The 288,358-nt window shown below is 44.5% G+C and overlaps 3 protein-coding genes across 6 annotated transcripts; 2 read left to right on the plus strand and 1 right to left on the minus strand.

Moving 5' to 3' along the window:
• Positions 1–6,281: 6,281 nt before the first annotated feature.
• On the minus strand, positions 6,282–86,392 carry LOC148443423 (coiled-coil domain-containing protein 32-like). Of its 3 annotated transcripts, none has more exons than XM_088462845.1 (5): positions 86,290–86,392; positions 78,799–79,062; positions 68,706–68,862; positions 36,537–36,630; positions 6,282–7,184 (listed from the first exon to the last, which is right to left on the minus strand). In XM_088462845.1, the coding sequence occupies exons 2-5, from the start codon at positions 79,046–79,048 to the stop codon at positions 6,840–6,842; spliced, it is 846 nt and encodes a 281-aa protein (XP_088318971.1). In that variant the 5' UTR covers positions 79,049–79,062; positions 86,290–86,392; the 3' UTR covers positions 6,282–6,839. The 3 variants fall into 3 exon arrangements, with proteins under 3 accessions (XP_088318971.1, XP_088318972.1, XP_088318973.1); XM_088462846.1 differs by lacking the exon at positions 86,290–86,392 and adding an exon at positions 86,199–86,250; XM_088462847.1 differs by lacking the exon at positions 6,282–7,184 and having other exon boundaries at positions 35,758–36,630.
• A 54-nt stretch (positions 86,393–86,446) lies between these two features.
• LOC148443424 (protein-L-isoaspartate(D-aspartate) O-methyltransferase-like) lies at positions 86,447–156,142 on the plus strand. 2 transcript variants are annotated; one of them, XM_088462844.1, is made up of 10 exons: positions 86,447–86,603; positions 97,473–97,531; positions 119,691–119,842; positions 120,864–120,968; positions 136,362–136,393; positions 137,202–137,306; positions 141,740–141,860; positions 145,165–145,250; positions 154,428–154,597; positions 155,773–156,142. In XM_088462844.1, the coding sequence occupies exons 3-10, from the start codon at positions 119,725–119,727 to the stop codon at positions 155,783–155,785; spliced, it is 750 nt and encodes a 249-aa protein (XP_088318970.1). In that variant the 5' UTR covers positions 86,447–86,603; positions 97,473–97,531; positions 119,691–119,724; the 3' UTR covers positions 155,786–156,142. The 2 variants fall into 2 exon arrangements, with proteins under 2 accessions (XP_088318970.1, XP_088318969.1); XM_088462843.1 differs by lacking the exon at positions 97,473–97,531.
• A 25,840-nt stretch (positions 156,143–181,982) lies between these two features.
• On the plus strand, positions 181,983–198,076 carry LOC148443425 (pseudouridylate synthase RPUSD2-like). The gene is made up of 3 exons (XM_088462842.1): positions 181,983–182,498; positions 193,632–193,928; positions 196,135–198,076. The coding sequence occupies exons 1-3, from the start codon at positions 182,073–182,075 to the stop codon at positions 196,885–196,887; spliced, it is 1,476 nt and encodes a 491-aa protein (XP_088318968.1). The 5' UTR covers positions 181,983–182,072; the 3' UTR covers positions 196,888–198,076.
• The last annotated feature ends 90,282 nt before the right edge of the window (positions 198,077–288,358 follow it).

Below are 288,358 nucleotides of genomic sequence, written 5' to 3' on the forward strand. Positions count from 1 at the left end.
ATTTGAAAGAGGGGAGTCTCCTCTTTCAAATGACGTGGCCCTCTTAGCAGCTATATCACCTAGCACTACAGGAAAAAAATAGTTTTCCATAGGTGGGGGAAGGGCACTGTCAGGGACCCTAGTAGGTATCCCTGAGTTTGCACTCTAATTACTGCCAATGCTAGTAATTTGAATCACCTGACCATATCACACTATTGTCAGTGCTGCATACAATCACACAGATCCCCTAGTCCTGATGCAGTGGGGGCAGGGCTGGCCGGCCTATAATGCCAGGTATGCAGTTGCGTACGGTGCTAAGTTGTAAGGGCGTCATCTGTCCCACCGCTGTCCCCCACAGCCGCCGGAGTTACATACCTTGCTGAATGACAGCAGGCCGGGCACGGCTGGAGGGAGAGGAGTGGCCGCTCTCTTCTCCTCCCCTCTCCTGAGCTCCTCCCCTCCAGCTTACAATTCTGTGCCTGGCTGGAGGGGAAGGAGGAGCCATGCTCTCCCCTCTCCTCAGCGCCTCCCCTCCAACCCCAGCTTCCTTTGGCTGTGCTGCTGATTGGACGCCGGGGTTCTGATGTCACAAACTCGTGACCATCCGCGGCATTAAGTCCAAGGTTAGGAGGAGCCATCCACACGCTGCAGTCCCAGGTAAGACAATTTAATTACTTTGTATTTATCATGCCCTGGCTGTCACCTTCTCCCTGTCATCACCCTGTCACTGTCACCCATTGATCATTCTTTCCCTGTCACCCACCGCTTTCATCGTCTCCTGGTGTCACCTTCTCCCTGTCACCTAGTGCTGTCACCCTCTCCCTGCCATCACTCTCTCCCTGTCACCTAGTGCGGTTGCCCTCACTCTGTCGTCACCCTCTCCCTGTCAACCACTGGTTGTCTCCCTCTGCCTGTCGTCACAATGTCCCTTTCACCCATTGGTCATTCTCTTCCTGTCACCCACTGCTTTCACTGTCTCCTGGCATCACCCACTGCTGTCACCCTCTCCTTGTCACCCTCACTCTGCCACCCAGTGCTGTCACTCTTTCCTTGTCGTCACTGTTTCCCTGACATCACCCTCTCCCTGTCACCTAGTGCTTTCACCCTCTACTTGTCATCACTCTCTCCCTGTCACCCTCTGGCTGTCTCCCTTTTCCTGTCACCCACTGGCTGTCTCCCTCTCCCTGAATATGTATCAGGGTGTAATTGTAGCTTAGCACCCAGGGTGGTCCTGCTGTATAGGGGTCCTATCACACTTCATACATTTTTATGCGGCGGTCTATGGGCCTGATTCAGACCCGGTTGCAAGCGCTGAGCGCTCGCAAACCAGGTCGATGGTGGCCCAGAGTTCATAGCTATGCGAGCAGCCAGGAGGCCGTTCTAAAAAAAAAAAAAAAAAGACCAGCCCTGATTCAGAGCGAGCGGCTCTGAATCAGGGCCTATGTGTGTGTTTAATCATTTTCATGTAGGGCCTATGTGTGTGGGTTTTTTTTCATGCAAATCCTGTGTGTTTTATTACTTTTATGTGGATACTAATGTGTGTGTTTTTTTTCTCATGTGGGGATCTATGTGCGTTTTTTTTCTGCAAATCGCTATGTGTTTTATTTTTACGTGGGGGCAGAATGTGTTTTCATTTTTTTTAATGTGGACCCTATGTGTTTTATCATTTTCATGTTGGGGCCTATGTATGTGTTTTTGTTTTTTTCATGCAAAGCCTATGTGTTTGTTTTTTTCATGTTGTGGCCTATGAATGTGTTTTTTATTTATCGCGTGGGGCCCCACAAAGTGGAGGTTAATGTGTATGGTTTTTTTCCCCCTTTTTGGGTCCATTGTATATTATTACTAAGGATTCTGTATCGTCTGATGCAGGAGAAGGTCCATGTGGGGTGACACCATTAGTTACTGCACTCAGTTACACCAACCCTATTGATGCCACTGAGTATAGTATTAAATTATAACCATGTATTGTGTATATAAAGCTGGTATTTTGATTTACAGATTCCATTTTGTCATTGTTACATTATTACATGCACTCCCGATATTTCACACACTGAAATATGAGGCTTTATTTCAACAAGGGGCGTCAAAATCTATATCTGCTTACCAAATAAATGAGGCTTGGGCCGGCCCTGAGTGAGAGCAGAGCCGAATAAAATACACTGAATATTCTATCTCTCTGCCTGTTGTACCATACACCTGGGGTTAAAGTGGGCTGGAGGGGGGTGGAACTGAGGTCCAGATTCAGACCCGCTCGCTAGGATGCGTTCGCTCGTAGCTGCCGATGGTTCACATTGTGCGTATGCATCGCAGTGCGCGAACAAGTCCGATCGATCTGGAAGCATTCGCACGTTGCACATAGACTGGCCAGCTGAGTGAGTGACAGGAGAAGCTGTTTGTGGGTGGTGACAGGGGTTGAACTATGAAAACGGGGGAGTGGAGGTGCGAACACAGGCGTAACCGAGTATCTCAACGCTGTTTCAGAGGCGTGCATAATAAAGACGCAGCGTCATAGTACACGTCACCTGGTTGGATTTTACACTGAAGTGCTCACAGTAGGGTATGGTCAACCACAAGCGCTGCGTTCGCTTCCGATGTTCCATCTCCTCTAATGGTAGGTGGAACTAGTTCCACCTTTACCATGTCCCTGCACAGAAGTACCAAAGACAGACGGTCACTCTATCTGGCATCGGCCGCCAACCTACCCCGGTTTCCAGCTCCATGTCCTGCCTCCTCCTCCGCCCTCCATCCCCCCTCCTGTCACTCACTGTGTGAGGACAAGATGCTGGTGGGAGAGGAGACACAGGTTGGGAGCTGCTCTAGAGGGGCACGGGGGGGATAAGCTACTGGTGGGAGAGGAATCAGGGGCATGGAGCTGCTGGTAGGAGACACAGGGGCAGGGAGCTGCTGGTGGGAGACACAGGGGCAGGGAGCTGATGGTGGTGGACACAGGGGCAGGGAGTTGCTGGAAGGACACAAGGAGGTAAGCTGGAGAGACATGGGGGGATGGTGTTAGAGTGAAGACAGGGAATTCTGCTGGTGAGATGCAGAGGGGAGCTGATGCTTGTGAAACAAAGGAAGATGGTTTATTTTTGGTGCATGGGTCCCCTGGATTGCTTTGGTTGGGCTGCTTCAGGGCATTGCATTATAAACACATATGTATTTTTAAACCTCTATTTTTCACCTTCTTATATATGGAGCAGTAGCTGCTGTAATCTATCTTACACTTTCTTACACTTCACCTTCTCTTATTAGAGTGATGCCCTGGAGTGGTTCAACTGGGCCTGTTTGGGGGTGTCCTGTGCTCTGGATTTCAACCCCAGTAGGTTAGGGACCTACCCTCAGAGGTTACCTGGGCGCGGTGAGTAGGCCCATAACCATGGCCATTATTATGCTAAAATCTCTATGTATTGCAAAATTCTATTGCATGTTGGAGTTGTGCACTTGTACTTTCTCTTCTTGTGTTTGTAACAATAGTCTCCACAGGTAGCACCTCCCATTATATATATATATATAATGTATATATATGTGTGTTTATATACATACATACATATACATTTTTTTTTCTTAGGCTGTGCAGTCTATATAGCCTTTTCTATATAGTTAACTGGTCTCCCCCTGCTGCTAGCAAATAATAATAGATATAGCACAACCTGATCTCATAGCTTCCTCAAAGATTTGGATCTGAAACATATGAAATAGACTAATAAAGGTACTTTATTTACAGAAATACAGTGCTTAATTACAGGAATTATATAAAGAAAAAGGGTTACAGTTTACATAGACAAACAATGTGCTGCAGTTTCAAATATAAAGGAAAAACTCAGATGTGATCCACTTCGCTTCGGTTAAAGACCTGAAACTACCTGCACTAACCTGCGATTACCTGCTTTCATACATAGATACAGATAGAAAGGAGGAAAGCGCTCTGTGGTAATTGAATATGTAGATATAACTAATATGTATATATTGTTGGGTAAAATTATGGCCTCTCATGGTGTCATGGTTCAGTTGTGTTGAAATCTCTAATTAGTTCATTCCGTGTCTTCATGTGAATAACAGGGACAATCTCAGGTAGGCAATAACTTGAGGCTGGAAGTTGGAAGTTAATGTCCAAGAATAGAGCCTTCACTTGTCCAAAAGATGCTGTTGGTGCCACCTCTGTCACAGCTAACACCACCTCTGGAACAAGAAACGCAGTATCAGGGAGCTACGTACACTATGTTGCAGTTACAGGTAAAGCTGAGTTTACTTACCAAGCCATGGTGTCTGCTGGTCCATCTCCTCCCTACGTCCTAAATCGCTGAGTGCATGTGAGTAAGGGGCCCAGTAAGTGCAGCAAAATCACTGAATGTAGTTTAAATTGCTTAAACATCTGATTTAATATGAAAAAGGGATATGTACACAAAATTACCCATACACAATATCTGTATCTATTTATGTTAGCGAAGTAGGGACACTTCCTGAGGGAGCAGCTTGTGGCTAATTATTATCCCTTTATCTGTGAGCTCTGCCTGTTTATTTTTGTTACAATCTGCCTTCATACATGTCCGGCTGCTCCTGTATGCATACAGGAGCAGCAGCCATGAGGAGTTTTGCAAAGCTTAGTGGCCCAGAAAACAGGGAAGTTTGTAATGGAAATGCTGCTTAAGAGTGAGAAGCTGTGGTAGGTACCTAATGTTTCATGTGACCGTCCAAACACAGATGATATAGAGAGAGCCATGGGGACCATAGGCTTGAGTGCAACAGCATGTTTATTCTATTATACATGGGTAGATGTCAGCAAAGGACATGTGCACAGCACTACAGGCAATATATGTGTCACAAGTCACAGGCCAGTTACTGGGAGACGAAGACGCCACGTTGTCATCTTGTAGTCCTCCCATCTGGTTGACATCATCTCTGCAGGTACGGGATTGGTTCGTCTTCCTTCTTCTACCTTGCTGGTGCGCTGCTCAGGTGCCGGTGATAGCATTCTACGTGTTTCCGGTTCCGCTGTGAGTTTCCTGTGTTCAGCCAAGTATCCAGTCTCCTGCCGCTTGTGTCATCTAGGCAGCACGGTCTGCATACCACTCTCCAGTTGTTTGTGTCAACCCAGTGGCACAAGACACACCACTGCACCAAGTGCACGCAAAAAAGTGTACTGCTACTTGTGTCAACCTGGCGGCATGAGCCGCACTTGTGCACCTTATATTTGCAAATTAGTGTACTACTTGTGTCAACCCAGCAGCACAAGCCGCACCACTGCATGCAAACCAGTGTACTGCTACTTGTGTCAACCTGGCGGCACGAGATGCACTTCTGCGACCCGTGTTCGCAAATTAGTGTACTGCTTGTGTCAACACGGCGGCACAAGCCGCACCAAGTGCATGCAAACCAGTGTACTGCTACTTGTGTCAACCTAGCGGCACTAGCTGCACTTTTGCACCCCGTGTACACAAATTTGTGAACTGTTGTGAGTCAACCCGGTGCCACAAGCCGCACTTCTGTACATCTTGTACACATCCCAGAGGCTGCCTCTCGCCAAGGCTTTCCAGCCCTCAAGGCTGCTACATGGCCAATGGCTGCATTTTGTACACAGCCCAGAGGCTGCTTCTCACCAAGGCTTTCTAACCCTCAACGCTACTACACCTCACCAGCCCTCAAGGCAATAATGGCTGCAACTAGCCAAGTGTTCCAGCCCTCAAGGCTGTAGCCAGACTATTCCAACCTTGCTCTCAGCTGAAATTCCAGCCTATTGGCTGCAACACCATACACCATTCTTAAAGGGGTATCCCCAATCAATCTCCTTGCACTATCATCTGCTCTGCACAAATCAGTCAATTCCTTCCTGGAATTGTTACAATATGAAGATAAAGGTCTTGTGAGAAGAATTAATCTGAGGCGCATATTGTATAATACTAAATTGAGTTAATGCACAAGTATGAGTGACTACATTGACAAAATGATTTCCATATCTCAGCAATTAACATCTGTAGGAGGTTTATGATGAGGAGATTGCTATGGCGATGCTACAGAACTTATTGTCTGAATTTGATTTCTTAGTAGTAGCGCTAGAAGCTAATATAGCCAAGCTTTCAACAGATAACATTAAGACAAAGTTGTTGCAGTTCCAAGAATGTGTATCAGAACTAAATACTGCGAATTCTGCATTATACACTAAAGAAGTAAAGACCAGAAAATTAATGTGCTATGAATGTCATAAAGTAGGACATAACGCATCAGCATGTAAACTGAAAGATGTAGATGCTACACAGAGAAAGAAGTTTAACAGAGTCAGCTTCAAGCATCACAGACATTCGCAGAGAAGATTGTTGGGTTAGGTACCACAAGACATTTCAGATGTAATCAAAACATTTAACACGTGTGATCTTAAATTGGCTACAGGAATAGGCTAGAAAAAGTTGGAAAAATCACTACCTATCTGAAAATATAAAGTGAAGACAAAGTCACAGAAATCTAAGAGGTGTTATATGTACCTGATATGGGGACGAACCTCATAGTCATAAGTGTTTTAGAGCAAAACGGATACAAAAACAATTCGCTGAAGGAAAGTGCTTTGTTTTACAGAATAGAAAAGAGACTGTGATAGCAACAGGTACCCGATGCCAACAACTGTATGTCTTTGATACAGAGGAGTGTTATGCAATTAAGGCTTCTAACCAACAAACAATCTATGGAACTCTGGTACAGAAGATTAGGTAATGTTGGATATGACAATGTTCAGATACTTCTTGCAATATGTGAAAGCTGTATAGCAAAGCCTGAATTTGATTTCCAAAATCAGCAAGCAGAGTGTAGACCAAGTCAGGCTCGGGTTTTCCTGCCTAACTCCAAAATCCAAAGCGAGACAAAATGTCATCCTAGCGGATTCTCACGGGTTTTGGATTGTATATAAGTCCCTCTCTGCGGTAATCGTCACCACTTCCTTGCTGAGTCTTGGACTGTGTGGTTGTGCTGTGCTCTTTGTCCACTCCAGTGGGCGCTGTGTGGCAAGGGGGCTGTTGTCCAATCAAGACTGCTCTGTGTGCCATGCTCCATCCACTCCAGGGGGGGCTGTATGTCCATGCCAGGGGCTGTTGTCCAATCCAGGGGGGTGCTGTCACTGTGCTCTGTCCATAGGGCTGTTGTCCAAAATAGGGGTGTGCTGTGCTCTTCCAAGGGGAGGGGGCTGTGTGTCCAAACCAGGAGTGTTGTCCATCCACGGGCTGTAAAAAAAAAGAAAGAAAGAAACTACAAGTTAAAAAAAAGAAAGAAAAATAAAAAAGTTAAAAATAAAAAAATGTTGTGCTATACCCCAGTGTATCCATATAAGCATGGATGTGATGCTGTATGCCATACTCTCCCCTTTCCCCAGTGTACCCATATATAAGCACTGTGATGCTGCTGGCCAGGATTCAAGCATCTGTCATCTTCACCACCAACACCTTCATCAGCAGTATTCTCAAACATTGCAAGTAGTCCTGCATCCAATTTGATAAGACTAACCCAGTCCTCCCGTATCCAGGATTCTTCAGAAGAATCCTTGAACACTACGCCTGCTGCTGCTGGGAGTGGATCTTCATCCCAGAAGGGGACCAGAAAGACCACTAATAGTAGGTTAAAAAACCAATTGACTGTTAAACAGTCCTTTGCAAGGGGGAGCGTGTTTTGACAGCAGTCACTCAGTTGCACAGCGGATCACTGACGCCATTACATCTATGCTGGTATTAGATGTGTGTCCAATATCTGCCATTAATGCAGTAGGTTTTTGAAAGTTAATTGAGGTCCTGCATCCCCGCTACCAAATCCATTCTAGATTCCACTTCACTAGGTAAGCAATTCCCAGCCTGTACAGGGACATTAAAAAACACTTAATTAGTGTCCTCCAGAATGCCATTGTACTCACTGTCCACTTTACCACAGATACAGTATGTGGACAAGCTGAACAGGGCAAATGCAAGATTACATGACTGTAACAGTCCCCTAGGTGGGTGTATTGTAGCAACATCTAAGAAACAGCAGCTCATTCAGAGGCAGACTTCTCTGTGTATCACCGGTCCAATATTGTGAGAGCATTGCAGCTGGGTGAATTCCAACATGTCCCATGTTTTGTTCACACAAAACGTGGTGGTAGTACAATTTTTTTTTTTTTTAAATGACAGGGCTGTGCAGGAGATGCTCTCTGTGGCTCAAAAAATGTGATAGAAAATGCATTTGAAAATGTGGAAGAGATAAATGGTAGAGTAATCACGGCTTTACCAGCAGAAGGGGTACCATACTTTGCATTGAAAAATGATTTGTTATATTGTGTAACCTATTTGCAGGGTAAGAGAGTAGACCAATTGTCAGTTTCCCGGAAACACGAGCAGTTGGTGTTAAGGGCGGCTCATACACACCTGTGAGGTGGCCATATGGGGGAGGAGAAAACTCTCCAGCATATTAATTTAAGATTCTTCTGGCCCGGCATTCATGCAGCAGTAAAAAAATATTGTCAGGAATGCCCAGTGTGTCAGAAGACAGAACCCCGGCCAGGGTTTCGGGCACCCTTGGTTCTCCTCCCTATCATTTCTGTACCTTTTGAGAGAATTGGTATGGATCTGATGGGGCCGGTAGAAAAATCTGCTCGTGGTGGTAGATTATACAACAAGGTACCCAAAGGCCATCTCGCTACGTAACATGAAATCTAGCACTATTGCCTGGGAATTATTGATGCTATATACCCGCTTGGGAATACCAATGGAGGTCTTAATGGACCAAGGTACCCCTTTTGTATCTAAACTAATGAAAGATATGTGCCGACTCTTAAAGGTGGATAGGATTACTACCTCAGTTTACCACCTGCAAACAGATGGGCTTGTTGAATGCTTTAACCAGACCCTTAAACAAATGATAAAAGGGCGGTGTCTGAGGAAAAGCGAGATTGGGACTTGCTCCTACTCTATTTTATGCGATAGGTACCCCAATCCCCTATGGGATTTAGGGCCTGATTCAGAGCCGGCCGCTCTGACCAGAGCGTTAGCTCTGAATCAGTGCCCTCCTCCATGAAAATGGAGCGGCCTCCTGGCCGCTCGCATAGCTGTGGGTGACCACCCACAGCATATGCGAGCGTCCATGATGATGGTCGCGATGGTCTTGACCATCGGGCTTGCGACGGAGACCCTGCGGTAGGGTCTCGCTGCCGCAAGCCCTGGAGTGATTTTGGCTCTATCAGAGCCAAAATCACTCCCACTGATATCACTAGTGATGTCAGTGGGGCCGGCTTCAGACGGTAGGCGTTCCCATGGGAACGCCTCCGTCTGGCAGGCACGCCCCTGGCATGCCCACCAAAGGGGGCGTGCTGTCAATCAACATTGACAGCACGCCCCCTTTGGTGCGAGACCCGGAGCGATGGAGAGCCCGTCGCTCTCCGGGTCTCGCACATGCGCACGACAGAGCTCCCTCCATCATGCGCATGCGCAGTGGGGGAACATCGACCCGCTTGCGAGCATCCTTTGCTCGCAAGCGGGTCTGAATGACTCCCTTAGTCCCTTTGAAATCCTCTATGGTAGGCAACCTAGAGGGATTTTAGATCTGTTGAAAGAAGGGTGGGAACGTCAGTCATGCCATGAGCCTAACATCGTTCAGTTTGTGACCCAATTGTATGGCAGGTTAAGGCAAATTGTGCCAGTCGTGAACGAGCACATGGATAGGGCACAACAGCGGTAAAAACATTGATATGACGTGACCGCGGTTAATCAGTCTGTTAAACCAGGACAAGGTACTGGTTCTGGTACCCACCACTGAAAGCAAAATGTACGCCCAGTGGCGAGGCCTTTATGAAGTTATAGAGGCAGTTGGACCTGTTAATTATAAGGTTCGACAGGAGGGTAGAAGGAATGAGGTGCAAATCTACCATGTAAACCTGTTAAAACCCTGGAAAGAGAGCGCTGGTCAGCTTTCTTTGATTGCCAAGAAAACCCCAGAATGTCAGGTACCCATTGAAGTTACCCTTAATCCCCACCAGAAACAGGAGGCGGTGAGTTTAGTAGCACGGCACGAAGATATGTTCTTGGCCATTACAGGAAAAACCCAAATTATCCAGCATGATATAGTTACTCCTCCAGGGGTGGTAATAAAAACAGAGGCCATACCGTGTACCCAAGGCAAAGTGGGCAGCAGTTAAACAGGAAGTAGAGGAGATGGAATAATCCCATAGTAGAGAATGGAATAATCCCATAGTTTTGGTGCCTAAGAGTTCAGGTGCATTATGATTCTGCAATGATTTTCACAAATTAAATAAAGTGTCACAGTTTGATTCCTATCCTATGCCCCGGGTGGAGGAGCTGGTGGAGAATGTAGCAAACAGCCAGTATCTCACCACCCTAGATTTGATAAAAGGATATTGGCAGATTCCTTTAACTGAGGCTGCTAAGGCCAAAACAGCCTTCTCTACCCCAGAAGGTTTGTTTTTTCTATAAAACTCTGCCGTTTGGTTTGCATGGGGCTCTGGCAACCTTCCAGAGGGCTATGAACAGGTTGCTGCGACCACACAAGGACTATGCAGCTGCATAATTAGACGACATATTAATCTTTAGCCCTGACTGGGAGTCACACCTTCCAAGAGTTAAGCAGTGTTATGGTCTTTACGGACACATGGGTTTACTGCTAATCCAGAGAAGTGTGCCATTGGAATGGTGGAGGCAAAATATTTGGGACATATCATGGGCAGAGGACAGGTAAAACCTCAGCCCAGTAAGGTGGAGGCGGACCTCACATGGCCTAAACCCAAATGTAAATCTCAGCTCAGAATATTCCTTGGCCTAGTGGGTTAATACCGCAGATTCATTAGTGATTTTGCCACTAGGGCAGCACCATTAACTGAGTGTCTTAAAAAACAGTCCCCAGACAAGATAGTATGGTCTAGAGCAGCAGACGCTGCATGGCAGGATTTAAGGCGCGCCTTGTGTGCAGAACCTGTTTTGCAGGCTCCTAACTTTAAAAAGCAGTTTATATTGCAGACAGATGCCTCAGGTATGAGATTGGGAGCAGCCCTTTCCCAAGTGGTAGAAGGGGAAGAGAAACCCATCCTCTACCCTAGCCGGAAATTGCTGCACAGGGAGCGCAAGTACTCATATGTGGAGCAAGAGTGCTTGGCAATTAAGTGGGCAGTAGATATTATATTTGTTGGGTGGGAGTTTTTGTTGGATGGATCATGCCCCTTTAAAGTGGATGCACACGAACAAAGAAGTGAATGCTTGTGTAACCCGCTGGTATTTGTCTTTGCAGCCATTTAAGTTTGAGGTGCAGCATCGTCCGAGGAAACAGCACCTCAATGCTGATGCCCTTTCCAGGTTGTTGGGCCCGATTCTCCAAGCAACCCTATGGTGAAGCTAGAGGAGGAGGAAGAGGGTGAGGATGGCGAACTGTGGAAAATGGTAGAGAGCTGTGTACCCGGACGGATGGCATAAATAGATGTGGGTGAAAGTGTTTTAGCTTCACCAGGGTGGTTGAAGCTAAGGGGGGAGGAGTGTGACAGGGTCAGCATAATTCCACATGAAGTAAATGTGAAATATCCAGATATCCCAGTTTTGGCAGAGCAAAGGCATTAGGAATGTAAAATGTCCAGTTCAGATTTTGCCTCAATCAGAGTCTGGACAGGTAGCTGATTACAGACACCTGTGTGAGGCTGGTTTAAGAACTGCAGAGACACTGGGGAAACATCCTGACCGTGAGATAGTCATCCAGGTTATAAGCCCAGGGGTGACTAGTGTTAGGGATCCTGGCCCTGCGTGTCCACTTAGGAAATATATTGCTGTTTGGAAGACTTTGTGTACCATCTTGCCTGTGATACTGCCATATCCTGTATACCTGCCTTGTGGTGAGAAATAAAAATGCTGATGGATTTTACCCGGTCTATGTGATTCTTGTCACAATTTACTGCATATTATAAGTCATGCCCTCATATTAAAGTTGTGTGTAAAAAACTGCAATTCTCTCATAGAGAATTCCAGGGGGGGGGGGGGGGCAGGGTGTTTCAGGGACTATACTTCAAAAGCTATTGGAGGTACCAGGCTGAAATTTAGCATGGACGGGTAGAACTGTTGCTCGGTGCTGCATGCCAAATTTCAGGGCAAAAACATGAGTATTTGGGAGTAATCTAAAGTTCCAACTGTCACATTTTTTGTCATTCTCAATTAGGACCACTTTACTGCTGTAGTCTATGGTTTTTTTGGGGGGAAGGCATAACTCAGGGTAGGGGGTGAATTTAGACTTGGGGTTTGTTTTATTAGGTAGCTATTGTTCCATGGTAGAGCCTTTTGGGGTTCAGTTAGAAAGTTACAGTTATTACCTCAAGAATGCGCCATTGAATAGATAGGACTTTTCAACTTTTTGCGTAGCCGCAGTAGGAGCCCCCAGCAGGTGTATTCACTGTGGCTTCACTTGGGTGTACCAAGATGGCCATCATTTGCGGGCAGTAGCAGATGCCGGGTCCGGGTGGGAAGGAAGCTGGCGTTTGCTGCAGCCGGGAGGCGTGGGAGAGGTGGTAGGGGTAAGTGGGCATTAGCTGTGGCTGGGAACCGGGGACGTTAGAGGCGGTGGTGTGGCGGCAGTGTGAGCGGCGGTGGTGCAGGCGTTAGGACCCGGCAGAGGTAGCAGCACACAGATGCAGGCTTGTATCTGAAATATCCATAATACCTGCATCTGTGTTTAAAAAAAAAAAACACAGAAGCAGGGACGGGTCAGTGAGACCTAACTGTGCTTCTGTGTTTAATTAAATAAAAAAACCTGTGTAAAAAAATAAATACAGGGGACAAATGACGTAGGGGTCCCCTGTATTAAGCACAACCAGCACCAGGCTTTTGAGAACCAGTCCTGGATTCCAAAATACGGGGGACAAATAACGTAGGGGTCCCAGTATTCAATGCAACCAGCACTGGGCTCTGAGCCGGCACTGGTTCTGGAAATACAGGGGGGAAAAATGCATAGGGTGCCCCTGTTTTTACAAGAACCAGCACCAGACTTTTTCTAGCGGGGGGGTGATGCCACGGCCAGGGGAGCCCTTTCACCGGGCCCCCCAGCCAAAGCATCACCCCTAACTGCTAGTCAGCCCAGGCCAGAGATCCCTGGGGAGCTGGGGACCCTGGCAATAAATGGTTCCCCCTCTCCAGGGCACCCTAAGCCCAGACTGATAGCCGAGGGCTATCCCTGGCACCCCTGGAGTGGTGGGTGCCGGGTTGATTGTTTAAAGCGCGGTGCAAGTATAGAGTTAAAATATTGGCTTTTGCTGTGGAACAACAGCTCCCAGCAAGCCTCCCCTGCATGCTGGTACTTGGAGAACCACAAGTATCAGCATGCAGGGCATTACGGGCCTGCTGGTACTTGTAGTTCCACAGCAAAAGCAATATTAAAAAAACACAGAACACACACACCGTTGAAAAGTAAAATATTATTAAAACATACATGCACACACACATGCACACATCATCTCACATAATCACCTATGTATCCCTGTAGCCAATCTGTCCTCTTCTCCAGTAGACAATCCAATGGAGTACCTGTAATAAAAATTCCATACTCACCTTCTCCTTTGCATGGATCTGTCCTCTTCATCAGGCAATGCAGGGTCTCGGAAAAAAAATAAAAATACTCAGACCCACGAACATTAGTAGAGTCTTGTAAGGACACTACAACTCGAATGACAGCTCCGCCCGGCATTTCAGTTCAGAAATCCCGGTACGGAGCGCTCATTGGGTGAGAGAAGCAAGCCTTTCGCCTCTCAGCCAATGAGCTGTTCTCACCATTGACTTCAATGGAGAGAACCAAGCGTGCCCTTTTCAAAAATGGCGCCTCAGCTCCATTTCTGAAATTCAAAGATGGCCACCAAGAGCCAATCACGGCTCACGATGTCATCGCCCCGACCCCTCAGCTGGCTTAAATACAGTCGGCAGCGGGGGAGCTGGAGAGACCAGCTGAAGGAAGAAGACACTGCGGTAGCCCTGGATGGGCGGAGGCCGGAAAAAAGCTTAAAGGCCACTGCCTTCCAGGTGAAGATGCCGTAGAAGCCCTGGATGTGCGGCGGTGGCTACCCTCCAGGTGAAGATGCCTGGGGGAGCGGCAGCATTGAAAAAGAGCTTAAAGGCTGCCGCCTTCCAGGTGAAGGTCCGGCAAAATAAAATATTTAAAAAAACTGTCCTTTTTTATTTTATTTTAACATTTCATTTGCAGGGGTACTATAGGTAGCAGCAGGCCCTTAATGCCCCGCCTGCTGGTACTTGTGGTTCTCCAAGTACCAGTTTGCGAGGATGCCTGCTGGGACCTGTGGTACTAATGCAAAAGAAAAATATTTGTATTTTCATATGCACCACACTTTACATAATCAACCTGGCATCCACCGCCCAGGGGTGCTGGGGATAGCTATCGGCCTTGGGTGCCCTGGAGAGGGGGAACAGTTTATTGGCAGGGTCCCCAAGGATCCCCAGCCTGGGCTGACTAGCGGTCAGGGGTGATGCTGCGATTGGGGGGCCCGGTGAAAGGGCTCCCCTGGCTGTGGCATCACCACCCCACTAGAAAGAGTCCAGTGCTGGTTCTGGGAGACCTTACAAATATTTTCCCCCTGTATTTCAAGAACCAGGACCGGCTCACAGCCCAGTGCTGGTAACGCTGAATACGGGGGACCCCTACATCATTTGTCCCACGTATTTTGGCAACCAGGTCTGGTTCTGAAAAGCCTGGTGCTGGTTGTGCTCAATACGGGGGATGTCACTGATACGTCCATGCATCTATGTCTTATTGATTTGATTTTCTCAGGTGCATAACCAGCACCAGTGAGTCCCTCTGTCGCCCGCTGATGCTTCTGTGCACGCCCGTTGCTACCACTGCTCCAAATCCCCACTGCTGCCATTGCCGGACACACCTGAAGCCCTTTCCCCACAGCCGTCTCTCCCTCTGCACCCTTAAAACACCTCCTGTCTGCTCCTCCACCCGTGTTAGTGTATCTGCCCTGCTCCTCCACCCGTGTTGTCCTACTGCCCTGCAGGTGGCCCGGTTTGCGCGTCAAACCCCTGATGGTTAATAAATTATAAAAAAGCTATGAAATTCCATAGACAAAAAACCTTATGGTTTCACATGTTCCATTAAGGCTGCTTAGACATGATTGAAAATTCACAAAACCTAATGAATTTCTTGCCACACAAACTTGAAAAAGCAATGAAATTACGATCATTAAGGCTGACGCCTTAATGTATGTGTTCCTTGCATAATACAGATATGGTATGCCATGACACCATTTGGTCAACTTCAGATTCAGCACTCTCACAGAGTGAGATTGCTGTCACTCACAAAATGGTGGAGCTGCTAATTCACAGAATTGTGTGCTCATTGGAAAACACACATGCAGTCTATGCAACTGAGGTCTGAGCAGAATATAGAGCTGCGCAGATGAAATCAGAGTATGGTGGATGGGGGGAGAGGACAGGGCATTGTGGATGGGGCAGACAGAAAGGCATGCAGAGGGGGAGATTAAGCAGTACAGATGGGGGAAGCCAAAGTGATGCAGATGGGTTGAAAACAGTGGTGTGCATGGGGGGGAGACAGAGTGGCATGGTTTGGGGGAACAGAGCAACATTAATGGGGAATGCAGAGTAGCATGGATGGGAAGATAGAGCAGCGCAGATGGGTAAAGACAGATTAGTGTGGATGAGGAATACAGACTAGCACAATAGGATAACACACAACAATAGGGATTGGGGAAGACAGATTGGTGCAGATGGGAGGGGAAAGAATGGCACAATTAGGGGGGACAGAGTGGTGCAGATGGAGGAAGAAAGAGTGGCAGAAATGAGGGGATGACAGCGTGGTATGGGTGGGAGGGGAAAGACAGAGTGGCAAGTTTGGGGGGGACAGAGTGGTGCAGATGGAGGTATAAAGAGTGGCAGAGATAAGGGGAAGACAGAGTGATGTGGCTGGGGCAAGGCAGTGGTGCAGATAGAAGGAAACACAGTGGCACGGATGCAGGAAGACAGGACGGTGCACAAGGGGAAAGACAAATTGGTGAGGATCAGGGAATGCAGACTAGCACAGTTGGGAGAACACACAGCTGTAGGGATTGGGGAAGTTATAGCAGCATAGAGGTGAAGATAGTGTACATGTATAGACAGAGTATGATAGTTTTAGCAATTGGGAAGCTGAATGTGTATAATGAATGAGATGGATGTATGGAGTGAGAAGGATGTTGGAAATCAGTGAAATGTTTGTGGTGACTGAATGGGAAGATTGTGGGCACTGAGTGGGATGTGGGAGCGACATAACTGCTCAGACCTCAGTTGCATAGACTGCATGTGTGTATTCCAATGAGCACACAATTCTGTGAATTAGCAGCTCCACCATATTGTGAGTGACAGCAATCTCCTTCTGTGAGAGTGCTGAATCTGCAGTTAACCACATGGTGTCATGGCATACCATATCTGTATTATGCAAGGAACACGTCCATTAAGGTGTCAGCCTTAATGATCGTAATTTCATTGCTTTTCAAAGTTTCTGTGGCACAAATTCAGTAGGTTTTGCGAATTTTCAGATCATGTCTAAGCAGCCTTAATGGGACATGTGCAACCGTAAGGTTTTTTATCTATGGAAAAAAAACAAAAAAAAAAAAAAAAATTATATATATATATATATATATATATATATAAAATGTAATGTACTCGGCACTCATGGGATGCAGAATAGTAACAACGCCATGAGCCCTCCAAAGTTAAATATACAACAAACACAGTCCAGCTGGCGGCACTCACGGACAGTACAAAAAACAGGATCACAGAGACTTTTTGCCAGATTAATGTTTCGGTTTTATAAAACCTTTGTCAGGAATACAGATATATAGAAGAATCTTACCTTATATAACCATAATTATCTCCCACGGAGTGTAAGCAGCCCACGCACTCGGGACAGGATACTGACGTCATCCACAGTGTCAGCCTAAGCAGCAGAGAAGTCAGCTGACCGGAGCAGCAGGCAACACGTGACCATAAACAAATAAACCATCACCATGTCAGTATCCTGTCCCGTGCGTGCGGGCTGCTTACACTCCGTGGGTGATTATTATTATAAGGTAAGATTTTTCTATGTATCCGTATTCTTGATGAAGGTTTGATAAAACCGAAACGTTGAACTGACAAGAGGTCTCTGTGATCCTGTTTTTTGTACTGCCGCCAGATGGACTGTGTTTGTTGTGTGTGTGTATATATATATATATATATATATATATATATATATATATTAGGGGTGAGCGGGTTCGGATTTCTGAAATCCGAACCCCCCCGAGCCACCCGATCCGAGTCAGGCTCGACTTTTCCCGCCTGGCTCGGATCTGAAATCGAGGCAAAACATCATCATCCCGCCTTCCGGGTGTCGCGGGTTTTGGATCCTATATAAGGTACCCGCGTCGGCGCCATTTTCTCACTCGGCTGTGGACAGTGAAGAGGGAGGGTGGGAGTTAAGGCTGGCTGGGCTGTGTAGTGTAGTGTAGTGCAGTGTAGTGCAGTGTAGTGTGCTGTGCTGCTGTTGTCCATAGGGGCCACTCCTTCAAAGTCCATAGCGGCTGGCTGGACTGTGTTGTGCAGTCAGTTGTCCATAGGGGCTGTGTCCACTCCAAAGTCCTGTGCAGTGTCCCAGTCCTAAAGGGGTGCTGTAGTGTTGTCCAGGGGGTGCTCTGTCCATCAGGGGTGCTCCCCCCAAGTGCAATTTTTTTTTACATTTTTCTGTGTTTGTGAATTGTGTGCACTGTGGCTGCACGTGCATCAACAAAGGAGCAGCACCAAGCGTGCGCCTGTGTCTCATAAGTAAAAGGCCGGCTGGCTTGTCCGTTAAAGGGTGCTGTAACCCCCCAAAGGGCACTCCAAACAAAATTAAAAAATATATTTTTTTGTGTTTGTGAATTGTGTGCGCAGTAGCCGCACGTGCATCAACAAAGCAGTGCCAAGCGTGCGCCTGTGTCCCATAAATAAAGGGCCAGCTGGATTGACCGCTAAAGGGTGCTGTAACCCCCAAAGGACACTCCAAACAAAATAAAAAAATATTTTCTGTGTTTGTGAATTGTGTGCACTGTGGCTGCACGTGTATCAACAAAGGAGCAGCGCCAAGCGTGTGCCTGTGTCCCATAAGTAAAAGGCCGGCTGGCTTGTCCGTTAAAGGGTGCTGTAACCCCCAAAGGGCACTCCAAACAAAATAATATATTTTTTTGTGTTTGTGAATTGTGTGCGCAGTAGCCGCACGTGCATCAACAAAGTAGTGCCAAGCATGCGCCTGTGTCCCATAAATAAAGGGCAGGCTGGATTGACCGCTAAAGGGCACTGTAACCCCCAAAGGGCACTCCAAACAAAATAAAAATAAAAATTCTGTGTTTGTGAATTGTGTGCACTGTGGCTGCACGTGCATCAACAATGGAGCAGCGCCAAGCGTGCGCCTGTGTCCCATAAGTAAAAGGCCGGCTGGCTTATCCGTTAAAGGGTGCTGTAACCCCCAAAGGGCACTCCAAACAAAATAAAAAAATATTTTCTGTGTTTGTGAATTGTGTGGGCTGTAGCTGCACGTGCATCAACAAAGAAGCAGCGCCAAGCGTGCGCCTGTGTCCCATAAGTAAAGGGCCGGCTGGCTCATTTCTTAAAGGGTGGTGTAACCCACAAAGTGCACTAGTCTCCAACAAAAATAAAAAATAATTTTCTGTGTTTGTGTGCGCCTTAGCTGCACGTATATATCAATATAACATAAATGGAGGACCAAACTTTCTCCGATAAAAATAAAATAGGGAAAGATCAAGAACCACTTCCTCCTAGTGCTGAAGCTGCTGCCACTAGTCATGACATAGACGATAACATGCCATCAACGTCGTCTGCCAAGGCCGATGCCCAATGTCAAAGTTCAGGAAAATGACCTTGAAAAAAACATTTAAATCATCTGAAGAGAAACGTAAACTTGCCAATATGCCATTTATGACACGGAGTGGCAAAGAATGGCTAGGGTCTTTCCCTGTGTTCATGACTAGTGGTTCAGCTTCACATGACGTTGGAAGCCCTCCTCCCACTAAAAAAATCAAATGAGTTAAGCTGGCAAAAGCACAGCGAAGAACTGTGCATTCTAAGAAGATATCACAAATCCCCAAGGAGAGTCCAAGTGTGGTGGTGGTTGCAATGCCTGACCTTCCCAGCACTGGACGGGAAGAGGTGGCTCTTTCCACCATTTGCACGCCCCCTGCAAGTGCTGAAAGGAGCACCCACAGTCCACTTGCTGATATGCAAATTGAAGATGTCACTGTTGAAGTACAACAGGATGAGGATACTGGTGTAGCTGGCGCTGAGGAGGAAGTTGGCGAGGAGGATTCTGATGGTGATGTGGTTTGTTTAAATCAGGCTCCGGGGGAGACAGTTGTTGTCCGTGGGATGAAAAAGCCCATCACGGTCATGCCTGGGTAGAAGACCAAACATTCCACCTCTTTGGTCTGGCAATATTTCTATCCAAATCCGGACAACAACTGTCTTGCCATATGTACCATATGTAAAGGTGAAATAAGTAGGGGTAGGGTCGTTAACCACCTAGGAACATCCTCCCTTATACAGCACCTGCAGCGCATTCATAAAAAGTTACTGTCAAGTTCAGAAACTTTGGCTAAGACCGTAAGCAGTCCAGGGACACCTAAATCCCGTTGTCCTGTTGTATCCAAGCGCCTGCAAACCACACCGTCAACTCCCTCCTCGTCAATTTCCTCCTTAGTCAGGATCGGAAGTAGTCCTGCAGGCCATGTCACTGGCATGACTGACTCTCCTATCCGGGATTCCTCCGGAGGATCCTGCATTGCTACGCCTCCAGCTGCCACTGCTGCTGTTGCTGCTGCTGGGAGTTGTTCATCATCCCAGAGAGGAAGAAGGAACACCACTACTTTTACTAAACAAATGACCCTCCAACAGTCCTTATCGAGGAGGATGAAGTACGACAGCAGTCATCCTGAAGCAAAACGTATAACTGAGGCCTTGACTGCTATGTTGGTGTTAGACGTGCGTCCGGTATCCGCCATTAGTGCAGTGGGATTTAGACAATTGATGGAGGTTGTGTGTCCCCGGTTCCAAATCCCGTCTAGATTCCACTTCACTAGGCAGACGATACCGAGACTGTTCAGAAACCTCAGAAAAAGTGTCCTCAGTGTCCTGAAAAATGCCGTTGTACCCAATGTCCACTTAACCACGGACATGTGGACAAGTGGAACAGGACAGACGGACTATATGACTGTGACAGCCCACTGGGTAGATGTATCACCTTACGCAGCAACAGCAGCAGCGTCACCAGTAGCAGCATCTCAGAAACGCCAGCTCGTTCCAAGGCAGGCTACGCTGTATATCACCGGTTTCAGTAAGAGGCACACCGCCGACAACCTCTTAGAGAAACTGAGGGAAATCATCGCCCAGTGGCTTACCCCACTTAGACTCTCCTGGGGATTTGTGATATCTGACAACGCCACCAATATTGTGCGGGCATTACATCTGGGCAAATTCCAGCACGTCCCATGTTTTGCTCAGGGGGGGTGATATCAATAAAATGCTTTTGAAACTTGAATGTAGATGGATATTTAAACTAAACACGATAGCCCCGAAAGGGTTGAACGAGAATTTAGGATTGCAATGTTTCCTATAGGATTTATGTCCTAATATGTTCAGCGTGTCATAGCATTTTGCACTAAATTTGGTTTATTACCAATATTAATCTATAAATATTTATGGGACTAATTATGCGATTTTCATTATGTCCAAATGCCGTTATTCAATAATTGATTTGTTTTTAATTTGTTGTAATCGGTAGCTATCAACTTAGATTGGGTTGCTATGGTTACCAGTGTACAGCCTCTTGGTTGGCCGCGGGGCGCACCCTGATGATGTCACCGAGGGATCCCGACACAGCGTGGTGGTGAATCTCATGGAGAATATTGGAGGGCGGCGTCCCGCTGCTGACAGCAATCAGGTAATACTCTATGTGTGTATAAATGTTTGTGTGTGTTCATTAGCTCTGCTTCCCTGACGATGGATTCATTTTCCGAAATGTAGGAAATAAAGGCATTTATTTTAAATTAACTAAAGTCTCCCAGTGCCGCCATTATTCATTGATATTATTGGGTTGGCACATAACCCTTGGAAAGCACGGGAGCACAAAGAATTGTATTTATATATACTAGTGCCGGATGACTGGATTTATTTGATTGAGGACAGACCACCAGTGTGGAAGAGGTCCTATTCAAGGCACAGTATCTTCATTTTAAATAATATATGACCTTATATACCTTAGAGGGATTGACTGGTTATGAGGAATCGTCGTAACTTTCTTATATTATTAACGGCAAGGATTACTTAAACCAAATTATATTGGTGTGAAAGTGCAATAAAATATGGCAGGAGCTGACGCTGATGCACATCTACATGTCCAGGAACTACTGGAGGTTGACAATAAGGAGCAATTCAGCTATACAGATTCTGAAGTGGATACCATTTTGTTCACGAGTAAACTAAGTGACGATACTAATATCAGGTCTAATGAAGACCTATTCAATGAGTGGATGAAATTAAAAAAGAAAGAACTTGACTTCCTGTATCATGGGATAACGCTGTCAGACCATTATCGGGAGAAAGTAATACCACGTGGCTTTCGAATCAAAAATATGCCCACGATAGGGCGATACAGTGTACCCTTTTGCCGCAAATGGATCTCGATATTAAATAAATGCTCTATGGACCTAGTTCTATTAGTAATTGAAGAGGCCAACAGAGAACTTACCATCATAAAAGAAAAAATCGTGACATTTGAAACAAACAATAAAGCTATTTTGACACAGGACCCGACCTCTAAATGGTTGGAGAAACTAACATTACAAGTGGACCAATACAAGAAAGACCTGATTAAATTTAAACGAGATAAATTCAGTAAGGTACAATTAGATTATCAACAACACAGAGTGTACCAATGGGCCAATTCTACAGCGACAGGAGGCCCAAGAAGAAATTCTTACAGAAATTGCCGGCAATATAAACCATATGGAGGCGACTCTACTACTTCATTAAGCGATACGGATACGCAACCATCAAGCTCTACTACACAAGTGCACCCTTTAGGGGTCACTACACGAGCAGCCCTAAACAAAAGCCCGGGCAGAGGACGCGGAGAGGCAGGCAAAATCAAAGGCAACGCCGCTCGACGCCCACCCAGGGGCAGACGGACTTAGTATTCAACCTATCTAAAACACCGTTATCAACACTTGAGACAAATATTTTATCTAAAGGGCTCTATTTTGTACCTACAAAGCAGCATGATCCATTTCAATGGAAATTGGACACGTTTAAATTAGATCGTACCTTACATTTAAAGGAACACTTTGGAAAACCACAGCTTACTGTACCTACTAAAACAGAAGACCCTATACCCCCACAGCTTGTCAAATTATTACCAAGATCTAAATTTGACCATACATCAGTCAGTTCTTCAATCAAAACATTCTCCCGGATGCTAGAACAGGAGGGATCCAAGGTGGACACTTCCTACAAATTCAGCAATAATTTATCCAGGGATGAAGTTCAAGTGTTGAAGAATATAAAGAACAGAACTGACATAGTTATCCGTAGTGCGGATAAGGGGGGCAGTAGTAGTACAGGACCCTACTAACTATGATACTGAATGTTTAAGACAACTCAATGATCCTATGATATACCAATTATTGTCTAAAGATCCCACTAAGAGTTTCAAGCGAGATTTAGATACTTTCCTTATGGAATCAGTTAATGAGGGTATCATTTCACTTGAAATTAAACAAGTGCTGATAGTAGAACACCCTCGAGTACCTATCTTTTACACAGTACCGAAATTGCATAAAAACCTACTTTGTCCCCCAGGCCGACCAATAATATCCGCCAGGGGGTCACTGTTTCAAAAAGTAGCAGTGTACTTAGATAGCTACCTTAATCCGTGTGTGTACAAAAGATACCTTCCTATGTGGACACTACGTCTTTGATCAATATTTTGCAAACTAAGGGAATGTTTCCTAATAATACCTTATTGTGTAGTGCACATATTAACTGTCTGTATACCAGCATACCACACAATGATGGTATGAAGGCAGTACAGATGTTAATCCAAGATAATACAGATTATAAAGGCCCCAATATCCACTTTTTTTTTAAATTGTTGGAAATGGTATTGACTAAAAATTATTTTTTGTATGACAATCGATTTTACCTTCAATTAGCGGGCGTAGCGATGCCGTCGAATGTGGCCCCATCCTATGCTAACGCATATATGTATATGGTTGAGCAGCAACTTTTTTGGACAGTTTCGTCCATACATTGTCATCTGAAAATATATTTACGATTTATCGATGATTTATTGATTATCTGGGAGGGTGATGATTATGTATTGAGGGAATTGTTGGATTCTCATAATCGGTCAGGACATGCAGCTCAACTTACCTATAAAATCAGTCCCCATATGATTCAATTTCTAGATGTTAATATATCATTAAGGGATGGCATATTGTCAACTTCCTTATATGTGAAACCCACTGATAGAAACACCATGTTGCAAAACGATAGCTTTCATCCTCTAGCACTCTGCGAGGGGTTACCATACTCCCAAATGTTACTTATTAAATGCATAACTAGTGATGAGCATCAGATGGATATTGATATGGAACAGATGATACAGAAATTTCAGTTGAGGGGATATGATAAAAAGCTATTGTAGGATACAAAGCAAAAATTTTTAGCCATACCAAGAGCTGATACATTGAAACCTAGATTAAACAAGGATTCATTACAACATACTATACCTTGGGTTAACACATTTACCACGAAAACCAAAATGGTGGTAAAAAAGGCTAAACAACTATGGTCTCTGATAAATAGTGATTCAGAGCTACCATTGTTATTTAATTCTAGAATGATGCCCAGCTACAAAAGAGGACCAAATTTACAGGACTAACTATTTAAATACGATATAGCGCCTTTGAAGAAAAAAAGCACTTAAAACTAATTTTTTAACACAAAAAGTAGGATGTTATCGTTGTTTGGGTTGCCTAACGTGCAGCTCTATGTCAGTGGGAGATTCATTTAACCATCCTCATTCAGGAAAGAAGTACACTATTAATTATCCCCTGACTTGCACGTCCCGCTTTGTAATTTATTTATTAACATGTCCCTGTGGGTTATGCTATGTGGGCAAAACCAAAAGCCAATTTAAGGAATGCATGGCGAACCATCAGTCTGCCATAAGGGCTGCATTAGCTACTGGCAGTAGTGATCAACCAGTTGCACGCCATTGCATAATTGCTAAACATAGTGTGGCCAGTATCAGATCGAAAATTATGGACAATATCCCAAATAACATCAAGGGGAGTGATATCAATAAAATGCTTTTGAAACTTGAATGTAGATGGATATTTAAACTAAACACGATAGCCCCGAAAGGGTTGAACGAGAATTTATGTTTCCTATAGGATTTATGTCCTAATATGTTCAGCGTGTCATAGCATTTTGCACTAAATTTGGTTTATTACCAATATTAATCTATAAATATTTATGGGACTAATTATGCGATTTTCATTCTGTCCAAATTTCGTTATTCAATAATTGATTTGTTTTTAATTTGTTGTAATCGGCAGCTATCAACTTAGATTGGGTTGCTATGGTTACTAGTGTACAGCCTCATTAGTTGGCCACGGGGCGCACCCTGATGACGTCACCGAGGGATCCCGACACAGCTTGGTGGTGAATCTCATGGAGAATATTGGAGGGCGGCGTCCCGCAGCTGACAGCAATCAGGTAATACTCTATGTGTGTATAAATGTTTGTGTGTGTTCATTAGCTCTGCTTCCCTGACGACGGATTCATTTTCCGAAACGTAGGAAATAAAGGCATTTATTTTAAATTGACTAAAGTCTCCCAGTGCCGCCATTATTCATTGATATATATATATATATATATATATATATATACATATATACAGTGTGTGTATATATATATATATATATATATATATATATATATATAATTTATTTCACTTAACCAAATGTGCCTGTACAGAGAAGACATACTGTAGAAAAGGTGAGTGAATAGCTACAAAATGTAAGGAGCAAGTACAGAAAGCCTTTGCTTAGCATTAAAAGAAAACAACAAAAAATAAGTTTATCGAGTAATTAAAAAATGACTATGGTAAATTGATTGTAGAGTAGAGTATTGTGACTACTATGCAAGCAAAAACATAAAGGTACTTTCACATATGCAAGTTGGTGACAAGTTTTGAATAAATGGTACAGGAAACTGTCTCATAAATCAAATTATTGTGTGTGTGCTATAATTGCACAATTCGTAGCGATTGATCACTGCGGTGTACATGTCCTGTCTGGTGAAAATAAGAACATACAGCACAGACCTTTTTATACTGAGAAATAAAAACACTGTTTTATAAAATAAGTCTATATCCAAAATTATTTTTGGACTGGATAAAAAGACTAATAGGCTAACGATACTTACCAGAAAGAACGATCAGGATTTTCACCTCTGCCGGGCTGCCGTTGTCGGTAAATCATACTGATTCCAGTCCTACCTTACCGCAGCTTTAATCAGCGCTGCGCATGAACCGTTACATCCGTAAAAATTGCACATGCGCAGCACTGCCTACAACTGCGGTAAATGCATGTCGCCCCAATCGCTCCTCCCCCCCTCCGCTCACCTCCCCACTGTCCCCCACTTGCCTAGCCGCTGCAGGTTACACTTACCTCCTGTCAGCTGGGCAGGTCCTCCGCCGGCTCCCTTCGTCACTCGCTTCTCAGGCTCAAGAAAAAACTTTTTTTTTTTTTTCTAAACTTTACTGTGTTCTGCCAGGAGGACGCATTGTCAGCACAGCAGACGGAGCCTGAGAAGCGAGTGACGGAGGGAGCCGGCGGAGAGCCTACCCAACTGACAGCAGGTAAGTGTAACCTCCTATACGCCACCTGAGAGTGGCATATAGTAACACCATCAAATTCCGAAAATACATACATTTTGGAATTTGATGAATAGCATAATTTTAATATCCCCATACTAATGTATGGGGTGTGTGGAAATTAACGCAGGCGGACTTAACCAGACCGCCGGAATCCCGAAGGTAAGTAGCAGGGTTGGGGGGAGGGTTAGCGTTAGAAGTTAGGGTTAGGCACTAGAGGGAGGGTTAGGGTTAGGCACTAAGGGGGAGGATTAGGTTTAGTGTGCACGGAGGGGAAGGCCTAGGTTTAGGCACTAGCAGGCACTAGGAGCAGAGGTTAGGGTCAGGCACCGGGGAGGGAGGGTTAGGGTAGGGAGAGGGGAAGGGTAAGAATAATGACCAACACGTTACTGACCACCAGGATCCCGAGTGCCGGCATCCTGTACCCATCCCAGCGGAAACAAGTTACATAGTACTGCACAGGATCAGGTTTACCAATATAGGATAAAACAAAGTGAATGTGTCTAAATCAGTTTACAAACATAGGGGCTGATTCAGGTTGGGAAGGAATTGCAAAGCTGCACGCAGGCAGCTTTGCAATTCCGTAATTGTAAATATGCAATTGCAGCAGGCGGTGTCACCATTGCAAACATTGGTGGTCACGATGGTGGATGGCGCCTCGCCACGAGTAAGCAGGCTAGCCAGCATGTGAGGCCAGGAAGCTGCGTCTTGCCACTCCCAGAAAATGGTGCAGACACGCCCCTGTTTCTGGGAATGCAAGGCGACCCTGCCCCTTAAATGCCTCTGTCTGTCAATCAGGCAGAGGCACCGAAGGGGCTGCGTGTGATTACGCAGGTCCCATACTGCACACTCGCAGAATGGGTCCTGCGCACGCAAAGAATCACAATAATCGGGAATTGATGATTCAGCCCCATAGAGTAGATGAAGATTTCCATAGGTCAGGAGAACATATTTACAATAGTGCATTTATATTGTTATGCAGATGGAAATCTAAGAAATAAAGATGCTAAATTCCTTCCCCTCCTGAGAATGTCATTAAGAGAAAAAAAACATGTTATACAAATGACATGTCATACAAGTAACCCTAACCCCCCTCTAAGTGCCTAAACCTAACCTCCCCTTCCCCGCAGCCTAACTCTAAGTCTCCCGGTGGTGCCTAACCCCCCATCCCCTAGCCTAACCCTAAGTCCCCCCGGGAGCCCGCTAACCTAACCCTCCCCCCCTGCGGCTGTCCACGCCTGGGGCCCGGCTTACCTTTGATCGGTAAGCCATTTGTTGGGCTCCCGGTGTATGTCTAATGACAGGTGTCAGGATTTTGATACCTGTCATTAGTACCACGCCGGGATTAGAAAGTCGGGAAGCCGGTGGTCGGGATTTAGACTACATCCTACACAAGACTGTATAGGTCCAATTACTAACATTGCATCTAGTTGCAAACCTTGCACTAAACACCACAGCACCCAATTAAGTTGGCAGTGTGTAATCCAGACAACATACAAATAACTAGGTGCCCAATCAAAAAGTCAATATTTCAAGCATAAAAAGGTGTCTGCTGCTTATATTGCCCCACTCACAACTTTAATCTTGGTTTGTGTACACTGCTTTGTGACATCCATGCAAAGGTTCCTTGGCCGGTCAGATAATGGTGGCAAAGGATGACAAAATGGCACCGGACCTTCATGGTAAGGGAGAGGGGTGCGAGGCTACCCATGGGCCGGCAGTGTAGGCAGGTATAAGGAACTGCAGGAGGAAGACGGATTAGTTACTCACATGCAGAGGATCCCGCCCACCCAGCCCATTAGCTGGATGGAAGAACATGCATTATTGAGAGATTGTTCTCTTTTGCCTAGTTTACTTTGGGTATGTTAATTTTTTGTGTTGTTATGTGTGTTTTCTTTAACCACTTAAACTACTAAAAACCGCTCAGCAATTGTCGGGTTTTTTTATGAGTGAATTAGGTAAAGAACATGTGTGACCATCGCCATGGGTTATGGCGATTCATCAAAGCCACGTGTCATGACACTGGATGTATTCTGTGTGCCCTGGGTAAAGTGTGCTCATGGTACTATGAGCAACAACCTGACCGTGATAGTGATGTGTATTATTATAATTCCCCTAAAATATATATTTCAGGAATGTCTGTTTGCTATGTAAAAACTGGGTTGCACAAGCTACTCAGAACCAAGTGGCCAAGTGCTATCTAGTCTTTGAAGACAAAAGCTTCATGGAAGTAGTGTTTTCTCTTCATCCTAGGTGGCCATTGTGCAAAGCCTGATGCCCAGACACTCAGATAGCTAGAGTGTCATTTTTCCACCTTAGTTTATCAGTGTCAGGAACCACATGTGAAGTTCCTTGGGAGAAGACAAAAGCCATAGGGTTAGGGTGGCTAGGGAATGACCAAGTGAGTGACAGTACTAGGTCTCCCTATTGCGGCCAAACCCAGGGTTGGCTAGACCTGCCCAGAGCTGCGGAGTCTAACTCACTTAGTGGTTTTCACCAGTGACCCCTCTAGTTGGGATATGGGTTTCGCTGCACCAAGTGAGCAGGTCGCGGCCCTCTGGACAGGTACCTGGGACTGGCAGGAAGACCGGAACTATATTAGAATGAATTAGCACTGGGAACCCTAGGAATGAAATAACACTAGAGGCCAGTGTGAAAACTAAATAGCAAGGACACAAAGGATCAGATAGGACTGAATACTTGAACACAGGAGATCAGCGTATGAACTGAATATTTGAACACAGATCGGCATTTGAATTGAGTACTTGAACACAGGAGATCAGCAGATGAACTGAATACTTGAGCACAGGGTATGAACTGAATACTTGAGTACAGGAGATCAGGGTTTTAACTGAATACTTGAGTACAGGAGATCAGGGTATGAACTGAATACTTGAACACAGAAGATCGGCATATGAACTGAATACTTGAACACAGCATGTACTGGGAATTGCTAGAGATCCAGGTGCTGACTTGCACAGAGAAACACAGAGAAATTTGGCTACAGGCATGTACTGGGAATTACTTGAGATTACTAGAGAGCCATGAATATTGACACTACAGCAACACAGGGAGACAGTTAAAGAGCTAAGCAGCACACTAAAAGACAACACAGGGATTTACAAGAAACACTGGAGTTCGGTGAGAGAGCTGAAGTAACACGCTGGGAAGAAGCATGGGAGCTAATACAAGTAACACTGGAGGTCAGCGTGAGGGCTGAAACAACACACTGTAGATACTTCGTGGAAAACACTGGAGAGCATAACAATCACTGGAACAGCGAAGTTGAACAGCAATTCCCTGTTCCTGGAGTCAGACTAAATACCCCTGGGTAGCTGGTCATTGGATTAGAGGATCAGCTGAATGACCATGGGACTACCATTTGGAGAGACTAGTCAGGTGAAATGGAGTAACATGGCTGCGCCCATGCCCGGCAGCCCGGGAACCAGGACACATGCACGGAAGCCCTAGCAGACCCTTGGGAGAATACTCAGTCACCACTTACCTCCACTCCCAGTGACTGAACACCTAAGCCCAAGGATTCCGGCGTGGAGGTGAGTAGTGGCCAATCCCAGGCCACATCCTGACAGTCTTCTTACAATAAAATATCTTCAAAGCCCAGAGAGTTATATGAAGTATAGGTTCCTGTAGCTGTGCTAATTTACATATACACAGACCTTGGGAGAACAAAGGGCCAGTCCTTTTGAGCCTGGAAAGGGTGGGGGCTGCTGGGGGAGTGGATGGTTGTGTAACCATAAGACCCAGCCACCCACATTTCACCGTGTTCACTCTACAAGGGAGTAGCTTTGTGCTAGGAGTGCTCCCCATTTTCTGTCTCCGGTGGTCTCCCTCCACACAGATCTCCTAAGACGTCAGAGTAAGATAACTTAGGATTCTGACTTTTTAGCATTTTATTTTATTTGAAATTAATCTGTGCATTTAAATCCGTATGTCTAGTTTATTCACCTGTTTTTCCTTGTAATTTAACCCTGAAGATATTTTCTCAATAAATCCTAAAAATTTATCAGCGTTATCTCTGTGATCTAATGAATTCACGTTCTGGAGAGGCCCATGCTACTTTTGTGTTATTATTTGCGGAATATTAAGTAAGATTTAAGTGTCTGGGATCGCAAGTGCGCTACTCTAATACTCTTTGTGGTGGCAGCTCGAGAAAAACCCACGTCACAACTTCCCACCTGCGTCAGGGTGACATATCACCACCATCGGAACATCGCGACCATCCTTTTCACAGCGTCTTCAGCCACCAGGTACACTCTAGGGGTGAGGGGGGGTTAACTTACTTTTTCCCAGCGGCTGCTAATTTCTGCAGGCGCTGGTTGCAGGGTCCTGCTGTGCTGACCAATCAGTAGTGATCGGCAGCACTGCAGGCTCTGGGGGAGGGTGCCTACTCCCACAGCGCCGCTTAGATATTATCCCACACTCTCTACCCCAAACATGCTCACCCACCCCTCAACCCATTACCCCCACATGCACATCACTTCAGATGAAGTGTGAGGCACCACCCCAATACTAAAACTGTGATGTGGATGTTTCAAGAATGTCACAGTGAGTGAGCAGCGGGGGAAAATGGGATGGAATACTATGTAGGGGGGATTTCAGAATGGTAAGCATACTCACCAGGAAATAGGCCGCATGTCTGGTTCTAGCTTGTGAAGGTTGGGCCATATGTGCTGCTTGCCAAGAGTGAGCACTCCCTCACCCACATGCTGCGAAGGGGGGAGTTGCATGTCCGCAATGTCGCTGAGCACGCCCCACACCCACATTGTATAAAAGGGGGTGATTGTTGCGTGTGTGCAAGGTCAGCCAAGTTTGCCTCCCCACCCACATGGTGAGAACCATGTGTAACAAGATGGAGCGAGAGCCTTGCCTACCAATTTTCTCCTTGCCCTGCAATCTCTGGTGCTTTTGTATTGGTGTTCTATATAATATAAATACATTTGTGACCGAGTTTGCCCAACACACATGTGGACTCAGTTATTGGGTACCACAAGGTAAAATGGGGACCCCGGAGAGTTGGCCTCCCCCCCCCCCTTATTGCAGAGGGCACTCCCCCAGTGATGCAGCTGATGATTCATCTTTATAAGCAGGCTTGCCATATCACCCTTTTATGCGGGATACATATGAATTATACAGATTCTGTGGCTTCAAGTCTCCATTTCACCTGGTTTTAATCAGCCACAGAACCTGTGTAATTCCCATGTCCCGAATGAAAGGGATGATATGGCAAGCCTGTTCATAAGTAGCATGGCTATCAAGTATGTTGCATTTAATACTGAAGATAAACCCTATTAATAACCTGGGCAATACATAACACCACTTCAAAGTAACAAAGCTAAAGCAGCAGTCCTCATACTGCTTCTATGTAACCTATACACTTACATACATACATCTCCCAAAGCACATCACAAGGCAATTACCAGTTACATACATTACCTTTATTTCTTATACCCACTCACCAGTATCATGTTGTTCCCTCTCCCCATTATATAGGAAGCTCTCATTGACTCTCCATCTATAACTATTATTGCATGCTGTCATTTGTAGAAAGGGTTTTCCCACAATATTGCTCTTAGGGCATATTCAATTAGGAGCGAAAAGCTATTTTCGGCGAAAAAGTTCCGCCGGTGACGTAATTTCGCCAGGCGAAAACTCATCCCCGTATTCAATTCCAAAGTCTTTTCGCCGGTGCGGAAAGTCAATGCATTGGAATAGGCGAAAAATATTTGCCTATGAAAGTAGGCGAAAAAAAGTGCAGAATTGGGGTTTTGCGGTGCAAACTTGCGGGAACCACCCTGCACCCTTGGGACAGCCCCCCAAAGGTAAACTGTGTTAAAAAAAAGTTTAAATAAAACTTAAGAACACCCAAAAAAAGTACTTTCATTTTGGGGAAAAAAAAACCAAAGTTGGGGAACAAACTTAAAAACTAGTGAAACAGACTCCAGGGGGGTCCCAAAGTATGCCCCAGGTGTTTTTACGATTGCAGGTGCTTGCGGCAGGTGTATTTTTTTAAGTTTTTTAAAACTTCACATTAGCAATTTCAAAGTATGCTAGTACCCACTTTCATGTACCCCAAATTTGCTGGGACTAGTTATTTTGAAGAAAAAATATTGCTTAATGCCATTCTTCACCACTTATACAAAGACGCTAATAGCAAGCGCTTTTGGAGAACCCCCTCCGAATAGCTTTAGAACACCCCTAAAGTGATCCCCTATGTTAGTGCAGCTTTTCAGGGGGTACAGAGTGTTTTCCCCATTTTTGACAGTTCTTTTCGCCAGGTCCGAATTCGTCGGTTGCCGTTTTTGATGATTTCTACTTGAATAGGGGGATAAGCAGGGACACGGGTGATACTTTTTCACATGCAAAACCAGCGATGACGGCGAAAACCTCCGACTTTTCGCATCTAATTGAATATGCCCCTAAATGTGCTAGAACTAGTGTGGGTGGTAGAGTGGCACACACACAGCCTGTCAGACCATGTACAGTTCAACTCATGCCCCTCCACATATGGAAACCACATCTGCTTTTACCATGTGGTTTTGGCAAATCTACATGTGGTTTAGGGGTTTGCAAACTGCATAGCTTGTCTGACTGGTTTAGAACAAATTCTCACCTAGAATCAATGTTAGGAGATATGTAGTGACCCTGCAAGATCACACTTACTAAGAGGGCATATTTATACCACTTCTGAAATTCAGCATGGTGACATAGTAGTCATAAACAGCATTGTATTATATATAGGTATATCTCAACACACAAAACAGATTTATTTACATAAAAATTAGTTTCTATTAACCAAGTATTGCCAATTACATTACATCAGGCTTGAAGTAGTTTCAAACATTTCAACCCAAATCTGCACCAAAACTGTATTCTTTCTATTGTCAATACCCAAAATGGTACAACCGTATATAGAAAGAGTACTTTATTTGATGAATTAAGAAAATGTAATTTCTTAAAATTGTGGCTAAACTGAAATATCTTCATATTAAAAAACAAATTAAGCAAAAAACAATTGACAGAAAAGCTTATAGAAGTTACACAATCCCTATTTTGGGGTTTGTATACTGTGAATATTGGGAGGTAAATATACAATACCATAGCAGGACTTTGTGTCGCTTCTTTAAATTGTCTGCTTTCAGGGATTACCATACAGCAGTGTCATTTTTTCCATTGGCCCTGACGCTAGTTATACACTTGACCAGGGGCATAGCAAGAGCTATGGGGGTCCCATAGCAAAAATTCCAACAGTTTAAATGTATAGCAGAAACATTAGATCATTCTCAAACATAATGTAAAAGTAGCAAAAATATATGCAAATTATTTTGCTACTTATCCATTATGGTTGTAAATGATCTAATGTTTGGCCTATCTGTCTACTTCGTTGATACGGAGGATTAAATTAATGGTGATTAGCATATAGTATTATAAACTAAAAAAATATATCAACAATAACTTGTGGAGTCTTCCTAATCCTAATTGTGTCTAATATAACATGGTATATAAAAAGGCTATGATTAATTTTTCAATTAGCCCTGCAGCAATATACTGGACAGTAAATGAATAGCAAGATGAGAGCTCTAACTGGGTGCAGGGGACGGGCAGGCCCGGACCCCAAGGTGGCCCAAGCCCCTTCGGATATGTGATATGCGCCAAAAAAAATATTTTCTGAGAGATAAATGCATCTGAGGACATCTATTGTCCAGTGTACACACTATTCAATTATTGTTTCTATCTGAACAATAAATGACCCTAAATATGGTTGAGGTGACGTTTTTAAATGAAATATGTTGGGCCAGTCTCTATACCCACTACAAAATGTGCACAATATTGACTCTCCGTTACCGAAAATAATGTTGTGCAGATATCCAAATCAGATAAGCCAATCAAAACAATAATCGTCCCTGGGTGCCTTTGGCCCGATTATTATACAGTGTGCACCCAGCTTTAGTCTTCACACATCTAATGTCAAATACCTCACTGGCTGCCACATAGTGATAATATAAATATATGTGTCAATCCAGTGGTTCCCAAACTCTTTTGAATCACGGCGCCCTAGCATATTAGCATTTTAATGCACGGCACCTCAAAGGCCAAAAGTTTCTTATTGAGAAATTCAGCAAAATTATTCAATTATATAAATTGTGATTAACTATCATCCTTAAGGTCAGTTATGTAGTAGACAGGGTCGCGCTAGTGTTTGTCCACATATTTGATGATCGGCAGCCGCTAGCACTGGTTATGTCTATCACATTGACCATAAATAATATGATTTGGTCCTGGACCACAAACCCATGGCTCCCCTGCTAGTGCCCCGCGGCACCCAGTTTGGGAAAATTTGGGTGATCTAATGTGGTTTAACCCCTAACAACTAACACATTAAAGCTATCATCTTAGGAAATGAATGCCGACCTCCTAATACGTAGATGCATAAGATTACAGTGCATTTATGCATTTTGTATATTGTTGTTAAACAAGCCGCTATAACTAGTATATGCCAGCCTCTGTATTAGACATGATTAAACAAAGAAGGTGACCCATATAGTAATTAACCTGCAATTTGCGAGCAATGGTGCGATATTGGTTATATAGCTGCTAGATTTACGGTGGCAATTAGTTTTAAGGCCAAACCAACAAGTTGTGTTTCAAATCTAGTAGCTATATGACAACAACTAAACTGGTGCCTGCAAATCGCAGGTTATTACATTTGGGCAAATATAGAAGATTAAAGTGTATTTCACATCCTTATATTAAGGGAATATTTTAAAACTAAATTTGCAGTCGCCTCCAGGTTGCATACTGCTACACATAAATATCTGCAGCATGTAGTCATAGTCACATCAAGTTGTACCTAGAGTTGTACATTAAAGTGCATTAACACATTTTAAGTGTTATGCACTGGCGTCACTATGGGGGTGTGAGCCGCACTGGGTGACACCAAAATAGCAGAGCTGCTCTGCTATTTGGTATCACCGTATTGGATGGTGTCCCCGAGCAGAGAGAGGCAGGTGAGAAGGCTGTGGGCTGCCCCAGTAGCTGCCAGAGGGCTGGGTAAAGCAAGCGTGTGTGGCTTTGCCAAGAACGGGGGGCGTGACATGCGGTCACACCCCCAAGATTTGCACACATAAGGGTGTGTGGCTTTGTGGAACGAGACCACATCCCCTTGCACACACGTAAGGAGTCCAGCAGTGCAAACCGCACCAGGTGTCACCACAGTAAGTGATGCCGCTGGTGTTGTGTAAAATGTTTTGCACAGGCTTTATCTTTTTTTCGCTACACAAGCGACCAGGTGCCTTACATTAAGCACACAAGTCAGGGACACAAAAAAACATTTTCTTTTTTTCTTTTTAAAATTCAAACAAAAAATGTACAGAATAAGAGCAAAGATGTGCTCTCATTTTCCTACATTTTCCAATGTTCATCATATTTCATACTATAATGTTATAGTATTGTCAAAATACAGCAATTTTAAATGTGTAATTAAGAGGAAGATAAAATGAAAAAGCCAATCAGGAAAATTGAGGAGCCAAATTGACCTGCAAAAGAACAGATGATATCGCTGTGGTGCATTTTTAATCAACCCTTCTGGATAATTAGCATTGATGTAAGCAAACCACAGGCTTACTGTGCAAACACTCTCACTGTCCCCCTCTGCTATAGCTGCCTACAGCTGAATCCATAACATATATTTTTCTGCAATTACTCTATTTTCCCCTTTTTCCATGTGTGCTAATAAAAGAACTGACATATAAAACCGGACCCCCACCTAAAAGACAGCAGGTGGGGAACAGACAGAAGTATGTGTATAAAATATTTTATTGTAATGATGTAATTTACATGTATGGTCCCAAGTCTATGTTACAACTAGAGGGAACAGTCAGAATAAAAACCTAAATGCAATGTACAGTTATGAACACACAACATTGTTGAGAAATAGGGCATATTAGATGGCCCCTCCAACTGTCCAGTACTTGCAGCTATAATGCCAAAGACAATACTTACATGAGCTGTTTAGTGGGATATCCTGTAGGGTGAATATTTTGCAGTTTTAATCCAATTTAATCATTCAGAACCACTATTACATAGCACACTGAACATTCTCTCTTTAGATACCAGCACAGTTGGCTGTAGGTGACAGATCCATTTGCAACTATATTTTTTGAAACCAAATACTTTAATTAAACCCATTTCTGCTGCTTTAGTATGTTTTAAATATAGTGCATTGTTACATGTACTAGAACAGAAGTAGCAGATTTTTTTTATTCTAATGTATGACATTTTGAACGTACTTGCCCGTAGTAAGTTAGCACCGCACCCTCCCCAAAACAAACATAAAGTGGATGAATATTATAATTCATATTTTGCCCTAGTAATAAAGAATACTGGGAATGACAAAAGGTTGACCCACGGGGGATTTGTGAGAGGAACAGGAATGCCTTGGTGATCCGTAAATTAAATATAATTATCTCCACTACAACATTTTGGTTATAGGGACTTTGAGATGTGCAGAAGGACCAGTAGGACAGTAGCTCTCAATGTTCAGCAGTGGCCGAGTCTGGGTCGTTTTCAGCATTTACCGGGGAAGATTCGCCAGGTATTAGACACTGCACTTCCTCTGCACTTATAGCAACTTTCTCTGGCTGCAGCCACCTCTTCAAATGTTCCAGTGTGCTGGAAATGTGAGAATTGAAAAAGGAAAGAAATCAATAGTTGTAAGCAGCTTAAAAAAAGCCAAAACAGTCAGACTAAGCAATGGTAATGAGCCCAAACTTAGTGTCAGGAGATGTCATGTTGAGGCAAGGTGTGACAGTGGGAGCAAAACGGGAGAGTCCTCATATGCGACATGTGTATAAGGGAGATAGGAATCTTTTCCTGCCTCATTTATTTTGTTGAATCTAATAAATACATAAGGAAAACTGTTGACACATGACATTAACATAACATGTTACATTTTGGGGACAATAGTCACAATTGGAGAACACACATATCCTCAAATTGTCATGCCATTGCTAGATTAGCATGCTAACCGTGTAATGGTGAATCACAGCAGTACAGTTAATAAACCGTTATTTCAAATATAAATCAATTGCCATTATTGAAGCAGCCTGTGTACTTGCTGTTTATCTGTACAATATGTGTTTTCCAGACTGTCTCCAGAAATAGCTTCTGACTTGTTTGAAATAAAGGCACTATTTTTTTATTTGCTACATTTACATAATATATTTTCTAACATGTGTTAGCAAAAGCTATTGTCATACAGAATGTCTTGCCATTAAAATTTTGTTTCAAGGGATGATTTTCTATCGCTGGCGTCAATAGGGTGACGCCATTTATGGGGTGACACCCAAATAGCTGAGCTGCTCTACTATTTTAGTGTCGTCCCCTCGGATGGTGTCACCGAGCGGCAAGCAGCGGTGATGGATGACGAGCGCATGCGGCGTCATCCATTAGATGCTCCCCCTGTGTCTGGATAGGCTAGGGCTTCCCAGCAGTTCCAGGAGCGCTGGGCAAGCCCCCAGTGTGAAGATAATGGGGGCATAACAATGAGTCACGCCCTCAAAATGGGGCAACTCAGGGGGTAAGGCCACGTGAGGGTCAGAAGGTGCTGCACTGGGTGTCACCACCATTTGGCAAGCATATTACAGTGATTTTGGGGCAACTTTGTGGTGTTGATTCCGAATAGGACATCGGTTTTGCTAGATTGGCTCTAATTTTTGAGATACACCGACGAGACAACTGTCAACTGACTGCTGGCTGGGTGGCCGATCATTTATATACAGAGGAGTAATATTCTAGAATAATCGCAGGGTGAACATCTACAATATTCATGTGTCTCACCTTCTAGAACAGTTTCCCAAACTTTACCATTACAGTCCAGGTTTTAAGGATATCCATGCTTAAGCACAGGTCACTTAATTACTACCTCATTCAATTTGATTTAACCATCTGGATTAAAGCATGGATATCCTTAAAACCTGGACTGTAATGGCGGAGTTTGGGAAACTGTTCTAGAATGTTCAGATAGATAACATATGCATGCGTAATGGTTAAGTTACCTATTAATTAAGGGCATCCATTATCTCAAGAACTAAAGCCAATTTGTAAAAGAAAAAAAAAAAACCTTTCATTTTTGAATTGAGCAACCACAAAATTCACTAAATTAGTTCAAATATCCTTGACAACTAAGTATTTTTTTAGTTTGCCTGTTTTATTTATTTTTGGTTTGTATCTATGCTATGTAGACAAAAAGTGATTGGACACCCCCATGCAAGCGAAATGCCTACCATGCAAACCATTGCAGATGAGTTCCAAATGGCCACTAGTGTGACGGTTTTGACAAGAACACTTCATAGAGAGGCCCATTCACTTACAGTTCTAAGGAAACAACGAATGTTGATCTATTTGCTGTCAGTGTCTAATCAATTTTGTCTACATAGTGTATCATAATCGCAGGCGGACATAAACATCAAATAGGAACAAATAAAATACACATAATCGTAAGCATAGGACTTGAAAATTTTCTACATAACATATACAGCAAGTCATCAGATTAAGGTAAAGCAAACGTTAAATTAGCATTACTAGACAAGAGCCAGGTCTCCCAAGTTTATTCTGGTTCAGGGTCCTATTTATTCATTCATGTGAATAGGGATAATTAGAGTTATGGTAGACTTACCTAGATAACTCCTTTTCTTCGAGGTCCATAGGGTCCACAGGGATACCATGGGGATATTATTTGGATAGACCAGGCACCAAACAGTTAAAACTTCAGCTCCCAGGATGCCTTGGGTCCTCCTCCATATATACCCCGCCCCAAGCCATAGGACTTCAGTTTAGTTAACAAGCCTCAAGGCAGGAGAAGGAAAGAGGAGAAGGAAGAGCAATCATACACCAGAAACACTCTTACACAAGTTGAGGGAATCTGTGAACGAAAGAAAACATTACCCATGCAGTCAGGTGAGTCAGGGTGGGTGCCCTGTGGACCCTATGGACCTCGAAGAAAAAGAGTTATCAAGGTAAGTCCACCATAACTCTAATTTTCTTCAGGTCCATAGGGATACCATGGGGATGTCCTAAAGCAGTTCCCCTAGGGTGGGGTATGCTACTGAGCAGAAATGAGAACTCATTGCCAAAGGAAGCATCCTGAGAGGCAAAAGTATCAAAGACATAGAACTTAAGGCATAGAACCTAAGAAAAGTGTGGAAAGAAGACCACGTGGCTGCCTTGCACAATTGTTTCATAGAAGCACCACAACTAAATGCCCACGGTGGCCCTACAGACCGAGTAGAATGTGCGGTCACCGTGCTTGGAACAGGGAGATCAGACTGTGTGTACACCTGAGAGAGAGAGTCATCCGTAGCCATCTCGCCAGAGTCTGCTTATTAGCTGGCCATCCTAGTTTGTGAAAACCATATAATACAAAAAGAGCATCAGATTTTCTAACAGAGTTTGTACGCTCCACATAGATACGGAGAGCACAAACTACATCCAGGGAGGCTTCACCTACAGAAAGATATGAAGCCTGAAAAGCTGAAACTACAATTTCTTAATTCACATGAAAACGGGACACTACCTTAGGAAGGTAACCCTCCCCAGTACGAAGAACAGCTTTATCCTGGTGAAAAAAAAAGGGGGAGCGGCAAGATAGTGCTGCCAAATCAGAGACTCTGTGAACAGAAGAGATAGTGGGAAAAAGTGTCTTCGCTGTCAACCACTTCAAATCTGCAGAGTCTTGAGGTTCAAATGGTGGAGCTTGTAGCCCCTTAAGAACCAAAGACAAATCCCGCGGTGTTACCAGAGGTACAAATGGAGGCTGAACTCGCAGATCTCCTTGGAAAAAACATCTAACATCTGGTAATGAAGCAATCTTCTTATGGAACCAGACTGACAGTGCAGAAACCTGCACTCTCAAAGTGGCCAGGCAGAGACCACTATCTAACCCCGCCTGAAGAAAAGCCAGAACCCTAGAAATCATGAAAACCTTAGGATCATATTTCCTATGGGAACACCATTGACCAAAAGAATGCCAAACTCTGTAATAGAGTAATGCCAAACTCTGTAATAGCGGGCAGAGGCAGGTTTCCGTGCCCTAAGCATTGTTTAAATTACAGAACTGGAAAAATCTTTCGCTCTTAGGATGGAAAATTCAAGAGCCACGCCATCAAAGCCAGACATGGTAATTCCGGATGTTGGCAGGGACCCTGAGTTAGCAGGTCCTGCCATAGAGGAAGCGGATACGGACAGATTCTGTATGTCGGTGAACCAATGACATCTGGGCCAAGCGGGAGCCACCAGTATTATTGTTCCGCCTTCCTGCTTGAATTTTCTAAGAACTCTTAGGAGGAGGAAGATCGAAGGAAAGAGATACACCAGCTTGAAGTTCCATCTTACTGCGAGTGCATCCACGAAGGCTGCTGATGGGTCTCTGGACCTGGACCCGTACCTGGGGACCTTGTGGTTGTGGCATGACACCATGAGATCTATCTCTGGTAGATCCCATTTGTTTACCAGGAACTGAAATACTCTAGGATGGAGAGACCACTCTCCGGCATGTATGTCCTGGCAACTTAAGAAGTCTGCTTCCCAATTGAGTACTCCCGGTATGAATATTGCCGAGATGGCCAGAAGATGACATTCTGCCCAAACCAGAACCTTTGTCACTTCTTTCATGGCTGCATAACTTTTCGTGCCTCCCTGATGATTGAGGTAGGCCTCTGTAGTCGCGTTGTCGGACTGGATCTGGACCGACCTGCCTTGGAGCAGGTCCTGTGCCATGACAAGTGCATTGTATACTGCTCAGAGTTCCAGAATGTTTATTGGCATATGACTTCCCTGATTTGTCTATCTTCCCTGAAAGGTGTGATGACCTGTCACTGCCCCTCATCCATGAAGACTGGCGTCCATGGTGAGAAGCACTCAATTTGGAATCCAGAACGGGCACCCTTTGTTTAGATGGTCCTTTCTCACCATAGGAGGGAGTGACGAACCTCTGGAGTGAGAAGGATCCTCTGGGACCTTATTAGATGATGCTGTCCATTCCACCTGGAGAGAATTCATTTTTGCAGAGGTTTGGAATGGAGCTGAGCATATCCCACCATGTCGAAGGTGGATATCATTGATCCCAGGACCTGCATCACTAACAGAATGGATATTTTTCGCTTGCGTATTCACAATGATAGGCACACAATCTTGTCCTCTGGCAGAAACACCCTTTGTGCCCAAGAATCCAGAAACGCTCCCAGATGTACCATCTGCTGTGTTGGAGAAAGTGATGATTTCTTCCAATTGATTATCCAGCTGTGCCCTTGTAGGCAGGCTATGGTCAGTTGAAGATGATTTTGTAAAACAACCGGAGTCTGTGCCAATATCAAAAGGTTGTCTAGATATGGGAGAATTCTGATTCCCTGATGCCTGACATGTTCAATAAAAGCAAATCCCGGGCATGCGAACAATCCCGGGCCCTGACTGCAGTGGTTTCTGATGCATCTCTGACACCAGAAGCAAGGACTGCCGCTCGCGATTCCCCGTAAGCGAGAAATCGTCTTACCTGACATCTCCGTGCTTCCGGTTGCAGTCCGGGTCGCAGCAGAGCTGCTAGCAAGAAAAAATACTATATGACCCCTGTGCTCTCAAAATTAAAGTGCTACCTGATAACGATGTGTTCCCCACCACATGTCATATAACCATAGAAAAAATACAATGTATCGAGCACTCCTTTCTCTGAGGTATATAAACAGTACAAATGATAAATGGAGTCCAGAATCTAAAAAGAGTCTCACAAAAAATTTTCTTGTGGGAGACTCCTCGTTCAAGAATTCCTCAAATAACGGAGAAGAATATGTTGTTGGAAAAGTTTTTTGTACGTGTAATGGAATTTATATCTCCTACTTACATGTAGGAGTATGTAGTCCGTCTCCCCCTGAATGATATAGAATTGTTCCTCCATATGGGGCATATTCAATTAAGTGCGAAAAGTCCCGTACTTTTCGCATGCCAGAATTTTCGCCGACATTGCTGGTTTTCAATGTGAAAAAGTATTGCGCTCGTCCCCGCTTATCCCCGTATTCAACTAGAAATCAGCAAAAATGGGACCTGGCGAAACTGTAACATGCGAAAAGTACTGTCAGATTTGGGGAAATCAGCCTAACACCCTCCCAAAAGATGCACTGATATTGGGGATCACTATAGATACCCCCCGAATAGGCCTGCTGAAGGTATTTGGGGTACTTAAATGATCTCAATAGCTGCTAATTAGCGTCTTTGCATAAGTGGTGAAGAATAGTAGTTAGCAATTTTTTCTGGTGAAAATAAGTAGTCCCAGCATATTTGGGGTACAGGAAAATGGGTGCTCGCATATTTTAAAGTTGCTAAAGTGAACTTTTAAAAAAACGTTAAAAATCCACCTGCCGCAACCACCTGCAAACTTAAAAACACCTGGGGCATACTTAGGGCCTCCACCATGGAGTCTATTTCGCTAGTTTTTAAGATTGTTCCCTAACTTTGGTCTTTTTCGCCCCCAAAATGAAAGTACTTTTTTGGGGTGATCTAAAGTATTTTTTTAAACTTTTTTTTTACGCAGTTTACCTTTGGGGGACTGTCCCAAGGGTGCTGGGTGGTTTTCTGAGGTTTGCACCCCAAAACCCCAATTCTGCACTTTTTTTTCGACACCTATTCATAGGCAAAACTTTTTTGCCAGTTCCATTGCATTGAGTTTCCGCACCAGGGAAAAGTCTACGGAATTGAATACAGAGGAAACTTTTCGCATGGCGAAATGAGGTCACTCGCGAAGCTTTATCGCGAAAATGGCTTTTCGCACCTAATTGAATACGGCCCTTTGACTCCTCTTGTGAGTTATAATTACTCCACCAGAGGATATACGAATCTTTATCCAAATCACCAGTTCCTCAAAAAAAGTTATAACGGGGACCAACCATAGTGCAACGCTGATACATTTATTTGACACCAAGTATTAAACACACATCAATCGAAACATAAAGTAGAAGTAGCCGCGTACCATATTGGGCATTCAAACCAAGGCAGGAAAATACACATGAGACAGTGAATGAGTACCCAGGTTCAAATCACCTCCCAATGGTACCTCTCAGTCCGGTATGATTACCCAGCGGTCCCCTCAGTCACACTAACGCGTTACGGCACAGAGCCTTTCTCAAAGTGTCACACGTGTTAGTGTGACTGAGGCGACCTGGGTTACCTCAGCTGGTAACCCAGGTTACCAGCTGGTAACCCAGGTATGATTACCCAGCTGCGGCTGGGTAATCATACCGGACTGAGAGGTACCATTGGGAGGTGATTTGAACCCGGGTACTCATTCACTGTCTCATATGTATTTTCCTGCCTCGTTTTGAAGGCCCAATCTGGTACGCGGCCACTTTTACTTTATGTTTTGATTGATGTGTGTTTAATACTTGGTGGCAAATAAAAGTATCAGAGTTACACTACGGTTGTTCCCCGTTATAACTTTTTTTGAGGAACCGGTGATTTGGATAAAGATTCGTATGTCCTCTGGTGGAGTAATTATCACTCACAAGAGGAGTCTAAGGAGGAAGAATCCTACATGTTGTCAGGGTTCAGCCTAGGATCGGCCTCTCTCACCTCCTTGCCGGCTTCCCCTGACTTCCTTGCGGTCAGACGTCTGGTGCAGTGATGGATGTGGGGCTGAGTATTCTGCCTTAGGTGCTTTTTGCGAGCTTCCATGGACGGCTGTGTGTGCTGGGGATCGGAGTTACCATCATGGGCGCCGCCATGACAGTTCCTCTCATGTGACAGTACTCCTAACCTATGGTAGCATGATTTCAGTCAGCTGATGCTATGCTCCAGTAATCTGCTACCCCTGGGTATAAATCCGCCTCCAGAACTCCAGGAAGTGGCTGTTCAACTTCTTCTTCTCTGTTCCAGTGATACCAGCGTTGCTCTGTGCTAGTCTTTCAGAGAGTTACTTCAGCCTGTTCACAGGTCTCCAGTTTCCAGTATTAGCTTCCAAGCTATTCTTAGTCTGAGAGTAGTTCTCTCCCAGTACTGTTTTGTTTTCTATGTCTGTGTGTCTTTGTATATGTGCTGCTAGTATTGCAGCTTCCTTGTGTCACTGAGGTGTCAGATTACCTGCTGGTATTAATTAGCCCACAGTTGGACCTCCCAGCACATATCTGTGTCAATCTGCCCTGTGTCTTGTCAGTGCAAATCTGCACTTGCATTTAGCACTCTCCTAGTGTATGCCTGACTTCTCTTTGTGTCTTGTCTCTGCCAATCATTTCCAGCGTTCCCATATATTCCCTGAGTCCACTCTGCTCTTGTCTGTGCAATCTCCAGTATATGTCTGTGTTCTTTGCTCAGTGTCTTGTCTCCGGTAATCAGCTCCAATCATTTCCAGCATTTCCACATATTCCCTGAGTCCACTCTGCTCTTGCCTTTGCAATTCCCAGTATATGTCTGTGTTTTTCTGCATACTTAACTGTTTCCAGTCATTGCCTGTGTTATAGCATTCAGTTCCATTTCCAGAGTTCATTCATTCCATTCACCTCCAGTCATATTGCATTCATTATAGTTTCCGGTCTTCTGCCATTCCCAGGTACCTGTCCAGAGGGCCGCGACCTGCTCACTTGGTGCAGCTAAAAAACAAATCCCAATTGGAGGGGTCACTGGAGAAAACTACCAAACGAGTTAGACTCCGCGCCTCTGGGCAGGTCTAGCCAAACCTGGGTTTGGCCGCAACTAGGAGACCTAGTCTAGTCACTCCCCTAGTCACCCGAACCCCTCGGCTCCCCATCCTCCACAGAGGAATTCTTGCACTGGATCGTGACAGTTTGAACAGCCCAATATGCAAGCCGCCGGGTTCCAGGGTGATGCAGGGTTTCAGGATTTACTCTTTCGTGTGACTGCACAGGAGACAGCTTTGCAATCCGTCAGACAGCAGCTGCAAGAACTCTGTAGTCAAATGATGGTTATTCATTCAGTTCTAGCTGCTTTGTCCCCAGACACACCACAAGTTCCACCAGTGAATTCTCCACAGTTTTGTTCTGAGGTTTCAATTACACCTACAGATGAAAAATTTTCTGTGCAAGCTAGTGAACCTCTCAAGTGTCCTCTGGTTCCCCAATATTCTGATATGCGTGACCCTGAACCTTTCAAGAGTTTGTACTGGCTTCTAGAACAACTACAAAATCTCCGTCCCAAAATTTTTCAAGTTATTCCCAAGCTTTCTAGTGCTATTCCTGACTAACAGCTTTTCCAAATAAACTAAAGTAAAGCATCAAAGTTTCCCGCGCCCTAAACTTACTGAGGTTGAACGTCAGCGACGCCGGGAACTGCATCTCTGTTTATATTGCGGTTATGACAATCACTTTCTTAAGGACTGTACTCTGCGCCCACTGAGAAGTGGTGACAAGTGTGTGACTCCCAATGTCTGCGCTTTCAGTGCGCCCCATCATCCATCAGTGATTCCCGTTTCTTCAGTTACAGATAAGGAGGCGATGTCCACTGAGCAAAAGAAAGTTCAAGTTTTTGATTGGGGCCCTGCTACAAGATGCTTCAACCCTCGTCTAAGAAATATTGGGAGGATATTTCAACCTTCTAAAAGTCAGGGACACTACTCATTCCATTTCTACTGGTATTCTCCAAGATGGGATTCCCAGTGTTATACCCCAGGAGGGGATTTCAAGTGCCTCATCCCAAGATGGGGTTCCCAGTGTTATACCCTAGGAGGGAACTTCAAGTGTCTCACCCCAGTATGGGATTCCTAGTGCCATCCACCAGGGGGGGATTTCGAGTATTACATTTCCGAAGAAGAGTTCAAGTGTCTTACCCCAGGAGGGGGTCTCAAGTCTTGTACCCCAAGAACAAGGGTTTCCAAGTGTTACTCCCCAAGATAGGGGTTCAAGCATTATACCTCCAGAGGAGGTTTCTAGTTATGTACCCCGGCAGGGGGTATCAAGTCTCATAGTCCAGGGGAAAGTCTCAAGTTTTACATCTCAAGAAGGGATTTCAAAATCTGTATTCCCAAGGAAAGATCTCCGGTTCTTTACTCAAGGAAGAATCTTCTAGAGTTGTGTCAAAGTCAAATGTTTTAGTGCCCAATCCGTTAAGAGGTTCACAAGATGATGCTACCACTACATTTAAAGGTATACCTCAGGATCCATCTGATGTTTCTATGTCCATTTTTTTTGATGGAGATATAACGCAGTATTATGCTTTGGTGGATCATTTCATCGCTATTATGAAATCCTCTCCATGGTCTGAAATCAAGCCTACTAATGTAGTAAAATTTATTATTTCATCTTTCCAAGTTAAAGCTTGGGAATGGGTTGAGCCTATTTATGATTCAAAGGATCCGATGCTGTCAGATTTAGTAGCCTTTAATGCGGCAGTCATTAAAGAATTTGGTCCAACTTATCCTTACAGTTCTCTCGAGGATACACATCTCAACAAAGTCTCAAGTTCTGGGGTACCACCCTCTGCTATTAAGCTCAGATGCATTTCTTTGAGTCCTTCTCAAAAAGATCCAGTACAAAAACAACCTGTCCAGAAGGATAAGATTAAAGGAGGCATAAGGATGATGAATTATAACACAGATTCTGACTGTGATCCTGAGTACGATGAAAAAACAATTTCGGTAGTTCCTATGAAAGACACTTTGCAACTTAAATCTTCTTCTTCTTCAAGTGGTTCGAAAAAGTCTCGGAAAAAGAAGGAGAATCGATGACTTCCTGGTGACCAACCTTTCTTGGACCAAGTTGACTATTTCTTCCAATTATTAGTCTCAGAATCCATCTGGTATTGGGAACCTTATTCTTCTAAATTTTCCAGTTCTTATTGTATCTTCAATCAAGATTTTCGAGTCTCCTGTGTTTTTAAAATATATTTTTTGTGTCATTCTGAGGAGTTCCAGTTGAGCCTTTATGGGTGTTCGGTGCCCACTCTAAAAGGAGGGGGTACTGTCAGGGTTCAGCCTAGGATCGGCCTCTCTCACCTCCTTGCCGGCTTCCCCTGACTTCCTTGCGGTCAGACGTCTAGTGCAGTGATGGATGTGGGGCTGAGTAGTCTTGTCTCTGCCAATCATTTCCAGCGTTTCCATATATTCCCTGAGTCCACTCTGCTCTTGTCTGTGCAATCTCCGGTATATGTCTGTGTTCTTTGCTCAGTGTCTTGTCTCCGGTAATCAGCTCCAATCATTTCCAGCATTTCCATATATTCCCTGATTCCACTCTGCTCTTGCCTTTGCAATCCCCAGTATATGTCTGTGTTTTTCTGCATACTTAACTGTTTCCAGTCATTGCCTGTGTTATAGCATTCAGTTCCATTTCCAGAGTTCATTCATTCCATTCACCTCCAGTCATATTGCATTCATTATAGTTTCCGGTCTTCTGCCATTCCCAGGTACCTGTCCAGAGGGCCGCGACCTGCTCACTTGGTGCAGCTGAAAACCAAATCCCAATTGGAGGGGTCACTGGAGAAAACCACCAAGTGAGTTAGACTCCGCACCTCTGGGCCGGTCTAGCCAAACCTGGGTTTGGCCGCAACTAGGAGACCTAGTCTAGTCACTCCCCTAGTCACCCGAACCCCTCGGCTCACTGTCCTCCACAGAGGAATTCTTGCACTGGATCGTGACACATGTACTGTAAGTAGAAGATATAAATTCCATTATATGTCCAAAAAACTTTTTCAACAACATATTCTTCTCCTTTATTTCAGGAACACTTGAATGAGGAGTCTCCCAGAAGAAAAGTTTTTGTGTGACTCTTTTTAGATTCTGGACTCCATTTATCATCTGTACTGTGTATATACCTCAGAGAAAGGAGCGCTTGATACATTGTATATTTTCTATAGCTGCTAGCAAGCTTCAGCCACGACCCGCCGGAATCACCAGCCCAGTTACTGGTGTTGCGGCCCAGGTGGAGGTAGATGGACTAGCAGTACATGTGTCTTATTTCAGACGCTTAGTACTGCTGATCAAAAATCATAAAAATAAAATAAAACATAAAATTAAAGCTTAGGACTGCTGTGAGCAGTCCCCTGTTACAAAGGTGCGTCTTGATCCTGCCGCACATAACGAACAACTGAAGTCCTATGGCTAGGGGCGGGGTATATATGGAGGACCCGAGGTATCCTGGGAGCTGAAGCTTTAACTGTTTGGTGCTTGGTCTCTCCAACCATAATATCCCCATGGTATCCCTGTGGACCCCTATGGAGCCCCGAAGAAGAAACCGTTTTTTTGTTTTACATTTGTGTAATTATGCTAAAACACAGTATTTTTAGTAAGAGGTTAATCAAATAGGTATAAAGGGATTGAGGTGGTGATGGAAACACATTCAGTTTGAAATGGATTGTATCCATATTTGAAGTAACTCCGTCCTGCTCAGAAAGTTCTGTTGCTACCAGTTGAACTCATCACAACTCATACACCGTGGCTTCAGTTATGCCACACAGCCTCTCTCAGCGCGCCAGGTCCCAGGCAACTCAGCCGAGCCAAGCGTCTTATTCGTACAAATAAAACTGGAAGCGACAAAAATACTTTGCTAGATTGCACTGATCAATTCGATGTGCAACATCTGTACATCCATGAGTCAGAATCTTTATAAGAAGTGCTACAATGCAGCTTTTCTCTCTCATACTGTGTTTCATCTAACAAGTTATACATGTTTCATCTAACAAGTTATACATGTTTAAAATGAAAGGCAGATTTAGAAAAGCTTGGAGAGAGATAAAGTACCAACCAGTCATCTCTTGTCGTTTTTGAAATACAGTATAGCTTGTATAATGACAATTAGAAGCTGATTGGCTGGTATTTTATCTCTCTCCATTTTATCTCCCTTCAAGTTTTGATAATTTTCCCCCAAATTCCTGTGTGGTTGAAGACACAGCCCAGCATCTCTAGAACACTTAGTGGTGTTTCGCCGGGTCTGCAATGCGAATAAGACACAAAATGTAAAGAAAAGGTTGTTATGCTACACTGCTCGGAGTGGTTCAGTCGCGCCGGACATCTTGCGCCATATGGTGTAATGAGGCTAGGTGTCAGAGGATACATATCTATATTACATACAAAAATACTGTAATCTATACACACACTGCCAAAATGTGTGTGTCCACTGCGTGCCCACTAGTGTGACCAGGTATCCAGTGTAGGAACACCTATATTACTCATCTGATATCCAATTAGCATCACAGAAGGCTAAAACTCCAAACTTCCAGCTTCTGAAAACAGGAGCTAGTACCTTTCAGGTATCTAAAAATTAGTTTTATAGCGGTGCAATGCTCCTTTCCAGGGTTGTTTTTCTGACTTGTGCTAACATATGAATACATTAAAGTTCCAAAGGCACTTTGATAAAGAACTATTAATTTCCTGTATCTCTGCCTCAGACTTGGGGCTGTATTCAATTTGAGGCGAAAATCCGTTATCGTCTTTTAACATAATTTTCGCCTATTTTAATTATCCCTGTATTCAATTTCAAAGACTTTTTGCCGGTGCAAAAAGACTTTGTAAAATAAACGGGGATAACTTTTCTCCACAGAATAGCTGGCGAGAAAAAGTGCAGAATTGTGGTTTAGGGGTGCAGGCTTAAAAAAAATAGCCTGCACCCCTGGGAATGGCCCCTAAAATTAATGTATGTCATAAAAAGTTTAACAAAAAATCAGGACACCCTAAAAAATTTACTTTAATTTTGGGGGTAAATAAAAAAATAGGGAACACACTTCTAAAATAGCAAAATTAAATCCAGAGGGGTTCCAAAGTATGCGGCAGGTGTTTTTCTTTATTGCGGGGAGTAGCGACAGGAGCATTTTTGAAGAATTTTTAAAAATAAACGTTATGGTATAACATACCTTTATTAACTCTTTTTCTTCGAGGTCCATAGGGTCCACAGAAATTACCTTGGGATGTAGCTGGAGTGATACAGGCACCAAACAGTCAACAAGCTTTAGCTCCCAGGATGCACTGGGTCCTCCTCCATACATACCCCGCACCTGGATACAGTTTGTTATCAAGCCCAAGCAGGAAAGAAAAAATTGAAAAGGAAGGAAGTACCCTTGCATTCCAGACACACTCTCTGTAAGAAGAGGGAATCATAGCAATACAACAGAAAATAATTTTCCAACTACAACAACAGGTGCATTAGGGTGGGTGCTCTGTGGACCCTAAGGACCTTGAAGAAAAAGAGTTAACAAAGGTATGTTATACCATATTTTCTTCTTCGGGTTCCATAGAGTCCACAGAAATTACCTTGGGATGTCCCAAAGCAGTTCCTCCTAGGGGTGGGGACGCTCCTGTGTCTCAGCAGAAAGGTCCCACAGATCTTGTAGAATGTGCTGTAACCGTGTCCGGAACAACAAGATCAGCTTGTGTGTAAGCTTGAGAAATTGTCATATGCAACCATCTTGCCAAAGACTGTTTATTAGCTGGTCAGCCTCGCTTATGACAGCCATACAACACAAATAAAGAATATGTCTTTATAATGGAGCTAGTGTGGTCTACATAGTTATGTAGAGCCCGCACAACATCTAATGATGCTTAACCAGCCGAAAGGCCAGAAGCTTGCAAAGCCGGAACCACAAATCCTTAATTCATATGAAACAGAGATACCACCTTAGGAAGGTAGCCGGCCCTGGTACGAAGAACAGCGCTATCCTGATGAAATATTAAAAAAGGAGAGCGAAAAGATAAGGCTGCTAAATCAGAGACTGTGTGCCGAAGCGATAGCTAGAAGAAAAACGGTCTTCGCTGTCAACCACTTCAAGTCTACTGATTTCAGGGGTTCAAATGGAGGAGCCTGTAAAGCCCTGAGTACCAATGTCAAATCCCACAGGGCTATCGGGGGAACATAAGGAGGCTGAACCCTCACAGCACACCCTGAAAAAATATTCTTACATCAGACAAGGTGGCAACCCTTCTCTGAAACCAAACCGACAGTGCCGAGGCCTGCACCCTCAGGGTAGCCAGACAGAGACCTCTGTTCAACCCAGCCTGAAGAAAAGAAAGCACTTGCGAGACCCTAAATACCTTAGGGTCATACTTCATCAGTTCACACCACTGAAAAAATGAGTGCCAAATTCTGTAATAAATGCAGGCAGAGGAAGGTTTCCGTGCCCTCAACATTGTCTGTATTACAGAATCGGAAAAACCTTTTGCCTTTAAGACGGAGGCCTCAAGAGCCATGCCGTCAAAGACAGCCGAGGAAGGGCCGGATACAAGCAGGGACCCTGTATTAACAGGTCCTGCCTTGGAGGAAGAGGCCACAGAGTGTCTATGGAGAGATTCCGCAGGTCGGTGAACCAATGATTTATGGGCCAAGCAGGAGCTACCAGTATTACTGTACTACTTTCCTGCTTGACCTTCCAGTTGAGCCTGGGAAGAAGGGAAAATGGAGGAAACAGATATGCCAGTCTGAAATTCCACCTTACTGCCAGAACGTCCAAAAATTCAGCCGCAGGATCCCTGGTCCTGGACCCATACCTGGGAACCCTGTGGTTGTGCCTTGAGGCCATGAGTTCTACCTCTGGAAGACCCCATCTGTCCACTGGGTTCTGAAATACCTGAGGATGGAGCATTCTCCGGCATGTATATTTTGCTGATTTAGGAAGTCCGCTTCCCAATTTAGGACTTCCCAGACCAGAATGTTTGACACTTCCGACATGGCAGCCTGGCTCTGCGTGCCTCCCTGATGGTTTAGGTAGGCTACTGCGGTGGCGTTGTCCGATTGTACCTGGACAGGCCTGCCCTTTAATATTTCCTGAGCCTGAACCAGCGCTCTTAATACTGCCCTTAGTTCCAGGACATTTATAGACAGAAGACTTTCTCTTGACGTCCACTTTCCCTAAAAAGTGTGACAACCTGTCACTGCACCCCATCCTCGGAGGCTGGCATCGATTGTGAAAAGAACCCAATCTGGAATCCAGAATGGGCGACCTTTGTTGAGACGACCCGTCTGCAACCAAAACAGGGACAGTCGCACTTCTGGCGAGAGACTGATTGTCTGTGCCTTTATTAGGTAGTACTCCATTCTCCAGTGAGAAAGGATTAACCTCTGCAATGGTCTGGAGTGGAACTGGGCGTACTCCACCATGTCGAAAGTCGAAACCATGGAACCTAGGACTTGCATTGCTGCATGGATTGATACTGATTGGCTGAGAAGCTTGCGTATCTTCAGCTGAAGAGCAGCAATCTTGTCCTCTGGCAGATATGTCCTTTGTGCCAGAGAATCCAACCTTGCCCCTAGATGCACCATCTGCTGTACTGGAAGATGCAATGACTTTTTCCAATTTAAAATCCACCCATGTCTGTGTAGACACGCTACCGTCGGTCTGAGATGACGCTGCAACTCTTGTGACGACTGAGCCAATATCAGCAGGTTGTCCAGATACACAGAATCCTGATTCCCTGACGCCTTAGGCAGGCCGTTATTACTGCCACGACCTTGTCAACTGCCAAGGGGTAGTTGATAATCCAAAAGGCAGTGCCTGAAATTGGAAATGCTCCTGTAAGACTGCGAACCGCAGGAATTGCTGGTGGGATTGTGCAATTGACACATGAAGGTATGCATCTTGGATATCCAAGGATACCATGAAATCCCCTGGTTCTATGGCCAATACAATCGACCGCAGAGTATCCATGCGAAACCTGGGCACCCTGATAAACGTGTTGAGACCCTTTAGGTTTACAATAGGCTTGTGAGACCTTTTGGGTTTCTGAATCAAAAAGAGGTTGGAGTACTATCCCTTTCCCCGTTGATTCACTGGAACCGGGATTATAACCCTCAATATCACCAGGGAGTGTATAGCCTGCTGGAGGGCCAAGGTTTTCACAGAACCCGCTGTTGGAGTTGTGCTGAAAAACCTTTGTGGGGGACTTCTCCAGAACGTAAGGCCGTACTCCTGGGGGACCACCTCCCGAACCCAGGCATCCGTTGTTTTAAGATGCCAGGCATCTGAATACTGAAGAAGTCGGCCTCCCACCCTGGGATCCTCTGTGCCATACAAAATGCCCCCCGAGAACATAAGGGATTGCGGAGCTCTCTTGGACCCTGTATCTGCCTTCCAATTCCTCAGCCAGAGGGCCACCACTGAAACCATTGATGCTTTGGAGGATAATATCCCCGCATGTAAACCTGCCTCTCCCAAGTAGGACGCTGCTTCCTTAACATAAGAGATGATAGTCAGATGTTCCCTGGAAGCTTCTGGAAGAGAAATTTCCAGTGTCTTCATCCATTCCTCAATGGCCTTAGAGACCCAAGCTGTAGCCATGGCTGGTCGGGTAACCGCACCCAACAGACAAAATATTGCTTTAAGACAGGCTTCAAGTTTCCTATCTGTGGGACATTTAAGCAAGGAAGCAGAAGGTATAGGCAATGTGGCACTCTTAATTAGATGTGCCACAAATGCGTCCACTGACGGAGGAACCTCCCATTTAGTGCATTGATCCACTGGAAAGGGGTATAAGGCTTCCACCTTCCTTGTAATATGGAACTTCCTATATGGAAATTTCTATGCTTCCCCCATGAGATCCGAAAGGTGCTCAGACTTGGGAAACTCAGGTTTTATAACCCTCTGGCATTTAAACCTTGGAGCCTTTCTTTGCACAGGCTCCTCCTCGTCAATGTTTAGCACAGCCTTGACTGCCCTAATTAGATAAGGGACATTTGCAGCTGGAAAACGCCCTTCCTCGTCTGAGGGTGATTCCTGAGAGGAACCCTGTGTATCCCCCCCGTCATCAGAAGATGTACCAGAATCAGAATGCTGAATGGTGTGTGCAGCCGACCGCCTTCTGGACTTTGGCTGTAGCGGCCTAATTGTCTGTTTAGGCTGCTGAAAAGCTGCTAACAACGAAGCCACATTCTGACTTGAATTAGCATACATGTCCACCCAGGACAGATGCATCGGGGGGAAAAACATAGCAGGTTGCAAATGCGGAGAGGGCCCCATCATGGCAGCTGGCCCAGGGGCTGCCAATCTCTCCGCAACCTGTGCCATAATCTGGGAAAAGGAAGCCCAGGGGGTCTCCTGCCCAGAAGCTGGTAAATTTTACTGATGTGGAGACTCCTTGACACAGTGGCCACATAACCCATCCTGTATGAAATCCTGTGAGGACAACCCCACTTTACAGACCATACATGATACCAGCACAGGAGCCTCAGCCACCTGTCTTTCAGCTTCTTTGGACATAATAATATCTCTACTGATATGCAAAGTCTGACTACAAATGTGACAATGTTTCACACCCGATATATACACCTGCCACAGAGGGTTAAATCAGGGGAAACAGCAGTGATAGATTATGACTGTCAGTTATTCAGATAAAGGCAGCATAACACACAGCAGATTTCAAAATAGTCACATGCGATGCATATAGATACATAGTTTGATATATATATTATAATCATATGCACCAAGCTTTTTTAGCCACTACCATATAGCCATACATGACACCAGCACAGGCCTGGTAGTATATTGAGCTCTGTATAACCTGAACACCATAGAGAGAGGTATACAGGAAGACTGAGCCAGCCTCCTGAGAACCGAGCCACCCTAGAATGGTCTCTGGCTGACTCATATAGAGGAAGGCTGGGAGGAGCAACCAGGAGGCGGGAAGTCTTAGACAGAACCGGTATCCAGGTTGGGGGAGGGGCCGCCAGGGGATAGCGTACCTCCCCTCATGCTGTATGAATCCCCTACGTCAGCCACGCAGTGCCGCTCGGAAAAAAAAAAAAACTTGTTTGGGGACTGCTCCTGCAGTCCCACTGACAGCGTGGTGCTCCTGCACCAAACAGTCAGCAGGCAAAAATGGGGGTACCCATAGTGACCCATGTCAGGACATCTTTAGGGGGGCCAAGGATGATTTCCAGAAAATTCCCAGGTTTTTCGCTGCTTCCAGTTTCGCCGGGTCCCATTTTCGCGTCCTTTAAAATTGAATACCGGGATAAGCAGACATGCGTGCAATACTTTTCCGCCTGGAAAACAGGCGAAGGAGGCGAAAAGTCCAGCAGGCGAAAAGTCTGGACTTTTCGCCTCAAATTGAATACGGGCCCTTGGTGTCTGAAGACACATCTATATATTACATAAATAATAATACTATATTATAAACACACTGGCAAAATTTGTTTGTAAAATGACATTGCATCATGACTTATGGAGCGTACACATGGTCAGATTTGTCAGACTTGTCAGATTTGTCAGATGAACGACTGAACGATTGAACGATTTGAACAATTTGAACGATTTTACCAAAGTTTTGAACGATTTGAACGATTGAACGATTTTTGACTGCATTAAAATGAATGGAATCGTCCAAGTCTGACTGCAAACCCATCAGATGTCAGATATCGTTATCTGACAAACGGGAACGCGCATTGTTGATCGTCCATCGTTCAGGCATGTCAGATATGAACGATTTTCCTTCAGATATGAACGACTGAACGATTTTTAAATCGTTATCGTTCATATCTGAAGGAAAAATCTGATTGTGTGTATGCACCATTAGTCTGCGTAATCGGTGGTGTCCCTTGAGTGATGTACGGATTCGTCCAGGCTTGAGATGGGTATCTGCTCTGCTGCACACAGGGTCGGCATATTCCTTGGTACATTGGCTCTGCTGACTTGACTGCCTTCAACCAACCATCTAGCTACCCCGGTCACATGCACGCTCAGCCTATCGGCACTAGGAGCAACATTTAAACTTGGATTTGTACTATGTCCATGGCCAGAGAAAATTCTTTCTATAGAGACCTTTTCTTGGCTCAATTTGCCTCTGCAAATAGTATTTGTCTTGGCTGTTCAATATACTCTGCAAGATGATTTAATCTGTCTCCAGCTGTCCATCATGGTCTGCTATGTACAAGGCACCTGTCTATAGCAGTCTACTAGGACAAGTCATCCGTTTTCAGCTGTCCGCCATAATCCGCAAAGGAGCCTAGTCCTCTGCCTCCATCCTGTGCTTACAACATTACCCTTCTGACCCTGTCTCTCCAACCCACAGTACCAGACCCAGACCTCTGATCCAATCACTATAAAAACCTCAGCTGCCTCCAAGCTGCCCACAACTGCTCTGCATTCTGTCCTTCATCCATCCTTCAAGTAGTTATCTTCATCCACTTCCTATCAAGGAAGAAAGCCCTAGGGTTCCTGACCAGAGTCAACAAAATTCCAGAAGTGGAATATTTGTAATGAACATTGCAGTTCATTACAAATATTTTAAAGCTTGTGTGCATTTGACCAACTCATACATATATGTGTACCACTGATGGTAATGCCTCTATAGAAAGTTTGTGACCCATTTAGTATTTGGACACCCCTTGAGTAACAATGACTTCAATAAACATTCACAGCAATTGATCATCCCCACAAAGTGGCTTGGAGGGATTTTGGCCCATCCTTCTAACAGAACTGATTGAACTCATGGGTGTTGGTTGACTTTCTTACATGAATTCCCCTATTCATGTCATGCCACAACATTTCTATTGGATTAAAATCTGGAAATGACTCATTCCAAAACACAACACTCAAATGCCTTGTGTGTTTAGCATTGCTGTATTGCTGCAAGACCCATCTTCTGTTGAAAGTTAATTAGCAGACATTTACGCTCGGTCAGGATGCGCCCTGGAATCGGCCGCTACTCACCTCTGTGCTGGTGTCCTTGGGCTTAGGTGTCCAGATGCTGGGAGTGGAGGTGAGTGGTGACTTAGTATTCTCCCTGGGGTCCGCTAGGGCTTCCGTGTGTGCGTCCTGGTTTCCGGGGTGCCGGGCATGGGCGCAGCCATGTTGGTTCATATCACCTGACTAGTCTCTCCCAATGGTAGTCTTGTGGTCACTCAGCGGATCCTCTGATCCAATGATCAGCTACCCAGGGGTATATAATCCTGATGATTCCAGGAACAGGTAACTGCTGTTCAACTTCGCTGTTCCAGTGACTTGTGATTCCCACCAGTGTTACTCTGTGTTTTTCCTTCAGAGTGTTGCTTCAACCCACTTACAGTTCTCAAGAATTCCTGCATTAGCTTCCATGCTAATTCTCAGTCTGAGACTTTAGCTCTCTCTCAGAAGTTCAGTGTTTATGTTGTTTTTCCTGTGTGTCTTGTAGTGTGCTGCTAGCCCTCCTGCAGCATCCGTGTTACTGAGGGGTCAGGTTTCCTGCTAATTTCTAGTTAGCTGTCAGCTGTATCTATAGCAATCCCCAGTACATGCCTGTGTCCACTTCTCTCTGTGTCTCTCTGTGCTAATCAGCACCTGAATCTGTTGCAGTTCCCAGTACATTTCCCTGTGTTTCCAAGCAAGCCAGTGACCAGGATTTCTACATTCTCAAGTCCATCTCCAGTGTGTAAGTATTTAGTTCATCTCCAATATTCAAGTTTTCAGTTCATCTCCAGTGGTCAAGTATTAGTTTATATACAAATTCATTTAATATAGTTCTGGTCTTTCTGCCAATCCCAGGTACCTGTCCAGAGGGCCGCGACCTGCCCACTTGGTGCAGCGAAACCCAAATCCCGACTGGAGGGGTCACTGGTGAAGACCACCAAGTGGGTTAGACTCCGCGCCTCTGGGCAGGTCTTGCCAAACCTGGGTTTGGCCGCAATAGGGAGACCTAGCTGTCACTCACCTAGTTGTTGCCTAGTCACCCTAACCCCCTGGCTCACTATCCTTCACAGAGGAACACCTGCACTGGATTGTGACACCCTCGCATCTTTCTACACAATTTGCTGGAACAATCAAGATTTTTCTCTAAAATAAACTTGTTTGAACCTTAAGCTGGGCATCTACTATACAATTTTCTGTCAGATATCTGTCCAATCTGGCTAGTTGGAATGAAAACCTGGTAAAGTATGGGAGCAAATGACAGTTGTCCATTTGCTCACAAACACTGGAAAACAGCCAAAAATGGTTGTTCAGACAAATTGGTTAAAACACACAAATGTAACCAATTTGAACACATTTTTTTGTATTCTTTTTTCAGTGTTTAAAACCATATGATCAACTGTCATTTGCTCCCATAAGTTTTCATTCCAACCAGCCAGGGGCAAGATGTGGCAAGCTCACAGACTTAACCAAAGCGACTTGCAGCTGTAATTGCCGCCAAAGGTGGCTCAACAAATTACTGACTTTAGGGGGGTGAATAGTTAGCGTTCCCGCTAGGCTGTTTTAGCGGGGCGCGGCGCTCTGCCCTCCTTCTGGAGGGCAAAAAGCACCCTGCCCTCCAGGAGGAGGGCAAAAAGTGCCCTGCACTCACAGCCTGCGGGAGCCGTTCTCACCCGCGGGACACAGTGTCCCGCGGGTGGAGAAACATGCGGTGACCCGGTCACCGCCGGAGAATAGACGCCGGGCGCATGCGCCCGGCATCTATTCTCCCTGTCTGCAGGGCTTGGGGGCTGCCCGGCGTGTCCGTAAGTGCCGGGCACACCCCCAAGAGTGACGAAAAGGGGACGTGTCTTATAGACACGCCCCCTTTCCGATGACCACGCCCCCTCTAGCTCCGGCGCCCTGCCTCCCGCCGGAGCTAGAGGGAACACTAAATAGTTATGCACGCTGAAGTTTTCTGTTATGTTGTTTGATTCACAATATAAAAAAAATACAGCTTCACAGTTGTAGGCATGTTCTGTGAATGAAATGATGCACACCTTCACACAATCCATTTTAATTCCAGGTTGTGAGCAAACAAAACATGAAAAATGCAAAGGGGGTGAATACTTTTGCAAGGCACTGTAGGTCATTAACATTGTAGAGAGTGGAAAGAATCCTACTACACTAAAACTTGTAAAAGTTCTCTTAGGATTTTACAAGTATTCTGTATTTACTAAGCTAGTTACTTTTTTTTTTTTTAAATACTAGATCTAATTAGTATATTTTTGCTCAAAAAAAAGTTTTCCATACTTTGCAAATATTCCATATTACGGACTTTTTATTTTCTTTTACGACTTGAAGGAGCTATTACCACTGGGCCCTTGATGCACCTTATAAGGTTTCAGACTCTCTAGCACATCCTCTACATGCAGGTACTTTTGGAACAACTATTTGATTGTGCTTGAGGTGAATGAGTTGCTCAATTGAAAGCCCAGATTTCGGTATCAAAATGAACAATTGCTCAGCAAGCATTGGCTGGGCCCAGTACAGAGGGTGTTGAAGACAGGACAGAAAGTTGAAGTAGGCAGTGTTGGAGGAGAGCGCTTTCACTGTCTCCTCTTTCCACTCCCATAGTTAGAAGACGCGCTCACTGCACATGAGCGACCCAATGCACCTTATGTGCATATGTGGCTTAATGTGCGTTCTTCCTCAGAAGACACAGGACATGCCCACGAGTGACCCTGTGTATCACTGAACCTACAGACGTGGCAGTGCCACCATTTACCACTGTTTCACCACTGCTTTTATTATCCCTGTGCAAAGCCCAGACACAGCACGCTATCCCTATTAACCCGCTCCTGGCTGGATCTGCATCATACTGCATGTAACGGACTTATGGTGCGTTAACCCTGTTTTGTCTCATACCTTGATTAATAAATAAATCACCGGTTATTTAACAGGTGGACTAACCTCCATCACACACCACTGACACCTATCATCATAGGTTCTGCCAATATGTTATGGGCCCATGCTCCCAGGCCGCTATCCCTGGACTTCTTAGCTGCCTTGGCCACTGGCCAGATAATGCTACTTGATCTTAACCGAAAGGTTGAGTATGACCCAGTTATCTTGGTACACATTTGTACAAGTTACAAAGTTAGAAACGTAGCAAAGCATAATGGGGGTAAAATTATGGGGATTGTAACACGCTATATAAAAATGGAGAAACTGAATCTAATTGTGATTTTAAAAAAAGCATAATTATAGGACATAAACCCACCAAGGTAGATAAATAAGTATTGGATTGGTCTAACTAATTCCTATGATTGGCTGGACTGAACATAAAACATTATAGCATATCTATGCTAAAAGCCAATACAAACTCAGTGGGCAATTCAAATAAATGCAATGTTAAATAGCACTGGGAATGAGTTCCTGGAGCTATTCAATGGCCGCACTGTTAACGCGTGACTAGAGGATTTCTGCTCGCACCGTAGGAAATCAGTCTAAACTAGTGCCACAATTCTAGCACTAACAGCATCACGATCGGTGTTTAAGATGGAGAATGCAGGTTACTGCGACTAAACACCCGACATTAGGTGATGTAACCTGCATCTCCCGACTTAAGTGCAAGGTGTGATGGGGAGAAATTAATAACTCCAGGAGCTCATTCACAGCGTTATTCAACATCGCATTTAATTTAATTCACCACTTAGATATTCAGGTTTTTGGAAAGACCACAATCTTGTAAATTTGATGGAAAAAGGTAGTATGGTGTTCAAAATGTCATGGGAAGACCATAACAGGGAGATCAAATGAACAAATGACCATCTCTCCACTGGCACTAATCACCAGTGGGGAGTTTGGTAATCAGTGAGACAGTTGCTGGAGCAGTGACGTCGATACGCATAAGCACCGACATCAGTTTACTTAAAGTGAAAAAAAAAGTCCCTCTACCTCTGACACTTGGAGAGAGGGGGCACCTGTTTGAAAGAGGGGAGCCTCATCTTTCAAATTAGGTGTTCCAATAGAAGGTAATGTCTGGTGATCAATGTGATCACCAGACATTAATCATGCTGGCCATACAGTAGTGAGATTTCAGGCCGACTGCCCGATTTGCGACGCTTCGTACGATGAATTGTGTCAAAATCGTGTAGCATTTAGGTAGGAATACAATCCGATGCGCGCTCCCGCAGCTCATAAAATGTAGTGTATGATCAGCTGTGCAGACCATATTATCTATCGTGATCGTATGCCGATCATGCCGTGTATTTGTGCATGCGATGACATCGTACGTCCGACCGGTGTCATTTGTTAAAAAGAAAAAAAAAAGACTGATGCACGCATGGGGAGATCCGTCTTTAATAAAATAAACACAGATGGAGGGATGGTTTGTATTGTGCTTATTTAAACATTTCTTTACAGGTGAACTACAGGTACCAGCGGGCCCTTAATTCTCTGCATGCTGGTACTTGTGGTTATCCAAGTACCAGCATGCGGGGGAGGCTTGCTGGGACCAGCAGTTCTACTCGTAAAGACAATATTTTAAGTTATTTTTTTACACGAAACTTATACACTATCAATCCGCCACCCACCACCCCAGGGGTGCCGGGGATAGCCCCGGGCTATCAGCCTGGGGTGCCCTGGAGGAGGGAGACCCCAGCCCCCCAGGGATCCCCGGCCTGGACTGACTAGCGTTCAGGGTTGATGCTTCGGCTTGGGGACCCGGTGAAAGGGCTCCCCAGGCTGTGGCATCAGTCCCCTGCTAGAAAACGTCTGGTGCTGGTTCTGGAAAATACAGGGGGACCCTAAGCATTTTTCCCCCTGTATTTCCAAAACCGGGACCGGATCAGAGCCCAGTGCTGGTTGCGCAGAATACGGGAGACCCCTACGTTGTTTGTCCCCCATATTTTGGCAACCAGGGCTGGTTCTGTCTAGCCAGGTGCTGCTTGTGCGTACATACGGGGGACCCCTACATAGTTTGTCCCCATATGTTGCACAACCAGCACCGAGTCACTAAAAGCCCGGGGCTGGTTGCTCTTTGGAGGGGGGGGTACAGGGTTTCTCACTGAAGCATCCCTGCATCTGTGTTGATTTTATTAAAGTAATAAGAGGAGAAAAAAGTAAGGCTATTATTGGGGCACTCTTGTATAAGAATTCATGAATATTTGAGTTAAAATATAACTTTTAATAGTATCAATAAAATAGATAACAGGTACTTACAAAATGATAATTGGCGAAAATATTTTTAGACAATTTCTGCATAGCACCCCACACACTACAAAATATGAGTATCAATGAGTATACATAAACATTGGAATATGCAATAGATACCATAGAAATTGGTATATACGCTACACTGTATGCAGTCCTATGATCCCCATTAAACAGTGCAATATATGTCTACCATACCTGGTATTCCTAGGTGGTCCCCCACACCAGTACTAACCAGGCCTGTCACTGGATCGCTTCCAAGATCAGACAGTGAAGTATGACTGTAGATAATTGCTACTGAAAATACAGTCAGGTGCATAAATATTGGGACATTGACAGAATTTTCATAGTTTGGCCTCTATTCAACCACCACAATGGCTTTGAAATGAAACAAACAAGATGTGCTTTAACTGCAGACTTTCAGATTTAATTTGAGGGTAATTACATCCAAATCAGGTGAACGGTGTATTAATTACAGTGGTTTCTATATGTGCCTCCCACTTTTTAAGGGGCCAAAAGTAATGGGACTATCAACTCAAAAGCTATTTCATGGACAGGTGTGGGCTATTCCCTCGTTATTTCATTATCAATTAAGCAGGTAAAAGGTCTGGAGTTGATTCTAGGTGTGACATTTGCATTTGGAATCAGTTGCTGTCGACTCTCAATATGAGATCCAAAGAGCTGTCACTATCAGTGAAGCAAGCCATCATTAGGCTGAAAAATCAAAACAAACCCATCAGAGAGATAGCAAAAACATTAGGTGTGGACAAATCAACTGTTTGGAACATTCTTAAAAAGAAAGAACGCACCGGAGAGCTCAGCTTCACCAAAAGACTCGGAAGACCACGGAAAACAACTGTGGTGGATGACAGAAGAATAATTTCCCTGGTGAAGAAAAACCCCTTCACAACAGTTGGCCAAATCAAGAACACTGTTCAGGAGGTAGGTGTATATGTGTCAAAGTTAACAATCAAGAGAAGACTTCACAAGAGTGAATATAGAGGGTACACCACAAGATGTAAAGTATTGGTGAGCCACAAAAACAGGAAGACCAGACTAGAGTTTGCCAAACAACATCTAAAAAGCCATTACAGTTCTGGAGCAACATCCTATGGACAGATGAGACAAAGATCAATTTGTACCAGAGTGATGGGAAGAGTAGAGTATGGAGAAGGAAAGGAACTGCTCATGATCCAAAACATACCACCTCATCAGTGGAGCATGGTGGTGGTAGTGTCATGGCGTGGGCATGTATGGCTGCCAATGGAACTGGTTCCCTTGTATTTATTGATGATGTGAATGCTGACAAAAGCAGCAGAATGAATTCTGAAGTGTTTTGGGCAATATTACATGCTCATATTCAGTCAAATGCTTCAGAACTCATTGAACGGTGCTTCACAGTGCAGATGGACAATGACCCGAAGCATACTGCAAAAGCAACCAAAGACTTTTTTAAGGCTAGAAAGTAGAATGTTATGCAATGGCCAAGTCAATCCCCTGACCTGAATCCGATTGAGCATGCATTTCACTTGATGAAGACAAAACTGAAGGGAAAATGCCCCAAGAACAAGCAGGAACTGAAGACATTTGCAGTAGAGCCCTGGCAGAGCATCACCAGGGATGAAACCCAGCGTCTGGTGATGGCTATGCGTTCCAGACTTCAGGCTGTAATTGCCTGCAAAGAATTTGCAACAAAGTATTAAAAAGTGAAAGTTAGATTTAGGATTGTTTAGTTTGTCCCATTACTTTTGGCCCCTTAAAAAGTGGGAGGCACATATAGAAACCGTTGTAATTCCTACACCTTTCACCTGATTTGGATGTAATTACCCTCAAATTAAATCTGAAAGCCTGCAGTTAAAGCACATCTTGTTTGTTTCATTTCAAAGCCATTGTGGTGGTGAATAGAGGCCAAAATATTAAAATTCTGTCAACGTCCCAATATTTATGCACCTGACTGTATATGGGGATTCACTCTATGCACATGGTCTGAGCCTATTAAGAAAAATGTAGGACTGTTTACACCAGAAAATTCCAATTGATAATTATTTGCTATCAAGAAAAGTGATGCATAGGCATACCTTACTTGTGATGCAGACAATTTAACATATATAACATAGGCATAGGTACATTTCAACATTAGTAAACATCACATTAGTAATTGTATCTCAAACCATGATTATTTCAAAGTATACGAGATTGATAATAGCTCTACATTTGTGACAAAGTATCCTAGCCTGATAAATCGCATAAATTGCACATGTACATATGGTCTTAGTCATATAGACCATAAGACATCAATATTTTAAAGATTGAAAATATGCAATAATTTGTGATAATTACATAAATATTGAAATCTCACTAGCATATATTAATCCCCTATCCACAGATTTAACAGTGTTGGAACAAGGTAAGGTTCAGCACAGCAATGATCAGAACTCCATAATCCAACTATAGCAAGGCAGAGTTTAATACAACAGTGATAGGAACTCAATGCCCTAACAAATACCTAACCATAGAATCATAAGACATACATGATTAGTTGCAGGCATAAATGGAAAAGAAGCTGCAGCACATAAGTTGTCTATAAACAGATAACAGGTATAAGGCAGGCTAGGGCTTCATAAATCTTGCCGGCTGACCAGACATAATAATCTGTCAGCCAACATTTGTTACCAGTGCAGCACCTATTCCAGCCCCAGCTGCTGCCCCTCTATGCAGTTCCCCCAGTAAAGGTCCCCCTGTGCAGTGCCCTCTGTAGAGGTCCCCCTATGCAGTGCCGCCTATGTAGTGCCCCCCAATAATGGTCCCCCTATGTGGTACCTCCAGTAGTGGTCCCCCTTTGCAGTGCCCCAGTAGTAAGGGCCCCGGTAGTGCCCCCAGTAGTAAGCCCCCTGTAGTGCTCCCAGTAGCAATCCCCCTGTAGTAAGCCCCCAGTAGTAAACTCCCTGTAGTGCCCCCAGTAGTAAGCCCCCAGTAATGCCCCCTGTAGAAAGCCCCCAGTAATGCCCCCCTGTAGTAAGCCCCCTGTAGAAAGCCCCCAGTAATGCCCCCTGTAGTAAGCCCCCGTAATGCCTCCTGTAGTAAGCCCCCAGTAATGCCCTCTGTAGAAAGCCCCCAGTAATGTCCCCTGTTGAAAGCCACTAGTAATGCCCCCTGTAGTAAGCCCCCAGTAATGCCCCCTGTAAAAAGCCACTAGTAATATCCCCTGTAGTAAGCCCCCATTAATACCCCCTGTAGTATGCCCCCGTAATGCCCCCTGTAGTAAGCCCCCAGTAATGCCCCCTGTAGTATGCCCCATGTAGTGAGCCATCAATAATGCTCCCTGTAGTGAGACCCCCCCCGCGAGCGCATACGCATACAAAAAAAACCAAAACAATACTTACCTGAAACCCTGCTCCAGTGCTGCTGCATTCAGTCCCCGGCGCCCGCTCCTCGGAACTACGGGAGTGACGACATGACGTCACTCCCATAGTGCATTGCAGAACTCGGAAGCGGAGCTCAGGAGCTCCGTTCTTCCGGTTACCGCCGGGGGGAAAGAAGGAGCCGGGCCCCCGCTGGTAATACACTCAGCGGGCGCCCGGCAAATAGGAGGTGCGACTGCACCCCCCTGTATTGACGCCACAGGAGGTGGAGCGCCGATCAGCTGTGCTCCATCTCCATAGCAGTGCCCGGAACGGCCTGGGGGACAATAGAGCCAGGTGCCCCCTTAAGGGCTGGAACCCGGCGGCAAATGACTCCATTGTCTCCGGGAGTTCCGCCAGTGGTGCAGACGGGACTGCCAGGGAGCTGCCGGGGAGTTTAAGGGAAATCGTAAGATGAATCTTATCTTATGCTGGTCGTACTAGTGTAAGGACTTTACAGAAAAAAAACATGGGGTCCACATCCTGACTTCCAATAATTATTGGGCACATATTTTAGACAGATGAGGGGCCCCTTTACAATAATGGGGCCCTTTAGTACTTATTGTCTGGTTATCACCTTTGATTACCAGACAATGTTACCCTGAGTTACGGAAAGCACGCATTTTCCGTATATGTGTGTGGAAGGGCCCTAACACCCCCATAATAATACCTGTTAACATGGGGGCACCAACACTTCAAGGAGAGGAGTCAAATTATGCAGCTTCTTACCAACTATTATCTGACAATCACCTGTGATCACCCATACTGGCCACACATTAGTGGGGGAACCTTTTCTTGAAAGAGAGGAGTCTCCGCTTTCAAATGATGTACCCCCTTGGTAGTTATTGTTTGGTGATCAAAAGACACAATGAGTTAAACAGCACACACACAAAAAACACTCCACACATTCTGGAGGTCTAAACCGCAGATCTGAACCACTTATTAAATGCGGTACATATCCTCTTTTAAAAAAAATGGTAGGCCTTGCTGGGCTGCAATATTATAGCTATACATGATTAGCTTTTAAATCAACGTGGTAAAAATAAAAAAGAAATGCATGATCATTTTCAAATGTAGATTGTTGTTATGTGAAGGCCTACACACAGAATCCTGCTGGTTGCAATTTTGAAAATTGTGAATCACTGCCGAAGCAAGTGCCAGAAAGTATTTATTTGTGGCGTTTTTACAAAACATTTACTTCTGGTTCACGGTCTTCAAATTTTAATAACTACTCTTTTGGCCATTTTTCTTACATTTTATTTGATGTGTTAGAATGAGCAAAAAGACCAATATGCTAAAAATATGTTTTCTCAAAAAAAAACTATATATAATTTGTATGGGTACTGGCTAATCAAAAATCATTGATATTGGAATGTGACGATCACAAACGTCAGAAAATTCCCTCAGCACTGGGGTAAGAAAACCCTCAGCAGCAAGGGGTTAAAGTCTTTCCTATCGATTATGTCCCAGTGGCATGCTAGCTAGGAGTCTAATAATGTGGTGATATGGAGCTCAGTACCTACAGTACAGACCAGACTCTTGAAAGACCAAATACAAGACAGACTGAATGACAGACGATTTAATATTTTTGCCGACCCTAGGAAGGGACATACGAGTATAAGGACCACACCACAGGCTAATATGTCTACTTTATGTTGAAAATCATTTAACTTTTCCGAACTCCTAGCCAACAATTATTAGAATAAATTCTTCTTCTCAAGGAGGCCTTTGTTAATTATATAGTCAAAAACTTTATTTCAAGAGGAATTTAACAATGTGTCCTGGTTGAATCGTCTGTTTATAGGGTCTATGATATTCCCATTTATTGATAATCTTCTATCTTTAGACATTCTTCATGATCCGGGGGGGGGGAGAGGGTAGAGATTTATCAGACCTTTTAAAGCAGAGAGGTGAAGGTGTTGCCAATAGCAACCAATAAAATGCTAGCTGTCATATTATGTACTAGGTAAATTATAGTTTTAATCTGATTGGTAGCTATGGGCAATATATCCTCGTTCTCTTTAGACGGTTTGATTCTCCATCCCTACAAAGCCATCTGAATGAGTGGATGATGCTGTATACTGCTGTCACAGTTGTGCTATAATGGGGATATCACATCTCCGTTTTTTTATGCCATTTGTCTTATATTAATCCACGAAAACTAACATGCATCCCTGATAATGTGTATATTATGTTTACTATCTATTCTTGACTTACTTACCTTCCTATTGTGCCTTTACCACCTGTTCACATGTATTTGAGTTGTGCAAGTGACAGATTCCCCAACCAGTAAAAAAATATATATATAACAAACTGTATTGCAGAAAAACTGTTGCGTCCGCGCAATAGTGTGTCAGATAATGTGCACCTTGTATGCAGGGAAAACAGAGTCACAAACAACAATGTGTGCACATAGATATCAAAGCAAAATATGTTTACAAAAGTAAGCACAAAAGATGCACAATATCAGTACTGTGCCACATGCTTATAAACAGGCCCTCTGGCTACATCATATATGTCATTTATATTTTGTTATGATTACTCAACAGCAAACCCGACGGGAGAATCCATTGCTATGTGTAATGACATCGTAATGTCTGTTGTGAATATTACAGTATATTACGGTACACAGCATTCCCTCATTTTAAATTATAAAACATACTGGACATGAATTGACTTCTCCCAACAGTTACGGTATTTTGTTATTGCTGGTTGCCAAAATATTGTGTAGATGGGCCTCAAAATGTTTTTATAAGAGTATAAACTTAATGTGATATTAACTGCTCAGAACCACACCAGCGTGTAATTACCGGCTTCTAATATATGTGGTATGGCTCATATACTTGCACAATAAACGTTCCCCCTGTTAAAAACCACGAATAAAAGCAAAAGCTGCCCTTTTTCTTAGCACTGCTGTCTAAAGGTGCCCACACACATGCCAATGTGCAAATGATCAGCCGATGTGTACGATTTATGTACGATTTCCCTTGAAACTCTCCCCGGCAGCTCTGTACATGTTCTCCACACGATCTGCACACAATTTGGTGTCCAGTCTTCATACGATCTATCCTGCATGCAGACTTTCACAGTGCATCACCTCCTAGATTGTCAGATCTGCCCTACTGCACGGCAGATCTGAAGATGTGATGTGCGACCAGCAGGGACGCACATCGTATCGTGATCGTGAGTGGGGACTCATGATTTCCTCACGATTTTGGCATATTTTACACGATCTGTCGTTCCAATGCGTCGGAATCGGCCAGATCGGGTAAAATATCACTATGTGTGTGGGCACCTTAAGAGTGGAGCTGCTGGGTAGGAATGAATGGTTCAATACAGGCAGGATACCATTGGACCTGTCCCAGTGGGAATCACTTTCAGTGCACATTCTCAGTTGACAAGCTTTTGACTTTTACCTGGTGGATCCACCTCTCTGGATAGATAGATAGTGGTCTAACATAAAGGACAGGTCGCCTTTCCTAGAGGTGAAAATACCATTTTAAATAAAGTTCTTAATGTTTTATTTTATTTAGTCATCTGTAACTTATGTATTTTAATAAATACTGGGTTATTTCTAAGTACCTGGAGTCAACTTCACTTGTCCCAACGTAAGCCTCAGTCTCAAACGTCTCTTGTAGAAATCGATCCCAGCATTCCTTCTTCGCTTGGCCTAAAGAAAGTAACATATCCTTGGAGGTCACCTCACAAGAACGGCCTTTAATTTTCTGTAACCTGCGTTCTGAAGTAAAAATATATATATTACATTTTATTTAGATTAAATGGTTTAGAACAGGGATGGGGAACCTCAGGCCCAGGGGCCGTATAAGGCCCACGGAAACATTTGGTCTGGCCCTCTGAGCTTTTTTCTGCTAGCCTCATCTGGCTAGCAGGGTGACTAGAATGGCATATAAGAAAAAAGAGAGAAGTATTGTCTCTTTGCTGGCGCACATGAAGAAATAGAAAAAATGTATAAAATGTAACTGTTATTGCATTAATGCTTAAAATTCACTTTTACCTTTTTAGTGAAACATAAAACAATAAAGATAAATTGTTGAAACAAAATTGTATTCTAAGTGTCGTTCTTAGTAATAAATTATTGACAATACATATATATCTATGTCATATTATACATTCTGTTGACCTTTTAAATAAATTAATAATATTGGTTCACTAGGCATTAATTAGTAACCAGGTGGTATTTATTGATTATCTCTTGAGTGCATCAATTTGAAGTAATTGTTTGATTATAGATTAAGTGCATCCATCCAACAAAATATATGTCCCCCGTCTTCAATAATACACTGCCATCTATTGGAGATGGTTGAAATTGTCTCATAAGTTGTATATCAAGAGAGAAAGAATGTCTTTTATTTAATAAAAATCACAACACTCTTTATGGGAAAATTACTTTCTGTGTCGGATTATTGCCACATGGTATCATGTATCCAGTATCCAATACACAGACGTCACCCTCCCGTTGGAGTGAAAATGTGATAAATCTTTAATTAGAATATTCTTATTATTAGATTCACCATACACAGGGAGTATAAGGGGTTAATTCACAAAATTGAGCAATATAGGATTTAATTTACAGCCTGCATACCCTTATATGCTGATAGATATTCCTGTTATATCACTTTTGGTTAGATATATCAATCCTACTTTAAGGTGCTAATTGACAAATATTCTTTATACAATCACGTGCCTTTATTCAGGTACTCCCTGTTTAATTGTTAATACTGCAATTAGACAGCACCTTATTGGGGATTTAACAATGGTATGTCTCAATTGTAGCACCGCCTATTGGTTATTCTGATTTATATTAATACGTACTGTAAAACACTAGATGTTGACATATATTCTTATTGTAGCACCCCCTGTTGGATGATTCACATTATGTCAATACAGCACTATGTACTAATTTGCACATGAATATATTTCAATTGCAGTACCACCTATTGGATACTTGTATATTACTCTTAGAAAAAACTATCTGCACAGTTTTCAATTACAGCGCCCCCACTTGGGTATATCTGCTGCACAGCAATAATTTACACATGTGTTACAGTTACAGCACCACCTATTGAATGCTTATATATTACTCTGTAAAAACTGTCCAGATAGTTTTCTCTATTACAGCGCCCCCTATTGAGTGTATCTACTGCACATGTAGAGTAAGTTGTGGCTCTAGCGTAACATGCTCCCACTATAGTTGATATTAATTATATGTTCAGGCTATTGTTTGCCATCTTGTTCAATTATTTAGTGGAATAGACGTAATACAACAATCTTTCTAGGTCACAGAATAAAACATGAGAGAGCGGTCAGAGCCGCACATGCCGACGTACGTTTCACAACTAAAAGGTTTTTTCAAGGCAACCCGATTGTACCCATCAGTATGGCTTTATTGAGAAGTCAGGACTAATTACAGCGTGCCTCTATCATCATGTGAGCCGCCGGACCAATCCACGGGATTCTTACTTATTTGATGATCATATGGGATAACAAGCCAATCAGCGCCTGGCATTGTTCCCTCCGAGCATGTACTATCGGCGTCATTTTCCCGGCGCTCATAGACCATTCATTAAAGCAAGTTGTCATCTCCTATACACGTGGGCCGCCGGGCCAATCAATGATTGGTATGATCCTATCCAATTGGGACATATCAACGTCCTCACATAGGACGCTGGACCAATCATAATCAGCTCAATAGGAATAATATGATCTTGCAACGCTACTCTAGTCCATTGCTTAGTAACCATAATCACATTACGTAACATCGGTCCAAACAAGCTCATTTCTTACTTATACATCACATCAATCAGGTCTGTTACTTGGTGACAATATTCAACACATATTTTATTGACATAGATGGATAAACAGGTATTTTTTATTTTTGTTTTAACATGTTGAGAATCTTAAACATAGTCAGTTCCCTTTATGCATTATTAGTAGGTGCTTGTAACTCAATAGGGTTAGATTGAAAATATTATTATTATAAAATGTATTATTCCTAATTATACATTATACATTGTATATGATAACAATAATTTAATAGAATTATATTATCCGCATTATGTGTTTATTGGTGTTACTGTAAATATATCATTATAAATAAAATGGTGTAGAAGAAAAATTGTTGGTTATTAATCAGTTTATTGATTAGTGTCATAACTTGGAAACAAATAAGTGTGTAAGTGAAAAATAAATGAATAATTCTGCATGGTAATAATAATAAAAAATATGAAAAAATAAATGTTTATTCATATGATATAGATGTTGTGAAATGTGTATGTGTATTAACATTATGTGCAAAGGGTTCTATATTGGTGAAATATCCACTGCAAAATAAAACAAAAACATAAATTACTAATATTGAGATATACACGAGTGATAATGAAGAGAAAAAGAAGAAAAAGAAGAGAAAAAAGATGGTGTGTGATTATATAATGTGATAATTGATAATAAATATCAGTGATATAATAGGATGTGACTACAAAAAAATTGTTATTAATTTAATCTATACAGGTAATATACCTGTAATTCCCATAATATAACTCTATCTATCTAAAAAATTATTATGTCAAAAATAGAACAATATATATAGACATGAATGAAAAAAAACCCTCATTATCATAATGGATGAGAAAATCCCTCACCATCATAATGATTATCTATAATTAATGATTTACAAGATAAAAGAATAAAAAAGAAGAATATTCCAGTGAATAAATCATAAAAAAGGTAAGTAACTTATGTTTTCATTTAGTCCAAGGGGGTATAGACCATTCATTAGGAAGATCATTTTTGTTTCAAACCTAAGAAGTTCCCTGTCTATATCTCCACCTCTACTACCTAACTGTATTTGTTTTATACCAAAACTTTGAGGTTTTTATGGTTACTGTCATGGCACTGCAGAAAATGGTTTGCCACTGAGGTAATTGTCTTGAATTTGGCCTTTTCACGTTTGGCATTTTGTATATTACCAGTGTGCTCCAGCACTCTTACCTTTAGTGGTCTCTTGGTTTTACCAATGTATATTAGTCTCCATGAACATTCTAATTGATAGACCACACCCATTGTATTTCAATTAGCTATCTATAGTCCATTTTTTGCCATAATGGTCCTCAAAATATTTCTTAGGAACCATAAATTGGCATGCTTTACATTATCTGCAGTTGTATGAACCATTAACAGGGTAACTCGATTTTCTTTTGGATGATAGGTGACTGTGTACTAGGTGATCTTTCAGATTCTGTGATCGTCTCCAGCTAGTTTGAACATTCCTAGGGAGGATGCTTTTTAGATCATGGTCTGTCTGTAAGACTTACCAGTGCTTCTGAAGGATAGCATTGATTTCCCACCACTTGTTGCTAAAGGTCCCAACAAATCGTATAGGTTCTTCTTTTTGTATTTTAGCTTTGGGAACCAATAAGGAATCTCTTGTGTAGTTTTTTACATCACGTTTGACACTTATAATAATTTTCTTACTATATCCTCTGTTGTAACCTAGTGCACACTTGTTGTTCCCTTTCATTATAGATCGTCTTATCTGAGCAATTGCGCTTCGTTCGCAATAATTCTCCTTCAGAGATTCCTTTAATTGTAGATGGTAAATGCGAACTTGTAGAGTGTAAAATGCTGTTCGTTGCAGTTTTCTTCTTAAAAATATCTGTAGAAATGTGGCCATTTACTTCTATCTTGATTGTTAGATCAAGAAAATTCACTGTTTCATGACTAATTTCTCCTGATAGTTTCAAATTAAGATTGTTGTTGTTCAAAATGGTTATAAATTCTTCCAGGAGTTTCTTCTCACCCTCCCATAATATGAGTACATCATCTATGTACCGCAAATATAGGAGGATGCAGTTGGTGTATTTTTCATGTTCTTCATTAAATACATGTTCTTTCTTCCACCATCCAAGGTAGAGGTTCGCATAGGTGGGGGCACAGGCTGTCCCCATTGCGGTCCCTCTAACTTGGAGGTGGAATTTTTCATCGCATGTGAAATAATTTTTGGTAAGTATGAATTCTAACAGTGACAGTAAGAAAGAGTTCTTCTCATGGCATCTGCCCATATCCAGAAAATATTTAACTGCATAAATTCCTCTAGTGTGCTTAATGCTGGTATATAGACTTTCCACGTCATAAGTTGCCAATAAGGTTCCAGGGTTGACCGTTAAGTCCTGTAATTTGTTAAGGACATCCATCGTGTCCCTTACATATGAGTACAAAGATAATACAAAATGGCGCAAAAATTGATCCACATATATGCTTGCTTTTCAGTCAAGCTACCCATTCCTGAGACTATGGGCCAAATGTAATAGGTAGTAAGTTTTAGTAACAGTACAAACTCGCACTTTTAAAAAGTGAGAGTTTGTACTGAAACTCGCAAATTCAATAGCCTGGGAACTTTTCAGCTCAAGGCTACTGCATTTGGGAGTTTAGGACTATGTAAACTGACACCTTTTAATGCAAGTAGCATTAAAAGGTGCGAGTTTTAGAGAAGCCATCACAGATCAGTGAGATCCGTGATGGCTTCTGTGTGTGTTTAAAAAAAAAAAAAAAAAAAAAAAGAAATGTGCACCCCCTCCCCAAAGGCATAACCAGCCCCGGGCTTTATAAAGCCTGTTCTGGTTCTAAAACTACAGGGGCCAAAATGCGTAGGGGGCGCCTGCATATTAAGAACCAACACAGAGCTTTGTTGAGCTGGTCCTGGTTCTGGAAAATCAGGGGACAAAACGAGTAGGGGTCCCCTGAAAATTCTAAAACCAACACCAAACTCTTTCTAGCGGGGGATAATGCCACAGCCAGGGAAACCTTTCACCGGTTTCCCCGGCCAAAGCATTATCCCTGACCGCTAGTCAGTCCAGGCCGGGGATCCCTGGGGAGTTGGGGTCTCCAGGGCACCAGAGGCCAAGACTGATAGCCCGGGGCTATCCCCGGAACCCTAGGGCGGTGGGTGTTGGGTTGATAGTGTAAAGCGTAAAATTAAAGCTTCCATATTGTCTTTAGTTGTAGAACCACAAGTACCAGCAAGCCTCCCCTGCATGCTGGTATTTGGAGAACCACAAATACCAGCATGCGGGGCATTATGGGCCCTCTGGCACTTGTAGTTCCACAACTAAAGAAATATGTATGTAAATAAACAAACACACACCGTGAATGTAAAATTTCAAAAAAACATACATGCACACTCACACATACTCACCTAGTATCCGAAGTAATCCATAGGGGTGTACCTGAAAAAAAAATCCATACTCATCTCTCCTATGCGTAGATCGCGTCCACTTGTCCAAGTAAGCATTCCAGGGGTTAAAAAAACAAATCCACGCGAAAAAAAACGAGCCATGCCATACCGAGCAAAGGCATGTGTGTACACATACCTTTGCTCCACGTAAATGACCTGGCACATGTGTGCCCCGTCATTGAAGAGGCCGCCAGCCAATCAGGGAGCATCTCCGTTGGAGCAGCTCCCTGATTAGCTGAAGGCGGCCAGCCTGTGTCTCACATACACTTCTATGGTGAGAAATCCCCATTGAAGTCTATGGTGGGAACCGCTACATCGTAGCCGCAAGGTTATCTCAGGTTAATCTTGCGGTTACATCACTGATACAATGTCGCGACATTGTATCATTGATGTAACAAGATTAACCTCAATTAAGCTTGCGATTACGATGTAGCGGCTCCCTGCATAGACTTCAATGGGGAATTCTCACCATAGAAGTCTATGGGAGACACAGGCTGACCGCATTCAGCCAATCCGGGAGCTGCTCCGACGGAGATGCTCCCTGATTGGCTGGCGGCCCCTACAATGACGGGGCACACGTGTGCCCCGGTCATTGACGCGGAGCAAAGGCATGTGTACACACATACCTTTGCTGTGTCCGGCATGGATCGGGTTTTTTTCGGGTTTGTAGTTTTAACCCCTGGATTGCCTACTTGGACAAGAGGACGCAATCGACGCATAGGAGAGGCGAGTATGGATTTTTTTTCGGGTACCCCTATGGATTACTTCAGATACTAGGTGAGTATGTGTGAGTGTGCATGTATGTTTTATTAAAATTTTACATTCACGGTGTGTTTGTTTATTTATGTATTTCTTTAGCTGTGGAACTACAAGTGCCAGCGGGCCCGTAATGCCCCGCATGCTGGTATTTGTGGTTCTCCAAATACCAGCATGCGGAGGAGGCTTGCTGGTACTTGTGGTTCTACAACTAAAGACAATATTTAACCCTTAATTTAACACACAACACTAACACTATCAACCTGGCACCCACCGCCCTAGGGTGCCAGGGATAGCCCCGGGCTATCACTCTAGGCCTGGGGTGCCCTGGAGAGGGGGGCCCCTTTATTGGGGGGGTCCCCAACTCCCCAGGGATCCCCGGCCTGGGCTGACTAGCAGTCAGGGATAATGCTTTGGCCGGGGAAACCGGTGAAAGGTTTTCCCTGGCTGTGGCATTATCCCCCGCTAGAAAGAGTTTGGTGCTGGTTCTGGAACTTTCAGGGGACCCCTACTCGTTTTGTCCCCTGATTTTCCAGAACCAGGACCAGCTCAACAAAGCCCTGTGCTGGTTCTTAATATGCAGGGGCCCCCTACGCATTTTGGCCCCTGTATTTTTAGAACCAGAACAGACTTTATAAAGCCCGGGGCTGGTAAGACTTTTGGGGAGGGGGTGCACGTCATTTTTTTTTATTTAAAAACCTTTTACATAAGTACACACAGAAACATGTACATATCTCATGGATATGTGCATGTTTCTGTGTTAAAATTACCTGCTCAGGATGTACTCGCTAGCCTGAAGCAGGTCTATTATTTGGAGACTTTTGGTTATCTTTTTTTTGCGAGTCTGAAACTGACACCCTATTACATTGGGCGAGGTGATTGTTTTCAATGTGAAAACATCTGGATGCGAGTTTGAGAATGGGGAATTTTAATAACTCTAAAAAATGCGCTTTTTAGTGAACAGACACCCTATTACACTGGAGAGTTGTGAAAAATTGCGAGTTTAGTACCAAACTCGCAATTTACCAAAACTGAAACCCTATTACATTTGGCCCTCTAGATCTACCTGGAGGGATGGTATCATTTTTGTGAATTTTCGGAATCAAGTATAACGTTGGTACTTTGGGATTATCTGTTTTGAGGAAATCAAAATCTTTTTTATTAATCACTCCTTCAGAGTACGCTTTAGTGATCAAATCTGTGTACATTTGTTGATAATCCACAGTAGGATTGAATTTTAATGTTTTATAACATTGTTTGTCTCCCAGCTGTTTCCTAAATTCTTCCAAATACATTGTACGAGGCCACAATACAATATTACCCCCCTTATCAGAGGGCTTAACAATTACGTCATTCCATTCAGATATTTGTTGTAATTCCATTCTTTCATTTACAGTTAGATTGTCTTCCTGAAATTTGGGTAATTTGATGAACAAGTCATCTAGATCTTTAGATACCAGATCTAGAAATACCTTAACTGGAGGTATTTCTAGATCTGGTATCTAAAGATCTAGATGACTTGTTCATCAAATTACCCAAATTTCAGGAAGACAAACTAACTGTAAATGAAAGACTGGCATTACAACAAATATATGACGATTGGTTGCTATGGGCAACATCTCCACTTCTATAAACTCTCACTTTAGTAAATAGACCCCATAGAGTGAATATTTTTTACTTTGCTATGTGTCTGACGTTAGCCATATTATTATCGTTTTTTTATTTGGCGCCACAAGTGTTCCGCAGCGCCTTACAAAGTACATAAACAAATACGTGACTAAAGACTTACCGTACAATACAATACAGGGCAAGGACATGGATAATATACATTGCTACATTAACGACTATAACACCCAAGCAACAGAGCATAAGCAACCAAGTGTTAGGTGTCCTAGTGGGGAGTAAGGAGTAGATGAAAGTAAAGTAAAATGAAGTACAAGAGGGTAGAGGGCCCTGCTCGTAATAGCTTACATTCTAAAGGGGTGAGACAGACAAACAGGCGTGACACAGATGGGGTAGACAGTAAGGAAGGAACATGTAGTAGCAAGTTGGAATGAGAGCTGGAAGGCTTTGATGAAGTAGTGAGTCTTGAGAGTATTGCAGTACTACATTTAATAAATATACATGTAAGTTCTACTTGTCTTCCTCTTGTTCAGACATGAAATAATTTCCAAATAATACACAGCTTCTCAGGGCCTGATTCAGAGCCGGACGCTATTTGCGGACGCTCGTTCAGAAAAAGGGGCTGGCTATTTAAATGAAGCGCTCGCTCTTTGCGGTCTGTTGACGCCTCTATGTCTGAATGAGCGAACGAAACATGCGCTCACTATTTAGAAAAAGACGCCCCCTGGCCGCTCGCATCATACGTCATCTCCGCTATTTATTTGATTAATCGAGTACATCGAAAGGCGTATGAACTGCTCGCAGTGCTTGTGGCTGGATTTTCCTACCGCAATCATGCGAGCAGTTCAAGCTAAAAGACAACCAAGTGACGTGGTAGATGACGCTGCTTTGTTAATTATGCACACCCTTAAAACGCCCGTTTTGACCGTTTGGCACGCCTGCGTTCGGATGTCCACTCCCCGTTTTCAAGCACCTTCCCCTGTTACCACCCACAAACGCCTCATCCTGTCACTCAAATTAGCAGGCACTCGCTATTTTACGAGCACACGATTTTCGACCGCAATGACTGGTTCGCGCATGCGTACTAAAACCCATATGCATGCGCATATGTGCGAACATCGCTCGGAGCGAACGAGCGGCCGCTTACGAGCAGCTCTGAATCAGGCCCTCAGTGCCAAGAGGCGATATATCTGCTTTTATATGGTGGGTATAACAAGGGTGCCAGCTTTATCAATAGATGGAATCTTTAATAACAAATACTTTAAACTTGTCCTTGTACATTTCCCCTATTTGCTCTGACGTTCTTGGGGAACATATTTGAGAGGCTAACATTCAATTATGTTTAGGGATGACCATTGGTGACTCTGCCATCATTGGACGATGGTTTTTAAACATTGGCTAGAAACCATTGATGGTTGAGCCATCAATGGTTAACTCATGCACAGATAGCGCCCACAGCCAGTACTAACCATCTGGGGCACCAACTAATATTCACTTTTGGTGGGTACCCATTGATGGTGGAAACACTCACCATCAGACCATCAATAGTTGCTAATCAACCCTAGTTATGTACAATAGCATTCAGATAGGTGATTGATTCTAACTGAACTGACATAATTTATTAGTAACTATATTTAAAGTAAGCTGGTTCAATTATGGTAAATTATAAGGTTAGAAGCAATGAGATTGCCCAGGCCTGCTATAAAGAATGCAATTCACTTTCAATCATTTTATTAATTAATGGTGCATTTTACTTCACTTTATCAGCACTTAAGGTGACTGAAAACCCTCAGTTAGCAGCTGGGAGTCAAAAGAAAGAAAAAAAACAAAAACAGAATTCACTGAAACCTCCATAGGCAATACAGTATGAATGTCATTTAGGGATAAAAGTCAAGGCAACCTCTAAAATCAGGTTTATAAGCCCAAATATCCCAAAAAATAAAAGAAGACCCTCAAAATGTTAATATATTTCTATGTTAGCTAATGGAATACTGTAATCACAGTAATGGCTATAGTATATCGGTAGACGATAATAAGTTTACTTACCTAAAGATGCTAAATACACTTCAGAATCTTGCAATGGAGCCCAAGGTTTTTGGGAGTAACAAAGTGTGTCATGTTCAGCCTCACATGCACTAATGTCCTGATTGCTTCCATTAGAAGGGCACAGAAAAGAGTCAGAAAAGGTTTCAGTCAGGTTCATTACTTGGATGTCTGGAGCACAAGGACAAATCTCAGCCCACAGATCCTGGCTGGATGCAGGGGTTCCAGAATCTATACTTTCAATCATCCTCATGGGTTCAGTGTAATCTGATGGGATAGAAAGAAAAAAAAAAGCTAAAAACACTACCATACACTAGAACAACCAGCATAAGATAAGATTCGTCTTACGATTTCCCTTGAACACCCCAGCAGCCCCCTGGCAGTCCCGGCCGCACAATTGATACACAATGTTCATACGATCTGAAGTACAATGCATCGTGCGTCCGACCGGCGTCATTTGATAAAAAAAAAAGACTGATGCACGCACGGGGAGATCCGTGATGCATGCATCTGTCTTTAATAAAATATACACAGATGCAGGGATAGTTCAGTGAGAACCATCCATGCATTTGTGAAAAAAAGTAAATAAGGTGTTTTATAAGAAAAACAGCGTGCCCCTCCCCCCCCCCCCAAAAAAAAAGAGCAACCAGAGTCGGGCTTATAGAGACCCAGTGCTGGTTGTGCATCATACGGGGGACAAACGACGTAGGGGTCCCCCATATGTAAGCACAACCAGCACCGGGCTAGTCAAAACCAGCCCTGGTTGTCAAAATACAGGGGACAAACGACGTAGGGGTCCCACGTATTCTGCGCAACCAGCACTGGGCTCTGATCCGGTCCTGGTTCTGGAAATACAGGTGGAAAAATGTATAGGGTCCGCTGTATTTTCCAGAACCAGCACCTGACTTTTTCTTGCTGGGCGCTGATGCCACAGCTAGGGGAGCCCTTTCACTGACCACCCAGCCGAAGCATCAAACCTGACCGCTAGTCAGCCCAGACCGGGGATCCCTGGGGACCCCCCCAATAAAGGGCACCCCAGGCAAAGGCTGATAGCCTGGGGCTATCCCCGGCACCCCTAGATCGGTAGGTGCCGGGTTGATTATGTAGTGTAGGGCATTTCAAATAGTTGAAAACATTGTCTTTTGCTGTGGAACTGCAGGTCCCAGCAAGCCTCCCCCGCATGATGGTACTTGGAGAACCACAAGTACCAGCATTTGGGGCATTATGGGCCCGCTGGTACCTGTAGTTCCACTGCAAAAGGAATATTAAAATAAACACAGGACACAGACACCGTAAAAAGTATACGTTTATTAAACATACATGCACTCACACATGTACACATACTCACCTATGTATCCCTGTAGCCATCGGTCCCCTTGTCCATGTAGAATATCCATAGGGTACCTGTGAAAAAATATCCATACTCACCGTCACCTATGCGAAGTTAGAGTCCTCTTTGGTCCAAAGTAGGCATCCCCGGACTTGGCAAAATATAAAAGCGAAAAGCGCGGATCCACGTACTTAAGCTTCCCAAATGAGAGCTTAGCAGAGGGATTTCACTATGGAAACCCCGCCGCTGAGCGTTCAGCTGAGAGAGGATAGCCTTCTGTTACTCAGCCAATGAACGGTTCCCACCATTGTAGTCAATGGTGGGAGCCGTTCATTGGCTTAGAGGGGCTAACCTCTCAGCCAATGAACGCTCAGACACAGCACTACAAAGGGTAATGCCATATCTGAGCTCTTCATTCGGGACGTATCAACCATCGTGGTTGGTACCTGTTTCGTGGGTCGGATTTTCTCGTTTTTTTTGTTTTACCAAGACCAAGGATGCCTACAAGGAGAAGAGGACCACTCCAGGTAATGTAGGTGAGTGTGTGTGAGTGTGCATGTATGTATGAAAACTATACTGTCATGGTGTGTGTATTGTGTTTATTTAAACAATTCTTTACAGGTGAACTACAAGTACCAGCGGGTCCTTAATGCCCCGCATGCTGGTACTTTTGATTCTCCAAGTACCAGCATGCGAGGGAGGCTTGCTGGGACCTGCAGATCTACTCGTAAAGACAATGTTTTCATTTAATTTTTTACACTACACTTATACACTATCAACCCGGCACCACTACCCCAGGAGTGTTGGGGATAGCCCGGGCTATCAGCCTGGGCCTGGGGTGCCCTGGTGGGGGGACGCCTTTATTGGGGGGGTACCCAGCTCCCCAAGGATCCCCAGCCTGGGCTAACTAGCGCTCAGGGTTGATGCTTCGGCTGGGGGCCCAGTGAAAGGGCTGACCTGGCTGTGGCATCAGCCCCACACTAGAAAAAGTCCGGTGCTGGTTCTGGAAATACAGGGGGACCCTATGCATTATTTCCTTCTGTATTTCCAGAACAATCAGGGCTGGTTCTGACTAGCCGGTGCAGGATGTGCTTACATACGGGGGACCCCAACGTCGTTTGTCCCCCGTATGGTACACAACCAGCACTGGATAACTTTTTTGACACAGATGCACGGCTGGTTCTCACTGAACCATCCCTGCATCTGTGTTTATTTTATTACAGACAGATGCATGCATCACGGATCTCCCCGTGCATGCAACAGTCTTTTTTTTTTTTTTTATTTACAAATGAGACCCTTCCGGATGCACAATGCATCGCATGAGCAAATACACAGCACACGATCACGATAGATATGATGAGCTGCACATCTTATCAAACAATACGTTTTAAGAGCTGCGGGAGCACGCATTGGATCAGATCCTACCTTAAAAACTACACGATTCATCGTACGACGCATCGCAAATCGGGCAATTGGCCCAAAATCGCACTAGTGTATGGCCAGCATAAGATAACAGAAAGCAATACATAGATATATATTTATTACACATACCCCTGACCAATTCTGTATTAGGTATTTAATGGGAAGATGTCCACTAGAGAAGCAAGAACCTTATTACTAGGGATGTGCAGGCTCGGATAGGTTCGAGTTTGCACGTGGAGTTCGGATTTTTCCCTCCAAAAAAAACAGACTTTTGTCCAGGAATGATGATGTTCGTCCGTGCAAGATGACGTTTTGCCTCTTTCTGAGTTCCGTTTTTTTGGAGGGAAAAATACGAACTCCACGTGCAAACTCGAACCTATCCGAGCCTGCACATCCCTACTTATTACTTAGTTTTGGAGTATACAGTTTGTATTGAGTCATTTTCTTTGAGCAAATTAATCTAATTTTTCTTCAAAGCACTTTTTAAAAGGAGAATTCCCAACTTACTGGTCTTTGCAATTATCCCTATATAAATAAATCTGTGTCTACAGATGTGGGTTTGGCAAAGTATAATCAGTAAAACAAAAACAACTTATTAATTAATTTTCAACTTTTGTCCAAAAATCCTGCTTAGGCAATCATGAAGAAACAAAGTGCATGAACAAAGTACAAAATATGTTCTGTTAAAATTATACGGACGAAGTATATAAAATCACAATAATAACGCAAATGATCAAATAACTAGACACACTCATTAATTGCAATAAGTCAGGGTACATACAAAAAAAACCCTGCAAAATAAAATGGCCCAAATGTAACAGCTTGCGATTTGCATACATCAGCATAATTTTGGCGACATAAAGCGGCAAATAGTTTTAAGGCATAATCAGGTAGTATTAGGGAAAACCTAATACAGGTACTACTTCTGTTCAATCTGGTGCTACAGGAGTCTGATATATGTAAGAACATTGGGCCTGCTTCAGAGGCGCATGCAAATAGCTCTGAATCCGGGCGTCCCTATTTTTTTAAATTCCGGCCTCCAGGCCGCTCGCGCAGCCGATTGGCCTGGCGATGGTCGCGATTAGCGCGACCATCAGCATTGCGAGGAGACCCTTGTGGTAGGGTCTCAGCACTCGCAATGCCAAGTGGACTTCCAGCTCTAGTAGAGCCGGAAGTCCACTACTGACATCACAAGTGATGTCAATAGGGCCGCCCACAAACGTCAGGCATTCCTTCGGGAACGCCTCAGTTTTTCCAGTCACCCCCCCTATCCGCCTACAAAATGGGGCGAGCTGTTGATAAACATCGACAGCCGTGTGTTCGCAATGGCCCACCATCGACCCACTTGCGAGCGTTGTGCGCTCGTGAGCGGGTCTGAATCAGGCCCATTGTTATTAGATTCCCCGTGGTGAAAAGGACATGATGCTGGGAAAAATATATATTTTTTGAATTTGAAACTAATATTTTATCTACATTAAACCGCTAAATATTATTACCCAACTGAAACTTAGATCAGCTTGTCAATAAACAAAATAATCACTCTGATCAACTTCATTTTAAATAATACCATAATAACTGAACATGTATAAACTAGTATGAAATTCACATGATAGATTAAATACTCAAAGAGATTGAATAACAGTATTGTAAGTAAACATAGACTTGTAAAACGCATATTCAGAGCAAACTTCATTGATAACAAATGTATCGAATCCTGCTTGTCATATTTGGAGTGAACTTGCCTTTATCAGCCTTCAGTACTGGGAGTTCATGGAGCAAATTTACTGGACGATCATCAGCAGTTTTGAAAATATGACGTTTACTAAATCTGTCCACATGTGCTTATCAGCGTATCCTATTTAAGTAGCTGTAGTACCCCCAGGGTCAGAGCCGGATTTAGATCTCATGGGACCCTAGGCAAGATACCAGTTTTGGGGCCCCCCTCCCTCAAACATTTCAAAGCACTATATTTTAATTTCTGATTCATTCCCCTGTACAGCACCCTTAAGAAAAGATCAGCTGCGGCCTTGAAACATTGTATGTATGTATATATGTATGTATGGTTTGGGTACAGGATGCCGGCGCTCAGGATACAGATGCCAGCATCCTGACAAGGTTAGGATACCAATACCTGCCGGTAAGTATCCTAACCCTATCCCTAACCCTCCCCGCAGCCTAAACCTAACCCTCCCCCCATATCACAGCCCCCTGTAGCAGTGCCCATTAAGCAGGGCCCCTTATGCAATGCCCCCTGTAGCAGCGCCCCTTATGAAGGGACCCCTGTAGTTGTGCCCATATGCAGTGCCCCCTGTAGTTGAGCCCATATGCAGTGTCCCCGTAGTGGTGCCCATATGAAGTGCCCCTTTTAAGTAGTGTCCCTGTCGTTGTGCCCCTTAAAGTAGTACCCCTGTAGATGTGCCCTATAAAGTAGTGCCCCTGTAGTTGTGCCCTTTAAAGTACTGCCCCTGTAGTAGTAGTGCCCCTGTAGTAGTAGTAGTAGTGCCCCTGTAGTTGTACCCTTTAAAGTACTGCCCCTGTAGTAGTAGTAGTAGTGCCCCTGTAGTTGTGCCCTTTAAAGTAGTGTCCCTGTAGTAGTAGTGCCCTTTAAAGTAGGTCCCCTATAGTAGTAGTAGTGCCCCTGTAGTATTGCCCTTTAAAGTAGTGTCCCTGCAGTAGTAGTGCCCCTTTGTAGGCCCCTGTATTAGTGGTGCCCCTGTACTAGTAGTTGTGCCACCGTGTAGTTCCCCTGTAGTAGTAGTGCCCCTGTGTAGTTCCCCTGTAGTAGTAGTGCCCCTGTGTAGTTCCCCTGGATTAGTAGTGCCCCTGTAGTAGTAGTAGTGCCCCTGTGTAGTTCCCCTGTATTAGTAGTGCCCCTGAAGTAGTAGTAGTGTCCCTGTGTAGTTCTCCTGTAGTAGTAGTGCCCGTGTAGTTCCCCTGTAGTAGTGCCCCTGTGTAGTTCCCCTGTAGTAGTAGTATCCCACCCCCCGCCCCCTACTTACCTGACTCCACGCGGCCGTCGTCCGGGCTGACTGGATCTGACTTGATCCAGCAGTCGCGGCCACGCAGGCTCCTCACGTCGCGGGTGACGTCATGACGTCACCCGCGCAGTGCATCTCTGGGAATGCTGGCTCTGAAGCGATCGGAGGCTTCCTTATCCTCCGATCACTTCAGAAGCCAGCATTCACTGGCCCTGTTCTGAAACTCCACCTCCTCCTCCCTCCACCTGGTAGGAGCAGGGCTCTGGACATGGTGCTGCTGCTGCTGCTGGCACCGGCTGGCAAGAGGAGACACAGCAGCAGCACGTCCAAAGCCCTGCTCTTACCAGGACAGGGAAGGAGGAGGTGGAGTTAAAATGCAGACTCTCTCCAGGTCCGGATTCCGGGGGGGGCCCCGGCCAATGGCCCCTTGGGACCCGCCAGGCCCTAGGCGTCCGCCTAGGATGCCTAGCGGTAAATCCGGCCCTGTCCAGGGTACAGTATTTTTCTGTAATGGTGGGGTGGGACATCTAGGTGATAATTAGACGCATAAGGAAAGCAGTATTGTACAGATCTCTAGCTCCCTGAATCACAGTAGGACCCTGATAATAATATAAAAAGTCTAACCCTGTAAAAGAAAGCATACTATATCTGGACTAAACTTTTTACTGATGATTTCTAATCTTAAAATTGTAAATAAATTTAAATTGTAATACGTGAGAAATAAATATGTATATAAATATATATAGTAGCAATTATATTATATTTATTACAAATGTATTGCATTGCAAATGTTTGGGTTACAAATAATTAGGGATGTGCAGGCTCGGATAGGTTCGAGTTTGCACGTGGAGTTCGGATTTTTCCCTCCAAAAAAACGGAACTCAGAACGAGGCAAAACGTCATCTTACATGGACGAACATCATCATTCCTGGTCTTTTGTCCAGGAATGATGATGTTCGTCCATGTAAGATGACGTTTTGCCTCGTTCTGAGTTCCGTTTTTTTGGAGGGAAAAATCCGAACTCCACGTGCAAACTCGAACCTATCCGAGCCTGCACATCCCTACAAATAATGCAATTGGGCTGCCAGGGGGTACCCACAGACCAAACCTCTAAAACCAGAATACATAAAAAAAAACAACAACATGCATTTCTTTTTAGGCGGAGCTACACATGATACAATTATTGGACTGATATTCCAATAATTGGGCGAGCGGCCTGATTTACTTTATAGTGTGTATGAATTATCGTTTTAGTCTTTCGCTTATAAATTGATTAAAAAACGTCCACAAACACCTTCTTTTGGTTATCCAATCGATAGGCCAAGAACGAAAATCTCTGCCTTAATTTCCTGATATAGAGCAGTGTGCGTGCATTTTAGATAATCTGCTGATATTTCCTATGTTTTCCCGTCACTATCCTCCTTGTGGGCATACATATGCAAAATGATTGTGGTGTGGTGCAAAATCTGTATCTTCTAATAAAAAATTGCATAATGTGTAGCACTGATATTGGGGCTGGCAATTTGCTGAAAAATCGCCCCGTTTCACATCCAGATCAAAAAATCTGGACAGTGTGTATCTTATGTCCAGGTGTATGCACTGATCACTGCTTAATCATTATATGGCCTAACGTACAGCACAAATGACATAGTACAGCATATAGAGTGACACACATGATATGCATCTTGTCTTTACTATACCGGATGGATAACCAGCTACTCAGAAAACTAGCTACGTACACAAAAGTACAATATCTATACTCACCCTTCCTAAGATCTACCCTAACCTGGCTGAATCCTTGCTGCACGCACAACGCTTCCGCCCTCCTGTGGGCGTGTCTTAGCGAGCCTGTCCTATCACCTTCCTGTACACTAGACACTCATAGGTCAGCATACCTATCAGTCACCGTCAACATGCGCCAACCAATATAGCGCGTTTCTCCAAGAGGCGGGATCACTGTGCTGTAACTGAGAATGGGCCGTATTCATGCTGCTTGTGATGTGCCATAGCAACCAGCAAACTCCTCTCTCGTCGTCTTTTTTTTTACGGCTGTCGCGAAGTCCAATGTGGGTGTGCAGGTGAGGACGGTGCTGTCAGTGTGGGTAGTTCAGGCCTGGTTGGAGGGGAAAGGGGGAAGGCCATGCTCACATATATACTATATTAAAACTTCTATGAACGGATATTTGTTTTACTCAGATTCCCAAATCAATTAACCCTTCTGCAGCCCTTACTTTAACGTAATGCAGATAACATGGACTTGTGGGCATATGTGTACAATGTAGATGTAATATTAGTAAGTGATTACTAGCTCCTGAGCAGTTGACTCTGAAATGTGATGGGAAAGTAAACCTTACATGTTGGATAAGGTGGGTTAATTAGCTTTTCCAGCAATTTTTTCAAATATGTGAAATAAACTACATAGATTGAGGGGCCTATGTATCAAAGCTTGATGAGAGATAACATTGTGAGAGAAAAGTATTAACCAATGATCTCCTAACTGTCATTTTTCAAACACAGCCTATAAAATGTAAATTAGAAGTTGATTGGTTGGTGATTTATAGCTCCAAATTTTCTCACTCCTCAAGCTTCGAGACATATGCCTCATAGTCTGCAAGCAGAACATTGCCTATTATTAGAGGCATACTTATTATCGGGGCAAAATTCACTTCCAGGGACAGGGGCTCAGACAGTAGCCCATCCCAGTGATATATAAAGGTAAAGCGAACGCTACTGCAATCACTTTACTTCGAGGTTTGGGACCCATTCACGCTACTGTGCATGTGCGGTCTTCAGACGACGCAAGCTGCCATTGCCGGGAGAGGGATCCTATTGATCCCTCTCCCGGTAAATTTTGTGCCTCATAAGCTACAATGGCTAATGCCACCTGAAGATGGCGTTCGCTACTGGGGTCAAGCCTCACATTCCGGAGCCTGGTAAATTAGACTTATTAGCAGCCCCCATAGAAACCTATGCAGGCTGTTTTTGTAAAGAAAACGGGGCAATGCAGCAGATATCATCTGCATTTTGGACATACATCTGTACATACATTTTCTACTTCAGGGTCCATAGGGTATCCACAGGATACCTTGGGGTATAGGTGTGACGTCAGTCGCAGGGCACCAAAGAGTTAAGCTTTCAGCCTCCCAGGATGCACTAGGTCCCCCTCCTATACCCCGCCCCCGGGCCAAGGCACCTCTGTTTAGTTTGGTGCCCGGCCGGAGTCGGGTGCACCTGTTGGAGTGGGGGCTAGAAGAGCCCCTGAAGCTTTTTCTTCATGCAGCTGTGGCTGCACATCTGGATGAACAGCATGGACAGTCAGTCCTGACGTCCATGCTGTCTTCCCTACACCCCGCCGGTACCAGAACGCCGGTACTGATCCGGGGATGCTGGTGGGCGTCTGGGGTCACAGCTAGCGGTGACCCCAGATGCTCCGGACCATGGCCGGATTCAAGGGGGACAGAGGTAAGCAGCGGGGTCCCGCGGTGGGTCCCCGCTGATCACATGGTCCTAAGTCCCCAGGCAGGGGGCTCCCTGGGGACTGGCTGCAGCGTGGAGCCAGGCGACCAACCTGCGCTTCCACTACCCCCTGGGACAGCGGACCGCAGCAGAGCGGTAGCGCTGCGGCGTCCCAGGGGTTAAATGCATGCCAGGGGAGCGCGCCTTCCCTGTCTCACAGCCGGCGCCTCCCCCGCTGCACACAGCCCTCTCTGCATGCTGCCGACTGGTCCTGTGGCAGCGCTCCTCCCCCAGGCCAGCCTCCTCTCTGCTCCTCGGCGGCCATCTTCTCCAGAACGCATGGTGAACGCTGCTGGAAGCGCTGGACGGAAGCATCGTGGTCTGGGTCCCCCTGCATACCTCTCCTCCGCTGTGGCTCAGGTCTGTGTATGCAGCGCTGTGTCCTACCAGGCCCTGTGTCTGTGTAGTTGAGTAATCAGCGCTGTTAGTGCAGGAATTGTTATTTCTCTGCATTGTATGTGACTGTGCTAGCGCTGCCTGTAACTTTTCTTCTCTAAACTGTCAGCTTTATTACTGTCCCTGTTCTTCTACTAAAGCCCTTGCGGTGCGGTGCTGCAGGGTGGTCTCTCGCCTATTTAATACTTAATTGGTGAGAGAGGTCACATACGTGGTGCCATCATGTCTGAAAGTGATTTTCCCCTCCGGCTACAGTGTACCACGTGCAAAGTACCGTTAGCGGAGGGGGAGGGTAGCGCGGAGGGCCTTTGCCGGCAGTGTTTGTCCATGGCGCGGCCTATTACGGTTACAGCACCGGTACAGGAGCCGCCCTGAGCTTGTTTCGCTCAGGCGTTAACAGCTTTAGTGGGCCAGTTAGCTCCGCAGCCCGCGTTTACTCCGATGGGTTTGTCCCAGCAGTCTGTGGTGTCGTCACCCATGCAGGGGTTCCCACGACAATTGGTGGTACCCCACAGTCTCCCTATTTCCCCGCTCCCGGGTTCTCAGGAGCCAGCGTGGGTTAACTCCCTGACGAGTTCTGTACAGCACTTGTCGGATGTGTTGCAAGGGGAGTCTGTGATGCGGCCTCATAAAAGGCCGGTGGCGTCTCTGTCCGCTCCTTATGATGACGAAGGGACGTCTGATGATGGGGAGATTCTGGATCCTTACGATCAGGAACCTCTCCATACTAAGGACGCTGATGCTAAGTCCAAAGTATATATTCCTGGACTTATTCGGGCGGTCCGCACAGCCTTGGTGATTGAGGACGAAGTTCCCCCAGCGGCTAAATCTAAGTATGCCTTTTTCAAAGATGTGAAGGGCGATGCTACAGTCTTTCCTCTTTCGGGTCAGTTGGTGGACCATTTAGAGGAGGCGTGGAAACAACCTGGCAAAAGATACCAGCCGCAGAGACGCCTGGCGGTGGCTTATCCGTTCGCGGATAATTATTTTGCTAAGTGGGAATCCCCTCCACAGGTGGATTCTCACGTGACCCGTCTTGTCCGTAGTGCCACATTGCCGATGCCATCCATGTCCTCCCTTAAGGATGCTACGGACCGCAAGGTAGAAATCTGCCTGAAGTCCGCTTATTCCCTTGCAGGGGGGGCAGCACGGCCGGCTATGGCCATTTGCTGGGTTGCCAGAGCGATGGAGCGCTGGGCGGATTCATTAGAGGCTTCTTTTGAATCCGACTGTCCGGCTGAACAGGCGGAGTTGATTGGCAATCTCCATGATTCGGCCACCTACATCAACGAGGTGGCTCTAGACATTAGTACTCTGGTGTCTAGAATTTCTTCAGCAGCGGTAGCTGCTCGTCGCACCTTGTGGCTGCGATCCTGGAAGGCGGACGCAGATTCCAAGAAAGGTCTGGAAGCGTTGCCGTTTACCGGAGAAGTTCTCTTCGGTCCGGATCTGGATAAGATTGTGGCCACGCTGGCGGCAGCCAAATCTGCCTGTCTCCCGTCGGCCGCTGCTCCTTCTGGTTCGGGACCATCGTCCTTTCGGTCATCTAGGGCCCAGGGCAGGCCCAAACCACAGTCGTTTCCTCGACAGGCTGGCCCTAAGAAATCGGTCAAGCCCCGGAAGCAGGCATGGAGTACCAGACGTCCGGCCCCCAAGCCAGATGACAAGCCTGCGGCCTGACGGGCCGGGCCTCCCTTTGGGGGATCCCAGGGTGGGAGGCCGCCTGCTACAGTTCGCCCAGTGTTGGTCGACCACTACGACAGACACTTGGGTTCTGGAGGTGGTTTCCCACGGATACGCCCTCTCCTTCCGGCACAGACCCCCGGCTCGCTTCTTCACCACGGGTCTCCCATCAGACCGGAACAAGGCTACGGAGCTGTGGAAGGTATTGCACACTATGCTCCAGGCTGGAGTTATAGTGCCTTTTCCATTCTCCCAGAGGGGCCAGGGTTTCTATTCAAATCTATTTTTGGTACAGAAACCCAATGGGTCATATCGTCCGATTCTCAACCTCAAAGCACTCAACAAGTCTTTGCGGGTCCCGAAGTTTCGGATGGAGACCCTACGGTCCATCATTCTGGCGCTGGAACCTGGGGACTACTTGGTGTCATTGGACATACAGGACGCTTACCTGCATGTCCCTATTCTTTTGCGCCATCAACAGTTCCTCAGGTTTGCAATCCGCAGCAACCACTTCCAGTTTCGGGCGTTACCTTTTGGCCTGGCAACAGCACCACGTGTTTTCACCAAGGTGATGGCGGTCATGGCGGCTTCTCTGCGGCTGCAGGGAGTCCGCATGTTACCGTATTTGGACGACCTGTTATTGGTGGCAGGATCTCCAGAGCTCCTGTTACGCCACTTGGACCTGACTATTGCACTGCTGCAACGGCACGGCTGGCTAATCAACTGGCAGAAGTCCACTCTAATCCCGTCTCGGAGGATTCTGCATCTTGGAGCCTTATTGGACTCGGGACAGCAAAGGATCTTCGTGACGGAGGACAAGATCTCTGCTTTACAGTCAAGGGTGCGCAGTTGCCTGCACAGCCGCCGGGTGTCCTTACACTCGGCGATGAGGTTACTGGGCTCCATGGTGTCGGTGTTCGACATGGTGGAATACGCCCAGTTTCACTCCAGACCTCTGCAGCACCTGATCCTGTCCAAGTGGAACGGGCTGACTCAGTCTCTGAAGTCCCAGACGATTGTGCTCACCCAGGAGGTTCGCCTGTCCCTTACGTGGTGGTTACAGACGACCCACCTCAACAAGGGACGTCCGTTCTGGGTTCCAAATTGGGTCCTGTTGACAACGGACGCCAGTCTTCGGGGCTGGGGAGCAGTTTCGGGTCCACACTTGTTCCAGGACAGGTGGACGCCGACAGAAGCGGAGCTTCCAATAAATATCTTGGAACTCCGTGCGGTCTTCAATGCTCTCCAGCAGGCACAGCGGTTTCTCCAGGGTCGCCCGGTGCAGGTCCAGTCGGACAACGCTACCACCGTGGCCTACATAAACAGGCAAGGAGGAACTCGCAGTCGGGCGGCTCTCGTAGAGGTCTCTCGGATCCTGGTTTGGGCGGAGCGCAATCTTCCGGCCATATCAGCGGTCTTCATCCCGGGAGTGCTCAATTGGGAGGCGGACTTTCTAAGTCGCCAGGACGTTCATCCGGGGGAATGGTCCCTGCACCCGGACGTTTTTCAACTACTGGTGGACAGGTGGGGTCTTCCAGAAATCGACCTCATGGCGTCCCGGCACAACAACAAGTTGCCGGTGTACGGGTCTCGCACAAGAGACGAAGGGGCGTCTCTGGTGGATGCTCTGTCCGTCCGGTGGACGTTCCGGTTCGCATACCTGTTCCCTCCGGTCTCCCTTCTTCCACGGGTAATCCGGAAATTCAAACAGGAAGGAGGGACGCTCCTGTTGATAGCTCCCGCGTGGCCCAGACGGCACTGGTTCTCAGACCTTCAGGGTCTGTCCGTGGACAGTCCTCTGCGGTTGCCGCTACGACCGGACCTTCTGTCTCAGGGTCCTTGCCTTCACCCGGACCTGACTCGGCTGTCTTTGACGGCGTGGCTGTTGAGACGGCCATGCTGAGGTCCCGGGGGTTTTCCAGCTCTGTGGTGCGTACCATGTTACGAGCTCGGAAACCGTCTTCCGCGAGGATATACCATCACGTGTGGCATACGTTCTTCCAGTGGTGTCGTCCTAGAGGTTATGCACCGCGGGAGTTTCGTCTGTCTCGGATTCTCGCCTTCCTGCAAGCGGGACTAGATCATGGGCTTCGCCTTGCTTCTTTGAAGGTACAGGTTTCGGCCCTATCTGTCTGGTTTCACCGTAGGATTGCTACAATCCCGGATGTGCGCACCTTTATGCAGGGTGTTCTCCGCATTCAGCCGCCCTTTGTTCCACCTGTGGCGCCTTGGGATTTGGCTGTGGTCCTGAGGGCTCTCCAAGGACCGCCGTTTGAACCACTGGGCTCAGTGGATCTTAAATGGCTAACAGCTAAGACTGTTTTCCTTCTGGCCATTGCTTCGGCCAGACGTGTTTCTGAGTTAGGGGCTCTTTCTTGTAGACCCCCTTTCTTGGTTTTTTATGGGAACAGGGCAGTGCTCCGCACTCGGCCCGAGTTTCTTCCCAAAGTTGTTTCCCAGTTTCATGTTAACGAGGAAATAGTTGTTCCGGCCTTTAACTCACCGGGTCTTTCCGTGGGTGAGGCCTCTTTGGATGTTGTGCGGGCCTTAAGGACTTATGTTGACCGCACTTCTTCGTTTAGGAAGTCGGACGCTTTGTTTGTCCTCTATGGCTTCCGTAAAAAGGGTTGGCCTGCTTCAAAGCAAACTTTGGCAGCCTGGATCCGTATGGCTATTTCTGAAGCTTATCTTCATGAAGGCCTACCGGTCCCTCCTTCTCTGAAGGCTCATTCCACTAGGTCTGTGGGTCCTTCGTGGGCAGCTCGACGTGGTGCCTCGGCAGTTCAGATCTGCAAGGCTGCTACGTGGTCTTCTGTCCATACCTTCGTGAGGTACTACAGGTTTGACACCTTCGCCTCTCAGGATGCTTCCTTCGGGCGGCGGATTCTCCTTTCTGCACAGGAGCGTCCCCACCCTTAAAGGATACTGCTTTGGGACATCCCCAAGGTATCCTGTGGATACCCTATGGACCCTGAAGTAGAAAATATGAGATATGGTAAGAACTTACCCTTGTTATCTCTATTTCTACGAAGTCCATAGGGTTCCACAGGACTCCCGCCCTGTCGCACCTGTGCTGCAGATGGGCTTTGCTCTGGTCACCGGTTTTCCGTCTCCCTCTGGTGAGAATGTGATTCTTGTAGGTGTCCAGATCTTTGTTCTCTCTCTTCCTTCTCCTCCTCCGGCCTATGGCTTGGTAACTAACTGAGGTGCCTTGGCCCGGGGGCGGGGTATAGGAGGGGGACCTAGTGCATCCTGGGAGGCTGAAAGCTTAACTCTTTGGTGCCCTGCGACTGACGTCACACCTATACCCCAAGGTATCCTGTGGAACCCTATGGACTTCGTAGAAATAGAGATAACAAGGGTAAGTTCTTACCATATCTCATATTTTTTTGCTGAGCAGAGAGCAACACCCCAGGCTGGAAAGAGGAACTGCATTAAATGTGACAGGTGCAGGGTGCTAGAATAGTTGGGTTGATGCAGAAAGTCAAAGAATATAAATAGTGTCACGTCTGAAGACTTTGAATAAGACATTGGTCTGAAGGTACTCATTTATGCAAATTAACACAATTTATTACTCATTGTTTATTTTATATGATTAACTTTTTAAGATTAATTAGGCTATGTATATTAATTAACTGGTTATGGGTCTTCAGCAGTATTTGTAAGTTAGACCAACTATTGTTGTTCTGTATGCAATTCCCAATATTTGTTTTTATTTTGTATGGATATGTATAACTGCACATTGCCATGCCTATTCTATTGACCTACAGGCTGACTATAGCTATGCCCACCACCATTTTAATGTTCTTGCGCATATGGATATCATAGTAATGGACAATTAAGTAGGAAAGAGGTAACATAATTACCTGTACTGCTCACTTATCCATTTATGTGAGTGCACGGCTCACCAGTACTCCAAAGCGATCAATGATCACTATGTAAGTATCAGTCTCCCTCAGTCTCTCTATTGAGAACTCGAATGAAAAAGAGAAGGAAAAAAAAACATCTGTACATCCCCAGGGCAGCACTACCAGTGTTGCAAAATCAGCTCCCACCCACTTACGACAAGAAGATTAGAGATTAAAATACTTTTTTTTTTTTTAAAGTTTTTTTTTTTTTTTCTGCCCTTGACTTATAGAAATGAGTTGAGGAGAATGCCTACCATTCCCCTCTGAGGTGCTGAATCAAGGAAGTCGCTGGTAGAGGGTTCAGAGGTCTTCATACCTGATCAGAGCAGATGGAAGTTGGTAGTGGCTCATACATAACATCCGTCCGCTCACTGGTAGTTTGGACATATGCAGGGTATGAATTTTTATAAGGTTTGATACTTCACTAGTGACTTCAGGTAGTAGATCTTGTAAGGGTCCTTCCCAAGCAGTTCATGAAGTCTTGTGGAGAGATTGGCTAAGGCTTGACTGTTGGGGTGAAGTCTTCAGTTTAACGCTAACATTTAAAATTTTAAGGGGCTATTTCATAGTGCCAGTAGTAAAGCCTTTACACATTTCAGTAGTAATGCTACTTTGCAGTAACTGGCCTGAAAAGTTTATCTGGCAAGTTTGAAATCTCCGAAAGATGCTGGCAGTGTTGCCCTCCAAAGTTACATTTATTGTGCTGCAATTTGGATGGTTACATTGTTACTGCTGGTGACGTTCAAACCCCTAAATCGTATGCAGTTTAATACAACTAATTTCAGTTTATGGAAAACTGCTGCCAATTTGGATGGCACCAGGCCAGTGCTCTGTAGTGCTGGTCATTGGCTGACTGGAAAGAGGGAGACAGGGTGAACTGAGACACAGCGCTCGCAAGTTAGTCGATGGTCCCCCACTGCGCACGCCAGCTCCGACGTGCGCATTCGCGAGACCCGGCCAGCGACGGGCGCTCCGTCGCTACGGGTCTCGCACCAAAGCGGGGCAGCTGTCGATTGTGATTGACAGCTTGCCCCGTTTTGGAGTCAGGCAGCGGTGGTGGTTGGCCAAACGGAGGCGTTCCGCAAGTGATGTCAGTGGTGAGCTTGCGGGAATGAGACCTTACTACAAGGGTCTCGTCGCAAGCCCCGATAGTCGCGATGGTTGTGACCATTGCGACCATCACCTGGCCGCTCGCTAAAGCTGTGGGTGGTCACCCACAGCTTAGCGAGCGTCCAGGAGGCCGTCTTTAAAAAAAAAAAAAAAAAACAGGGATGCCCTGATTCAGAGTGAGCACTCTCAAAGAGCGTCTGAATCAGGAGGCCCAGTCTTGCTGGTATGTTGAGAATGATTTGAAGTTAGGAGATACAGGCGAGAGGGAGGCCAGGCGGGGCAAGGAAGCAGTAGTAAAGGCAGGAGGTAATGAGATAGTGGACAAGTGTTGGTAGCGTCATGGGGGAGAATCCAATCCTGGCAGTGTTTCAAAGGTTGAAAAGACAGATAGTTAGTGAAGGAGAGGGTGGGATAAAGGGTAACACCAAGGTAGTGAATAAGAGAGACAAAGGAGAACTCTTGCTGTCAGTAGATAAGAGAGATGGGAAGTTTGAAGACTTTAATGAGAGGGCAGATGAGTACATTTTTTTAAGCATGCTAGCTTTAGATAACATTGGACATACAAGAGGCAATACAAGAGAACTGTACACTTGAGAGAGGAGAGGAGTTGATTAGTTATCAAGGGAGCAAGTGTACAGTGAGAAGAGGAAATGGTCCAGTACAGATCCTTGTGGGACATCTAAAGGGTAGAGGATGAACTGGAGGGAAGAACAGTTGAGATGTAACAACTGCGTGCCACGAAGTTCAATGGAGCTTTATGAATAATACCAATTGTACGTTATAAATCCCTAGAACCAGAACCCAGCTCTCCATCTCTAACTGCCACTTTTCCTTTAAGTTTATTCTGTTTATCGGTATTCGGATAGACTTCAGCGTGGGTAGAACGGATGTTGTCATGGAAGGTTGCAAAGTAATAAGGATATATTACACAATAAGTAAATAGTGATTCAAATAATAGCTGAAAAGTATTCGAGGAAATCCATCCCATATAAGGGTCAATACAAATGGCTAGGTCAAAGACCATTCCAATAGAACCTGATTCAGATATATATGATATTGCACAGCCACAGTGAAGTGACTGTGCTATACCGTACAACTAATATGCTAATGCCTGCAGGAGGCATCTGAAAGGGAAATAGACTCCTTCAGCCGGCATCGCAGATCTGAGTGCTGTGTCCAAAGATTCATCATCGGATCAACATCGCAACGATTGGTCGCAATGTTTGTAGCATGTGTCGTCTGTATAACCTGAAGCTTACTCAAACTGGCCGCCTCCTGCCACTTACGAAGCCAGGAAATCTGCATCCTCCAATGCAGCCCCTGGCCTCGGCACTCCTGGAAAACGGGCTGCACCTGAGAGTGCAGTTATACAGCGAATCAGCCAGATTGGGGCATGACAGTGGTGATAAAAGAGTAGAGTGGCTCTAGTGTGGAGGTAAAGATTGTAGGGCCAAGAGCATCAACATGTTGCTGAGGGTGTTTGGAAGACCGCAAGCTGTTAACAGAAAATGAGATACAGGGAGTAACCAGTACAGGAGGTAGCAAAGTGAGTCCACTGGAAAAGGCTAAAAAAGGAGAGGGAGAGAAGTTTGATAGTGTCAGTGTCACTAGGTTTATGAATAGGATGTTTAAGATCAATAGGGAATTTTGATCTTCAAGCTTTAATTTCACCTCCCTTTGAAATAATGGAATAATTTTGTATATTTCTCACAATGTTTTTATTGGCTATTACCACTACCAAGAGGATTGAGGAGGTCCAGACCTTTGCCATCTACCATAGTTAGTCCTAGATTTGCTCTGGTCTTGCTTGCTATGGTGCTCCACAAGTTTCATATGGCTTAGGGTGTATTTCTTCTAGGGATGGAAAGAAATAGTTTACAAGACCCTGGTGAAAGGTCGACCAATGCTTAAGCTTTTTTTCAGAAATGATCCAGAGAGAATGGTGCATAAAAATCTCCCATAGCAACATGGATTCATGTTTTTATTCTGGAATTATATAGACCTCTGGGAAAAGAAGCCTCTTCCAATATAAGAGCACATTCATCTACAGCTGTTTCTACCTTGTGAACAGAAAAGGCCGGAACCACAGTGGAGCAGCTGTGCTGCTTGGGCCAGGCCTATCAGAACCCAACCATCTCCCTGGTGGTGCTATCCTGAGCATGTATCAGGAAACAGTGAACTAGATTTCCCAGTAACTCTATTACATCCACCAGGGTAGCACATTTTGTGCCAGGCTTCCTCCTACCACAACACATGTGATTTGTGTATTATTGTGACTGAGGAGGTGTAGTGGGGAATTAAAAAAAAAAAAAACTTGTCTGCTTCCTCTCATAGGTGGGTGAGATCTAATTTACCATTGATGGCGCCGTTCTGCTGAATTCATGTAGGAAAAGGTACCAGTATAACTTGTATGTTTTTCTTTATGTGGGCCATAATGTCTGTTGAAATGGGCCTTACTATACTAAATATACTGGGTGAAAATGAAGCATTTGAAGTGGTTGCAGGCTATCGGTGAATGGAACAATCAGAAGCTGAGATCCCAGAAATAAACAAACTCGCTCCCACAGAAATGCCTTTACCCTCAGATTCCTTACCACCCAGCACCTGATTGGTGTACTAATATTTTTGTGGTCTTGAAGTAATCTGCTTGATGTGTGACACCCATGTACAATGTGCCCATATCACTGCTGAATGGCTTTATATGCTGGAAAAAGTAGTTATACGGGATGAAGTGACCACTTTTTTCATTTCTTTTTTTATTTTATTTTTAATGTGTTTACTTGCGTTTCCTGAAACTTATTTTTGTTGGTGTAAGCACGATTGTGAGATAGAGCTGATGTGTATCTCCTGTGCACTATTGTATCATTAGATATATTGCTTATGAAAATACTCTGCAACCAAGAAGTGCAGACATACAGACAACCCTAATGAGGTGAAGTGCTTTGTGTCAAATGAATGCTGACTTCCAACCAATTTAGTACCATTTCTCAATAAAATACACATTTTATTTTTATTGCCTAATATACTGCCTGGTTTAGTCTCATTTATGGCTTCGATTGTTTGTGAGAGTGAGTGACGTTTGCTACTATATATATTTTTGTTTGGTAAATTTGAACATTTAGCAGATACCATTGAAACATATGGTTTGCAGTCAGAAATGGACGGTCCGCGGCAGAAACAGTAGGGTAGGGGAATGGTCAAGGAGGAGAGCTAAATCTTGGTGTCATGAAACTACAGGTGATACTGGAAGCTGTATTATGTTTTTTTGTGTTTTTCTTAGTAAATGTTTCCCAAAACAATTCTAGTAATGTGTCCATTCTGGAATGTATCCAGAGCAGTATGGTATTAAAGGAATAGACATATTTTTCTCTTTAGATGCAAACGTTCAACATTACAGGCATAAAAAGTTTCAGGAGTGCCACCATGATTACAATATATATATATATATATATATATATATATATTCAAACATTTGTACTGTTAGCAGGACTTAGGACCTTATTCAGTTGGTCGCGAGCGCTGAGCGGTCGCAACCGACTCGATGTTGGTCCACAGGGCATGCGCATGACAGAGACTGCTCCGTCGTGCGCATGCACGAGCCCCCGCTAACGACGGATCACCTGTCGTTAGCTGGCTCGAAGCAGACGGAGCGAGCTGTCGATGTTGATTGACAGCTCGCTCCGTTTGCTGGGCAGGCAGGGGGCGTGCCCGGCCAAACGGAGGCGTTCCTTTCAGAACGCTTGCCGTTTTGTGGGCGTCCCCACTGACATCATCAGTGATGTCAGTGGGGAGCTTCCTGCTGAAACAGAGCAGGAAGCTCTCTGGGGCTTAAGGTTGACGAGTCCCTACCCTAGGGTCTCGTCGTAAGCCCCAATGGTCGCGATGGTCTTGACCATCGCGACCATCTCCCCTAGCGGTCGTTAGAGCTGTGGGTATTAAGCCACAGCCTAACGACCGACATGTAGGCGGCCGTTCAGGATGCAAGCGGCCGCCCTGTTTCTGAGCGACCGCTTGCATCCTACGACCGCCTCTGAATGAGGCCCTTACTGTGACTGTACTCACTAGTGTCCAAGGCTTTGTTGGGTACGCAGGCCACACTTTGGTTTGGAGAGGGTATAGTGCACCAAAAAGGTATCCTCTCTGAGGGAAGGAGGTGAAAGAGGAGGGAAGGAACAAACCCAGAAAGAGAGGGACTGACTTCACCCAAAACATCCTTGAGTACCACATATTTCATGTGTCCAATTTCAACAGATACATTTATATATTATGCATAGAGTGTATCACTCGCCTTGGGTCAAATTGGGGGTCAGGTCGGAGTGCCACTCAAAACATCCTCGTAGGCCACCTTGTGGCACTGGATTTGTTTCTTAATTTTACCTCTGTTCACCCTGTGTCCTTGCTAGTTTTATCTTTTTTGGTGGCAGTATGTTTTATTAAAGGATAATTTCAAGCTGGTAGCTTCCATTAAGATACAGGGGTCTATTTACTAAGCAGTGTTAGAAGACAGAGTGAAAAGTGATAAGGTGCCAGCCAATCAGCTCCCAACTGTCATCTCACAGGCTGTGTTTGCAAAATGACAGTTGGGAGCTGATTGGCTGGCACCTTATCACTTTTCACTCTGTCTTCTAACACTGCTTAGTAAATAGACCCCACAAACTATATATTTGGTAAGCATGTATTCTGTAAAGGGGCCTATCCATTACAGATAAATTGAACGACTGAACAATATATCTGCTAATGGATAGGCCCTGAACGATGACAGATGCGCACTCCCTCGACCGATAAATTTTATCTTTCGTCTCTCCAACATGTTGGTCAGTTATCGCATATCGCTGCCAGATATTAGAAATATCTGGCAGTTTATATGCAGCAAACGACGAACGATATTAACAGCTGCTACAAAGCACTGGAGAGAAAAAACTCCACTCCCTGAATGATGTCATGCGATATCATTCATCGTTCGTCTTTTGCAAAAATCTGTCATGTACATGACATATCTTTCAGCACAGCCACCGGAATTTTCAATAGATATCTTTTGTCTTTCATCATTCAGAAAAACATCTGCTAATGGATAGGCCCCTTGCTGTAAGCCTGACCTCTTAACTTTAATTTATATAGTGCCAATACAATATAATATCCAGTGTTCATTCTGGCCTGTATCCTTCCAAATACCATTTTATTTTCCCTTCTTTGCAGATATTAACATTCAAACACTTACTGAAGGCAACTTCATGTCTGTGTAACAGGGTAGAGACAGATGTTGCTTAGTGCTGCTGTGATGTTGCAGAGTTACAGTGGACGATGGGATATATAGGTTATTGCCACAATCATTGCGTACAGTTTTGAAGTGTAAAGGCACACTGCACCTTCCATACCAGTACTCCATTTTGAAAAGACCGTTAGCAAAAAAAATTGCTACTTGAATGTACAGAAGCACCTACAAAGGTATTTCTGGGGTCCCTATAGAGACAATACACAAACATATGTGGGAAAGTGTTAGCTTAATTTCAAATATATTTTAAAGATGGAACTGTTCATCATGAGTGCCCTATGTAGGCTTTACAGCAAGTTAGGGCAATTATTTCAGCAGGGGAGCCATTAGGTAGGTTTGGTAAACTGTGGAGGGATGCACGTAGTGAACTGCACCTGATTGCCTGAACGGTCACATTCCCCATCCAGCCCAACTCCTGTAAATGTGTACTTATGAAACCCCAAATTCTCCACTCTGTACAAGTTACCACTCAACCCTGTTACCCCTAGATTTCTTCCCCAGTAGCCTGCACAGCTTGTGACATTTTACCTGTCTAGATTTACCCCATGGATTTTTTCTTCTTTGGAGTCCATAGGAATCCACAGGGATACCATGGGGAATATTATGGTTGGAGACCAGGCACCAAACAGTTAAAGCTTCAGCTCCCAGGATGCCTTGAGTCCTACTCCATATATACCCCACCCCTAGCCATAAGACTTCAGTTGTTCATTTGGTACGGCAGGATTAAGAAGCACCTTTGTAACAGCGGACTGCTCAGGCAGTCCTAAGCTTTTGTTTTATGCTTTATTTTATTTTCTATGTTTTTTGGTTGGCAGTACTGAGCGTCTGAATTGAGACGCATGTACTGCGACTCCATCTACCTTCGTCAGGCCGCAACACCAGTAACTGGGCTGGTGATTTCAGTGGGTCGCGGCTGAGCTTGCTAGCAGCAATACAGCGACCCGGACTGGAATGGTATGCACGGAGATGTCGGGTAAGGCGATTCCTTGCTTACGTTTAATTGCGCGCGGCAGTCCTTCTGGTGTCAGCGACGCACAAGAGGTCGCTGCAGTCAGGGCCCGGGATTGTCCGCGTCCTCACTACACAACCGGAGCCGTATCGTCTGACTCCGGGAATCGGCAGCAAACAGGTACGCTGCCACGAGGCCAGCATACTCGGCTGGTTAACGCAGCTTAGGGGAGGTAGGCTCTCTCCCGGGAGCTCCTCCCCTGACCCAGCCGCAGTCCCTACAAAGGGTTTAGCGTGTCTGGGTTGCTTCGCCTACCCTCCACGTGTGTATGAGACACTCAAAGTCCACGCTCAGTGCGCCCTGTAGCTATTGGTCCTAGGAGGGTTTGGGTCAGTCTCCCTGTATACCTCTCCATTGGTTAAGTTATGTAGTGCTCTATATCCTACCATTCGTTTGTGTAGTTTATATAGAGTCGATTGTAATTTTATTACATATGCATTGTATGTGACTTTGCTAGCTGCTGTATTGGCACTTTCTTTTATTTCTGTCTGCCAATTATAACTATCACTGTTTTTTCTCTCCATACTATTGGGTTGGAGGTTTTTCTCTGAGTACTTCACATTCATTAAGATTTTGTGAAGGCTGTAATATACCATTGCAATCATTGTGTTTATTGAACATGTCAAAAGATAAAGGCATACAGGAGGGGGAGCCCTCTGTGCTGGTTTAATGTAAATCATGTATGACCTATTTGTCCCCTCAGGAGGACCATCCATCCACAGTGGATGTTCCTTCATTGTTGAAGGCGGTTAAATCATTCCTAGATATTCAGGAGGATGAACCAGCTCATAGTAAGAAGGCTCCAGTGTTTAATCACCACGGAAGGTGGTCAAAACGGAGTTTCCTTTATCTGAACAGCTCACTGAGCTTATGGATGAGGAATGGGGTAACCCTGACAAATGTTTTTATGTGAATAAGAAAATAACAGCGTTGTATCCTTTCCTGGCTTCTGTATGTACTAAGAGGCAGGTACCTCCTACCGTGGATGCTCATATGACGCATTTAATCAGAAATGCTACATTGACTATTCTGTCAGCATCTTCCCTGAAGGATTCCACAGATAAAAAGATTGAAGCATGTCTTAAAAAATTTTCATCATCTGGAGCTGTTACTCGTCCAGCTATGGCTGGAGCCTAGGTAGCCAAAGCTGTTGAAGAATGGTTGGGAGCATTGGAAAATTCTCTACCAAATGCTACCAGAGAACAGATGATGTATATCTCCCATATATGAGAAGCGGCTTGCTATCTCGGAGGAGCTGCTATAGATGCTGGAATTTTAGCTCCAAGAGCATCAGCAGCTTCATAGGCACGCAGGGCCCTTTGGTTAAGATCCTGGAAATCTGATACAGGATCAAAGAAGGGCCCCTGCCGGCAATGCGACAAACTAAGAGGTCTAGCCCAGCAAGACGTCTACCTTCTAAGCTGGACAACAAACCCTCTGCCTGATGGGATCCCAAGGTGGGAGGCCAACTTCTTCAGTTTGTGGATTGTTGGCGTCAAACAACAGATGCCTGGGTCCGAGAAGTGGTCTCTCAGGGGTATGCCCTCACTTTCAGGAGGCATCCTCCCCAGAAGTTTTTTTTGCACAGATCCTCCAGCAGATGCGGTCAAGGCTTTGACCCTTCAAGAAGCCATTCACTCCCTGCTGCGGTTCCTGTGTCGCAACAGGGAAGGGGTTATTATTCCAATCTGTTTCTGATTCAGAAACCGAATGGGGCTTATCGCCCTATACTAAATCTAAAAATCCTCAATAGGTGTATCCATTTACCAAAGTTTCGTATGGAAACTCTCTGGTCAATTATTTTGGCAATGGAGCCAGGGATTGCATGTTCCTATTATACCATCCCACCAGCAATTTTTACGATCTGCTGTCCTTCAGTAACGTTACCAATTTCAGGCTCTACCCTTTGGCCTATTTACGGCTCCCCGGGTATTCACCAAAATAATGGCAGTCATGATGGCCTATCTCAGGCGTCAGGAAGTCAGAATTCTCCCATATCTGGATGACCTTTTTTCAATTTTCAACTGAACATAGCCTGCTTACAAAAGCGCGGCTGGATCATCAATTGGAAGAAGTCTTCTCTTTTTCCAACACCGCAGGTGGAACATCTGGGAGCTCTTCTGAATTCTTGGGCACAGATGCTGTTTCTGCCAGATAACAAGATTGTGTATTCGCAACAACAGGGCCATAATCTGCTATGCAAGCAAAGGGTATCCATTCTGTTAGCAATGCAGGTCCTGGGATCAATGGTATCCACGTTCGACATGGTGGGGTATGCTCCGTTCCAATCCAGGCCTCTGCAAAGATTGATTCTCTCCAAGTGGAACGGACAGTATCATCTAATAAGGTCCCAGATGATCCTTCTTACTTGCCCATTCTGTATTTCCAAATTGGGTGCTTCTCACCACAGACGCCAGTCTTCGCGGATGAAGAGCAGTGACACAGGTCATCACACCTTGCAGGGAAGATGGACAAATCAGGAAAGTCATCTGCCAATAAACATTCTGGAACTGCGAGCAGTATACAAAGCACTTGTCAGGGCACAGGACCTGCTTCAGGGCAAGACGGTCCAGTTTCAGTCCGACAATGCGACAACAGTGGCTTATCTCAATCATCAGGGAGGCACAAGAAGTTACGCAGCCATGAAAGAAGTGACAAAGGTTCTGATTTGAGCAGAACATCATCTCTTGGCTATCTCGGCAATATTCATACCATGAGTACTCAATTTTCGAAGCAGACTTCCTAATTCGCCAGGACATACACGCCGGAGAGTGGTCTCTCCATCCAGGAGTATTTCAGCTCCTGGTAAACAAATGGAGTCTACCAGAGAGAGATCTCATGGCGTCACGTCACAACCACAAGGTCCCAAGGTACGGGTCCAGATCCAGAGACCCATCAGCAGCCTTCGTGGATGCACTGGCAGTGAGATGGGACTTGAAGCTGGCGTATCTCTTTCCTCCGAGATCGGAGATCTTTCCTCCGATCTCCCTCCTCCCAAGAGTTCTCAGGAAATTCATGCAGGAAGGTGGAACCATAATACTGGTGGCTCTGACTTGGCCCAGATGTCATTGGTTCAGCGACATAAGAATCTGTCAATAGACAGACCATATCCTCTTCCTCTGTGGCAGGATCTGCTAAGGCAGGGCCCCTGCTGGCATCCGGACTTACCTCGTCTGGCTTTGATGGCGTGGCTCTTGAATCTTCCATCCTAAGAGAAAACTGTTTTTCCAATTCTAACGATGCTTGGGGCACGGCAGCCTGCCTCTGCCCGCATCTATTACAGAGTTTGGCATTCTTTTTGTCAATGGTATTCCCACAGGAAGTATGATCCTAAGCTATTTAGGATTTCCAGGATACTTTTTTTTTTCTCCAGGCAGGTTTAGACGATGGTCTCCGCCTGGCTTCTTTGACAGTATCAGTCTGGTTCCAGAGAAAGATTGCCTTGTTACCAGATGTTCAAATTTTTTTCCAAGGAGTTCTGCTAGTTCAGCCTCCTATTGTTCCACCGGTAGCACCGTGGGATTTGCCTTTAGTTCTTAAGGGGCTATAAGCTCACCCATTTCAACCTCTAGATTCTGCAGATTTGAAGTGGTTGACAGCGAAGACACTTTTTTTTTTTTTTTCTCGCTATCACTTCTGCTCGCAGAGTCTCTGATTTGGCAGCGCTGTCTTGTCGCTCCCCATTTTTTATTTTTCACCAGGGTAGAGCTTTTCTTTGTACTAGGGCGGGTTACCTTCCTAAGGTAGTGTCACGTTTTCATGTGCATAAAGAAATTGTAGTTCCAGCTTTTCAGGCTCCACATCTTTCTGTAGGTGAAGCCTCCCTGGATGTAGTTCATGCTCTCCGTATTTATGTGGAGTGTACAAACTCTGTTAGAAAATCAGACGCTCTTTTTGTATTATATGGTTTTCACAAACGAGGATGGCCAGCTAGTAAACAGACTCTGGTGAGATGGCTACGCATGACTATCTTTCAGGTGTACACCCAGGCTGAACTCCCTGTCCCAAGCACAGTGACAGCACATTCTACTCGGTCTGTAGGGCCATTGTGGGCATTTAGCAGTGGTGCCTCTGCTGAACAATTATGCAAGGCAGCTACGTGGTCTTCTGTCCACACTTTTCTTAGGTTCTATACCTTTGATACTTTTGCCTCTCAGAATGCTTCCTTTGGGCGACAAGTTCTCCTTTCTACTCCGGAGCATCCCCCACTCTAGGGAAACTGCTTTGGGACATCCCCATAGTATCCCTATGGACCCCGAAGACGAAAATAAGATTTATGGTAGACTTACCAAGATAACTCCTTTTTGTTCAAGGTCCATAGGGTCCACATGGCACCCACTCTGACGCACCTGGCTGCATGGGTAATTTTTTATTTCAGTCACAGATTCCCTCATCTTGTGTAGGAGTGTTTCTGGTGTACGATTGCTCATCCTTCTCCTGCCTTGAGGCTTGTTAACTAAACTGAAGTCCGATGGCTAGGGGCGGTGTATATATGGAGGAGGACCAGAGTCATCCTGGGAGCTGAAGCTTTAGCTGTTTGGTGCCTGATCTCTAACCATAATATTCCCCATGGTATCCCTGTGGACCTCGAAGAAAAGGAGTTATCTAGGTTAGTGTACCAGAACTCCGATTTTCATGCCTGCATTTTTCTTTTACAGGCACATCTCTCCACACAGCCTGTCACCAGGATATATAATGCCCTCCAATTACCATTTGCAGTGGGATGGAACAAGTTTATTTTAAATGCACAGGTGGTACTCAGGATGTCTTTTAACAAACCACAGAAACACCCCAGGTAATGTGTCAACGTTTCGGAACTTTGTTAATATTCTTTCATTATGATGAAAGAACATTCACATAAAGTTCTGAAATGTTAAAACATTACCTGGGGAGTTCCTACAGTTTTTTGCAAGACTTACTGAGTGCCTAGTCTCTTAGCAGCCTTGATACCAAACCACCTGTGAGAGGCTGATAAAGGGTTTGTCAATCACTGCCCTGGGAACAGATCAGAGGCCTGTTGAGGGACTTTGTGATTATTACTAAATGTAAGTACTGTGCTGAGGACTTCTATTTTGTGAAAGGAAAGGTAGGTTCTTCCACTCTGAGAGGTAATCATTTTGTTTATTTAGAGCTAGACAGGCCAAATTTTACTTTTATGTTTTGTTTATTTTTGTGCTGCTAATAAATCTAGCTGTGGAAACTTGTAGCAAGGCCAAGGATTGGTCTATTACTACTTAACTGCTGCATGACAAGTAGAACTGTTTACCCCAGGAGACAGCACCCTAAAGGTGCGTACACACTGGGCGATAAAGTGGACGACTGAACGATAACGATATCGTTATCGTCCAGTCGTCCACTTCATCGTCCATTTTTAACCCCAAAAAGATGAACAATAACAACGACGCACGTTCCCGCGGGTCGTTCGTCATTATCGTTCATCGGGCTGACATGTAGGCCAACCTGACGATCTCGTCAGGTTGCTGCATGTCAGGGAATGGGGGAGAGAGCCCGCCGCTGAACGATATCGTTAATGATATCGTTCAGCGGCTGTGCTCAATGTCATGAACGACATTGAGCACAGCCTGCCGGGGACAACACTACACGATATCGCTCAGGGAGCATATCGTGTAGTGTGTACCCACCATTACCCTGATCCTGCCACAATATATAACTGCATGCTCCCTAGAAAAGTAACCAATTCACTGCACATCTTGTCCCTTTCACAGCAGCGGTTTAGATTACAGCTCTCCCCTGACAGACTATTCATCTCTTTCCTCTACAACTCCCATCTTACTTAAGCTGGGTACACACCATACAATGGTGTGACCCAATGTTGGTGTGATGTAAGATTACATGGAGCGCTCCGTACACACTCCATGATCTGGAGTACGACAGCAGATTGTATCGTTACATGCTGCATGTAACTGCACCATGTCATACATTGCATGCGGGTGTAGACACTGTACGATGTGTACGATATATAGTTCCGATCCGTGCGAGGACAATATCTTGCACGATACATCGTATATTGTGTGTACCAAGCTTTACACTTTCTGTCCCCTCTCTGGGTGTCTCTCAGTCTCAGATTGCTAGGATCTGATTCCCAAACTTTGTCTCATCTCTGGAGTGATGCTGCTGGGGCTTGGCTCTGGCCCCCTGAGAGCACTACCACTGAGTCAGCTCCCAGCAGTAACAGGCTCTGGAGCCTGTAGTATATCACTGCTGGCTGGGCCGGCAACAGGGGCTGCATCAAACTGGTCAGACCCAGCTGGCTTGCTGGCCGCATACAGCTTGCGGGACGCATTTTGCCAATCTATGCTTCACAGGCTACTTATAGTCTGGTCAGGTGACAATTCTGGTGGGGAAAAAAGGGCCCATATTTTTGTTTATTAATATTGACAGCAGTGGTCGAAGTGGGAATTGTGAAGTGGAGGTATGGAAAATCTAAGGTTGTACTTAGGCGAGTGCTGGTAAAGGGGGTGTGGTCACTCACAAGGGGGGTGTCCCTAAGACACGCCCCTTTTTCACCAGTGTAGTGTACCACACTATATACACTATGCTACAAAATAGTGCCCCTTATACAATGCCCACGGTAGTAGTGCCCCCTATGTAATGCCCACAGTAGTAGTGCTTGTTATTTAATTCCCTACAGTAGTTTTGTCCCCTATACATTGCCCACGGTAGTAGCGCTCCTTATTCAATGCCCACAGTAGTGCCCCCATGCAATGTGCACTGCAGTATTGTCCCCTATACATTGCCCACAGTAGTATTGCTCCTTATGCAATGCCCACAGTAGTGCCCCATGCAATGCCCACAGTAGTAGTGCCCCTATACAATGCCCACAGTAGTAGTGCTCGTTATTCAATGCCCACAGTAGTTTTGTCCCTTATACTTTGCCCATGGTAGTAGCGCTCCTTATTCAATGCCCACAGTAGTGCCCCCATGCAATGTGTACAGTCGTAGTGCCCCCTATGCAATGCCCACTGCAGTATTGTCCCCTATACCTTGCCCACAGTAGTATTGCTCCTTATGCAATGCCCAAAGTAGTAGTGCCCCTATACAAGGCCCACAGTAGTAATGCCCCTATGCAATGCCCACAGTAGTAGTGCCCCCTAGGCATTGCCCAATATGCATGCTAGTAGCTGGGAGAGACTGGAAGTGGGCAAGGACTAGATAAAGGTGAGAAAACGAGTGCGTAGACAGCAATGGACCAAAGGCAGGTGAAAAGGTGGCGGGTAGCAGGAGAGGACTGAAGGCAGGTGAGGAAATGGGAGGGTAAGTGGGCGAGGACTGGAGGAGGCAGGCAAAGAGGCGGTAGGTGGGTAGACGGGAGTGGACTGGAGGCAGGGTAAGGAGGCGGGTGAGTATGACGAGAGGACTAGAGGCAGGTTTTAGGCAGTGAGAAGGTGGGTGGGAAAGGACTGGATGGGGCAGGGAGACGGACGAGGAGGCTTGCTAGTAGGCAGTAGAGGACTAGAGTTGGGTGAGGATTGGAGGTAGGTAAGGAGGTGGGTGGGTATGCGGGGAGTTCATCTCGTAAAGTGAAAAGTAAAAAAAACATTTCAAAATTCTAGACCCCAACTAGCTAGAATTATTAAGACTTTGGACAGTCCGGAAATCAGGTTCTCTGAGTGTTATTAATAATTACAATAAATAGTTGGCAACCCGGCTTCCCTCTTTCTTACTCTCCCCCCTCTTTACTCTTCCTTAGCTCACCTAATTTTCATGTGTGTGACAGAGCTGTGTCAGAGTCCCCAGTCCACTAGTAGGCTAATGCCAATGAAAGCCCCCCTCCCTCCATAATTCACTCGCGGCCACACGCCTGACCTATCCCTGTTGCGGCCAGATGCCAGACCACCCACTCGTGGCCATACTCTTGACCTCCCCGCCCTTGGCCATACTCCCGATTCCCCCCCCCCCCGCAGCCATACTTCCGACCTTCCCTCCCTGTTTGCAGCCATACGCCAGACCACCCCCACCTGCGGCCATACTCCCGACCTCCCCCACCCGCGGTCATACTGAGTTCCGAACTCGCGGCCATCCTGACCACCCCCCGCCCGCAGCCATCCTGAGCATTACATTACACGCTGTCAGGATCCAGGTACTGTAGCTGTGGCACGAGCAGCGGTGGAGAAGATCAGTGAGTCCTGGCAGCGAGAAGCAGTGCACCTGAAGCCGGCACAGCTGCCGGAGTCGTTCTCCAGCCGCCTGCAGCCAGCGTCCTCTGATCTGTGATCACAGACTGACAGACCGCATCATTCTAATTATGTCCGCTTACTGCAGTGTATTATTATGTGAGGCTCACAGTGTCATAATAATAATAATCCACTGTTGTAGTCGGGCATCATAAGAATGTTGGGGAGATGGGGTACAAAAGTTGTACTTATTGTAAAACAAAAAGCACTTCCTCTTACTTATTTCCTCACATGGCGGCTGGGGCTGTACTGAGGGCTGTCATCCTGCTACTGACAGCCTGTGAGCAGTGTTAGTGTAGCGGCTCAGGGCTGAAGCCACGCCCCTGCCCTCTGCCTTAAAGTTGAAAAATAATAGTTTAGTGCTCGAAGTGGCGGTATGTCATACCGTTGTATACCGGCACACTTCGAGCACTGATTGACAGACTTGACCTAGTTGTCTGTATACCTTAAGGTGCCACAATGCTCTGCAGCAATAGACAGTTGGGAAAGCAGGGCATATGTAAACATATAGACATATAAAGTGGACAACATAAAATGCAGTTGTGAAAATGAGTAAGATGGACTGGAATCGGTATGTAATGCCGGCTGCAGGGATGCTTGCTGTCAAAATACCGAGAGCGGCATCCCGATGGTTGTGTATCCTGACGCGTCGGGTAAGTATACTTACCCTCCCTTCTTGTAGCCTAATGCAAACAGCTCTGCAATTCTGTCCTTGCAATTATGGTAATGCAGTTGGAGGCATCATGACTCCTGCATGCATTACTTATCCAAGCTGCGTTGTCCAACGTAGCATCGGATTATCTGCGGGGACATCGGCCGGCTAAGTGACCCAAGGGGTCACGCAAGCTGGCCGCCGCAGATGAGCGAAAGAGGCCAGAAAATCTCTGCCACTCTGCGTGCGTTCATGCATGATCCATACTGCACAGTGCGGGTCAGGCGCCTTCATAGATTCCTAACCATCGTGAATCTGCGTTCAGCAGTGCACTAGCGGCATTGCTGAATCAGGCCCTCTGTACGCAGCTGTTCTGCAAAAATATGCTAATGATTTAGCTATTGTTTTTTGCTGAGGGGATGATTCTTAGTTGGGAGCAAAGTTAAAAAAAAGAAGAGCAGGTAACTTTTTTTACCTGGACAATTTTTTTTTTTTAATGCATTTCATGGTAACTACTGGCTGCTTTTGCATGCATGTAGCCCGCAAATGCTGGCCAGCTTTATTTATATGCTGCAAATTAGCTTGGAGTTTGGACCTGCCTCTCACAAATCTAAGGGGTCTATTTACTAAGCAGTGTTAGGAGACAGAGTGAAAAGTGATAAGGTGCCAGCCAATCAGCTCCCAACTGTCATCTCACAGACTGTTTTGAAAAATGACAATTGGGAGCTGATTGGCTGGCACCTTATCACTTTCTTATCACTTTTCTCTCTGCACATTATACATCTGCCCCACCGGCAGTGTAAAATGGTTTTACCAAGGTGCAATATTGTTTGCTTTTTTTTTTGCTTTACTCCCAACTCAGAATCTTGCCGATAATCTCATGTACTGTAAACTATAGTGCAGCAAGCATTAACTTTTCAGAGAAGAGAAAAATACAAATAAACCTTAAGATCTTTATATAAATTATGTAGGATGCAATGTGTTAGAAAAAAATATATTCTAGAGATCTATTATTTTATAAGTATGATTTGTATGATAAACAAAGGCTAGCCTCTTTATCAGTGGTGATTGTAACCATTGCCCCCATAATAGCCACTAGTACCAACGTCTTCATGTATACATGTGTCCTCATACACTATTGCTGCAGTCATGCAAAACGGACCCTTGCTGCACACCAGGTCCCAAGCAACTCTGCTTGTGCAGCAACACATTGCCCCCACCCCCCCCCACCCATACTTCTTCCCCTTAACCCATTCATTTAGTACATACTCCATATATATTACTCATCTGTCCAGTTCTAATTCCCAGACCGCAAATCTTAGGTAGGAACTTTGATTATGTCTCACTCGCGAGATTCAAGCTCCATAGAACAGTGACAGCCTAGCAACATATTTATTCTGATTTTAATTAGGGATATGCGCCGGACCATTTTTGCTGGATTTGGTTCTGATCCAACCCAGGCCGGAGATCCCTGGGGAAGCTGGGGGACCCCTCCAATAAAGGGGTCCCCCTCTCCAGTGCACCCATGGCCTAGGCTGATAGCCCGGGACTATCCCCGCCACCCCTGGGCGGTGGGTGGCGGGTTGATCGTGTAAGAGTAGTGTAAAAAGAGAAGAGTATAAACAATGTCTTTACAGTAGAACTACAGGTCCCAGCAAGCCTCCCCCACATGCTGGTACTTGGAGAACCACAAGTACCAGCATGCGGGGCATTAAGGGCCCGCTGGTACCTGTAGTTCACCTGTAAAGAAATGTTTAAATAAGCACAATACACATACACCGTGATAGTAAAGTTTTAATACATACACACTCACACATACTCACCTACATTACCTGGAGTGGTCCCCTTCCCCCTGTAGGCATCAACGGTCTTGGTAAAACAACAAACCGAAAAAACATGATCCACGCACTAGGCAACAACCACGATGGTTGTTACCTCCCGAATGAAGAGCTCAGACACGGCTTCTGCCCTTGTAGAGCTGTATCTGAGCGTTCATTTGCTGAGAGAGGTCAGCCGCCGCCTCTCTCAGCCAATGAACGGCTCCCTCCATTGAAGTCAATGGTGGGAACCGCAAAGTAAACTTTAGCTACCCTGCGGCTCTCCATTGACTTCAATGGAGGGAACCGTTCATTGGCTGAGAGAGGCGGGGGCTGACCTCTCTAAGCCAATGAACGCTCAGATACAGCTCGACAAAGGCAGAAGTCGCGTTTGAACTCTTCATTTGGGAGATGTTATCTGTTGTGTGGCTCGTGTTTTTTCGTTTTTTTTTTTTTTAAGAAGACCATGTATGCCTACTTTGGAACAAAGAGGACAGATCCACGCATAGGAGGTGAGTTTTTTTTTTTAACCACTGGTCCCTATGGATAATCTACTGGAGAAGGGGACAGATACTACAGGTGAGTATGTGTGAGTGCATGTATGATAAATAAACTTATACTGTGTACAGTGTGTGTGTTCTGTGTTTTTTTTATGATTGCTTTTGCAGTGGAACTACAGGTACCAGCGGGCCTGTAATGCCCCGAATGCTGGTACTAGTGGTTCTCCAGGTACCAGCATGTGGGGGAGGCTTGCCGGGACCTGCAGTTCCACAGCAAAAGACAAAATTTGAAACTATTTCAAATGCACTACACCTGCACCCACCGCCCAGCCTAGGCCTGGGGTCCCCTTGCCCCCTGCTAGACAAAGTCCGATGCTGGTTCTGGATAATACAGGGGGCTCTACGCATTTTTTTTCTCCCTGTATTTCCAGAACCAGGACCAAATCCGAGCCCAGTGCTGGTTGCTCAAAGTTCGGAAGACCCCTACGTCGCTTGTCCCCCGTATTTTGGAAACCAGGGCTGGTTCTGACTAGCCCGGTGCTGGTTGTGCTTAAGTATGGGGGACCCCTACGTCGTTTTTTCCCCGAATGTTGCACTACCAGCACTGGGTTTACTAAAGCCCTGGGCTGGTTGATCTTTTAGGGGAGGGGTCACGACGTTTTTTTTTACACAGGTTTATTCATTCATAGAGCCGAACTCTCGCGAGAATCCAACGTCAGGTGGATGACGTTCGGCCTCGCAGCGGGATCCAAGTCAGACGGGAACACCGAAGCTGCGGTTCTGGTGGACTCGGATCCCCGATGTTTGGAGCGGTTCGGATTCCACAGAATCTGAAACGCTCATCCATAATTTTAATAAGATAAGATATATAATATATATAAATAATAATATATTAGTCCAAACAAGCGGCGGCACTCGGAGACTTACTCAAAAAAGTCAAAAGCGTGTATTAAGAATACATATATATGTAACACCAACGTTTCAGGACTACCGAAATCCGGTGCTTGTCTGGACTAATACAGTGGATGAACTTTTCCGGAGGGCACTGGATTTATTGAAACCCCTTAGGGTGAGTGCCATTCCGATTTGGATATGTGTAATAAATATATATATATATATCTATATCTATTTCTATCATGAGAATAGATAAAGTTTGTTTATTGAGGAATAACACATGAGTTGCACTTACAGAGCTACCACTAGTGTAGGGTTAACATCCACAGTATCCACCTCCCTTTTTCTGGATCTGGAGATGGCCTTCTTTAGGAGGCAATTTGGAGAACACTTCATACAGCTCAAATTATTGATGTTTGTGATGTTAACAGTTTTTTAAATTTTTTTTACAAAATCCCCAAATAAAGGTCAGAGTATATAACTTGGCGAGCGTCGGGAGGATATTGTGTTATTTTCAGCTTGTTTATGTGCACATCTCTCTTGGGTCATCTCAAAATATTTCTTTGTGTAAGTAATTAGAGAGGACATTTTCCCTCCCAGCTGTTCTGATTTGTGTTCTGCTTGTTGCAGTTGTTCCCTTGACAATCATATGGTAAACTGCTATTTAGTCTTGTGATGGTTGTCTCCAGGATGTAAGTAGGCTGCTATAAATTGTATGAACTTTTCTATTGATATTTCATGGTATTGAAAAGTTCTTTAATTTGACAGCATTTGGGAAAGGTGCTTATCTATCTTTGGTATATTAAAACAAGTTTTATGAAAGGCACAATACAACAGACAGGTCCAGTTCCAAGTGTTGTTTAATACCATGTCTAGAAACGAGGGGCCTCTGTAACATAGTGAGAGAGGTGATTGTTGGAGAATACAGTACAATCATGACAGTATGAATGCCGTCAAGTCGCTATGAAAAATAATTGCTTTCCAATCTAATCTTGTGGTTCCAAAGCACAAAAAGTAATTTTATGTATAAACTAACACGATAGAAGTTTAACAATTTAGAGTAAAACAAAAAACAAAGTATATAATAAGTACAATATACAATAAGTACAATCGATACGCATGCGCTCTGGATCCAGCAAACAGCCACTCAATCCTGAAAGCTGTGGTCACACAAAGGAGATGACTGAAGGCTGGAGCCAGAACCCAGCCATATATACGGTTCAGGTTACATAGATAACAAAGAAGACAAGTTGGCAGGTTTTCATTGATTCCGGCTTCAAGTCAGTCTGGTACGATACAGGTCATTGGTCAGTTCATAAGATGTCATCAGAGGTATGGGTCAGTTCTCCAAAGGTTTCATTGTGTATCTTCCCACCGAAGAACTAGTTCAAACTGGCTACAACACTACATACAGAAAATAGCATTCTAACCAATAACTCCTTATCATCCATAACTTGGGTATGCACGGTGCGATCTCTTTGCAAATAGAAACTGATTTCTGCAAATAAATAGGGATTTCGTTTGGTACCAAACATGACATGTCCACTGTATCCTGAACCTTAAATCTCTTTTAAATATATCTTATATCGTCATTATTAATAACTATAAATAACTCTGGTTATTAACTATAATGTGTGGGAACCATTTTATAAGTGCGTGTGTGTGGGTGCGTATATGTGTGTGCGTTCGCATTTAATTGTGTTAAGAGCGCACCGGCATGCAGTAGCGTGCCAGTCACATGCTATTAGATAAGGGACGATAGTGTAGACAGATAATAATTGTAAATAAACAATCCCATCCAATTATCTGACTTTGACAACAGCTACTCAGACTGTCCACTTGCTGATACGAAATAGAGGTCCTGGCATTAAAGATTGATTGAAAGACATGGGGCCTGATTCAGAGTTGTACGCTGATGCACACCTGCATATAGGCTAATGCTGCAGAAGGTGTCTGAAGGAAGAAGATGCCTCCAGCCAGCACCTCAGGTCTGATGGATCGGATCAACATCGCGACCACAGCCCTGTTGGTAGCAGCATCGGCCATTTGATTAAGCCTAAGCTTACTCAGAATGGCCACCTCCTGCCACTTGCAAGGCCAGTAAATCTACGTCGGCAGATGCAGATACTGGCCTCGGCACTCCCAGAAACCGGGGCAGACACGCCGCCATTTTCTGGGAACACAGGCAGTGCATCCCTGCCCTCAAATGACCGCAGCATGGCAATCATGCTGCGGCTTAGGGTGGACTGTGACCGCCATCGCAGTCGGTGGTCAGCACATGAGCTGTAAATATCCTGATCATTAAACATCAGAGTTGTACGCAAGCCATTTGGTATGCGTACTACTCTGATTCGGGCCTATAGTGGGAGATGTATGAAGATGTGGTAAGTGCCAAATGCGCTATAACCAGGGTTATTTAACTCTTGCATTGAACCTCGGTATGTATTAAAGTAGATAAATTAGGGAAAATCACTTTTTTCTCCAGTATCTGCAAAGATATAACGATTTTGCCATTGCCATACCAAAACCACTTCTGCGACATGCCTGTGACACTTCCATTACATGACCATGAACGAACAGTGCATCCCAGAGTACATGTGGCTCAATCGATCCTGCAACCCTGTGTGTACTCACTGTGGGACACAGGCGCCGTATGACTTTTTAGATTTAGGATTGTTTAGTTTGTCCCATTACTTTTGGCCCCTTAAAAAGTGGGAGGCACATATAGAAACCGTTGTAATTCCTACACCGTTCACCTGATTTGCATTTAATTACCCTCAAATTAAATCTGAAAGTCTGCAGTTAAAGCACAACTTGTTTGTTTCATTTCAAAGCCATTGTGGTGGTGAATAGAGGCCAAAATATGAAAATTCTAATATTTGTGCACCTGACTGTATTTGGGCATATCTATTACAAAATCTTATTTCTATCTTAATTCTATCTACCTACTTCAGTCACTCAAAAAAGATCTTACAAAGTGGACCCCCCCTCTGTATTTCTTGGACCGGTCATGTTAATTCTATAAAGATGAACATTTTGCCCAGATTATTATTTTAGGATTGCCCATCTTTGAAAGATATTTTCATGCAGCACAGCTGAGCCATATTGTGTCCTGGCACTATGCAAGGGAGTAAAAAATGGGTACTTCTTGAGAACGACTTGGTGGGTGACCAACCTGTGAGCTTTCTCCCCTGGCTCTCTCAGAATATATGACTGGCCTTGCATGAAGGCTATTTTGCAAGTTTGGGACAAATTCAATAAACAGTTGGATTTGGCGCCATACCCGTACCCTCCGACTACCCTCTGGGATCATCCACATTTCCCTTTGGGATGCGTATCCTCATATATGCATCCATGAGTTTCTGTTGGAATAACTAGAATCCTCCACATCCAAGGTGACTTCACACCCCACTCTTTTGCTGATTTATGTGAGAAATATGGTTTATCACCTAGCTTTCACTTTACATATTTGCAAATCAATAGTTTAATAAATTCTCACAAACTTAAACAACCTACCTCGTTTGAATGTCGTTGCATTTATGATCCCAGACGTAAGCTTATTATTTCTCTCCTATACTCGTTGCTAGCCACCCCACCTTTCGAGCTCAAGGAACTCTTTGAGCAGGCTTGGGAATGTGACTTGGGAGTTGGCTTGGAGGAGAAGGAATGGGCAAATATGGGCTAAGGGTTGCCCCTCTATTAACACTAATATCAAGGAAAACTCCTTTAAAATGTACTCGCATTGATGCATGGTCCCAGCGAGGGTACACCTTATTTTTCCGGGATCATCAGACCAATGCTGGGACCTATATGCATATTTGGTGGGATTGTCCGGTGATCTCTAAATACTGGAATTACTTTTTTTCTTTGATCAATAAGGTGTTGGGTATCTCCCCTCCAAAGGACCCACTCATTGGGTTACTGTGTAAGCCCCTCAGATCCCTCCACTAAACCCCAAAAAAACTCAGTGGCCACATCTGTAATGCAGCCAAACTTTTGATCGCTGTGAATTGGAAGCAAATAAATGCTCCTCCAATGTAGGCTTTCAATAAGATATTGTTTACTGCGTCAATATATATATTTCCGCTCTACTCAATGACACTGTACTTAAATTTCATGCAACATGGGACCCTTGGTTCTCTTCTTACCAGAGACAACTCCCTGGTGTGGTATGACACTGTCCTTTTCTGGTTCTGATCTGTTATATGTTGTCTCTCTCAGTTCCTTCCTTATTTCTCTGCTCCTCCCCTGATGTCTTCTTACTGTCTGTGTTATTTTATTTTGCTCTTTAAGTTTGAAATCAAACATACATAATACCAATAGTTTGTCGGTATCTTTATTGTACATTTAAACGCACAGGTTTTTATTGTCAAATTTGTATTTGTTTTATACACTTAATATATTTTTTAATACTACATACAGTATTTGTTTGTCAAATGTTATTATAAATAGATGAAAAAATATAAACAAAAAATCATAAACTTGTGTAAACATTGACATTGCGTCTTACTCAACATGATCTCCGCTATACAGGTGTGAGAAACAGTGGCGTAACTAGGGCAGGGCGAGCGGGGTGCGTGCCCTGGGCGCCGTTGGACTGGCGGCGCGGGGGGGCACCGCCGGCCACGGTACTGGCCCGTCCTAGTTAGCCAGTGTAGCGCCGACCGCAATGAGTGCGGTCAGCGCTACACATTTACACAGGACCGGCGCTAGGCTTCCAGCGCCAGTCCTGTGTTTCACACCTGAGCCCGTTCCCTCCCCCTGAGCGCTTGCCCAATAGCGCCAGGAGGCGGGCTCAGGCTGTGCATAACACACGCATCGCCGCCAGCGCTGGCGGCGATGCGTGTGTTAAACAGCAGCCAATGAGAGTCAGATAGACTCTCATTGACTGCTGCAGCACCCACTGCAAGAGCCGGACTTCCGTCCGGCTCCTGCAGTGGGTAATGGGACTGACGTCATGACGTCTGTCCCATAATGCTGAGCGCGCCAGTCCGGGTGGGAGCGGCGTCGCCCCATTTTTAAGTGACCACGCCCATCTTTTTCCCCCGCACGCGCACATCTCTGGATGTTTGGAAGTGGGGGGCTCCCTTTTCAAATTTGCCCTGGGCTCCAAATACCCTAGATACTCCACTGGTGAGAAATGGAAATAAATAAGACTATGAATACTGATGTGTCAATCAATTTATTTTATTCTAAACATTGAAAACAAAATTTTATTTTGGAAAAAATAAAATACAAGTAAACCAACATTTATTTAAGATCTGGTAATCAGGTAAAATTATATGCTGGAATTTAGTTCACTCTGAAAGTTAGGAGAAAAGTAAACTTAAATTAGGAATCTTTAAATATTACAGATTATCCTATTGGTTCTCATACAAGACTGTAGCTACAAGACACTTATAAAGTATTGTACTGTAGTTAAATGTGTATAGAACTTTCTATGTTAAGGGAAACAAATATGTTTTCATGGGATGTAGTCATAATTATTGACCATCATAATGTCGACGTCTGAAATGTCAACATGTGAAATGCTGACATTTTCATAATGCTGACACTTAGGGCTAGGCTGTGGAAGTGAAGGGGTAGGTGCTAAGGGGAGGGATATGTATGTGCTGTTGGGAGTGGAGGTTAGTCACTAGGGGGGTGTTAGGGATTATCGATACTCACCACTGGAACCGCCGCAGGTCAGCTGACCACTGGACACGGAAGACACCTCTGGAGATGTCAATCCCACGAACCATATAAGTCATCGCTGGACCACCAGGAACATTTGTCGACATTTTAGTCATATTGACATTTCATCAGTGTTGACATGATGAATGTCAATGTCGACATTTCAACCATGACATTACATTCTCATGTTAACATTATATACTTAACTCTGGTTTAATGTTGTCTAATCTAAGCACTATGCAATCCATTCTAAAAACACACAACTATTTGTTTGGTAGGAGCCTGACTGACAAACTTGCATCCATTTGTTGCAGAGATAACGACCACTTCTTGCTAACAACAGAAAGCTATCCCTTTACTTGTCCAAGACCAGACAGTAGATGGGAACTACAAGCAACATTTAAATTTAGGCTGACCTAACAAGGTCCCAAACAGTTTGTCAGGCAGAAGCTGACCGGTCCAATCTATATTCAGTATCCTCTTCTATGACTCTCTTTTATCCTCAGTAATCTGATGCAGCTCATGTTTTCTTTCTTATAGAGCTAGCTGTGGATTGTCCCTTCGGTCCTGTGACATGAGCGGTTTTATACGACTGGCCACAATAACTTTACCATTTGGACTCCTATTCACAAAAACCATGGCTTGGACCTCTAGTGGAAAAACACACATCGATCTCATCAACAATCTTCAAAGTGAGTCAGTGCCTCCATATGGTAGCTCCTTTCCTTACACTGTTATAATAGATCTACTTTTAGTTCATATATTTATCATTTATACAAATATGGAAAACACATTAATGTAAAATTGTTTTATTCCTTTTTATTAATGTAATTAGTTTTTTTTTCTTAAATGTAACCTTCAGTTGTGGAAGTATGTTGTGTTTATTTACAATACACCTTCACAAGATAAAATGCACTTCAGCACTGAAACATCAGTATAAATAAGATTGAATGCAGGTATTGTTCACATTTTTAGTTTAACTGTCCTTAAGCTGAGTACACACTGACAGATATATTGGACGATCAATTGATCGGCCAATATATCTGGTGCCCGTCGGCCAGTGTGTACCAGCGATATGTCTGTGAACGATGTCGTTCAGACATATCGCGTCCACTATGCTGCACAGCCAATGGACAGCTATATCTGCAGACATATCTGTCCATGGGCAAGTGTGTACGGGCAATCAGCCGATCACCCGTACACATGCAGTCGCGGAGAGGGGGGCGGACCCACGGCTGCCTGGAAGATAATGGTCGTTCATTGTATACGAACAACCATCATCTACAGATATATCTGCTAGGTGTGTACCCACCTTTACTCTACAACTAAGCACATTCACAATGTACATGCAAACAAAGAACAATAATAAATAGAAATGTCACTTTATTACAATTATACCCTTGTTAGAGTTACTTAACCATTTAATTTACTTAATAATAAAAAATGCACATAAAATATTTTCAAAATCACTTTGCTTAAGACTCATGGCTTGGTGACTAGTTGTCAGGGCTCAGCAACATCCTTGATTAGCTGTTTAGAAATAGGAATTATTATTCAAATAACCCCATGGTCTGGAGATTACTATGCACGATCAATATGTGAATGTTAGAAAAAAGTGTATATTTTGTAAGACTGGTATATGTGGCTATGTTCCGGCAAATGTATGTTGCAGCAGTGCTAAGTTTACCTTGCTCTATGAACTTTTTCTTTTAGAAAATGGAGTGATCCAGTCTCAGCGTGTATATGATGTTCTGATGGCTACTGATCGAGCACATTATATCCACAATTTCCCATATATGGACTCGCCCCAGAGTATAGGTAGGAAATTGGACATACAAATATAATAAATAGTACAAACCAAGTATCTGATCAAATCTTTTAAAAAAACATCATAATAATAATTCTACAACTGCAGCTATGTTTTTATTAAACGTTTCCAAACCAAAAAGCGAGAAGCATACTAAATGTAATTATACTATGAGAATAGAAATACAGTTTACAATTACAGATAAAAAATATTATTTCTTGTCTAAGAGAGGGAAAGATGGGGGATGGTAGCTGGGGGGCAATTTAATTGTTGTAGTGCGACCAATCGCATCCTGCCATCTGTCACTTTATTCAGGGCGATATTCAATTGCTTTTCCGGCGTCGGACGCCCATACCCTTGTTGCACTGATCGCGCCCAAAGGGACAGGTTAAATCCATCTAAACTATTGGGCGTGACAAGGAAAATTGTGCAAAAAGCTGGACTTTAGGAGGGAGCAAGCAGAAATATTGAGTGCTCACAGTACTCACCCTCAAATGGAGCAATTGCTCTGTTGGACGCAGGGTGCCCAAAAAACAATTGAGTTCCCCCCTGGAGTCTAATCACTCTTCAAGTGCATCAAGGCAGAGGTTGAAGCAGCTGTTCTCCTTGTGTACCGTGCTGTGCTCCAGACTGCAACTGGTAGAGTCAAAGTTCTTCTAATTGTGCACTGGAAATAAATTCAGAGAAAAAAAGCTGTGCTGACTGGCTTAAAGATTCATGATCTAGATATTAAATATTATATTCGGGTAAATAAAGCAATTATGTATATTATATGATATAACCCTGCTGTAAGTGTATACTGGAGTCAGTATTGTATTGTAAATCCAGAAGCAAGAGGTAATGAGCGCAAATTATGCTTAAGGAACACAAATGTCCCTCTTCATAAATGTTAGGAAATGCATCTTTATACAAATGGAAGGAAACACTGTTAGCGACACTATTCGTTGCATTTTGATTGATAGCAGATGGAGATAGGTTTGAGAGTTCTCAATAATCTGTTATAGGATTCTCCAGTCTTCAAGCTGTTTATGCACTTGTATATATTCAGGATCCATGCTGCAGATTGTATTCAGACTAGCGCTGATAGCAGGGCCGGATTCAATTAGCGGCAATAAAATCGGCCGATTATTGCAGATTTTTTTCACCAATATTATCACACTTGTGACTGAAACAGGCGAAACGTTTTCTCCATCTCAGTCAGACCAGGAGAAAAAAAAAATGCAGAATACTTATATTTGCCTAAAAATGTCGGGATTTCTTTCAGAACCTCCCCAATGATAAATTACTCCAAAAAATTTTTGAAAGTTGTGTACTTTGGCAAAAAACGGCCGCACAAATTTTGGTTGCAAAAAGAAAATGGTTGAACCTTTTATAGCAATTTTTTCCAGGAAATTACTGGGGGTACGTTAAAATGGGTGCAAGTATATTTTTGTGTTGTAAAACGGCAATTTAAAGAAATGACTGCTGCGACCGCGTGTGATGTTTAAAACACTTGACGCATCCATACTGCCCCTCCCCTCGAAAAATCTGACCCAATACGTTAAAACCATTTTCAATGTTATTTGGTTTTTGTTTTTCACCCAAAATTTGCTCAGTTGTTTTTCACCAAAGTACGCAACTTACGAAAAAAAATTGGGGTATTTTATCATTAAGGGGTTGTCCAAAGGGTTCTGAAAGAAATCCCCACATTTTTAGGCAAAAATAGGGATTTTGCTTTTTTTTTTTTTTCCTCAACCTGATCTGAGATGGAGAACATTTTTTACCTGTTTTTCAGCAAAAACCGTCATAGTTCGCCATTTACTGGGCGAAAATCGGCCGATTTCAACGCAGACGGTGAAATCGGCAGTTTTCGCCGCTAATTGAATACGGCCCTTAGTGGGAGTTTCTCAAAAGCAGCAATTGATTAAGTGCATTACTGCGAACATGGAAGGAAATTTAATCAGAAGCAGATTGCATTCATGAGTAGGATACTATTTAAGCCCAAAAGAGCAATTTGTTACTTGAGTAATCCTCAGCTGAGTGCATCAAGTAGTTTTCTTATAGTTAAACTTTATGGCTTTATATAGTAACTACAATCAATTGTAATACATAAAATGTATTTACACACAACCAGTTATGTTATGGACCCATCTGTTAGCAATTGTTTAAATGATCATATGCTAGTTTCAGTGAATTTTGTCTGGGAGGAGAACACATAGGGCTATGCTTTTTTAGTCAATAAAACCCACTGAATATATTTAGTTTACTAGTAGTTTTGAACCTGTCATCCGTCCCTACTCTTTCCATTTCCTTTACCTGCTATATATACTCCTGTTACTGGCGCATGGTCCTCTCCTCTCCTGGTGATCTGTCCCCTCGTGGCACATGACAGAGATAGGACAGATCACCATCAACATCTACGATCCCGTACTAAGGAAACATGGCTCTGGCATTTCAGTTACGGAAGCAATTCTGAGTGACCATAGACTCACTCGGAGAGTATTCTAGGGGTGAGCGGGTTCGGTTCTACTTGGTTCCGTTCGGTTTTAAAAACCGAATCCTATTGGCTATCCAAAACTCGTGACAGCTGATAGCCAATAAGATTCGGTTTTTAAATCCGAACGGAACCGAGTAGAGCCGAACCCGCTCACCCCTATATCGCATGTGTCTGATGCAGCTTATGTGTATGCAGTTGTAGACAGCTGTGATGGCTCAGGTGGGTGTCTCAGTACAAGCCCCGACCGCTGTGTTGAGACTTCGCACATCCCACAGCTGCGACACTCGCATCTGTGACAGCAATAACCTACAACTCTGATTTATGATGTCATACATCCCTTTCTTATTATCTGGTTCCCCAGAAACACCACCAAGCCCACTCGGGTAAATTGGACATAGTTTATAAAGTGTTGTTCTGCATATTGTCGAACGAGTGCCAAAAGAACCTGACCAAGCGGCATGCTCACAAAATAGTTCATGATATATATTGGCAGATAGAAATTATAAGAAGATGCCAACATCCAGACTCTGACTGGTGTGCCAGGGAGCAGGGTAATTCCAAAGTGGGCCCCACTGCTTTAAGGCCCCTCCTCTTTCTGTGATGGGGCGGAGCTTAGCGGGCCACAATGGGGGGGGGGGTCGGGCGCTGACAGTTTTACGGAGCACTATTGTTGAGTGAGCTACTATTTTTTTTTGGCCTGGCCAAAAGAGGTCACTCCCGGCAGTCACTATTCTGAGTGTATCTGGTAGATCTGTGTGCAGCCGTTGGATCTGTGCAGTCGGATCACAAGTTATGTGACTGGTGATGCCTGGGTCTCCTGGTGCGTAAGCCCCATCAGCCACACACAGCTATGTCAGCTCCTCACATTGCATTGACGGTCCCAGTTTGCATGTGGGCGTCCCAGGCGAAGCAGGAGACACAGTGCAGAACTTGCCGGGAGGAGCTGTTAGAGGAGCTGCCAGGAAGGGACAAGCTGGAAGCATGAGGAGCCGAGCAAGAGAAGCCTAAGGTAAGTAAATGGTGCAGGGGATTTAAGAGGTTAGGAGGGGGAGGACGGTGGGTAGGTGGGATCACTTCACTACAGAAATGTGGGAAAACAATTACAGATATTTAAAGTGGTAATATAAATCATTTCTGCAGCAGGCTCCATAGGGTATCCAGAGGGATACCTTGGGTTATAGTCATGGCTTGGTCATCGGGCACCACACAGTTAACTTTGTGAACCCAGGATGCACTGGGCCCCCCCTCCTATTACCCCGCCCCCAGGCCAAGGCACCTCAGTTTGAGTTGGTGCCCGGCCATAGTTGGATCACCGCATGGGTGCTGCTGGCAAAACAGCCCCGAAGTTAAGAAGACTGCAAGTGCGGCTAGTGGGGACAGTCCAGTGGAAGCCCCCACTACCGCACCTACACCCTTGCCGACTCTGAACACCGGTACTGATTTGGGGAACTCAGCTGGCTTTTCTGGGAGTCCCAGCTAGTGGGGCCCCGGGAGCTCAGGACTGTAGTCGGGTGTACAGGGGGCAGCAAGGTAAGCGCGTGGGGCGTCTGCGGCACAGTCCAGTGTCCTCAGAGCTGGGGGCTCCCTGAGGGCGACAGTTAGTGGAGCCAGGTACTATCCTGCACTACCACTAGACCACCAGGGATATGGGGCTGGAGCGTTAAGGAAGCGCTCCAGCATCCCAGGGGTTAATGGCCTGCCAGGGAGGGGTGCCTTTCCTGTATTAGACTATGGGAAAGGCCCCTCTCTCACTGCACCAGCCGCCTTTCTTCTGAGGTTTGGCGCGCTGGTGCTTGGGATCCTCCTTCATGGCTCTGCCTCCAGAACGCTCGGCGGCCATCTTGGATGCGCAGCAACGCTGAGTAGGAGTGTGGAGCCTGGGTCCTCCCCCCTACCTACCTCTCCTACAGCTAAAGGTTTGGTCAGGTAGCGCTATTCCCACTTCAGACTTAGCATCTGAGTGGTTGATGATAGCGCTGATAGTGCAGGCATTTATTCTGCACAGTATGTGACTTTTTGCCAGGTATATATATATATATATATATATATATATGTATGTATATATTTTCTTCTGTCAGCCATTTTTACTGTCCCTGTTTTTCTGCTCTGTTCTACCCTAATCGGTGCACAGTACTGTCAGGGTGGATATTAAACCTCACAGTGGGTAGTGTTTTACTTACTGTAAGGGGTCACATACTAACCTGGTAGTGAGGATTCCGCTCTCAGTGCTACCCGCGGTTCGCTGTTCCAAGTGTAACGCATGTGGGATAGGGGGAGTTTCCGCAGGATGGCATATGCAGCACTTGTTTTTCCCTGCCTGTCGCCCCTGTAGTGGCCAGCACGTCCCAGGAGCCTCCTTTGGCAACGCTTACGCTAGCTGTTAAGCCTTGGTAGGGAGATTGTCTGCTCCTCCTGCGTTCCCTCAATTGGGGTTAACTCATCAGGCGGTAGTCCCTTCCCCTGTACTTGGGGCACCGGGGCAGTTGACCTCCTCAGAGGGTATCCCAAAAGGAACCTGCCTGGGTGAGCACACAGTACAGAACTTATCGGACATTTTGCAGGTGCCCACTCCGCGGCCTGCTGAGAGACCGTTAGTAGAGCCACTGTTACCACATTGATGATGATGATGTCAGATGAAGGGAAGATCCCGGAATCTGACTCTTATCGACCCACTTAAGAGGTTGAGTATAAGTCCAGGTTTATGTATCCGGGCTAATTAAAGCTGTTCGCAGGGTTATGCTCATGGAGGATGACTGTCTCCCTGCGACTGCATTGTCTTACGCATACTTTAAGAACCTTAACGGTAAGGCGTCAACTTTTCCCTCCATCTGGTCAGCTGGTGGACCGTATGGAGGAAGCGTGGAAATTCCCAGGGAGAAGGTTTCGGCCCCAAGGGAGACTGACATGTTCTTATCCCTTTGCAGAGGATTACTTCACTAAGTGGGACACCCCTCCTAAGGTGGATTCCCATGTGACATGCCTGATTAAGAGTGCAATCTTACCCATGCCGCCTATGTCCTCATTTAAGGATGTTACGGACCGAAAAGGTAGAGCTTTACTTAAAATCCATTTACTCTTTGGCCGGGGGATCCGCCAGACTGCTCATGGCGGTCTGTTGGGTGGCTTGGGCCGTGGAAAAATGGGCTGACGCTCTGGAGTCGTCATTCTCCTCTGATGCTTCTGAGGAGCAGACGGTGCTGGCAGGTAATATCCGTGATTCTGCTACTTATATTAACAATCCTGCTTCCAGGATTGCAGCAGTTTTGGCTCGCCGATCATGGAGGTTACGTTCTTGGAATTCAGACGTGGAATCCAAGAAGGGTCTCGAAGGCTTGCCATTTAATGGTCAGGTCCTCTTCGGTCCAGACCTGGATAAAAATTGTAAGTACGTTGGCAGCTGCAAAGTGTGTATGTCTGCCATCGCCTCTGGCTCCATCTGGGACTGCTACTTTGTCTTTTCGGCCTATCATCCTCAAGGTAGGCAAAAGGTGCAGTCTTTTCCCAGGTCATCAGGAGCCACCAGGAAGACACCAAGAGTCCAAGAAGCGACCTTGGAGTGCTAGACGCCTTGTCACCAAGCCTGAAGACAAACCCTCAGCGTGATGAGTCGGGCCTCCCCTTGGGGGACCCCAGGGTGGGAGGCCGACTTCTTCGGTTCGCCCAGCACTGTGGAATGATTGCCACAGACACCTGGGTCAGAGAAGTAGTTTCTCGCGGGTACGCCCTCTCCTTCAGCAGACGGCCTCCCCATCAGTTTTGTTTCCTACACTCCGTAGGTAGGCCTTCATTCCACAAAGGCTCTGGAAATCCAGAAAGTGGTAAGTTCTATGCTCCAAGACGGGGGTCATAGTTCCTGTCCCTCCGTCCCTCAGGGGGACGGGTTCTTATTCCAAACTCTTTTTGGTACCAAAACCGAACAGTTCTGTACATCCTATTATCTACCTCAAAGCTCTCAACAAGTTTCTGAGGCTCCCTCGGTTCAAGATGGAGACTACGTTTCATTATGTTAGCTATGGAACCTGGGGATTTTATGGTGTCTGAATATTCAGGATGCCTACCTGCATATCCCTACTGCTACGGCTCATCAGAGGTTTCTCAGATTTGCTTTATTGGATCACCATTACCAGTTTCAAGCTCTGCCGTTTGGTCTTTCCACGGCTCCACAGGTGTTCACCAAGGTAATGGCGGTCATGGCGGCTCTCCTGCGGTTACGGGGGGTTCGCCTGCTACCTTTCGTGGACAACCTGCTTCTCCTAGCAGGGTCTCCGGAGGTACTTCGCAATCATCTGCAACTGACAATATCGGTGTTGCAGACTCACAATTGGAAGTAGTCCTCACTGATGCCATCCCAGAGGATGATCAATCTGGGAGCACTGTTGGACTCTCAGCAGCAGAGAATCTTCTTTACAGAGGAGAAGATCTCAGCCCTACAGACCAGGGTACGTTCCTGTCTCCAGGGTCGCCAGGTGTCCATTCACTTGGCAATGAGATAACTGGGTTCCATGGTGTCGACATTAGACATGGTGGAATATGTCCAGTTTCATTCAAGACCTCTACAGAGGCTGATCCTCTTCAGATGGGATGGATCACACGGTCGGATAAAGACCGGAGGTGCGCTTATCTCTGTCTTGGTGGTTACAGACATCTCACCTGAACAAGGGGCACCCATTTTGGATCCCGGATTGGTTTCTTCTCTCGACGGACGCCTGTCTCCGGGGCTGGGGCGCAGTGGCAGGTCCACACGTTTTTAAGGACGGTGGACATCAACGGAATCTGCCCTTCCGATTAATATATTGGAACTTCAGGCAGTGTTCAGAGCGCTGCTCCATGCTAGACTGGTTCTGTGAGGGAAACCCATACAAGTTCAGTCAAACAACGCCACCACAGTGGCTCACATAAGTCGTCCAGGCGGAACTCGAAGTCAGGCGGCTCTAAAAGAGTATCCCACATTCTGACTTGGGCGGAAGACAATCTCCCAGCCATCTCGGCAGTGTTCATTCCAGGGGGACTCAACTGGGAAGCGGACTTCCTCAGTTGACACGATGTACATCCAGGGGAGTGGTCACCTCACCAGGAGGTCTTCCAACTCCTTGTGGACAAATGGGGTCTTCCAGAAATAGACCTCATGGCCTTCAGACACAACCGCAAGCTAAGAGTGTACGGGTCCAGAACAAGAGACGCAGAGGTCTCCTGGTAGACGCTCTGTCGGTTCGATGGACCTTCCAGTTTGCGTACCTGTTTCCTCCTTTATCCCTTCTTCCTCGGATATTGAGGAAGTTCAAGCAAGAGGGAGGCATGATCCTGCTGGTGGCTCCAGCGTGGCCCGGACGTCACTGGTACTCAGATCTTCAGAGTCTCTCCATAGAAGCTCCATTGCTGTTGCCTCAACGTCCAGACCTGTTGTCTCAGGGTCCTTGTGTTTACAGGGATCTGGGTCATCTGTCTTTTGACGGAGTGGCTCTTGAGACATCTATGCTTTGGAAACCTGCTTCTGCCAGGATTTACCACAGGGTGTGGCATACCTTCTTTGAATGGTGTTGCTCCAGGGGGTACGATCCCCAGGTATTTCGCATATCCAGGGTTCTGGCTTTTCTCCAGGCAGGCTTAGATAAGGGTCTTCGTCTAGCCTCATTGAAAGTACATGTTTCCGCACTCTGTGTGTTTTCAGTGGAGGATTGCTCCACTCTCAGATGTTCGCACCTTTATGCAGGGTACTCTTCTTTGTGCTTCCTGTGGCTCCTTGGGAGTTGGCTATGGTCTTTATGGTCCTTTGGGCTCAGTGGATCTCAAATGGCTCACAGCTAAGACTGTGTTTCTACTGGCTATTGCTTCAACCAGGAGGGTGTCAGATTTTCCTACCGACCCCCCTTTCTGATTTTTCACAGGACCAGGGCAGTGCTTTGGAGTTGCCCTGGGTTCCTGCCTAAGGTGGTCTCTAGTTTCCTCATTAGTGGGGAAATTGTACTGCCGTCCTTTAACTCACCAGACCTTTCAGCAGGTGAGGCTTCATTGGATGTGGTACGAGCTCTACGGTTTTACGTGGACCGTACCGGTTCCCTTAGGATGTCACATACTTTGTTCTCCTCTATGGTTTCCATAAGAAGGGTTGGCCGGCCAACAAGCAAACATTGGCCAGTTGGATTCGCATGGCGACTTCTGAGGCTTACAGTCATGAGGGCATTCCTATTCTGCCCTCTGTTACTGCTTATTCTACGAGGTCTGTGGGTCCTTCATGGGCAGCTCGCTGTGGCGTCTCGGCTGTACAGCTTTGTAAGACGGCCAGGCCAAGTGGTCCTCTGTCCATACCTTTTTGTAAGGTATTATGCATTTGATACCTTTGCCTCTCAGGATGCTTCCTTTGGGCGGCGGGTTCTCCTTTCTGCACAGGAGCGCCCCCACCCTTGAGGATACTGCTTTGGGAACTCTCAGGGTATCCCTGTGGATACCCTATGGAGCCTGCTGCAGAAAAAAAGAGATATATGGTAAGAACTTACCTTTGTTATCTCTTTGTCTGTGAGGTCCATAGGGTTTCACTGGGCGCACACCCTGTCGCCCTGTGCTTCAGATGGGTCTGGTTCTGGTCACCGATTTTCCATCTCCCTGTTGTGAGAATGTGATTCTTGTGTGTTCCAGACTTCCTTCTCTCTTTTTCTCTCCTCCTATGGCCTTGGCTTATTATTGCACTGAGGTGCCTTGGCCTGGGGGCGAGGTTCTTGGAGAGGGAGCCCAATGCATCCTGGGAGCACAAAGTTAACTGTGTGGTGCCCGATGGCCAAGCCATGACTATAACCCAAGCTATCCCTGTGGAACCCTATGGACCTCACAGAAATAGAGATAACAAAGGTAAGTTCTTACCATATCTCTTATTATACAGTAATGGTGCTGCTATTGGTGCACTGCATGGGGCTGAAGTGCCATTGTTTCATGCAACTCTGGTAAGTTTAATGCAGTTGACTAATTGTATTTTTTTGTTGCCTCTGAACAAATTGATGTGATAAGCTGAGTACACACTTAGCGATAGTTTGAATGATTTGACCGATTGGAACGACAAATCATTCAAATCATGCAGTGTGTACCCACTATGTCGGGCAGTGCGTGCTCCCCTGGGGTAGTCGGTTGCATCGTCAGGTCGGCCCTATATGCAGCTCAAAATGATGATGCGACTGACGACCCCATGCAGCGGGATGCGGCAGGGGCCGACATATCGGACGGTCGGGCACCGGATCGTCTAATGTGACACATTTTAAAAGCTCCACAGGTGGAGCTAATTATTTCACTTGTGATTCTGTGAGGATATCTGGAAAACATGCACTGTTTGGAGAGGACCGAGTTTGAGAACCTGTGTATTACACTGATAGGGACGAACATTGTTAAAAAGTAAAGAGTGCACATGATTACTGTTCTAATAAAGGAGGCACATGACTACAATTCAAATAAAGGTGGCACATACGATTACTATTCTACTAAAGGGGGGTACATATTGTTAGTAGGGATATGCAGGCTCGGTTCTACTCGGTTCCGTTCGTTTTTTTTACCGAATCTTATTGGCTATCCAAAACTCGTGACAGCTGAAACCCAATAAGATTCGGGAAAAAAAACGAACGGAACCGAGTAGAACCGAGCCTGCACATCCCTAATTATTAGTAGACTAAAAGGGGCACAGATTATTATAAAGCTATGCTGTGTGCTTTGTGGGATGGCCACGCCCCTCTAGTTGATGACCACACCTACCCAATGGTTGGTCACACCCCTGCCGTTGCATTTTTCTGGTGGGCACTTCATGCCCCAGTCCAACACTAGTAACAAAAAAACAATACACAGCGCTAAATAGTGGAGATTAACAGATATTCGCAGCAATACAAAAGAGGATTTGTCAACCTCACATAAAAACGAAAGGAAATAAATTGATCGCGCTGAAAATACCTTTACTGGGACATAGAAACCAATACACCAGTAACGAGTAATTTATTATTTATTCAGCTCTTAATCTATTAACATTTCAGTATATTTCTGATGCTATTTACATGTCATGTAGTAACATATTTTTGTTACAATCTTTCACATAATCTCATGCTCTTAGAGTACCTAAGAGCAATAATTTATTCCTATCTCCACCCCTTCGCAACTGGCTGCTTGATCACATTACCTGCTAAAGCCAGGCGTATAGCCGACCTATGCTGCGCGTATATATTTCATTTGTGTGAGTTAGAAAAATAAATTATTGCAATACATTTGATTGAGGAAAATTCAAATACTCCTAATACTCCTAATACAGTGATTTAATCAGAAGCAACAGGTCTGATTGTGAAAGGGTTCATTTGAGAACAATGTATGCAAGAGGGACAACAAAAAATAAGGTAATATTAAAAAACAAAATGGATCACTCTTATGTGCCTTACCATCAAATATCAGTGTGATTTCTGCCGAACATCAGTAGACATTGACATGTAGCATTTGTGCACATTTTATGAATAATATTAACTGGATTAATCATGAAAGTTCACAAACAAAATAAGTAATCAGCTTCTCTAGAATTTATCATTCTATTCCATTCATCTATTTTCAAGTAGTAGAGTATTTTCTTTTGACAGCAGAGAAGGAAAGTGAAGGCAAGAAGTCTGTACATTTCTGATGACCAAGCTGGTGACTCAGATAACCAACATGGCAGACTTCCAGTCTTAGGGGCACATTCATTATACAAAAGTAAGTGAAAATTTGTATTTTATCATCGAAATATCGGAGCTGTTCATTACACAGGAACACAAAATAAGCTGTGCAGACAGCTTCAAGTTTAATTTTTTAAAATTCTTTCTATTCTACTTTTTATGAGTTAGCAGCACTAGGCATCCAGGAGGACACCCGTGTTGCTGCTCCATCACCCCAACGGCCGCGGTAAGAGAGGTAAGGCGGCTCCCTGCTTCTCAACGCCTGTCTGGGAGACACCGGCGGTGCTGCCAGTGGTCCTCTCCGCATCCCCACTAGACCACCTGGGCAGCGGGGAGCCACCGTGTTGGCGGCCATTTGTCCTGGGTGCCATGCCAGAAGGAGGAAGAAGGCTCTCCCCGTTGGAGCCACCCCAACCCCTAGACAGTTTCACTCATAAGAGGCACTCAGTTCCAGGGTCACTCCTCCTCTCTCTCCCCTCCTCACAGACACTGAGTAGCCATTTTCAAAGGTGTCTGCTGGTGCAGTTTGTCTCCGGAGAGTGTAGGCTCCTGGTCTCCTCGTGTTCCTCGCCCTCAGCGGTCAGGTTATACTATACAGCTCCTTCCTCCCCTTGGGGTGGTTTGTTGATCAATTATTGCCTGTATTATTGCACTGAATGTTTCTCTGTGTTTGACTGTTTAATGTAATTTGCATAGTCTCAGTCTCTGCATAGCACCACTTATTTGTCTATTTGTGGTGCTTTTACATTCTTTGCTCTGTCTTTATTGGTACATCAGTTTTCTGGCTCTGGTGTATGGGCTTCTTCTTGGATTTCTATACCATGTCTTCTGGTCTGGGTAATTACAGGGCTTGTGATGCTGTGCTTTCTTCACAAGTGTCGGACCATGATGGTCTCTGTATACATTTTTTTTTACAACCCCACAGTAGGTGGTTCCTTCAGCTGCACTTGCTCGTCAGGAACCTGCTTGCATTTCCTCGCTATCCCAAGTAATGTTACAGGTAGTCTATAGGCTTTCTGGCCCTGGGTCTGCTCCCCCTGCGGATGTTTCTTCTGATGTGGCCCCCAATGTGGTGCTGTCCCCTTTGCTGCCTTCTGCTATAGAGCCTCTTTGGATGCAGTCCTTTACGCAGTCAATTCAGGGTTTAGCGCAGGTGTCAGAGTCTTTCAAACAGATGCTTGACAGGGAGCACGCTTCTAAGCGTAGGCAGTCTAAAAGGGACAGCTCTACACCCCTCTCTGATATTGACTCAGACTCTGAGGTTTCCTCAGACCATGAGGAAAACGTATTGGTACCCTTTGATGTTGAATCCTTTTTTATTCCGGAGGATTCACCCCCTCAGGTTGATGTGGTTTCTTTGATTAAAGCAGTTAAATCAGTTTACTTATCAAGGATACGGAGCCTGCCCCTGCGTCCAATGCTCCAGTGTTTACGCTTCAAAAGAAGGCAGTTTCAGAATTTCCTTCTTCAGCGCAGTTGGAGGACCTTTTGGCGGAGGCTTGGTGCTACCCTAATAGGCGCTTCCAGTTTTCTAAGCGCATTACTTCCTTTTATCCTCTGCCTGTTGCCGATCAGGCTAAATGGGAGTCTCCTCCTCCGGTTCATGCACATGTGGCCCGCCTGGGCAAAGATACCACTCTTCCTCTTCCTAATACGGCATCCCTTAAGGATCCGACGGATAGGAAGTTGGAAACTTTTCTTAAGTCTATTCACTCTAATGCAGGTGCGGTAGCTTACCCGGCCATCGTAGCAGCAGGGTTGCTAAGGCTATTGGTCGCTGGGCTGATGCCCTGGAAGATGGCCTCTTTTCAGGTACACACAGGAATGAGCTTTTGTCTTACATGGAGCATTTCCGTGAGGCGACTTCTTATCTTGGGGAAGCAGCTATAGACACAGGTATACTAACTTCCAGCCTCTTCAGTGTCAGCTAGAAGAGCTCTCTGGCTTCGTTCCTGGTGGGTGGATTCCGACTCTTAAGAAGGCTCTTGAAGCTCTCCCCTTTTCGGGGGATGTTCTCATTGGTCTGGAATTGGATAAAATAGTGACTACAGTGATGGCATCTAAGACCGCCTTTCTCCATTCTGGGGCAGCCCCTAGGTCGCAATCTTATAAGTTTCGCTACTTTCGTCCTTGGGGTAAGGCCAAAGGCTTGTCGTTTTCCAGGTCTCAGGGATCATCTGCTAAAGGTTCTGAACCACCAGGTAAGCAACCCTGATCTACCAGACGCCCAGCTGCTGACAAGCCTGCTGCATGACTGGGCAAGCCTCCAACTGGGGTTCACTAGTGTGAGAGGCCGGCTTCTTCTTTTTTCTGAAATTTGGAAGGTGACCATGGAGGACACCTGGGTAAAACGGATGGTCTCCCAGGGTTACACATTGACCTTTCAGGAACATTCTCTGGCCCTGTTTTTCTCCATGGGTCTTCCTTTGGATTGGGAGAAAACAGGAGCTCTCTTCTCGCCTCCAAGGTTTTTGTTCCGGTTCCCACATCTCAGCGGGGCACAGGCTTTTATACCAGTCGGGTCTTTCGGTCCGATTCTCATCCTGAAGTCTCTCAACAGGTATTTGAGGATTCCCAAGTTTCAAATAGAATCACTTCGCTCTATTGGAACTGGGGGACTTCATGGCTTCCTTGGACATACAGGATGCCTATTTGCATGTTCCCTTCTGTATCAGTCATCAGCGATTCCTCATGTTTGCGGTCCAGGAGGTTCATTTCCAGTTTCAGGCTTTGCCAATTGGACTTTCCTGAGTGCATGCCGGTCTTCCTTCACGCTCCTTGCTTTAGGCTTGTTAACTTAACTGAAGTTGCTGGGGACTGGGTATAGGGGGAGGGGGAACCTGGGCTGTGTTCAACAAGTTTAACTATGTGGTGCCCAGACTCCAGCTCACCAACCTATACCCAGGGTAAAGCCTGGGTTCCTTTTGGAATCGAAGAAAAGGATTTAACAGGTAAGCGCACAAATCTCCTTATTGGTCATCTAATGAGAAGAATTTTATGGGATAATTTTCCTTATTATTATTTCCCATCATCTGTCCACAAACCAGTATTCAGACTGTTTTGAAAATTTGGTCAAATATTTTCTGCTGAGATAAATGTACTAAGACAGCATATCTGTTTTAAATGTTTTGTATTAATCTGTATCACAGCACAGCTCTGCAGGAATTTGCCCTGTATCTAATTATAAACATCTAAATGCTATTTTTGCTATATATTTTTTCCCACTTTTATTATGATTTAATTATGATTTATGATTATTAAAATAAATTCAAAGGTTAACACTTGATAAGAGAGCGCATAAATAATTAAAAGTTCAAAATGTATTAATAGATTCAAATAAATACATAAAAAAATACACTTGGTCAATAGTTCATCACGAGACTAATCATGGATAATATATACGTAGTATTAAATTGTTGGCAATGGATTATATCATGGTCCAGAGGAAACAGTTCATTAGACCACAGGTATATGTATAAATAAGTATCCAACGATTGCTCCACTTTTATTATATGCTTAGAGAAAACTCAAAGTGAAGTTTTAATGAACCACAATCTAATTCAAAATAACCAGTAAGAGTGCCCTGAACAAAGAACCTTCTTTTCTCTAGCTTCTTGATATCGTATATCTGACTCTAAGGACCACCGTCAACTCGTTCGTATGTTCCTTGCAGTGGATTATACATTTTCACTAAAGTGGTTAAGGCAGTGGTTCCCAAACTTTTTTGAATCACGGCACCCAAATACATCAGCATTGTTTTAACGGCGCCCCTAAGCCAAAAGTTTGTTATTGATAACTTCAGAAAAAAAGTAGTGAAGTAGTACAGTGAAATAAATTGTGCTGACCTGTCATCCTTAGGTTTGGTTATATAGTGGTGGCAGGTTTGTGCTTCTGTTTGTGCACATATTTACATTACATTGACCACAAAGAATTTGATTTGGTACTGGACCACCATCCTGAGGCATCCCTGCAAGTGTCCCGAGGCACCCCAGGGTGCCGCGACGCACAGTTTGGGGACCACTGGGTTAAGGAATCACATTTTCTCCTCTCATACTTCACATTCATCTCATACCTATTTGGACTCAGTTGGGGATAGAAAGTATCTAGTGCGAACTCCACCCCAAAACCCCTTTAGAAACGTGGTAATGATTAAAATAATTATTCAGGTCAGAATGATTTTAAAACATTACCCTTTGTTTTTAGGTTCTCCTTTTGCTGTTTCAGGGTGATTTTTAACTATATTTGTCTTTTGTTGACCACAGGGTACAAGGCTACAATTAGTGCCCCGCACATGGTGAGTGTTCCATGCAATAATATTATTTTAGTTTTCTGCTGAAAATACGTAATTAAAAATTAAAATTTATAATGGGTTAACGACTTCCAGTGATTACCCAGTAAAACTTCAAAATCCAAAACAAAACCTAACATAATAATCCTGGGAACCCAAACCTCTATACCTTATATAAGTGTTACCTTAGAAATAACTGTTATTTAGTGACTTGGATTTGAATTGCTCATAGATACACAATTTTTACAGTGGAAAAAATGAAACCTACAATAACTGTCATGCAATGAAAAGTAAAAGGTTGGGTAATATTGTGGAAGCAGCGATCAGCAGGTAATTAGGTAGTGCAATTGATGATAAATGGCTTATGGGAGGTGGTATTTAGCAGCGGAGTACACCGTTTTAAAATACAGACTGAAGTGGTGGTGATATCCCAGAAAGTAACAATTTCGCTGGAGAGGGAGAAGGCCGCCTGCCTGTACACTTGCGCAGGGACCGCCGACACTGACATCTCAACTGGGCAGGCAAATTTAAATGCCCACCCAGTTGTGATGTCAGCCCAGACATATCGAGCGGCCAATTGGGAAGTGTGTATAGCTTGCCAATTGCCCGCTCTGATGGTGGATCTGTCTATTGACCGAACCTACATCTCAGTATCTACCCAGCATAAGGCCAAGTCACCAAGCCTGGCAGACAAAATAGCGGGTCATGTTTTCTTTTTATTCAAATGTTGCTAGCAATGTAACCGTCTAAAACCAAAGCATGATAAGCCTAATGTTTATCTGCATTTCTAACTTCAGTATTCTCTATCTTGCAGCATGCACATGCCCTGGAGTTGTTAGAAGATAAGCTGGTGATTGGGGCTAGAGCATTGGATGTTGGCTCTGGGAGTGGATACCTCACTGTCTGCTTTGCTAGAATGGTCAGCCTGATATTTAACAAATAATGTTTCACAATTATTTGGTGCACACAGCTGGAAACAAATAGATCGTATAGCAATAAACTACTACTGTGGCAAGTGCAACTGAATGTCACAAGTAGTGTTACATCTGAATAATATTTATTACAGGAGTTTACTTTTTCTTTACGTGAAACTATACTCCAGTGACTTATTTCTATAGTGCAACATTTAAAGAATGATCACTGTGCATGTTTGCCATATATTTGTGGTTAAAATTTTATATTTACAGCACAATAAAATAGATTTCACTGGCAGCATAGAATATACATATGGTATAGCAAAGCAAAGGGCGCCCTCCAGGCTCACAGTTGAAAAGTCTTAGGCAGCTATCCTAGTGGTCCACTACCATCCACAAACCAAGAAGGAAAATGCAAAAATAGGATAGCGCCAATCGTCTAGCCCGGACCAAGGAGACGAGCAATAGATGTATATAAAAATAAAATTTATTAGAATCTTAAAAGGCAGGTAACAAGATATAAAGGCTCTCTCGGAGGAACTATAAATGAATAGACATATGACATAGAATTAGACTAAGGCATGAGAGAGAAAACCAATCTTCGTAGTCATACACAGATTCCACCGGGATGTAAAAACTTGCAATTTACTTCTTACATGTAAATGATATACTTATGTAAAAATAAAATTAAATTAAATGATCACAATAGCCTATATCAAGAAAAATATAATATAAAATCTGCAGAAAAAATATATGATAAATGAAGAAAAATTACAAAATAAGCAATATATAAAAATAATATGGAAAAAATAAAATGAACATAGGTGAAATGTCATGGGCATAAATATTGCATGGATAAATACATGACAAATCTCAAAATGACATAGTATCAAAACTGTATCCAAATGACTATTTGGATAAACAGTGTGCAATGTATCAACAAGACAAATAATCAAGTCTCTAATAGACTCAAGGCTCTTCCTTATTCCCTAAAAGGAATCTATCTCAAATAAATGTATAGGTCAGGATATGGTGAAAAGAGCCAATAATGTATTGCAAACAGTACAAAAAGAGCAATCGGGCTCTATAAAAAAAGTAATCAATCAATGTATTCCCTTACCCCTGATTGGGCACTTTCTCCAGAGTCAGATACCCCGTATTGCAAACACTGTGCAATGGAGCACTACGTGTTTCTCCGGTTTGTGTATCCTTAGTAATTAAGGCAGGACTGTAAAGTTGCTACACATGCCGGCTATGTGTGCGAATGGCCAAGAGGCCGATAGTGTGTGAATGTCCGCTCACCTTATGAGGACGTAGCACTGGAGGAATCGCTCCGGTGTGACCACCTCAGTCAAGTTGCTAGTGACTGTAATGCCGCCGCACTTATGCTCACCTAGCCGTGGTGAGGACAGTGTTGCACTAGAGCCGTCTCATGTGCAGTGGGTGACGGCTAGCAGCTGGTGTGCTAACGATTGTCTCTCCGTACTGGACTTCAGGTAATCCCCAGCAAAAGGATGGGTGTGGAGTAGGCAGGGGGAATGAGTCCGTCGCGGAGCAAGTGTTTGCTTATATCAGAATGGAGGAACAGTGTATCGCAGGGGGTTTCCTTAGGACATCAGCAATGTGAGCTGGAGACAGAGACACCCTAACTTGTCTCTTTCTCTTATCAGAAGGATGTCAGATTGCAGGAAGGTGTCACTTTTAAAAGGAATCCCTTCCAATCCAAATCGTTCATTAGTACAGACAACACCTGCAAGTGATTATTGTCCCTGTCTCGGCTCAGTTATGCTTGTTGTCATTAAGAAAAAAATCTCTAACCCAGCCTATTATACAGTCAGGTCCATAAATATTGGGACATTGACAGAATTTTCATATTTTGTCCTCTATTCACCACCACAATGGCTTTGAAATGAAACAAACAAGTTGTGCTTTAATGGCAGACTTTCAGATTTAATTTGAGGGTAATTACATCCAAATCAGGTGAACGGTGTAGGAATTACAACGGTTTCTATATGTGCCTCCCACTTTTTAAGGGGCCAAAAGTAATGGGACAAACTAAACAATCCTAAATCTAACTTTCACTTTTTAATACTTTGTTGCAAATCCTTTGCAGGCAATTACAGCCTGAAGTCTGGAATGCATAGACATCACCAGACGCTGGGTTTCATTCCTGGTGATGCTCTGCCAGGCCTCTACTGCAAATGTCTTCAGTTCCTGCTTGTTCTTGGGGCATTTTCCCTTCAGTATTGTCTTCATCAAGTGAAATGCATGCTCAATCGGATTCAGGTCAGGGGATTGACTTGGCCATTGCATAACATTCCACTTTTTAGCCTTAAACAACTCTTTGGTTGCTTTTGCAGTATGCTGTGGGTCATTGTCCATCTGCACTGTGAAGCGCTGTCCAATGAGTTCTGAAGTATTTGACTGAATATGAGCATATAATATTGCCCGAAACACTTCAGAATTCATTCTGCTGCTTTTGTCAGCAGTCACATCATCAATAAATACAAGGGAACCAGTTCCATTGGCAGCCATACATGCCCACGCCATGACACTACCACCACCATGCTTCACTGATGAGGTGGTATGTTTTGGATCATGAGCAGTTCCTTTCCTTCTCTTCTCTTCCCATCACTCTGGTACAAGTTGATCTTTGTCTCATCTGTCAATAGGATGTTGTTCCAGAACTGTAATGGCTTTTTTAGATGTTGTTTGGCAAACTGTAATCTGGTCTTCCTGTTTTTGTGGCTCATCAATGGTTTGCATCTTGTGGTGAACCCTCTATATTCACTCTTGTGAAGTCTTCTCTTGATTGTTGACTTTGACACATATACATCTACCTCCTGGAGAGTGTTCTTGATTTGGCCAACTGTTGTGAAGGGGTTTTTCTTCACCAGGGAAATAATTCTTTTGTCATCCACCACAGTCGTTTTCCGTGGTCTTCCGGGTCTTTTGGTGTTGCTGAGCTCTCCGGTGCATTCTTTCTTTTTAAGAATGTTCCAAACAGTTGATTTGGCCACACCTAATGTTTTTGCTATCTCTCTGATGGGTTTGTTTTGATTTTTCAGCCTAATGATGGCTTGCTTCACTGATAGTGACAGCTCTTTGGATCTCATATTGAGAGTTGACAGCAACTGATTCCAAATGCAAAAGTCACACCTAGAATCAACTCCAGACCTTTTACCTGCTTAATTGATAATGAAATAACAAGGGAATAGCCCACACCTGTCCATGAAATAGCTTTTGAGTTGATAGTCCCATTACTTTTGGCCCCTTAAAAAATGGGAGGCACATATTGAAACTGTTGTAATTCCTACACCGTTCACCCGATTTGGATGTAATTACCCTCAAATTAAATCTGAAAGTCTGCAGTTAAAGCACATCTTGTTTGTTTCATTTCAAAACCATTGTGGTGGTGAATAGAGGCCAAAATCTGAAAATTCTGCCAATGTCTCAATATTTATGGACCTGACTGTATATCATCAGTATATTCTATTATAATACATACTGGTCATTTCACCTTATTGGACTCAATTTAACAGTGGAATACAGTATGGTAATCATGAGAAGATATTGTCTCATCAGAAACTAAATAAATAAACAACTATACTATTTGAATACATTGTTATCTATAGTAAACAGACTCAAAACTCCATGTGTATATAAAAACCCATATCATAATTAAGATCTTAAACAGGGGGATTAGTCCAATGGACACTACAAAGTATAAAATGTATTAGCGCTGTGTCCTAATATTTATATTGTAGGCATGTCTGCATAGAAAGAACTCTAACTCCATCCCTAACAAACCTGATCACAAATTAGAAACATAATACAATGTGGTCTGTAATTATTAAATAAATAACCTAGAGCCATGGATACTCATGATCATAATTGTCTGCTACATTGGACGATGTACCCAATATGCACACAGCTTTTCTTTGTATAAAGCAGAAAAATAGTATAGTTCTAAGTTATACTGGACCCCCTTGCTCAAACTGATCACAAGATGTTGATCTAAAATCCAAAATGTGATTGGCACTAAGTAGCCACAATCACAGAGAGAATGAAACTGCACAAAAAATGAGAACTAATCATAGTTCTCAAAAATGTAGGTTCGACTAAAGATGTATTAAGTCAGGTCTATAAACTATATCGAATAAGGGAGGGGGGTGGAAACAAATGTCACACTACAGGTGTGAAGGAGGAAGGAGATAAACAAAAATGGTCAATAAAGAAAAAGTTAAGGGCCCCAAAGGATAGACAAATGGTCATATCATGTGCAACGAGGTGATATCCAGGGTCGTTAAAGGAACTCTAGATCCCCAATTTCATTGAGCCCGTCCGGACAGGTGCTGCTTTGTAAATAGAACGTAATAATGAGAACAGTAAACTAGTCTTCCGATTGACAAAGTCTTAAATATACTGCTATTCTTAGGTAGGCCTCACTGGAAAGGTTATTGGCATAGAGCATATCGATCAACTTGTCCGTGACTCTACTCAGAACATCCAGCGAGATGATCCAACATTACTGAGCTCTGGACGTATTAAGTTTGTTGGTAAGTTAATTATTTATCTGGGTTCATGGCCATAGAGCATCCACTTATTTACCAGAGATCACAAAGCTAATGTGGGCCGTACATCTAATCACCAAATTCCCTGATGTTGATCCAATTGCCAGACTCTGATGATCACCAATTTTTAGGAGGATCGGCAAAAAACAACTTGTTGAAAATCCTCAACTCAATGATTCCGATCGTTGGCAAAACTGGGAATTGCCCCAATTAATTGCTGATGTATGGGCCCCATAACTTTTAAATGTTCAGTGATATTATAGTTTGTTCCCCAGTATAACTGTTGGTTTAAGAATAATATTCGCCAATGTCTCATATGTTGTAAAGGAAAAAATTTTATCAACTAATTGACCTGGTGCCTTTAGCAGGACCATAGAAAAGGACAGTTTCTTGAGAGTGGTTTGCTGCTCTGGAATAGTCTCTGTATATTGTTCATCCTAGAACTGATCACTGATTTTCGAGAACATGTATACTGGTATTCAACTTGCATTAAAGGGAGCTTTACTGTAAATGTAGGTATTGCCATGGGGGTTTCGACTCTGGTACCTTCAATGTTAGCTCCATAAAGTCACCAGTACAAGTTATGCAGAATACAAGTAGCTGATGCTCGATTTAAACACATTTGCATCGCAAGTTCTCGGACATAAAATGCGTTAATTAAACATACTACAATTGCATGCATATCCTAAGTTGCAAAAATGTCAAGATGCGTGCAGGTCAGCATCGGTAGCATTTCATTTGCATATCATTTACGTCGGGTACATATCACATACACTTACACCTATTATTTAAAAAATTGTATTGCTTGAGAAATACGCATCTGTTCACAGTTAAGCAAACATCCCCTTACTGTTCTTGGCCTTCATGAGACTTCTCTTCCCTCCCCTGTCCTGCATCTCTGGTTCATGTAACCGCACCTAGTGCCAGGCAGCCACTGCAAGAACTAATGAAATCCTAACATTTTATCGTTCAATATTAATATAGCTGTCTATCTGTCATCCTGTGTCTGTGGTGATACATGTCTAAACTCATTATTGCCGGCTTTTTTACATTTATGGAAACACCATTTCATTTGACTACTAACTATCGGTCATACTGTTTACATTATTATTAAGCCTGTATTAAATTTAAGCAGACCCGCAATACTTTTCGCCTACATCGCCTGTTTTGCAGGCGGAAAAGTATCGCGTTCGTGCCCGCGTATTGCCATATTCAATTTGAAAGTATGCGAAAATGGGACCCGGCGAAATTCAAACAAGCGGAAAGTCAAATTTGGGGAAATCAGCCTGACACCCCCCAAAAGATGCTCTGACATGGGGTTCCCTATGGTACCCCCCGATTTGGCTTGCTGAAGGTATTTGTTGTTTTTACACAGGCTCAATAGCTGCTAAATAGCGTTTTTGTATAAGTGGTGCAGAGTAGTATTCAGGATTTTTTTTTTTGTATAAAATAACTTATCCCAGCAAATTTCGGATACTTGAAAATGGGAGCCAGCATATTTTAAAGTTGCTAAAGGTAAGTTTAAAAAATCGTAAAAAATCCACCTGCCGCAAGCCCCTGCAATGAAAAAAAAATTAACTTGGGGCGTACTTGGGGATCCCACCAGAGTCAAGTTCGTTAGTTTTGAACTTTGTCCCACAACATTTTTTTTTTTTTCGACCCCCAAATTCAAAGTGATTTTTTTGGGGTGTTCTTAAAAAAATTTTTTACACAGTTTACATTTGGGGGACTGTCTGAAGGCTTCACGGGGGTTCCCGCAACGTTGCACCCCAAAACCCCAATTCTGCACTTTTTTCCGCCTGCTATTCATAGGCCAAACTTTTCCACCTATTACATTGCATTGACTTTCTGCCTAGGCAAAAGTCTTTCAAATTGAATATGGAGTAAAATCAAAACAGGCGAAAATGACGTCATCGGTGAAAAGTTTTTGCCAAAAACACGTGAAAACGGCTTTTAGCCTCTAATTGAATACGGCCCTTAGTTTACATTAATAAGAGTTGTAGTATAAACTGTTATTCATTAATTTTTAAGATAAAGAATAAAATAATTTTTAAGATACCTGGGCCTGATTCAGAGCCGGACACGATTAGCGGACGCTCGTTCTAAAAAAAGGGCCGGACATTTAAATTGAGCGCTTGCTATTTGCGGTGTGTTGACGCCTCTATGTCTGAGCGAGCGTACGAAAAATGTGCTCGCTATTTTGTAAAGACGCCCCTTTGCCGTTTGCATCACACGTCATCTCCGGTATTTATTAGATTAATCGGGAACATCGAAAGGCATCTGAACTGCTCGCAGTGCTTGTGGTAGGATTTTCTTTCCCCTAATACTGCGAGCAGTTCAGGCTAAAAGACAACCAAGTGACGTGGTCGATGACGCTCCTTTACTAATTATGCACTCCCATTAAACGCCCTTTTGACCGTTAGGCACGCCTGCGTTCGGATCTCCACTCTCCCGTTTTCAAGCACCTTCCCCTGTTACCACCCACAAATGGTACATTCTGTCAATCAAATTAGCAGCCACTCGCTGTTTTACGAGCGCACGATTTCCGACAGCAGTGACTGTTTTGTGCATGCGCATTACGACCCATACGCATGCGCAATTGTGCGAACATCGCTCAGAGCGAACGAGCGGCTCTGAATCAGGCTGGGCAATATCAGAGTTCCTTGTGCATCATTATATGGTGTGCATTAGACATGTGTTTCTTCTGTACAGAACAATGCACATTTATTATCATAGCTGTACACTAAAGTTGCCTATCCATTTAACGACATGAAAGTCTGAACGTTTAGCGTTCAGACTTTAATGTCACTGAGGTGCAGGCACAGCAACTGAAAGACGTTCACTGAACGTCTTCAGTGCAGGAGCCCAAACTCCCTATCTATTAACAAGCCGAACCTGACGACCGTCGTCCGGTTGACGTGCATGTTCGATAGATAGTCTGGGTCGGCAAGGACCCAGCGTGCACACGCATCGCTGGTCCTAGCCAGCTATCCACTTGCAGACTTTCTGCACATTCCGACCAAAACCTCCTGGTTTTGGTCGCATCTTGCAGAAAGTCGGCAAATGGATAGGCCCCTTTAGTTTGCGTGATGGGTCCTCTAAATTGAAGACACAGATTGGTATTAAGGTTGGTTACCTTTGTAACCCGAAGCCGCTTCCGCGTGACATATCTCGAGCACGCAAGCACACAAAACACTTAACCTGTATAAATACTTTGGAACCAGCATTTAACATTGCAAAAATATTACTGCTATGTTCCATTAATACCGTTAATTGTGTATTGTTATAGTGGGTGATGGCAGACTTGGCTATAGTGAAGAAGGCCCATATGATGCAATTCATGTTGGTGCAGCAGCAGCAACAGTGCCACAGGAGGTAAGTGTGACAGTACATCATTCCAACTAGGATTACGCTGTAACTTATACAATAGAAGCTCTACACCAAACAATAACACTTTCCATAGGAAAAAAAACATTCCTAATAGTTATTTAAATTAAAATGATTTATTTATTCTTCCTCCACTAGGGGGCACAGGGACAACTCTGGGTATAGCCTGAAGAGGAGAGTCTGGGCACCAAATAGTAAATTAAATTACCCACAAGCCCAGTCTCCTCTCCCCTATACCCCACCCCCAGCCACTGGGACCTAAGTTTTAGTTTGGTGCCAAAGCAGGAGCTGGGCACAGTTTTTCAGGGGGGATGTGTTAGATGTCCCCCCATATTTTAATTATTGTACTTTTCTGAGCAAGTGGTGCAGGGCGTCCTACAGGACACCATCACTGCTGCTCCACCAACCCAGGCCGCAGCACTGGCAACTGGGTCAGTGACTTCGGCCGCGGACTCCACTGGAGCTGCATGCTGGACGCTGGGGAGAGCCAAACAGCTCGCAAGGTAAGAGCGGCTCTCCACGATGCAAGAGACCACTGCCGGTGCTGGCTGTAAGGGCACTGGTTGTCTCTGCGCCGCTCACTAGACCATCAGGGTTGTTACTGGAATAGGACACCGCTTAATAGCGGTGCTGGCCGATACCCTGGGGTCCATACCAGTCGGGGAAGCAGGGCTCCTCCTGTTAGTCCCTTCCCCAGCCCTGCTATTAATAAGATGGTTTGTTAACATTATTAGCCCACTTATTGTACAGCATTGAGTGGTCTGTGAACCCTGCCGTTGCTTCATCACCTTGGCCAGCAGTGTTTTCTTCAAAGGTGTGTGTGTGTGTGTGTGTGTGTGTGTGTTTCCCCTCCAGAGAATAACTTATGTACAGCAAAAAAGGTGGACAGAACTCCGGGCTATCAGTACAAAATTCACAATAGCCTGTAGATAATTGAGGTCAACGTTTCAGAGCCTTAAGCTCTTTTATCAAGACCATATCACAAGAAACAAGCAACAAACAAAAGATATATATACATACCATGATCAAACACCCGGGTGCTCGTGGCTTGCTGGCCCAACAGAGTCCCGATGACGTCATGGGCGTGCGATGCGCCGGCGGTCGGTGACTTACTAGGGGGCGTGGTCATGACGTGTACCTTCACCAAGGGAACAGAGAGAAGCATAATAAACAGAATGAATGGTCAAAAATATTAAACAATGGGATCACATACACGATCAATATTATAGGAAACAAGCCAGACAACTGTGTAGATAAAAATAGTATATCTGGCAAATTGCAAAATAGTCACAAGATGACAAACTATATGACCCTTGTCACTGTGACATGGCAATGCAGAAAGACCCACTGCAAATCCTATACTAACGGATGAAAAACTAACAGGCTCAACACTCAACAAGGTACTAGACTGTAGAAAACATATATCAGATAGACACTGTCAAAATATAGACATGATGTCTGCGGAACAAGAGAATCATAGTAAGGAGAGGCTGAAAAGCATAAAATAGAAAAATAGTATATAACCGAACGGTAAATACACAGATAAGCAACAAAACGGAAAAAAACTACAGTATTAAATAATAGACTCTAGAAGGAATTAAAGAAAACAGCTGAGGGATAACATTTCATTGAGGCCCCAAGGTTGGACAGTTTGCAAGGTGTGAATCCAGTAGGCTTCTTTTTGCAGGAGCGTACGATCCCTGTCACCACCTCTCAAATTCGGGGGGACCTAATCGATCATTTTATATTTGATGGTAGAAACATTTTGTTGATAATCCTTGAAATGTTTACCCACAGGTTGGTCAGATCCTCTGCCATCTATGGCCACCCTGATGTTAGAGCGGTGTAGAGCCATTCTCTCTTTCAGTTGTCTGGTGGTTTTACCCACATAGAGTAGGCCACACGGACACCGGACTGTATATACTACGTAACGGCTGGAACATGTAAGAGGATATTTTATCTGAAACTTTTCCTGATCTAGGGTGGCAGAAGGTATTGCCTGTCTCTAAGAAGCTGCAAGTAATGCAACCTATGCATTTATAGTTGCCTGCAGGACGGGTCAAGAAATGTGTAGAAGTCGTCTTGGTAAAATGGCTCATGTCATTATGTACGACTATATCCTTGATGTTTCTTCCCCTTTTATACGAAGTAAGGATGGTGGAACCTTGCAGCGCTGGTAATTTGGGGTCTTTGGCAACAATGGGCCAAATTTCTCAGGCCGTACGCATCAAACGACTAATCTCAGTAGTAAACTGTTGGGTCTAGACAACCATTGGGGTTCACTTTAGGTTCTGTAGATGTGAGGGCCTGTGATCTAGACATAGATAATACCTTCTCTTTTGCTTTTTTCAGAACCTTGTAATTATAACCACGCTGTAAGAATTTGCAAGACAACTTGTCAATTTGATTGATCGCATCTGTGTGTTCACTGCAGATTCTTAAGATTCTCAAAAATTTAGAGTACGGGAGTCCCCGCTTAAGCGCTGCCAGATGATGGCTACCTGCTTGCAGTATGGTATTCCGATCTGTGGGTTTAAAGAACATAGTGGTATTGAATTCATGAAGGTCATTCTGGTTGATGGTAACATACAAGACGTGGATTGTACTGTAGCTATATTCAAATGTAAATTTGATCGGGTGTTGTTTATTGTTAAGATGAGTCATTAACTTCAGAAAACTTTCTGAGGTGCCCGACCAGAGGTGGAAAATGTCATCTATATATCTCGAATAACCACTGATGAATTGAACAACATTAGGATCCGAGAAAAAGAATTCTTTTTTTACTCCAACATATAGATGTTGGCGAAACTGGGTGCCACGCATGAACCCATGGCACATCCAGTTCGTTGGTAGTAGAACTTGCTGTCAAAAAGAAAATAGTTCCAGGTCAGCGTAAGTTCCAGCAAAGTAGCAAAAAAATTGATATCTGGGTCTGTGTATAACGGATGGTTGTTAATGAAGCTTTTAGTCATCATGACCACGCCCCCTAGTGAGTCACCGACCGCCGGCGCATTGCATGCCCATGACGTCATCGGGACTCTGTTGGGCCAGCGTGACACCAGCACCCGGGTGTTTGATCATGGTATGTGTATATATCTTTTGTTTGTCGCTTGTCTCTTGTGATATTGTCTTGATAAAAGAGCTTAAACACTCTGAAACGTTGACTTCAATTATCTACAGTCTGCTGTGATTTTTGTACTGATAGCCCCGGAGTTCCGTCCACCTTTCTTGAGGTATATATATATATATATATATATATATATACCGCACTGCTCCCCACCTCTGGAACTCTCTCCCACTCTCCATCAGACTCTCCAACTGTTTGCGATCCTTCAAACGGGCTCTCAAGACCCACTACTTCATCAAAGCCTTCCAGCTATCATTCTAACTCCCTGCTACATGCTCCTTCCTCCCCATCTACCCTATCTGTGTCAACCCAGTTTGTCTTCCCCCACCTTTTTAGAATAAAGCTCTCACGAGCAGGGCCATCTACCCTCTTGTGCTTCTCCTTACTATAGTGTAATTTACTTCTTACTCACCACTAGGGCACCTAACACTTGGTTGCTTATGCTCTGTTGCTTATCTGGGTGATATTGTCGCTAATGTAGCAATATATATTATCCATGTCCTGTATTGTATTGTATTCTGTAAGTCACTTGTCTACAATTTGTTTATGTACTTTGTAAGGCGCTGTGGAACACTTGTGGCACCATATAAATAAATTATAATATATATATATATATTTTATAGTGATTGAGCATTAATTATTTATTCATTTTGGCGTATAGCAATTTCTGTGACTCAGGATGTCCAGAAATAAGACTACCTAGGAGGTAGGCGCTACAGTTTTGCACATATAAAAAGTGTGAGAAGCAATGACAGTAACAATCATTTGTAGACAGGAAGTTCTATGCTCCCTGTCCCTGTCGCGGGTCTCAGCTTTCCATGGTGGAGCCACCCGGGATGCAGAATTTTCTAACAGTCCAGGGGTCAGTTCAAGTCCACGTCCTTTCTGCAGATGCTAGATAAGGATAGTGCTCCCAGACATAGACATGCTGCATGCGAAAGCCTTACTCCTTTATCTGGGTTATGTCCCCAGTAGACATAGCAGCTCTTGTCAGAGCAGTACAGTCCCTTCTCCTAGTGGAAGACTCAGAGCATGCCTCCCAGATCCTAAGCAGTAGAAGACAGTTAAGGAATTTCTGTTTTCCGCTCAGCTACAATACCTACTAGCGGAGGCATGGACTTTCCTGGTAGCCAAGTGTCCAAGCGCATTGTTACCTCTTACACCCCCAGGTCTTAGTGGGAGTCTCCTTCCCCTGTGGATGCCCATATTACTCATCCAATTAGGTCAGAGATTCCCAAACTCCGCCATTACAGTCCACGATTTACAGCAAACCATGCTTGAGCACAGGTGACATAGTACCTCAGTCAATTGATTTAACCATCTGGACTCAAGCATGGATATCCCTAAAACATGGACTGTAATGGCGGAGTTTGGGAACCTCTGAATTAGGTATTTCCTTTCTATTCCTAATACAGCATCTCTTAAAGATCCTACAGATCATAGTTTAGCAAATTTTTTAAAAACCATTTATGTTTTTTCGACCCAATCTCTATTTGAAACACCTGAACAAATTTCTCCAGATTACCAAGTTCCACATGGAGTCCCTTCAGTCCATCATTCTCACAGATCATATCCATCTGACAGTAGCCCTCCTACAGTCCCACGGCTGGGTAATCAATTGGAGGAGATTCACGCTATCTCCATCCCAGGAGATGCTTCACCTGGGAGCCTTCTTGGATTCCAGAGCTCAGAGAGTCTTCCTCCCTCCGGACATGATTTTGATCTTACAAGCCAGAATACGCACCTTTCTCAGTCAGTGTTGGGTATCCATACAATTGTGCGTGCACGTTCTGGGGTCATCGGTCCAACGTAGTGGAGTACGGTCAGTTCCACTCCCGACCTCTCCAAACAGTCATTCTGAAGCGATGGATTAAGTCTCGCCCAAATCTCAAGTCTCAGACTCTTATTCTATCCCAGGGGGTACGTCTCTCACTGCTGTGGTGGCTCCAGCGCTCACATCTGAACAAGGGAAGCCACTTTTGGATCTAGGACTGGGCCCCACTTAGCACCGAAGCAAGCCTTCAGGGGTGGGGGGCAGTAACTTGTTGTCTAATCTTCAGGGCTGTTGGACTTCTCAGGAGACCGAGCTTTCCTTCAACACCCTGGAACTACGTGCCATGTCCAGGGCTCTGTGTCATACACAGCACCTCCTTCAGAGATGTCTGGTGACTGTAAAGTCAGACTATGCAACCACAGTGGCCTATATGAACCACCAGGGCAGCACTTGCAGTCAGAGAGCCATGTAAGAAGTCACCTGAATTCTTCGCTGGGTGGAACGTCATCTTCCAGCACTGTCCGCCATTTTAATCCCGGGCATTCAAGATTGGGAAACGGACTTGATAGGTGGTCAAGAGGTCCATGCAGGCGAGTAGATGCTGCACCCAGACATCTTCCATTAGTCTGTCGTGGAGCCTACTGCACGTCAACATGATGGTGTCTTGTTACGATCATCGGTTTCAAAGTTCATGTTCTCGCACCAGGGATCCGGAAGCTCTCTCCTGGTAGATGCACTAGTGGTTCCTTGGACCTTCCCTCTGATTTATATCTTCTTTCCGATCTCAATGATTCCTCAGGTCCTTCACAAGTTCAAGCTGGAAGGAGGCACTCTGATCCTGGTGGCTCCTGCTTGGCCACAGCGGTTGTGGTATGCAGATCTGCTGGGCCTCTCCATAGAACCCCAACTGCATCTTCCACTGCGGCCAGATCTGCTGTCTCAAGGCCCCCTGATTCCATCTGGATCTAGCCCATCTCGCTTTGACAGGGTGGCTCTTGAGACATCCATCCTAAGACCTAAAGAAAGGATTCTCCAGGAGCGTTGTTTGGACCATGCTGCAGGCTAGGAAGCCTTCATCTGCATGTATTTATCTTGGAGTTTGGTGTACCTCTCTTTCTTGCTGTTAATAAAGGTCCAAGTTTCCGCTTGTCTGTCCTTTTTCAAAGCCAGATAGCTCTACTGCCGGAAGTGCAAACTTTTCTGGAATTTCTCTATGTTCAGCCACCTTTCGTTTCTCCTGTGGCTCCCTGGGATCTTTCTTTAGTTCTCCGAACTCTCCAGTCGGCTCCATTTGCACAGTTACAGACGGTGGTATTGCATTGGCTTACATGGAACACACTGTTTCTACTAGCCATCGCATCAGCCCGGAGGGTGTCGGATCTGTCGGGTGTCGCTCCCCATTTCTTGCATTCCCTTTGGATGGGGATGTATTGAGGACTCGCTTGGGCTACATTCCCAAGGTGGTATCACGCTTTGATATTAATCAAGTCATAGTAGTTCCTGCATTTCAGACTATGGGTTCATCTCTGCCGGAGGCTTTGTTGGATGTGGCGAGGGCTCTCTGGCTTTATGTCAGGAGGACCGGAGAGATCCGTAAGTCGGACTCTCTGTTGTCTTATATGAGGTTCATATGAGTGGCTGGTTACTAAGCAGACCTTGGCCCGCTGGCTTCGCTTTACCATTTGCCAAGCTTCCTCCTTGGCAAACCTTCCTACTCTTGCTGTGGTGACGGCCCATTCCACCCGGCCAGTAGGGACTTAGTGGGCAGCAAGCTGTGGGGCTTCTGCTGAACAGCTCTGTACAGCTGCCACATGGGCATTTGCTCATACCTTCATCATGGTTTATGCATTGATACTTTTGCGTCCTCTGACACCGCCTTCGGGCATTCTGTGCTCACTGCAGTTTAGGAGCGTCCCCGCCCATAGGGGACAGCTTTAGGATATCCCAGAGTTGTCCTTGTGCCCCCTAGTGGAGGAAGAAGAAAAGGAGACTTATGTCTTACCTGCTAAGTCTTTTTCTTCTACTCCATCGGGGGGCACAGGGTTCCCGCCCTGACGCACCTATCTGCGGGGGATGATGTGTTTTCTTGGTAACCGGTCTGGCTGTACTTTCCATGGAGTGTATGGTTCTGTGTGTATGCCGGCCTTCCTTCTCCTCTGCCTCGCTACTGCCTTGGGCTTGCAAATTTAACTGAGGTCCCAGTGGCTAGGGGCGGGGTATAGAGGAGAGGAGCCTGGGCTTGTTGGTAATTTCATTAACTATTTGGTGCCCAGACTCTCCTCTCCAGGTTATACCCAGAGTTGTCCCTGTGCCCCCAATGGAGTTGAAGAAAAAGATCCCACTGCTTCTAAAAACCCGCACCTTATTAAATAACCCACATAGTATAAATCAGCTGGTCATTGTCTAAACTTGTACATTATTACATAGGTTCTCAAACTCGGTCCTCAGGACCCCAAACAGTGCATGTTTTTCAGGTCTCACAGAATCACAAGTAAAATAATTAGCTCCACCTGTGTATTTTTTTTTTAAATGTGTCAGTGAGTAATGAATACACCTGTGCACCTGCTGGGTGACCTGGAACACATGGACTGTGTGGGGTCCTGAAGACAGAGTTTGAGAACCACTGCATTATTGTATAGTTAACAGACAAGTATATATTCAAGTTTAAACGCAATGCTTAGGTATAGGGATGGACCTGAAAACCTACAGCCTGGAAACTATTTGATCCTTTTTTTGTATTTTTACGTTCAGCTATACATTTTTCCTAATGCCATCCATAGAGTTTTGAACTGAAGCTGTGAAATAAAGCTGGTGTTGAAATAAGGGACAATAAAATAAATTACTGAGTTGTTTTGGGAAATAGAAAAAGCGATACTGTAGGGGGAGACAAAATACTGTATTATCAGTTAGTATTGTCAAAAACAAGCAAAGTAAATATAGGAATGTAGGGAGATAAAACCTTTCTGTTGCAGTCAGGGGTATATCTTCCTTTAGGCCTGGATGGCCTTTGCCAGGAGCGCAGGCCGAGGGGGGGGGGGGGGCGCTGTTTCAGCCCAACATCACTAGCACATGATCTCCTGTTGCCTCTGCTCTTAGCAGTGTCCTGCAGTCAGCTGCAGCAAAGATCCCTGGTCTCTTTCTGTCTCCTCTGCTCTTACCAGTGTTCTCCATTCATTGTTACTATGTATTAGCCTTCTTATATGTCCCTTTATATCAGAAACCTTTAAAATTAGGGAGAGTAATTTTTTTTTATTTTTAATCCCTAATATATTTCATCCCCCACAATACCCAACACATACCAATCACCACTCACTAATTCCAATATGTCAACTGTGCAGGAAAAGAGTGCAAGCACCACATCAATCACAAGGCTCTATTCGCAAAGGTAATTTGCATATATGCAAATTATCTTGCCCACAATGCATCTTGTTTGTTATTGATGCCCTCTTTTCCTGTGTTGTTGACATATAGAAATTAATAAACAGTGCTTTTCATGTAGTAAGTGTTATAACTGAAAACAAAATATATATATATATATATATATATATATTGTCTCCCTATTTCTACAGGCATATAAATTGAACTACCCCCAGTGTAAGTGTAATAAATTTGTTTTTCTCATTTTGGGGGACTGGCTATGATCTTTTTAGGTGGTGGCTAACCACATGGTGGGAATAAGACATGATCCATATGGACTGTCTTCATTCTTATGTGGGAAAATATGAAAGAGCTAACATCCCAGTAAATTAAAGGTGGAGTGTAGGTATCAGTTGTTAAAAAGCGTAATGCAGTATAGATAGCCCAATTTGAATATATGTAAATTGTTACCCATAATGCATTTTGTTTGTTTTTGATTCAATGTTTTTAAGCTTTTCCTGTGTTTTTTTGCATAAATAAATTTATATATAGCGGTTTGCAATGGAGTAAGTTCTATAAAAGAAATATATATATTACAAAGAGAAATAAAAATTATACTCTCCCTATTTCTTCACGTGTGTGAATTAAACTACTCCCAGTGTGTGTTTTTTTTTTTTTTTTTTTTTTTTTAGTAGAAGCAGTCATTGGAGGGGGGCGCCAGTCCCTTAGTTTGCCAGGGGCGCTCGGACCCCTAGATACACCCCTGGTTGCAGCCATAAGAGATTGGAACTGTGTGACCAGATTTATTTGTACTTTTGTTATTATCACTGTGAAATCCTAGTCCATGAGGTGGAAATAAAAGGCATAATTACATTGATAACCACACAATTTTCTTTCTATGGGACAGCTGCTGAATCAGCTAAAACCAGGAGGAAGGCTGATTTTACCCGTGGGCCCAGAAGGAGGAAGCCAGGTTATGGAGCAATATGACAAAGACAGTGATGGGAATATCACAAAAATTCGCTTAATGGGAGTGATGTATGTTCCTCTGACGGACAAAAAAAGGCAGTGGCCAAAGTAAGAACCGGAGATGTTTGTAAATATAAAGACAACATAACATGTATTTCTGGAGCAGTACAATTGTTGTATTGCTGCTCATATCCTGGATTGTTCAACAATCCTACCAAATACTTGTCTAACAAAGCATATTAACTCTTAAGAACAGATGTGTCCATATACACTATTGTCGCAGCAGCTTTTTTTTCGCTTGAATGTGCGTCTTAGACACAAGGTGATGCGACAAAACTACTAAACGAGACTGAACTGATGAATGTGACACTTGTATATTTGTGTAAGAATGAGTCTGAATCTGTATACAAATTGCTACCATGTAGCGGCCGTGGCTTTTTTTGGCAAGTTCCGTTGTGCTTCATCTGTGACTCTGTACATATTTAAAACTAATCTCTCTGCAGTTAGTCGCATCCCAGCGTCTCTGCTGCAGGTTGAGTGGTGTATAGCTGTGGTGCATATAAAATGCAAGTTTAAAGAGAAAGTCTACACATGTCTCCGAGTGACTCCATTGCGCCAGGTATCTCGCATGAGAATTGAGGCTAGGTGTATGAGGACACATCTGTATACTTTGCTTTTGTTGTGACATTTTATCTTTCTTAGTAACTGCTTTTTTTATATACTTATGTATGAATATTAGCAGTATCTTGTTTGACGCTTTACTCTCTCATTTAGAGAAGCCTTAAAAAAGAACCTGCTGATGCCACATTATAAACATAAACATAAAGCGGCCTGAGCATACCACTCTATAAATACTGTAGACCATGGGTCCATTGATCCAGTAGCTGCACACCTCTGTATGGATGATACATGGTGTCATGCTATGACCAATGTTTTATATTGCCACACATGTGAGTAGCCAATGCATGAATAAGCACCCCTTCCCCCTGTGATTGCTGTACTTTGTGAGTACATTTCTCTGTGAGATAAGTACATTTTGAATGAGCCCTTATGGTACAACCAGCAAAGGAGAGCGAGCCAAACTATATCTGTTCAAACTATTTATAGCCATTGTACAATAGGAAAAAGGACCATTGTTTTCTATCTCTTGTGGTATTTCTGTATTACACTGAGTAATAAAATGTAAGTACCTAATCAAAGAATGAAAAATTCTGAAGCCGTTTCATATTATTAGTAATATCTTGTATAAGACTGACAGATTTTTTTTTTTCTGTTTGCTTTAGGGATGATCTGTGAACAAAGCTTGTTGCCCGCAAAGATAACACAACGTTGACAAAATTATTTTCTTAACTGGTTTCTAGGATGATACAGAAATGTATCCAAAGAGGCACCTCTGTCCCCCATACATAGAGACTCTGTAGTGTCAGAGATGGTGCTGTACATTTCACATGTATAAATCGGTCATATTTGCTACAGCCCAAGGCGCTTAATTACTCGAGAATGTTGAAACCCATAGCCTTGATTTGAACTAGAAATGAAATGTTCCATCTTTTTGTAATTGCATTGAATTGATCTGGACTGAACCTGGTCATGTAGATGAATATAAAATAGCCACATCAGAACATTAAAGAATGCAGACTGAGCGAAACTGAATGTTATTGTATCCGTTTTTCCTCACCTTCACAATGCATCATAACATGTCCTATTGTAGAGACACATTAAGGTGAAATATAAATACAAACAATCCCTCTAGTGGTGCTGGATAATGGAGTCTTCAACAAGCAAAGGGCTCGATTCAATTGCCTGCGATGTAATTAGCGCAGAGCTGTTCTATTCTGCGCGGTGCTTAGTTGGAGAATGTCCATTCTCGCGACTAAACACCCTGTTTAAGGCGCGAGAACGGGCATTCTCCCGACCTAACTTCCCGGCGCGATGCTGTTTTCCAGGCATGAAGAGCAGAAAACAGCCTCGTGCCTGGACTTTTGTCGGATGTCTGCTCGCATCTCCGGAGGGGTGCGAGAAGAAATCCTTAGTCGGGGTTTGCTGCGCGGTGTATTGAATAGATTTGGGAGCTGATTCCTGGCGCTATTCACTTAGCACAGAATAGAATCGAGCCCAAAGAGTGGGAATAGCAGTTCCCTTTAGAGAGAATAACACCAAATGCAATACAAATCTGACTTCCCTTTGTCTCAAACCACAAAATAAAATATTTGTGAAAAGAATACTAATATAGGATACAATATTATAAAAATATACACAGGAATGTTATACAAGCAGTATATACCTATATTAACAGCATTTAAAAAAAAAATGAAGTCATGTGATAAAAATAGATCTAAATTGCAGAAAGTGTTGGTAACATTCTGAAATTATACCCAGTTGCACCTTTTTTATGATCATGCCATTTTAAAGGCATGGGTATGAAGTTCCGCCGGCTGAACAGCTGCTGGGTCATATCCTGACGCTGGCAGCCTGAAGATAGAATATACCAACATGGCAGGTAAGTACCCTATCCTTACCTCTCTCCCCCCCTAACCCTCCCTTAGTGGTGCTTAACCCTAACCCCCCCCCCCCCTTAGTGCATCCTAAATCTAACCCTCCCGGCGGGGTGACTGACACCACCCCTTCCCCCCTAGGGGTGCCTAACCCTAACCTTCCCCCCAAAAAACTAACTCTGCTACACTCCCTAAACCTAACTCTCCACCTCTGCGCGGTTAACCCTAAGGGCGCACCAGACTTGCTTCGTTCGGGCTGGCGTTTCCGGCGTCAGGATTAAGATGGGCGTCGTTATTTTGATGTCTATCTTAAGTCCCTTGTCAGGATTTCCTTGTCGATATTGAGACCAGTGGCATAGCGGCCCACGGTCTCATGACTACATCCCATTTTAAATGCATAAGAGCCAAATCAAATATAGTGTCCTAAATAAAAATATCCATCTGTAATGCTATTGGCCAATGTTCATAATCAAATGTGTGTACAAAGTTACCAGAAAGATGGTCCCATCTATATTTGCTGTCTAGAATTAAAAGGGCCTTCCATAAGAATGGACAGAATATTAGTGTCACACATTGCTGTATGGTGGTGATCCGTTGGGTCTGGAAGGCGGCTGCTGGAATTGTTGTAGCTCCGGTCTCCTCTGGCACCTGTCTGTCCACTGGGTGCCACCATCTTAGTGTAGTTCCTTCAGATCTAACTTTAGTTTCCTACTATGGGGCTGTCATTTTGGTGAAGACATACACAGCTGCTGATTTTTCCCAGCTGAACACTGCAGCCAATCACAGATGTTACTGCCCTATTTAAATTACTCCCTTTGTCTGATTCTTGTCTCTCCTAGGGTGGTATTCAATTGTTTTCGTGGCCCGGATCTCCCGTCTAAAGTGATTGTTACTGCTGATCTCGCCCAAAGTGGTTGGGTTTAGCCGTGTAAATCTGCTTCCCTTGACCAAAGGGCTAGGCACATCGTGAAAAGTGCCATTTGGGTGCCCAAACAGGTCACTTTTCGCCCATTTCAGCTTGCACACCCTTGGGGCTGCGAGCTGAAATGGAGCGCTGGCAGCTGAACGCGCCCAATAGGAACAACAATTGAATAGCTCCGCGCAGGTGGCTGGAAACAATTGAATTCCGCCCCTAGAGTAAAGACTCCGACTGTGGGCCGTATTCAATTTGAGGCGAAAAGTCAGTTTCCACGTGTCTTTGGCAGAAACTTTTCGCCGATGACGTCATTTTCGTCTGTTTGGCTTTTACCCCGTATTCAATTTGAAAGCTTTCCTCCTAGGCGGAAAGTCAATGCAATGTAATAGGTGGAGAAGTTTCGCCTATGAATGGGAGGCGGAAAAAAGTGCAGAATTGGGGTTTTGGGGGGCATCGTTGCGGGAACCCCCCTGCAGCCTTCAGACAGTCCCCCAAAGGTAATTTGTGTAAAAAAAATAACACTTATGGACACCCCAAAAAATCACTTTGAAAAAGGGGGCGAAAAAAAAAATGTTGGGATACAAACTTAAACTAGCGAACTTGACTCTGGAGGGGGTCCCCAAATATGCCCCAAGTGTTTTTTTGATTGCAGGTGTTTGCGGCAGGTGGATTTTTCATGATTTTTTCAACTTCCCTTTAGCAACTTTTAAATATGCTGACCCCCATTTTCAAGTACCCCAAATTTGCTGGGATAAGTTATTTTCTGGAAAATACTATTCTTCTGCTATTTCTACTTCAGGGTCCATAGGGGGTCCACAGGGTTGACCTTGGGGGTATAGCTTGGATCTGGATCCACGGGCACCATACAGTTAAAGCTTTAGCTCCCAGGATGCACTTGGGTCCGTCCTCCTCTATACCCCGCCCCCGAGCCACAGGCACCTCAGTTTAGTTTGGTGCCTGGCCGAAGTCGGTCACCTGTTGCAGGGGGGCTGCAGGAGCAGCTCCTAAAGCTTTCTTTTAAAGAAGAATTAATTTTTTTCTTTCTTTTTACACTTTGTTAACTAAGCGGCAGCATCAGACTGTCTGTCAGACGTCCGCGCTGCCGCATGTTCTTCCCGCTGGCGCCGCGACGCCAGTACAGATCTGGGGATCGCGGCGGGACCCCAGAGTCTGTACTAGCCGGGCTCTGGGGACTCCCTTGGCTGCTGCCGGACATACGGGATTCAGGTAAGCCGCGAGTCACCGTTTTTTTGGCGGCCCGCGGATACTTTAAAAATGCAGTCAGATGCCTCCTGGTCTCTGGGGACAGACCGGAGGCGCTAGCGGTGGCGGCGGGCTCCCCCTCCATTGAGGCATACCCCGTGTGAACACTAGACCACCAGGGTAGCACGCTGGAAGCGGGACCAGCAACCCTGGGGTTAATAGCTAGCCAGGGGAGACAGCTTTCCCTGTCTTATGGCTCCTCAGCTCAGCGCGCCTTTCTGCTCGGTGTCTGGCGTCGCTGAGCTGCTCCTATCTTCGGCCACTCCTCCTCTGAGGTCTCCGGCGGCCATTTTCTCCAGTGGCACAACGCAGATCTCTCAGGCTGTACATGTGGACCGGTCCCCCTGTGTACCTCTCCTCTGTTGTAGGACAGGGTACACAGCGCTATAGCCCTCCCAGACACTGAATCTGGGCGGTTGAGTTTAGCAGAAGGTGCAGTGAGTATATCTTTCTGCATTGTATGTGACTTTTGCTAGTGCTGCCTGTCTGTGATTTCTTTCTACTTACTGTCAGCTTATACCTATCCCTCTCCTTCTCCTACGGCCCTAAGGTGTGTGGGGGAGGGTCTTTCTACGGACCTTACTTGTATAAAACAAGTATTGGTGAGGTCAGTCACATACAGTTGTGTGCCACACAGTACCATATTGTGAACTGTTGTATTGCACACTTGAATGTGCGCAGGTGTTCATACCATACTGCTTCCTGTGATAAGTAATTCCTGTGTATTTACTGTATCATGTCTGATGAGGAGGTAGAGCACTCTGGGACCCCTGTGTTGGTTTCCTGCAGACGCTGTTCTGCAGGATTTAATAGGGAGGATCTATCTGAGGATGGTCTGTGTGGGCGGTGCCGGCTGGTACCTGGCCCTACTAAAACCCCTATGTCACAGGACCCTCCATGGGCGATGTTTTCACAGCTGCTGGTGTCAATTGCTGACCTTTTATCGGTCCCGACAGTCCCTCCTCCAGACTGTAGGTCCCTATACGGGGACGCCTGTGTACGTACAGCCCCCCCAGTGACGCAACAGTCTGTTGTGCCTTTTCAGAGTTTCCCTCAGGCAACTAATCCTCCCTGGGTAGAGGTACTCTCCAGCTCGGTACAGAGCCTGGCGGCCACATCTTCGGCTTTTCAGTCGATGTTACAAAGTGATATGCCGCAGAAGGCGTCCAAGCGTCATGTCGTTAGTACATTGATGGCGCAATTATCGGACTCTGAGGTGTCCTCAGACAATGGAGGGATTCTTGAGGACTCTGATTCTGATGCTACAGGTCAGGAGGTGGAAACTAGGTCCTCCATTAATGTGCCGGCATTAGTTAAGGCGGTGCGAGCCATCCTTCATATAGAGGAGGATGCCCCGGCGCCTAAACCTAAGTATCCTAACTTTAAAAAGGTTAAGGTTACTTCAAGTGTTTTTCCTCTATCTGATCAATTGGCGGATCATATGGCGGTAGCTTGGCAGCTGCCTAGTAAGAAATTCCAACCACAGAAAAGGTTGGTTTCTAACTACCCTTTTCCTGATGATTATTACAGGAAATGGGAAACCCCACCTGTGGTGGATTCCCATGTCACCCGCTTAATTAAAAGTGCTACGCTGCCTTTACCATCTATTTCTTCTTTGAAAGATCCCACAGACAGGAAAGTGGAGACTGCATTGAAATCCATTTACTCTCTCTCAGGGGCGGTGGCTCGCCCGTCCATGGCCATCTCATGGGTGGCTAAGGCCATCGAGAGCTGGGCCAACGCTTTGGAAGATACTTTTCCTGAAGATGCTCTGGAAATGCAGAGAGCGCTGGTAGGACAGATGAGAGATGCTGCTTCCTATATTGGGGAGGCATCGTTGGATACCAGTCTGCTGACCTCTAGGGTTTCGGCTACAGCAGTGTCTGCTCGCCGGTCCTTGTGGCTGCGGTCCTGGAGGGCTGATGCTGACTCTAAAAAGGGCCTGGAGGCTTTGCCTTTTAATGGAGTATTGCTATTTGGTCCTGACTTGGACAAGATAGTAGATACTCTGGCTAAATCCAAGTCAGCCTTCCTCCCTTCGGCTTCTACGCCGGCTAAAGTGAGGAGCTCTGTTTTTCGGTCCTTTCGGGTTCAAGGTAAGGCAAAGGGTCAGTCCTTCCCGAGACGGTCGGCGACTAAGACCGCCTCTAAACCCAAGAAGCAAGCCTGGAGTGCTCGGCGCCCTTCTTCTAAGCAGGAAGATAAACCTGCGGCCTGATGGGACGTGCCTCCCTCTGGGGGACCTCAGAGTGGGAGGCCGACTTCTCCAATTCGCCCAGTGTTGGAACAATACCACCACGGATGCATGTGTTCGAGAAGTAGTCTCTCAGGGGTACGACCTGTCTTTTCGGGTCAGGCCGCCCCGCCAGTTTATTTGCACGAGTCCTTCTCTGGACAAGACCGAAGCTTCCCAGATTCAGGTGGCTGGACAATCCTTGCTACAAGCAGGGGGTCATTGTTCCCGTTCCACAGTCTCAACGCGGGATGGGGTACTATTCTACTCTGTTTCTGGTACAGAAGCCCAATGGTTCTCATCGCCCTATCCTGAATTTGAAGCCTCTGAACAAATACCTCAGGGTTCCCAGGTTCAGGATGGAAACGTTGCGTTCCATCATTCTGGCGATGGAACCCGGGGACTATATGGTCTCCCTGGATATCCAGGACGCCTATCTTCATGTGCCCTTAGCTCCGGCACACCAGAGGTATCTGAGGTTTGCTATCCTGCAACATCACTACCAGTTTCGGGCGTTGCCTTTTGGCCTTTCCACGGCTCCGAGGGTGTTCACCAAGGTGATGGCAATTATGGCCGCCCACCTTCTGGACCAGGGCATACGGCTGCTGCCGTATCTGGACGATCTTCTTCTGCTGGCGGGTTCCCCGGAGGTACTTCTTTGTCATCTCCACCTGACCATTACTTGCCTTCAAGCACACGGGTGGTTGATAAATTGGAAGAAGTCATCTCTGATCCCATCACAACGGATGGTTCATTTGGGAGCCCTTCTGGATTCTCGTCAGCAAAGGGTTTTCCTGACTCCGGAAAAGGTGTCTTCCCTACAACTGTGGATACACAGTTGCCTGAGCAGGGCCAGGGTGTCGGTACACTCGGCCATGAGAGTCCTAGGGTCCATGGTGTCGGCATTCGACATGGTGGAATTTGCCCAGTTCCATTCCAGGCCCCTGCAGGGGCAGATTCTATTGGAATGGAACGGGTTACCTCGCCGGATCCGATCCCAGACACTGGTCTTGTCCTCGGAAGTGCCCCAGTCTTTAGCTTGGTGGCTTCTGCCAGCTCATCTCATCGAGGGTCGCCCCTTTTGGATCCCGGACTGGGTTCTGCTCACAACAGATGCCAGTCTCCGGGGTTGGGGGGCAGTGACCGGGCCGTTGGTCTGCGGAGGAAGCAGTTCTGCCTATAAATGTACTTGAACTGCGGGCCGTGTACAGGGCTCTGCTGTCGTCAGGCACCGCTCTTCACGAAGAGCAGTGCAGGTGCAATCCGACAACGCCACCACGGTGGCGTACATCAATCACCAGGGAGGAACTCGCAGCCGAGCTGCAATGTCAGAGGTGTCTCAGATCCTGGATTGGGCGGAGCGCCACCTTCCAGTGATCTCTGCAGTCTTCATCCCGGGAGTCCTCAATTGGGAGGCAGACTTCCTCAGCTGTCACGACGTGCATCCCGGGGAATGGTCGCTTCACCCAGAGGTGTTTCAACTTCTCGTGAACAGATGGGGACTGCTGGAGTTGGACCTGCTGGCCTCTCGTCACAATTACAAGTTACCCATGTACGGCTCAAGAACAAGGGACGCAGGCGCAAGCCTGGTGGACACGCTGTCGGTGAAATGGACATTTCACCTAGCGTACTTGTTCCCTCCGATCTCCCTGCTACCTCGGGTACTCAGAAAAATCAAACAGGACGGGGGCACGTTTCTGCTGGTGGCTCCAGCGTGGCCCAGACGTCCTTGGTACTCCGATCTCAGGAGCTTGTCTGTCGACGCTCCGTTCCTTCTACCTCAGCGTCGGGACCTACTGTCTCAGGAGCCTTGCCTTTACCCAGATCTGGGTCGGCTGTCTTTGACGGCGTGGCTCTTGAGACAGCCGTCTTAAGGTCCCGGGGTTTTTCAAGCCCTGTCATCGGTACCATGCTGAGGGCTCGTAAACCGGCAGAGTGTGGCACACTTATTTTCAGTGGTGTCAGTCCAGAAACTTTGATCCTCAGGTGTTCAGGGTTTCTAGGATTTTGGCATTTCTGCAGTCAGGTCTTGACCTGGGCTTACGTCTTGCTTCCCTGAAGGTTCATGCATCGGCTCTGTCGGTGTGGTTCCAGCGTAGAGTCGCTACACTGCCTGACGTTCATACCTTTTTCCAGGGTGTTCTTAGAATCCAGCCTCCCTTTGTGCCTCCAGTGGCTCTGTGGGACTTGGCGGTGGTTCTTCGGGTCCTGCAGGGACCTCCTTTTGAACCTCTTGAGTCAGTTGACCTCAAGTGGTTAACACTTAAGGCTGTGTTTCTCCTGGCAATTGCTTCGGCCAGGAGAGCATCCGAGTTGGGGGCACTTTCCTGTAGTCCCTCCTTCTTAATTTTTCACCAGGACAGAGCAGTACTTCGCACTCGTCCTGAGTTTTTGCCTAAAGTTGTCTCTAAGTTCCACATCAATCAGGAACTTGTGGTGCCAGCTTTTCAGTCTCCTGATCCTACAGCTGGTGAGGCTTCGTTGGACGTTGTCCGTGCTCTAAGAATTTATGTTGATCGGACTGCTTCAGTTAGAAGGTCCGATTCGTTGTTTGTCCTCTTTGGTTTTCATAAGAGGGGTTGGCCTGCCAACAAACAAACCTTAGCCCGTTGGCTTTGTTCTGTTATAAGGGAGGCTTATGTACAGGAAGGTTTACCTGTTCCAGCCTCTGTTAAGGCTCATTCCACTCGGTCTGTGGGTCCTTCTTGGGCTGCTAGACGTGGTGCCTCCGCTGTTCAGCTGTGCCAGGCAGCCACTTGGTCTTCCATTCAGACGTTTTTGAGGTTTTATGCGTTTGACACCTTTGCCTCTCAGGATGCATCCTTTGGGCGCAGGATTCTCCTTTCTGCACAGGAGCGTCCCCGCCCTTAGTTGAACTGCTTTGGGACATCCCCAAGGTCAACCCTGTGGACCCCCTATGGACCCTGAAGTAGAAAACAAGAGATATGGTAAGAACTTACCTTTTGTTATCTCTGTTTCTACGAAGTCCATAGGGTCCACAGGGCGCCCGCCCTGACGCACCTGGCTTCAAATGGGCTGTGTGGCTGGTCACCGGTTTTCCGTCTCCCATTTCTGTGAGTATGGTTTCTTGTGTGTTCCAGTCTTCCTTCTCTCTGTTTAGTCTCCTCCTTCGGCCTAGGCTGCTTACCAACTGAGGTGCCTGTGGCTCGGGGGCGGGGTATAGAGGACGGACCCAAGTGCATCCTGGGAGCTAAAGCTTTAACTGTATGGTGCCTGTGGATCCAGATCCAAGCTATACCCCCAAGGTCAACCCTGTGGACCCTATGGACTTCGTAGAAACAGAGATAACAAAAGGTAAGTTCTTACCATATCTCTTGTTTTAGCAGCTATTGAGCCCGTTTAAAAACACCAAATACCTTCAGCAAGGTACCATAGGGAACCCCCATGTCAGTGCATCTTTTGGGGGTGTCAACCTGTTTTCCCCAAATCTGACAGTACTTTCCGTCTGTTCAAGTTTTGCCGGGTCCCGTATTCGCGTACTTTCAAATTGAATACGGGGGAAAGCCGGCAAGGCCGCTATACTTTTCCGCCTACAAAACAGACTAAGTAGACGGAAAGTCCGGGCCGCAAAAAAGTATCACGGCTCGGCTCAAATTGAATACAGCTCTGTGTATCCCTCTGTGTGCTAGCACTATTGCTCTTTATGTAGATTCGTGACTACCAGTTTGGCTAGTTCTTGACCGCTCACCTTTGCCTGTGTCCCTGACCCCTAGACTTGCCTTCTATTATGAATCTATGCTAGTGACTCCAACCCATGGCTCGATTGACCTTCCCTTCAATTCTGCACCTGTACCGCAATACTTATTTTTCATTACTACTCCTAGTTAGTCCTTTGGTACACATTCTGCAGAGAAGTCCATATTCCCTTGTTGGGTTCCTTGGCAAAAGTAGGTCCTTTTATTATAGTCTTGTCATACTAATTTTGACTACAAGGATCCTAAAACTTTTTCCTTGAATCCTAACAATTAGAAGGTGAAGGGATGAAAAGCAAATCCCAATAGGTGATAACATTACCTGCTTCTTTCAAATGGGGAGTCCCTTTAGAAAATTGCAATTAGTCTAATCTCAATTGCATCCTTCTAGCTGATGTAGATGAATCCACCCTGCACATCCTAGTTATTTCCTTGAACAGCATGTTTATCTGATATACCTAGTCCAACAAGACATTGCTGAAAACCCCCCACCACATTATACATTTCATTTTATAAAACACTTCCACAGAGGCGCAGTTTATTCGTATCACCTGCTTATATTCTTTCCATTATTATAGAAGGTGCCTTAGATTCTATACTGCAAATACAGATGGAACTATCTTTCTGGTGACTGTATATGCACATTTGTTTAGGCTCATTGGCCAAGAGCACTACAGATAGTGGGGCAGTTTATAAGTGGGAAAAAAAAGTGACAGTATTGTGCACTTTTTCTCAAAAGCATGTAATTTTGGGACAGAGCTTAGTGTATATGTAAGAGATTTAGATATTGGGGCACGGCTGATTGGACCTGGAACAAAAATGGCCATTTTTCAAAATGGTGCTCAAACACTATGAAAATGTTCTCAATTCTATAGGGTCGACATTGGTATCAAATTTGTTTTTGAGCTCTTTGAAGTTAAATTATTATTATCCTTTATTTATATGGCGCCACAAGGGTTACGCAGCGCCTTACAAAGTACATAAACAAATGCGCACACAAAAGACAAGTACATAGACAAATGAGCACACAAAAAAAACAGTTATTAACAGTACAACCAACACAGTACATGATTTATACATTGCTGCATAACACTTAAATAAGCAGCATGGAGTTAGCAACCAAGGGTATGTGCTGTTGTAAATTAAAGTAGGAGTAAGTGAGGGAGAAGCACATGAGGGAAAAGGGCCCTGCTCGTGAGAGCTTACATTCTAAAGGGGAGGGGACAGACAAACAGGGGTGACACAGATGGGCTGGATTGTGAGGAAGGAACATGGAGTAGTGGGTTAGGATGAGAGCTGGAAAGCTTTGAGGAAGAAAGGGGTCTTGAGAGCCCATTTCAAGGTTAGAAGCAAAGTTAACATGGAATTTTGAGTTAAGGCCAGGGGGACGAGGAAAGGCAGCTACTCGAGGAAGTTGGAGAAGGCAACTGATATGAGCATTGAATGCAAATAATGAAGTGGAGAGTTTAGAAGGTAAGAGTTGGTGGGGGTGACCAGATGATAGAAGTACTCCACCAACACTGTGGCAACCTCCAGGCCAGGGAGTGTGAAAGAATGTGAGTGTCCCAAAGGAGATAGCTGCAGGAGAAGTGGTGACAGATGCGTAAATCCAGGATTTGGTGATGGCTAGGAGATTGAAGGAGTTGAATATGAAGCCTTAATGGACAGGGACCAGTAGATTATAGATAGGACTGGCATTCCAGAGGAGAGAGGGACAGAGTTGGGAGGAGAGAGAAGGAGATTGTTAGGGTTGCTGTAGCGTGGGGTTGAGATTGATTTAGAGCAGGGGGATAAGGACAGTGTGGGTATGTGGTGAACTTCTTTGTGAGGAAGGGTGACAGCAGGTGGTGGGCAAGGTGGAGGTTTAGTGTGGTGTAGGTTGAGAAGAGGAGGTGTAACTTGAAGAAAAGGTAGGGTGCAGGACTTATGAGTTATGGGAGATGCGGCGGAGAGTACTAGATGGGATGAAGGGAGATCGGAGAAGAGGGAGGGAGAGGTGAAAGTGGAGGAGACTATGGAGGGAGAAAAGAAATGGGAACTGGTGGTATAGGAAAGTATTATGTAGCTTCTGAGTGAGGAGGGGAGTAGAAGAAAAGAGACATTGCGTAGATGAGGGATTGGGGGGGAAGAAAACAGCAATAGTAGTGATGAGAGTGAGATACAGGAATAGTACATTTAAAATGTCTGAAAATTAGATAAAAGGAAGAACAGTGTTAGTAGATGTAAAGGCACAACTACAAGAGTAAATAATAAACAAAATGAGTTTAAAGCTATTAAAGTTGCAGGACTTTAAAGTAAGGATAAAGCATTCTTATAGATGAGATGGTGTTTAAATATGGTAGATACTACAGTGGTGTAGAGATAAATTGGCAGTGGTATAGGAATAATATACAGTGTAGGGTCAAAAAACATACATTCAAAAATGAAAATGCCGCAAACCACCTGGTAGTTGCTTGCAAAGCTGAAGCAGGCTGTTGGCATAAGGTGTGTTCAGGTTATAATGAAAGCTGGTGGCTGAGTTGCATGGTATCTAGAAGCTCATAAGATCCTTTTTAAGTTGTAAAGAGTTCTTTTTTAAATGTTGTCCTCCTGTCTTCTTCCTGGTTAACTCTTGTCTAACTCTTTAAATTATGCTGTGCATATAATACCACTTAGAAAAAAAAACACTGAAATAAAAACTTACTGTATGCAGCCTTAAACCTACTCAGTATATAGTGAAGCATACATCTGATTACACCCCAACCCCCAATAACCTCACCCACAGCAGATACAAGTCATAAAATTCTTATACAAACAAACAGACCCTAAACAGCATCCCTTGTATCTAGGAGTTAAAAAAATAGTTAAATTGCAAGATATTAAGTCACTCTGGTTTTTGCAGATAATAATTAATAGCAAAATACCTATAAAATCAGTATAAGCATACAGCAATGGTATTTCTAAATAAAATGTTAAACCTGTCGGATACTGTACACACATAAGATATTTAAAATCCATCTGATATTCAAACTGTGATACTTCTAGAGACACTGGCACTACGGGCTACTACTTGTGTGGGCAACTATCGTGACTTTGTATGCTGCTTTAACCACCACTTCCATATTAGTCAAAGACTATAAACATGAATCCAACTATTGATATATTATCTATTTATGCCTATAAGATTATTATGCCTTTTAATCTTTTTATTTCAGGGCTCAATTTGATATTTTATTGTAAAATAAACAAAATTAATTTTGTTTTATTGACATTGAAGTTTTCTTGAAACTGCCTTAATACTTTTTAATATTGCATTGTACTGTTTATAAAACAATTATATTATAACACTCCTTTACATTTATCATGAAACACATGTCTGGTTTAGTCGCATATCACAGCTGAAACACTGTCTTCAACAAAAACACATAGCAGTACATGCAAGTCCTAAATGCAACTACAACGCCTGTCACATTCCTATTTGCATTTGCAAGATATCAATTCTTGGCACGCCTTAAGCATACACACTTGCCAATCGTCGGCCGATGTGTCACAACTGGGCGGACATTTACATGTTCCCGCTCAGTTGTGATATCCGAATCTGTAGCAAGTGTATTGGTGGTCCGCTGATATAGATCGGCCATCGGCTGTACTGCACAGCTGACACAATATGCCTGTGAACAATGACGTTCACAGACATCGCTGGTACACACCCACCAACACACCCACGATATATCGGCCGATGAATTTGAACGGACGATATATTGGGCAGTGTGTACCCAGCATAAGGCAAAGCAGTCCACAATGGCTCATAAACCACAGAGTGTGTTTTTTGCCAACCCCATGCAGTTGGTGATGGAATTTCTGGCCTTGCAATCAAGACTTGACCCCACAGGTGAGCCCCGATACATAGCACTCGTCACGTGTTTTTCTGAAGCAGCTCTTGACGGGATTCAGCTGAACGTTGCTTTTCTGCATAAACTAGTGCTTCCCTGCTTCGTCCATATTCCAGCAGGTACTTGTTCAGTCATACATCAAAATCGATAACATTTTGATGCAGTGAAAGACTTCGGCAGGTATTGTTTGGTGCTCATGATATATTCAGCAATGCCTCTGTCAGGGGTTCCCAACCACTGTCCTCAAGGCACACTAACAGTCCAGGTTTTAAGGATAGCCATACTTGAGCAGAAGCAACTTAATTAGTACCTCAGTTATTTTGATTAAACCATCTGTGCTTTAGCATGGATATCACTAAAACCAGGACTGTTAGTGTGCCTTGAGGACCGAGGTTGGGAATCACTGCTCTAAGTTCTTGAAACACCGTCCAAATAGACCAGGCTGTTTTCTTAGCATACTCCACAAAATTTGACATGATGGAATTCCAGTAGACACAGTGTGGGGTCCCCCTGCCATAACGTTACTAGCCCCAAACTAGTCAGCTCAGGGCTGGATTCCCTTGGAAAGTCAGGACCCCAAAAATAAAATGGGCTCACCCTTCCTGAGGGACAACCAGCCCTCGACGGTGGGTGCGGTGTTAATGTTTATTAAATAGGTAATGTTATTTACAGAAGGCCTAGAAATTCCAGCAAGCCTTCCCCAGCATGATGGTATTTCTAGAAACAGAAGTGCCAGCATGCCCAACGTTAAGGACCTCCTGGCTCTTGTAATCTGCCTGTAAAAAATTTAAAATATTAAAATAAAGACAAGACACGGACACTGACTGTTGTATATCTTTACTAAATTACCACTCCCCCCTCACATCCCTTATTCTCCAATTAAATACTCACAAAATCCTGGGATGACGTCCTCTTTGCCCCAAGAAGCATCCACGGGTCTTGGCAAAATAACAAAGCGCCAAATTGTCTCCTTACAATGACGCGACGAATGTGGCATGGTCACTTCCGTCACTCTACATTGAAATTAATGAGGGTACGCTGATTGGCTGGTAGCATGTGAGTGGTGCTCTCACCCACTCAGCGTGACCTCGTTTATTTCAAAACAGAGTCTCTGGCAGTGACCATCTCTAAAGTGTCCGGCAGTAAGCCGTCTCTAAAGAACAATATTATAAATTTTTGAATTAACTATAACCCTGCACCCACCGCCACCAGTGACTTTCTGCCCTTGGCTGGTTGTAAAGGGGTCCTAATTTTTAGGGGGGAGGGGGAGTTTCTGAGGGATTCCAGCCCTGCTGGTTAACATTATGGCAGGGGGACTCCACACTGTGCTTCTCCCTCATATATCATCATCATCATGGCTGGTTCAGCATGGTGCTGGTTATTGGAAATTAGGAGAAACCCTACAACGTTTTTCCCCCTATTTTCCAATACCAACCCAGGCTCAGGGGTCCTAGGCTAGTTATAGATTTGGGGGGGGGGGGAGACAATTGGCTTTTTTCTGTTTGGGAGGGTTTGTCGGCGAATTTATGGTGGTTTTCAAAGCCTCCGCTTGATAAATTTGAGGATTCCATTCTTTTCATGGTCTGAAACATTTATGGTGGTTTGATATTCTATTCTAAGGTGAGATTTCTCTGCAGTTTTGGGCTTAGAAGAGCGGCGCAACCCTGGGCGTGCCTAAAGGACAGACAGACACGCTTTCTCGCTTATTATATAGATGGAATAAAACAGTGACGGATGCCAATTTTGGCACTTCAAGTTATTTCAGAGGATAATATGGGCTCTTCTTTCGTGGAAAGGTACCAACAAATTTATCTATATATGTTTGAATTCTGAAATTACTTAACTGAAAGACCATTCAATGGATTGCGTATTCAAAAAAAAATAGTATTCCTGCCTTCTTGAACTCTATTAATACATTTGATATACAGTATTTGAATGTTTCCATTTGTAGCATAATGTTATAAGGGGCATTACTGTGTGGCATAAAGTGTAAGGGGCACTACTATTGTGTGAAATAATGTGTTAAATGGGGCACTTTTACTATGTGGCATATTCTGAAAAGGGCATTACTGTGGCATAATATATAAGGGGCACTACTACTGCGTGATCTGTCCCTTCTCTTCTCTAAACTGTCCATGTTCAGCTCTTGAAGACTTTCCTGACTTTATATTTATGCAGCTCTTGGAACATTTTAGCGCTTCTTTTTGACAACTGGGCCTCCAGAACTCAAGTAGACGTCTTACCAATGACCTAGAATAAGTCAATATAACCTCCCTTTCCAGCTACTATTTCTTCCTGTGCATCCACTGCTTTTTAGGAATGGGTTTGAAGTCACGGTGGCTGAATAGCAGCTGGTTCATATCTCGATGCCAGCAGCCCGAAGGAAAAAGATCCTGACAGGGCAGGGAAGTACCCTATGCCTATCCCTCTCCCCCCGTCCCTCCCTTAGTGGTACCTAACTTCCCCCCCAAAGTACCTATCCCCCCCCCTGACCCTAACCCTCCTCCCTAGGGGTGCCTAACCCTAACCTCCCCATCCCCCCCAAACATAACACTAACCCTGCTAACTTACCTAAAGCCCCCCTGCCCCCGTGGCTAAAACTACGAGCGCCCCGGCTTACCTTCATTCAGGCACAAGTCCTCCTGGATTCCGGCATCCTGTTTAAGATAGGCGTTGAAATACCAACGCCTATCTTAAGTCCGTTTTCAGGATTACAGCGTTGGCATTGAGGTGGTCTCTTACCTACATCCTGTTTTTTTCACCATCATACTCCATAGCAGCCATTACAATGGACAGGAGCTCATTCTAGATAGACAGGTAGTTTTAAAACACCCCAAATTGTACAGAATGGAGCACCTCCCCTTTTCCTGTGTCTTTCCTTGTGTCAAGCTTTAGGCAGGCAGGTAGTTTTTTGTTTTGATGAGAAGCCGCAGCATCACCTTGCCTGGGGCATTCAGATGTTGCTGTGAGCCCAAGCACAGGGCTGGCTACCCTGGGGACTACGGTCTGCTACTTCCAGGAGCTGTTCTGCTAGCTTGAAGGATTCCTATATCCAACTTGTTACTGGAGAGTCTTGTACACATGTCGGGACTTCTGATCAGACTTGAAATGGAAGCAGTATTCATAAGTCTATACATTGTTACATGCAAGGAGCCTTAAACTGCAATAGAGACGAGGCTGAAGTTATCTTCTTATTTGGCCAGCTTCTTATTCATTTTCCAGCTCCTTCTTCAGAACATGTATAATCATACGAGGCTGAAGTTGGCTTCTTATTCGGCCAGCTTCTTATTCATTTCTTATTCACTTCTTATTCATTTCTTATTCACTTCTTATTCATTTTACAGCTTCTTATTCAGAAAATGTTATATTAAAACATGTAAATAAAGTTAGATCACTAAACTAACACTATGTAAACAAAGAATTGTGTCCCTCACACAGTTTTTAATTGTTATTTTCCTGGCACAACAAGGATTTGGGCATGAATAGGGCAGTAAAGCGGGCACAGGCACCACATTTTGTCATTTTGAATAAGAAACTGTAGTTGTGCAGGGGTTAACTAGATTCGGTCATCAAATATTGCTCTTGAAACCCACAGAGGGTGCTCTGGTACATATGACCCACTTGTAATTTGCCTTGACCAACAAGGATTTTGGCATAAATAGGGCAGTAAAGCGGGCACAGGCACCACATTTTGTCATTTTGAATAAGAAGCTGTAGTTGTGCAGGGGTTAACTAGATTCGGTCATCAAATGTTACACTTGAAACCCACAGAGGGTGGGGACATACATATGACCCACTTGCCATTTCCCTTGACCAGCAAGTATTTGGGCATAAATATTGCAGTAATGTGGGCATGGGCACCAGATTTCTTCATTTTGAATAAGTACTTGTAGTTTTACAAGGGTTAAGTAGCCTTGGTCAACAAATCTTTCCCTTAGTAAAAGCCCCACAGCATAATCTGGTATTGGAATACAGTAATTAAAATTGGTGTGGGGTTAAACCAGCACTAGGCTGGTTATAGGGAGGAAGAGGGTAACACTATAGCAGGGAGATACATAGCGTGGTGTCCTCCTGCCATCACATTATCCAGCACTAGGCTGGTTATAGGGAGGAAGGGGTGACACTGTAGCAGGGAGACACACTTAGCGTGGTGTCCTCCTGCCATCACATTAACCAGCCCTAAACTATTCAGTACATTTCGGGACTCTCTCAGAAAGCTGGTACACTGGCAGTGGCATAATAAGGGGATGCGTGTGGAGCACCTAGCCCTGGGCACCATCTGACAAGCCCTGCAGAAGGGGGAGCTGATGGCCAGGGCGATGTCGTGCTTAATGGCGTAATTAGGGCAGGGCCGCTGCGGCCAGCGATGCCCCCCGCACTGCCGGCCACGGTACTAGCCCATCCTAGTTAGCCAGAGTAGTGCCAACCGCAGTGAGTGCGGTCAGCACAACACATTTACTCAGGACCGACGGTAGGCTTCCCTGCACCCAGCAGTGTCCTGTGCTGCACAGCAGTGCCCCTTCTCTCCCCGAGCGCTTACCTAATAGCGCAAGGCGAAGGATGTGAGCCGGGCTCAGGCTAGCCCATAGAGCCGCCAGTGCATTTACAGCAGCCAATGAGAGTCAGACAGACTCTCATTGTCTGCTGCTGCGCCCACTGCAAGAGCTGGTCTGGAGCTCACTCATGAGCTCCGCCTTCTGGCTCCTGCAGTGGGTTATAGGAGAGACGTCATGACGTCTCTCCTATAATGCAGAGTGCGCCAGCCCGGGAGGACTGCGGTGGTGCGGACGGCGGTGGGATCAGGAGCCGGAGCGAGGATTCAGGTAAGTGGTATTTTTTTTTTTTACTCGTGTTTGTCTAATGGGGTCACTGCATTGGGGGGGTGACCTTTACTAGGGACTACTACTAACGGGGTGAGGTAACTACTATTGGGGGCACTGCATCGGGGGGGGCTCTACTGGGGACTACTACCGGGGGCACTGCATCGGGGGGGGACCACTACTGCATGGGTGGAGACTACTACTGAGGGGACCACTACTGGGGGCACTGAAGAGGGAGGACCACTACAGAGGGCACTGTGTAAGGGGCACTGGATAGGGGGGATCACTACTGGGCACGGTATAAGGGAAAATAATGGGGGCCTGCATAAGAGGGATCACTACTGGGGACATTGCATACTTGGGGCCTACATAAGGGGGACCACTGCTGGGGGCATTGCATAGGGGGGACTGTATAAGGGGCACTGAACTTAGGTGCATATGGAATGGAAAGGAATATTCAGAGTGAAGGGATAGGGATGTGTGTCATGTTGACACGCCCCATTTTTCGACACATGCACACGGGGGGGGGCTCCATTTTTAAATTTGTCTTGGGCTCCATATATCCTAGTTATCCCAGTGCCTTAGTTCTGCAGTCCGGAGAGATGTATCCCCAGCAGGACACAGAAGTGTCTGGTGCTGGGACAGTATGTCTGTTTTCAGCGCCGGTCAAGGACCAGCAGCGGCTGACAAGTGGCACCGGCTGCTAGATGAGCGTAGCTCATGCCCGCCGGCCATTGAAGAGGGGCGACAATTTGAATATGAGCCAATCACAGTGGTGAAAATTTTGACAATCTAAGCCAATCACAGCGCGCACCAGCAGCCAATAGAAAGCGGCCACAGTGAGCCAATCGTTGTAAGCCGCGTCATGGCTGGATACACCCATGGCGTCTAACATCAGATGTCTCTGGGAGGAAGAGTCAATTTGGCGGAAATGGGTGAAGAGCTCCAGCGGCCGTGGAAGAGTCCAAAAGACACTGGGCTCAAAAGAGAAGAGCTCCAGCGGCTGCAGAAGACGCCAGGCTCAATAGAGAAGAGCTCTGGCGGTGCTGCTGCTGGCCAGAATGGGACAGCGAAAGAAGCATGCGACTGAGAACCGGAGTACTGCAGTGGTTGGGAAGTAAAAGAGTGAATGAAGCTCCTCACTGCAGCCTCTGCCACCGGACAGGTAGACCCTCTTTGAGGCCTTACCATCATTAACCCCTCCCTAGACCACCAGGGTGTCAGGCAGTAGACATGTAGGGGTCATCAGGCCTTAAGCCTGTGGCACAAATAGGTAGCATTAGGCGGCCAATAAGGCTGAGCCAGAGAGGGCACTAGTCCCACAAGGTATAAGGGGGATTAGGCCCTATAGGGTTCATTTGGGATCCACATCATTAACCCATTGTTAGGTGGGCAATAGGCCCTACATAGTGTCATTGATCCCCTAGAAGGTAGGCACTAGGCCTGAGGCAGCAGAAGATCATTAATCCCTGTAGTATTGTTCCGATTTGATAAGAATGTATTGTGGTTTGTAACCTTGTTACCTCATCATCTCAGCTACTGCAGTCAGGCCTTCCATTAAAAGGAAGGTACCTGTGTGATTATTGTAATGCTTTGTAACTGTATTCTCCATTGTCCTTTAACAATTATTGCATTATTGGTGTACATGTATTGCTGGGGAGCATAGGGGTAGCATGGTGATATGGAGTGCACTACATCCACCCTGTGTTGCTGTTGGCAGGATGCAGGTGTATGTATGAGTAGTCAGGTTGGTGTGTGTGGTCAGAGGCATCACCTACCTTGGTGTCACCTGGTGCGGATGCTCTGAATCCTCCTGCGCTCCATAGGCGTGCGCTCCCTGAAGGGAGGGTGTCCCTATCTACAGGTAACTGAAGTTGACTGTGACTGCAAAGTATTTCACCTCCTGTGCCTCTTTTATTAATTATAATCATAGGTAACTAGCTTATTCTTTACTGAATCCTTATGCTATAGTTTCTAATGCCTTATGGTTTGAAATAGTTAAATTGTCTTAAGGATTCTCAGTCTATTGACTAAATTGACTGCTTGTTTTATTTGTTGCCTTAGATGTATGGTATGTGGTCATTGTTGGCTTAAGCCATTTTTATTGCTAGCTTTCTCTGGTTGGCCAATTGGGGGTTTTCATTAATTAGTGCCCACACTTGCTTGCATCCCTGTTTAAGTGTCAGTAGTTTGGCTGGTATAGCCTAGGCTGGGTGCAGCTTTTCTAAGTGCAGTGTTTTAAGTGCATAACTAGCGTTAGACCTGCGTTAAACCGAGGAGAAACAGAAGTAGAAAAGGTCCATCAAGCAACAAACCTCAACAATCGAAAGACTCAGACTATAACTGGACTCCCTGTGCAATCACAGCAAGAACACTTCTATTGCTATTAATAATGCTGGCCTTCTGATTCTCGCTTGCAATTCAATGCTTATCGTACTTTTCCCATGTCAGTTTACATCTATCTACTTTGAAACACTGTCCTTTATCTCAGCTCTCTTGCCTAGCCTCACATCCTCTATCTGCTTACAATCTGCAATATTTTTCCAAATCTACACACATTAGAACCCCAATTTTAATACTCCCTATAACAGTCTTGTTAATCTGCGTACATATTGATACACTGTTTTTTGATACATCACTGTTTTTTTCACTTGCATTCCTACAAATCTCTTGCACTCATATCTCATTTACATTTCCACATTTCATTCCTCGTTTACTTATAAACACCATGACAAGGTTTTCGTCAACTCCCTCCTTCACTCAGTCTCTACCTAATCCTCTATTCTGCCCCCTGCTTCCACCTTTATCCTTTCCCCCTTATCTCTTCCACCTCCTCCTCCCCTTCTCCCCCCTCCTCTGTCTGCCTACTCTTCACTCCTCACCCATTACTCCACTTTCTTCTGGTTCTACCCCCCCTCTGTCCTACTACCCCACCACCAAACCCTCCTCCTACACTCCTCCCTGTCACTTCACCCCACTGCCATCCACATCTCCCTCCCTGCCCACCTCCTATAGGTTTCCTTTCTAGCTCAGGTGCCCGCACCATCACTAAACTCGCTTCATATCGGTCCCCCAAATTAAGCTTACCTCCACGTTACAGCAACCCGGATAATCTTATTCACATCTCCCCCACAAATGCTATCTCTCTATCCTGTGCCCTCTGGAATGCCAGGTCAGTCTGTAATAAACTGGTCCCCACCCATGACCTTTTTATCTCCAACTCTCTGAATCTCCTAGCCATCACTGAAACTTGGATCTCACCCTCTGACACCACTTCTCCTGCTGCTCTATCCACTGGGGGCCTCACCTTCTCCCACACCCCCCGGCCTGGGGGTCGCCATGGTGGTGGTATTGGGGTCCTTCTATCCACCAGTTACTCCTACCAGCTAATACCCTCTGAACCATCCCTTACATTCCCCACATTTGAGGTTCATGCTATACGCCTCTTCCAACCAGTAAACCTCAGAGTAGCTGTCATTTACCGTCCCCCTGGCTCTCCCTCCAAATTCCTTGACAACTTCGCTTCCTGGCTCCCTCACTTTCTCTCCTCAGATCTTCCCTCAATTATCCTAGGTGATTTTAATATTCCTATTGACATTCCCACAGAATCCTCTGCAGCTAAACTCCTTACCCTCACCTCTTCATTTGGTCTCGCCCAATGGACCTCCTCACCCTCCCATGTGAGTGGGCACTCACTAGACCTGGTCTTTATGCACCGTTGTGATATTTCTGATTACTCCAATTCCCCATTCCCCCTCTCTGACCATCACCTTCTCTCTTTTAACCTATCCCTCTCTCCTTCCCCTCCTTTAACTCCTAAGGCTACCATTACTAAGCGTAATATTGAGGCTATTGACACTGTTGCTTTTTCCTCCCTGCTGGACTCTCTTCTCTCCCCTATCATTTCTCTCTCCTGTCCTGAACAAGCTACTTCCCTGTACAATTCCTCCCTTCTGCTCTTGATTCTGTTGCTCCAGCAATAGCTACTCACCCTGGCAGATCCACACCACAACCCTGGCATTCCAAATGCACCAGATACCTACAAAAGTGTTCAAGAATTGCAGAGCGTCAGTGGAGAAAGTCACGCTCAAAGGCTGACTTCCTCCATTTCAAATTTATTCTCTTCCTACAGTGCTGCCCTGTCTCTCTCCAAACAAACATATTTCAAGAACCTCATCTCCTCCCAGTCCTCAAACCCCCGGCGTCTCTTTGCCACTTTCAACTCCCTACTCTGCCCTTACCCTCCTTGCCTTCCCTCCTCACTCTCTGCCCTCGACTTTGCCACCTACTTTACATCTAAAATTGACTCCATACGTGAGGACATCATATCCCATCAAAACCTACCCTTGATCCTAACATACTTTCAAACTATCGACCCATCTCTCTTCTCCCTTTTGCTTCCAAACTCCTTGAGCGTATTGTCTACAACCGCCTTACCACCTTTCTTTCCTCCCACTCCCTCCTTGACTCATTTCAATCTGGCTTCCGATCTCTCCACTCTACTGAAACTGCCCTCACGAAAGTCAGCAACGACCTCCTTGCTGCCAAATCCAAGGGCCACTACTCTCTGCTCATTCTCCTTGACCTCTCTGCTGCATTTGACACTGTCGACCACCCTCTCCTCCTGCAAATCCTTTACTCTCTCGGTCTATGTGACACTGCCCTCTCCTGGCTTTCCTCCTACCTCTCTGATCGTTCCTTCGCTGTGTCCTCTCATGACTCCTCTTCCCCTCCACTTCCACTAACAGTAGGAGTTCCCCAAGGTTCTGTTCTTGGACCTCTCCTTTTCTCCCTATATACATCCTCTTTAGGTGAACTCATTAACTCCTTTTGACCTCCAATATCATCTGTATGCAGATGATACTCAAATTTACCTTTCCACCCGAGCTCACCCCTGAGCTCCTTACCCGTATCTCCAACTGTCTCTCTGCTGTCTCTTCATGGATGTCCCAGCGCTTTCTTAAACTTAACATGTCTAAGACTGAGCTGATCATCTTCCCACCCTCTTCCACTACATCACTTTTCACAATTTCATTATCTATTGATGGCACTATTTCCTCTAGCCCCAAAGTGCGCTGTCTTGGAGTTATCCTAGACTCCTCCCTCTCCTTTAAACCGCACATTCAGCACCTCTCACAGTCCTGCCGTTTTCACCTAAAAAATATCTCCAGGATTAGACCCTTCCTCACCCAGGATGCCACTAAAACCCTCATCCACTCACTGATCATATCCAGATTGGACTACTGTAACCTTCTCCTAGCTGGCCTCCCAGTCTCTCACCTCTCTCCACTACAATCTGTTCTCAATGCTGCTGCTCGGCTCATCTTCCTCTCCAGACGTTCTACATCTGCTTCCCCTCTCCTTCAAGCCCTACACTGGCTCCCCTTCAGATGCCAATTTAAGGTTCTTACATTCGCCTACAAAGCCCTCACCAAATCCTCTCCCGCATACATTTCTGACCTTCTCTCCCTTCACACTCCCGCCCACCCACTTCGCTCAAATAATGCATGCCGCCTCTCTTGCCAACTGATTACTTCCTCCCACTCCCGCATCCAAGATTTTGCCCGTGCTGCTCCCTACCCTTGGAATGCTCTCCCTCTCCCCATCAGACTCTCCACCTCTCTACAAATCTTCAAACGGGCTCTCAAGACCCACTACTTCATCAAGGCCTTCCAGCACTCATCCTAACCCACCTCATGCTCTTTCCTTCCTATCTTCCCCTTCTGTGTCACACCTGTCTGTCTGCCCCTCCCCTTAGAATGTAAGTTCTTACGAGCAGGGACCTCTTCCCTCATGTGCTTCTCTTTACATTTTCTTCTACTCTCTACTCCCCATAGGGCACCTAACACGGGACTGCCAACTCCCGGCAGCTTATTGTGAGTGTTTTAATCACTATTTCAGCAATGTATATAAGTTGTGTCCTTGTCCTGCACTGTAATGTACTATAAGTTACTTGTTTCTTGTTCACCTATTAGTTCTATGTACTATGTAAGGCGCTGCGGAACACTTGTGGCGCCATATAAAGGATAATAATAATAATAATTAAGGGGCATGACCTCACCCGTGAAGCCACGCCCCTTACATGAGCCGATCTTGGGGGCATTACTGCCTCTAGTTCTCTGCACATAGTAGGCTTTCCCACAGTCTCTCCCTGCCTCTCTCCGCGTCACGGTGACACCATCTGACTGGGTGACACCAAAATAGCAGAGCAGCTCTGCTATTTTAGTGTCACCCCGTTTGGATGGTGTCACCCAGTGCAGCCTGCACCCCCCTTGTGACGCCAGTGTGTGTCGTACACACTAAAGAAAGAAGTCAGTCTAGTGAAGCCGTGTAGGTGGCTATTTTTTTGTGTTCATGTGCAGGTATCGAGATCCGGACCATTTGTCCATTGCCCAAATTATTTATGCCAAAATCATTGTTGGTCAAGGGAAATGACAAGTGGGTCATATGTATGTGAAGACCCTCTATGGATTCCAAGTGTCATATCTGTTGACCAAGGATATTAACCCCTTGCACAACCACAGCTACTTATTCAAAATGAGATAATCTGGTGCCTCTGCCCGCTTTACTGCCCTATTCATGCCAAAATTCTTGTTGGTCAAGGCAAATGGCAAGTGGGTCATATGTACCAGACCTCCCTCTATGGGTTTCAAGTGTAACATTTGATGACCGAAGCAACTTAACCCCTGCACAAATACAGCTTCTTATTCAAAATGACAAAATGTGGTGCCCATGCCTGTTTTCCTGCCCTATTCATGCCAAAATCATTTTTGGTCAAGTGAAATAGCAAGTGGGTCATATGTACCAGACCACCCTCTGTGGGTTTCAAGTGTAACATTTGATGACCGAAGCTAGTTAACCCCTGCACGACTACAGCTTCTTATTCAAAATGAGAAAATGTGATGCCTGTGCCCGCTTTACTGCCCTATTCATGCCTTATTGTGCCAGGAAAATAACACTAACAATTGAAAACTGTGTGTGGGACACAATTCTTTGTTTACATAGTGTTAGTTTAGTGATCTAACTTTATTTCCATATTTTAATATAACATTTTCTGAATAAGAAGCTGTAAAATGAATAAGAAGCTGGAGCTTGAATAAGTGAATAAGAAGCTGGCCGAATAAGAAGCCAACTTCAGATTACACGAGGCTAAAGTTAGCTACTTATTCGAGCTCCAGCTTCTTATTCACTTCTTCATTCTTGGATTCCATGGGGTAGATGTATGAAGCCCAGAAATTGTATCAGCGCACGTTAAGTGCGCTGATACCGTTTCTCCCCGATGTATGATCGGGGGACTGGGCGGTAAATGACAGGGGCGCTGTGCGCCCATCATTATCGGCGCTGCTATCTACAAGATAGCAGCGCCGACAGCCTGGGCTATATACGAACGGTCAGATCGTCTGACCGTTCGGCCGGCTGTAGCTGTCATTATCGACAGCTACAGCCTGGCGCTAGCCTATACACACAGCAGGGACAGCGCTGTCCCTGCTGTGGCGGCTACCGGCACTAGGCTGATGCGATGTGGTCTGTAGCGGGTAGCGCCGGACGGGGGAGTTAACGCTCCCCCTCTCCAGCCGGTGAGATGTTCACACATCTCACCGGTAGTGCTTCCTGCTTCGCCTCGGTAAAGAGGCGAAGCAGGAATCGTTATAGCGGCAATTAATGTGCCACTATAATACATCTACCCCCATGTGTCAAATTTGTTGCCCAAGGCTATTTAACCCTTGCACAAATACATCTACTTATTCAAATATAGAAAATCTGGTCCCTGTGCCCACTTTACCACCTATTTCTTGCCCAAAAGCTGTGCGGGCCAAGCAAAATACAATTGAAATTTGTGTAAGATGCCATATTTTGTATATACAATGTAAGCTTAGTGATTAGAACGAGTCAGAACCTGCCAGCCAACCTGAGCCTATGCCCATACAGCTAAAAGAAAACCGCTCAAGTTAAATCCATCAAATGCAGATAGTGTATGTATTGTAGTATTTATGTTTAGTACTGTAGAGCCTGTAAGGAAGAAGATGCCATTTCACAAGATTTGCAACCATAAGTAATATCAGGCATAAATAGCATGGATGGAGTAAGCATTTGTTGCTAAATAGAAAGCATCGTCCTCAATAACTGATTACATCAGGGTCCGTGGTCTAGCTGACGTTTTGCGAAGGGACATTGTAATGTTGGCACCTTTGCCACTATGTCAGCCCGGCGTCCCAGAGTGATCATGTCCTCAGTGTGCGCCGCCATGTTGCTCCTCCTACACACGCGGTGATGATGACTGCGGGCAGCAGCAGAGGGGGGAGGTTGTTGCTGGCTGCGGCCGTACCTCACATGTCGCTGAAGAGGAAGAGACCGTGTGGAGGGGCCGATGACAGCCAGAGGAGGAAGCAGCCGGGGAACATCAGCACCGGAGAACGCTATGTGCCGCCACCCACCAAGCGGAGAGCCGGGGTCAGCTTCGGAGAGGAGCATTTTCGGGAGACCGAGTGTTACATGGAGAACGGGCTGCGCAAGGTCCGTCCCTACTACTTCCACTTCGAGACGTACTGTAAGGGCCGCTGGCTGGGGAAGAGTCTGCTGCAGGTCTTCGCCTCTGAGTTCCGCTCGCAGCCGCTGGAGTACTATAGGCTGGCGGCCCAGGCCGGGAGGATGCGACTCAACCAAGTCGCTGTCACGGACCTGAGCATCGTGCTGAAGGTGAGGCCTGGCGTCCGTCCCTGGGTGATCCCCGCTTACCTATTATTGCTCCGCTAAACTTCATAGCCGATCTCATGCATCACATAATTGGAGACTTCACCCCCCTCCCTCCTCATTCATACGGGTGTTGAGAAGTTACTTAAGGGATGTTCTAAAGGATCATTCCATTTACTATGCTAGGGGGCGATTCAAATGTGTCTGCGCGTCTGATTGCCCGTCAGTTTAAACAGGGCGATATTTAATTGTTCTAGTGATAGGCGCACATTGTTTTTCGCGCTGGTCGTACCCAAACAGACCGGGTTAGTCACGCAAAATGGTTAAACCCTTCTAAACTATTGGGCGCGACAAGGACAATGGGTGGGATGTACTAAAGGAAAAATGCGGTAAAAACCCCGTTTTCTGGGGTTTTACAGCGTCTCCAGATGTACTAAGTCCTGGCCACCCTTTTTTCGGCACGGAGGATAACACCAGAAAAACCTGGCGTTACCCTATAGAAGCCTATGGGCTTCTTACCACAACCCGCTCCCAAAGTGCCGTCGTCGCCCAGCGCTGGCCCCCACTCACCTGCATTCCATTGTTGCCGGCCCGCCGCCTCCTGGGTCATCCGCCTCCTCCTAACATCTTCCGGGAGCAGGGAGGAGGAGGAGCCCGGGGCTTCCTGCACATGTGACCAGCAGGAAGCTCCCGGCTCTTGGAGGGGACGGGTCCCACGGAGACCCCGTCACCTGGTGTCGGCTATTTCACAAAGAGCAGCTCTTATCGCAAGAGCTATCCTTGCGATACTAATCGCATATGTTAGTACATTTTGAAAATGGGTGTGAAAAAGTGCAAAGTGGGTGTACACACTTAAAAAGTAGCGAAATAGACTTTTGGGGGGTCTGCAAGTAGGGGTGAGGGTTTTTTTTTTTTATTGTAGGTGCTTGCTGCAGGTGCGTTTTTTTTACTTTTTTTTTTTTTTTAACTTTAGTGACTTTAAACCATTCTTGTACCCATTTTCAAGTACCCCAAATTTGCCAGGACTACTTATTTTCACCCCAACAAAAACTGCTTAATGCTGTTCTTCACCACTTGTGCAAAGACGCCAATTAGAAGATATTGACACACCTTAAGTACCCCAAATAGCTTTATTAGGGCTATTCGGGGGCATGTACATTGATCCCCAATGTTAGTGCATCTTTTAGGGGGTGTCAGGTTGATTTCCCCAATTCTGTCAGCAATTTTCGCCTATTTTGCATTCGCTGGGTTGCATTTTCGCGTCTTTTGGAATTGAATACAGCGAATCGGGGACGCACGTGATAAGTTTCTGTGGCTAAAATACTTGATGTAGGTGAAAAGTCCGTAATGTGAAAAAGTATCGCGGATGCAAAACTAATTGAATACGGCCCTTTATCTGAGAATTTGCAAACTACAGCAAGCACATAAACCTTTTAAATAATACTGTTTTCTATACGTTTCCAGTGGAGTGATGACTATATCTTATTTATTTATGTGAGATGGTGTTTTAAGCACTGATTTGTATACCTGGGACTATTTTCTATGTTTCATATTGGGTTTTTTTTGTGGTTTTTTTTTAAATTTACGTGGAAAGATGGAGTTTTAACCGCATATATGTACCTGGGACTGTTTTCTATGCGTTTCAAATTGGAAGATGACTACATCTAGTCTTCATTCTAGCACCCTGCACCTGTCACAACCCATGCAGTTTCTCTTTCCTGACTGGGGCGTAACTCTCTTCTCTGGTGCTTCTAGCAGACACTAGTCTGTGTATCAGAAGTTAGTTTTATCAGCTGAGTGTGCTTGAAGCACCAGAGTACATAGCGACAGCCCAGGCAGGAAAGAGGAAATGCACGGGTTGTGACAGGTGCAGGGTGCTAGAATGAACACTACTATCTATATTATATATGTGGGATATTGACGTTTTCAGCACTGACGTACCCTTAGGACTGTTTTCTATATCTTTTTAATGGGAAGATAGCTATTTCTTTTTTTAATGCAATACACAGAGCTTGGATGCAGTGAGCCAGTGATCACAAATACACACTATAGCGCATATTTTACCCAGTATTGAGGACCGGGGATTCACTTTTGCAGAATGGGTCAGTCCCCGGGGATGCGCTCTGCTACGGCCAATCCCTACCTCCTGAATCGGCTGAGATTCTGTGCGCTGCAGCCAATAGGAACCTACCGTACTCTGTCTATCCCTTCAAAGCTGGAGGAAATATAATTTGCTGCCGCCATTCCTGCTATTTGGAGGCAGAGCCGGAGACATACCAAAGTGGAAGACCGGCAGCATTACACCTGCCCGGCATGCGCTGGCACGGACCAAGCATAGACAGTGTGCTACATGCCTGTGTGAATAGAAACTCAGCGGGAGGCATTTACAAATTGGTTAGTCCGATCACCACTCTCTCACGTGACCCGAGTCTATTCACAGTGAGCTCAGATTCCACACTGTACAGTCGGGAGCATAGTGTTCACTTTAGCTCCGGTGGCAGGCAGGGCGCCGGAGCTAGAGAGGGCACCTATGTGCGCGCTTTCGAAAAGGGGGCGTGGTCATTGAAAGGGGCGTGTCTATAAGACGCGTCCCCTTTTCGTCACTCTTGGGGGCGTGCCTGGCACTTACGCCGGGCAGCCCCCAAGCGCTGCAGACAGGGAGAATAGATGCCGGACGCATGCGCCCGGCATCTATTCTCCGGCAGTGACCGGGTCACTACACATTTCTCCACTCGCGGGACACTGCGACCCGCGGGTGAAGATGGCACCCGCAGGCTGTGAGGGCAGGGCGCTTTTTGCCCTCCTACTGGAGGGCAGGGTGCTTTTTGCTCTCCAGAAGGAGGGCAGGTGCCACGCCCCGCTAAAACAGCCTAGCTGGAACTCTAGAAGCAGAAGGGGCGGGCGGGCTGGGCCGAGGGAAAGAGCGACCGATGCACAACAGGCCGGGCTCATTTTAACACTTCGGGCCGGCCGCTGTTATTTGCATAGTAGGACAGTGCAGACGCGCAGCCCCGTCCCCTTATTATGTGCGGCCAGAAGCACAGTGGAGATATGAGGCCCCGCCCCCAGTCTCTTGTCTCCCCTGCCTGAGGACAGTGCGGTCATAGGCTAGAGTGTCAGCCTGTTTTTGAATAGCCAGTCAGGTGCCTGCTGTGAATGAGGGTGAGTACCGCAGCGCACCTGGCCCCAGCAGTTCCCGGCTTTCTGCCTCTAATCCCCGCCTCCCCTCTACCCCCTAATACTCGGTGTCATCCAGCCCCTTCTGCTCTCCCTGCCTATTCATCTTGTCCCCAGCTCCCCTCCACCTCCTCCTGTATGTGGCTCCCATTCCCCTCTAATACCCAATGGCACCCAGCCCCTTCTCCTGTCCCTGCCTACTTATCTCATCCCCAGCTCACCTCTACCACCTCCTGTATGTGGCTCCCATTCCCCTCTAATACCCGGTGGCACCCAGCTCCTTCTCCTGTCCCTGCCTACCGCTCCTGACTCCCCTCCCCGAATCCACTTGTCACCGGCTGCCCTCCCCGAATCCACTTGTCACCGGCAGCCCTCCCCGAATCCACTTGTCACCGGCTGCCCTCCCCGAATCCACTTGTCACCGGCTCCCCTCCCCGAATCCACTTGTCACCGGCTCCCCTCCCCGAATCCACTTGTCACCGGCTCCCCTCCACGAATCCACTTGTCACCGGCTCCCCTTCCCGAATCCATTTGTCACCGGCTGCCCTCCCCGAATCCACTTGTCACCGGCTCCCCACCTCCTGCTCCTGTGCCCAGCTCTGCCTCCCACACATCAAGACAAGGAGCCATATGGACCTGCAGCATGAGCACAGCAGCCCTCGTCCAGCTCCCACAGAGTAAAAAGCACAGAAGAGTGCACAGCTAGAAGCAGATAATTCCTTCAGAATTTTTGTTCAAAGGTAAGAGAACAAAATCTTTTTAGTATATTTTTTAAAATGCATTTATTGGTTTGTGGTTTTTCATAAAATTATGCTGAATTTACAGATTCTGCATAATTTTATGTGTCACCGCTATGTAAGAAGAGTCTAATGCAGAAGATTTCACAGAAATCTCCTGCATAAGGCTAACTACAGCAGTAGACTACAGTCCCCATTATTGTCTGACCACTAGGTACAAACCCGATGCTATTTAGGGTATCAGATGAGTGGGCATTCTAGGGGTATGTGGACATGTGGGGAGGTCTGAAGGGTATATGGGAAGCTCTAAAGCATAAATTATGATGGGACCCAGAAATGGTCAAACAGGACCCCAATTTTTTAAAGTGGCGAGTCCTGGGACCAACATATTTTGTCGCTCAGTGCGATCACTGGTGGGCAACACCATCCTTAGATGGCGTTACCCAATAGAAACCTATGGGCTTGTATATGCATGTCCCTCTGATCCCACGGCGCGTGCGTCGCTCGACGCATACGCAGGAGGATTTTGTGTGATACATCTTGTGCACATGGTTGGATGTGAGCGGACTTTTTTTTTTTTCTAAACCTTGGATGGAGAAAAAGCAAACAGAGAAAGTACCAGCCAATCAGCTCTTAACTGTCATGTCACAGGCTGTGTATGAAAAATGACAGGAGCTGATTGGTTGATACTTTATCTCCATCCAAGGCTTAGTACATAACACCTTCATTTTATTTCATTACATTTAATGTTTTTGGAGCCTTTATATGCAACACACAATTTTTAAATGTCTTACCTCCTCTTCATTACTGCAGCACTGTATACTTAAGGCTTTAGTTGGGTAACACCATAAATGTTTATAAATTGCCCTGTAACTTGCTGCTTCCTTACGTTACTTGTTATAGTATCCTGCATTGTACACCCTCTCCCACTGCTCCCCTATGAGGGCTGGTAGCTGTGATGTGCACACTGGACTCTAGAGGATGACAATCCCATGCAGTCTGTGTGTGTGGCGTTGGTATAGTGCTTTTTCTTTATTTTTTCTTTTTAATTATTTAAGTGTTTCAGGAGTTGATTATTATTGCTAAACAAGAAGGAAGAATGAATATTACTGACTCTATAAGTAAAGGTCGGCACACACTGGTGCAGGATGTACTAAAAGGAGATCACACAAAGGGATGATTGTCTGCAGTTACCATTCACAGCTCTAGATGTCACTATATTTTGTAACTTCATCTGAGAATTTACAAACTACAGCAAGCACATAAAGCTTTAAAGTAATATATTTATAAGTAAAACAAGTTATGACATTTATATGGCACATCTGTACTGATTTATAGAAATTAAATAAGGAAACCAGTATTCAAATATCAATATTGAGTCCAGGCACTGTTTTCTATGCTTTGACAGTGGGAAGTTGATTGTATATATTTTTTTTCTACGTGGGATGATGTAACGTTTTAAGAGTGTGTATGTATGTGTGTGTGTGTATATATATATATATATATATATATATATATATATATATATATATAATAGTATACCTGTGACTGTCTTCTATATATTTCCATATCTCCAGTGGTAAGATGGCTTTTTGCCGAGGGCAGCAATGCCTATTTTGCGATCAAACCTTAGAAAATGCAGTTTTACGGCGCGTGCGTCACTCGACTTATGCGCCGGAGTATGCCTGGGTCCTAAATCCGGAAGTCCTTCTATGGCAAAGGACAGCTCTTACCAGGAGAGCTGTCATTTGTATTTTTATTCAAGCATACAGCCTTAGTAAACGCCGATATTCTTGAGCTGAATGGCGGGACGCATCGAATTAAAAATTTGATGCGTCGCGCCCATGGAAAATGTGAATAGAAGTCCACTGCATCCAAGCTCCAGGATGTATGGCATTTTGGAGCTTGGTGCATATGCGATAAGCATCCAAACCTCCAAAAAAATGCATTTTCTCAGGTTTGACAGCAAAATTAAGTATTGCTGCATCCCACAAAAAGGCATCTCCCCACTAGAAAGATATAGAAAACAGTAGTTTTAAACGCCATCATTCCACATACATTTAAATATAACTTTATACAATTTATAATACAGAATATATTGCTGCAGTATAGTATTACCCTCTAAGCCATGTTTTATGTACACGTTAGATATACACTGTTATAATAAATATGGGATAATACACTTACATTGTAAGTGATATGAATATTAGAAGTCACTAAGGGGGCCAGAATTGCCAAGTTTGTATGTCTTTCCATACATACATTAAAAAATGTATATGGTTTTCATTATTTAAAACTGAACTGTATTTCAGAAATAGTGACATCCAGTGTCTCGGAGGTGAACTGCAGGCGATCATCTGTTTCCCAAACCTTTCTTTTACTACATCTGCTGCTTAAAAAAAATAACTATACGCCCTAAGCAAAAAACAACATATTTTTTCTTTTTATACCCTGCCGTCTTTTATTGTATGTTTCTATAGGACCACATTTCTCACTCTGGGTACCATTTATCAATTATATTTATTACCGTGTAATATTTTGTTTAGTATCACAGTGATGCAAACAAATATGTTGCTGGGATTAACGTAACTTGTCCAGCGAAGTCCCATGGTATCCTCCTTGGCAGGGTCCTCTACTCTAACTGGCTGCTTACCACTGCCAGCAATAGGCTGGTGAGTAATGAGCATGCAGGTTACCCATTTAGCAAAGTTTGGAAGGCCTTGCTGAAGTCTGAAAAGCTGTTCCTGGCTCCTCATTGTCAGCAGGACAGTACTGCGGCACAGACGCTATCTATAGATAGCATAAGCATTGCAGTGACAAATAGCAGTAATGTAAGCTTACTATTGTTTTTAAATACTGGAGGACATAAACCAGAGGTTCCCAAACACGGTCCTCAAGACTCCCCAACAGGTCAGGTTTTAGAGAGATCCATGGTTGAGCAAAGGTGACTTAATTAGTACCTCAGTGAATTTGATTTAACCACCTGTGCTTAACCATGGATATCTCTAAAACCTGACCTGTTTGGAGCCTCGAGGACCCGTTTGGGAACCTCTGACATAACCCCATTAATGAGTGCTGAAGGGGTTAGGGCAGTCCTCAGGGAACCCTAAGGCTGGGTGCACACATTTTATAAACGACCAGCAATTGTGCCGATGGACAGGGTTATTACCCTTTGCCCCGGACCAGCGGAGATTGCCAGCACACACTGGGCGATGTAATGAACTACGGAAAGATACCTTGTTGCTCGGTGGCCATTTTCCCGGCAACTTTTCTACTGCGCATGCGCAACACGCAGGGTAATGGCCGCCGTGCCGTTTTCACAGTAATTTCTGCAGTGCTGACGTGGGACTCTGGAAAGGTAAGTATGGAAGTAATGGGTGCAGGGTGTGTGTTGCACCCTACACCCATTATAGATACGCCGTTGACTGTATGTAATTATTACATAGTCTAGCATTACACTACTATTGGAAACCTGAGCTTTAGTAGCTCTGACTCCAGTCTATAAACTTAAACATGCTAAGAAAGGACGTTCTGCAGGCGGTTTAAATTTTGACGATAATGGAAAGCTTTTCCTAATGCTTGATACAATACTTAGTGTTGACTGGTACCGATGCCTGTGTAGTAGAGATACATTTATAAAATTATTAAACAAATCAAGGTGCTCAAACAGCAGTGTTCGTTGGCAACATAAAGCAAACTAAGGGGTCAGTATTAAGTGCAAAGGGTGCGAGTTGCTGTTGCACCCTTTGCGGCCCGCCCCAAGCCCTATGGGGCTGCGAGCAAAATTCAGCGAATCCAGGGGAGTTCATCGCAGCTAATACGATTGACACCTAAGACCTACAGTGCCTTGCAAAAGTATTCACACTATTTGCATTTTTCATGTTTGTTGCCTCACAACCTGGAATTAAAATGGATTGCTTGAAGGTGTGCATCATTTCATTCACAGAACATGCCTACAACTGTGAAGTTGTGTTTTATTTTATATTGTGAATCAAACAACATTTAGGTCAACATAACAAAAAACTTCGACGTGCATAACTATTCACCCCCCCTAAAGTCAGTACTTTGTCAAGCCACCTTTTGCGGCAATTACAGCTGCAAGTCACTTTGGATAAGTCTCTATGAGCTATATGCCACATCTTGCCCCTGGGATTTTTGCCCATTCCTCAAGGCTCTGCTCCAGCTCCTTCATGTTGGATGGTTTCCGCTTGTGAACAGCAATCTTCAAGTCTGACCACAGATTCTCAATAGGATTGAGATCTGGGCTTTGACTAGGACATCCCAACACATTTAAATGTTTCCCCTTAAACCACTCGAGTGTTGCTTTAGCAGTATGCTTCGGGCCATTGTCCTGCTGACGAAGGTGAACCTCCGTCCCAGTCTCAAAGCACAGGCAGACTAAAACAGGTTTTACTCAAGAATATCCCTGTATTTAGCACCAACTTTCCCTCGACTCTCTAATCAGTTTCCCAGTCCCTGCTGCTGATGGTGTTCTTGGGGTGATGGGATGTGTTTGGTTTGCGCCAAACATAGTGTTTTCCTTAGTGGCCAAAAAGTTCAGTTTTAGTCTCCTTTGACCAGAGAACCTTCCTCCATACATTTGGGGAGTCGCCCACATGCCTTTTGGCAAACTCAAATCATGTCTTCTTATTTTTATCACTAAGTAATGGCTTTTTTCTGGCCACTCTTCCATAAAGCCCAGCTCTATGGAAGGTATAGGTTCAGCAAGCCGGCGGACGGAATGCCGACCCCCGGCTTCTAGACACTGTTATCTCGACTGGGGACGAATGACAGGCATCTAAATTTAGACGCGTGTCATTTGACCGACGACGGTAGACCGGCACCCGCCATGCCGATCGAGCGGATACCGGGCGCCGCAACGAACAGTTGCGGGGGGGGGAAGGGTTAGGTTTAGGGATCCCGGGGGGGGCTTAGGGTTAGGCATCCCAGGGAGGTTAAGGTCAGGCTAGGTGAAGGGAGTGTTAGGGTTAGGCACCCCCCCCGGACGACTTAGGTTTATGCGTTGTGGAAGGGGGGGTTAGGTTTAGGCACTGGGGGGAAGGTTAGGGTTAGGCACACTAGAGGAGGGTAAGGGGGTAGATTAGGTTAGTCAATACTTACCTAGAGATGATCTGGATTTCTTCCTCTGTCGGCCAGGCGCTGTCGGGATTTGAACCGCAGGCAACGGGTCCAGCGGTAATTCATACCGATTCCCTATGGAGTGTATGGCTTATTGTGGTCACATGCACAGATACACCAGTCTCTGCTGTGGAACTCTGCAGCTCCTTCAGAGTTACCTTTGGTCTCTGTGCTGCCTCTCTAATTAATGCCCTCCTTGCCCGGTCTGTGAGTTTTGATGGGCGGCGGCCCTCTCTTGGCAGGTTTGATGTGGTAAAATGTTCTTTCCATTTGATGATGGATTTGATGGTGCTCCGGGGGATCATCAAAGATTTGGATATATTTTTTATAACCCAACCCAGAGTTGTACTTCTCAACAACTTTGTCCCTGACTTGTTTGGAGAGCTCCTTGGTCTTCATGGTGTGATGCCTCTTGGTTAGTGGAGTTGCAGCCTCTGGTGCCTTTCAGAAAAGGTGTGTTTATACTGACAGATCATGTGACACTTAAGGTGTATACACACACAACGATTTTTTGAACGATTAACGATATTGTGTATTTTTCAATCGTTGAAATAATCGTTCACTTTCTGAGTTAAAACGATGAACAATTATTGTTCATGCGCATTCCCAGTTCAGTCAGACTGACCAACTCAACGATTTACAGTAAGGGAATATGCAAAAATCGTTTGTAGTTCAAAAAAATCGTTCATTACATTTAGTAAATGAACGATTTTAGTTAACTATTGACGTTCATTTTTCCCTTGAAGAAATGAAAGAAAATAGTCTACTAAAATCGTTCATTTACTAAATCGTGTGTGTATGCAACTTTGGATTTCACACAGGTGGACTTCATTTCACTAATTATGTGACTTCTGAAGGTAATTGGCTGCACCAGAACTTTTGAGGGGCTTTATAGCAAAGGGGGTGATTACATATGCACATGCCAATTTTTTAAATTTTATTTATAAAGATTTTTTTATGTTTTTCTCATTTCACTTAACCAAATTAGACTAATTTTGTGCAGATCCATCACATAACATTCAGATTAAAAAAATAAATACATTACAGGTTCTAATGTAACAAAAAAGGTAAAAAGCCAAGGGGGTGAATACCTTTGCAAGGCACTGTATATAATAATGACCCTTCCGGACTCTGGGCCTGATTCAGAGCCGCTCGTAAGCGGCCGCTCGTTCGCTCCGAGCGATGTTCGCACAACTGCGCATGCGTATGGGTTGTAATACGCATGCGCGAACCAGTCATTGCGGTCGGAAATTGTGTGCTCGCAAAATAGCGAATGCCTGCTAATTTGAGTGACAGAATGAGGTGTTTGTGGGTGGTAACAGGGGAAGGTGCTTGAAAACAGGGAGTGGAGATCCGAACGCAGGCGTGCCAAACGGTCAAAACGGGCGTTTTAAGGGTGTGCATAATTAACAAAGCAGCGTCATCGACCACGTCACTTTTTTTGTCTTTTAGCCTGAACTGCTCGCATGATTGCGGTAGGAAAATCCAAGCACTGCGAGCAGTTCACACGCCTTTCGATGTACTCGATTAATCTAATAAATAGCGGAGATGATGTAGGATGCAAGCGGCCAGGGGGCGTTTTATAAAAAATAGCGAGCGCATGTTTCGTTCGCTCGTTCAGACATAGGTGTCAACAGACCGCAAAGAGCGAGCGCTCTATTTAAATATCCGGCCCCTTTTTCTGAACGAGCGAGCGCAAATAGCTTCCGGCTCTGAATCAGGCCCTCTATACCCAACAACTCCATTAGGAGAATAAATTTCATTTAATTTGCTGACTGCTGCTACAAGTTCAAATGTTGGATACATAAATATCCTTGAGATCCCAGTTCAGTTGTGATCCAAAATCTAGTGTACCTCTGAAATCCTGCTGATGTATTCATACGAAATACATGAGAATATATAGTCATATCCTCAATATAATTACCCTATTGGTGGCCACCTCTCTGGTGGAGTGTGAGATACATTTTATCTAGGGTATTGGCTGGTCAGAGGCCCATATCCAGTGATCCTTTGGCTTGTTAACATTTTTTTTTACAAAATGCGCTAGTCTGAATTCAAATCTGTCTTATACTTGTTTGGTTTGTAGGATAATGATTTCCTCAGGAACACAGTGCATCGCCATGAGCCTCCCGTAACTGCGCAGCCCCTGCACATCCTGGCTGAGAATGATGAGATTGTGGCAGTGGACAAACCATCCTCTCTGCCCGTCCATCCCTGTGGTCGATTCCGGCACAACACAGTTATTTTTATACTGGGCAAAGAGCACAATTTGAAACCGCTTTACACTATCCACCGCTTGGATCGTTTGACGTCTGGTGTGCTTGTGTTTGCCAAAACTCTGGAAGTGTCCAAGAAGTTGGCTGAACAAGTGCGAAAGAGGCAGGTGAGCTGCACGAAATGTCTGATTCCAGAAACTATCACTGTTAAACTACTTTTTTTTTATATAATCTCTCTTCTCAAGATATACTGTTGATCAGAAAGGTAGAAGGTGAGTATATCTAATAGGGTACACATTTGTAAAAGAACAAACTATTTACAGGTAGGTACGTCCAAGTTTTGCATTTAAAAATATCACAACTTTAAATCCTGTTGCAAAATAGTCACTCTTACAAAGTTGTACAATAGTAAATGACCCCCCCTAGGTTGGGCATTATTGTGAGTCTACTGCAGGTAGATGAGATGTTGTTTTCTTATTTCTCCTACCAACATGCACACAAATAGTGCATGCACTCACCTTAAGAAGAACCTTTTAGTTGATACTTGCATAAAGATACATAAAGTTCTTGTCATTACATTCAAAGGGGGTATTGTCACCTTTTCCAACTAAATTTGACTGACGTTTGTAATTAAGCACATGGCCGCCTTCTGCAGCTCGTCGATACAGGTAATCAAATTGCAACTACACTGATGAATATACATAAAATCATGGCCTGGAAGATCTACACTATACCCTCTTGCTAATGGCGGGTTTTCTCCCTTTGTAAACAGGGTAATTTGTCTCCTTTTGCCATTGCTAATAGCGAAACTTTCACCATTCCTTTATTTCACATATAACCATTTTAAAATGACTATTGTTACTTTATAACTATACCCCAAGTTTTGTTTAGTTAAAATTTGGGCTGCAGTATGTGATATTTAACTTTTTTTTTTTTTTGTGATTGTAGATATTTAAATTTAGAGCCCAAAAATGAAGACTGCTTTTTTATTTTTTACATGAAAAAAGTGGTAGATTTTTCCTGCATAACTCGGAGAACTGGAGAAGTAGATACTGATTTTAACTCTCATTCAGCTGCGTCTGCCATGTACATGGATACCACATGGATATGGAGTATTTGTGGTTTTTTTAAAAGTGGACTTTGACTGGGGCAGATTGTCAGCTATCACATGAGCAGGGACCATACTGATTAGTCCCTGACTGTTGCTGTATGATCAAAGGGCCTGACCGCTAGAACAAATTGGGCAATAGCAGTAGCTGGGCTTTCTCTTGTAGACTCTTCTACAGCAGGTTCCACAGTATATTTACTACACACACATTAGAGGCAGCACAGTTGGTGTAGAGAATAGCATTACTGCCTCTCAGAACTTCAGTCATGAGCTCAAGTACCGCTCATATTGCCTGATTCAGCAGTGGACTCGAAAGCAGTCGCAGCTGCGGTTCCGCACAGAACGCAGCTGAGAAAATATGCTTATTTATGCTCGCCCATGAAACAGCGTTTCAACGGATTGACACGCCTGTATTTTCCTAGCCACCTCCCCCTGTTACCTCCCCCAAATGCTGACTACCTGTCACTCACTTTGCGAGTGAAATCTCTGTGCAAAAGTATTCTCAAAACAATAGCGACACATGTGCAGTGCGGCTTATATGCATGCGCAGTGGCAAACAATCCCTAGATCTGCGGAAATATCGGCATTGCGACCTCTGCTAAATCAGGCCCAAAGATGTCTAGTGTCAGCATGATCTTAAGCTGGGTACACACTATACGATCCGTCATACGATATATAAGTTCCGCTGCGGATCATGCAGTGTGTACGTCCAATTTGTTGTACGAGATGGTCGTTCATCGTAACATACCATCTGCTATTCTGCACAGCAGATGGGACAATGCAGTGAATGACGCCATGCAGCATGTAACAATATATTGCACCATCATACACTGGAACATGTTGTGTGTGCAATATATCGTTACATCGCTGGGTACACACGTATAGTGTGTACCCAGCTTTAGGCATTGTGTTTGTTAATTCAAGTACTGGTTGCCATTAATCTACAGTACTTGGCCGTGGAGCCATTCACTGACATCGATATTGTGACCTATTACAAGACTGTTAAGCACTTGCTTTAATAATATTTTTACATTTATTTATTAACATCTGTTTGTAGGGTTGAGTAGTTTGGTATGAAGTCTTAAATTCAAAAGACCGGTTCCCAACTTCTGACATGCTCCACTCCCAAAAACATAAGTTACGCTTTTTTGAAATTTGAGGTTCAGCAACTAATTTTCTCTGTTGTAAGAAGCTACAGAGTATATTTAGGACCAGAAATAAGATACAGCATGACTATTAATAGACCCCGGTTTCTCTTTACACAGGTGGAGAAGGAGTATGTGTGCAGAGTGACTGGTGAGTTTCCAGAAGAGTCTGTGATCTGCGAGGAGCCAATAATGGTCGTGTCCTATAAGATTGGTGTATGTCGTGTAAACCCAAAAGGAAAACCCTGCAAAACTGTCTTTCAAAGACTTGGCTACAATGGCAAGTCCAGTGTGGTAAAATGCTTCCCTTATACCGGCCGTACACACCAAATCCGAGTCCACTTGCAGTATTTAGGGCATCCTATTGTCAATGATCCAGTATACAATACAGAAGCTTGGGGTCCCAACAGAGGCAAAGATGGTGACATTAACAAAACCAATGAAGAACTGTTGCGATCTCTGATAGAGGAACATAAGTCTAAGCAGAGTCTGGACATCTTGGATATTGCAGAAGAGGATCTTCTTCTAACCGTGACAAGTAAGGAAAGTGAAGGAGAGCCACACTGCTCACAGACTGTATCACATGACACTATGCCAGTGTACAGAGACCCAACACATGCCCTTCCTACTAAGGAAGCAACTTTAAATGTGAGCTGTGATGACCTAAACAATGATAAAGAAGGCACTAGTGATACATCGGAAATCGGTAAAGGGTTAATAGACTCTCTCTGTGAGGAATGCAGGATTGTAAGGGCTGACCCTTCTCCCAAAGAGTTGGTCATGTACCTTCATGCTTTACGGTATAAGTGGGCTGATTTTGATTTTTCCACTGAACTACCTGAATGGGCAAAAGATGACTGGATAGAGGACTGAAAGCAGACACAACCGGGAACCTTTTTTTATTGCTTTCAAAGGGATTTCTAATAAATCACTTATTTAATTTATAAGAAATAATTTGTGACTTGTTTATAACTTGGCAAAGTACAACTCACCCCTACAGCTAAATATTCATTAGACGTGATCCGCTACAGAGTGCAGCGCTTTCCTGCAGGGTTTCTGTTTTTTGGGGCCAAATTCATGCAGTTCTCTACCTACACCCTGACCACAGATTTATACTAATTACTTTCATATTTGAATTAGTATTGCGTATATTGGGTGTATGCAGAGATCTGTATGAATTTACATCCCTCCTCCAAATAGTAACCATGCCTTTTATGTATGCAGCTGACTGTTGGGGTGTATTTTGCAGACCTAACAAGGGTAACTGGATCATTTCTTGCACTACTAGCAGTAAAGATACTGCTGATCAGGTGTCCGTTTCCCAAGGGCAGATCTCCTCTCCACTCAAAATCCTACTCAATAATTTTGCTGTGATTTGAACTCTTAATTAACTCGTATTAACAGGACAAACTATAAATGATTCATAGAACTGCTTTACCTATATATGGGACCTAAAATTGAGTATCAAGTTATGACCTTAACACAGTGATTTCAAATCTGAGTCCAGGGTTAAGTCATTTTATTTGGTTATATTTGTTAACAAATATAGCTGCACTTTCTGTACAATAGATGACGACTTCAAACTAAGGTTGGGCTAAAACCAAACTAGTCATTTGTCATAATAAAGTAGGTCCAGTTGTTACTTTGTAGTATATTCTTTATCTTTATAACTAGAATAATCAACCATTCAGTGCCCATTTACAGTATGTATAATATATACGAAGAGGGCAAATGTAACTGTTTATGAAATAGACTTTTGGAACATAATACATTGTTATTGCAATTAGGGGGAAAGGGTAGAATTCCAAACCTATTTGTGGTTCTGCATATTTTTTCACACATTACGTTTATTTTGGAACTTCTAAGTTTTATAGACATGGCTTGTGTGTGTTTGTAACCAAGGATGACATGCTCATACATGCGTGTCTTTAAAATTTAATGAATGCTGACTTTCACAGTACAAAAAGCATTTATGGCATTGTAAATTAGCTAGTACCATACTATCGTTCTAGTTTTTCAGGGGATTTTAATTTTGGTGTGATTTGCGCCAGATATTACCGCCTACTTGTTAGGTAATCTGTGCCAATTTTTCTTAGCTCATTTTCTTGTACTTCTCTATAAAAATGCAAAGATATTGGTTGCCGAGTGTCTTTACTCAGACATGTTGGAGGTACTCTATGCTGAATTGAATTCCTGACAACAGAAAGGATTATAAGACCTGCGCATAGGGAATTGACGTTAAACCGAGGAGTCTCATAAATATATATGATTTAATATAAAAAAAATAGAAAGATACCAAATATATAACATACAATCTAAAATTAAGTTTTGTAAACATCTAAAAAAGGTATTAAAAATTGCAGCGGTCTGCTAAACCAGGGATATCCCTTATTAAAATGTTCAGGTACTCATGAGTCAAATTTTAGCAGGGTGTCATTGCACCATCTGCGGCATTGATATAGATATATTCCAGTGTATCAGGACCGAGGTATAGATCAATTTAAACTGTGAGCATAGGTGAGAGTGTCTGTCTGTTAGCAGCAAGTAGCGACAGGTGTACAATTCCTCCGTAAATATCTGAGGTTGCAATGTTAACAGGCAGACTTGTTGGAACAAATAATTAGAGACTAAGGGCCTGATTCAGAGCCGCTCGTAAGCGTCCGCTCGTTCGCTCCGAGCGATGTTCGCACAACTGCGTATGTGTCGTCATGCGCCAACCAGTCATTGCGGTCGGAAATCGAGCGCTCGCAAAATAGCGAGTGCCTGCTAATTTGAGTGACAGGATGAGGCATTTGTGGGTGGTAACAGGGGAAGGTGCTTGAAAACGGGGAGTGGAGATCCGAACGCAGGCGTGCCAAACGGTCAAAATGGGCGGTTTAAGGGTGTGCATAATTAACAAAGCAGCGTCATCGACCCCGTCACTTGGTTGTCTCTTATCCTGAACTGTTCGCATGATTGCGGTAGGAAAATCCAACCACAAGCACTGCGAGCAGTTCAGACGCCTTTCGATGTACTCGATTAATCTAATAAATAGCGGAGATGACGTATGATGCGAACGGCCAGGGAGCGTCTTTACAAAATAGCGAGCGCATGTTTCGTTCGCTGGCTCAGACATAGAGGCGTCAATAGACCGCAAAGAGTGAGCGCTCAATTTAAATAGCCGGCCCCTTTTTCTTAACGAGCGAGCGCAAATAGCGTTCGGCTCTGAATCAGGCCCTAAGTTTTTTTCCGTCTCCAGAGTCCCGCTCACAGAAATGAGCAATCCAGCGCTTGTTGCAGTGGGGAGGGAAGGCCCATTAATGTAAGCACAGATATTGCAAGTCTGTCCAAGCGTGCTCAGATACTGTGCTGGGCAATAACTCCACCAGCGGCTGTAGTGTAGTTAGCGAGATCTGATGGAGGATGATTCCGTTCTCCAGTATGTGGAGTAATCAGGTAGTGGAGCCCTTAATGCGTTTCGTCACATTCACGTGACTTTCTCAAAAGTTGTGGCTCCAGACCTCAGGTGTACCCTTTATATATGCTCCAATTAGCCTTAGCATGTGTTTGATTAACTACACAGCAGTGATGTTAATTAACACAGTTTTCAACAGCGGTGTGAAGTAGCTCCATGTTAATTCATAAGTTGAAAAAAACAATCAAATATTTAATGGCTACAACAAGCAGTGGTAATTATGTAATGAATGAATATATATATATATATATATATATATATCTTTTTCTCGGCTCAACATTCCGACTTATTCATAGAGTGTATTATAAACATAATAAAAAGTCCATGTGAGACACCTTTAATAATATACACATATAAGGGATCTGGAATAAAAAAACCTAAATGAGTATGTGAATACATTCTTCAATCCATTGATAAGATTGATCTTGTAGATATAGAAAAACATAAAAAAATAAACCATGCAAATTACTGATAAGGAAATATATATTAAAAAAAAAAGGTAGATCATAATCTAAACAGAAATCTGGCTATTCTCCGATTAACCACTTCACGTATGGTTACAAATATCCCAAAGAGGTATGCAGGAGATAGACACACTTCAATTACATAATGAGATAATTAGAGAAGAGAGATATTGGAATAATATATAGCTAAATATACGGTCTAATGTTGGTACCTCAACAGAGAGAAAATTCTCATATGTACAGGGAAAAACCATATAAATATTCTATTATTACGAAACTAACAATGTCTAGGGAAGGCAGGTAAAAATAAATATAATAAAGTAATAAAAGGAGAGACCGACTTCTGGATAACAAGTTGTATAGCCCCTAAAATAATGTGTATATAATCGTGCCAGTGTGTCTAGTACTATGAAGACCTTATTAGCTTTGGGGATGAGGTAATTAAACAATATATAGCCAACTTGCCCCAGCAGTTATATATGCAGATACAGTATATTCCCTTGTGGAGATTTCTACAAAGAAATACACATCTTCTATGTAAAGTATGGACGGTCACTCGTGTCCAAAGATTACGATGACATCAAAAAATTTAAATGCGCATGTAAGCTAGTTATTGAACCGCATGAAGAACATTGTAGAGCAAGCCTATGGTATAAAAGCTTCCCTATCAAGGAAAAACCTAAATTAAAAAAAAAAAAACTGGACAAATATCATTCGCAAATCTTTCAAGCTTATCTAGTAGGAAAGATATTTTTCCCTAAACAAACCAAGTCTAGTATGGTACCAGGTCTGATAGATCTGTACTGTAATAGTCTAATGATGTTGTACCCAAGAGTTGGATAACAAAAAGGAGAGGGAAAAAAGAGGGAATGGAGCGCAGGTATGCATTAGGGATCAAATTCTATACATTTATTGAGCCCCTCGGGAACGAGGGACCTTAATTTGTGTATCCAGAAGTTTTCCCTAGTACACAGTCTCCTGAACCTATTACCTCCTCGATGGGTAGGCTTGATCCATTCAAACCCTATAAGTGAGTGTTCGTGTTAATTTTTTCCATGCTGTTCCACAAAATGTTTAGAGAGGCCATGTGCACAGTATCCCTTTATGATATTCCTTCTGCATTTAAGGAATCTCACGTTTAAGCATCGCGAGGTTCTGCCTACATACATCAATTTACACTTGCAAATTAACACGTGTTTGCAGTTAATGAATGACTGTATCTCATCACCCCCAGATGTATAAAAAGAATGTATGTTGTTCCTGATAAAGGAGCAGGTGATGCAGTTTGAAGAGCCACATTTATAGCATCCCATAACTTTACTCTGCATCCACGACAATGGGGAGCCAAAGATGGGGATTTAGTCTTATTTTTATCTACAAACTAGCTGGCGTACCCGGCGTTGCCTGGGATTTTAAGAATGTTTGTTTACACATCATCCTCCAACATCCTCTCCTTAGGCAGGCCTCACAAAGTGTGACAAACTTCCCCATCCACAGTCCTAAGGTCTTAGAAGGAAGTAGGACCTGTAACGGTGTAAAGCAAACTTCGGAGATAGAAGCACTCAAAATGTGTCGGATGTACAGTGTAAACACGGCCATGAGCTTCTGTTGCTCCGATACCAGGATGACCATCTACAGCGACTCCCTGTTTTCTGTGCTGAGATTCACTTTGGGAGAAGCACTCCATGTGTAATATTTTGGCAGCTCACAGTACAGCAGGGTCCTTGCATAGTCATCATTTTGACACAGTTGGAAGAAGTAAATGTTGCATAATTTGGTATAGTCAGAGAGCTGAGAATGCTGGCAAAGCCTGCTAAAGCTTTCCGATAATAAACATTAAGATCATGACAACACAAAACGGGAATGTATATACTGGGCGTATTTTGTTCTATCTCTGAGGAGGCTATAAGCAATCAAGTGCAGTATATTCTCATATGCTATCTTTGTGCTTGTTTTGTCATGTGCTTTACATTCTTCAGACTTACCCCCATTATGTCATTCCCTACCCTAATCACATCACATGTATTCCAAACTATTGTATTTTAGAATTTATAAAACTTCTTCAGAGTCCAAAGGGTTATCATGAGGATAATGTGGTTGGAGAGATCCAGGCACCAAACAGTTAAAGCTTCAGCTTCCAGGATGCCTCGTGTCGTCGTCCATATATACCCCGCCCCCAGCCACCGGCCTTCAGTTGTTCCAGTTGTTCGTTTGTAACGGGACTGCTCAGGCAGTCCTAAGCTTTTATTTTATGTTTTTGGTTTGTCAGTACCAAGCGTCGGAATTAAGACGCATGTACTGCAACTCCATCTACCTCCGCCGGGCCGCAACACCAGTATCAGGGCTGGTGATTCCGGTTGGTCACGACAGAGCTTGCCAGCGGCAATGCTGGGGCCCGGAATGCAACCGGACTCCCGAAGATATCGGATAAGGCGATTCCTCGCTTACAGAGAATCGCGGATGGCAGTCCTTGTTTCCGGAGACGTATCGGAAGCTGCTGCAGTCAGGGCCCGGGAACGTCCACATCCTCACTAGACCACTGGGGCCTTATTGTCTGACGCCGGGGATCGGCAGCAGGCGCTTCTGCCACGAGGCCATCTTACCCGGCCGGTTGATGCAGTTTAGGGGAGGTGGGCACTCCCCGAGGCAGCTCCGACCCAGACGCAGTCCCTACAAAGTGATTTGCGCGTCTTGGATCTCCGTCTACCCTCATGTAATGAGACGCTCACGGTCCACTATCGGTGCGCTGCTGTAGCTTTTGGTATCAGGAGGGTACACCTATCATTAGCCCCACACCGAAATCCTGACGCCCGGCATACCGAACGTAGGTAAGCCGGGCATCATGAGCTGTTAGCCGCGGGAAGGAGGGTTAGGTTTAGGCACCCCGGGGGGACTTAAGGTGCCCACACACATAACGATGTGCTCACGATCCGACATACTGTATGATTTCCTTCTGCAGTCCTACACACGATTTGGAGTACAAAGCATCCAATCTGACTTAAGATCTATCGAGCATCTTAACTTTTTTTTTTTTCCGGTGCATTGCGTCCCAGATTGTCAGATCTGCCCTACTGCATGTCAGATCTGACGATGCGATGTGCGACCAGCGGGGACGCGCATCATGATTGTGAGTGGGTACTCACGATTTACTCTAAATTTGGCCGTATTTTACATGATCTGTCGTTCCAATGTGTCTGAATCGGCCAGATTGGGTAAAATATCGCTGTGCGTGTGGCCAGCTTAAGTGTTAGGTTACGGCTAGGGGAAGGGGGGAGGTTAAAGTTAGGCAACCCCTGGGAGGGTTAGGTTTTGGGTGTGGGGAGGGGGGTTAGGGTTAGGCACCACCCCCGGACTCTTATGCACCCCCAAGGGAGGGTTGGTGGGGGGGTTGGAGTTAAATATACTTATCAGCCGGCATCAGGATATTGATCTGTCGGGCTTCCAGGATCGGGAATTGAACCAGCGGCTTTTAAGCAGTCGGAATTTCATACCCAACCCATCCTACCATTCCTTCTGTTTATGTAGTTGATTAAGAGTCAATTGTAATTATATTATATAGTCGCATTGTATGTGACTGTTTGCTAGCTGCTGTATTGATACAGTCCTTTTATTTCTGACTGTCAATTATAACTATCACTGTTTTTCTCTCCATCCGTGCGGGGTGGAGGTTTTTCTTTGGGTACTTCACATTCACTAAGTATTTGTGAATGCTGTCACATAACATTACGTTTGCTGTCTTTATTTTGAACATGTGAAAAGATAAAGGGAAACAGGAGGGGGAGGCCCCTGTGCTGGTTTCATGTAAATCCTGTATGGCCTGTTTGGATGGTTGGTGTGTTGTCTGTTATAAAGGGACATCTCACCAGTCCAGGTTACCTGTCCCTGGACAAGAGCCATCTTGGGTATCCTCTTTGTAACAGCTAATAAATCAGTTTGTGAATCGTAGGGCTGCTCCTACACTGCCTTCTTGGATGGGGTGTCCACAGTATGCCATGTTTGCACCTCCTATACATCCTTCTTGGATGAGTATGGCACAACCTAATTTTGAAAGCAGACCGGTAGTTACTAAGGCGCCAAAGTGCAAGTTATCTTTTTATCAGTCTGCTCAACATATGGATTCAGATGCATTATCAGAGGAATCAGATGATGAGCAGGGTTCCTCTCCAGGGTCTAGCTCAGGAGGAGGAGGACCATTTGTCTACAGTGGATGTTCCTCCTTTGGTGAGGGCTGTTAAATTAATCCTAGATATTCATGATGATGAACCACTCATAGTAAGAAGGCTCCAGTGTTCAAATACCACCGGAAGGTGGCCAAAACGGAGTTTCTTATATCTGAACAGCTCATTGAGCTTATAGAAGAAGCATGGGGTTTTATGTGAATAAAAGAATACCATCGTTGTATTCTATCCCAGCTTCTCAATGTATTAAGTGGGAGGTACCTCCTACTCTGGATGCTCATGTGATGCATTTAATGAGAAATGCTACATTGCCTATTAAGTCAGCATCTTTTCTGAAGGATTCCACAGATAGAAAAATTGAAGCAGGCCTTAAAGCAATATTTTCATCATCTGGAGCTGTTACTTGTCCTGCTATGGCTGGAGCCTGGGTAGTCTAAGCTGTTGAAGAGTGGATAGGGGCATTGGAAGACTCTCTACCAGATGCTACCAGAGAACAGATGATGTATATCTCCCACGTACGAGAAGTGGTTTCCTATCTGGGAGGAAGCTGCAGTATATTCTGGAATTTTAGCTTCTAAGGCAGGGGTCTTCAAACTTGGCCCTCCAGCTGCTGTGGAACAACACATCCCAGCATGCACTGCCACCTTTTTGATATAACAGCATGCTAAAACTATGCAGTGCATGCTGGGATGTGTAGTTCCACAGCATCTGGAGGGCCAAGTTTGAAGACCCCTGTTCTAAGGCATCAGCAGCTTCAATAGTGTCACGCAGGGCCCTTTGGTTAAGATCCTGGAAAGCTGATACAGGATCAAAGAGGGCTCTGGAAGTCTTACCTTTCTATGGAAAGGTACTTTTTGGAGCAGAGTTAGATAATAGCTACTCTGGCGGCTTCTAAGTCAGCAGGTCTGCCATCTACGGCTACGGTTTCCTTTTCGGTTCTTCTGTTTTCAGGGACAAGCAAGGGAACAGTATTCCTCTAAACAGTCTGGTTTTCGCAGGACAAGGCAACAAAGTAAGAGGTCTGGGCCGACAAGATGTACAGTGTCTAAACCGGATGACAAACCCTCGGACTGATGGAGCGGGCCTCCTCCTGGGGGATCCCAGGATGGGAGGCCGACTTCTTCAGTTTGTGGATTACTGGCATCAAACAACAGATGCCTGGGTCCGAGAAGTGGTCTCTCGAGGTTATGCCCTTACTTTCAGGAGGCATCCTTCCCAGAAGTTTTTTGCACAGATCCTCCATCAGATGCGGTCAAGGCCTTGGCCCTTCAGAAGGCTCTCTGCTGCAGGCGGGGGTAATAATCCCGGTTCCTGTGTTGGAACAAGGAAGAGGTTATTATTCCAATTTAGCCCTGAATGGGGCTTATTGTCCTATTCTAAATCTAAAATCCGTCAACAGGTTTTTCTATGTACCCAAGTTTTGTATGTAAACTCTCCAGTCAATTATTTTGGCAATGGAACCTGGGGATTATATGGTTTCCCTGGACATTTAGGATGCGTATCTGCATGTTCCTATTACGCCATCCCACCAACAATTTTTACGGTTTGCTGTCCTTCAGCAACATTGCCATTATTTTGGTAAATACCTGAGGAGACGTAGATAGACCAAAGGGTAAAGCCTGAAATTGGTAGTCATGACGGCCTATCTCGGGCGTCAGGGAGTCAGAATCCTGCCATATCTGGATGACCTTCTGATATTGGTACAGACTCCAGTTATTTTACAAAACCATCTTTAACTGACCTACAAAAGCACAGCTGGATCATCAATTGGAAGAAATCATCGCTTTCTCCAACACAGCAGATGGTACATCTGGGAGCTCTTCTGGATTCTCGGGCACAAAGGGTGTATCTGCCAGAGGACAAGATTGTGACCATATCATTGCAAATACACAAGCGAAAGGTATCCATTCTATTAGCGATGCAGGTCCTGGGATTAATGGTATCCACCTTTGAAATGGCAGGGTATGCTCAGTTCCATTCCAGGCCTCTGCAAAAATTGATTCTCTCCAGGTGGAATGGACAGTATCATCTAATAAGGTCCCAGAGGATCCTTCTCACTCCAGAGGTTCGTCACTCCCTCCTGTGGTGCCTGAGAAAGAATCATCTGAACAAAGGGCGCCCATTCTGGATTCCAAATTGGGCGCTTTTCACCACAGACGCCAGTCTTCGTGGATGGGGGGCAATGACAGGTCATCACAACTTTCAGGGAAGATGGACAGATCAGGAAAGTCATCTGCCAATAAACATTCTGGAACTGCGAGCAGTATAGAAAGCACTTGTCATGGCACAGGACCTGCTCCAGGGCAGACGAGTCCAGCTCTAGTCCGACAACCCGACTACAGTGGCCTACCTCAATCATCAGGGAGGCACGAGAAGTTATGCAGCCATGAAAGAAGTGATAAAGGTTCTGATTTGAGCAGAACGTCATCTTCCGGCCATTTCGGCAATATTCATACTGGGAGTACTCAAATGGGAAGCAGACTTTCTAAGTCTCCAAAACATACAGGCCGGAGAGTGGTCTCCATCTGGGAGTGTTTCAGCTCCTGGTAAACAAATGGGGTCTACCAGAAATCGATCTCATGGCATCACGTCACGACCACAAGGTCCACAGGTACAGGTTCAGAGACCAATCAGCAGCCTTTGTGGATGCACTGGCAGTAAGATGGGACTTCAAGCTGGTGTATCTCTTTCCTCCAATTTCTCTCCTCCCAAGAGTTCTCAGGAAATTCAAGCAGGAAGGTGGAACAGTAGTACTGGTGGCTCCAGCTTGGCCCTGACATCATTGGTTCCCCGTCATACTGAATCTATCCATAGATAGTCCGTATCCTCTTCCTCTATGTCAGGATCTGCTAATGCAGGTTCCCTGCCGGCATCTGGACTTACCTCGTCTGGCTTTGACGGCGTGGCTCTTGAATCTTCTATCCTAAGAGCAAAAGGTTTTTCCAGTTCTGTAATTCAAACGATGCTTAGGGCACGAAAACCTGCCTCTGCCCGCATCTATTAGAGGGTTTGGCATTCTTTTGGTAAAAGGTGTTCAGGATTTCCAGGGTACTGGCTTTACTCCAGGCGGGTTTAGACTGTGGTCTCCGCCTGGTCACTTTGAGAGTGCAGGTTTCTGCACTAGCAGTCTGGTTCCAGAGGAAGATTGCCTCATTACCAGATGTTAGAATTTTTTTTCAAGGAGTTCTGCGAGTTTAACCTCCTTTTCCACTGGTAGGACCGTGGGATTTGTCTTTGGTTCTTAAATGGCTACAAGCTCCCCCATTTGAACCTCCTGAACTTTGTAGATTTGAAATGGTTGACAGCAAAGACACTTTTTCTCTTCGCTATGTCTTCTGCACGCAGAGTCTCTGATTTGTTGCTCCCCATTTTTTTTTTATTTTTCACCAGGATAGAGCTGTTCTTTGTACAATGGAGGGTTACCTTCCTAAGGTAGTGTCCCATCAGGTGAATGAAGAAATTGTAGTTCCAGCCTTTCAGGCTCCAGATCTTTCTGTAGGTGAAGCCTCCGTGGATGTAGTTTGTGCTCTCCGTATCTATGTGGAGCGTACAAACTCTGTTAGAAAATCAGATGCTCTTTTTGTATTATATGGTTTTCACAAATGAGGATGGCCAAGCAGACTCTGGTGAGATGGCTACGCATGACTATCTCTCAGGTGTACACACAGGCTGATCTCCCTGTCCCAAACACGGTGACAGCACACTCTACTTGGTCTGTAGAGCCATCATGGGCGTTTAGTTGTGGTGCCTCTGCTGAACAGTTGTGTAAGGCAATTCACCACATTTTGCTGCGTTGGGGGCAAGGCAGAAGCGTAACTAGAGTTTTTGGAGCCCAGAGCAAGAAGAAAAATTGCGCTGCCCCCTCCCCCACCCATTTCTCATCACTCTGGGAATTTTCCATTCCATATGCACCTTACCTGTATGGTGGTTTCTCACATTGGGCAACCTCTGAAGAAATGTATGCTCCCTGGGCAGATGGTGTCTTCAGTTGGTATTCACTATTCATGTAGGATCTCACACTGGAAGATGCCTGTTTGTGTAGGAATATTACCAAGGTCATCATGATACAACAGCAGATCAGCTAAACTCATGCCCACCTGCATCACTTCCTGTCCCCTGCGTGTCTCAGCCACACCATCATCTCCCACCTGCGTGTCTCAGCCACACCATCATCGCCCCCCTGCGTGTTTCAGCCACACCATCATCTCCGCCCTTTGCCTCTCAGCCACACCACCGTCTCCCCCCTGTGTCTCAGCCACACCATCATCTCCCCCCTGTGTCTCTCAGCCACACCAACATCTCCCCCTGTGTCTCTCAGCCACACCACCATCTCCCCTCTGTCTCAGCCACACCACCATCTCCCCCCTGTGTCTCTCAGCCACACCACAATCTCCCCTGTGTCTCAGCCACACCATCATGTTCCGCCTAAGTCTCTCACCATCCCCTTCACTCTGTAGCTCTGTCCCACTCCCCTTCATTCTATGTGCCCCCTCATTTTGTACCTGTTTCCTCCCTCCAGTCATTGTGGGTTTCTCCCTGTTTCCCCCTCCAGTCATTGTCTGTTTCCTGAATGCCCCCTTCAGTCATTTTATGTTTGCCCCTCCTGTCATTGTGTCTGTGTGTTCCTCCCTCCCTCGTTAACTGTCAGCCGCCCTCACCTGTCTGGATGAGCCAGCAAACTGTGAGAACAGGCAAGCACCGAGGCTCTTCTTACAGACTGGATACGTGATGCTCCCGGCAGCGGAGTGGGGGGTGCAGGCCCATGGTGCTCTATGGTGGGTCTATGGCAGCGCAACGGCGCGTCTGACTCTGGTGGATGGCAAAGCAATGGCAGGCAGTATCGGTATGCTGCCCTGGCCGGCAGTGCCCCTTGCTGCTGGGCCTGCTATGGTGCCCATGGCATGTACCCCGCCCACGTTACGCCCAAATTGTCAGCTGCATATCCTGTTCGGGCTTCTAAAAGTCGGCAAGTATGAGGTGATTTAATAAATTCAGTCAGTTTGATTATAACATCAGTGTACAAGAAGATATCCTTAAAACCTGGACTGTTAGAGTGTTATGAGGACCGAGTTTGGCAAACCCTGCACTATAGTACTCTTAAATAGCATTCTGGTAATCATTGCAATGTTATATTTTTTGTTCTCTAGTAACATGTTGTAGCTATAATAATTTTGAAATCCATTTTACTTTATAATCTGTAGGGTCCAGGCATACATGTGTCTTCTTGTGATTATAATTCCAGTGTTTATACCGTCGGATTTTAGATAGGTACACACCTGAAATATAAAACAAACGATCAATGATTTTGTTTTCATCTTCAGCTGAAATGATCCAGAGAACTTATGATTTCCTGTATACACACTAAACAATTATCTTTCCTATATGAGCTATACATTTGCTTAAAGATTAAGGGGACGTTTTTAAATGCAGATTGTCTGAACCGATAGAGTGTACACTGTATTTGCTGTGCGATATCGGCTCATTGGGACTGACAAATGTTGTGCAGCACTCCTGATGGGCGGAGCCATTCCTAGCTTTAGTTGCAGCATTTCATTTTCTCTATAGATTGTAAACTTGCTAGCTGGGTCCTCTTACCTCTGTCTGATTATCTAGTCTTGCTCTTACTGCTTATTTCCCAAGTGTAAAGCACAACAGAATATGCTGGTTCTGTATAAGTAAATGGAAGTAAATAATTAATGGCCATGACATAATGCGCTTGGCATATAAAGTAGACAATAGTTAAGTCATTTTCTCCTTTAAAGTTTGAGAGTGGAGATTGTGCTTACAAACTCTGGGCCCGATTGAGCGATGGATGCAAATGCCATCTCTATCGGAGTGCAATTGCAAAAATATGCTAATGACTCGCTGTCCAGTGTTTAGACTCCCACTGAAAGCGTCTCACGTACAAAACCGGAAACATGGAACACAGATCAGGCAGCCATCAGCCTTCTGAGTAAGTCTAAGCTGCCGCGCACACAGCGGGTCTCCTGACACACAGAGGGCTCTCTTGCCAGCAAGAACTCAGTCGCTAATTCATGGACGCCCAGAAAAGTGTTTAAATGGTAAGACATGCCTGCATTTTTCGAACCATCCCCGTTACCACCCTCAAACGCTAATTATCTGTCACTCATTTTACAAATGAATCCTCTGAGCGTATTTGCAATAAAGGGGTGTATTTACTAAGCAGTGTTAGGAGACAGAGTGAAAAGTGATAAGGTGCCAGCCAATCAGCTCCCAACTGTCATTTTTCAAACACAGCCTGTGAGATGGCAGTTGGAAGCTGACCCCTTAGTCTCTGCATGTGCTCAGTGCAGCTTACATGCATGCACAATGGCAGACAATCGCTTAATCTGCGTAAATATCGGCATTGCATCCATCTCTGAATCAGGCCCCTCTATTCCATAAACTGTGTTGCTTAAGCAAATTCTTTGATCACTGGTAAAGGTGATCTTTACCTGGGTTGTGGTCAGGAGGTCAAGGGGTAGATTTACTAAAGCTTCATAAAAAAAAAAAGTGGAGGTATGCTCATATCAGCCAATCAGATTCTAACTATCTGATTCTTTGCAATGGCAATCGCATTCACTTTTACTTTTTAGAACCTGTAGTGGAAGTTATACAGTGAAGATGCTGTGTGTTTAATAAAGCTTTACTCTCTTGGTAACATTAATGGTGTGTACACACGGTACGATAACATTGCGCGATATGAACGATATCGACCGACTTGAGGTGCTTAGATGGATGCCGGCTCCGGCTATCGTTCTCCAACTTGACCCCCAGGGACATAACCAGCATCCCAGGGGTTAATTACTGGCCAGGGGAGACAGCTTCCCTGTTTAAGCAGCTCCTCAGCTCAGTGCGCCTTTCCATTGCGGTCTGGCTTCCCTAAGTTGCTCTCCTCCAGACCCCTTTGGGGTCTCCGGGGGCCATTTTGTAAGTGTGCAGTCGCAGTTCTCCCAGGACAGCGCGTGGTCTGGTCCCCCTGCATACCTCTCCCCAGGGTCAGCGTATGTAGTGCTATTTGCTACCAGACACTGGGTCTGTGTAGTTGAGTATAGTGCTGCTTTGCAGCGACTTTTCTGCATTGTATGTTAATTGTGCTAGCGCTATCTATGTGTGTCTTTTTTTCTATCTGTTAGCTTATACCTTTCCTCTCAGTTCTGCCCTTATACAGGTGGTGTTAGGGTAGCTCATTCCTGACATCATATATAATAATTCAATATATCTGAGGTCTGTCACATACTGTTGTTGCTGCACTGTGCCATATATTGGCAATGGGTTCCTTCAGCTTACATAAGTATAAGACAGGACCAGTATATTGCTCCCAGTTAGTATTTACTTATATATATGTGTCAAAATGACGCCCGCAGCTGGAAATTCGGCTGTAGCCCAATAAGGGCATATCTAATTATTATTGAGGTTATTTAAGGTGGTTAGGTGGTGCATTAGGTATGATCCTCCTGATGAAGTCCTACCTAAGTGGTATTAAGGGACGAAACGCGTCGAGGAAATGGTGACCTCTGCTAGCGGATGCTGTGTTCTGTTCAGATAAGCCTATATTTCACTTATTCTATGTAATTGCGCATTTTTTGTGTGTGTCCATTTATGTATGTATGTATTAAATTATCAAAGGCAATACACCATGATTGTGCTTTCTTCTCCCATATACACTTTAATGAATGTGGAGTAAGGACTTTACAGGATGAAATCCAAGAAGGAGATAAGGTGACTACGTGGACTATTATGTGCTCACATGCTGTTTTATCATGGTACGCATATATGTGTGTACGGTGCGTGTTTTATTGATAATATACCACACTATGAGGCACTTGTTTTTCACTTTTTGTTATATATATATATATATATATATATATACACACTCTTGGTTGCTTTGTACACAGGGCCTGTTTCAGACCCACTTGCAAGTGGGCCAATGGTTGGCCAGTGCGCACGCGAGCCCTGGAGTGAGCGCAAAAAGCACTCGCTCCAGCGCTCGCATCCTAAAGGGGTGGCTATTGATGTTAATCGACAGCTCGCCCCGTTTGGAATGTGGGGAGGAGGGGTGGCTGGGCAAACTGAGGCATTGCTGCAGGAATGCCTGCCATTTGTGGGCGGCCCTACTGACATCATTCGTGATGTCAGTAGGTGGACTTCCTGCTCTATTAGAGCAGGAAGTCCACTGGGGCTTGCGGCCACAAGACCATACCGTCAGGGTCTCGTCGCAAGCCTGATGGTTGCGATGGTCTTGACCATCGCGACCATCACTTGGCCGCTCGCATAAGCTGTGGGTGGTCACCCACAGCTATGCGAGCGGCCAGGAGGCCGCAACTTAAAAAACAAGCGCCTGCCCTGATTCAGAGTAGGCACTCGCTTTTTGTGAGCGACTCTAAATCAGGCCCACAGTGCGCTATTGTGCTTCAATTACCCCGCAGACATGTCTGACGATGGTAATGAACACATTCCTGTACTTATGCCGCAACCTTGAAGATTATGTACTGCAGTTTTCAGTGAGGAGGATGTGGTTCGGGGTGGGTTATGTATATGGTGTTATAACTCGTCATGTGCCTCGAACCCCCCCGACATCAGTAAAGGAGCCCCCTTGGGCGGTGTTTTCTCAAATGCTGGCCTCCATTGTGGACCGCCCAGTGGTCACGGCTGCTGTTCCTACTATGGGGGTACCACAGCAGCCCGTCTCCCACTCACAGAGAATGCCACTGAATATGCTGACCCCTCCTGTACCACAGCAGGCTGTCATTCCCACAGTGGGATTACTACAGGGTGGACCTCTTCTCTACCTCAGTACAGAGTCTGGCTACGACCTCTATGGTCATTCTGACCATGTTGCAGAGTGCGAAACCTGTACAACCAGGTAAGCAGCCTGTCTTGTCATCTCAATCCACACAGCTATCAGAATCTGAGATGTCATCTGATGACGGAGAGGTGGCTGATGCCTCTAACCCCGACTTCCCTCAGCAAGAGACGGAACCTAAGTGAAGTATTAATACTCCTGCCTTGGTGCATGCGGACAGATCCGCATTGGTTATAGAGGATAACGAAAAAGCCCCTAAATCCAAACACCCTCTGTTTAAACAGATAAGTGTCTTCGGCAGTCTTCCCTCTGTCAGATCAGCTGATGGATCACATGGCTGAGGCCTGGCAATTTCCTGATGCTCATTGTAAGAAGTGGGAATCACCCCCTGAGGTGGATTCAAACGTTACACAGTTAATTAAGAGTGCAACGTTACTTATGCCTTCCATTTCTTCCTTAAAGTATCCTACGGATAGTAAGGTGGAAACTTGCCTAAAGTCTATATAGTCTCTTTCAGGAGCTGTGGCCTGCCCGTACATGGCTATCTCCTGAGTAGCTAAGGCTATAGAGAGTTGGGCTTATACACTTGAGGACTCCTTGGAAGTTCCAGAGGATCAGGTGTCACTGGTCGGCCTTATTTGGATGTGGCTGCATATATCTGTGAGGCCGCTCTGGATGCTAGTTTACTGACATCCAGGGTCTCAACCGCGGTCGTATCTGCTCGCCGTTCCCTGTAGTTATGCTATTGGAGCGCAGATGCCGATTCTAAGAAAGGCCTACAGGCCTTACCCTATAATGGGGAGATTTTGTTTGGTCCGATTGTTGACATGTTAGCCAAATCAAAATCTGCATTTCTGCCCTCAGCATCTGCTACTGCAAAGTCTCGAAGCTCCTCCTTTAGGTCCCTTCATCCTCAAGGAAAGGCCAAAGGGCAGTCCTTTCCTAGTCAGTCTGCTGCCAAGAAAACTGCCAAGCCTAAAAACAGGCCTGGAGCACAAGATGCGTGGCTTCCAAACAGGAGGATAAACCCGCAGCCTGAAGGAGCGGGCCTCCCTCTAGGGGACCCCAGAGTGGCAGACCAACTTCTTCAGTTCGCCCAGTGCTGGTGTCAAGCCACCAAGGATGCTTGGGTAAGAGACGTGGTCTCTTCGGGTATGCCCTCTCATTTCTTCAAGGCCTCCCCACCAGTTTTTCTGTACAGGCCCTCCTTCAGACAAAACCTAGGCCTTGCAAATCTAGAAAGCCATACAGTTCTTGCCGCAAGCAGGGGTTATTGTACCAGTTCCACCATCTCAACAAGGGACTGGATATTCTACTCTCTTTCTGGTTCAGAAACTGAATGGGTCTCATCAGCCTATCCCCAACCTCAAATCTCTGAACAAATTCCTCATGGTGCCCAGGTTCAGGATGGAAACCTTATGATCCATCATACTGGCATTCTGGACTCTCACCAGCAGAGTATCTTTCTAATTCCAGAAAAGATTGCCACACTTCAGCTGCGAGTATTCAGATGTCTTCACAGTCGCTGGGTGTCAGTCTACTCGACAATACAGGTTCTGGGATCCATGGTGTCCACATTTGATGTGGTGGAATTTGCTCAGCTCCATTCCAGGCCCCTGCAGGGGCTGATCCTCTCCAGGTGGAACTGATTATCCCACCGTATCAGAGCTCAGATGATGGTGCTCTCTGCGGATGTGCTTCTGTCCCTCTCATGGTGGCTCCAGACATCTCATATAACCAAGGGTCGCCCCTTTTGGATCCCGAACTGGATACTCCTAACAACGGACGTCAGTCTCCGGGGACTGGGTGCAGTGTCCAGTCCACACTCCTTTCAGGGCCGGTGGACAACGATAGAGGCATCTCTGCCCATCAACATATTGGAACTTCGGGCTGTGTACAGGGCCCTCGTGATGGCAAAGCACATTTTTCACAGAAATCCGGTGCAAGGTTCAATCTGACAATGCTACCACAGTGGCTTACATCAAACATCAGGGAGGCACTCGAAGTCAGGCAGCAATAACAGAAGTGTCACGTATTCAGACATGGGCAGAATCTCATCTAACTATTTCTGCAGTGTTCATTCTGGGGAATGGTCTCTTCACCAAGAGGTGTTTTAACTCCTAGTGGACAAATGGGGTCTCCCAGAGGTGGACCTCATGGCCTCCCGAAAAAATCACAAGTTACCAGTGTACGGGTCCAGAACAATAGATGCCGAAGCAAGCATGGTGGATGCTCTGTCCAGTTTGTGTACCTATTTCCTCCAGTCTCTCTGCTTCCTCAAGTTCTTCGGAAGTTCGAGCAAGATGGAGGCACTGTCCTGCTGGTGGCGCCAGCTTGGCCCAGATGTCATTGGTACTCAGATCTTCGGAGTCTCTCCATCAACACTCCGTTTCTGCTGCATCCACATTCCGGACCTGTTGTCTCAGGGTCCTTGCCTTCAACCAGACCTGGATTGCCTGTCTTTGACGGCGCGGCTCTTGAGACATCCCTCCTAAGGTCCAGAGGATTCTCTAGCTCGGTCATCAACATGATGCTTGGAGTGCGTAAACCTGCCTCCGCCAGGATCTACCACAGAGTGTGGCATACATATTTCCAGTGGTGTCGTACAAGAGTTTATGACCCTCAGGTGTTTTGAATTTCCAGAATACTGGCATTCCTTTAAGCTGGATTGGACCTCGGCCTACGCCTGGCCTCGTTGAAAGTGCATGACTCTGCACTGTCAGTGTGGTTCCAATATAGAATTGCTCCACTTCTGGATATCCAATCCAGGGTGTCCTCCGGTTTCAACCTCCCTTTGTTCCACCAGTAGCTCCTTGGGATTTGGCAGTAGTTCTTCAGGCCCTCAAGGGTCCTCCCATTTGAACCACTAGATTCAGTGGATCTTAAGTGGTTAACATCTAAGACTCTCTTCCTTCTGGCTATTGCATCTTCCAGGAGAGTGTGAGAATTGGGAGCGCTCTTGTGTCGTCCTCCTTTTCTGATATTTCACCAGGGCAGGGCTGTGCTTCATACCGCCCTGAGTTCCTTCCTAAGGTTGTGTCTAGTTTCCATATTATTCAGGAAATTATAATACCGGCCTTCCTATCACCTGACCTTTCGGCAGGTGAGGCCTCATTGGATGTGGTCCATGCCTTCAGGATTTATGTGGACCATACCAGTTCTCTTCGGAAATCAGACTCCTTGTTTGTGCTCTATAAATTTCACAAGGGATGGCCAGCCAATGAACAAACATTGGCTAGATGGCTGCGTATGACTATCTCAGAAGCTTACATGCAGACCACTCTGCCTTTTCCATCTGTTAAGGCTCATTCTACTCGATCTGTGGGTCCCTCGTGGGCAGCTTGCCGTGGCACCTTGGCTGTTTCACTTTGTAAGGTGGCCACATGGTCTTCTGTCCAAACCTTTCTAAGGTTCTATGCATTTGATACCTTCGCCTCTAAGGATGCTTCCTTTGGGTGCTGGATTCTCCTCTCAGCGCAGGAGCATCTCCACCCTTAAAAGGACTGCTTTGGGACATCCCCAAGCCTATGGACTCTGAAGAAGAAAATGAGTTATGGTGTTAAAAAATACCATAAACTAGCTATAGAAAAAAAGTCAATGAAAAATGAATGATTATCCGGAAAAACAGCAGTACGCTTCAATAAGCGTGTGTATATTCCAAACTATTTATCACCAATAGTTTTAATGTGCTCTTGTATGCCGTAAATCCAAAAAGGAAAGGAAGACGCACAATGGGAATCCAATGATCCGTAGAGAAGAAATTAGTTAGGCACCTGGTGCTAGTAATGGTAACAACACATCAAAGATAACTGCTGCAGAGTGATAAAGAGTTCCACTCGTCATCACTTAATCACCGGCTTACTCACAGACATCAGCCCGGTGCTAGTGGCAATGACAGCACATCAGAGGAGTCTACTGGGAAATGGTAAGGAGTTCCACTTGTCACCACTTAATTACCTGCTTACTCACAGTATCAGTCCGGCTAAGGTAAACAGGGTCACGCATCCAAAGATGACAGCTTAGCTGTTGATCCCAACTCCACTTGTGCCGCGGTCTCCAAAGCCTTAATGCGTTTCTCCATTTTTTTTTCAATTGTAACGGTTTCATCAGAAGGTAGTCCATGCTGTGTCAGGGCTGGATATTTACAGTGTATGGTAACTAGCCAATCACCATTGGCCATGATCTAGAAAGTTTACTTAGTAATAAATGAGTCAATTCATCAGTGTATATATAAAACAGCTGTTTTACATTAATCAATAAAAACAAATACAGAATTTACAAAATATAACAATTACTTAAAATGATGGCATCATTGATGAAGGAAAGATGTACAACTTGCATCTTAATATATACTACAATGGAACTTTATTATTACTTTTATAACTGGATGTATATATATATTAGGGATGAGCGGGTTCGGTTCCCTGAGAACCGAACCCACCCGAACTTCGGGGATCCGGGGCGATCCGAGCCCAAGCTCGGATCTCCCTGTCTGCCCCGGATCCCTCTCCCGAGGCAAAACCTCGAGATCTGCTGTCGGATCTCGAGGTTTTGCCTCGAGCGGCCATTTAAAAAAAAATGCCTTTGCCTTTAATGGGCAAAGTGCTGATTGGCTGACAGAGCCGTCTGTCATGGCTCTCAGCCAATCAGCATTATGGTGCTCATTTGCATGTAGCACGGACTCGTGAGATCCGTGCTACATGCATCTGTGTGACTGACAGTGACACAGAGCACAGATGGGTCAGTGAGACCCGTCTGTGCTGCTGTGTATTTCAATGACACAGATGCACGCACGGACCAGGAGATCCATGCTACTTGCATCTGTGTCATTGACACAGAGCACTGATGGGTCCGTGAGACCCGTCTCTGCTGCTGTGGTAAAAAAAAAAAAAACCTGTTTAAAAAAAGAAAAAAAATGTCGTGCCCCCCCCCCCCCAAAAAAAAGAGCAACCAGCCCCGGGCATTAGTGACCCAGTGCTGGGTGTGCTTAAATACAGGGGACAAACGATGTAGGGGTCCCCTGTACTTAAGCACAACCAGCACCGGGCTAGTCAGAACCAGCGCTGGTTGCCAAAATACGGGGGACAAACGACGTAGGGGTCCCCCGTATTCTACACAACCAGCTTTGGGCTCTGATCCGGTCCTGGTTCTGGAAATACAGGGGAAAAAAAATTAGTAGGGTTCCCCTGTATGTTCCAGAACCAGCACTGGACTTTTTCTAGCGGGGGGCTGATGCCACAGCCAGGGGAGCCCTTTCACCGGGCCCCCCAGCCGCAGCATCAGCCCTGACCGCTAGTCAGCCCAGGCCGGGGATCCCTGGAGAGCTGGGGACCCCCCCAATAAAGGGGTCACCCTCTCCAGGGCACCCCAGGCCCAGGCTGATAGCCCGGGGCTATCCCCGCCACCCCTGGTGGCGGTGGATGGCGGGTTGATTGTGTGGTGTGGTGTAAATAAAGAATATCAAACATTGTCTTTACAAGTAGAAATGCAAGTCCCAGCAAGCCTGCCCCGCATGCTGGTACTTGGAGAACCACAAGTACCAGCATGCAGGGCATTAAGGGCCCACTAGTATCTGTAGTTCACCTGTAAAAAAATGTTTAAAAAAAACACAGGACACACACACCGTGACAGTATAAGTTTATTAAACATACATACACACACACACACATGTACACATACTCACCTATGTAACCTGTAGCATCGGTCCACTTGTCCGGTAAAGTATAGGGGACCTGTGAAAAAAAACATACTCACCATCTCCTATGCGAGGTTCTGTCCTCTTCGTTCCAAAGTAGGCATGGCAAAAAAAAAAAACGCGATCCACGAACTTAGTACCGTTCTATAGAACGGTACTTCCCGAATGAGAGCTTAGCGGCGGGGTATCACCATGGAAACCCCGCTGCTAAGCGTTCATTGGCTGAGAGAGGTCATCTCCCGTCTCTCAGCCAATGAACGGCTCCCTCCATTGTAGTCAATGATGGGAGCCGCAAGGTTATTAAAGTTTACTCTGCGGCTCCCACCATTGAATATCAAACATTGTTCTTATTCGGGAAGTACCGTTCTATAGAACGGTACTAAGTTCGTGGATCGCGTTTTCGTTTTTTTTTTTTTTGCCAAGTCCGGGGATGCCTACTTTGGAACGAAGAGGACAGAACCTCGCATAGGAGATGGTGAGTATGTTTTTTTTCACAGGTCCCCTATGGATACTTTACCGGACAAGTGGACCGATGCTACAGGTTACATAGGTGAGTATGTGTACGTGTGTGTGTGTGTGTGTGTGTGTGTATGTATGTTTAATAAACTTATACTGTCACGGTGTGTGTGTCCTGTGTTTTTTTAAACATTTTTTTTACAGGTGAACTACAGGTACTAGTGGGCCCTTAATGCCCTGCATGCTGGTACTTGTGGTTCTCCAAGTACCAGCATGCGGGGCAGGCTAGCTGGGACTTGCAGTTCTACTTGTAAAGACAATGTTTGATATTCTTTATTTACACCACACCACACAATCAACCCACCACCCACCGCCACCAGGGGTGGCGGGGATAGCCCCGGGCTATAAGCCTGGGCCTGGGGTGCCCTGGAGAGGGTGACCCCTTTATTGGGGGGGTCCCCAGCTCTCCAGGGATCCCCGGCCTGGGCTGACTAGCGGTCAGGGCTGATGCTGCGGCTGGGGGGCCCGGTGAAAGGGCTCCCCTGGCTGTGGCATCAGCCCCCCGCTAGAAAAAGTCCAGTGCTGGTTCTGGAACATACAGGGGAACCCTACTCATTTTTTTTCCCCTGTATTTCCAGAACCAGGACCGGATCAGAGCCCAGAGCTGGTTGCGCAGAATACGGGGGACCCCTACGTCGTTTGTCCCCCGTATTTAAGCACACCCAGCACTGGGTTACTAATGCCCGGGGCTGGTTGCTCTTTTTTGGGGGGGTGCACGCCATTTTTTTCTTTTTTTACACAGGTTTTTTTTTTTTTTTTTACCACAGCAGCACAGACGGGTCTCACGGACCTGTCATTGCTCTGTGCCAATCACACAGATGCATGTAGCACGGATCTCCCGGGTTCGTGCTACATGCAAATGGGCACCATAACGCTGATTGGCTTCCTGTCTGCCACTGCAGTGCCACTCCTAGATGGGCCACGTGTTTGTGCCGCCCACTTGTGTCGCTTAACATAGTCATCCAGCTACCTCGGTGCAACCTTTTGGCCTAAAAACAATATTGTGAGGTGTGAGGTGTTCAGAATAGAGTGGAAATGAGTGGAAATTAATGTTATTGGGGTTATTAATAGCGTAGGAACAAAAAAAAGGCCCATTTTATGTGATTTTAGCGTTTTTTTTATTTTTTAAGAAAAAATCCAGATCCAAAACACAAAACCCAGAACCCAAAACACGGTAGGGTGGTTTTGGCAAAACCAATCCAGATCCAAAACACGAAGAAAGATCCAGATCCAAAACCAAAACACAAAACACGAAAAGTGGCCGGTGCACACCCCTAATATATATATATATTAATGGATTAATAAGCAATTGTCTTCATCAGAAGCAATTGTCTTTGTCAGAAGCAAGGTATTGCATCATGTTTCAATGTCAAGTTAGATAGTCTAGTGGTTTAGTCTTTAGTGGCCATCTTCATTGTAAGTTGCTACATGATTGATACTAAAATTGTCATGTTCTATTAAAATTTACAATATTTTTCTATATTTATTTGTTTATTCCTTGTTTTGTGGGGCGTCCACAAACTCCCCTTTCTGAGATCTACGACTGTATATAGCTGTTTGATAAGGTTTATTTAGTGTGCGCCTGATATATACTTTTTAAGTATATTCTAGTTATGGTATTTATTTATTAATAGTTTCTTATATAGCGCAGCAAATTCCATCATGCTTTACAATTTGGATTAACATTATACTGGGTTGTAAAAGACATACATACATACATACATACATACATACATACATACAAGACATACATAAGGGTAAGAGGGCCCTGCTCGCAAGCTTACAATCTATAGGGAAATAGGTGTTGATACACAAGGTTGGGTACTACATATTGCAAATTGGTCCAGCCCAATTGCAGATGTTCTTGGTGGGCTGTATAATCCAATCACACTGGAAAGTTGGCCTAGGGTTAGGAGGATGTTAAATTGAAGAAAGAGAAGATGTGATAGGTGTTTACTATAAGAAGAGAGTTAGATAGGAAGCTATAAAAGATTAGGTGGGCGGTCCTGGAATCTGATAAGCTTGTCTGAAGAGGTGAGTTTTCAGAGAAAGCTTGAATGTTTGGAAACTAGTGGAAAGTCTTATTGTGCGTGGAAGGGCATTCCACAGGGTGGGTGCAGCCCGAAAATAGTTCTGTAACCGTGCATGGGAACAAGTAATGCGCAGGGATGAGAGACAGATCTTGTGCAGAGCGGAGATGTCGGGTTGGAAGATATTTTGAGATAAGTGAAGAGATGTATGTTGGCATGGTTTGGTTACTAGCTTTATGTGTGAGTGTATTTTAAATTGAATACGGTAGAAGACCGGCAGCCAATGGAGGGACTGACAGAGTGGATCAGCAGACATTGAACGTTTGGTGAGAAAGAACAACCTCGCAGCTGCATTCAAAATGGATTGTAGTGGGGAGAGCCTGTTTTTGGGAAGACTATTGCAATAGTCAATGCGGGAAATTAAGAGTGTGTGTATTAAAGTTTTTGCAGTGTCTTGCGTAAGATATGGTCGAATTTTGGCTATGTTTTTTAGATGTATGTAACAGGATTTAGAGACAGATTGAATGTGGGGAACAAAAGATAGTTCAGAGTCAAGGATGACACCTAGGCAGCGAGCTTGTGAGATGGGGTTGATTGTCGAGTTGTCAACAGTAATAGAGATATCAGGTTGGTAACTACTATTGGCCGGTGGAAATATAATTAATTCTGTTTTGGATATATTAAGTTTGAGGTGGCGAGATCACATCCAAGATGAAATGGCAGAGACATTCAGTGACACGGACCAGTACAGATGGTGACAAATTTGGGGAGGATAGGTAAATTTGAGTATCGTCCACGTACAGATGATACTGAAAACCAAAAGAGCTGATTAGTTTGCCAAGAGAGGTGTTATATTTTGAGAAAAGTAGAGAACCTAATACTGAACCTTGTGGTACTCCAACTGATAGAGGTAGCGAAGTGGAGGTAGAATCAGAAAAGCGAACAGTGAAAGAGCAACTAGATAGGTAGGATGAGAACCAAGAAAGGGCTGTGTCTTGAAGATCTAGGGCTTGTAGTGTTTGTATGAGAAGAGAGTGGTCACCAGTGTCAAAGGCAGCAGAGAGATCTAGAAGAATTAGAAGTGACTAATGGACTTTAGCCTTGGCAGTGACCAGATCATTTACTACCTTAGTCAGTACTGTCTCAGTGGATTGTAGGGAACGAAAGCCTGACTGAAGTGGATCCAATAAGTTGTGGGTGTTAAGAAAGTGTAGGCAAGTCTCTCCAGTAGCTTTCTAAATGGGAGTGATCACTGCATGCTTGAAGAGTGATGGAAAGATACCAGTAGAGAAAGAGAGATTACAGATTTTAGTTAAGTGTGGAATGAGCACAGGAGACAGAACTTTACTGATTTGTGAGGGTATAGGATCAAGAGGAGAGGTAGTAGGATGAGAAGAGTGTAGCTACTTCATCTTCATTAGTGGGGTCAAATGATGAGAATGTTCCACTGGGTTCAGGTAGGGAATTGAACAAGACCCTGGCTGAGGAAGTGCATACCATTTCATTTCAGATATTATCAATCTTGTTCTTGAAATAGGAAGCAAGATCTTGTGCACTGATAGTAGCAGGTGGGTTGGGTGATGGAGGGGCAAGAAGGGATTTAAATGTATTAAAACGTCGCTTGGGGTCAGAGGCTTGGGCAGAGATAACAGATTGGAAATGTGTCTGTTTGGCATTATCCAGTGCATTACAATAAGTGGTAGATCGTCTTATATGTGAGGAAGTCACTTGGAGTATGAGAACTTTCGCCACTGACGTTCTACTTTTATGTGAGTTTTTGTAGGTGTCTTGTGAATTTGGAATGCCACGGTTGACGTCTAAGTCTACGCGGAATGTGATGGGTAGCTGGAGCTACTTCAACAAGGGCTAGTTCTAGGGTCTGGTTCAGGTGTGATACAGCAATCTCAGGAGAAGTGAAATTATAAATAGGTAAGAGTGATTGTTGCAGAGAGGTGAATAGTTATTCAAAATTAATAGCATTAATATCTCTTTCGGGATTGAGGAGGTTTGGTTGATTTGCTTGGCATTGAGGTTGACGTAATGGAGGAGAGTGTGTAGGTGATAAGGTTATATGATCTGAGAGAGGGAAAGGAGAATTAGTGAATTCAGAGACTGAGCATTGTCTGGTAAATACAAGATCAAGGCAGTAGCCATCTTGATGAGTAGAGGAGTCAGTCCATTGGGAGAGGCCAAGAGAGGATGTTAAGGAGAGAAATTTGGAGGCATGAGGGGATTGTGGACTGTCAATGGGGATATTGAAATCACCCATAATAATGGTGAACATGTCAGAGGATAGGAAGTGAGGGAGCCGGGCAGAAAAATGTTCCAGAAATTGATTGGGTGGTCCAGGTGGACGATAGATAGCAGCAATGTGCAGAGAGAAAGGAGTGAAAGTCCTAATAGAATATACTTCAAATGATGTAAATGTAAGGGATGGTACCTGTGGAATAACTGTGTATGTAAAAGATTGGGACAGTAGTATTCCTACTACACCTCCTTTACTATTACCAGGCCTGGAGGTGTGTGAAGTGTAGACCACCATGTGAGAGTGCTGCAGGGGTGGAAGTGTCTGATTGTGTGAGCCATGTTTCTGTTAATGCCAGAAGATTGAGGTTATTTGAAATAAAGAGGTCATGGGTGGCTGTTAGTTTGTTGCAGACAGAGCGTGCATTCCATAAGGCACATTTCAGTGTTTTGGAGGGTGATTGGAGGCATGTGATGTGTCTGAGGTTTGCTGGATTTATTTTCCGTTGTGAGTAGGGCAGGTGTGTAGGGCCTGGATTTGGTGATATGTCACCAGCTAATAGAAGTAGAAGGAGAGAGATATAAATATAGTTCTGGGTTTTGTATGAAAGTTTTTTATGGCAACAGGTAGTGAATGTTATGGTCAATTTAGAAAGATAAGTAAATAGCTCATGTGTGTTCACAAGAGGGGAGTAAATTATTGAGCTGCAATGTGTACAGAGGGATGAGCTGCAGGGAGAGTAAAGGATGCAATATCCCTAGAGAACATGCCATGGAGTCAAATAAGAATGAATAATATTTGATTTAGAATAAAAAGAGAAAGAATATAAATACTTATAGTTTGCATTTAGAAATTACCTGCTTGTTGATGTTGTTCAATGTTTGTTCAACTGTTTTTTAACTGTTCATTTTTGATACTTTATGCATAGGATACTTCATGCATGGGGATGCCCAGCTCAATCGAGCCCTGCTCTCTTAGATCTGACTAGTAAGATATACTGTGGCTGATTAACACAGACTACATCTGCGACATGTCCAGCTGACCTAAGGTGTTAAATTGCCTTGTGTTTGACTAACAGCCCAGTATGCCATCATAAACTATGCTTCACTAACAACATCGCAAAAATAGGTAATGACTATTGCAACAATTTAAGATATCACATACATTGAATAAGCTGAATGAATAAAGTTCAGAGTATCATTGCAGGAGGGTGGATATCACATACCTGCGAGATGAGAAAAGAAGATGGTTAGGTCCAGATAAATGTAAATTGTTTTTTAACTGTTCATTTTTGACACTTCATGCTTAGGATACTTCATGCATGGGGATGCCCAGCTCAATCAAGCTCAGCTCTCTTAGATCTATGGTAAGAACTTGGTAAGAACTTACCTTTGTTAATGCTTTCTTCGAAGTCCATAGGGTCCACAGGGCACCCTTCCTGATGCACCTGGCTTCAATATGGGCTATTGTACTGGTCACTGGTTTCCCGTCTCTTTCTCTGTGAGTGTGATTCTTGTGTGTTCCAGTCTTCCTTCTCTCTTATCCTCTGCCCTTTGGCTTTTTACCAACTTAGGTGCCTCTGGCTCGGGGGCGGGGTATAGGGAGAGTGGACCAAATGCAATCATGGGAAAGCTGAAAGCTTTAACTGCGTTGTGCCCAGATTGGTTCCCAACACCTACACCCCAAGGTCTCCCTGTGGACCCTATGGACTTCAAATAAATAGAGTTAACAAAGGTAAGTTCTTACCATAACTCTCATTTTTTTGGTGCCTACCAACCCACAAATGATCAGCGATGCACGGCACATATGGACGATAACGATATCGTCCATCATCCGTGCATGCTGGCCAACCTGGTTGATACATAGGGACCTGCAATCGTTGATCACAGATCGTTGGTGGTGTGCTGGATGATCGATATCGATCATCCAGCACACCGGTAAGGTGCAGGGAGATCATTCAGCTATATCATTATCGCTGATGATCGTCCTGTGTGTATGCACCATGAGTATTTATGCAATGTACAGGTGTGAGCTGACAACTGTGTGCAAACAGGTATTATGGCCTGACAGCAAGTGTCACATGATTGGCTGAACCAGTCATTCTGCGGTAAGTACTGGAAATGGAGAGTAGCCCCAGGCATGTATGTGATACTGGTCATGTCTACAGGTTTAATAAATCACCTATTTTCCATGGTTGGTGTTCCATTAATTGAGAATGGGAGCTATGATTACTTCAACCTTGATAAGCCCTTATCAAGTACTATTTCTACTATGTGCATTGTTACAACCAGACAAGACGCACAAAACAATACACACAATTGATATTTTTAATTAAAGATTTCATTAACTGTTGTCTGTTATACTGTACATTTATTGTGGAAATTACTTTAGTTATACTTCGCTTCTCTTCAGTTACTGTGCAGCAGTTTGAAGAACAATAGGCATCACTAAATTGGACTATAATGGAAAAATACAGGGTGGTCCATAAGTGTGGAAACACCCTTATGAAAAAGAAATGAGTAAGGAAATATTAATCCAGTGTCTACACAAATGATATGGGGGAAAACTTTTTAGGGTAGGTACCATCTTGAAGTTGGCCATCTTGGATGCAACTCTAATTTTTTTAAATCGGAAAGTAGTCATGTGACATATCAAACAGATGCAGAATTTCATAAGAAAAACAAAGTTTTAATGTATCTTTATACAGTCTTGAGTTTTAACATAAAGTTTATAAGATATATTTGAAGTGCTGTCCACCATGTTGCAGTGTTAAGGCTATTCTCTTTTCCCATTCCTGATGAACTTTGACCAACATGTCTTGTTGAATCTGAACACAAGCATTAACAATTTGTTGGTGCAGATGATAACAATCTCCTCACAGCATAAACCCATTCCTTTAGTTAAACCCCACAGAAAGAAATCCAACAGCGTTAAATCTGGGGATCGTGATGGCCACTGGACTGGACCTCTATGGCAAATCCACCTTTGGGGAAACTGCACATCAAGATATTCCCTGACAAGGAATCCATATTGAGTTGGGGCACCATCTTGCTGGAAGAAATTAGGATATGACCCATCCTCTGATAACAATGAGGGAAAAAAATCTCTTCATCTAACAACCTCTTGTACCATGCTGCTGTTAATGTTCCATCAATGAAGAATGGTCCCACAATATCGGTATCCCATAAACCAAACCATACCAGATATTTTGCAGAGGCTACAACCCCACTATATAATTCTACTAGACCATAGGTTCTCAAACTCTGTCCTCAGGACCCCAAACAGTGCACGTTTTCAAGATCTCTTCACAGAATCACAATCTGAATAATTAACTCCACCTGTGGATCTTTTAAAATGTGTCAGTGAGTAATTAATTCACCTGTGCACCTGCTGGGTGACATGGAAAATTTGACCTGTGTGGGGTCCTGAGGACCGAGTTTGAGAACCACTGTACTAGACCAATACTGCTTTTATACCTAAATTCCAGGTCGGACCCGGAGGTTGGAACAGGGTTCCAATCCGGATCAGACCAAGGATATTCTTGAGTTGGCACCAATCACACCGGAGCCGGGTCTGCAGTGACCCGGCTTTTCCGGCATTGAAGTGGACGCTTGGAGATGACGTCATCTCCAAGCACCACTGAACCTGGCCAATTGGCAGGCATGCAGCACGATCCGGGCCTTTGTGACCCGGATCATGCTGTTAACACTGCAGGGTTTCACTGGTCATTCCCGTGTTAAACCCTGCAAGTTACCTGGGTTGGATTGGCGGGTCACTCCACCTGGGAATCCAACCCTGTCCCCTTTTACACCAAGGAGCAACCCGGTTAACCCTGCAATAACCTGGGTTTTAACTGTGTTGTAAAAGGGATATATGTGAAAACTTGATGGAAGGCACTCAAATGATTTTATCATTGAGGCCAAAGGGACTGATCATATTGAGATTAAAAATCCATCTGGGTTCAAGATGGTGAAGATGGTTTGCTCTGTCTCCACTCTGAAAGATTTTTTGGCACCTGACCGATAGCCATATGTTTATGTGAGGCCAAAGGATGGTCTCGGCAAAGTGCCTGGCCACCGGTTGATCTGATGCTTTACCAAAGAGGGCAGCCTTGATTGCTAACTGGTGCAGAGCAATGCGCTACCTCATACTCCTGGTGGCCTTTCCAACATAACTGAGTCTGCAAGGGCAGGTGATTAAATACACATTGAATGAAGAGGTGCAAATCAAGATGTACATGATGTTGAAGATGCAACTGGAATGTGAATATTGAAAAGTGGAACCAGTGACCATATAGCGGCAAGTTGTACAGCTTAAGGCACTTGTAGCAACCTGGAGTTTTAGATCAAACAGAAGAGGAGTTGGATGTTTTCTTAGACTCAAAGTTGGTAACATTTGTGTGGACAACAATGTCCTCAATGTTCCTACCCCTGGTGAAGCAGGCCATAGGCCTTTTATTTTTCATAAAGGGCAAATCTTTGTCTGTGGAAACGATGGGCCCCAGAGTCCTTGTAGCTCTCCGGATGACTGCACTAGAGATGCTATATTAACTTTTCCATGGAATAAGAATGGAGTAGAGTATCTCTAGGGAGTAATTACCTCCTGTTTTTGTTTCATCAATAGGGAGGGGTCGAAGCCCCTCTGCAGGAACCTGGTAACTATTTTATTCAATTCCCGTTCCAAATTGGCAGAATTATTAGTGATCCTGGCCACCCTGATCATCTGGGACTAGTTAAAGTGCCACAGGATGGTGGCTATTCACCTGCAACAAGGTGTTTTTATCTGCGGGCTTTGTATAGACGCCTGTTTTTATCGTGCCATTTACTATGGAAACCTGGACATCAAGGTAATTTAGAGAATGGAAACTACATTGGTAAGTAAATTCTAATTGCTGAGGAAAAAAGGTTGCGCCAAGAAAGTGTATTTGTAAGACCACCCTATTCAGAATATCACATTGATACTCAAATCTTATAAATTATTATTATTATAGAGGTGCTACTCCGAGACAAATCAATAATGAAAGTGTGAATACTCACTGTGATTAGATGCCGCGGTGAACGAGGGGCAAGCTGAACACTGCACAACGCTGCAGAGTCAGTGCAGGGAGAGAGAGCGAGATCAGCTGTCCGCCTTTACTGCTCACACTGACAGCCCCTATGAGAAGCGAATAATAAGAAAGGCTGGGTAGATAGAGATAGAGCAGTTGCTTACCTTCACTGACAGCCCCGTGTGACAAAGCTGATAAGAGGGACTGTTTAGATTTAGGGGTCTATTTAATAAGCAGTGTTAGGAGACAGAGTGAAAAGTGATAAGGTGCCAGCCAATCAACTCCCAACTGTCATCTCACAGGCTGTGTTTGAAAAATTACATTAGGGAGCTGATTGGCTGGCACCTTATCACTTTCTTATCACTTTTCACTCTGTCTCCTAACACTGCTTAGTAAATAGACTCCTTAGATAGAGAACGTGCAGCTGTTTGTTTTCGGTGCAGATGCTGGCAGCCCAGTGTGAGAAAGCCTATTAGAGGCAGTGCCAGATTAAGGTCCGCATAGGCATGGAGAAAAAATTTATGAATGGCCTATTGTGTGCCACTGCAGGGGTGGGACCGGCACTGTGGCGTTGTGACTAGTAATATGGTGGCATAACCGGTTCTGTGTGTGTTTAGTCAGCACAGGGTGTGGCTAGTTCCCTGGAGGACATACTAGCGCATATCTTTAACCACTTTAATTTATAGGGGCAGATTCAATTAAGTGTCTGGAATCTATGGGTCACTAAGCCTCAAAGAGTGCATGAAACTCTGATTTTTCTCTCATTAAGGTCACCCTCTGGGGCCTAATGCGTGGGGTAGCGACCCTTAATTAAAATGAATAGCTCAGTGCTGAGCTTTAGCTGTAGGGTAGCAGGGCCGAAACTGGGATTTTTGTCACCTGGGGCAAGACAGTAATTTGGCGCGCCCCCCACTGGTAATGTCCCCTTCAGCAGTGCACCTTTAGTAATGCCCCTGTAGTAGTGCCCCCATAATAATGCTCCTGTAGTGCCTATATGGTAATGTCCCCATATTAATGCCCGTGTAGTGCCCTTATGGTAATGCCCCTGTAGTGCCCTTATAGTAATGCCTTTGCAGTGCCACTTTTTACACACACACACACAAAAAGAAAAATAAAATCATTGCTTACCTTAAACCCGCTCCTGCGTCCACCTCCGTCTAGTGTGCACGGTTGCTCCTTGGAACTATGGGAGAGACGTCATGACGTTTCTCCCATAGTGCCCGGACCATGGGGATAGCTGGAAGCTGGAGTTCAGGAGAGAACTCCAGCCTCCGCCTATCGCGGCGCTGCAGGGAAGGAGCCGGGTGCCCACTGGTAATAACATCTCAGCAGGTGTCCGGCTTGAAGCCTCCCTGCGGCGCCGAGCTGGAGGACCTCCAGCCCCCCCCCCCCCTTAGTTGCGGCCCTGAGGATCGTGAAACTATAACAAAAAAATGTTTTTTTTTGTGAAAGGGTGTGTACTGTATAGTCTTCCTTTACTTGAATGCAAGATTAGTTTAGATTAATAAAAAAGAAAAACATCTAAAATTGTTCACTGATTATTGCCATATTTTACGTGTCCATCCCACATCCCTAGCCATTGCCGGCAATTATTAAATTAAATTAAAGTTAAAGCTGTGGCCTTTAAAAAAAAAAAAAAATAGCTGCAATGGCAAAACTGGAACAGGATGGTAAGGATCAACTTACTGCTGGCTTGTTCACACATGCACATCTGCAAAGCAGTACTTTAAATTCACCGACTTAGAGGCTGATTATCAGGAATCTGCTTGTGCCCATAGATGGCGTTACCCATAGAAGCCTGTGGGCTTCTCTCTGCAGAGCGATGATAGAGGGATCCAATCGGATCCCTCCTACCACCCGCCGCGGTGCCTGTCCTTCTGCGCATGCCCAGAAGGACGCCGGAGGGGCTTTTGGGTCATAGACCCGGAAGTTCCTCCATCGCCAAGAGCCGCTCTTACCGACAGAGCGGTCCTTTGCGGTGATCGTCATGGATAGGCATGCATGCAATGACCAGCAGAATGTATCGCGAGTGTGATGCGTCATGCAACCCGCCCGTAACCTGAAATTAGTTAGATCTACAAACACCTTGCTATCATCTTACAAGGAAAAATAGATAGAGAGAAAAGTGGAGAAGAGATCAAGAGGGAGAGAGAAAGAGACAAGAGAATGGAAAGAGAAAGAGAGACTGGGGGAGGGGTGAAGAGGGGGGAGAGAGACGGGTGCAGGGATATTTGTAGCACAAATTCATACTGGGTGGTGCTTTGGCAGACCGCGAGTGGGCGGGACATCTGCTGCAGGGCTTCATATGACCCGGGGCCAGAGCTTCTGGTGACCAGAGGAACATAACTGTGAATGGCCCAGGGTTGCTAAGCTCTACAATGGGGTGGAGCTTCAAACTGCAAGGAGCCTATTTGGATGACCCAGGGGCAGAGTTTCAGACAGTCTGGGGCGGGGCTTCGGAAGGCCAATGTGGGGAGGAGGACTGGCTCCACCAGCCCCATTATTAATCCGGCCCTGATTAGAGGGGCTATGTTAATACAGATAGAAAGCAGTCAGCCATTCGCCTTCACCGTTCACACTGAAAGCCTCGTATGAGAGATAATAAAAGGAGCTGTGTCAGTGTCCTGCTTAAGATCTAACTTGAATACAGCATTGCTAATTAAAAGAATCTAATAGATGTAAATACAATTATCATTATGGGTCTATTCAGCAAAAGTGACAATGTTGCCCAGAATATTATCAGGCAACATTGTCACGAGTTTTTAGCAATTGTAATTTCTTGCTGCTATTCAGCAATATTTTGTGCAGGGACAGCGGCTGCGGTAACACGCTGTCCCTGCGATGTCACAGAAGGCATTGTTATCGGGATTCTGAAAAAAATCCCTTCTGTTTGTTCTTCTGTGCAAGCTCAGTCATGCATTCGGGAATAGTCTCCGGCGTTATATAAATTAAATATTTATCAAGTGATTTAACACTTTTTGCTTTGCTAAATAGCAAAAAGCATTAAAGCACTGTAGAGATCAATGGCTGATCCCTACAGTGCGAAACTCAGCGAGATGGGAATTAGTGGAGAAGATAATTGCGTTATCTTCTCCATTATCCCATTGCTGAATAGGGGATTTACATAAAAAATGCGGAAATCATAGTTTCTGTATTTTTTATGTAAAAAAAAAATCAATGCTGAATAGCCCCTGAGTGCCATGAAAGTGGAATAAAGTCTTAAGCACTCCAGCAGATTTGAAGTGAAACACATGTACAATAGGAGACCTGTATATCACTTGATAATTGTGTGAGCTCTGAATCACTAGAATACATAAAGCCTGACCTGTGCTTGGACTGGTGGTTGTTCAGTGTATAATTTATCCCTTTACTACAAAATTCTGCAATACAATAAGCACCAATTATTTGGGGTAATAGAGAGTGTTTAGTAGTAAAGGAGATTTGTCTAGAAGGGATGTAGTCAGGAAGCCAACGGTCTAAATGCCGACCGCCGGCTTCACGACTGTCTAATCCCAGCAAGGCACTAATGACAGGGGAAATTCCGACACCTGTCATTAGACCTACGCCGGGAGCCCGACGTCCAGCATAATGAACTAATGTAAGTCGGTGCCAGGACAGCTGCGGGATTTGGGGGGTTAATAGGTTTTAGGGCTCCTGGGGGGACTTAAGGTTAGGCACCCCCCAGGAGACTTAGATTTAGGCTGCGGGGAAGGGGGTAGTTAGGTTTAGGCACTTAGAGGGGGGTTAAGGTTAGGCACTCCTAAAGGAGGGTTAGGGAATTAGGGGCCTGATTCAGAGCCGGACACTATTTGCGCTCGCTCGTTCAGAAAAAGGGGCCGGATATTTAAATAGAGCGCTCGCTCTTTGCGGTCTGTTGATGCCTCTATGTCTGAATGAGCGAACGAAACATGCGCTCGCTTTTTTTTAAAAATTGCCCCCTGGCCGCTCGCATCCTAAGTAGGGGTGTGCACCGGCCACTTTTCGTGTTTTGTGTTTTGGTTTTGGATCTGGATCTTTCTTCGTGTTTTGGATCTGGATTGGTTTTGCCAAAACCACCCTTCCGTGTTTTGGGTTCTGGGTTTTGTGTTTTGGATCTGTATTTTTTTTTAAAAAAGCATAAAAACAGCTAAAATCACAGAATTTGTAGGTTTTTCTGCTCCTATGCTATTATTAACCTCAATAACCTTAATTTCCACTCATTTCCAGTCTATTCTGAACACCTCACAATGGTGTTTTTATGTCCAAAAGGTTGCACCGAGGTAGCTGGATGACTATGCTAAGCGACAGGAGTGGGCGGCACAAACACGTGACCCATCTAGGAGTGACACTGCAGTGGCAGACAGGATGGCAGTTAGAAAAACTAGACCCCAAACTGTACATAATGCAAAGAAAAAAAAGAGGTGCAAGATGGAATTGTCTTTGGGCCCTCCCACCCACCCTTGTGTTGTATAAACAGGACATGCACACTTTAACAAACCAATCATTTCAGCGCCAGGGTCTGCCACACAACTGTGGCTGAAATGATTGGTTCGTTTGGGCCCCCACAAAACAAGCTGGCAATTAATGTGTCCCTGCACAAACTGGCTCTACGGAGGCAAGATGTCATCCTCATCCTCCTCATCCACCGATTCCTCACCCTCTTCAGTGTGTACATCCTCATCCTCACAAAGTATTAACTCGTCCCCACTTGAATCCACCACCACAGGTCCCTCTGTACCTTCTGGAGGCTGGTCTCCCTGGAAGAGCTGATAATTCATTTAGATGAACATCATCTTCTCCACATTCTGTGGAAGCAACCTCCTACGCCTTTCGCTGACAAGGTTCCCGGCTGCACTAAACACTCTTTCGGAGTACACACTGGAGGGGGGGCAACTCAGGTAAAATAGAGCCAGTTTGTACAGGGGCCTCCAAATTGCCTCTTTTTCCTGCCAGTACAGGTATGGACTGTCTGACATGCCTACTTGGATGCTGTCACCGATGTAATCCTCCACCATTCTGTCAATGGTGACAGTATCATATGTAGTGACAGTAGACATGTCAGAAATTGTTGCCAGGTCCTTCAGTCCGGACCAGATGTCCAAACTTGGTCCTGCCTGCCCTGCATCACCGCCAGCAGGTTGCTTAGGATACCTAAGTTTTTTCCTGGCAGCCCCAGTTGCGGGAGAAAATGAAGAAGGAGCCGTTGACGTGTCACGTTCCGCTTCAGCTGACAGTGTGTTCACCAGCAGGTCTTTGCACCTCTGCAGGTTTGTGTCGGCCGGAAAGAGAGACACCACATAGGCTTTAAACCTAGGATCGAGCACGGTGGCCAAAATGTAGTGGTCTGATTTCAACAGATTGACCACCCTGGAATCCTGGCAAAGCGAATGAAGGGCTTCATCCACAAGTCCCACATGCCGAGCGGAATCGCTCCGTCTTAGCTCCTCCTTCACTTTCTCCAGCTGCTTCTGCAAAAGCCTGATGAGGGGAATGACCTGACTCAAGCTGGCAGTGTCTGAACTGACTTCACGTGTGGCAAGTTCGAAGGGCTGGAGAACCTTGCACAACACGGAAATCATTCTCCACTGCGCTTGAGTCAGGTGCATACCCCCTCCTTTGCCTATGTCATAGGTGGATGGATAGGCTTGTATGGCCTTTTGCTGCTCCTCCATCCTCTGAAGCATATAGAGGGTTGAGTTCCACCGCGTCACAACCTCTTGCTTCAGGTGATGGCGGGGCAGGTTCAAGAGTGTTTGCTGGCGCTCCAGTCTTCGGCACGCAGTCGCTGAATGGCGAAAGTGGCCAGAAATTTTTCGGGCCACCCAAAGTGTCTCCTGCACGCCCCTGTCGCTTTTCAGAAAATTCTGCACCACCAAGTTTGTGTGAGCAAAACATGGGACATGCTGGAATTTGCCCAGATGTAATGCCCACACAATATTGGTGGCGTTGTCAGATATCACAAATCCCCAGGAGAGTCTAAGTGGGGTAAGCCACTGGGCGATGATTTCCCTCAGTTTCTCTAAGAGGTTGTCGGCGGTGTGCCTCTTACTGAAACCGGTGATACACAGCGTAGCCTGCCTTGTAACGAGCTGGCGTTTCTGAGATGCTGCTACTGGTGACGCTGCTGCTGTTGCTGTGTAAGGTGATACATCTACCCAGTGGGCTGTCACAGTCATATAGTCCTTAGTCTGCCCTGTTCCACTTGTCCACATGTCCGTGGTTAAGTGGACATTGTGTGCAACGGCATTTTTCAGGACACTGAGGACACTTCTTCTGACGTTTCTGTACAGTCTCGGTATCGCCTGCCTAGTGAAGTGGAATCTAGACGGGATTTGGAACCGGGGACACACTACCTCCATCAATTGTCTAAATCCCACTGCACTAATGGCGGATACCGGACGCACGTCTAACACCAACATAGCAGTCAAGGCCTCAGTTATACGTTTTGCTTCAGGATGACTGCTGTCGTACTTCATCCTCCTCGCTTAGGACTGTTGGAGGGTCAATTGTTTAGTAAAAGTAGTGGTGTTCCTACTTCCTCTCTGGGATGATGAACGACTCCCAGCAGCAGCAACAGCAGCAGCAGCAGCAGTAGGCGTAGCAATACAGGATCCTCAGGAGGAATCCCGGATAGGAGAGTCAGTCATGCCAGTGACATGGCCTGCAGGACTACTTCCGATCCTGACTAAGGAGGAAATTGACAAGGAGGGAGTTGACGGTGTGGTTTGCAGGCGCTTGGATACAACAGGACAACGGGATTTAGGTGTCCCTGGACTGCTTACGGTCTTAGCCAAAGTTTCTGAACTTGACAGTAACTTTTTATGAACGCGCTGCAGGTGCCGTATAAGGGAGGATGTTCCTAGGTGGTTGACGTCCCTACCCCTACTTATTTCACCTTTACATATGGTACATATGGCAAGACAGTTGTTGTCCGGATTTGGATAGAAATATTGCCAGACCAAAGAGGTGGAATGTTTGGTCTTCTGCCCAGGCATGACCGTGATGGGCTTTTTCATCCCACGGACAACAACTGTCTCCCCCGGAGCCTGATTTAAACAAACCACATCACCATCAGAATCCTCCTCGCCAACTTCCTCCTCAGTGCCAGCTACACCAGTATCCTCATCCTGTTGTACTTCAACAGTGACATCTTCAATTTGCATATCAGCAAGTGGACTGTGGGTGCTCCTTTCAGCACTTGCAGGGGGCGTGCTAATGGTGGAAAGAGCCACCTCTTCCCGTCCAGTGCTGGGAAGGTCAGCCATCGCAACCACCACCACACTTGGACTCTCCTTGGGGATTTGTGATATCTTCTTAGAAAGCACAGTTCTTCGCTGTGCTTTTGCCAGCTTAACTCTTTTGATTTTTTTAGTGGGAGGAGGGCTTCCATCGTCATGTGAAGCTGAACCACTAGTCATGAACATACTAGGGATCGACCTTAGCCGTTCCTTGCCACTCCGTGTCGTAAATGGCATATTGGCAAGTTTACGTTTCTCTTCAGCTGATTTAAATGTCTTTTTCAAGGTCATTTTCCTGAACTTTGCCATTTGGGATTGTATGTGCCCTCTACTATGACATTGGGCATCGGCCTTGGCAGACGACGTTGATGGCATGTTATCGTCTATGTCATGACTAGTGGCAGCAGCTTCAGCACTAGGAGGAAGTGGTTCTTGATCTTTCTCTATTTTATTTTTATCGGAGAAAGTTTGGTCCTCCATTTGTTATATCGATTTGATATATACGTGCGGCTAAACACAGAAAATAATTTTTTTTTTGGTTTGGACTGGAGTGTACTTTAGGGGTTACAGCACCCTTTAACGGTCAAGCCAGCCGGCCCTTTACTTATGACACAGGCGCACGCTTGGCACTACTTTGTTGATGCACGTGCGGCTACTGCGAACACAATTCACAAACACAGAAAATAATTTTTTTTTTGGTTTGGACTGGAGTGTACTTTCGGGGGTTACAGCACCCTTTAACGGTCAAGCCAGCCGGCCCTTTACTTATGACACAGGCGCACGCTTGGCACTACTTTGTTGATGCACGTGTGGCTACTGCGCACACAATTCACAAACACAGAAAATAATTTTTTTTTTGGTTTGGACTGGAGTGTACTTTGGGGGTTACAGCACCCTTTAACGGTCAAGCCAGCCGGCCCTGTACTTATGACACAGGCGCACGCTTGGCACTACTTTGTTGATGCACGTGCGGCTACTGCGAACACAATTCACAAACACAGAAAATAATTTTTTTTTTGGTTTGGACTGGAGTGTACTTTCGGGGGTTACAGCACCCTTTAATGGTCAAGCCAGCCGGCCCTTTACTTATGACACAGGCGCACGCTTGGCACTACTTTGTTGATGCACGTGCGGCTACTGCGCACACAATTCACAAACACAGAAAATAATTTTTTTTTTGGCACTTGGGGGGAGCACCCCTGATGGACAGAGCACCCCCTGGACAACACTACAGCACCCCTTTAGGACTGGGACACTGCACAGGACTTTGGAGTGGACACAGCCCCTATGGAGAACTGACTGCACAACACAGTCCAGCCAGCCCCTATGGACTTTGAAGTAGTGGACACAGCCCCTATTAACAACAGCAGCACAGCACAACACAGCCAGCCCCTATGGACTTTGAAGTAGTGGACAACAGCAGCACTACACTACACTACACTACACAGCCCTAACTCCCACCCTCCCTCTTCACTGTCCACAGCCGAGAGAGAAAATGGCGCCGACGCGGGTACCTTATATAGGATCCAAAACCCGCGAGACTCGGAAGGCGGGATGATGACGTTTTGCGTCGATTTCAGATCCGAGTCAGGCGGGAAAAGTCGAGCCTGATTCGGATCGGACTCGGATCAGGGGGGCTCGGGGGGGTTCGGATTTCAGAAATCCGAACCCGCTCACCCCTAATCCTAACTCATCTCCACTATTTATTAGATTAATCGAATACGTCGAAAGGCGTCTTAACTGCTCGCAGTGCTTGTGGTTGCATTTTCCTACCGCAATCATGCGAGCAGTTCAGGCTAAAAGACAACCAAGTGACGTGGTCGATGACGCTGCTTTGTTAATTATGCACACCCTTAAAACGCCCGTTTTGACCGTTTGGCACGCCTGCATTCGGATCTCCACTCCCCGTTTTCAAGCACCTTCCCCTGTTACCACCCACAAACATCTCATTCTGTCACCAAATTAGTAGGCATTCGCTATTTTGCGAGCACACAATTTCTGACCGCAATGATTGGTTCGCGCATGCGTATTACAACCCATACGCATGCGCAGTTGTGCGAACATCGCCCGGAACGAATGAGCGGCCGCTTACGAGCGGCTTTGAATCAGGCCCTAGGTTAGCAATACTTACCTAATTAGCAGTCGGGATTTTCATCTCTGGCGGGCTTCCGCTGTCGGGATTTACCTGTCTAGAAGTGGAGATATAATAGATGGAGTCAGTGGCAAATGCAGGATTTTTAGGGGGGGGGGGTCCAAATTATATATATGTGTGTATATATATATATATATATATATATATGCACATAAAATATCCACGAGTGCAGCACAGTCCTTCCCATATAAGTCCAAACGCCGCGGTGCCCTCTACATGTATATAGATCCAGAAAGCGGCACTCAACGGACTTTGAATAAGGACATCACATCAACTCCTTTGCTTTGCAACGTTTCAGGCTTTATTGCCCTTCGTCAGGCTGCACAAACATCAATACAAAATGCGTGTGAACAACTCACCTTAAATTCCCACTCTCTCTCCTCGGTCTGCACCGGGTCCCACTGGTCACCCATCGTCCCGTGTGCAGCACTTCCGGTCAGAACCGGAAACACCTCCGCACATCAGTGACGCGGCCGTCACCATGGAAACCCCGGCGCCTGCCGAGGAAAACAATAACAAAGACACCACGTAAATATATATAAAATAGCACAGACAAACACAAATCCACAAATTTAAAAACGGTGATACATGCTAATGTTATCCACATGCAGCATACTAAGGAGGATTCCATATAGTAATGTATGGATACATTTTCAATATTTATACAAGAAATTATTACTGTGCCACTTGTACTGAATAAAGTGAATACTTATGAAGAACAATAAATCACATGTGCCGAATAAGGCTAAGAGAAAATATTATAATTTAGCTGTTCATAATGAGGCTCTTTGGGTGGCAACTCTGTGCTTGTAATAGCATGTTCCTGTCCGTTGGTTTTGTATATAGACTTGTACTAATTAAATTATCCTGCACAGTAATATTAACATCAAGAAAGTTGATCTCCTTCCTATCAAGGACATATACGAAAATTTAATCGGATTACTACTCAAATTGTAACTTTCAATTAGAGATTTTAGGATAATTTCTTCCCCATCCCAGATTACAGTGAGATCGTCTATATACCGCGCATATAAAATAATATGCGATGAAATTAGGGGTCCTCAAAAAACAGGTTATTCTCTATTATAAACATCACGATGTTGGCATACACTGGGGCTGCGCTTGAGCCCATTGCGCAGCCTCTCACTTGTAGGAAGTACTGTGCATCATATAGGAAAAAGTTGTTAGTTAGAATTAATTCAAATAAACGCAAATAAAAATCAATCAATACTGCAGAGCAATCAGTCCTAGATGTTAAAAATTTGTTGACACAAAAAAGACCAAAATCATGAGGAATACTCGTATAAAGCTTGTTTACGTCAATACTTGTCAACCAGCAGCTATCTGATAGAGACCCGTAATTATTTAATAACATCGTAGTTTCCAGTAAAAAGGATGCTTCCTTCTGGATATAATTCTGTAACTGTGAATCTAAAAAAAACGCCGTTGGTTGAAACAAGGAGCCTCTTGCCGACACTATAGACTGCATGGGTCTCGTAATCATTTTCTACTTTAATTAGTTTTTCTTTTTTAGAGAGCAGAAAGTTTAAGGAACGGATGGCGGCCCATAGGTCGGCCATCTGTAATGCATTAGTGTCTGGTTCCAGCGAACAACCTGTAGCTCGCCATTTTTCCCAATTCAAACATCCACTTTCGAGTTTACATTATAGGATGATTGATTTTGTTCCCCCGTTGGCCTGCGGTGGAGATCGAGCAAAGAGACTGCTACAGCGTGAAAATTATTGGATTATTAAACTTGATGTTTTATTTCCTAAGGGTTTAAATGAAACTGTTTCCTATAGTAGTTTTCTATAAAATGTTCCATCATTATATAATGTATATATAGGTTGTTTATCTCAATTGTGGGATTCTTTATTCTTGTCAGTTTCTTTGTTGTAATTTTGTTACAAACTATAACGATGTTTATTTACTCTTGTAGCCATGGTGACGTCATCTTAAGGAGACACCGGGCGGGTGTGCAGTTCCAATACGGTATTCCTATTCACTGGGTGTAGTATATAAGGTATGTAATATGTCACGTATGTTACTTTTTCCTGACGACAGTTGAATACAACTGAAACGTTGAAGCCACTTGTTGGAGCCTGTGTCTGCATTATTTGTCTGCTGCCTTGAGTGCCAAACCATCGTGTTGTTTGTATTCCCTTCAGTGAGGGCACCGGCACGAGTTTGTTGATTTATTGGGAGTGCCTTGCCCAAGCTGTTCATATATATATATATATATATTTATATATATATTGTGATAGAAGCACTGGTAAAGTGGTCAATGGCAGGTACATTTGCCCTACGTTTTGGCCTATGTGTTCTGAAAACCCCAGGAGAAGTCTGTTTTGTAAACAGACCAGAGTATCGGCTTTTGGAAAAGCCTTTTTGGGTCTTGGGGCATGGAAGTGAGGAGAGGGAGGGCTCCATCCACAGGCCACTCCAGATTTTGGGCCTTTCAGCCTGGTAACAGGCTCATTACACCTTGCAGCTGGAAATGGCTAAAATAAGCATGGTTTGTTTGTGGCTGACACCTGGGGAAGTAGGCAAGCAGGCTAGCATGTCCAGAGACACTGTATGATTACCCTGTAAGTACCTTGCATGTGCTGTTATTGATGGTGAGGGCAGTAGGCCCTACCGTTCTGGTAGTGAGGGTACCCACTGTTAAGTTAGTGCCCAGACGGGCTAGGGTTTTGTTTACTGTTTTATTTTGTTTATGCGTTTGGTACAATAAAGACTGGCACCGACCAGTTTGTACAAGAACCCCAGACTTGTGTCCTGTTTCCTCGGCTGCTGTGTGTGTAAAGAGTGAGCCCATCTACCCCAGGAGAGGGACCCCTATTCCGACTGTGTCACAATTTCTATATATATATATATATATATATATATATATATATACTGTGTGTATATATATATATATATATATATATACTGTATATATATATATATATATATATATATATGTATATATACAGTACATATTATTATTATTATTATCCTTTATATGGTGCCACATGGGTTCCGCAGCACCTTACAATATACATAAACTTATGAGCACACAAGAAAACAGTTATTAACAGTACAAACAATGCAGGACAGATACATGATTAATACATTGCTGCATAACACTTAGATAAGCAGCATGGTGTCAGCAACCAAGGGCGGGGTACTGTTGTATATTAAAGTATAATCAAGTGAAGGAGAAGCACATGTGGGAAGAGGGCCCTGCTTGTGAGAGCTTACATTCTAAGGGGAGGGGGCAGACAGACAGGGGTGACACAGATGGGCTAGATACAAGGGTGACAGTAATATAACATTTATGGAAAGGTTAGTTTAAACTTAAGAGGAAAGGACAATGAGTTGATCCAAATTTCATCAAGCCTCAAGATTTGGGGGCCATAACCAAGGTACATTAGAGGGGTCAATTTGCTGCATCGTTTGGTATGGCCATGGCATAGTTGCAGTGGATAAGCAGATTGCATGAGGACGTCAGGAGGGATGTGAGCCGCATTGGGGATCCAGGTACAGGCACAATCCATAGGCATGTTGGTTTTTAAAAACAGTCCTTAATAGCAGGAATAGTTGATTTGTTAGTTTCTCCTTCTTTTCTCCTCCTGTTTAACTCCTGGATAACTCCGGCTTCAATTTAAAAATTCTAGTTACACTTTAAATTAAGCACTCTTGCAAACACAGTCCTGGCTTAGCAGCTCAAGATGTAAGAAACACCAAGCAGCAAGATATGTTGGGAGCAGTAGTTAGATTACCTAGCAATTTTAAAGGCTGTGTATACATATACACATACATACATCTATATATATATATATATATATATATATATATATGTATGTGAGATGCAACCCAATGTTTAGTTATGTGTATCAGTATTGTGACCCTTATGCAGTGCCCCCAGTAGTTTTGTCCCATATGCAGCACCTTATGCCATGTCCCCTGCAGTTTTGTAGTAAAGTAGTGCCCGTTATGCAGTGCCCCCTGTAGTTTTGCCCCATATACAGGGCCCCCTAAAGTAGTGCCCCTTATGCTGTCCCCATATGCAGGGCCCCCTAAAGTAGTTCCCATTATGCAGTGCCCCATATGCAAGGCCCCCTAAAGTAGTGCCCGTTATGCAGTGCCGCCCCCCGCGCCAAGTACTTACCTAACCACGTTGGCTCCTACTCCGGCTGGCTCCTGCTGCGCCGCTGCCTCTTACTGGATCTGTCTATATCCAGCAGGCTCCTCACATCGCGGGTGACATCATGACGTCTCTCGCGCAGTGCATCACTGGGAACGCTGGCCTTTGAAGCGATCTGAGGTTTTTTAGCCTCCGATTGCTCAGTGGCCAGTGTTCGCAGTGCAGGGAGCCGCATTGTAAAGCAGAGGTCGGAGACGGAGCAATGTCTCCGTTTCTCAAATAATTAAAAATTAGATCATTAGGGTGGGTTCTGAGTACTTAGAAACCCCCCTGTGTGCGCGGGTGGGAGTTGAAGCACGTAACTCCTAAATAGATCTCCTCAGTATTCTTCTTAATTGGGAGAGTTCTATAAAGTCTCTAGATATTAGATAGACTTTGTATAACATATTCCCATGTGTTCTGAGTGAAATTATACACGGTTTGAAGAATATATTATATTAATATTGGAGTGATATAGGTCTTACTGAATTACCTTGAGCAATGCTGAAATATTTAAAAAGATCTGACAAAATCAATTGATTTAAAAAATAAATACTCTATAGGGATCTAGCTCACTAATATGATTGCAGTTTGAATCAGATTGTTATTAGAAAATTTTTGTATATACCATGAATATCAGTGGGTATATTACTCTATAATTCAGTTTATGCAGAATTGGATATGCACTCATAAAAACACTATTAAGTGCATAAATAAGAGACATATTGTCCTTTATTTGCTGTGTTTTTAAGTAACCACTGAAGTGGCTATTAATGTAATAATAAAGGTTATGTTTTAATTTCAATATATTGTGAGACTTCGTGCACTCATGTGGGATTCTTTGTTTCTCCTTTTTTGTGGCGTACATTGGTAAGTTAACTGATCAAAGACTCACTGGAGCTGATATTTCCATAAGGCTCTTAAAGCTGTCTTCCCCTTCAGACCTTAGCATAAAAAGATCATCAATGTACCGTGCAAATGCTACTATGTGGAAACGTTGGAATTTTCGAAGAACATAATACGCTCCTCCCTGAACATAAAGATATTTGCATATGAAGGGGCCATGTTGTTCCCCATCATGCATATTGTCCATTGGAGGAAGAAGTTGCCGTCAAATAGGAAATAGTTTCTGGTAAGGGTCCAGGAGTTGCAGACAAAAAGCCTAATCAATGGAGTCAGCCTTCTCAACAATCTCGAAAAGTTTAATGGCTTCCAATTCTCCCCTGCAGGGAATACTTTTATAAAGACTGCATATATCCATGACACAAATCAGGGTATTAGGGACAATGTCAATGCTCACCTGGAGTAAGAGAAAGCTGGTTGTGTCTTTAATGAAAGTGGGTGGCTAAACCACCAGGGGTTGTAGAACGCATCCAAAAATTGCAACATCGGCTGATATAATGAGTCTCTGGTTTAGATGATGGATCTACCTGGTGGCTTATCAAGCTGCTTGTATATTTTAGGGACAGTAAATAGAATGGGGACCACTGGATGGTCCTGTGTAAGAGCTCTCCAGAGCTGATCCGATATGGTTCCTTTGGTCTTGGCTCAAAACAATAAGTCATCAAATTATTTTTTTTTACATGATAGTAGGGTCACTCCTCAGGGTCTGATAAGTATCAGAATCTGCCAATTGATAAATTTCATTCTTGCAGTACTCAAGGTCCTGGATTACTATCTTGCCTCCCTTATCAGCAGGGCAGATAATTTCACTGTAGTGTCGAAGCCGGATGGTTAGCTGAGACCTAAATTGTAAATATAATATTTGCACGATGCCCTCTGGCGTAATTGGTATAATATTATTGTGCACTGCGCTATTTTAGTGTTGTGTACATCTGCCGTGTTACTGCACACTGTTAAAGTCTTTACATAATCATGAATACACATATATTTAAAGACTTTATATATTCAATGCTGACAGACAAGTCTTGTGGACATGTCTGGGTCTAGTAATTGGAATACACAAAGATACTGTGAGTGTTTACTTTGCATACAGATACAATATGTCTGTGGCAATTGAAGTATAACACAGACACTGATATGCTCATAGGGAGTGTTCTGAATGTGGATTTAGAAACTATTGTCAGAGGTTTAGCTATCGTTAGCAATTGTAGGCCTTGTTTCCCATGCTGATGTGGTTAAGAAGAACTGACAATTGTATTTTAAATAAACATAGGAAAGCCTTTTGTTAAAGTTATCAGACTTCTTGCCAAAGCTTGCTCCACCCGTGAACAGGATAAACTCCATAGTCTGTCATTTTTTTTAGTTCAGACAGAAGTAATATTACTGTTTGAAGCTATGTATATATATATATATGTGTATATATATATATATATATATATATATATATATATACACTTAAACGATCACATGGGTCCACAATGTGTGCACACATATTTATGCAGTTGCAATTATAAATAGAAACACACACAGCACATGTTTTGCGCTGTACACAACCCCTGCATACAGCGCACCTTTTACGCTGCATGAAGACACACAACGCATACTTACATATAATCATAAATATACAAGCACTCATAAAAGGTTCCTGCACATTATGGTTTATATTAAAGTTATTAATTATGATGTAAAATGTATGTATTTGATATCTAAGGTTTAGTACATGATAAGCAGACCATGTTTGGTACCATTCTAAACCATTGTCTATTTGCAGATCTCTGGTTCCATCGGCAAGGAGATCGCAACATGCGTCTGCAAGTTATGGATTATAGAGAATTAGGTGTTAGAATGTACTTTGTATATAGTGTCTATTGATTAGTTAAAACACACACAAAGCGCCATTGGAGGCCTGAATTACCATTGTACAAACTGACCTATGACAAAAGAACCAAGAAGAAGAACCAGTAGGATTATGCCAACTCGTTTCTATTGTATTGCCCACTCTCTGTACTGTATATATTCAGGCGCTCTATTTCCAGTAGTTAGTCATCATATTCTTTCTTTTGACGGAGGCTTCACCTTTGATGCCAGAAATCTGGATCCAGAGCACCTGCGTAATGTATCGTTTGTACCTTGTTTATGTATAATCTTTTGCGCTAATTGTATTTAGATCACAGCATGTAAGTAAATGCTTATTATGTGAATAATAACTTTTTGTGCTGTGGAACCACACTCAAAGTCTGGAAAGCAATTATTTCTTGTGCGACTTACAACGCTAAATAGCGACATTTGGGTATACAAATTATTAGGTATTCATAGTAGTCACCCAATTTTTTCATGGCCTGCCATTCAATCCTTGATAGATTATGATCCCTATTTTGTGATGCATTGATATACCTAGAGACTGCATCATCTAGGAGGCGGGTAAAATATTTCAAGGAGAGGGTTACAGTAGTGCACGCAGAGGGGGTTTCTCAGAGTACTCAGAAACCCCCCCTGATGGACCAAATTTATTTCAGAGATGGAGATAGCCTTGTCTCCATCTCTGCACTAGTTGCAGGTCATCCCCCACGATTGTAGCTGCCAGGGCACTGCCTTCCAGTCCTCCCAGAGTGAGCGTGGGAGTAGGAGGATCACCCAGCAGTCCGGCACATAGAACTTGAAGGAGGTCCGCAGCAGAGCAGAGGTGGACACTGATTGAGAACTGTGCCACCTCCGGGGATGCAGTGGAGTAAAGGGATGACATCATGAGCAGCTAAGTGCCAACAAAAAGGAACAGGGGTGTTCTGGGGCTTGAGGGGGCACACTGGTATATTAAGAGCCCTGGCACCGCTTTTTATAATAAGTGCAGTAATCGGGTCCATGCGTGCGGGGAAGCTAAACGCGGCAAATTCAAAAGTGCAGTGTGTGTTCCTGTGACTGACAGCAGCAACACAGCCTGCATTCCTCACCCCTACACTGCTCCAGGGTCCCGTTCAGCCTGGCAAGCTGTCTCGTGATCATTAACTCCTTGGATGCAAGAAGTAAGTAATTTGTACAGAGAGGTATGTAACAAAGTGTGTGCTGTGTGTGACGGGGTGTGTGCTGTGTGTGACAGAGTGTGTGCTGCGTGCTGTGTGTGACAGGGTGTGTGCTGTGTGTGACAGGGTGTGTGCTGTGTGTGACAGGGTGTGTGCTGCGTGCTGTGTGTGACAGGGTGTGTGCTGTGTGTGACAGAGTGTGTGCTGCGTGTGTGTGCTGCTACTGTGTGTGACAGGGTGTGTGCTGTGTGTGACAGGGTGTGTGCTGCGTGCTGTGTGTGTGTGCTGCTACTGTGTGTGACAGGGTGTGTGCTGTGTGTGACAGGGTGTGTGCTGCGTGCTGTGTGTGTGTGCTGCTACTGTGTGTGACAGGGTGTGTGCTGTGTGTGACAGGGTGTGTGCTGTGTGTGACAGGGTGTGTGACAGGGTGTGTGACAGGGTGTGTGCTGCTGTATGTGACAGGGGAAGGAATGAAGGGGGAATATAATTGCTTCATTGTTTATGTGCTGTAAAACCCTCCTGGTCGGAGTCAGAGATAGCCAAAATCTCTACTTATGTTACAAATTGATGACCTGGGTACCAGCATGCAGCCAGGAGTCTCAACTGTGTGAAGTGACAACAGTGGCAGAATTTCTATCCACATAACATCTCCTCCCTCTCCCTGTCCAAAAAAACAATAGCGGGTCTGACTCTCCTTCCCTGTTTATGCGTGACATGTTTTTCTGGTCTAAAGTTGCATGGTGATGGTGTATATATAAATATATGTAGTTGCTTTTTTTTTTTTTAATCAACCATTTGGAACCCCCCCTTTAAAATTCCTGCGTTTGCCCCTGGGTTAGAAGATTGTGGGTCAAATGAGGATTTAGATCTCGTTTTAGTAAAACTGCTGTGTATGGCAGTAGAAGTCTCGACCTGTTCAGAATGAAAAAACTCCTGAAGATGGAGTTTACGAGAAAAAGCTATGTAACGCAATATTCCAGGTGAGATCATCGCGATGGTTAGTAGAGATCCCTTTGTTAAACAACTGACGTTCTATAGGGCTAAACTGCTTGGAGGAAAACTTAAATATCAGATTTCTTCATGCTTGTTTGCCCTGCTAATCTTGTTGTTCTGGCCCCTGTGGGTGGGCACCCCCTAATGAGTACGTGAATGTGCAGACGTCACTGGTCCAGGAAGAAGTGTGGATGGGCATCAGATATGCCGGTTTGGAGTTGATGCTTATATATTGCCACCTCCTATGCTGTTATTGTGATTTAGCAATGTATCACACATGTTTTATGTGAGTGGTTTTGATCTGTTTACAGTAAAGAACATACTTCACTATTGTGCGCCTCCTATATTTACTCTTTCATGTGTGTGTATATGTGTGCGTCGTGTCTATTTTACAGGTGGAATGCACCGAAACGCCGTTCCTGAAGGTCTTTTTAAAAATTACATAATATGGAATGGCGTTCTGGTCAGCAGGGGTGGATTAACCAGTGACTAGGTTCCTCCATTCAGGACCCACAGCTGGCCATGTTCTACAGACCAGTAAGTGTGATTCCACCTGACCCAGGCCCTAGTGTTTCTCTTTATCATCTTTGTGTGTCTGCTCTTTCTTTTCCCTCCTTTCTTTAACTACATCTATTGACTTGTGATATAGGTCTTACTGAATTACCTTGAGCAATGCTGAAATATTTAAAAAGATCTGACAAAATCAATTGATTTAAAAAATAAATACTCTATAGGGATCTAGCTCACTAATATGATTGCAGTTTGAATCAGATTGTTATTAGAAAATTTTTGTATATACCATGAATATCAGTGGGTATATTACTCTATAATTCAGTTTATGCAGAATTGGATATGCACTCTTAAAAACACTATTAAGTGCATAAATAAGAGACATATTGTCCTTTATTTGCTGTGTTTTTAAGTAACCACTGAAGTGGCTATTAATGTAATAATAAAGGTTATGTTTTAATTTCAATATATTGTGAGACTTCGTGCACTCATGTGGGATTCTTTGTTTCTCCTTTTTTGTGGCGTACATTGGTAAGTTAACTGATCGAAGACTCACTGGAGCTGATATTTCCATAAGGCTCTTAAAGCTGTCTTCCCCTTCAGACCTTAGCATAAAAAGATCATCAATGTACCGTGCAAATGCTACTATGTGGAAACGTTGGAATTTTCGAAGAACATAATACGCTCCTCCCTGAACATAAAGATATTTGCATATGAAGGGGCCATGTTGTTCCCCATCATGCATATTGTCCATTGGAGGAAGAAGTTGCCGTCAAATAGGAAATAGTTTCTGGTAAGGGTCCAGGAGTTGCAGACAAAAAGCCTAATCAATGGAGTCAGCCTTCTCAACAATCTCGAAAAGTTTAATGGCTTCCAATTCTCCCCTGCAGGGAATACTTTTATAAAGACTGCATATATCCATGACACAAATCAGGGTATTAGGGACAATGTCAATGCTCACCTGGAGTAAGAGAAAGCTGGTTGTGTCTTTAATGAAAGTGGGTGGCTAAACCACCAGGGGTTGTAGAACGCATCCAAAAATTGCAACATCGGCTGATATAATGAGTCTCTGGTTTAGATGATGGATCTACCTGGTGGCTTATCAAGCTGCTTGTATATTTTAGGGACAGTAAATAGAATGGGGACCACTGGATGGTCCTGTGTAAGAGCTCTCCAGAGCTGATCCGATATGGTTCCTTTGGTCTTGGCTCAAAACAATAAGTCATCAAATTATTTTTTTTTACATGATAGTAGGGTCACTCCTCAGGGTCTGATAAGTATCAGAATCTGCCAATTGATAAATTTCATTCTTGCAGTACTCAAGGTCCTGGATTACTATCTTGCCTCCCTTATCAGCAGGGCAGATAATTTCACTGTAGTGTCGAAGCCGGATGGTTAGCTGAGACCTAAATTGTAAATATAATATTTGCACGATGCCCTCTGGCGTAATTGGTGTAATATTATTGTGCACTGCGCTATTTTAGTGTTGTGTACATCTGCCGTGTTACTGCACACTGTTAAAGTCTTTACATAATCATGAATACACATATATTTAAAGACTTTATATATTCAATGCTGACAGACAAGTCTTGTGGACATGTCTGGGTCTAGTAATTGGAATACACAAAGATACTGTGAGTGTTTACTTTGCATACAGATACAATATGTCTGTGGCAATTGAAGTAGAACACAGACACTGATATGCTCATAGGGAGTGTTCTGAATGTGGATTTAGAAACTATTGTCAGAGGTTTAGCTATCGTTAGCAATTGTAGGCCTTGTTTCCCATGCTGATGTGGTTAAGAAGAACTGACAATTGTATTTTAAATAAACATAGGAAAGCCTTTTGTTAAAGTTATCAGACTTCTTGCCAAAGCTTGCTCCACCCGTGAACAGGATAAACTCCATAGTCTGTCATTTTTTTTAGTTCAGACAGAAGTAATATTACTGTTTGAAGCTATATATATATATATATATGTATATATATATATATATATATATATATACACTTAAACGATCACATGGGTCCACAATGTGTGCACACATATTTATGCAGTTGCAATTATAAATAGAAACACACACAGCACATGTTTTGCGCTGTACACAACCCCTGCATACAGCGCACCTTTTACGCTGCATGAAGACACACAACGCATACTTACATATAATCATAAATATACAAGCACTCATAAAAGGTTCCTGCACATTATGGTTTATATTAAAGTTATTAATTATGATGTAAAATGTATGTATTTGATATCTAAGGTTTAGTACATGATAAGCAGACCATGTTTGGTACCATTCTAAACCACTGTCTATTTGCAGATCTCTGGTTCCATCGGCAAGGAGATCGCAACATGCGTCTGCAAGTTATGGATTATAGAGAATTAGGTGTTAGAATGTACTTTGTATATAGTGTCTATTGATTAGTTAAAACACACACAAAGCGCCATTGGAGGCCTGAATTACCATTGTACAAACTGACCTATGACAAAAGAACCAAGAAGAAGAACCAGTAGGATTATGCCAACTCGTTTCTATTGTATTGCCCACTCTCTGTACTGTATATATTCAGGCGCTCTATTTCCAGTAGTTAGTCATCATATTCTTTCTTTTGACGGAGGCTTCACCTTTGATGCCAGAAATCTGGATCCAGAGCACCTGCGTAATGTATCGTTTGTACCTTGTTTATGTATAATCTTTTGCGCTAATTGTATTTAGATCACAGCATGTAAGTAAATGCTTTTTATGTGAATAATAACTTTTTGTGCTGTGGAACCACACTCAAAGTCTGGAAAGCAATTATTTCTTGTGCGACTTACAACGCTAAATAGCGACATTTGGGTATACAAATTATTAGGTATTCATAGTAGTCACCCAATTTTTTCATGGCCTGCCATTCAATCCTTGATAGATTATGATCCCTATTTTGTGATGCATTGATATACCTAGAGACTGCATCATCTAGGAGGCGGGTAAAATATTTCAAGGAGAGGGTTACAGTAGTGCACGCAGAGGGGGTTTCTCAGAGTACTCAGAAACCCCCCCTGATGGACCAAATTTATTTCAGAGATGGAGATAGCCTTGTCTCCATCTCTGCACTAGTTGCAGGTCATCCCCCACGATTGTAGCTGCCAGGGCACTGCCTTCCAGTCCTCCCAGAGTGAGCGTGGGAGTAGGAGGATCACCCAGCAGTCCGGCACATAGAACTTGAAGGAGGTCCGCAGCAGAGCAGAGCAGAGGTGGACACTGATTGAGAACTGTGCCACCTCCGGGGATGCAGTGGAGTAAAGGGATGACATCATGAGCAGCTAAGTGCCAACAAAAAGGAACAGGGGTGTTCTGGGGCTTGAGGGGGCACACTGGTATATTAAGAGCCCTGGCACCGCTTTTTATAATAAGTGCAGTAATCGGGTCCATGCGTGCGGGGAAGCTAAACGCGGCAAATTCAAAAGTGCAGTGTGTGTTCCTGTGACTGACAGCAGCAACACAGCCTGCATTCCTCACCCCTACACTGCTCCAGGGTCCCGTTCAGCCTGGCAAGCTGTCTCGTGATCATTAACTCCTTGGATGCAAGAAGTAAGTAATTTGTACAGAGAGGTATGTAACAAAGTGTGTGCTGTGTGTGACGGGGTGTGTGCTGTGTGTGACAGAGTGTGTGCTGCGTGCTGTGTGTGACAGGGTGTGTGCTGTGTGTGACAGGGTGTGTGCTGTGTGTGACAGGGTGTGTGCTGCGTGCTGTGTGTGACAGGGTGTGTGCTGTGTGTGACAGAGTGTGTGCTGCGTGTGTGTGCTGCTACTGTGTGTGACAGGGTGTGTGCTGTGTGTGACAGGGTGTGTGCTGCGTGCTGTGTGTGTGTGCTGCTACTGTGTGTGACAGGGTGTGTGCTGTGTGTGACAGGGTGTGTGCTGCGTGCTGTGTGTGTGTGCTGCTACTGTGTGTGACAGGGTGTGTGCTGTGTGTGACAGGGTGTGTGCTGTGTGTGACAGGGTGTGTGACAGGGTGTGTGCTGTTGTATGTGACAGGGGAAGGAATGAAGGGGGAATATAATTGCTTCATTGTTTATGTGCTGTAAAACCCTCCTGGTCGGAGTCAGAGATAGCCACTATCTCTACTTATGTTACAAATTGATGACCTGGGTACCAGCATGCAGCCAGGAGTCTCAACTGTGTGAAGTGACAACAGTGGCAGAATTTCTATCCACATAACATCTCCTCCCTCTCCCTGTCCAAAAAAACAATAGCGGGTCTGACTCTCCTTCCCTGTTTATGCGTGACATGTTTTTCTGGTCTAAAGTTGCATGGTGATGGTGTATATATAAATATATGTAGTTGCTTTTTTTTTTTTTAATCAACCATTTGGAACCCCCCCTTTAAAATTCCTGCGTTTGCCCCTGGGTTAGAAGATTGTGGGTCAAATGAGGATTTAGATCTCGTTTTAGTAAAACTGCTGTGTATGGCAGTAGAAGTCTCGACCTGTTCAGAATGAAAAAACTCCTGAAGATGGAGTTTACGAGAAAAAGCTATGTAACGCAATATTCCAGGTGAGATCATCGCGATGGTTAGTAGAGATCCCTTTGTTAAACAACTGACGTTCTATAGGGCTAAACTGCTTGGAGGAAAACTTAAATATCAGATTTCTTCATGCTTGTTTGCCCTGCTAATCTTGTTGTTCTGGCCCCTGTGGGTGGGCACCCCCTAATGAGTACGTGAATGTGCAGACGTCACTGGTCCAGGAAGAAGTGTGGATGGGCATCAGATATGCCGGTTTGGAGTTGATGCTTATATATTGCCACCTCCTATGCTGTTATTGTGATTTAGCAATGTATCACACATGTTTTATGTGAGTGGTTTTGATCTGTTTACAGTAAAGAACATACTTCACTATTGTGCGCCTCCTATATTTACTCTTTCATGTGTGTGTATATGTGTGCGTCGTGTCTATTTTACAGGTGGAATGCACCGAAACGCCGTTCCTGAAGGTCTTTTTAAAAATGACATAATATGGAATGGCGTTCTGGTCAGCAGGGGTGGATTAACCAGTGACTAGGTTCCTCCATTCAGGACCCACAGCTGGCCATGTTCTACAGACCAGTAAGTGTGATTCCACCTGACCCAGGCCCTAGTGTTTCTCTTTATCATCTTTGTGTGTCTGCTCTTTCTTTTCCCTCCTTTCTTTAACTACATCTATTGACTTGTTATAACACAAACCAACACAGCCCAAACTTTAACCAAAACCAATTGATGCTCCTCCCTGCTGTAGCTCCACCCACATTACCCACAGTTCCACAAACCTCTTTCCCTCAGGCATTCCTGAACTTATTTTCTAGAAAAATATACATATAGACACACACTGTGGCGTAACGAGGGTGGGCCAACTGGGGCATGTGCCCTGGGTGCCAACATGGAGTGGCTGCCATGGATGGACTGATGCTTGCCCCGCTTCCTCTCTTCAGTCTAATGTCTTCACCTGTAGCCATCAGCAGAGCAGTGACCAGACTGGACCCATGACCCGCCTCATGGCAGCATCGCGCATATTGTGTGCTATGCTGTGCTGTCTTGTGAGTCCAGCTGCTGCACAGTCACTGTCTGGTCAAACGCTGATGACACATTGCTGCCTGTCAGACAGGAAAATTAAAAGAACGGAGGACCTACTTTGGTAAGTAAGCTACTGTACTGCGAGGAGCCGGACAGCACAATACAAAATCTTGATGAGGGAAGGGAAGGGATATACAGACACGGGAGGGGTTATCAAAAATAACCTGCAGAAGTCAGTTGCTCCTTTAAGTAGTTGCAGGATATGGTGGGCTGGAGGAGCCATTTCTTTAGCAGCACTCCATTGTTTGCAGTGGGTATGGTTGTTATGTGCTGGTTTAGCCCACTGATATAGAAGTATCCCACCGGTGTACCGGGCAGCAATGTGCTGGTGAAATTGATCTTAGTGCTACCACTGGCTGAGCTAAGTTCAGCATGAGCATGCCCCAAGGTCAGGATGGTCCAGCTGACTCCTAATTCTGTTTCTGTGCAGACTGGATGTCACAGGAGATGTAGCAGAAAGGGGCAGCAAGATTGTCCAGGACTTCCAGGCTGTCAATGCAAAGTGCTTGGAGGTTGCAAGAAGGTTGGTAGTAGGTTTCCTTTCAGGGCTGGCTGGAGAGCTGGGTGCTGAGAGATTAAACCAAAATGCTGCACCATAAAAAGTGGTTCAGCAAAGAAAGGTTTCCTTTTTGGTGCACTCTTCTATGTATTAATACAGTAGGAAAATTAGAAAAAAAATTAAAACTTCACTTTTGGTTTGTTTAATTCCTGCCTGACCTCATTCAGTAGTTCATCCGGTTGTTCCTGGTTTCTACGCTGGTATCGCCGGCATTTAGGTGCAGGTTGTGGTGTTTCTGGCTGACTTTGGGTGACAATTTGCGGGCTGACTGCTAAATCCAAGTTAGGTGTTGAAGGCTGTTGGAGAAGAGATATAATTGTATAATGAACATGTTTTTCAAAGGCTTAATTTCAAAATGTTTAATTCTAGTACCCAACAACGGTGGAGGAGTGGCAGACCATTGCTGAGGAGTTTGAATGGAGATGGAACTTCCCAAACTGCAGTGGAGCAATAGACGGCATACCTGCCCACAGCGGGTCATTTTATTATAATTATAAAGGATTTAACAGCATAGTGCTCATGGCAGTGGTTAACGCCAATTATGAATTTATTTTTGTGGATGTGGGCAAAAATGGCCATGCTTTGGATGGGGATTCTTTTAAGCAAACACTCTTCTATGAGAGACTTCTCTCCAACCGCCTGAATTTACCATCTGCAACGGAAATGAAGCACGGCCTAAACTATGTTTTTGTGGCTAATGAGGCGTTTGCTGTAATTGAGCATTTGCTGAAGCCGTATGCGCAATGAGAGCTAACAAAAGAGAAGCGCATTTTTAATTACAGACTATCCAGGGCTCGCTGAAAAGTGGAGAACACATTCGGGATTCTATGCAACCGGTTCCAAGTATGCCATACTCTATTAATTTAAGTATGGACAAAATCGATTCAGTTGTTTTGGCCTGCTGTGTCCTCCATAATTTCCTACAGAAAAAGGGTTCTACCCAGAGGACATCAGACACAGCAGTGCTGGACAACCCGGACCAACCGGAGGAAACACTTCCAATGGGTTTTCCACTCCAGGTGCTGAACCATTAAGGCCTGCTTTCCACTCCAGGTGCTGAACCATTAGGACCTGTGAACATCGCTGCAGGAATTTCAGCAGGTCAAAGTACCACAATGTACTTAAATAGGTGTCAGCTGTCCCTGCTCCATATGTGCGAGACTCTTCCTGCTTCCTTTTCTCCTTCACGTATACAGTGCGGAGATTTTGTATTTTGTTTTTGACCAACACCACTGTGACATCATCATCAGGATGAAAGGTCTTGCTAAATGAAATTAGCTCCTGGATTGCCGCATTGTGCATGATTTTGTTGAGGTAGTGTTGACTTTTGTCTTACCACAAACACTCGTGGCCATGGAACATTTCGATGAACCCCATCACAAACTGCCTTTCTCTGGCACTTGTCATTCCTGTTGGGAAAATATATTGAAAAAGTTACATTTTTGTACAGTAGGTTTTAAAGTTGAACATTTGTAAATAATGATCTGAAATCCATAGCCGACAGCTTTAAAGATTTTTATTCCTTGCTTTACATCCTTCAAAATCGTGAGCTCTCCCCTTTTTCTTTTTAGCTGCCACTCGCAAATATCTCTCCTCTTGTAAATTACCCCATCTATCTCTGTCACAATTATCTGCTTTGAATGAAGCCGTCACAGCTGAAAAACTCGAAAGAGTTGTGAAGTCAATGAAATCCTCTTCAGCTCCCCGCCCAGATGGGTTTCCTGCGGCCTTCTACAAGAGATTTCTCCCTTCTCTGTCCCCCCCATTGCTAAACCTCTACAATTCTATTCTAACTGGCCAGAAGTTCGACGAGGCCACCTCCAGGGCGGAAATAGTGGTAATTCACAAAGAAGGCAGAGATCCAAGCTCATGCGCTAGTTATAGAGCATTTTCCCTCTTAAATGTGGACTTAAAAATCTTTGCTAAGATTCTTGTCTCTCGTCTCACACTTGTTATCTCTTCCTTGGTTCACTTGAACCAAGTGGGATTTATCCCTCGCCGCCAAGCCTCCAATAATACTCGCAAGATGATTGATCTCTTTAGCTTCACTAACACAAAGTCACTCCCGGCCCTGGTGGTGGACTTAGATGCGGAGAAGGCCTTCGACAAGGTTGACTGGACCTTCTTGAGATCTACTTTACAAGCCTTTGGCTTTCAAGGTAGTTTTATGAATGTAGTGGCCTCCTTATATCACAATCCATCTGCTCTAGTTTTAGCCAACGGTTTTTCCTCCTCTTCTTTTGGTATCGGTAATGGTACCCGGCAAGGATGCCCCTTATCACCTCTCCTCTTTGCTTTAATCATTCAGCCTCTAGCTGCCAGTTTCCCCAGTTTCCATAATAATCCTGCCATTACAGGCATCCAAGTAGGCCATACAAGGCATAAAGTAGACCTATATGTAGACAATGTCCTGCTCACACTGATTCACGCCACCTCTTCTCTTCCGGCTGTCTTCGAAGAAATCCAAACATACGGCCGTTTATCAAATTTTAAAATAAATCAAGATAAAACGGAAGTACTTCCTTTACTCTTAGACCCCACTATAATATCTCAGCTGTGAAGCTCCTATGATTTTCATTGGTGCTCCCACTCTCTGAAATATCTAGGGGTCCAACTTACCAATTCTTACGATAAACTGTTCGCCGCAAACTTTCCTCCTCTTAGACAACATACGTCGTGATCTTAATACATGGGGAACACACTTTATCTCATGGATAGGATGTGTCAACGCTATTAAAATGAACGTACTTCCGAGATTTTTGTACCTCTTTCAAACACTCCCAATCAGAGTTCCATCCATTTTCCTAGCTACTCTCCAGCCGCTAGTCTCCAGATTTGTATGGGTGGGTCGCATGCCCAGAGTCAGATTTCGCATTCTCTGCCATCGTGTTAGGGAGGGAGGTTTAGGTCTTCCCAATTTCCACAAATATTATTTAGCTGTTCATCTAACCCAAGCTCTCCTTGCACACGCTGATGCACACACTAAAGGGTGGGTAGACTTAGAAGCTCAATTACTCAACTTTCTTTCCCACTACTCTGTTTTTTGGATGGAACATAAACACAGACCACCTTACTCCAGTATCCCTCCTTCTCTTCGCTTCTCCCTATCTATATGGGATTACTGCAATAGAACTTTTTCTTTAATTCAGAACTATCTTCCCATGACCACTCTATGGAACAACAAGGGTTTTTCACCTGGCCTAGATCCTAAGCCCTTTGCTCCTTGGTTCTCCCACAACATTAAGTTCCTAAGAGATATTGCTCCCCTTCATGTTTTCCCTGAATTTTCTGAATTGCGGGACAGATTCAACATACCGGCAAGATGCTTTCACTAATATCTTCAAATACGCCATCTTTTTTTATTCAGTGATAGGTTCCAAGACTCATCCGTCATACTCTCCTTTGGAGTCCTTCTGCCTCCTTAGGTCGAACTCTAAAGGCCTCATCTCAACCTTTTACAGTTTATTAATTGATCACAACTGCCCCCTAAAAGAACCACATGAACTGGCCTGGGAAAAGGACATGGGGGAGTATCTGGAACCTGAGGAATGGCCTAAAATCTGCGAGCTGGCGGCAAAAACCTCAATATGTGATAGAATTAAGGAAAACGCATATAAGAGGCTGTATAGATGGTATCTAGTTCCCACTCATATTCGAGCCATCTTCCCTCAGTCCTCAGGTGAGTGTTGGAGGGGCTTTGGAGAGGAGGGTACCCTAGCTCATATTTGGGCCTTTGGACCCTATAATTAGGACCTTTTGGGAGAAGGTTCATCGCCTGATTCTCTCAATCATAAATATCTCTCTCCCTCCTTGTCTGTCTTTCTATTTACTTCTGAGACCCATCTGTAGCTGCGACAAACACACCCAAGCACTTATCAGACATATTCTTAACGCAGCTAATTGTGCGATTGCAGCCTCATGGATAAAAACAGATCCCCCTTTCATCACTGCTCTACACAACTCCATCTGGCACACGTATAAATTGGAACATATCACTAGACATCTTCATGAAAGCTCTCACAAATTTTCTGTGATCTGGTCACCCTGGCTAGTCTACCATGAGTCACACTCCTGACTCTGAGTGACTCCTCGACAGATGTTCTTCTTGCCAACCTCCTTTTCCATATCTCCTACCCCCCCATTTTCCCTTGCTAACATTCCCCAACTTCCCACCTCCTGTGTCCCCTTTTCTTCTCTCTTTTCCACACTTTTACAATAATCTATTGGTATATTTCACCTCTCTTAGCAGAGGCACATTAGTATATTTGCTATATTCTTTATACCATTAGTTTCATGCCAATATGTTTATGTTTATATATTTACACTGATGTACACATTGGGAGCCAGGGGTATGCATTGGTGGGTCAGGGGTTAAAACACATTGGGAGGCTAGGGGTATGCATTGGTGGGTCAGGTGTTAAAACACTGGGTGGCAAGGGGTATGCATTGGTGGCACAGGGGTTAAAACACATTGGGGGGACAGGGGTATGCATTGGTGGGTCAGGGGTTAAAACACATTGGGGGGCAGGGGTATGCATTGGTGGCTCAGGGGTTAAAACACATTGGGGGGCCAGGGGTATGCATTGGTGGCTCAGGGGTTAAAACACATTGGGGGGCCAGGGGTATGCATTGGTGGCACAGGCTTACATTACATTACATTGGGGAGCCAGGGGTATGCATTGGTGGGTCAGGGGTTAAAACATTGCGGGGCCAGGGGTATGCATTGGTGGCTCAGGGGTTAAAACACATTGGGGGGCCAGGGGTATGCATTGGTGGCACGGGGTTACATTACATTGGGGAGCCAGGGGTATGCATTGGTGACACGGGGTTACATTACATTGGGGAGCCAGTGGTATGCATTGGTGGGTCAGGGGTATGCATTGAGGGGCCAGGGGTATGCATTGGTGGGTCAGGGGTTAAACACATTGAGGGGCCAGGGGTATGCAATGGTGGGTCAGGGGTTAAATACACATTGGTGGGGCAGGGTGTACAAGCGATACTCACTTTTTAAAGGCACACTCTGCTAGATAGACGATGCTGCTTCTCTTCACTTCTCCCATTGTCTGCCACAAAATGGAGGAGGGGAGTGTCCAGGGATATCGTACATTATAGATAGCATCGTACTGCAGGAAAAGTGCATACAATGTGTGTCAAATCATACACGATGGGTCACAATCTTTCTGCAAAACCATCTGATCTACGATGCTGATCCATGACGCTGGGGATGCGCATCGCATCGTAATCGTGTATGAAGACACTAATTTTCACGTGATTGGTCGCTACGATCAGTTGGAAACGGCCAGATCGTGTGAAAAATCGCCCCGTGTATGGGGACCTTTACACTCTAAATGTATTTTTAGATATAAATTAATTTAGAATAAAGTTCATATTCAGTTCATCAACTTGCAATTCAGCAGCGCACACAGGGGAGGTTTCTGAGTACCCAGAAACCCCCCCTGACAGACAAGACAAGCGAGCACCATATTATTAAACCCCGCTCCCCTCACGGCAGAATGCTGCCATTCGCGGGTTAATCTGGTGGAGACAGAGCCAATATGATGCAATTTCATTAGAATTGCGCCATTTGGCCCCACTTGACCCAAAAATTGCTAGAGGGAGGAGCCTAATGACATTGCCAGGTGTCATCCCCATCTTTACAACTCGCAGCTGCGGCCAGGTAAGTTTATTGTGTATAATGTATGTGTGTGAGAAATTTGTGTGACATATGTATGTGTGTGCATACCTATATGCATGTGTATATGTAATATATATATATATGCTTGTGTGTATACTGTATGTATATGTATATATATATATATATATATATATATACAATGGGTAGGTGTGTAGAACACAGAGATGATTCAGCCTCTTGTAGCATGGTACTACAAAACAATCTAAAAACAACCTGTGCCCAAAGGACTGCAGCTCAGTCCACACTCAGGAGCACCAGTCCTTCAATTACAACAGAAAAAAGACAATATGAGTGGTCCAAAGCGCGCTCTCCCTCACAAATCACGTCTTCTCTTATTCGTTCATGGATGATATAGTGATCTCAAATGAGAGACAAAGATAACATATAGTTATACTCCAATTACAAGTTGTTATTCCGATGGTCTATGGTACACCCGGGAGCCACTCACCTAAAATAGGTGAGATACATTCACATAAAGGTATCTTTTAGGTTCTCTATTCTGGTCACAGATTAATAGACACTTTTCAGGGCTTGTTCCCCTCTGGGAATAGACTCACCTGGGATCAGATATCGACGTTCCCCAAAAGGTATCTTTTCACCCTGAAATCATTAATACTCCATTCATTCAGGTAGCATCCTTATGATAACGTCAGAAGAAAGAAGTAATCCAACTCCAGGGAGATAAGTTCTCACTTTTTAGTATTTATTATCCAACTGTAAAAATATATCCGTCCTTTGGTTACATATAACCCAATGAATGTCCCCAAAGAAGGACATCCACAAAAAACATACAAAATTACTGTCCCAAAAAGGTTACCCAGTGAATAAAGAAAATATACCAAAAAAACAGGAACCACTCCACCCGGAATGCTGTGGAATCCTGGCTTAAGACACAAGATGTATGAAGTGCAAAGGTAAGTTCCAATCCAGCTGGGAGTAACCCCTAGATTCTCCACCAATGCGTTTTTGACTTTTGAGTCCTTCCTCAGGGTTGTCACGGCTGCCGACACTTGAGACTCCTGGGAGGAGGCAGGCCTACTAGGCACAATAAACTGGGGTGGCTTTAGGAATGACCTTTTCATGAAATCTTGATAGCACGGAATAAAGGTAAATAGAATTTATTCACAGGAGAAATATAATAGCAACTGCTGAGGTTCACATAAACAATAACGAGTATAGGAGAATACCACCCATATAGTCTTTAACATAGAAAAGTTAATATGGTAGGGAACCCCGGGTCCTTTATGAGGCTAACACCTCAGGATGGTATAGAGGAGCTTCACCTGGGTGGAACTCTGTAGTGATGGAGATCCGGAGCAGAGTGAGCCCTGTGATGTGGTGAAAGATAGAGCAGGGCTGAGCCCTGTGATGCGGTGAGGTTGGAGCAGGTTTGAGCCCTGTGATGCAGTGAGATCAGAGCAGGGTTGAGCCCTGTGATGCGATGACGTTGAAGCAGAGTTGAGCCCTGTGAAGCGGTGTAGTTCCAGAACAGGGTTGAGCCCTGCGGTGTAACTAGAATCCAGAGCGGGGTTGAGCCCCACGATGCAATGAAGGTTGAAGCAGGGTTGAACCCTGTGAAGCGGTGTGGTTCCGGAACAGGGTTGAGCCCTGTGGTGTGACTAGAATCCGGAACGGGGTTGAGCTCCGCGATGCGGTGATGATAACTGTAACGGTGCAGTTGACAACTGTAACGAAGATGGGTTTGATGTCCACAGGAGTGAGAGGCAACAGGCAAAATAAATAGTGCAGCAAAAGGTGAAACCACAGCAGTGGAGCAGAAAGCAATACTTAGGCAATGGCTATGCTGAGCTCTCTAGTGCGGCTGGAAACTGGTATCAGAAGTTAAGCTGGAACATGAGCGGAGATATAGCAAAGTCCACAGCAACCCACAGGCACAGCAGGGATCTGGCAGGAGTCCAAGAAAGACCTGAAAGTAACGTTGCACAGACACTGGGACGCAGTTAGTAACAGGCTTTATACTAGAGGTCTGTGATCCATAGAAAGTTCAGAACATGTGACCTAAATGGAATCAGGTTTGAAATAATGAGCAATCTAGGAATCCCACAACCTGACAACACCTTGGAAACAGATGATCACTTTAACTCTCTATTCCCTGCATGTAAAGAATGCCAGCAAGCAGGATAGCTCCTCCAATGACCACAAAGGAACTTTGGAAAATGTAATCTATCTTTATGTACTGAAATAGTTGCCGTCCTGACAAGGGTGTACTAGGACTAGCAATCCTACAACTATTTATACCCCTCAGTATACATAGGGAGGAGGGCTTAATGATAAGTGGGTAACCAGTAATCACTAAACCATGGCACATAACTGATAAAAATAAGTATATCCTAAAACATACTGCACACAAATAAAATGCACAATCCAGTAAATAACACATATATATATATATATATATATATATATATACGTTTTAAACAATAAAAAATTAAACAACACATATCCGAAAGTATACATCATTCAGACTATATAATTAGGATCCAGTCCACTTTTTAAAAGAAGCCCCCCTGGATACTGTAGCCATTAGTCCGAATTGGTGCCATCCATTCTGGATGTCAGCTGCAGTGTACATCAGAAAGCGCCCAGACTTCCGGTCCGCGGATACTAATGACATGTGGCACTTCCGGCTTTTGGAACGCAACCCGGAAGTCTTGATTTAATACACCAGAGTTGATGACCCTTTTAGATGCAGCAATGGGTCCTCTAGTATTCTTATGGGCGCCATGTTGTAGAAGACCATCGGCCTCAATAATATTATGTAGATTCCAACATGGTGGATAGGAGATTCCTATAATCGAGGAACATAGAATAAAAACATATAAAACAAAACATGAATAAAACATTATAAAAAAAAACAGTTGAATACTGATAAAAAATCATATGAATAGAAGGTATTCTTAAAAAAGCATAACCTCATATACTCGAGGTAAATGGTGGAAACCTATAGAAACCATTTGGTTTCAAAATCAACATTGAGTACTCTTGATGTCAATGTTTTTAATTGATATATCACTTCCATTTCCATCTGAGCCAATTTAACATCCCTATCATTAACTCGCCAGTTGGATTTAGCAACAAAAGAGCACAAAATGAAGCTAGGTGTTTAATATCACAGTGATGCTGTGATTTAAAGTGTAAAGAGACATTGTGTGTTTCAAGACCTCTCTTTAAATTCCTACCATGCTCAGCCAGTCTCACTTTCAGCATTCTTGAGGTCCTACCCACATACTGGCTGCCACATGAACACTCCAAAACATACACAAAGTACTTAGTGTTACATGTGATGAAATCTTTGATTTCAAATGTTTCACCTGTACATGTGGATTTAAAATGTGTAATTTTAGTATTAGTAGATCTACATGTCTTACACATACTGCATGTACCACAACAGAAGAACCCTTTAGATTTAATATTCCCAACTGGGGGTTTAACAATGGCACTCTGCACTAGAGGATCCTTAATATTACGTGCTCTCTGATACACAAATCTGGGATGCTGCTCTATGTGGTCTTTTAATAAAGGATCCCTGGTTAGCATATGCCAATGTTTAGACACCATTTTTTCTAATTGCCTATGCTGACTATTATATTTTGTTATAAATGGTATTTTAGGTTTCTTATCCACATCAATATTTCTAGTTTTCAATAAAGCTTGTTGTCTATTTAGATAAGCACCCTTTTGTCTTGCATTACCTACTAACTGTCTATCATATCCCTTGGTTAGGAATTGTTTCTCCAATGAATCTGCTTATATTTCATATGTGGTCATATCCTTGCAATTGTGTCTAGCACATTGAAACTGACTACTGGGAATGCTTTTTAGGCAGTTGTAATGGTGTTTGCAGTCATTTTTATTAATGAATTGCAATCAGTGGGCTTAACATAATTCTTAGTTTTTATACAATTACCCTCAATGTAAAGTGTAAGATCTAGAAAATCCACAGTTTCCTCACTAACATTAAATGTCAGCACTATATTGGATGTATTACTGTTTAAATGCTGGCAAAAAAGATCCGAAGAGACCTGGTCTCCCTCCCCAAATAAACAGGATGTCGTCTATGTAGCAATGCCATGTCACCAGACTAGCTCCAAACTGGTGTCTGCCCCAAACTGCATGGGCTTCCCACCAGGCCATAAACAAATTGGCATAACTTGCAGTTAGTCTGGTGCCCATGGCGGTGCCCACTAACTGGAGAAAAAGGGAACCATTATACCAGAAAAAATTATTCTGCAATATCATCCTGGTTCAGTAAGACTGTAGACCATAGGTCCAGCAGGGGAATGGGCAGGAGTAAGGACTGCATGGAAAGGAGTCCCCTTAAAGGGTACACCCACTCCCCAAAAAAGGATCACAATACTTATCTGCTACTCCCCACACCATATAACGGAACTACCTAGGGAAGCATTGTGCCTTACCCAAAAAAGGTTGGATCCTACACTTATTGTCTGCCTCATTTGTTTTCACCCACGTACACCCACAAACATTATCTATACAACAGCCACATACCCACACTTCCATTTCCCCTACAGCCCCACATTTCCTCTCCCTTCCTATCCCACAAGCCCCCCTATTTATCCCCCTCCCCCTACCCTTTTTTCACCTTCTCTTTCTCCCACACATACACCCTTAGTAGCGCATGTGTACCACATATTCCTCCGTTTGAACCAACAGGCACAGGTACTCCTGTTTTCAGACTCCTGCACCTACCATTTCCTAATCCCACCTCCCTCACAGTCCCCCCACCCTAACCCCACCACCACACCACAATTGTGAAGCGCAGACCGCCCCCTTCATTTATTTCTAATTCCATCCAAGATTAATTTTTTATCATTTTTGCTTGTATCACCCACTTCCCCAAAAAATTGGACAGCTTTAAGGTCTAACTGGTGCTCTATAATCGTGTACAGGGAGGTGACATCCACCGTCACCATCCTGTACCCCATTTGCCATTCTATATCAGATAACATGCTAATCACTGATATTGTATCTTTTAGAAAAGATAGGGTGCCCTGTACCAAGGGTTGTAACTGGTGGTCAAGGTAATGGGACAAATTAGATAAAACTGAATTAGTCCCAGCCACAATAGGTCGACCCATGGGTTTCTCTTTATTTTTATGCAGTTTTGGAAGCACATATATCACGGGAATAGAGAGTTTATCAATCTTAATGTATTCCCGATAATTATGCGTTGTGAGGTGTATAGGGTAAGGAAAACTTCCAATTTCTTGGTTATCATCTCTGTTGGATTGTTCCTTAATCTCTTATAAGTCGAGCTATCCAATAATTGTCTGACGATTTCCCCATTGTATTCCTCCACATCCAAAACTACAACACTACCCCCCTTATCGGCCAGTTTAATGATATTTTGTTCATTTTCCATTAGGGTTTTAATGGCTTTCCTTTCCTGTTTTGATAAGTTCATATTTTTAATAGGTTTGAGACTATTATTTTTCAGATCATCCTTCACTAACCGTTCAAATGTTTCAATAAAACACCCCTTTTTGTGAGTGGGAAAGAAAGTGGACTTCTTTTTAAAAACTGAATAATTTTCATTAGTTGATGCCGCACAGTCACTGAAATAGCGTTTTAAAGTTAATCTCCTAATGAACTTTTGGAGGTCTACAAAGATCTCAAAATCTCTAGCATGACTGGACGGAGCAAATTTTAAGCCCCTCTCTAATATTTTCTGTTCATACTCATTCAATTTGTACTTACTAAGATTATAAACTTTCGTTTTACCCAAATCCAGGTCAGGGGTACTAATCATGGTGACATCATCCACTGTATTATGTACATGTGAATGATGTCATAAAGACCTGTGGGCCTAATTATCATTCTTGTGTTTCTGTAAAAACACTTACATTGTCATAATGCAGTGGATAGTATCACAGAACTCTGACCACTTATAAGGTGTATTTCCTTGGCAGTGATGTCGTCCTAATTACAATAAAGCTGGGCTTTGCAGAGATGATGCTAGTTATTGCAGCCAAAGGCTTCCTTTTAGAACATTCTTGCCTGAGAGGGCTCTTCATAGAAATATATGGGTATATTTACTAAAGTGAAAGTTTTTAGAAGTCGAGATGTTGCCCATAGCAACCAATCATAGTCTAGCTATTATTTTCTAGAAGGTTCTAGTTGAAAGTTAAGTAGAATCTGGTTGCTATAGGCAACATCTCCACTTCTAAAACCTCACACATTAGTAAATAGAGTATACCCCATAGACTCACTATAGTAACACTTTTTTTTCATTATTCATCTTTGTAATGTGGTTTTTAGATTGCTCAGTTAAAATTATGGAGAAAATTAATTAATTAATAAATTAATGTTGGTTAGAACGGAATGATCATGTCTGCCTGACAGGGTCTCCATTAAGGGAACATGGTAGGGATGGACATCGGTGGTTGATTTTTACAAACTATTGATGTTTTTCTGGTGATGGTAATGGTTTTACCATTTGATGGTGGCATTTCAATGTTTGCCACCATCGAATGGTAATGATTTGATAGTGTTCTGATTGAGACAAAGGCCCTGATTCAGAGCCGTTCGTTAACAGCAGTACGCTCATTGCGTTCCGATGTTGACTAACCGCGTATGCGTCGGTGTTACACTGCGCATGTGCGTACGGCAGATTGCGAGGTTTTTTTTTCTCGTTCGTCAAATAGCGTACAGGAAGTGACATGTCAAATGTGATTGACAGAACAGGGCGTTTTTGGGTGTTGACGGGGGAGGAGATGGAAAAACGCAGGCGTGGCGAGGCGTTTTTGGGGCGTACATACATTAACAAATGCGAACGTCAAATGTGTTCGTACCAACTCATACGTCACTGGCTGATCCTCTTTCCCTTCAAAATGCTCGCACAGCTTAGGGTCTGGATAACTCAACCACATTGGCGATGGCCTTCTCCTCCGTCCCGGCACTCCACGATGTAGCATCGATTAATCACGGCTTGTCAGAAAATCAATTAGTGTTGGATTGAAAACCGGCTTGGTATGTGTTTGGAAAGCAGTTTTTTGGATAGCACAAAACCGAACGCAGGTGGAAATCATAGCTGCTAATGTCTGGATTACACAATCAATTAGCGTACATTTGTGGGGGTTTATTTTGGCCTCAATTTGTGGTTTTTGGACTATTGTAACAATAATGTCATCATGTTTAGGTTTTTTGGCTCATTTTGTTTTTGCAAGGTGAATTTGCATCCTTAGGTAATGTTTTAAACGTTCCTTAAAGAGCCCTTTTTTTCCAATGTAAAATGTTTTTTTTGAACTTTGTTGCCTTGTGGCCCCGGATTAAATGTAACCCATTTTGACAATAATGTCAGAATACAAAGTCGTACATTTGATGTAAATTTATTGCTATCCAGAAAAAAATTAATGCACATATTTCACACAAACATTTTTGGCAGTGTTCATTCCACAATATTTATTAATTGTGCAAACAATAAATTTTTGGTAAACGTAAATCAAAAAATTAAAAACAATTCACAAGAAAGGAGAGGGAAGTTTTGGTCAGAAAGGAATATGAGGCAAGCACAGAAGGAGTGTGGGAAAAGTAGCCAATGCTGTCACCGTTTTTTCGCCCATTTGGCTGAGGGAGGGAGGGCGCCAGACCGGGTCCGGGATGTCATCGGGCTGGCCTGTCCAGAGGCAGATGTTGTGGCCTCTGGACTAGGCACAGGGCTAGGCACATTTGGAGGATTGGCTGATGTTGTGCCAGAGGTGGAGGATCCTGATGTTCCAGCAGGAAGGGAGGTCAGCTCCACCATGTGCTGGCGAATGAGCTGCTCCAGGGCATTGGCGATGCGGATGTTGGCCCTGGTATTTTCCGACAGGGCCTGACCAATGGTCACGTTGGCCGCAGCATTTTGCTCCAGGGCCTCAGCCACCCGTACCAGACTGGCGTCCATCCTCTGCAGAATCTCCGTATGGAAATCCGATTTAAAACTGAGTTCTGTGAGGAGGGACACTGCCTGCGAGGGGGATTGCCCTGGACTGGCTTCTGCAGGGTCCTCAGCCGGATGTACTGGTTCCTCCCCTGCAGAGCCAGCAGAAATTCTGCGGCCAAGGCTCCCCTCTGGAGCAGACTCATCCGCCTGTGTCTCTGTTGGAAAAATGAGAAAAGAGTCACATTAGAATCTACATATTGGCACAATAACATTTCAGAGTTGGTGACATCACAATATTTACCTGGGACAACATGAGGAGCCGCAAAGTCTGGCATGTCCGTATCCATGTTGGACACGCCAAACACCTCCACAGGCTGCACACACCCCTGTGCCAGCTCTTCTAAATCATTCAACTCCAATGACACAGGGGTGGGACCCCCACCTGTCCCCCTTGCATGCCTAGCCCTGTCCGCCAGTTTCTGCTTCAGGCGATATTTGAAGTCGGCCCATCTGTGGGTGAAATTGGAACCATTATCCTTTTGTTTAAAATGGGTTTTGGTTTTAGGGGGGGCAAGTGTTTACTTACCGCTGTTTGACATCCCAGGCTAGACGGACATAATCACCCACCCTATTGACATCAACGGCTACCTCTTCCCACATTCTCCACTTCTGGCTTGCACTCATATTCCTGTCTGCCTGTGGCAGGATGTCCACACACTTCTGAATCAAAACCTCCATCTCCTTTCTTGTGAATTGTGGCTGCCTTTTCTTTTTGGCAGCTATGCCCGGAATACTGGGCCCGGCAGCCTCTTCCATGTCATCCTCCTCACCTATTTGTGTAAATTTGGAGAATTGTCAACTTCACAACTTGCACAATATTATGTTTCTAATTAATCATTGAATCAAAATGCCTGAAATACTTACCGCCAGACTGTTGTCCATTGTTTCCCTGGTCTGTAGCCATGTCTGAGCTCCAAATAAGAAATAGACCAGAATGTTTGGTTTGGCTCGTGACGTATTTATACATGCGTCCTTATTTTTCAGCCGCATCATTGATTGTGCGTTCCTATGATCCCTCCTTACTTTGTGCGGGAAGCTAAACACTATTTATGGCTTGGGGCGTCTTGAGTCGAGGTGGCGTTTTTTGATTGTTGGAGGTTACGTTGGTTGGAGTTGATTGTTGGCGGGTTTTGGAGTTTGCGTTGGTGGAAGTAGTTTATTTTTGATATATTTGCTTTTTTATTTCCGTTCGCATTTTTTCTTTTGGATTTCTTTTTGGCATTTGTTGTTTTGGTAAGTTTTTGGAAGTCTAACTTTGGTTCAATTTGTGTCTCCTTCTGTTTCTGAATTTTCTAACGTTTTTTTGGCGTAATTTCATCTCTCTTAGGTTTTTTTTGGGGCTGTGCCCCAAAGACCTTTTGATCCGGAATCTTATATATTATCTCTTGGTAAGTTCATTTGTTTAATTGTTTTTTAAATGTTCATGTTTGTCTTTACGCAACTTTGGGTGGCCTTACACTTGTAACCTTTGTTTTTCTAAATCCGAAATGTTTTAAAAATGCTTTTTTTTTGTAGCTGCGTATTTTTTAACTTGTATTTGCGAACTAATTAGCGCATTTCTTTAGTTTCTATTGTGACTTGTATTTGCGAACTAATTAGCGCATTTTTATTAGTTTCTATTGTGACTTGTATTTGCGAACTAATTAGCGCATTTTTATTAGTTTCTATTGTGACTTGTATTTGCGAACTAATTAGCGCATTTTTAATAGTTTCTATTGTGACTTGTATTTGCGAACTAATTAGCGCATTTTTATTAGTTTCTATTGTGACTTGTATTTGCGAACTAATTAGTGCATTTTTAAATACTTATTCATCCCATAAAATTGTTTCTGTTTTCTCTTTAGCATTTGTTGCTTACATTTGGCCACAATTTGACGTAGTGTGCGCAATGTCGTTTTGCTCTTTGGCCAAATGTGTGTTTCTCCCCTTTTATGTTTTGTCTTGCACAAAATTTTGAAACAGAAATGCCCAGCATAAAATGATGTATATTTATGTTGTGATTATTTCCAGTTTGCACGTATCATGACAATACCCCGGCATGTAAGCATCAATGGATGGTATCATCAAGCTAAGTTATATTTATTTTTTTTGGGGGGGTTAAAAAGCCTTACATTCAAATCTTGCCATTTCAGGTTGATCTGGGTCGGATTGTTCTGGCCATGCTCCCGGAAGCCGACCAACCTCAATCTCATCCCAGGCGTAGGCATCGTAGGCGTGCAAGGCCCCAGATATTTCGAACACGTGTCACCCTTTTTGGAATGCCCAATGATGAGGTTTTAAGACGCTACCGTCTTCCTCCCAAAATCATCATAGACACTCTCTCATTAATAGAGAGTGATCTTGAGCGGCAAATTGACAGTCCTACAGCAATACCACCACTTACGCAATTTATGGCGGTGTTATATTTCTGTGCCTCAGGATCATTTCAAACAACGGTGGGAATAGTGGCGGGCATCTCACAATCCTCCTTTTCCCGGATCCTGAGGGCAGTGATGGAGGCACTTTTCAAGCACCTCCATCATTTTATTCAAATGCCTTTGGATATGGGTGCCCTTAGTGTGGCCAAGGCCAATTTTTACCAAATAGCTGGCTTCCCACACATCATATGGGTTGTGGATGGTACTCACATACCACTTCAGCCTCCAGCATGGCTAGAGGCAATATTTAGAAACCGGAAACACTATCACTCCCTGAATGTAATGGTGGTATGTGATGCCTCCCTCCAGATCCTGTGCCTGAATGCAAAATTACCAGGAAGTGCACATGACTCCTTCATCATCCGGCAATCAGGGATATGGCACAAATTAAACAACCTACAAGCTGGTGATGCGTGGCTTCTGGGTAAGTGGAGACCTTTAGTACATAACAATGTTAAGCTTCATACAGAGTGATCCTGATGTTGTCTATTCTTTTTCACAGGAGACAGTGGCTACCCTTGCACGCCCTGGCTGCTCACTCCTTATTTGGCTCCCACAAATTGTGGTCCTGTGTGGGATATTTCACAACATCGCCATAAGGAGTGGTGTCCCAATGCAGCCAGAGGATGCCTTACCTGAGGATGGCCCCCCCGAGGTTGGTCGGAGGCCAGTATGTGGGGGGGCCATACGCGATGATGTGGTGGCCAGATATTTTAGGTCATTATTGTCAAAACAACAGTGTTTGTACCCAATGTGGTACGGTTTGTTTGAGAACATCTAATTAATTTTTTTTATTTTCTCCATCTTCTGTTTTTTTCCATAATCTTTGGCACTACTTCCTGCTACCCTTAAAAAACCTGTATGTGGAAATTTTGGGGATATATTATGGAACCCATATTGCAACGCCATATTTGTGGAATCATGTTGGCATGGTCCTTTGTCAACCAGTTCTTGATTTGTTGTGTTTTTTTGTTTTTTTTTGGTATGTGTTGTATTTGTGATTATCACTGTGTGTTTTGTTTGTGAGTGACCACTTTGATTTTGGAGTTATGTTGTGAATAAATGTCTTGAGAGTGAAATTTTGTACCTTTTTTTGAACGTTACAAGCAAGTGTAACCAGGTTCACACACGTTACATTTGCCTAAGGGGTAATCCAGTAATGACGCAAGTTGAGCTAAAATGTAATATGTTTTCAGGGTCCAAACCAACACCCAAAGGAATCCTGTACAATCAGTTGGCTTCGTAATATCGGCCTAAGCAGCTTGCACCCCAACTAGGAACCTGTAAAATGTAGTAATATCTAATTGTGACTACACCAAAAAAGGGAAATGAGATTGTTACTGTTAGGTGTTTCTTGTGCCTGTTTTACATAAAAATACAACACACAATCTTAGTGACAAAAATTGCAAATCCTTGCAGGAAGAGTCTACTTATGTCAGGGTAAACAATCTCTGATTTTGAAATAACGAATGAGACAGAACGTTACTTTGAAAATATTAATTTATTTAAATATAGCAAAAAAATAAAAATAAACTAGTCTCTAAGGAGGACCGACATATGGTCAAGGACCACCAGCAGACCGATTATATTGTCCCGCATACGGGCCACACAGGCGGCTAATTCAGCCCTACGCCTGTTCCTCTGTGGGTGAGAAAAGTGTGGGGATTAATACAACAATAATGAAACCACATTAAAAAACAAGCCAAAACAAACAAACCAACAATACAAATATTTTGAAACAAAGCATAATTACACCATTAAAACCCATCCCCCCAAAATGGTGTAGCCCAAAAATACAAGGCCAATAAACAAATTCCGACAGGTGTGATATGTGTATGGTGAAATCAGCAGTAACAGGTAAAGGCAATCTGCAAAATCACCAAAAGTCTACCCAAAAACTCAAAAAAAGGGAACGACACATGATTACATACAAACAGTTTGTGGCGAAAAAGAAACAAAAACACAAACATACCGTTAGAAAAAACGGCAGCTCCAGAAGGCCCTCCCTCGTCCTCCTCGGAGGTGCCTCCATTCCCCAACGATCTTGGTGGGGTAATTTCAGAATCCGGGGAGGGGGTAATTCGAAGAGGGGTGGTTGGAGGAGAAGGGGAATTGGGACGGAGGGGTAGGAGCCCCGAAATTTTCGCCAGAGGGTCTTGGAAGGCTGGGGAGGAGTGGGAAATAGGGGAATTTGGGGTTGTGGAGGGTTGGCTGGGGGTTGGGGAGAGTGGGCGTGAGCGCCATCTGGGATGACGATGACGCCATAGTCTTCGCTGTGTCCCTAAAAGATGTGAAACAAATTGTGGTTAGTTTCAACCCAAATCCGAGGAAAACACTATTTTCTGTCCCAAAAAAAAAAAAAACATGGCCATGCAGATATGAGTACAATGAATAAATAGGACAGACATGAAAAACATGGACATGCAGATATGAGTACAATGAATAAATAGGACAGACATGAAAAATATGGCCAGGCAGATATGAGTACAATGCATAAATATGACATACATGAAAACATGGCCATGCAGATATGAGTACAATGCATAAATATGACATACATTAAAACATTGCCATGCAGATATGAGTACAATGCATAAATATGACATACATGAAAACATGGCCATGCAGATATGAGTACAATGCATAAATATGACATACATGAAAAACATGGCCATGCAGATATGAGTACAATGCATAAATATGACATACATTAAAACATGGCCATGCAGATATGAGTACAATGCATAAAGATGACATACATGAAAACATGGCCATGCAGATATGAGTACAATACATAAATATGACATACATGAAAACATGGCCATGCAGATATGAGTACAATGCATAAATATGACATACATGAAAAACATGGCCATGCAGATATGAGTACAATGAATAAATATGACATACATGAAAACATGCACACGCAGTTAGGGCCACAAAGACAAACATGAAAACCACAGTCCCTAAAACTTACTTTCTGCGATCTGCATGCGAACGTATGCCAGCAAGCGGGGCGTCCGCCGTTGCAGGTCCGACCACCTGCGCTCCAGCTGCCCGATCTGGCGGCGTGAGCCGAAGGGGCGCAGGCGGCCCCGTACCTCCGCATATGCGGAACGCTTTTCGCGGTTGGTGATGGGTGGAGGCTGGCTGGTGATCCGCCTATCCAACACCTCCGTTAGCACCAGCAGCTCGCGCCTGGTGAATGCGGAGGCTCTCATGATGACAATGGTGTATTTGTTAAAAATCATTTTTAATAATGTGCCCCAAAAAAATTTGATTGGCTAATGTATTTGGGTAATTAACAGGACCAATTATATTGGTTAGTGTATGAGTCATGTGTTCGACAGGGCCAGAAATCTCTTGAGAGTTATGATAGGCTTGATGCAGTGACATGCGTAAGCAAATTTAAATAAAGAAATGAACCCTGGGAAATATGCGGGTAGAAAAACAAATAGAACAATTGTTTAATTGGGGCTAACATGTATTTTGACAAATAAAAGCGAATGTTTAAGCCGTACGTATTCTGCGGGTAAACACAAACACGGACAAGAATAAAGTTTATTGCATTGTGTTAAAAAAAAACAAAAAAACAATTAAGCTAATTGATATATTGATTGGCATGATACGATTGAGGGAGGTAGGCAGAATAAACGAGCAGTTAATCGAAATCTGACAGTCCCACTTCCGGGTTGTACTTGTGCGTGCGTTCCCTTCAAGCCATTTCGGGGATGTACGCTCGCTATTTGGCACGCTCGTTAGTTAGAGGAGGGGTCGCTTGAGTTTGGGGAGGATGTTTGGCTGCGTTCGAAAATACGAGCGAGTGCTTGAATTTACATATTTTTTTACGTACGCCGAACGTACGAACGGCCACTTGCGTCCGGGTCTGAATGAGGGCCAAAGCTTGCAGGTTCCGCAGAACAGTCGTCAGTCAGTCACTCAGTCAGTGGCGGCGGGTGGCATTGCAGCTGTCCTGATTCCCGTTGCCACACTGCACTCTGCCTCCTACATTGAAGAGACATGACAAATAGTCTGACTCCACCCTCTCTTGCTGGGTACTGCGCATGTGCAAATTTGGAAAATTCCCCACATACACTGTAAAAACATGCATCATGGTCTCCGCTGTACTTCCTAAGTCCAGCGTCTCTCTGACTTTGAATGCAGGCTGCGGTGTCCACTGCCTGGTTATCTGCCTCCGCTATACCTCCTAACAAGGAGCCGGGAGTCACGTGTCTCTATGGCTTGGAACGCAAGCCACAGAGTGCACTACCGGATCATCAGCCAGCACATTAACCTAAGGCACTAAGGACCTCATTCAGAGTCAGTCGTAAGCAGCCACTCGGTCGTACGCATCCAATGTTTCCAAGCCACGCATGCATACGGTTAGTTGTGCGCATGTGCGTACGAGACCTTGCGATCCAAAATGCTATAGATTGTACGGCTTACAAGCAGGAAGTGGCTTCCGAGAGTTGATTAACATTAGAGGCCGTTTGTGGGTGTTGACAGGGGTGGTGGTCTGAAAACAAAGGCGTTCCTCACCGTTTTCAGGTCGTTTTAGGGGCGTACATAAATTACCTGCTACGACCGACATAGAATGCCGGAAGTAGTAAAATGTCACTCTGCGAGCAGGTTAGAGGCCTGGCTGATCGCCCAGCTTGAGGTTGGGTACATGCTCTAGTTAGCCCCAGAATACAATCGATACTTTCGAATGTTAGTGATGTTAGGATTGATGTTTCTATTTTGAGCCACACAATGCAAGCAGCAAATAATCATTTGTTGAAGCTAATAACACTGTTAATTGGCTTGTAATTGATTCAGCTGCGTTAGTATTAGCGAATAAAAATAAATAAATGTCATGGGGATGGCTTATTCTATGTGTTTTTTTGTTATTTTTTGTTGTAATTTGCATTATTTAGCCTGTACCAGTCTTTTCAAATCCTATGCTTTTTCAAAACCTTGATTAACCATGTTTATTTTTCATTATTAAATCAGACACGATTTCAGTAGTTTGCTCAATAATTTTTTTTTTTATCATGAATATATCTAATAAACTTTTCAGCATTTGCCAGCATGCAAAAATTAAAGAAATTTAAAAACAAACAAACAATAAAATAAAGTTTTTTATAAAAAAAAAAAGGATGGAGATGGAGGCATTGGTGACTAGAAATATGGGGACTGGACATCAACAGGGGAAGGTTCAGATAGCCAGGGATATTTTCTGCGTTTGGGACGGCTCGGCTGAAGAGGCTTTTGCAGAACAGTCGACTGGTGTGTAACACGCCGACTGACCTGGCCAGAGCCGGATGGTATTGGCTCTGGCCTAGGCATAGGGCTCGCCATACTTTGGGGGGGGGGGCTGTTGGGCTGCCAGAGGCGGTGGTCCTTGGCGGAAGGGAGACTAGGTCCATCATGGCAATTCTGTTTACCTGCTCCTGGCCATCGGCCATCTGAATCAGGGCCGCAGCACATGTCTCCAGGCACTCCACCACCCTCAGCAATCTGTCATCTATCCTCACCAGAGTGGTCTCCATCCTCAGGAGAGCTGAATTATTCTCCTGAGTTTGGTCGACCAACTCGGTGAGGAGAGACAATGCTGGGGAGGGTGGTGACCCTGGAGTGGGCTGCACAGGGTCCCCAGATGGAGAAATTGGCTCATCCCCTGCAGAGCCTTCTTATGTGCTGGGCCCAGACATCACCTCAGGAGCACTTCCAACTTGGGTTCTGTAAAGAAAGAGAATAACTTGGTAAATTTTTCAGAGACATTTGAATCCAAAAATATATTTCTTGGGGTGTGTTTTTGGAATGTAAATTATTTAGGTTCTCTGCCATGTGGAGCGTTAAAGTCGGCCATGCCAGTGTCCATATTGGACGCGCCAACTAACTCCTCTTCCTTCCTTCCTTGATTTTTTCATTTTTGGCAAAAAAACTTACTTGGTAATGGCGGACTCTAGCTTCCATGCTCCTCTGTCTCCAGGTTACAGTTAGATAAGGCATGAGTACTAGTGTGATTTTGAGACATTTTTATAGATGTGAGCTCATCATTGGATTGGTTGAACGTGCATCCATGTTGCGTACATCCATGTTTCAATGCGCAAATTGCACACCTAACCTTAATTGTGGGCTTTAATGAGATGTGAGCGCATCATTGGATTGGTTGAGCGTGCATCCATGTTGCCTACATCCATGTTTCACTGCGTAAATTGCACACCTAACCTTAATTGTGTTCTTTAATGAGATGAGAGCGCATCATTGGATTGGTTGAGCATGCATCCATTTTGCGTACATCCATATTTCACTGCGCAAATTGCACACCTAACCTTAATTGTGGGCTTTAATGAGATGTGAGAGCATCATTGGATTGGTTGAGCGTGCATCCATGTTGTGTACATCCATGTTTCACTGCGCAAATTGCACACCTAACCTTAATTGTGTTCTTTAATGAGATGTGAGTGCATCATTGGATTGGTTGGACGTGCATCCATGTTGCGTACATCCATGTTTCACTGTGTAAATTGCACACCTCTCCTTCATTAATCAATTTTCACGTGTTTAACATCCCTATTTAAGGCCCTCCTAAATGGGACCATTACTTGTGCGTTGTTGGTGGTTGGTGGGTGTTGGTTTTTTGGAGTTTGGTGGTTTTTTGGCACAAAACATTTTTGGCTTGAGAGTCAGGTAAGTGTATCCGAGTCATGTAAACAACAGTGTTTTTTTTTTATTTTTTATTTTTATAAGTATAAATGTTGATTTTTTATTTTCAAATGTTAATTTCTTTATTTTAAAAAATTGTTTTGTAAAGGAATATTCCTGCCCACTTTATTGTGGTCCGAGGTAAGTGTTTCAAAGTCCTGCTGCCATCAGTCCATTGTGCCCTTTTTTTTTCTTTTTAAATGTTCCATTTTTTCTTTATTTCCCTAATGTAGTGTTGGAGTTTGGTGTTTGGAGTTTGTGGATTGTTCCAGCCCACTTTATTGTGGTCCAAGGTAAGTTTTTAAAAATGTTATGTTTAATTACTATCTTTTTTGTTTGTTTTTGTTTTTAAACCCCCCAAAAAGAATTTATTAAAAATTTGTATTTGTCTTATTTAATATTTGGCCATTGTTTTTGGCACCTACATCATTTAATGCATTTCCAGAAAATACTGATGGTTTTTATTTATTTGTTGTCTTACATAAAACACATGTAGGTTTTTGGAAAGATGGCCCTACCCAACCCTGTAAGAATCAGCAAGATTCTGACTAAGTTAAGTTATTTTTGTGTTTGTTTGTCTCATCTGTCCTACTAATTTCTATGAACACACATTTCAGAGAGACGTTGGTGAGCTTATCCTCGCCATGCTTCCACACCTTACCCTATCTGGTCCTCCTCCTCGTCATAGGCATAGGAGGCGTGCAAGGTCCCAGATATTTTGAACATGGGTCACCTTTTTTGGAATGCCTGATGATGAGGTGTTAATGACTTACCGCTTACCACCCACCGTTATCCTAGACACTCTTTCAATAATAAAGAGTGATCTAGAAAGTCAAATTCACATTCCTACATCAATATCACCACTGACACAGTTGCTGGTGGTGTTACATTTCTGCACCTCAGGGTCCTTCCAGACCACTGTAGGTCTGGTGGCTGGCATCTCCCAGCCATCATTCTCCAGGATCCTGAGGCGTGTGATGAATGCTTTTTTTAAGCATATTACTCAATTTATTAGTATGCTTTTGCATCAGGAAGCCCTTGTTGTGGTAAAGCAGCAGTTTTTGAAGATTGCTGGCTTTCCACATGTCATAGGGGTAGTGGATGGCACCCACATAGCACTTCAGCCTTCAGCAGGAAAGGAACACATGTATCGCAACCATAAACATTTCCATACCATGAATGTGATAGTGCTATGTGATGCTTCCCTCCAGATTCTCTCCCTGAATACAAAATTTCCAGGCAGCTCACATGATGCATATGTGATACAACATTCAGAGATTTGGACAAAATTAGCTACACTGCAAGCTGGTGATGCGTGGCTTCTGGGTAAGTGAAACTTCGGTATGTTTTTTGAGTTAAAAGTTAATCTCTGTTTTTAAAAAAAAATAAATAAACAAAAATGTATCTCTTTCCCTACAGGTGACAGTGGATATCTTTGCATGCCCTGGCTACTGACTCCTTTCTTGGCCCCCACACCAGGGCCACAAACCCAATTTAATGCTGCATTTACTGCCACTAGGCAGGTAGTTGAGCGCTGTATTGTCTTTTGAAGGGTCGGTTCAGATGTCTCCACCACTGTGGTGGCAACCTAATGTATTCGCCGGTTATGGTTTCGCATAACGTGGTCCTGTGTGGGATATTCCATAACATTGCCATAAGGATTCGAGTACCCATAAAGCCAGATGCCTTGCCTGAGGATGAGGTAGGTGTTATGAGACTGTCCGGGGGGGCAGATGCAATGATGTTGTTGGTTGCTTTTTTAGGTATGTATTGCAAATTCTTTTATTTTCAAATATAAATTAACTATCATATGCCTCATTGTTTCTCTGTTTTGACTTTTGGGAGTTTGTAGTTTTAGACATGTTTCTAATGTTTTTTTTTCCCTACACCCTACCCCAATTAAAACAACGAACAAACAAAAACAAATTGTGAATGCCCTTGTCTGTGCTTGGATAAATGACAACCCTTTTGCTGGATTGTTCAACCATGTGATTCTCCATTTTCTACAGTTCGTGATTTTGTATTGAACAAACTTTTACATTGTGTACTCCAAGTGTTTGTGTTTTAATGTAACTTCGTAATGATGTTTCTTGCTGTTTTGAGAAACAATAAAGAACATTTTTAATAAACAAAATTCAAGTTATTGTTATTTTAAAAAGGCAATATTATGCTCTACACATTAACCATGTTAGTGAAACATTTGTGTGGCATGTGAAATGTTTGTTTATTAGGGCTCTAATGTCTTTTCTGCTACTGTTTAGTTGACACAAATGATTTAAAAAAAAATAAATAAAATAAATTACCCAACATGAAGCAAGCTTTCTAAAAATGTGTAACTGAATGTCCATAAATTTTCGTGATGTATTTTTGAGGCCAAATGTTTTGAAATTTACTTAGCACTATTATTGTGGATTTCTTACAATGTTGGCTAAAGTATGATTTTAAATAAATTGCTCCATCACTATTTTAGTCTCAAAAATACAGACCAAACCAATGCAAAAACAAAAAGTATGTGTAATATTTTTGGAACAAAACTACATTTTAAACATAACATTGTTCCAAAAATCCATTTCTACGCCTGGATTAGACAGTTCTTATTTTTTAAAAATTACGACAAAATAAGTTAAATAACAAAATGTATTCGAAAAAGCACAGAAAAAACAAAAAGTAAAAAAAATTAAGCAAGGTCCCAAGCACCAATTATGTTGGTAATGCTGGTTTGTGCAATGCCTAAAGATTCTTCAAGAAGAACCAGCTTCTCCCGGAGGACTCTAAAGAGCATCTGTGGATCTGTAGAGTAGAAAAAGGTACAAATGTATTATTTTTAAAAATATGATTGTCAAACATTGAAAAATTGAAGTTTATTATATGCCCTAGAAAGTGTGTGTGACACAATGAAGTTGATGTATATACCAAAATAAAAATAAAAAAAAAGGCAGGCATATTTTTGACCTAGAAATGTTACCTAGAAGAGACACCACAAAAACATATAGGAATAAATTACCTCCACATGCAACAAGGCCTTTAAAAATGTAAAAAATAAATAAATAAACAAAGGATAAAAAAATTTAAAAAAATGAACCATGTAGAACTACACACAAACATCCTGTATATATGAAGACATATATTTTCAAAAAAGTTTAAAAACAAAAATTACCATATATCCATCCACGGGAAGGAGATGCCTGCTCCTCCATCAGGGGTGGGGTCCCAAAATCTTCTTCAGGTGGCGTAATTTGGCCTGAAGATTCGGGGTCGGGAGGGGAAATTGGGGATGAGTAGGCAGGGGAGGGAGGACCATTTTGTGAGTTTTGGGCTAGGGAGGGAGGGTTACTTGGGGCATATGGGGGCGGGGAGGGAGAGATGGGTTGGGAAGGGGAGGGGTTAGGAGGGGTATTTGCCAGGCCATCGCGGCCGCTACGCCGTGTCCTTCTCCGTCTACGCTGATGTCCTAAGAAGTGAAAAATGTCAGTTCAAAATTAGTTTGAAGCAATAACAATACAAACCAAAAATATTTAGATAACAGTTTATACCCCCCACCCAAAAAAAAAAAAACAACTACAGCTTGTTTTAAAAATAAAATAAACAAAAAAACAAGGAACAAATATGCTAACAAAAAACCACAAATGCATACTTACGCCAGCGTATTTGCACCCGCAGACTTAACAACACCAGGGGCGAACGTCGCCGGAGGTCTGACCAGTGGCGCTCTAACTGTACAATATTGCGCCTAAATCCAAGCGAGCGCAGCCGCCGTCGGACCACCGCATAGGCCTGCCTTTTCACAGCATTGGATATAGGGGGTGCCAGATTGCCCAGTCACCTGTCCATCACTTCAACCAGAACTAAAAGTTCTTGCTGAGTAAATGCCGCGGCTCTCATGATGGCAATGGCAGGTTTTACAGTAAACCACAAATATAAATGGGAAACATGAAAAATGATTGGCTAAAAAAAAAAAAAATTACATATACTAATTTCGATTGGACAAACCATTATTCATGTGACCAAAACTCAAAATTAAGAAATAGCAATTCGGATTGGCTCTAGCCCTTTATGTGCGAATGCAAATAAAAATAGGCAAAATTACACAAACTAACATTCATAATGAAAATTAAAACATGCATTTAACAACAACAAATCATTAGTATTCCAACATCCAGGTTTAAAATCGTTTCGACTAACGAACGCAATAGCAGTAAAACATCTCAATACAATACAAACAGATAGAATAGTGCGCTTCAATATTGGATTAATTCATATACTTAAAGTTGTTAGTATCTGTATGTCTTCTTAATTTGGGTTTTCTTCTCAGATGTTTTCAAACAAATATATCCATATATAAAAGAGAAACGATAAGAAACAAAATATAGTATTCTCTATATGAAAGTCACAAAAAATGATCCCTTCCACATCTAAAAAATGGGATTTTGTGTTGATCTACTGATAGCAGGTCACCCACAGGTGCACATTCAGCATCCAATGCTTACAATAAGGCTTACATCCACTAATATATACCATACACATCAAGGTTTCTTTAAGTTTCTTTCCTTTGTGTACACGGTTATAATTTTTCAATCCAACAAAGATGGAAATTGCAACTTCTTATAAAAGAGTCCTCAGAGGCGGGAAGACTGCGGATCACACACTCGCCACCACCATTCTATCCGGCGCCAAAGCCGAGCTCCCACACACAGCCATCCCCCCCGACCTGCCGCTACCCCGCGGCCACCCATGGCTCTGTGTAACGGAGACTCCAAGGAATGAAGGGCAGGACCTTATACAGAATAAATATCAGTCTGTTTGGAATTTACACCACTGCCTTGAAAAAGACTAGATAGTCGAAACGCGTTGGTGTGGTGTTTGTTTTTACTTATCCAGTGTTGTAGCAGCCATTACCTTATCATTGGGGTAAGAATACCCGGGTACATTCTATGTAATATGTTTACTTCCCCAGTGATGTTAAAATCAGGAATGTGTATGTTGCCGATTCATGTGGATTAAATTTTATCAGGAAGACTTTATTTGGACATATTAATAAAATCTATTTTATAAGAAGTTGCAATTTCCATCTTTGTTGGATTGAAAAACATTTCCAGCATAAAGATACCGCTATATGAGGATTCACTACAATTACGTGTAAGCATACGTGTAAGCACGTTTTGTTGTTTGGATTAACACGTGGTGTGGTAACATTTATTATAACCGTGTACACAAAGGAAAGAAACTTAAAGAAACCTTGATGTGTATGGTATATATTAGTGGATGTAAGCCTTATTGTAAGCATTGGATGCTGAATGTGCACCTGTGGGTGACCTGCTATCAGTAGATCAACACAAAATCCCATTTTTTAGATGTGGAAGGGATCATTTTTTGTGACTTTCATATAGAGAATACTATAATCACAGAAATACTACACTATCAGACATTTTTTGTTTCTTATCGTTTCTCTTTTATATATGGATATATTTGTTTGAAAACGTCTGAGAAGAAAAACCAAATTAAGAAGACATACGGATACTAACAACTTTAAGTATATGAATTAACCCAATATTGAAGTGCACTATTCTATCTGTTTGTATTGTATTGTGATTTTATTAGGTATTGATAACACCTATTTGGAATAGTAGCAGCTTCTTACAGCGCAAAGGGGAATCACCATTTTTTTGACAGCAGTAAAACATCTGCATGAAATAAATGACTTTGGAACAATAAAGTTTTTATACCTATTGAAAGGGTGGAAAAAAAAAACAACAACACTTGAGAACAGTAATTAAATAATTGCCAACAAGCTATTAACAAGCTCATCGATAGAGCATGCAAACCTGACATATGGCCATCTACACAACGCAAGCGGCCGCAATCATCAGAAGAAAATTAACATACAGCGACTGACAACGATCGACTCGATCTCTAGCTGCTATCACTCGCTAGCTAGAGGAGGTGCTTTGTTCATGTATGGGCGTCACTTTGGTTGCGACCGACCGTGCAATTTTTTTTTTCAGTTTCACGATCGTTAGGCGTACGACTGAGCAGCCACTTATGACCGACTCTGAATGAGGTCCTAAGATCCATATTACCATTGCAGTCTTCAGTTGCCATGGTTATCAGTCAAAATACTATCGTCACTGCGGTCACATGATCGCATTCCTGCTCACTTGTCACACTGGGATGGAGACAGAGTGTTTATCTCAGTTGCTAGGCAACTGATCGACAACACTGTGGGGAGATAGTATAGTTTATTCATTGAGATATATACAGACCCAGTGCCCATTTAAACTAGCTCTGTATTAGTGAACATCAGCAGTAGTAATCACTGCCTTTCAGTACATTGGCCAGTGTGCGTCAAAGGTTAGAGCTTGTAGGACATACAGTAGATCACACATCAGATATAAGTGTCCATAGGGAATAGCACAATACCATATAAAACTCTTTAATCAAATCTCTAGTTACATTACTCACTAAATTTCTATAATTCTATATATAATAGATAATCCCTCAATTCATCCACACTGCTCTAACGCTTTGCTCATCTCACCCACACGTGCTCCCCCTTCCCTCATCTCACCCACACGTGCTACCCCCTTCCATCATCTCACCCACACTGCGCTCACCCTTCCCTCATCTCACCCACATGTGCTCCCCCCTTCCCTCATCTCACCCACACGTGCTCCCCCTTCCATCATCTCACCCACACTACACTGCCCCCTTCCCTCATCACACCCACACAGTGCTCCCCCTTCCCTCATCTCACCCACACTGTGCAACCCCTTCCCTCACCACACCCACACTGTGCTCCCCCTTCCCTCATCTCACCCACACTGTGCTCCCCCTTTCCTCATCACACCCACACAGCACTCCCCCTTCCCTCATCACACCCGCACTGCGCTCCCCCCTTCCCTCATCTCACCCACACTGCGCTATCCCCTTCCCTCATCTCACCCACACTGTGCTCCCCCCTTCCTTCATCTCACCCACACTGTGCTCCCCCTTCCCTCATCTCACCCACACTGTGCTCCCCCTTCCCTCATCTCACCCACACTGTGCCCCCATTCCCTCATCACACCCACACTGTGCTCCCCCTTCCCTCATCTCACCCACACGTGCTCTCCCCTTCCCTCATCTCACCCACACTGCACTCCCCCTTCCCTCATCTCACCCACACTGTGTTCCCCCTTCTCTCATCTCACCCACATGTGCTCCCCCCTTCCTTTATCTCACCCACACTGTGCTCCCCCTTCCCTCATCTCACCCACACTGTGCTCCCCCTTCCCTCATCTCACCCACACTGTGCTCCCCCTTTCCTCATCACACCCACACTGTGCACCCCGTTCCCTCATCACATCCACACTGCGCTCCCCCCTTCCTTCATCTCACCCACACTGTGCTCCCCCTTCCCTCTGCTCACCCACACTATGTTCTCCCTTCCCTCATCTCACCCACATGTGCTCCCCCCATCCTTCATCTCACCCACACTGTGCTCCCTCTTCCCTCATCTCACCCACACTGTGCTCCCCCTTCCCTCATCTCACCCACACTGTGCTCCCTTCCCTCATCTCACCCACACTGTGCTTCCCCTTCCCTCATCTCACCCACACTGTGCTCCCCCTTCACTCATCTCACTCACACGTGCTCCCCCCTTCCCTCATCTCACCCACACTGTGCTCCGCCTTCCCTCATCTCACCCACACTGTGTTCCCCCTTCTCTCATCTCACCCACACGTGCTCTCCCCTTCCCTCATCTCTCCCACACTGCACTCCCCTTCCCTCATCTCACCCACACTGTGTTCCCCCTTCTCTCATCTCACCCACATGTGCTCCCCCCTTCCTTTATCTCACTCACACTGTGCTCCCCCTTCCCTCATCTCACCCACACTGTGCTCCCCCTTCCCTCATCTCACCCACACTGTGCTCCCCCTTTCCTCATCACACCCACACTGTGCACCCCGTTCCCTCATCACATCCACACTGCGCTCGCCCCTTCCTTCATCTCACCCACACTGTGCTCCCCCTTCCCTCTGCTCACCCACACTATGTTCTCCCTTCCCTCATCTCACCCACATGTGCTCCCCCCATCCTTCATCTCACCCACACTGTGCTCCCCCTTCCCTCATCTCACCCACACTGTGCTCCCCCTTCCCTCATCTCACCCACACTGTGCTCCCTTCCCTCATCTCACCCACACTGTGCTTCCCCTTCCCTCATCTCACCCACACTGTGCTCCCCCTTCCCTCATCTCACCCACACGTGCTCCCCCCTTCCCTCATCTCACCCACACTGCGCTCCGCCTTCCCTCATCTCACCCACACTGTGTTCCCCCTTCTCTCATCTCACCCACATGTGCTCCCCCCTTCATTCATCTCACCCACCCTGTGCTCCCCCTTCCCTCATCTCACCCACACTGTGCTCCCCCTTCCCTCATCTCACCCACACTGTGCTCCCTCTTCCCTCATCTCTCCCACACTGCACTCCCCCTTTCCTCATATCACCCAAACTGCGCTCACCCTTCCCTCATCTCACCCACACGTGCTCCCCCTTCCCTCATCTCACCCACACGTGATCCCCCTTCCCTCATCTCACCCACACATGCTCCCCCTTCCCTCATCTCACCCACACATGCTCCCCCCTTCCCTCATCTCACTCACACGTGTTCCCCCCTACCCTCATCTCACCCACACTGTGCTCCCCCCTTCTCTCATCTCACCCACATGTGCTCCCCCCTTCCTTCATCTCACCCACTGTCACGCTGGGAGGCGGGTTTCTGAAAGCTGAGGCCTGAGGCTGCGGGAGGAAATGGAGGCGAGGGGCCTGAATGTATGACCTCCGCATCCACGGGTCTTGGTTGTTGGTGAGACCTAGTCAAAGGTGAGGAATATAACACACGAGATGGTGTTCGCCAGTGACCCCACCAATCGGGATATGGGCTTGACTAGGTGACCAAAGCCTGCGGGAAAAAGGAGAGACGAACACTCGTGGCCCAAAGGGTCGGTGCCATAAAGAGGCACGTAAGGACAGGGGTGGAACACCTAGTTCGGGATACTGTATTTGAGGTACAAGGAAGTGTGCACTACGGACACGCTCTACTGGGTTGCCGGTCAGAAGGAGTGCACCACGGTGCAACACTGTAGCACGTAGGTAGGGACCACCGAGTCCAGTAACGAGGTGGGTAATGGTGCTGGAGCCAGCCAGAGATGATGACACTGGAGAGGTGGGTACATATAACTACACTCAGGCTGTGAGGTAAAATACTGGTGAAATGGATAGTATACTGCACACAAGCTGGGGTGGTAACGCACTGGTGGAATGGAGGTATACTGCACACAGGTGAGGTGGTAACGCACTGATGAGATGAACGATATAACTGCACACAGGCTGAGGTGGTAAAGCACTGGTGAGATGGATGATATAGCTGCACACAGTGCTGAGGTGGTAAAGCACTGGTGAGGTAGACAATATAGCTGCACACAGGCTGAGGTGGTAAAGCAGTGGTGAGATGGACGATATAGCTGTACACAGGCTGAGGTGGTAAAGCACTGGTGAGATGGACGATATAGCTGCACACAGGGATAGATCACTGGAAGCAAGGGAACCTGGAATGAGAGACCACTAGTAACACTAGCAGCGACAATGGTTGTTCAGGCAACTACCTGATACACAGGAGCTGTTTGTATACCCCTGGAAGCCCACTTATTGGTCCACAGCATCAGCTGACCGGCCAGACTGTCAGGGAAGGAAGGCTAGTCAGAGAAGGAAGTGTCATGGTGGCACCCATGATGGAGACTCCGATACCCGTGCACCAGGCCGCCCGACACACCAGCATCAGGGAGAATGCTCAGCACCTCCCACGTCGCGGCACCAGCCACCCGACTGCCCGGGAAGTCAGAGGAAGCCGGCGGGATGGTAAGGGATGGCCGATCCCTGGCTGAACTCTGACAGTACCCCCCCCTTTCAGGGTGGACACCAGACACCCACCAGGTTTACCAGGAAATCTAATATGGAAGGCTCGAACCATATGAGGTGCGTGAACGTCTATGGCTCTGATCCATGCCCTTTCTTCCGGACCATACCCTTTCCAGTCAATGAGATATTGGAGGTTGTTAGATTTGGTAAACCGAGAGTCCAAAATCCTCGCTACCTCGAACTCTGTACCTTGAGAAGTTTGCACTTGAGGTAACTTGAGTGCAGAAGTTTGAAAACAATTCAGCAGTAGAGGATGCAGCAAAGAAATATGAAAGGTATTGGATATTCTTAGTTGAGGAGGGAGTTCCAACTTATACGCGACTGGGTTAATGACCTTGCGAACATGGTAAGGACCAATGAAGCGTGGAGCTAGCTTCATACTGGGTACTTTCAATCGGATGTTCCTGGAGGATACCCAGACTTTATCTCCAACTCTCAGTAGTGGAACAGCGACGCGTTGTCTATCCACAAATTTTTTGTACTTCTTAGACGACTGCTTCAGAGAAGAATGAACCCTCTTCCAAATGGTTGCGAAAGACTCCACAAATTTAGAAACTGCAGGGACCTCTACTGTAGGTAAATTTTGAAAATCTGGGACTTGAGGATGTCTCCCAAACACTGTAAAAAAGGAGTGGCTTTGGAGGAAGTGTGATATTTGAAGTTGTGTGAAAATTCTGCCCAAGGTAATAGATCCAGCCAGTTATCTTGTGAGGAAGAAACAAAGAGTCTTATGAAAGTCTCCAGCTCTTGGTTAACTCTTTCGGTTTGCCCATTAGTTTGTGGATGATAGGCTGATGAAAATTTTAACTTGGTTCTGCAAGTGCTACATAAGGCTCTCCAAAATTTAACTACGAATTGGACTCCGCGGTCGGAAATGATCTCTTTAGGAAGTCCATGCAACCTGAATATTTCCTTAACAAAAACTCTTGCCAACTGAGGAGCACAAGGGAGACCCATCAATGGAATAAAGTGTGCCATCTTAGAAAAGCGATCCACCATACCCATATGGTATTGTATCCTTGGGAGCATGGTAGTTCAGAGATTAAATCCATGGATATATGGGTCCAAGGAGTATTAGGAATGGATAGGGGTCGCAGGAGACCTGCTGCCTTCCTGCCAGGAGTCTTATGCTGAGCGCATTTTACACATGAAAGAATACATTCTCGAATATCCCCGTTCATTGTCGGCCACCAATAGGAACGCTGAAGGAACTTGTAAATCTTGAGGATACCAGAATGGCCCACGAACAGAGAGCTATGAGCCCAGGTTAGTAATTTTCCCCATAGTTCCGGGGTCACAAAAATTTTACCTGGGGGAGGAGTCAAAATTTGAGTAGAGGCGAAGACTACAGGATCTAAAATTGGTTGGGAACGTTGATGATCCTTTTCCTGAGTGCTGGACAAGAAAGACCGTGAGAGGGCGTCAGCTTTTTTGTTTAGACTGCCAGGACGAAATTGAAGTTTAATCTTGAAAAGAACAAGGACCAACAGGCCTGTCTATCATTTAAACGGTGAGCCATTTGGAGGTAGATTAAATTTTTATGATCCATGATCACGGTAACTGGAAAGTTGGCTCCTTCCAACAAATGCCGCCATTCCATTAAAGCCAACCGCATTGCTAGTAGTTCCTGATCACCAATTCCGTAGTTTTTTTGGCAATGGAAAACTTACGAAAAAAATACCCACAGGGATGGTACTTTCCATCACTTGAGATTTGAGACAGCACTGCCCCTACCCCTACTGAAGAGGCATCTACCTCAACTGTGAACGGTTTGTCCAATTGGGGTTGGCACAGGATAGGTGCAGTGGAGAAGGCTTCTTTTAATTTTTGGAAGGCTTGGATGGCAGGATCTGGCCAGCGGATGGGATTGGCACCCTTCTATGTGAGATTAGTGATAGGTGACACCAGTGTGGAGAAATTTGGTATAAACCGCCGGTAATAATTTGAAAATCCCAAGAAGCGTTGAGTAGCCTTCAAGGATTTGGGTAACGGCCAGTCTGAAATGGCTTTTAACTTCTCCGGATCCATCCAGAGGGTCTTTCCAGAAATTATATGCCCTAGGAAGTGTAC

The sequence above is a fragment of the Taudactylus pleione genome, unplaced genomic scaffold (assembly GCF_031769625.1).
Source record: "Taudactylus pleione unplaced genomic scaffold, aTauple2 ptg001274l, whole genome shotgun sequence".
NCBI classification, from domain to species: Eukaryota; Metazoa; Chordata; class Amphibia; order Anura; family Myobatrachidae; genus Taudactylus; species Taudactylus pleione.

Bases quoted from the DNA above. Each gene is read 5' to 3' on its own strand.
- LOC148443423 (XM_088462845.1), bottom strand. From the start codon at position 79,048: ATGAGGATGATTGAAAGTATAGATTCTGGAACCCCTGCATCCAGCCAG. The intron at 36,631-68,705 runs GTACTTAGAAAT...TCACATTTCCAG, and splicing joins ACAAGTGAAGTTGACTCCAG to CACACTGGAACATTTGAAGA. The intron at 7,185-36,536 runs GTAAATGCTGAA...TTTTTTTTACAG, and splicing joins TACCTGGCGAATCTTCCCCG to CCCGTGGATGGACAACACTC.
- LOC148443424 (XM_088462843.1), top strand. From the start codon at position 86,512: ATGCTGCTTGTGATGTGCCATAGCAACCAGCAAACTCCTCTCTCGTCG. The intron at 86,604-119,690 runs GTGAGGACGGTG...TCTTTCTTATAG, and splicing joins AGTCCAATGTGGGTGTGCAG to AGCTAGCTGTGGATTGTCCC. The intron at 145,251-154,427 runs GTAAGTGTGACA...TCTATGGGACAG, and splicing joins CAGCAACAGTGCCACAGGAG to CTGCTGAATCAGCTAAAACC.
- LOC148443425 (XM_088462842.1), top strand. From the start codon at position 182,073: ATGATGACTGCGGGCAGCAGCAGAGGGGGGAGGTTGTTGCTGGCTGCG. The intron at 182,499-193,631 runs GTGAGGCCTGGC...TTTGGTTTGTAG, and splicing joins ACCTGAGCATCGTGCTGAAG to GATAATGATTTCCTCAGGAA. The intron at 193,929-196,134 runs GTGAGCTGCACG...CTCTTTACACAG, and splicing joins AACAAGTGCGAAAGAGGCAG to GTGGAGAAGGAGTATGTGTG.